This window comes from Anguilla anguilla, chromosome 16 (assembly GCF_013347855.1).
Source record: "Anguilla anguilla isolate fAngAng1 chromosome 16, fAngAng1.pri, whole genome shotgun sequence".
Classification (NCBI taxonomy): domain Eukaryota; kingdom Metazoa; phylum Chordata; class Actinopteri; order Anguilliformes; family Anguillidae; genus Anguilla; species Anguilla anguilla.
Window position 1 is genome coordinate 8867184 of NC_049216.1, and position 288358 is coordinate 9155541.

Genomic DNA, 288358 nt, shown 5'->3' on the forward strand with positions numbered 1-288358 from the left:
ACATTCAATAGAGATATTTCAAACATGAACTACGTTAAGATATAACTGTCTTCTGGTCTTAACTGAAGACATATTGATTTGCTTTGTATTTTCATTTGTTTTGTATGTCATATATGTGTATTTTGAATGGAAAACGCGGCCTTTGGTAAATTCAGAGGCAAATTGTGGACCAGTGTGTGCACTTTTTTTCTACTTCTATTAATTCTGTGATTCTTTAAAATTTTTACACCATGGCCTAGCTATTTCTTGTGAAAAACATTTGCAGAGCAACTTACACAGAATTTGTCTTTCGTAATATAGAATCCATTTGTACAGCTGGATAAATGCTGAAGCAATACAGGTCAAGTACATTGCTCAAGGGTACAGCAGCAGCAGTGTCCTACCCGGGAAACAAGCTTTGAACCTAAAAGTGACGAGGCCAGTTCCATAACCGTTATACGACATCGCCAACTAGAAATAAAATATATTTGTGACGTGAGAGCCGCTGGGCGGTTCATCCTGTTAAGGCACTGTTCTAATGCATGGTCAGGCCTCATGATCAGTGCCAACTGTGGCCAGCAGGTCTCGTAGGGCTGTAAACTATTGGCTGTAGTCAGGGGCGCCATCAGGGATTTTGGGCCCCGTGAAAATATCTCATAACGATCCTCAGCACAGCCCAAAAAATATTTTTTGAGGGCCCCTGTCAGTCAGGGCCATTGGAATCATCATAACCCCCCCTTTTGGTCCCCTGGCTGTCATGTTTTTCCGAGACAGGGGGGTTTCAGTTGACCACGATGTCCCATCACACACTAGTGACCCCCACAGGTCGATTGGGTACGGGCGGTCTGCCTGCTCAGCCACACATTGTTTTACTGGCAACTCATGCCTGCCAGCCTGACTTTGGTGTGATAAAAAGACATACTTGACACCTCCTAAATCGCTATCAGGGGTTGCAGCAATGGGCACAGATAATGCATGCAATTAGGGATCCCAAAAGGCATGAAAAGGCATAAAAAATATAATTCTGACCTCAGATATCGATCGCTCTCTCCTATGAATTACAATGCTGCAGTTATTGTCATTGAAACCTTGGACACCATGAGATGACGTAATGTGCGTGTCGCATTCTCTTCGCCAGCGGCAGCCTGCCTCTTTCTGGGACCCGCCCCCCCCCCCCCGGGAAGACCGACAGCTGTATGGAAGACGTATTCCGGCAGGTGGTGAGAAATGCGGAAGCGTAGTATGTTGGGTAAGGAGCTGGTCTTGTAACCTACAGGTCACAGGTTCGATTCCCAGGAAGGACGTTGTACGCTTGAGCAAGGTACTTAATCTGTATGTATACAGCTGTATAAATGGATGCTATGTAAATGCTATGTAATATGTTATGTAAGTTGGCTAAATGCCTGTAATGTAAATGTGGTGAGTTGCGGAGGGAAGTACACAGGGCTGCAGGAAGGAGAAAAAGCTCATAAAGCTAAAACACCTGCCACAGGTCACTGTGTGCGCAGGTCTTTCATATGTGATGTCACTGACTTCAGACAACTCTCAGGTGATGAGGTGAAAGGGGCAAAAACAAGTCAAATCAGGGTTAAGGTTAAAGATTGGGTTTTAAGATCTAATTTAGACCTCTGAATAATATAGATCACCCAGGATACAAATTGTACACGAGGTCTCTTTGGCTCCTCATCCTTACTCTTAAAATATCATTTTGAGTTAAAAACATTTTGTGTTAATTTAAAAAAAAATTACCCTTAATTTAACCAGAACTTAAAAGTTGAATATCCCTGTGACAAAAGACCTGGTGTGACACACACGTTCATTAAATTTGACAGAACAAAAAGGCTGTTATTGGCAGGTTTGACTTCTAAAAAATCAAACCAGAAAGGCTGGGAGCCTGCAATTAATTTTAAAATCAGCTTATCGTTTTCCTGGCATTTTTAGTTTTTGAGAGGTCAACTGAAAAGAGGCGGTTTCCATTTTGTGAGGTGGTTTACTTTGCGGTCTTTTATGTATTTTTTCTTTCTTTCACTGAACTTAGTGCTCGTATGAATGCAATTTGTTCGTCATTATGCACAACACAATTTATTTCTAAATGAAAATAGGTAATTTAAATATTGCTCACAAAAACTACAAAATAGATTTATGATTGCTTATCAGGCACTTGATTTTGAACGGGGGGAAGGGGAGGGGAAGGAAGGGGGTGGGGGGGTGGGGGGTGAGGCTGGACTGTTGAGATCTTTATCGGGCGAAAACAGGCATGGGGTTTGCACGAGCCCTGCTCATAGCAGTGCATGGCGCTCAGTCCAGCATCAGACTGAAACACCCCGCAGGCAGACCCTTTTCCAGCAGATGGGACAAAACCAGCATCTTTATTAATATGAATATTCATGAGCAGTGCAGAGCACTGTGGGATAGCAGCAAAGAAAAAAAAAAAGAGGCCAAAGTGTAAATGCTCACTGAAACACAATAGCCCCCCCACACTGTCAGTCCCTGCTGCCCCATGGATCCAACTTCAGGCAATCCTCATTATTTTAGGGTAGTGGTCACATGACATCTTTGAAAAGAACAATGACCTGCTGTCGAGACTTGGTAAGTTCAACTTAAAGTTCAAGTTTTTTGTATTGACACACAGCTAGGCTGGTGGAATTGATTTCCTGCAGTTGTTGAAGAGCTCAGTGCAAGTTTACAGTAAACAAGCAATATGAAGTGGCAAAACAAAACCAGAGACAAGACATCACATAAATAAAAGGAGGTCATAACCAAATCACAAATCACTGCTCGTTAAGACTGTGACACAGAAATGTTTTCAAGTGTTCATAGTGACATACTTATCTGTGGAATTCATTTGTGCATTTTAAATGCTTTTTGGCTATGCTTCTATTTATCCTGTATGGACTGGCGGAGTCGCTTGCTTGTATTTTGAAAATGTTTTCAGTTGTTAGTAAAAGTTTGTAGTTGTAAAGAGAGCTATATAAAAATAAAAGTGATTGGTTGATTGAATGATTTGAAACTATAATGGAAACCTAATTAACAAAGTAAATTATGGGTTCATTCAGAAGTGAAAACTGTAAATGTTCACCAAACCATTTTCCTCCAAAAAAATGTTAATGTATGTTAGTTTAAAATGCATACACGCTCCCATTTTGTTGCGCAAACAAATATAAATACAAGCTTACAGTGTGAAAAACTGACTAGACGATGTGAGTGACAATTCATACCAGAATGTTCTATCAATATATGTACAATATATTTTTTTGCTTTAAATTTACAAAGCAAGGTGACCACGTTACGCTGTTCTATATTGTTCACTATTAGGGGTGCTAATTAGTAGCAGTGCTCAAAATCTGCATGTAAATCAAAAACAAAAGTGGCGGTTGATACAGAAACGGCAGTGGTTTGATGATTCGCGTACATACAAGAGGAACGACCCTGCAGACCTGCACTCCAACCGCGACACTGAAACAAATTATTACTGCAGCCTTCAAATTAAAAAAATACAAAGGGATCCAATTTATGTTCAACGCCCACGCTAAATACAAAATAGTTTAAACTCCGAGCAGCCATCTGCAGCTCAGGGTTATGGTCTGAATAACACAGCTCTCTGTAGCTAAAAGACATTTCATTTCAGCCTAATTCTTCCTCTCCCCACACATCCAACCCCACCCCCACTCAAAAAAAAAGAGTTTGAAAATATCAAATACCTTTTCCACACAAGAGCCAAGTATATGAGAATTGGTGAAGTCTCCAAATTCAACAAATGTAATGAATGGAATAAAAGTTTGGTTTGAAAAAAAAAAATACAAATATGAAACCAACGACAAATATGCTGTGAATACAGTAATGTGTGTTAAACATTTTATGAATGTGCTGAAGCTACATTAAAAAATAAGGTGTCACAGTTGTGATGATTTATCTATAGACAGCTGTATACAAGTGTCACTTTATACACTTCCTCACATGCCTTAACATGATTTTACACTTCCTGCTCACACGTTTAGCATGAATGTACACTTCCTGCTCACACGTTTAGCATGATTTTACACTCCCTGCTCATAAATTTAGCATGATTGTGCACTTCCTGTAACATGATTGTACACTTCCTGCTCACACGTTTAGCATGAATGTACACTTCCTGCTCACACGTTTAGCATGATTTTACACTCCCTGCTCATAAATTTAGCATGATTGTGCACTTCCTGTAACATGATTGTACACTTCCTGCTCACACATTTAGCATGATTGTGCACTTCCTGCTCACACGTTTAGCATGATTTTACACTTCCTGCTCACACGTTTAGCATGAGTGTACACTTCCTGCTCACACATTTACAGGCATTACAGGATTTCACGGGATTTTAGCATATATAGGTACAGTATGTCTAACATGACGTCTTGGTCGGACATGGTTTTTCAGTGTGCCAGTTTTCAGTGTGAAATGAAACAAATTTCCAGTTTTATTTTACTACCATCCCACACATTCACATAATTTTACAGCACGGCAATACTGAGCAGCTCCCGCATTGAGCATAGGTATGACTTTACCACTTTCATATACGTACACGTATATACATTTCCCGCACGATTTACAGCTCTCGCGCGCGGGTTTCTGCTGTTATTTAATTTTTTGCAGCTCTTTTCGGACGTGTGCTTGCATGGCCTTGCAGCTTCCTGGCCGACAGCAGATGTTGAATCTCGTGAACCGAATTCCAGCCAAGCGCAAACGCACACAAACCCCGCTGAAGCGCCAAAGCGCACCAACACCGCCTCAACCCGCCGGCTGAACAGATGGACCGCAAGCGACAGCTCCGTCTTTCCATTCCAAAAAAATTAAAAAAAGCATCCTCAACAAGACATCTACGGGTTTTAGAGATTATTTATTTTAGCATTTCGTGTAATCAGCATTTTTTTAATGAACAGTGCACATACTTCGAGAATGTTTCTCCTTCAAACCGCAAAACTGGTCATGAAATTAAAAGTAATATCAAAATCCGTATAAAAGCATGCAAGGCAATTAAGCAACAAAATGGTTTGTGCTAAGCCTTGTCAGTTACATCCCTTAGAAAAAACATGTGCTAATACTTCACACAAAGGACAGATTTTCAGTAAGCTTCCTTGTTTTCAGTCTAATTAGTGTTATGGAATTAGAATACTTTGTCTGCAAAATAAAGCATAAAATTGATATTATCCTTCATCTCAGTGCTCATAAGAAAAAACACAACATGGGACAGAAGAAATATAACACATATTAAAGACAACAATATTAAAGATCAGACAAGACTATTTCCAAACATGATACACACATCCCTGCATGCTAAGAGATGCCATATCTTCTGGCATGATCACCCTAGTGTAAATCTCCAAGCAGGTGACTTATCCTTCCATCTGATGTATCTCAGCTAAACTTTGCATTTTATAAATGTGAAGCCTTTATTATAAACACAATGGAGCAGTGGACTATGGGATTGCTGGCTCCCGGGTTCCGAACTCTCCCTTTCTGAAAAGGAAGGTGACTTCTTGGCATCCAGGGGAGTGAGTTTAACAATAACTGATTTGATCTGAAACCAAAGAATTTAGTGAAATGCAAACACATTAATGCAAACCAACGACCAGGCAGCTAATGAGAGATATTATTCATTCTTCGTATTTAGAGTTTGTGTTTTTTCCCCCCATCAGAAGTTACATTTAACTCTTGAGTCCTAGTGCTGGAGTTTGTCACTAAACCTAATCTTAATCCGTTGTCGTCTACCTACAGAATCCATGAGTGACAAAGTCACTGTCGGTTACATATTCATTTATGTTACATTTTAACGGTCTTATTTCCAGTTTACTGCACTGATATACTCTTCACCCTAAGCTGGTATAAACCTAAGTTTGCACACCGGGTTTGATTTTACCAGAGCTTCCTGGATTCTAGCAGGTTTCTGTTTTCAAAACACTTTTTACAGAATTTGCTATATACTTAGGCCATTCTGAATTGAGATCAAAGGATGAATATGAGACAAAAGTACAGACAATCGGCATTTATTTCATGGTATTTACATGCATGTATGTTTTACCATTTTACAGAAACAGCAGTTTTTGTGTTGAGTCCCTGCATTTTCAGCTGTGCAAAAGTAAGTTAACGGATTAACTGTTGCTCGGGCATTTCCTTTTGCATGGATTGTTCACACATAAAAGAGCAGTGAGTGTCTAGTCTTGGTTTCAGCCTTTGTTTTCATCTGTGGAGATTGCATTTGGAGTCAGAAGGCATGCACCGCCATGAAGACCAGAGAAAAGGCTGAAGAACAACTGAACGTCGGTAAGCTGAGAGAACAGAAGAATTCATTAAGAAGGAAAGAACAGAAACTGGATATATAAAGTACAGCAGTTTGGAAAGTTTTGAAAAAGAAGGAAACCACTGGTGGTTTGTCCAAGGAAAACAACTGCAGTTGGTGAACAAAGGAATCCTACGAAAAACCCTAAGAAACAGACAGTGACATCACCAGCAGTCTCCAGGACAGTGGTGCACTGCATGATGCGAACGTCTAATCAGCAGCAAGAATCAAAGGCCCGATTAGAATCTGCTAAAAAAAAAAAAAAACACTGAGATGAGCCAGAAAAGTTCTGGAACAAAGTTTTACGGTCAGGTGAGAGCAAAATAAACCTATAACCAAATGACGGAAAGCCAAACGTGTACCACAGCGTACCACCACATCTGTGAAATATGATGGAGGTAGTGCCATGGCTTGTGCACGTACGGCTGCTTCCGGAACATGCTCATTCACATTTATCGACAGTGTAATGGAGGAGGGCAGCAGTAGGATGGATTCGGAAGTGTGCGGACAGGCTTTGTCAGGCCAGGGATGAAAAAATTCTTCCGACCTCATTGGCTGGTGCTTCATCCTGCGGCAAAACAATGGCTCCAAACGAACTGCCCAGGCAACCGAAGCATTCATCAGCGGGGAAACGCCGAAAGCTTCGGCCTGGCCAAGTCAGTCGCCCGATTTAAATCCAATCGAGCACGCGTTTCACTCGCTGCGGAGTAGACCGAAGACGGAAATCCCCCCAAAACAACTACCGACTGAAAGCGGCCGCAGTAGAAAGCCTGGAAAGGCATTTCCAAAGAAGAGATACCGAATGTCTGACGATGTAAGTGGGTCATAGAATTAACGCGGTTATTGCAGGTAAGGGCTATGCAAGCAAATATTAGATTTTTTTTTTGTTGCTTTGATTTACTTTTAAGTTCATCCACTGACTTACTTTTGCACAACTGAAAATGGGAGGACTCAACCAAAAAACAGATGTTTCTGTAAAATGGTAAAACATACATGCATGTAAACACCAGGAGATAAAAGCTGATTATCTGTACATTTTTTCTAATTAACTTTTTAATCTCAAATCCAAATGCCAGAAGTATATAGCAAAAATAACAAATCTCTACCTACACTTTTGGAAGGCACTGTATAATTACACACTGGTAGGCATTAAGTCTAGAAAATTGATCTGTATTGTATATATTACAATAAAAAGTACACACATTTCTAAAAGCCATCATAAATGTTGTATGGTCCCATGTTGCTTCAAGGGCTCCTCCAGCAACTTAGGGGCTTTTGGTCAAAATGGCGTTACCTTTTAACAGTTTAACAGGAATGTAGCTTCACCCCTGACTTTCCATGTGGTGCTATACCGCACCTTAACAAGATCCCCACATTTACACGTGTCTGAATGCTTTCCGATACCTGTTTCTACCAAATGCCAGTTCTATTGTATTTATATTTAACAATATGATTATTTGCGTTCGGGATTTTCTTATTTTCCTCAAAATGAAAAGCAATAACGATAAAATGAATCACTGTTCAAATCAAATCACAAAAACAAAAAAAACAAAAAACAACAAAAAAAATCTATATTTGATATCCGCCCAAAATGTCTGCAGGGGTAATACAGTATTAACTGGGATCACATGTACGGCAGTCTGTGTGTGCCGTCAGGGGGCGGAGAATGGTAGCGGTGAAGGAGCCTGCTGACCAGGCCGGTTGCCCCGGAGACGCTTCCTGTTTATTCGACATTCCTGTATTTGGTGAAGAGGTTGTACAGCACCCTCAGCGTGGACTTCAGATCGCAATTCACTATGTCTGCAAGGAAACAAACACAGACAGACAGACGCATGAGAAACTGCACCGGCACGGGCAGGACTGCACGACTGACTCGAGCCCGCCCCAGGGACGAACGGGGACGGGCGCAACACGTCTGCGCGTTCAGCCAAAAAAGCGACGCGTTTGCCGACGCAGTTCCTCGCGCGTCCGAAAAACACGAACCAAAAGGCTCGTCATACCGCCCATGGCGTGAGAGTTCCATCCGCGTTTGTTACACCCATTTAGTACTTTTCTCAGTAACAACTCACAATTTTGGCACGTAAACCAAACTTCCTTCATCTCCTAATCTCATATCATTACCAGGAATAAAAACAGATGTTACACACATCCCATAATTATACCTCATAAAACGATTTACTATATATTTATCATAGTACTATAATCGTGCATGCACCCTCCCTCAAAGCTGAGTGGGGGAGGGTTTACTGTGAAAACCAGAAAGGCCACCATGGGCCATTCACGGACACTGCTGCTACTACGTAAACCTACTTTCTGACTGAATGAAGCCACCCAGATGTTCCTGTGGTCAGGACCAAAAAAAAAAAACAGAAATAAAAACAAAAAATCTTGTCTCAAATTGAAGCATCCCCTTCGTCAAGTGGCAAGGTCTTAAACTGAAACGCTTCAGATGAGTGTGTTATTTAAGCACACAGCTCCTTGTAACGACCGTGCACCGCGCGGCTTTGGTGCGAGCGTTCCTTCAAATTTAGCGGTAAATGTTAGGCAATTTAGGCGCACGACCCCTTCGGAAAACAATCATGCACTGCACTGCTCCCCAGACACGTAAGCAACAAACCCCCTCTGTTCCACGGGTGAGACTTCATTCCCATCCTGCAGTATAATGACAAACATTGCAGGATAGGAATGAAGGAAGCAAATGGCACATACCGCCTACCTATGCAACTGCCTTTTCATTTTAACAGCCAACACAAATGTATTTATACATTGAGGGGAGGCTGTTCAGTTCGATTTACATTCTGTTTGATTCACAGAAAACTAGGTTGACGCACAGATACTATTATTACACACTTTAAAAAACCCTTACAGATCTTTTCTTGTAATGAAGACAGGTGTTCAGTTATGTTTATACACTGGATGGACCCAGCTGCAGTTTAGCTGGTATTTGATAACATCGGTGCGGTTCATTACATTCCTCAATGCGTGCTCCTCGGATTCAGCCAGACGTAGAAACGTCCACAAAGAACGATTTAAAAGAAACCACAGCGAATGTACGCCACAAACGTACACTCACGCGCACAAGGACAGAGGCGAACGCACAAATATAAACACCGAGGTGGCTCAGACACACAACAGCACGACACACAAAACGAAACACGTGCAGGAATGAAAGGACAGAAGACATTGGTAGAGACACAAATGCACGCACACGGCAAGCAGACGCACAAGGTCACGAAGCCATGCAAAATTTAGCATCACGCTATCTTCATTTCATCAATATTAATAACTAATAACAAATGCTGCCAAGGACGCTAATTGACAAGGCTCGCTTATGCAAAACTGACTATTTAAATGTAGAAATTAACATTGCAAATTTCTCAAGCTCCACATTTTTTTATATTCTACATTTAAAATGTACAAATATTTCAACTTTCAAGGGGTGCACAAAAGTCGTTTTTCAACCGTCCTTTAATGTTAAAATGTAAAAATTAGCCACACAGATTTCACGGCCTTCATAGTTTTTCATGGCTTCCTCCCTGTCTGTCTAACTGAACGCAACAGGTAGCCAGCATATTTGGAGGAGCCAATGTAGAAGCATCCGGAGGAACTCTGCTCCCTGACCAATCAAACGAAGCCATTTTCTCCAGCCATCGCGAGGCTCTGCAACCTCAAGACTTCAGACTCCCCATGAAAGGTAGTAAAGGCTCCCAGCCGTAGAGTCAGCTACTGATATAGCCAGGGCTCAAACCAGCGATGTCTGAACTACAGATCCCAGTCTGCCCTTGTGTCAGGTGACCTTTACCCACTGAGCCACTCTGGAAGGATGCGCACATTCAGAAACCAGCAGCAGACTTGCATTGAGGATTTGGGCCGAAAGCAAGCGAAGTCTGGAAAAGGCATCAACGCCAATATCTGCACTGTTCTGTCTCAGCACATTCTCAGCGCTACAACCCGATCTTTTCATTCCGTCCGTACCCTCCCACCAGCTCAGTAAAGCGAGCCTGACTCCCTGCGCGAAGCCTGCTGTTTTTTGGAATGGCAGCCGCAGTGACCATGCCATCGGGTTGGCCGCTTCGGCTGTCAATCAAGGATTACACTGCTCTGTGCAGTTTCATAAAAATTTTAAAACAGAGAAAAAGTTTAAGACACATTTAGCGGTACATTTTAAGCAATACCCTCACCAAGGCTTATTGTTTAAAATAGGACAGAAAGAATATGCATTTCTGAACAAAATCGAAACGAGTGGCAGAAAAGAAATAAAGTGGTGATAAATATTAGTATTTTCATTTTTATTTAATTTACTAGTTTATTCGACAAGGGCGGCGCACATTAATAACATTTCCGTAAATGGGGCAGAGGACGTTCCCGGAAACATCACAAACGGCTGAACGCTAACAGAACCACCACTGTGCACAAAATGGACGCCTAAAATAACCAGCCGGCTCAGCGCGCTGGACAGGCCGAGACTGACGGCAGCGAAAGGCGGGACACCTACCCTCGGGCCTGGGTTTGGGCTTCTCCAGTCCGCCGTCCTGCATCAGCTCGAAGGAGAGCGCCACGTTGTGCACCTGCGGGGGGGGGGGGGGGGGGGACACACGGCGGGTGAGTGGGGGGGCAGGGGGGAGAGAACGACACGGACGCTGCGCGACACTCGCCGAGGTCTTGCATCCAGTGGCGATTCGCCGTCAAATCGCCCGGCTTAAACGAAGCATTTACTTAGCATCGCTCCTCAAAAAAACAAACAAACAAACAGACAAACAAACAAACAAACAGACAAAAATAAACCCAAGTCTGAAAATAATAAGGGAGCTAATCATCACGTGCCAGGCAAACGTGGTTGCGCAGCACACAGCAAACTGAGCGCAGGCGTTTAACGATTACTGCGCACGACGGTAATGCACTTCACAACGCGCCCGATTAGCCGTGGCGGTGAACAGGAGCGAGGCCCCGACTGGCGCTGAAGGGGAGACGGTGGAGGAGGTGAGCGGAGCACAGCCAGGAGCCGCAGCTCAGCAGGCAGGGAAAGCGGACAAATCCACGGGGCTCAGCACAATGCTTCATTAGATCCTGTGGAGTCTCCCGCTCGTCTCTGAAGGAAAGACCCGGAAGGCGTCTTTCCGTGAGCGTGTGCGGTCCTGCGTCAAAGGAATTCCCGCCGAATTCATTACGGTGCGTCGGGCACAACATGCACACACACACGCACTTCACAAGCACACACACATTTTTTTCAGAATATGACACGTGTTGAAATATTTAGTAGAAGTATGATAAGGAACGAATAATCGAGATAATGTGATTAAGAAACAAGGGTGTTTGTCATGCTGTTTCGAAAAAACACTAATGTTTGACATCAGTTTTTTCAGTTTCTCCAAATATTAACATCCATTAACTGAGATTAACGTGCGACTATCAAATGTGATGTGGGTGCATACATGCCTATATTGTGTAATTCTATTAATTTACAGCAGCGCATTCATGTCACTCACTTATACCACGAAACTGGTTACCATGGAATTTCTCAGGATGGCCATCATACTCACAAACCTATTCTGCGACACAGCAAGCAGCGAGCGAGTGTAGGCAACAAAAAAAGGCAACAAGGTAAAATACTATACAGTTCTAGCGCAGTTCTGCTTCAAAATAGCGACAAAGTCCATCATTATCGGTCGAAACATCATCACGGCTACTCGAGGCTCTTCAACGCGGGCAACACTGGTCATCGTGTGAAATGACTAGAAATCATTCCTGGAGTAGCAAGTAGTGTAGTTCCAGAAAAGTCTGAGAACCCAAAACCTACTTGAGGAGTAGTTTTTCCAAGTCTGAGGTATCTCCATGACTTGCATGAAAAGCCACATCATGGCCGAAAATGTGTGGGTGACAATAGAAAACCCTCACATCACCCAACCCAGCACGCACCTACACAACGCACAACGCACTAACCTATACGCGCTCACACACACTCCAGCCCAGCACGCACCTACACAACGCACAACGCACTAACCTATACGCGCTCACACACACTCCAGCCCTGCACAACACACAGCGCACTAACCTATACGCACTAACACACGCTCCAGCCCTGCACGCACCTACACAACGCACAATACACTAACCTATACGCACTCACACATCACCCAGCCCTGCACGCACCTACACAACACACAACGCACCAACCTATACGCACTCACACACGCTCCAGCCCTGCACGCACCTACACAACGCACAATACACTAACCTATACGCACTCACACATCACCCAGCCCTGCACGCACCTACACAACACACAACGCACCAACCTATACGCACTCACACACACTCCAGCCCTGCACGCACCTACACAACGCACAACGCACTAACCTATACGCACTCACACACACTCCAGCCCTGCACGCACTTACACAACACACAACGCACTAACCTATACGCACTCACACACACTCCAGCCCAGCACGCACCTACACAACACACAACACACTAACCTATACACGCTCACACACACTCCAGCCCTGCACGCACCTACACAACACACAACACACTAACCTATACGCACTCACACACACTCCAGCCCAGCACGCACCTACACAACGCACAACGCACTAACCTATACACGCTCACACACACTCCAGCCCAGCACGCACCTACACGACACACAACGCACTAACCTATACACACTCACACACACTCCAGCCCTGCACGCACCTACACAACGCACAACGCACTAACCTATACGCACTCACACACACTCCAGCCCTGCACGCACCTACACAACGCACAACGCACTAACCTATACGCACTCACACACACTCCAGCCCTGCATGCACCTACACAACGCACAGCGCACTAACCTATACGCGCTCACACACACTCCAGCCCTGCACGCACCTACACAACGCACAGCACACTAACCTAAACGCACTCACACACACTCCAGCCCTGCACGCACCTACACAACGCACAACGCACTAACCTATACACACTCACACACACTCCAGCCCTGCACGCACCTACACAACGCACAGCACACTAACCTAAACGCACTCACACACACTCCAGCCCTGCACGCACCTACACAACGCACTAACCTATACGCACTCACACACGTCCAGCACTGCTCTCCGTCCACAGCTTCCTGAAATGCGGCACCATCAGCCCTGCACACGGATTAGCCCTTTCCATAGAATATGCTGGATAAACACTTTCTTCCCGAGCACCCAGGGGCAGAGTGGGGGGGGGGGGGGGGGCTGGACGAAGCCTGGTCTGGTCTGGTCCACTGCCCAGCGTACGCGAGGGGGAGCAAGGGGGGGGGGGGGGGGACAGATCAGATGGTGCTGAGGTGCAGGCGAAAGAGAGAGGGGGCTATCTGGGGGGGAAAGCGGGGGCCAATTAGCGGCCAATGCTAGCAGGAAAGGGCCGGGATTCCTTCAGGCGAGTGGCAGGCTGTCCCACACCAGCGCCCCCCCCCCCCCCCCCGGGAGGTTCCCCTCCCTCAGCGCTAATCTCCCTGCTCCGTATCGATTTCCTGCACTGATGCAGATTACAGAGACAGCGCTCCCCCCCCCAGGCCCCCCCCCCCCATACCCACTGAGCCTGGCACAGGCGTGCTGGACAGGACCCCGGCAAAACCGGTGCCCAACCGACGCGCTGTCCAGAGGGAGGGCCAAAACGAACCGGCCCCGACGCGAAAGGGCGCGTGAAGGAGAGAAGACAGGCGCCCGCAAAAGTGGCGAAACGTGGGGTACGGTGCCCCTCGGAGACGGGACCCCCATCGACCCTACTGGAGACGCCGCAGAAAGTTCCGTGTTTCCCAACGCAAAGCCCAGCGGTTCGGGCGTTTCGACTGCGGACGGGCGAAAAGACCCCCCCCCCCACCCCCGGAGTCGCAAGAACAAAGGGAACAAAATCTAACGGGAGGATAAGGCGAGGGGACGTGTCCGTTCGCGTACCTTTTGGTCAAAGTTCTCCGGGGTGAGGAAGAAGTTGTAGAGGGGAACGAAGTACCCGTCCAGGAGGCCCAGGAGTAACACCAGATACACCCCGTCAGCAAACTGGACACAGAAACGACAGAATCTTCAGGCTTCATTACAAATACAATGAAAAATTGATACAGCACATGGGCACTCAAACCCAGACAGGGCTAGTGTAAAAGACCAGTAAATACCGAACGCTAAGGAAGAACAATCCCGAGACACACGTACATTCATATTTTAAATTTATTTAACAGTGGCTAACTTTCATCTAAAAAACATAACCTTCATAATACCAAGAGGGTCGGACTCCACTGCTGAATGCTCACAGTTACTTTCAGTGTGACTCAGCCCTTGAGTGATTAATTTAAGTCATTTATTGGCGAATCTACACACCTTGCTTCCAAGGCCTAAATTGGCTTCTGATTTAAAAAAGAAAAAAGAAAAAAAAAAAACACACACCCCCCACAAAAACCTACAGGCCCAGTGGTCCTTCAGGACTTCAGTCTGACCTCCCCTAACCCCCCCCTCCCTCCCCCCACCCCACACGCTCTGGTTAGTTTCTAAAGATGGGGCCCAGACACAATGGCGCGGCCTACCTGTGTGTCCAGCTCCGACACCTCCAGGTTCAGCTTGTTTAAGTGCTTGTTCACGAAGGTGACGAGGGTCTGGCACAATAGAGAGTGTTTCCGTTAGACCCGCGGGGTCGGGGACAAAATCGCAGTAATTGCCGTGTGGGAAAAGCCGCTGAGTGGCGAGAGGAGAGGGGAGGGGAGAGGGGGAGAGGGGCCCCCACCTTTTTCACCACGTTCAGCTTGTCCGGAGCGTGGTCGAACAGAGTGTCGAAGGCGTCCCTCTCTGCGGAAGGGGGAACAAAGCGGGCGCCTTATTCGAAGGTGACAGCGGCGCGGCGCTGGCGTCAGCTCGGGAATGTAATTGGTTTTTACGCATTCGCACAGTGGGGGGGAAAAAAGGTGCAGAACGCTAAGAGCGTTCAGAGAGGTCACGCTAAGGTTGTGACCCCTTGACTTGTTTTCGCTTAAAGCGACACGTGAAAACGGCTCCCCCTAAACAATTTTAAATATGTAAAAATATAAATAAATAAACAAAATACAAACCATGTCTTCCAGACAAAGCCCTGCAAAGGATAAATTAAACAACACAGTTAAAAAAACTCCCCGCACCTTCAAAGAAAGCAATTAGAAAGTCATTTAAAGGGCGTCTGCGAAAACAAGATGAATCCAAACAAAAACAACCAAAACGAGTGAAAGACTTCATTTAGGCCATGGATACGAGGTGAGTGCAGATGGTCTAATCAGGACAGCCAGGCAAAAGGCATGAACAAAAGGAGTTTTGGGTCGAGCGTTACGGTTCGGTCCCAAAGCTGTGGGGGAGGGGGGGGCGATCAAACAAACTGGGCCAGGCCTGAGAGGCCTCGGCGGGGGGAAAGTCTGCCCCCGAACGCCTTCTCTTCCCGGTCCAATCTTTCCCGGCAGAGGCATGCTTCAGCAGCTGAGCCCGTTTACATGACAACGGCCCAAGTGCCCCCCCCCCACCCCCCCCCCCCCCCCACCCCCCCACCACTCTTATCTCCCTCGGCTGCCTCCTGCCTGCTGGACCAGTATTAATCGGCTGCAGCTACAAAGAGCAGAGGTGCGCTGGCAGAGAAGGGTTGGTGCTAGAGCCCTCCCCCCCCACCCCCCCCCCCCCCCCCACCCCCGAAAACATTGGGTTCCGCCTTAATGAACCAGAGCCGAGGGGGGAGGGGGGGGGGAGGGGAGGGGGTTGGGGCGAGGGGGGCACTGGCGTTTCTACGGTACCTATTTTTTAACACGCCGTCTCCCGATCTGTGCTCGGCGTCTTGTTCCAGCCCTTTTGTGTTAGCCCAACGACTAATTCACCGGGTTTGTGGAAGTCAGCGTGCAGCTACTATTATTACCGCACGGTGTTACGAAGTACGCAATTTATCGCCAGCTAGTGCAGAGGTATATTACATGGCTCAAAAATACACAGAACAAAAGCACCTACTGCTTCTAATAAGCCATCTGACTGTTACAGTTCACATAACACATACGTGTTTTGCCTTTTTTAATCAATTTGTTGATAAGGGCGTTTTAGCCCTTTCTTACACGAAAGGTAAAACTGTGGGGGTCGCTTTAACATTTGTCTGTATTTGCTTGGCTGTCCTAATTTTAAAGTTGCACACATTTTCTTTACTTTTACTAAGCAGTGGTTTAGTGTGACGAGTGATGGAGTTCCTCACACACGCACGCACACACACACACACACCCTCACACACACTCACACACACTCATGCACACTCACACACACTCATGCACATCTGCGCTCGGAGGGCCGTCTGTGGCAGTGCTCACGTACTCAGTGTTCCCAGTGATCTCCTCCTGGACTTGGCGAGACTGCAGAATTCCCTCACGTTTCTAAGGGAAAACAAGAGAAAATGACGAGATACTGGAACACTTGAGGAAAAATAAGAACATTTTCCTCAGGCCCCTCTATTTTCCTTGGACATTTTTGAAGGCTGGAATATTCTCATCCTACCAGACTGCCATTATTCTGGATACTTGAGTTTTGGGCATCAACTTGGAAGTCAAACCACAAGGAATCCTGCCTTTATTATTGAAGGAAGCTTTCCTATTTTATCAAAATCCAGGAGCCGCTACTGTTTCTAGAACGCAGTAAAACTAGCATGCGTTAAATTATAGACAAAGGCTACTTAATCTTAGGTGCCCTAGGATTCTAGTGCGTACTTGACATTACTAACTGTTTCTAAATGCAGCTGTCCTGACTGAAACATTCCCATCTCTCAGTTTTGAGGGGTTTCATGGTCCAAATTGAAGTGGAGAAACTGCTAGACTGTCTCTCTCCAGGACCTTGAGTTAAGTACCTTTAGACCAAAGGTCTATGTATGGAAATGTCTGTATGTGCTGCCCTGCGATAGATTGGCGGCCTGTCCAGGGTGCATTCCCGCCTCTCGCTCAATGCACGCTGGGATAGGCTCCAGTACCCACCATGACCCTGCCCAGAATAAGCGGGTAATGCGTTTATACATTAAAATTAAGCATATCTGCACTGGTTAACCAAAATATTTTGGCTGACTAGCCAACGTTAACTGACAAGCATGTAACGTTCTACCTCTCCAAGTTTGCTCGTCAGTTATCTGTTTAGCCAACTGTTAACCAAGCAGCAGCAACTCCCCAAATGCACCTGTTTCAAGTCCTAAAATATGACGGCCACTTGCTATAACTAATGTAATATATCGAAGATAGCTCGGCAGCTGATGTTAGCTGTGTGCGGTTTAAGAAGTTTAGAGCCGGAAGTTATGTGTCTACCTCACACAAAAAAAAGGACAAATGGCGGCACCCTAGGTCAAGGCTGAAAAAGTGTATAGATATTGAATGGATGGATGGATGGGAACGTGCTCGAAAGAGAGAAAATGAAACCATACCTGGACCACTACAACTTGAATGGACACGTGGTCCGGGAGTCGTATCGGAGCTCGGAAGTGCTGGGAGAGGGCCACCAGCAGATGGAGGATGGCCACCATGCTCTTAGCATGGACCGCTGGGAAGCCAAGGCAGAGGGCAGAAATGAGAGTTCTTTCAGGGCGCCTCGAAAACTCGGTGGCGTCCCAACACATCCATGAGACAAAACCGAGCCTACTCTCTGGTAGATGGAGGATGAAAGAAAGGAGCAAGCTTTTTTTGTTGCAAAAAAAACTGTTTTGAGTCTGATTCCCTTTGCATTTTACCCACAGTGCCCACAATCGTGACGCTCCTTTTTAATGGCCGCCAAGTGGAGGGTGGGCTAGAAGTCTCACAAAAGATCAGCCAGATTTGATTTGAGTGTCTGAACTTTTTGACGTATCACCGGCTAGGTCACAGCATGAACCAAGCCAGAATGACCAAAAACACAGGGCCTGGCTAACAGGATGAACCCCCAAAGAAATGCAATCACCCTCCAAAATACATTCACTTAAAAAAAAACAAAAAAAAAAAACTGGTGAGATCAATGGAAACAAACACAAAGGATTTGCCCTCGGGTGGCAGTCAAAGGAACAATCCAAGAGCATTGATTTTCTGTGCCATTTTGTTAATCTGTGAGGGATGACATTAGATAAAAACAAAAGGAAATTCTCCCACAATTTAAGAAAATGTGCAGCTAGGAGCATAACACTGACAAACAATGGGGGCGACGCGCAAAGCTTTTCCGCAAATAAAAACATAAATAAAATTACAAACGAATACATTAAAGAGGAATCGGACGGGATTCAGCAGCCATTTTTAAAACCCGATGACAAGGAATTCTCTGGGGAATTCTTCTAGCACTTTCTCTTGCATCAAACTGCTTTCGGCTTCCTCGCACGACTTCAGCGTCGCCGCTGGCTTCAGGGCGGACGCACGTCCCAAACGAGAACGCCGAAAGGACGGTGGGGAAGGGCCCCCTGTGCTGTGTTTCACAGAGCTTTTAGCGACAAGACCAAAGTGACACTTCCGACAGGATTAAGCTTAGTGTTCCCTGAATGAGTACAGATAAAATCGATGAGAGACAAATGTCCCGGAATTCCTCTCTCTAAAATACAAAAAGAAAAAAAAAAAACAGGAGGCAATCTGAGGCCTTTCAAAGAGCGTTATTCTTCTGGCTTGATTGAATCCCAGCACAAGAAGCATTGTGAATCACATTCAAGTGTTTTGCTACAGTTCCCTGGAGCTCAAAAACACAGATGAAGGCCTGATAGCAGACATATGGTTTCATCAGTCACTGAATGGTGTTGTACTAAAACCACATTTTTTAAAAATTGTCGTCCTCTATCATTTTTCCTAGCACTCTTTTCTCCAGCATTTCAACCAATAGGGTTTGGTTTTCTTAGCTAAAAAAAAAAAAAAACTTTGGTTAGTTTTAGCATCGCAGGCCTACAGTAGTTCTTATACACAAGCAAGTTCACCATTCATAAAAATATGTATATGACCAACTGAGTTTTGTTTTCTATATATATATATATATATATATATATATATATATATATATATATAATATAGGGGGCATGCGCTGTGATCTTGTGGAAACTGGCTTTTTTTCCAGTGAGCCATTGCCACAGGACTCTGAAAGGTATTTGGCCCGCCTGGTTCACTAGCTAAATATCCAGTAATAAGGATATTATGGAATATAAAAGCTTGTCACTCTAGATGAGGGCATCAGCCAAGTAATAAATAACATAATGTAATTACTTGACTTATTTCTGCTACTGAATTGAGTGAGATGGACACAATACACGTGATATGAACTTTAATTGCTGAACCTACGGTGGCCCAGCTGGTTTCTGTTCTTGAAACAGTGGCAGACCGTAAAACCAGACCTCCAGAGACTCACAGTCAACGGTCCACTTGACGTTCCTGGACGAGACCCTCAGAGTGTCGTTGATCCTCTCCAGAACCGTCTGCAGCTTCTGCTTCTGGGCGATCTCCGACTGCGTCACCTCGGCGACGTTCAGCTTCTCCCCCTCCAGTTTCTCTGGGGAGAGAGATGGGGAGAGCGACGGAGAGGAGGAAAAGAGTAGAGTTCAAAACGAGACTGAGAAAGAGAAAGGCAAGAGGACGCAGGAAGGGCTCCTCACCGAAGAGCTTCTGCAGAACCTGGCCGTCGTAGAGGTCCTCGGCCAGATCCTTCACAATGATCCGCTCCCCCACCAGCACGTCGTTGATCCAGTCTATGAGCACCTGCATCCACAAAATCCACTCATGTTAAAGAGAAATCCAGTCTATGAGCACCTGCATCCATAAAATCCACTCACATTAAAGAATCACTAAACCCTAGTGGGCATTATTGTATTTTCGCGTATTGTACTTTTTTGATCCCAGTTAGAAGGATAAAAATACATATTTCCAGATTACGGGTGTCTAGATATTTTACTTGCTGTGTTTGAATCAGAAATAGAGACTCTTTGCGGAGCTGGGCTTCACCGCTGCATTGATAGTGGCTTTGACAGCTTGGGAGACAAAAAAACTGCTAGAATAGTGGCACTCAGGCAGATATTTCCAGGACAGCAAACAGATATCTAGAATGGTACGCTGCATGTCTTTTCACAATATTATTGCTGGACCAATCAATTATCATTAAAAAAAAAAAGACATTCTATATTCTACACTACACATTTCCATCACTGAATGGAGTGCGGACTGTCCACTTATCTTTTAAAAAAATATTTTTTGGGGAAATTGACCCTAATTTTTTTTTTTTTTTTTAGTCGTTAATGACAAAATATCCATATTACACTGCATGGATAGGCTGCCGTGTAATAAGTCTTTTCAGCCCTTCATCATCTGATGCTTAAGGATACTAAAAGTGTGGTGAAAATTGTGAAATTGTGAAATTGCATGGGACTCCTTGGACAGAAAAAAGTGTACTTGGTTTTTTTTTAAATAAATCCTGACTAACTTATATTCTTTGTGAGATCCTTGAAGGAGTAGAACCATTTTACAGCAGATTATTTGAAAATAATATGAAAGTCTCCCAAGAATAATTTACATAGTTTTGAAAGTACATAGTTCTATCATTTTGTCTACATTTTTTTCATGAAGACGATTTTCCAGTCATCACAGAGATTGAGTTTTTTTCTGCATCAGAGTAGGAAATTTTTTATGTCTACGGGGAAATCTGCACATATAACATGAATCACTTCATTTCATGAGTGTTTTCTTATTTCCATGTGACCTTGATCCAACAACACTACTTGACCTCATCAGTTGCAAATTGTAATGTTTTTTTTTCCCCCTGAGAAATCCTCCTCCCTTATGAGAACTAAATGAGAATGTTCTGAATCTGATGGTTTTAACCAAGAGTACCTTCGGCCCGCTCTTCATCAGTGAAAGGCTAGAGACTCCAGAGTGGGGTGAGGGGGTGGGGGTGGGGGGGGGGGGTAAGGTTGGTCGCGATCCACACAAACAATCAAACAATAACTTCAATCTGAGTGGACATGAATCATGGACAACCGTGATTCAAAATCCACATGCGCCAAAACCTGACCTTCATCAGCTCCTGCAGTTTGGGGTCATTCTTTGAGTTGGGGTCCACCATGGTGCGGACCTCGTTCTCCTCTGCAGAGACAGAGCGGGACAGACGGAGACGCGGGGTCATTTGAAGGATGAACCTCGGAGGGCAAATGCAGGGACTGTTTCTGACGTTCGTGTCGCGGAAGAGGCTGTACCTAACATGGTGTCCTCGGGGTCCAGCTCGAACGGGATGGGGCTGAGGGGCAGGTTGATGGCGTTCATCCCCTCCTCCTGGAGCTCAGACACTGGGAAGGGGGGATGGGGGGGGGCGGGGGGGGGGGGAGGAAAAAGCATCATGCTCACGGGACAGCACACAAACTGAGACCCAGGCTTCAGAAGGCCAGGCTCGCACTGCTGCAGCCTGAAGTACCAGCCCCAAAAACGCCACAGAACACTTGGACAAAAATTGCTCCAACTGACACGGATGGGAACAACTAGCAATTTCAAGCCATAGACGAAACGAAGAGGCTGGCACCACTGCCAGACCTACTGTGATGGGCCGACCTCTCAAACTGCCACGGCATTCATTCCAAGTTTGCGACGAGCAACGACCGTGCTTTCATCTGTCCTCGGCGCTCGCGACCCGGCTACGCCGAAAATTATTCAGCGTTTATTTTTGATTCGGCTTCAACGTTGGCCACAACGCAAGGAGAGCGTCCCGTCCCGTCCCGTCCCTCCCCTATGTAACCGTGACGACGGGGACGGCGGGCCCGCGGGGCCGACCCGCGGCGGCGGCGCTGCAAATTGGCACCATCATCTCTGGAGTGCTGCTTAACTACACATGATAGCGGCGTAATAGTGACTCCCAGGCCGCTAATAGGCCACCAAACCCTGCTTCCCAGTTATTTCTGCCAATTTATTGTGCTCTCACACAAGTTAAACTGTGATTGCTTTTTGGCGCCCGGTCCTCGTATTGTGGCGACGTGGTCTCGAAGGGGCTCGACACACCTCTGTGACAGAAGGGGATTTTCCTCACAAGGGTCTTTGCGTAGCTCCAAAACTCCAGAGTCCAGTTTTGTTTTTATTTTGGAAAGAGATGTCACTTTTCGTGTCCGTAAAAGGTACTCTTGCACACAATACCGTTTCTTCAGTCATACTGCCAAGCAGGACACGCTTTCCCCCATTTGATTAACGGAAGCAATTAGGGCTAGACTGTGTTCTCCACACCTGAAGGCTTGCTTTCATTCCTTTTTTTTCTTCTTCAAATTCTAAATTAAAGAAAGATTGTACTTTTCGGTTTTCAAGTGACACACACAAGACACACACTGACACTGAGTCCTGCAAATGGACCTGCACTGCACCGACCGCATGCACCCTTTCAGAAACACTCAAAGAGTGCACTTCACTCACACCATTCCCGAGCCTTAAAACACTCGCACTCAGGCGGCTGGCACTTCACTCTGACCAGCAGAAGAGGAGCGCCAGCAAACCACCTGCAGGGCCACCCTTCAGAACTACGGGCAGAGTTAACACACTGCACAGGGCCACCCTTCAGAACTACTGGCAGAGTTAACACACTGCACAGGGCCACCCTTCAGAACTACTGGCAGAGTTAACACACTGCACAGGGCCACCCTTCAGAACTACTGCCAGAGTTAACACACTGCACAGGGCCACCCTTCAGAACTACTGGCAGAGTTAACACACTGCACAGGGCCACCCTTCAGAACTACTGGCAGAGTTAACACACTGCACAGGGCCACCCTTCAGAACTACTGGCAGAGTTAACACACTGCACAGGGCCACCCTTCAGAACTACTGGCAGAGTTAACACACTGCACAGGGCCACCCTTCAGAACTACTGGCAGAGTTAACACACTGCACAGGGCCACCCTTCAGAACTACTGGCAGAGTTAACACACTGCACAGGGCCACCCTTCAGAACTACTGGCAGAGTTAACACACTGCACAGGGCCACCCTTCAGAACTACTGCCAGAGTTAACACACTGCACAGGGCCACCCTTCAGAACTACTGCCAGAGTTAACACACTGCACAGGGCCACCCTTCAGAACTACTGGCAGAGTTAACACACTGCACTGGGCCACCCTTCAGAACTACTGGCAGAGTTAACACACTGCACAGGGCCACCCTTCAGAACTACTGCCAGAGTTAACACACTGCACAGGGCCACCCTTCAGAACTACTGCCAGAGTTAACACACTGCACAGGGCCACCCTTCAGAACTACTGGCAGAGTTAACACACTGCACAGGGCCACCCTTCAGAACTACTGGCAGAGTTAACACACTGCACAGGGCCACCCTTCAGAACTACTGCCAGAGTTAACACACTGCACAGGGCCACCCTTCAGAACTACTGCCAGAGTTAACACACTGCACAGGGCCACCCTTCAGAACTACTGGCAGAGTTAACACACTGCACAGGGCCACCCTTCAGAACTACTGGCAGAGTTAACACACTGCACAGGGCCACCCTTCAGAACTACTGGCACAGTTAACACACTGCACAGGGCCACCCTTCAGAACTACTGGCAGAGTTAAAACACTGCACAGGGCCACCCTTCAGAACTACTGGCAGAGTTAACACACTGCACAGGGCCACCCTTCAGAACTACTGGCACAGTTAACACACTGCACAGGGCCACCCTTCAGAACTACTGGCACAGTTAACACACTGCACAGGGCCACCCTTCAGAACTACTGGCACAGTTAACACACTGCACAGGGTCTCCGGTCCGAACTCCGACTGCACAATACAGGACAGCAGTGGAGCCAAAGGGAATGTGATTGGTGCTCATTAGTGGTTGCAAAAAAAAGAAAGAAAAAAAAGAAAAAAGAGAAGCAGCAATTTTAGGGCAACTTCCTTTCGGCAATTTGGCCACAATGGCTTCCATCAGAACAGATGCACTAGTAGGAGCTCTTATTACGACTTTATCGTTCTCCGCCCGACAAAGAAACGCTGAGCTTTTTCCAAGATAGTAAAACCATAGGATAATACTGTGCTCAATTGCTGTCTTCTGGTTCGCCCACGTCGATCTGGCAAAATGTGGCTGACACACTAGTTAAGAGGCACAGGTTTGTAACCGGGTATAAAAGGGGCGAGGCGCTCAGCTAAGTTAAAATAAGAACAATCATAAGAATCTCAAGGATTGATGGGTCTCTTTGCCAATATGCATTCACTTCAGTTAAAAGGGCCAGCCCACCGCACCTATGCAAGGCTGACAGAGTCATACACCACTGAGAAGTACCCACAGTTGTGTGGCCACACTGTTGTGTGAAGTTTAATACAATCACTTTCATGCCATTTAAACATGGTCAAAATGGCTCCTTGCTCCAAAGCACCTCTTACATTGCAACAACAAAAAGCCCACTAAGACACAAAAAGGCTGAAAAAAGACTGCAGATTACCACAGGGGGTAACAGGTAGAAAAGACTTAACTTCATGTGTGTATACATTTGCACGTATTAAGAGCAACTGACAGTGAATAACTGAACAGTTAATGTAGGCTAGACATGCGCAGGTACCGTGTCATAATACCAAGCTGACTTGAATAATACTTCCAACCAGCTGTCTGCCACTGTGACTCTTTAAGTAAGTAGTCATGCTTACAGTTTGTCAGCCAGCCCTGGGGTCTTTCTCATAACATCTACAGAGAGGAGAAAATGACATCATCTCCTGACATACAAATCCAGTCAGAACTTGTAATTCAATACAAGTTAATTTCCGTACAATAAAAAGAAATTAACGGCCCTGTTTTTAAAGGAATGGAAATTTTAATATTACGCTTTTGACAGAAACCGGTAAGAACGTGAGTTCCGGACCGCGATCGTCGTTTAGCCGGAGAACGAAGACGGCGGTCGTGGTTCTGAACCTTCTCTCCGCCGGGCCTGTGTCATTTATTCACAGGGTAAAATGCATTAGCCCTTCATGGACTGACCCAGACTCCGGGAAGCAGAGGAAGAAGAAAAAAGTCCCTGCCGACCCCGCGGCCCGGAGCCGAGGGAAAGACTGGGTTAGCGGACGGGGCGCGGGGTCAGTCTGAAGTATCCATCGCTTCACGTTCGAGAAAATGGACCGTCCGCGTCGCGAGCGGACACGGCTACTCTTCACAGGTGCGTCGCCGCGGTCTCTATCGACGGCCGAAAGCTGACCGCGGCGGGGCTTCCGTCTGGCCCGGCGACGGTTTCGAAGCGTAATGATGAATTGGGCGGCGGGCAGAGAGTCCCTTTTCATTTGATTACTGGCGCGCGTTCGAGCCCTCGCCCGCGCGCGGCGGCGTCCGGGGTCCCGGCTTTTGTGACACTCCGCGCTCCTGACGAGCGGAGGCCGCCCCCGCCGGCTCGGTTGCTAAGTGGCTATCGATCTGCGCCCTCTTCTTTTCACCCAATCAGTTAACTGACCCCGCCCGGCTCTCTGAAGGGCGGGCCGCGTGCGGGGATAAACGACGCCCCCGCCCTGGCAGAGCCGCAACGGTGCGAGGGGGGTGGGGTGGGGCGGGGGGCGGGGGGGGGGGGGTTGGGTCGGGGAGGTCACGAAAACCCTGCAGAAAACTCGGGACAGCTCCTCGCGTGAGAAAGTGCTGGGGGATATCCTGTGCTGGATTTCACTACTTCCTGTCGGGAGAGGCCCTCCCAGGGAGCCCCACATCCTGTTAATCAGCGCCAGCACTGCACCCCCCCCCCCCCCCACCGTCCCCCCACCGTAGCGCAGCCTGGTAAAGGCAGGCGGCTTTTTATTTCTGCTCAGGAGAACCAGCTTGTCGCGCTAGCCCATGGAACGCTGCGTCTCTGAAACGCACGACGTTTCAAAATCTGTGTTCTGCACCAAATTCACCTGCGTCCTGATAAAAAAATAACTACTTTCGCCATAAATACGCCAACTCACAATAATAACACAATACATGCATGTCATTCATAATTTTATTATGACACTTGTAACAGAAGCAGGATTGAACAGCTGGATTAGCGAGATGAAAGAAACAAATAATGTTCTGGCCTTCTGAATAAAATTTCTTTTGCCACACAGGCTAATGATATTAAAAAACCCTAGGAGCAACTTCTGATTTAATTTACTCATGTTGAGCAAGCCAGCTAAAGCGTGACACGTCGTTTTCCACTTTTCATTCAAATTGAGCGCTTTATGCTTGACTCCTGCAATGCTGCCAAGGGCTGTGTAAGTATTATGATCAATAAACAACACAAATGTCAGACATCGAAAAACAATTGGCTCAAAGAAACAGGACCAATCGTTTTGTTGTGGTTCAAGTCTGGGTCATCGCCTGTATTCATTTAAAATGCACTATTGTTTTTTTCCCACCTGTGTTCTCGCTCTTTTTTTCCTGCATAAAAATTAATTCTGCATTAACACGACCACTGGAAAACTGTGTTGCTGAATATAAAACTGCAAAAACAAAAGCTGTAAGTGGTCAACAACACTGCAGACAAAATGGTACGACACAAAATTAATCATCTTGCCAAACAGTAAAGGAGTTTAAAACTGAAAGCAGAAAACTGAGAATATTGTGCTTCCAGTACACAGGCAGACAAACAGTCTCTAAACTGAATTATAAACAGGCTTACTTCTCTTTACGGCACACTGAATACAGTTGAGCAAACAGCAAATATGAAATATGAGGGACCGACACCATTGCCACCTGAGACCATTCACTGCTTTGTGCGACTGTGTGCACACACGTCCTCCCGAAATGGCTGTGCGTGTGTGTTTGAGTATGTGTGCGAGTGTATATGTGTGCATGTGTGTGTGTGTGTGTGCATGCAAGTGGGTGTGGGTGAGTCTGTGTGTGTGTGTGTGTGTGTGTGAGTATGTACGCGACTGTTTGTGCGTGTGTGTGTGTGAGTTTGTGTGTGAGTGTATAAGTGTGTATGTGTGTGTGCATTCAAGTGGGTGTGGGTGAGTCTGTGTGCATGAGTGTATGTGTGTGTGTGTGTATGTGCACGAGCGTATGTGTGTGTGAGTGAGTATGTGCACAAGTGTATGTGTGTGTGTGCGTGCGTGTCCATGTTCCCCCTACCTCACTTCCTGTCTGCCTCCTAGGGGGCAGAAGGAATGATTCCTACCTGCACAGAGGGCTCTGCGCCCCATTGCGTTCCCACGGAGACGGCTTCGCCCGCCCCTGTTCACCAGCCCCCAGGGCAGCACTCTCTCTCAATCCTCTCTGCCGCTGACATGCTTCCTGCCCGGGCCGAGGAGCGGGCGCCCTACCCCTGCGTCCATTTCCCCCGCTGTCAGCTTCCTCTGAGAGGCGCCCGGTCGCCGCACGCGCTCAGCGGGCGAGCCGCGCTCCCGTACGTACGCGCGCGCGCCTGACGCAGCGAGGGCCTGGTCACGTGAGCGGCCCTCATTCAGCGGATCATTAGGCTTTCCATCAGACCGAATCAACCCCGCGGATTCCTCAGCCACTTCCCTTGTGAGCACATACATATATATATGGCTCAGCTGCAGGCTCAGGGTCACACAGCCTTGCAGGACATGATTACCACAAACCCATCAGAGCACAAGTGCGCTCAGGGAAATGGATTGGCTCACTTATAGCTTGCTGAGGTGGGGGGGGGGGGGGGGGGGGGGGGGGGAGGCACTGGTATTTAAACAACTAGCACAGAACCAGCGTTGTTAATTAAGGGAAAATGTACACTACTCCACGATAACAGTACATTACCTGGAAGCAATAAAAAAATATCCAAATTAAATAAACCCAGACAGAAGACGGGTAAACTAATGAACGCTCGCTGTTCAAACAGCATTTGCTCTTCATTCCTGAGTTACAACGTCCTCGATGCAAGTCAAACATGCTTCCATACATGGCAACGGCACAGCCCTTCGGCCTCAAGTGACAAAAGCTTTGTTCCGGCTCCCTCCGACACAGTAGAGGCCACACTTGAAGATCAGCATGTTGCTTCGAGGCAAGGAAAGCGTACCAGTTATTCCCCCCAGAGAAAACTGCCCCGAATTACCGTTAGTTATTCAAAGACTAAGGTACCCTCAAATGGTTTCCACAGTTACGTAAGTACCACCATCACAATCCCTCACGTGTAACACGAAAATAAATAACATTTTCTACGATTACAACAAATTCTGCTCTGTGAATGAACAGGCAATGTGAATGATGTCACAACTTATACAGTTATACAGAGGGCGCAGTCTGACAGAGGACATGCACATTGCCTATATACAGTATACTATCATTATTACGTTATTTAAACAATAACCTAGTTGCAATCATATAGAGATATAGGCTATACGTGTGTGCACACACGCGACTTCCAAGTAACATCAAAACAAACACAGCCTGAACGTGCGCATGATGTTTTAACACCCGCACCCATTTTAAAGATGACGTGACTCAAACTATTTTTTTGAGCTCAGCTCAATTGAACTTTTTTTTCTGCGCTCTTTCTGAAAATCTTTTTGGAGTCGCCTTTTTGGAAAATATAAAATAGCCGCCGGCCACCCATTAGTAAACTTAAAATACTGGAATTTATAGGCAGTACGATTCAGTAAAAGTCACGCGTTTCCCTGAGGTTTCATTTTCCGCTATAACTACCTTCTTTTGCCTTTTTCCTTCTTGCCAAAGTTCCTCCAAGCTTCCCCAGAAAGGAATCATCTTTCTTTCTTGAAGGTGGCGATTTTGGGGTCGGTGATTTAGGAGAAGACGGAGATTTCTGCGGCGAGGAAGCCATCGATTAACGTGTAAATGCCAACCAAAAGTTGCCAAAGTGTATTAACTAGCGGAATTCTCTCGTCAAAAGAAAGAGTCACGTCTCGGACGGAAGTGGAATTCCAAATATTTTCCAAACGTATTACGTCGGAACTATCTTCGCAGTTTCGTATGCCCTCCTCCGTTCTGGGATACAGGCTGACAACATAGCTAGCTTATTAGTTAGCACGGCTGCGAACTGATTTGTCCGGGAACTGTGTTGCCGATAGACCTGGCTACATTTAACATTTTTGTTTTCAAATTACACCGTAGGCTACCACATAATAGAAAATATAAGCGAAAACAACTCTAGCTTTATTAAAATCGAACATCCACAATAATATTTTAGGAGAGTCATTCGATTATGTCGGCTATTCTGTATTTCTCCGTTTCACATCTGCAAAATTATCGCCTCACATTTTTTTTTTTTTTACACTTAATTGGCTAAATTACTCGACATTATGGCAGTGAGCCTATAGGCCTTTCTGCCTTGTATAAATGATCTACCCTTCCATACTTAAGCTGGTGAAATTTCTGAAGCCTGCATAGTCACTTGTTTTGAGAAACAGGCGAAATATTAGCGTCGGTAAGCTATAAAGATTTTTAAATGATTAAAACGAGAGAGTAAAAATAAATCAATCTTCAAGTGAATAGAATGAAATATTTTTATTGGAATTATTTAAGGTATATTTTTAAATATTAATTCAATACAACACATTCAACGCCAGTCTCTTTTATATAAATGTTTGCTTGTTTACACAATGTCAGAAATACCCATACACCCACTCATTATCATTCAAACATCGTTTAAATACATAATTAAAACGAAATATTCTTCGCATATTCGTAAATCAAAGAAAAACAGGTGAGGTGGAGGCCTATAGCCTATTAATAACACATTGAAATGTTTTTACTCTTATTTGGTCAAAACTATAAACATCGCTGGTCTAGTTTGAGAAAATCTTTGGTTTAGTTCAGCCTAACAAAATAATTATTTTTTTCTGTGAATTACATGCATACTTGCTTTAAATAAATATTAAGATGTGTTTGTGTAGAAATAACCTAGAATGCTGAGGAGTAGGGTACACCAAAGTTATCATGCATTCATGTATCAAAAAAAAAAACAAAAACAAGACACACGGCAGTTCAGGGTTACATCTAAGCTGTTTTGTACACAACCAGTTTCATCACACAGTGAAACTGCTAAACACACTTAAAGCCATTGTCCTTGGTCTCTCTGTAAAATCAATGGAAATACAATGTCTTTCATACCATTCAGAATTCTCTCATACACAATGTTATCACTGAAAAGTAGATTTCATTAGGGAGGCTATTTCTACAACTGAAGTGCAAAATATGGCAAATCCAACAGGCCCCGGTGTAGCCGGTGCTCCCCCGAGGCAGAACACCGAAAGCGTTGTGACTGACGTGAGCCAGCCCTTCCTTTTTACTTAATCGAAGTGCATTAGCGGAAGGCAAAATTCTGGTACGGCACCACAGTGTGCACTATATGCAGAGTTATACACCATCAGTTTGTAAAATCAGCAATATGAAGAATTTAATAGGATGGTCTTCTGACCCCCGGAACGGCACTGCTGTAAATCTGGTGGTGGCGGCGCTGTGCGGCCTCTCAGGCCCAGTGGAGCCGGTAGCCCTTGGTGAGCACCAGGCTCTCCAGGTCCTGGTCCTCGGCCCTCTCTTTGAGACGCTGCTCCTCCAGGAGGCTGACCAGGGCGTCCCTCTTCTCCACCACCCTCATCATCTCGCTGAAGATCTGCTGCTCCTCGGCCTGCTCCCACGCACTCTTCCTGGAGCCTGCAGGGAGGGGGCGGGGACAAGTGAAACAGGTTGGGGGGGTTGGGGGGGGGGGGCAAACAAGGGGACGTGAAGACAGAAGCCTGGATCTCACACGCCGATGAGGGGGTGGGGGGGGAGAAGGGGGCAGGGTCATGGGCTGCTGGCAAACGTAAAAGCGTTTCTGTAGCATTTAACCCAGATACAAGGGGGGAAAACCACCGTGGTCGTGGCGGAATCTATATGCGGAATACTTCTGGTCAGCGGACACCATACAATGATGTTGTGAAGTTAACAGAACATTTTTAACATTTCATTCGCGGGCAGTTTGATTGGAATGGGTTGGACTCTATAGCGGTCTATAGACGGTCTGCCTTCACTTCACATTGAAAACCGAGAAAATTCAGGTAACAAGAATGTACTTAAAACCATTCTGAAAGGCCAGGTAACGTTCAGGCGTCGGTCATGGGGACCGAAGGTAATTACACAGGCGAAGCCTTTGTGGGCTCCTGAAAGAAGCACCGAGCATGGGGAGATGTTCCTCAGCACTGTTTCCATGCCTGGGACTAAAAGGTCACATCAGAGAAATGTTTCCATAATTGTTTGCACGGTGCAAAGTCAACTGGTAGAGAAGAAAAGCAAGACAGATTTCACAAAAGGGATTTTTTTCTTTCTTTCCCCGGGTTATTGATCTTCCCATCTCACCCATTCATCAGAGAATGTTTTCACATGTAATACCAGAACACTCATGATTACCCAACAATTTGTGTCATATTTGCAGCTACTCCCGTTGTTAAAAGCATTTCTCAGAAATAATGAATGACGTGCATGCACTAAAGAGAGATGCTGCTCCTGGACAGTGCCTATTCTTGCACTGACCCGAATACGCTTGGTCCTGTGTGTGTGTGTGTGTGTGTGTGTGTGTGTGTGTGTGTGTATGTGCATGCACTGGTGCACGCGTATGTGTGTGCGTGTGTGATTGTGTGTGCGCACACGTGCATGTTTGTGTGCGCGAGTGCGTGTGTATGTCGAGTGCACGTGTGTGTGTGCGTGTCTGTGTGCGCGTTTGTGTGTGTGTGTGTATCTGTGTGCGCATGTGTGTGCGTGTGTGTGTGTGCGAGTGCACATGTATGTGTGAGCGTGTATTTCTGTGTGTGTGAGTGTATGTGTGCGTGCATGTGTATCTGTGTGCGCATGTGCGCGCATCTGTGTGTGTGCACGTGTGTATGTATGTGCACGTGTGTGTGCGTGTGTGTGTATGTGCGCATGTGTGTGTGTGTGTGTGCGTGTGTGTGTGTGTGTGCGTGTGTGTGTGTGTGTGTGTGTGCGTGTGTGTGTGTATGTGCGTGTGTGTGTGTGTGTATGTGCGCGTGTGTGGGTGCGTGTGTGTGTGTATGTCAGCGTGTGTGTGCGTGTGTGTGTGTGTGCACGTGCGCGTGCGTGTGTGTAATGCTTACTGTCCACGGCCATCCTGCGGCGGAGCTTCTGCTGCAGCTGGCTCTGTGTGTCCTCCAGCTCCAGCTCCTGAGCACTGAAGGACAGACGGACGGACCAGTGAAGACCGGCTCCACTGTGCGGTCTGATTACCACACAGATGACTGTACTTCCACTAGCATGTGTGTAAGCCCACTGTACTAGCATTACGCGATTTATGATATGGACCAGCAACCACAGCAAATAAACTTGTGTGTAGGTTTACTACTAAATTCACATGTAAATTCTCCAATAAGCCGTTCGTGGTTACTAGTTAAGATTATAACTACTGCTGGTTTAAACTGGTTTGCACCACAGGAAATAGGTGGTGTATAATTCGACCAGCAATGAGGTCATTAAGAACACGTTGCCACGGCAGTTGACGTTGCCCCTTTGAAATTAGCTGGTATTCTCGTGACGGTTACGTTTTAAAATCATGAACTGAACCTGGTAATCCAGGGCTGAGGCGCTCTGTGTGTCTCAGGGTCTGACAGGAAGAGACAAAGGCTCAGGGAGCCTGCCTCATTTACGAGACGGGCAGCGCAAACGATGCGAGGATCGGTAAATCTGCCTGATGCAGGCAACACGAGAGCGTGCTTCAGCTCCACAACACTGGCTTCAGCTAAAAACAGGACAGACAACAAGGGACAATTTTCCAGCTGTCTGACTATAATAATGTACAACTCTGTTAATTTATTATTATTATTATTATTATTATTATTGGGGTCTGATTCCCTGCCATGGCGCTTCCTGTACTGTGGCCTCATTTGCAAGTAATGCTCACTCTGCTTTTCCCCATTGAAATAAAGTGGGGGGGGGGGCATACGGAGGGTGGATTGTACGAACGCAGTTCCTTAAAAAAATTGTGTTGATCATTTTTATTTTATTAATATTATCATTATTATTACAACAACTATTGCTGTTATATATATATATATATATATTTATTTTCCAAGAATTCTAACAATTCTGAATTTTTCTTTTTCAAAAATAGACATTCATTATCCTAAAAGTTCAAGAAACCAAAATGTCCTTTTCTATTTAATTATCACAGAGACGTTACAAAAATGTTTTTGTAGAAGCATTTTTTTCAGGTTGAGACAGAATTTCACTTTAGACCAGGCACAGGTTTTTAGAAGACTTCATATTTAATTTTTTTTTAAAAACTTTAATTTGTGACAGCAATTGAAAAAATGTATAGTACACATATGGGCACCGATGTTTTACTTATTTTATGATTTAATTAACTTATTTATGTTTTAATTTCTTAACTTTTAATTTAACCCAAAAAAGCAGTCTAGTACCTAAGTAGGATCTTTTAGCAATAAACCAAAAACAATATATATATATATACATTTATTAAATATTAAATGTGTGGATAAAGAACTTCAAAATGTTCTCCAAATTCCCCCCCCCCACAATGTCACATTCCAAAAAAATTAATTTCTAATTTCTGCTGGCTAAAGCCTTTAGAAACAGGTTTTGCGGGGATGAGGCACAGGGGCTGAGCACTTACAAGATCACCAGCTCGGACTCGTAGCGGGCCAGCTTGTTCTTCTCCAGGACCAGCCTGAACCAGGTCTGCAGGAGCTGGGCTTCATCCTGGGACCGGTCCTCTTTAACAGGGGGGGGGGGGGAAAGGAGAGGCCCGGGTCACACACTCAAATGTGCCACCGGTCTCACGCTGGACCGCTCATTACCGAATATAACAAACGGGGCCACTGCGTAACCGAAGACCTTGAGACCCAAGCGCTGGCCCAACCGAGCCGCGCTGAACTTTTGAGCAAAACCGCCCTCTTCAGGAGAACACGCGGCATGGTTGGAAAACTTTCCGGAAAGAACTTTCTGGGGGTTTGTTGTTCACTGCGCCACACAACTCCTGCGGTAAGCTCCCGTCGCCTTTTAACGGCTCCAAGCGACGGAGGAGGGGCGGGGGGGGAGGCTGTCAGCGTCACACGCACAAGGGCGGGGGGGGGGGGGGTCCCAGTGAAGAAATGCAGCCGCGCTCATTAGTCCGACGCGGAGATCGGAATCGCGTCCCGTTCGCGACCGCCAAAACATTGTTCGCCACCTACTCCCGCCCGCTTCCCCATCCAGTTTGGGTTGATGAATAATGGCGGCTTAACAAAGGGGCCCATTCAACGTGTGGGCCCCCTTGTACCCCAACCCCCCCTTAACGCAATTATGGGAACAAAGCCGCGTAAACAGCGGGGCCCACAATGGGCACGGCCCTGCCCGCGACCGTCATTACAGCAGACCTTCTCCGGGCGTTCTCATTTGCTAAAATCTCTCGCAAGGCCACGCTGTTGACGAGAAGGAGCCCGGGCCCATGGCTGTCTGTCTGCGGCAAAAAAGAAGGGACATTTTTTCAGGGGAAGGCTTTATAATATGGGCTCCAAAGCAGAACGAGGCATTCCTCTTCAATAGTGCTCTTAGAGGAATGATGTTCTTTTATTTGCGGTTGAAGAACAGAAATGGCGTAGGCTGAAGTGCTCCGCTCATGGCTACATGTTTTCTATTGGGCTTTTTTCTTCTTCTTTTTTTTTTTTTTTTTTTGCAAAAGGGAACTAGCTGTCAATATCAGTGCCTAATTATACCACAAAACTAATTATGCTTTTCACTATTAGGAAGGGCATGCAATTACTAGAGTCTCAAGGTTGAGGCTGCATCACAGATTTTATTGCAGATTTTATGATGGAAAAATTGCATTAAAAAATAAGCAAGCTACCACAGTTTAACTGAGCTTAACTCTATTTTTTTTTGGGGGGGGGGGGGGGGTGATAATCGCAAAGGGGTGTTAAAATAATACATGGAACAGCAGGTTTTATTTTAGGGATGAAGAAAAACTGGTTGCTTTAACGACCAGCACGCATCTAAACATGTGTTGAAACAATTTTGCCCTTCTTTTCTTTATCAAACATGCCCATTACCTCTGCTGTGAATTCATAACAATTGCGATCCAAAATTGCCATTTTGTTTGAATGCAAATCATTGTAATTTCACGACCTGTTTTCCTGGAACGCACCTGAAAAGCGGGAAACGGCTCAGCCACTTTAGTTAAGGCTGTCAGAGTAATAATACAAAATATTCCCCACTTTAAGCTCGTCACGTGGGAACCGCGGCTGTCTTCTCAGACGGGCTAGAAGAGAAGCTCAACGGCGATTGCGGACCTCTGCCCGGCTGTTCCGCGCTTGTTTGACGGGGGTTTCGTTTCGCGCTGTTTCGGCACTCAGTTAATTTATGTGACGTTCGTTCTCCTCCAATGCAATGCTACACTATTTTCATAGCTGCATACGTACACATATGAGTGAGGAGTGAGTAGCGCACCTTATTTGCGCCAGCGCAAGAATAGGTTACAGCCGTTTGTTTATGCTTTTCTTCTCGCGTTTATGCACCGAGCAATACATTGGCATAAACTCGCTTTGTGTAAGTGTAAGCAAGCACTGTGATCAATCACAACGGGCCGCGCGGGTCGTTCTCAAAACAAGCGCGCACGTGGACGAGTGCAAGTCACGTGTAATGACAGCCGTGACGGAGCCTGGCTGAGTGTTTTTTTTTTTTTTTACCAGTCACACACGCAGTCTCTGGCTAAAGCGAATTCTCTGTCAGGGTCTTTCATTTCTCCATTTCCCTCAGTAGCTATTCCTCCCAGAACCCTTTTGATCTCTTTTATCTCTCCAGGTAGGTACAACCTGCCGAGACAGGAAAGGGGGTGGGGGGGTGCGCTGCTCCGCTGCCTATTCTCCACCCTTCTGCTCATACCTCCAGCCCCCCTCCCCCTTTCAACCCCACATCCACATTAAACTCCAAAAATAACCCATACTTTCCTCCCGGTCGATACCCTGCCTCTGAGAACTACGGGCAGCACGGACACCTTCACCACGCCCGCTGTTCACAACGTAGAAAATAAGAGGCTCTCTGAACGTGCCGGCCGTCCGTACCGACAGAGTTCGGCCGCTGCAAAGGCCGCAGCTGCGCAGGTTCGCCATGCTGCGGAGGTAAGGACGCGGCAATCGGCAACGAAAGGTTTACAAAATTGAATTACCCTAACTCATGCTATAGAGATTTGGGGAGCAAGGCTTCCAGAACACTATGAATATGAATTGAACAAATCGGCCAATTAAATAAAACCCACAAACAGTCTGGTTAGCTTCAAGAAAAAGTCAACTGTCTGTCTTCGTACTTAAGTCCTTATGTGTCCATCGCCTGCTTGTACAGCACGTTGCAATATGCGTGATGGTCTCTATCATTCCAGCCTACCACAGGAAGGACCCCGATGGAGTTATTTAGAAACTGAGTTTGACTATTGTGTCGTCATCATCAGCATACCACGTGCCTTTGAGGACGTGTGAAGCATTTTGTCGCTTTTCGGTTGGCACGTGAAATAAATAATTCAGCTGACGGCTGGGCAGAGAGGATCAGACGCGCTGATCGGGCTTCCTTCTCAGCCATTCCGCGGAGCAGGTCGTTTGCATGCGCGATGTGCATAAACACAATCTCTCTCACACGCAAGCACACACAATCTCTCTCTCTCTCTCTCTCTCACACACACACACACACACACACAAACTGACACGCACACCCACATATGCAGCTCCACCGAGGGGAGGGCAGGAGTGCTGATGTGATTTGTCCCGTCACTGCTGCAGATGTAGGGACCTGGACAAAACTCAATAGGGGGCAGGGTAATTGGACAGACAGCCCACCATGTGGGAGGGGGATGGCCGGGGGGTGAGAGGGCACAGAGGAGCCCTGAGGGGAAAGAGACACTGCTACAGTTTCGCAGAGGGTGACAGGGCCCGGGTTGCCATGTGATGAGGAGAGCACACACAGCGAGTTTATTCCCTTCCGTAACTCCCGCTCCCCCCCCCTCCCTGGGTAGCGATTTCCGGCGACCCTCCCTCACCTGTCTCGCCTCGGAGCAGCTTCTCCAGGGCGACGCCCCTCTCCTCCAGGGCCCTCTGCTTCTCCTCCACCTCCTCCAGCTGCCGCTGGATCACCTGCGGGTCACAGCGGCGGCGGCGGCGGCGGCGGGTGAGGGGTGAGGCCCAGCGGTTGGGTGAGGCCCAGAGGCACCGTTTCCTCACCTCTCCGCTCACCTCACAGCGGCACAGGCGCTCAGGAACACTTTCAGACTTTAAACTCTGTCTTTCTACACGGCGAGCAATTATGCAACTATCCCTCTCAAACTGATCGCGTGCCACCTGTACCTTCACAATTAACTCTACAGCTGAACCCTTATATATACTGTGTACTGTGTGTGTGTGTGTATATATATATACTGTATATATACACACACACACACATATATATGTATATATTAGCTGCAGTAAAATTATTTTCTATTAATAGCCATTACTGCCATTTTGTATTCACCCCTCCCAGATATAGACTGTAATGTATTATGTAATGTATTATGCTGTGCTGGAATGTAACAGTGTGTTTGGTTCTTGTGCGTGTTTTCCCGTGTGGTTTCCTACCTGAGCTCTGTGGAGCCTCTTCAGCTGATCCCGCCGAGCCTGCTGCTTCACCACTTCCTCCTGCTTCCTCCTCTTCCTCGGCCCAGAGGTGCCCTGCTCACATGGAGAGGCAACGCATCACTGATAGGAAGTGCAATATTAGTGCTGGGGCAGCTGTGATATCACAACCAGAACTGTGATATCGCTGTTAGGGCAGCTTTGACATCAAAACCAGAATATCTATTTCAGAGCATTGCCTGTTCTGCAGAGATTCGGAAGTCCAGGGGGTCAGGCAGTGAAAGTCCTGCCGTGTGGTCCTTCCACCCACAAACGCAGCCAGCTGATTTCACTAATTAGTTCTGCCCCCTGACTGAAGGACTGTGCTAATTAGCAAATTCGGGTGATTGGAACAAAATACAGGGAAGGATTTTTACTTTCTGAATGTGGATTTTCCACCTATGCTACTCCGTTTAATATGATGTGGCATACAGTAGGTATCTAACAAATTCTCTCTATTTTAAAAAAACAGTTAAAATCCAGGTGATTGGAACAAAATACTGGGAAGGAGTTTTACTTTCTGAATGTGGATTTCCCGCATATGCTATTCCGTTTCATATGATACGGCATGCAGTAGCTATCTAACAAATTCTCTCCATTTCAAAAACAGTTCAAAAGAGGCATAAATGTGTGAGTATAAATGAGTGAAATAAACAGATAAGCCCATAATACACATGCGGGTGAGGAATTTAACCTGTGTGTAAACTGATACGGCAAGGTCACTGTGCTCCGAGACCGATTCACTGTGCTTTCTTGTTTGCCTCTGCTTGTTTTGATTCTGTGCGGAAAGCGTTCTTTACCCTCTGCTTGCCGACGCCGCTCTCCTCTTCGCTGGAGGAGCTGGAGTCCTGCTGCTGCGGGTTCGAGACTGTGGACGGAGAGACAAAGCAGCCGCTTTCAGGAAGAGGCAAGCTGGCGAAGTGCGGTACTGGTGATGACCTCAGGCCGGCTAGGTGATGCCCATCCAAAGGAAACAGAAGCCACTACAGGCCATTAACTGAGATTTAACTGACAAAATGACAATTAAACCATAGCTTTAATACATGCATAATGCACACGCACGCACACGCACAGACACACATGCACACACACACAGACACGCACACGCACACACACACACAGACACACATGCACACACACACACACAGACACACATGCACACACACACACACACACACACACACACACACACACACACACACACACACAAATCACTTAGGGACACTCGGAAATTGGAGAAACAGTGTTTCTGCTTTGCGCTGAACCAGCTCACACAGCTTCAGATACGGCGACCCTGATTATCGTGATGCAAGCAACCGTTTCCCAGGCAAACCCCACAAACGCAGAAATGCAGACCCTCAGGGGCAGGTGTGCCCCTAAACACCACCGTTCAGCTCCGTCTCTGGGCACCACACACCCCACCACCCCTCTTTTAATGTCCAAAAAAAAAAAGATAAACCCTCCAATCAGATTGGCCTAAATGCTTTCAGACAGGGCGTCTGTTCATTTAAAGTGCGTAAGCAAGAGGCACCTGCCGCGTTCAAACGACTTCCTGAGCCCTGCGTCCTGCGACCGGGCTGGTTATCGGGAAAGCAGTTACCCTCGGGTTAAACCTAAACCTCCCGGCGACTGAATTTGCATCCAGACATCTGGTCGGTGCGGAATAACTGTCGTCACAGACGACCCAGTCGCAGCAACAAAACAAAAAAAAAAACGAATAAAAAAAAATATATAAAAATGAATCATCCAGACAAACGAACGAGAAGCCGAGCGGCGGCGGGCGGGGGGGGGGGGGGGGGGGGGGGGGAACGAGCTCATGCTTTACAGGGACACGCCTCAGGGGAGGCTTCGTTAGCGAGCCGTCGGGGCCGGGCCGCATCTCTGGCCTTTTCGACGGGTTTCGGCGCCGCCGCCGCGTTGGGGAGCGCCCGAACCGTCTCACGCCGAGGAGATAACGGAGGACGGCTCGCTGTGAACCGGGCTCGTTTGGGCACCTGCGTCGTCGACATCTTTAAACGCGGGGACCTGGCAAATCACGTGACGAGGTTTCGGGCACTGGCAAGCTAACAGAAACGTCCGTCCAGAGATTTCATTAAAGAAAAAAAAAAACACGTAGTAACGTAAATGCGTTATTCATTTCCGACCTGGCTGATATGAACGTGACGTCGACGCGCGCGCAGCCAAGAGTTACTGCAGAGGATTCAGAACGAGGTGGCAAAGGGACACAGGTCTCTACCTCAGTGAACCCGATCGCCCCTTAATCTTCCAAGAGGATGACGTCAGTCATTAACCTCACCTCCAGCGTGTCTGTCTAACGGTCTGCCTCCCGTTACCTCCAAGGTATCGGTCACAATTTTCCTTCAAATTTTCATGCAAGGACGTCTGGCTATATGTTTGATGTTTGTCTGCCTCTGTGATGGTCTGTGACATTGGGAAAGTGCGTGGGAGGGGCATAGAGGGGAGTGGGAGGGACAGAGAGGGGTGTGGGAGGGGCATAGAGGGGAGTGGGAGGGACAGAGAGGGGTGTGGGAGGGGCAGAGAGGGAAGTGAGAGGGGCAGAAAGGGGAGTGGGAGGGGCAGAGAAGTGAGTGGGAGGGGCAGAGAGAGGTGTGGGAGGGGCATAGAGGGGAGTGGGAGGGACAGAGAGGGGTGTGGGAGGGGCAGATAGGGGGATGGGAGGGGCATAGAGGGGAGTGGGAGGGGCAGAGAGAGGTGTGGGAGGGGCAGAGAGGGGAGTGAGAGGGACAGAGAGGGGTGTGGGAGGGGCAGAGAGGGGAGTAGGAGGGACAGAGAGGGGAGTGGGAGGGGCAGAGAGGGGAGTGGGAGGGGCAGAGACGGGTGTGGGAGGGGCATAGATAAATGGATTTACTGCCTCAACATCTACGTTCCTACCCACTCTTCACACCAGCATGGTGGCCTCACCTGTCACCATGCCACATAGTCTTCATCCACACTGGACACTGCCCAATCAAAACTGATTCCCACTGAGCTCCATACAATGAGCAGCCCGCCCCTTCAAACGGTTCGACATCCACATTCCCTTTGAGTTGCAACACTGTTCTCTTAGATAGCCGCACCCTTCGGATCGACAAACACCGTTTCCTTCTCATTCAACGTTTCCCTTTTTGATAAAGTTATTCTTCTCTTTGATATCAACAATAGACATTGACGTATAGATTTGTAATTTTGATGTCAGACAGATACGCATGCTGAAATACAGCCATTTTACAATCAAAAGTCAATGTGAAAAGCAAATTGAAAGTAGCGAGTAGTAACGGTGTTCTCGACATGAAAGAGAGACGGATGCAGGTTAAAACGGCTCTTTCATAAGCTGCGTAAGTAAGGCCGTGTGCACGACACGCGCTAATGTTAAAAACTGGCCGCCGCGGTCAGCCTGCACAGAAGCTGAGAGCCTGGCGTGACCGTCCCCCATCTCTAATCTGTAATTGCCTTGCTACAGGTGAAGGACACTTATCCTACACACAGGGCTAAAATCGCGGATGAAAGAAACCTCCTCGAGACCTCCACGTTTCAGAGACCGCGGGCAATTATCGATACATGCCTGCCTACAATAAAGAAAAAAGCATATTCTGGTGAGTGACATGAGGTCATCGAGCCAGTAACAATTATTTAATGACCACGTGGTGTGTGCGGAGAGTGAACTTTTGTTTGCCAGGATAAAATGGCAGATGAATAAAGATGGTAGATTGCATGAGTAGATGCCACAGTGAGCTAAGATGCATGAACGCAGGCCTCCCCGGCACTCTTAGTCCCCTATAAAAGGAGAGGAGTATGCGGAGTTTGGCTGCAGTACCTTTGTTCCTGAGGTCTGAGATGATGGTCCAGATGTCCTTGTCCTGGGAGCTCCGCCCCTCCCGCCCCGCCCGCTCCGCCCCCTCGCACCGCTTCACCCTCATGGAGGAGAAGAAGTTCAGCTTCCTGGGGGGCAGGGCGGCCAGGTCGTCCCTGGGGGCCCCGGGGCCCAGGGACACCCGCTGCAGGATCCCGGGCAGGTCGGCGCCGGCCGTGCTGCCGGAGGACCCGGGGGGCGAGCTGGCACAGGCAGAGGCGCAGGTGGAGGTGGAGGCAGAGGTGGGTGTGGCTGAGGTGGAGGTGGGTGTAACAGAGGCGGGTGTGGCTGAGGCAGAGGTGGAGGTGGCCAATGCTGAGGTGGAGGTGGGTGTAGCAGAGGTGGGTGTGGCCGAGGCAGAGTTGGAGGTGGCCGTGGCTGAGGTGGGTGTGGCCGAGGTATTCTCCCCCGCCCCTGAGGTCCCGCCTCCCGTGGCAGTCGGGGCAGAGGGCGGGGCCAGGTCCGGGCGCCCGGCCGCCCCGAACAGGGAGTTCAAACTGAAGGAGCCCTCGGACCGGGGCCGGGCTCTGGCAGCCCCGTTGCTCCTGGCGACGGCCTTGGGGGCCGCCGTCCCCGAAATCCTGAAAGACCTCCTCAGGGCGTTGACCACCAGCTGGAGCGGCGACGGAGTGGGAGGCGGCCGGGGCGGCAACAGAGGAGGGTCAGCGGGAACCTCGACCTCGGCCTTCCGGTCCGTTCCGGAACCTTCCTCCCTCCTCGCCCCGGCCTCGGCGCGGCCCTCCCTGGGCCCCTGGTCGGGGCCGCCCAAGTCCCACTCCAGGAGCTTCTCCTTCTGGGTCTGCGAGAGGGTCAGCTTTTTCTTCCCCGTCTTCGTCTTCTCCACGGCTAAGTACTCGCTGGCCGGTTGCCCGCGGCGACCGAGCTGTGCCGCGGGCGGGTCCTCGTGGGAGGAGCTCGGGGGAAGGCAGGGCGCTGAGTCGCCAGGAAGGAAGTCCGCCCCCTCAGCGCGGGGCTCCTGGTGCAAAGGACGGCCAGATCCCACAGGGCTCTCTGGAGCAGGCAGGAAGATCTGAAAGAACCCAGGTTATTCTCCACTTAAAATGGCAGCCACCCAGTACCGTCTAAACAACTCTATTAGCACTCTGAATAAAATGGCCTTCGACGGAATGGCCTTTCATGGAATGTTGCGGTAACCTGCACACATCTTAGACACCGCGTTAAAATGCCTTTAAAAAGACAATGCAGCTGTGCTTAATTTAATTTAATTTAATTTAATAGCTTTTTGTTCAAACTACTGTAAGTACTTGACACAAAAAGCTAATTGTGAGAGCTCAGGTGATAAAGCAGAGGGGTATAATTATATTCATTTCACAACGGGGAAATGAAAATTACAACTCTGCAACAGCTCGCTCTTCAGTGAGACACGCGTGTCTAAACAACCATCATTTCCACTGTCAGTGAATTCGCTCGTCTTTCTGTGGGAATTCCGCACTGAAAACGAGAAAAGAATCGACACATTCGCTATTGTTTTAACCTCTTCGAAGTCGGACTCCTCCTCTTCCTCCCCCCTGCAGTCCCGGGGTTGGTCTCCCAGGCCTGTGGTGGAGGTCGTCCGGTTGTGAGTCTTCACCAGGATGAGAGGGAAAGCTGGGGAAAGAGCCGGGGGGGGGGGGGGGTAGGGGGCGTTAAAAAATGCACGTGGGACGGAGGTCTCGCACCTCCGCGCTCTCAGCGTCAAATGTCACGAACGGCTCAGAGTGCGGGATATTTCACGAGCTGCCCTCTGAAAAGTGAGCCTCGATTTATTTCATATATTTTTTCCCCCAACGGAGGCAACTGATTTGAACTGACGACGACTTAGTCACTGCAGAGAGCACTAGCTCCCTCTAGTGGAGGCATGGGAAATCTCATTGCGGTCCACTGACTTCTGGCCAGATTTCCAAAGGGGTTGAGACTTAGCTTTTTTTTTTTTTAGAACTTGCCAATCTGTTACCAGCTAGCAGTTAGCATGAGAACGCAGCTCTGAGTTCTTGTGCGCTCTTGAGCAGCGGTCTTGCGCGTTCAGTTCTGTATAGAATGGATCATGAATTAAGCTTCACGCTGAGAGACTCTGCGGCCTTTTCTCCAGTAGTCACAAGTTCAGCCGTGCCTCTAGACTCTAGATGTGTAAGCACGCCCTACCGTTTCAGGCTCTTTTTAAATGCGTGCGTGCTACCACAAATTGCAAACGAAGTTGTTTAATTTCTTAGCTTACACAATTAGGACCAGTCTTAGTAAATCAGCCATTTACACGTTGGTATGTGTGACTGCAACAGAGCTGCAATATTGCGAATGTTTCTGCTCTGCGATTCCCTCAGTAAATCTGGTCCTTGGTGCTTTATTCAAACAGTTAGAACTGCTTTGCTATTCCAGGCGTTTTTCAGCTAACTAACTGAAGATGACCGGAAATAAGTTTGACATCTTTGCTAAAAGAGCTACAGCGGAGAAACGCAGACGGCAAAACAGCACGCCCAAACTGGAGCAGGCTCAGTCTAAATTTAACACGCGTCTTCCATTCCGACCTTCCTTCAACGTAACTTTGTAAGTGCATGTGAAAATCCCGATAATAACACTAACGCAGAGGCGAGAAGCCTGGCTTCCTCCGGCTGAGGGGATGAGACGGACTCACAGCTGTATGTAAATCCAAGCGTGACCTCAGCCGTATCTACCGACGTGAACCAGAGACTTCTGCGGTTGGTTTATCACGGAGTCTGTTTATAAAGGGGGAATCGGACGGGGGCCGCAGGGAGCCGGTGGCCATCGCTCACCCACCGGGCCTCCATGAAACAATAAAAGACAAGATAATTAATTAGACGGGAACATCTGCTCTGACTCAGCAAATGTTATGTTCCCACAGCTGTTGTGTGTGCGTATGTGCTTGTGTGAGAGAGCGAAAGAGACAGAGAGGGAGAGGGAGAGAGAGAAAAAGACAGAGTGAGAGAGAGAGAGAGAGAAAGCAAGAGAGAGAGTGAGAGAAGGAGAGTGAGAGAGAGAGAAAGAGGGAGAAATCAAGAGAGAGAGGAGAGTGAAAGAGAGAGAGAGAGTTAGAGAGAGGAAGAGTGAAATAAAGAGAATGAGAGAAAGAGAAACAGAGACAGAGAGAGACAACAAAGCTTTTATTCTGTTGGGCCAGGGTTAACAACAAACAACAAAAAAAGCCTGAAAGAGAGAGAGCAAGAAACATGTAAACACACAGATACAGACAGACACAGATAGACACACAGATACAAACAGATACAGGCAGATACAAAGATACAGATAGACAGACACACACACAGACACAGACAGACACAGACACAAGCAGACACACAGATACAGAAAGACAGGCAGACAGACACAGACAGACACAAACAGACACACAGGCACAGGCACAGGCAGACTCACAGACAGACAGACAGACAGACACACACACACACACACAGACACAGGCAGATACACAGAAACACAGACACAGGCAGACACACAAACACAGGCAGACACGCAGACACACAGATACAGAAAGACAGGCAGGCAGACACACACAGACAGACACAGGCAGACACACAGACACACAGATACAGAAAGACAGGGAGACACACAGACAGACAGACACACAGACACACACACAGACAGATACAAACAGACACAGACAGGCAGACAGACACAAGCAGACACACAGATACAGAAAGACAGGCAGACACACAGACAGACAGACACACACACAGACACAGGCAGACACACAAACACACACAGACAAACAGACACACTCACACAGGCACAGGCAGACAGAGACAGACAAAAAGACACACTCACACAGGCACAGGCAGACACAGAGACAGACACACAGACACACACAGACAGGCAGACAGACACACACAGGCAGACACACAGACAGGCAGACAGACACACACAGACACAGACAGACACACACAGACACAGACAGACACACACACACAGGCAGACACACAGACACACACAGACAGGCAGACAGACACACACAGACACAGACAGACACACACACACAGGCAGACACACAGACACACACAGACAGACAGACAGACACACACAGGCAGACACACAGACACACACAGACAGACAGACTGCATTACTCACTGGCCTGGATCTTCCTCCTCCAGCGGCCGTTCCTCTCGAGCTGGGCCGGTCCTGTGGGAGCAGCGCCCTCCCCTGGTAGAGCTGCTAGAGGGGTCACAGAATAAAGAGGCAGTGCTCAGAGCTCTGGCCTTAAAGACACAGCCCTGGGAAAATAAAGAGCTGGAAATGACATTAATGAGCGAGCGAAGTAAATCACAGGAAGTGGTGACCGAGGAGACTGGATGATGTCATCACTCTTTTACACTCGCACAGACAAGTAACTGAATCTCTCTGGAAATAAAGTGAGTTTTTTTTTTAAACCCCCCATTCCACCAGAGGGTGGCGCCATAGGTCTGAAGTTCAAGACAACCATGGGGACAGGCTTCTGGTCAGCTCATCCACACACGCGCACACACACACACACACGCACGTACACAGCAGGTACATTAAATACTGCAAACATGAGCTGCTCCTGCACCATGCACTCATCTACATATATACACACCTTTATAAGCAATGAAAATGTTTGTATGTTTGTGATGTCATTTAATTCTCATAGTTTCTCTTTGAACCGATGCATAAAAATCCATAAAAAATAAAAACATATTTTGTTGGTCGCCGACAGACAGTAACACCCCTAGAATGGCTATGAGGGGGTTAAAATAGGCGACTTAGACAAATCCGTTTTTATCTGAGCTTCACTCCAGCGACTCAAGTTTTTTCGAGCACCTCCTCAAAGATCCAATAAACAGAACGCGTCTGGCGTCAAAGTCTGGGAACAACGGCTGCTATTATTATTTTTCAAAAAAAAAGTTAGAAATGGAAGGATTCTACCCGGCTCTGAGCCAAGTGGCTTCACAAAACTGCAGGTTTGCTTCGATTCACCGCACACCGAAGCCGGTATCAGGACCGCTTGTTTGGTCTTTGTACTCCGGCTTTACTTCGTATTTTTATACGGTCCGTGACTCCGGCGAACATCGGTTTTATACATTCACCGAGAGCTGAATTCCTATGCAGAGGAATTCTACAGCGGGCAGATATTCATTAGCAGCAGAATTAATGCTCAAGGATGCTTTTATGAAGCGGCGGTTGTCTGCAGATTAAAAAAAAAAGAACTGGCCCTCGCTTTCAAAATCGATACGATTTCGGCATAGCTGCCGCAAACAGCATAATTAACCTGGAGAGAAAAAGCGCGTGCTTTCAAATAATTTTCACATTTCACACAAACACTGAAAAGGCTACGATTACTTAAAAAAAGGTGGCCTTTCTCTATTCTCAGACAGAGACAGATATGTCTGCAGCCGCCCCCGGCTGTATTTAAATTTTTTATTTTTATTACGGGCGAGAGAGGAAGCTTTGAGTGGCTCTGGAAGAAAAGGGAACTCTGAGGCACGGCGATCCACGGAGCGCTCCGGCTGCAGCTCGTCGCGGTATCTGCGCGGCCGCGCTGTAGCCTACTCCCCCATCGCGTGTGCCAAAACAAGCATGTGGTCAATGTAGAGTTTTAAGGGTGAGTCCCAACTCCTTCAGACAGTTGTGTGATAACCGCGGAAGAGCAGAACCTCCCAAAATGGGAGGGAGGTGGTTGGGGGGGGCGGGGGGGGGTGGGGGGGGGTGGTCTGTTCCAGTCCAACCACAGAGCGGCACCGCTCGCTACGCCACCCTTGCTAAAGGTCCCGCAGCAGGGTCTGAAGAACGGCCCCGGCCCGAGCCCAATCCTGAGATAGGCCCAATCCTCCGGTGAACAGAGCGCGTGCGTGAGGCCGCCATTGTGTAAAGGGATCCCGCCTTATCTTATCGCTGGCAGGCACGGCGCAGCGGTGTGGAGACTCACAGGCACTGACAGGCAGATAAGGGTTATTCTCGGGGGGGACGGGGGGGGGATACCGAGTTCTCCCAGGTTCCGTCCGCGGGATGCGGCCTCCGACCGTGTTTACAGGAGTGTTTTGCTGGTTGCCAAGGTGACGGAGACTAGGCCTGCTTCCAGGGCGATTGTGTGCATGGTGCGTGCATGCGGGGAGGGAGGGGGGGGGGGTGTCTTAGTATGCGTGTGTGTGTGCGTGAGAGAGACAGAGAGAGAGAGAGAGAGAGAGAGAGAGAGAGAGAGTGGGCGGGTGCTGATGGATACTCACCGCCGGCTTCTTCAGCAAGTCTGGCGTCGAGCGACAGCAGCGACGTGACCTCCGACCCCTCGCACCCAGGTGTGTCTGAGCTGCGGACAGCACAGCAGAGACACTGCGCGTCACTACCGGAACAGGCCTCGTCTCATGTTCTCTTCCCCTTTTAAAAGTGCCTTCGCAGCCACATTTATTTCTCCTCACTTGGAGCGCCCGGTTCTATTTGTAGGTCTGCCTCAGCACACTAGCGTCCTCCGGGCCTCCAGTGACCCGGTTTCGGACGGACGGAGGTCGCACTTACGCCTGCCGGGCGTCGGACGGGGCGGGGCCCTCCGCGGCCGGCGCCGACCCGCTCTCCTCCGGTAACTCGGCAACCACGCTGGGGTCCAGCCGGCCGGTCTGCGCGGGTCCACCGCACATCTCTGGGCTAGTCTGGTTACTGAGGTGCTGGAAGTACCCTCCTGCAAATCCACATCGAGAAACGTCCCATAGACCACAGCGGACAGACCATACACTGTATCCACCACAGAGCATCAACAGAGACTAGGTACATCTGCTACACATGTATGGCTACCATAGAGTGTCTACTATACCTACTCACAAAACCTGGGCTGAATATCAATACACAATATTCAACTGTCTGTATTGACCAACGCCGTTGCCTCCCTCTTTTACATTACAGGAGAAATGCGAACTGCAACCAAGTTTCCACATTCAAGGAAGAAGTAGATGAGCACAGACATAAAATTACGTGACAAATTTTACTTGTATTCCAAGATATTTCATCTTTTTAAAATTATTATCAAGCAGAGAGAATGAGTCCAGAGAGCTACGGATGATTAAAACAGCGAGTCCACAAAATATAATCAACATCTGCAATTCTTTATTGGAAACATGTCCCGCTGACCACCCAGAATACTGCAGCAGAGCCAAGCGGAGGCCAGGCCAGAACAGGCACCCGGAGAGCGAGCCGGGGGGGGCGGGGGGCAGGGGGGGGGGGCGGGCAGGGACTTGGGGATCCCCGGCCAACTGACGCCCGTCCTGCTCCCAGGAGGAAAACGCCAGGGTGTGGGCCAGGCTCCCGATCGTAGCCGCTAACGCCGCCGCGGCGCTAACCGCGCGCTCGTGGGCGAGACCCCTTCGCCGCTCAGGAGCGCCGAGGAAAACACGACGGGTCACATCACCGCGAGCACACCGCAGAGCGACGCCGGAGCCCTGCGCTGTCGTAACCCCACAGGAAACCAAAGTCCGCGAGAAGCACCGCCGCTAATCACATAAAGGGCAACTCGTTTTTTTCTGGGGGTAAAAGAACGTTCGCGGATGTTATTCCTAGTTAGCTGCTAATCTACGGCGTGAATTTACATCGCGAACGCAAACAGACCGATGTACTTCCTCTTCAACATTCCTGACGACAGACCGCAGTTAAAATGAAACCTAGACATTCGGTTTCAGTTCATAGCTGGAGGTTGAAAGGAGGACAAAGCAGCTGAAATTCAAATCTAAAGTCCCCTCGGAGCGCGTATGCGCGGCGCCGCTAACCCAAGGTCGGGGGGAAACTGCGGCAGGCCTTTTCAATAATTCGCGCAGGCGATGAATGGGTTTATTTTGCGAGCGCTTCCCGGTAACTTCATTCATTGTGTGAAAGGCCTCCGGCGCTTAGCATTCCTCGCGCTCCCCCAGCGGCGCGTTTTCCGTTTCGGTAAGCGTCGGTTCGGCCGCAACCTCGCCGGGAAGAAAAAAAAAACAAAAAAAAAACTCTCACACCGGACTGAGGCTTTGTCCCCTTTTCACGTAGCGATCGCACAAAAAAAAAAAAAAAACCAGACGCAAGAAAAAGCACAACAAATCTGTAACCAAGTGCTATAAACTCTAACTAAAAAACTAATTTTTTTAAAAAAAAGCACAGAAAAGACTTCAGGTGAAGTCAGTGACCTTGCTGGCCTCGCCGTCTGAAAGCGAACGGCGCAGACAGCTTCCTAAGTCGGTTCGGCGCTTAGCCGATTCACGGTCTTTGAATCCTAAACAGCGGACATAAAAGCTCAGGGCAACCGCATTGTCTGGCATGACCTCCACCGTCAGCCTCAGCACAATTACCGGAGGGAGCGACTGGGGAACGTTGCTAAGCTAATGCCATGCAACTCCCTCTCGCCCCCGCCCCCCTCCAATACATTGATCTGAAGAGGAGTCTAGCCTGCCTACAAGACATCTCAATCAGGAGGACAAATCATTGTGTGAAGTTCAAAATGGCCGAAACTGAGATTCTCTGCTTTCCCAGCCAAGTCCTGTCCCCCGCTGGTCCTGTCACTCACCCTGGATGGCACCAGGGTCACCCCTCTTCATCTGCCAGGAAACGTGGAGTGATACTGGACAAAAACCTCCCTGCCGGAGAACATCATAGCTGTTTTCCCGGCATGAAGATTCTTCATGTACAACATTCGGAGAATCTGCCTCTTCCTCATCACCGACTCAATCCAGCTCTTAGTCCAGGACAGGGCTACCCAGCCCTGTTCATGAAGATCTATCGGTTTCCATTTAAACGCTAATTTCGCACACCTGATTCTACCAATCAGCAGCTCAGAGATATCCATAGCTGCTGAATGAGGTGTTCTTAATGAAGGTTGGAGTGAAGACCTACAGGCCGGCTGGCCTCCAGAAACAGGATTGGGCAGCTGGTCTAGGCACTGATCCTCTCCTCTCTGGACTCCTGCAACTCCCTCCTTGCTGGCCTCCCTTCCTCCTCCCTCAGACCAGAGCAGCTCATCCAAAGCAATGCTGCATCACTACTCACCTACATCCTCCCCAGAGTCAGACAGGTCACTCCCTTCCTCCACCAGCCACCTATTTCAGCCTGCATCAAATTCAACACCTCAGTGCTAGTCTATTGGGCAGGTTAAAGGACAGCTTCACTAAATCTTCAAAAGATCATCAGACACTACATACCCATCAGACTTCACTGCTCTATTACCACTGGGTGACTGGCACCTCTCCCCACTGCATACTTGTGCTTCTAGGGTAATGGGTAATCATATTTTCAACAAAAGGTATGCAAGAATATTAAGAATATTGACAGCTAATCAATAGATATCTCAGAAGGACAGTATTGCAAACAGCCATATTGAGAAATAGCAAGAACTGTTTCTCCATCTGTACCTCCGGAGTGCTTTCTGACGCACAGCGGCGGCGAGTTAAAAGGCTCTTTGAACCCTGTTTGCTTTTAATGTGGATTTGGAATGGGCACATTTCGGGGGGCGTTGGGGTGGGGTGCCCCTGCGTGTAAATGTTATTCCGCCCCACTCCCTCGCCCACTGGAAGCAGCTGTGATAACAGTCGGCGGCGGCGGTCGGGGCAGATATCCCCCCCCCCAGGGCCCCCCGAGGATGTTCCCCCCAGCCTGTCGGGACCGCACTGCCGGGAAACAATCTCTTTTTGAGGAGGGGCGGGGGGGGCTATTTTTTAAAAATCTGTTCCTCGTAATGAGGGGCAGACGCCTCGGGAAGCGCGGGGGGCATCGACAGGCGCGGCGCAGGAAACCGCAGTACCGCCGTACGCCCGGTGATGAAGCTGGCGGGAAGCCACGCGGCCGACCCGCCGTCTGCCTTTCAGAAGGCCGCAGCTCACTTCCTGTTGGGCTCTGCTCTGCCATCCCAAAAACAACTTGGCCTACTTCAACACCGTACCGTTTAGGGATATTCATTTGGTGACCCGGGAGCCAAATATTGCGTCAGAGACCTCAGCTCTTGACCCCTTTGATAATTTACAAAGAAGAAATAAACGATGTTCTTCAGACACATCGAAAAATCACGACTGTATCCAGCACAGCAATACCACCCACTAAAGACAGAATAACACATATTAGCTGGGTATTTAAGAATGCATCTACTTTGCCAATGTCTAAATTGCAGTGTTTTTATTGCATGCAGCATTTTATAAGAAGAATCTGGCCCCAAGGAATAAGTAGTTGAGGGGAATTTATTTTTTTTAGGTATTTAGCAGGCTGAACGCCCTAGAGGCTCCCCTGCTGCACCCTGGGAAATGAAGTCCGCTCTCGTCTGCAGTGAGACCAGGAGGTGACCGTCGGGGAGTTGGAGGTCAGTGCAAAATGCCACGTGGTCTACTCGCAGTCAGCATGCTCAGTCTCTAGTCCTATGCATAAAACAGTGAGCCAAAACATGCGCATACAAATACAGCTTACAGATATACAGACAGCATGAGTCAATAACCTATGAAAAATGTATGTCACTCATTCACCTCATCTCCACCTTCTGTCTGTATTGTAAAATTTTGACTGTGGCACGTATACAAGACCTACCTGAGAGTTTTGCTGCAGATATTAACCTGACCTCTGGCCGTATCAGGCTCGGTTACAACTACAAACCTTCACACCCTTTGTACAGGGGTCATGCCGTCGATCCAAGGCTTTTGTAATGCTGCAGTAATGCTTTGCCTCACCGCACCTCATTTAATGTTGAGGACAGGACAGCGCAGCGCTGGGGTGAAGGGTGAAGAATCAGAGAGAGACAGGAAAGGCCCCACGCCCCACACCAGGAAGTACCTTTCCTCTGCATGGTCAGTGAGTCACTGGACGGAAAGGCTTTGGCTGAGAACCTGCTGCATTGGGTCTGCTGATGCGTTCGAGCGGCAAGGAACGTGCACGCGGCGGACGCCTTCGTTTGAGAACGCAGGCTTAACCTTCGAGGATCGAAACACCGCACTCCTTCTTCCAAGATCCCAAAAAACACATTGAAAGAGTGAACCTGCCTCCCTTGCTTCAGGAGAGAAGAATCGCTTTGCATTCTGAAGGGGGGTGGGGGGCGGGGGAGTGTGCTTTAACTGCGGGAGTGCAGCCGTGTGACGGTAACCAGGTCTTGGGTGATTTCATGACCGTTAAATGAACGAGGCGCCGACAGAACTGGCCTGCGGAGAGAGACTTGGCTGGCGAGACCTTCTGAGGGCCTTATCTGGCATGAGCCACACTGAAAGAGGGGAAAACAGGCCTTCGGGTGGCGTGACCTCATCCCCAAAAAAATGCATTCTGACCTCAGATGTCCGCAGAGACTTAAGGCCACAATGATGATTGGGTGAGTCACCATAGCACAGTAGAACAAACTCAAAACTTTGAGGGGGGGGGGGGGGGGGTGAGTGTTTAAGAGGGTCTATGAGCTCAGAGAGAGGACAGAGGGCCAGTCTCAGAGGGGGTCTAACAGAACCTACTCCAATCAGAGAAGGGGTGCGAGAGTCACTGAGGAACACCAATGGGTGGGTTCAGAGGACATGAAGGAAAGGGCAGTGCAGATTAGGAGAGGATCTAAGAGACCTAGTGGGAGGGATCAGTCTGAGAGTGTCTAACCTGGGACGTGGTACGGTAGGGGGTCAGTATGGGAGGGGGTCTAATGGACTTGTGGGGTTGGGTCAGTATGTGGGAGGGACCAGCAAACCCAAGAAGGGTCAGGGGACAGGCCTTATTTGACATCACGTTAAACACACTCTGAGGCTGTCAGTGTGGCAGAGCTAATGTTTCCAAATTAAGAGGCAAGGGGCATATGCTTGGCATGTAATGTAAGACTGGTTTTGCCATTTTGGGTTAGTGCAAAACTATAAATGTTTGTTATCAACAAAATATTTAAAAGCTGTTAGAAATGAGCGGCTGTAGTGTTGCGTACCATTATCATGTTCATTTTATTTTTTCAGGTTTAGGTTTTGATAGTTTTAAGTGTTAAAAAGAACTTGTTAATAAATCTAGCAACACAAACAACTGAAGCACGTAGAGAGGAAATTTACTAGTAACACTCAGGGATTTGTATTCTGTTTATTTAGTTATTTCTGAGCTATTTGACCTTCATCATTCAAGTACATTTTTAACCCTTAAAAAAGCTTTGGGTCTTGAATTTGTTAAAGTAGTAATAAAAAGAGGAAACAAGTGAGTAAAGTATTCAATCAATTTATTTTTTTATTTTTAAATGTACATCTTTAAATATTATAAATAAAGCAAAACAGGTCATCAACGTGGGTTTTACTGTGCAAAATACAGGATTGTGAGTGAGTTCTCATAAAAACAGCTTCAAATTTACAGGACAAAAAAAAAAAAAAATGGGACTGAATTTGTAAAAACTGTGCAAAATTAGGATCTTCAGAGGAACGACCCCAAATTTGCTTTAGGAAGAACAAGAGAGAGCTCTTGCGTGGCTTTCTGAAAGGGGAGCAGCTTCTGAAACAGAGAACGACGGAGAAGGACATACAAAGAGACACGGGAGAGAAGGAAGGAGGTTATTTTCAGATGGGTCCACGAAAGCTCTGTAGGGTAAACGTAGGCGCAGATGTTCCATCTTCGAGCGTGCGAGTTAGGACGACGGAAGAGCGAACGTTTCTGTTAGTAAAAGCGCGTGCGGGACTGAAGACGGGCAACGGCATCGAAACACGGCCCGCGACGAAAATATATGGAATCGCTTTCACGATGCAATCTCTCATGCCGCTTTACAATCCCACATTAGGGGACCGTGGTAAAATAAAGGCACCGTTGTGTTAGGCGTCGCTCGCGAATGACATACACAAGACCCATGCAGCGTTCTCGACACAAACGAAAAGGTTAATAAGTGATTAATAGCCAAATGCCACCGTTGCAAAACGATGCACGTGACCATGCAGACGTTCACCTTCTTGCAGTCAAGACTCAGCCAATCAGAGATTGCAGCATTGGAAACATGACTCAGCCAATCGGAAGTTGCAGCATTGGAAACATGACTCAGCCAATCAGAGGTTGCAGCATTGGAAACTGGCTATGAGTGAATTTGAACAGAAAAGAATGGAAAATGGAAAAAGATGGAAGGGAATAAACAAATAATTGAGAGAGCCTTAGTTGTGTTAAAGCAGACACTCCACATGAAAAAAGATGAAAGGAAACTGCTGTAATGACAACAGAAATGGTCCAAACCCATTTTTGGACAAGAGAAAATAAAAATTTGAAAATTAAATTTTTTTTTTTTAGCATTTTAAATGCTTCCCCCTTGTCCCGACTTTAGAACCAATCACATTCCTCAGCGCTTGCTGACGCTACCTCTGCCGTCGCTACCCCCCCCCCCCCCCCCCCCCCCCCCCCCCCCCGAACTAGAACCCTGTCCTTTAACAGGAGAATCTAACTTCTAACCATTCACACAAAATTCGTAACCGCCACTTGCATAGTGTATCATTCGCATAGAATCGTTTCATGAACTACACGTGTGACACGTTAAACAAGCGTTGTCAAAGTAAACCCTCAGCATGGAAATATGATAAAACACTTCTTTGTATTGATTTCAACAAAACACAGTTTCACCTGTATGTGCCTCCCACAGCCTGATATAAAAAAGTAATGTCGATATACAGTGTTTAAGTTTTTAATCAGAACAAGAGTCCCGCCTGCTCTGCTTTATGGCAGCCTGCCATGGTCATGACAGAAGCCACGAAGACAAGAAGCCAGACCTCATTCTTGTGTCAAAAATAGGATTGAACGAAAGAACTTGGCAAAATTCTTTGGTTGAAAAATACAGTATTTACAGACTGCATGTACAGTCCATTTGGTGATCATAAATAAACAATGATTGGCCAGATAAGGGCCATATAATGAATTCTGTCCATTCTGTAAACAATTCTGTCCATTTTGTAATCAATTCTGTAATGAATTTCATTTTATCTATTGAATTTGTGTCTGGATGCACCAGAATGTATTCTTGAGGCAAAAACAGTGACTACCAATAATTCCTTAGTAAGAATTACTCTAAATTTTAATTATATGAGTCGATTTTTAAGAGCAAGACAACATTTTAGAACGACTACCTGTACACAGCAAGCATGTGATGCTGATGTTTTTACTTTACGGATCAATGTTGCTGCCAAACACATATAGGCCAAGTACACGCCAAGTGCACTAATGTAGACTATAAGCTATGGGCATATCAGCAGGACACGTCTTACCGGTTTAGGCTATGACGCTGTACAAACAGAGTTCTTAGAACTATAGGTTGCTGTTGGTCTCAATATTGGTTTACTGAAATTCCAAGCAGGAGTCTCGTGTCAAGGATACACCAGTTGATACCAAGATCCAAATCTAATTGTAATATAACGGATACGGAATGATGTCATCGCCGTTTTATTCAAGCGCTAAACTGTTCAATAATTTCTTATTACTGTAAACCCAGAAAAAAATGCAATGTTTAACAACTCAGTTGAAATACTAATTGCTTTAACAATTAGTCCTCATCCTTAAAGGAAGAGAAAATACAGCAATAAATGTTGTCCTCCATCGTGAACATCCAGTGTACAGGTAAACACAATTCAATCTAACCTTGCATGAGGAGATGACTGTTAATGACACTGTCTTTCTTTAAATTTAACATTCAATGTAAAAACAAAAACAAAACACCTATTCTCTTAACCCTTAATTTCTTACACCGTCCACTACAGTCGACTGACTGTAGTAATACTGAAAATAATAAAGCAACGCAGTGATGTGTGGTACAAGCTACCGTACAGCAATTCTAACCTAAGAACACTTTAAGAATAAATGAAAAAAAAAAAAAAACCCATCAACACTTCTATAGCGACTCAAAGGTAAAATGAGTGGCGCATCATGACAGATTTAAAAAAAAAAAAAAAAAACAGAAGCAAAAAAAAAAAAAAAACATAAAAATTAAACAAAGTACGTTTTATGAAATCGTACTCAGGATCTGCTTGTTTAAAAGGTGAAAAAGCAACAATTAAAAAAAAACATGCCTGTGCTTCTCAAAGGAGAATGGCTTGTAAAATAAGAATAAAACTGTTTTGGCGTTTCCATTGCACACAACTTATAGGCAGACGAGACTGTGTGTGACAGGCTGAGGGAACGAACAGGGCCTGGTTTACCCTCTGCGGCTGCTGCACTCCCATTACCCCCCTGTCGCACCTGGCAGGCGAACACTGCTCCCACTAATTAAAGTGCTTTCAGTGAGTCTTTTTTTTTTTTGGTTACTTTAAAGTTTTTGGAAAAAATGATTGTAACCCAGGCAAAACGCGAGATTAACAAGAAATTAGGCCGGAGCGCGAGAAAAACCATCTGTGCAAATGCTCAGCGCTACAGCAAAAAAAATAAAAAAATAAAATAAAAATAAAAATCAGACAGGCTTGTTTGCATTGGATGCTTGGCAGCAATCATAACAAATTTGCAAATGCTGTGAACCACCGTCTGACTACGTGCATGACCTTTTGAGAAGCATGCGTTTCTCTTTTCAAGAGAGGTCATCAAAGTGGGTTATTTCAGTGCTTGCAAATGATTATCATAATCCCAAAGCCAAAGGAATTCCGTTTGTTCGCCGTCCAACAAAAGGTCCTTTGAACAATGAGACACTAACAAGGCCTGTTCATACAATTCAATTTTAAAATCCGACACAAGCAAAGTAATGGGTTCATAGCTACGTAACTTTTGAATGTGTAAACTTGAGCCTCAACTGAAAAAAGCACCCTAGCACGGGGTCATACAGTGAATTTAACAAGCGCGCGCCACAGGGATGCTGAATCACGCCCGGCCTGGCCGGACGTCGAAAGGCAAACCCGCGGGTTCCCCCCCTCCCCCCCCCCCCCCAGTTTCGGGTTCTTTAGGAGAACCCGGCGCCCAGGTTCTCCTCCGCCCACAGCCGCAGCTGGCGGAGGGAGGGCGGGCCGGCCTCGGCGCACATCTGGCCCAGGACCTCGTGCATGGCGGCGAGCAGGGGCAGGCCCAGGCTGGCCAGCTCGTACAGGAAGGCGTAGTCGTCGGCGCGGTCCCCCAGGTGGCGGCGGGCGGCCCGGGCCAGGCCCCGCGCCCAGCGGGAGAGGCGGCGGGGCGCGTCGCAGGCCACCCGCGCGGCGCGCAGCGGCCAGAGCAGGCTCCTCCTGAGGAAGGAAGTCACGGTACCTGGGGGCTGGCTCCGCAGGCTGCCCGCGGCCGAGCAGGCGCCGCCGCCGCCGCCGCCGTCGGGCGAAGACGTACGGGAGCTGTCCGTCGTTATCGCTCCCTGGGCCTCCTGAACGAGAGACAGAGCAAACACACGCGGGCATAACTCCCTTCTTTCATGCCACTCCTGATACATGTACCTCCATTCCAGCACTTATTGTTCTTTGTATTATTGTCCTGATGCTGTAGCTTGTAATGCCCACTAGTTTGACTTAGCATAGGTTAGGTCAGAGAGTGATGTTCGCTGCCTGAACTGGACTTAATGTGTTCATGGCTATGAATAACTGTACAAAAGGAGTATTGTACCTCATCGGACCTGTGTTTTGTAGTTGTTCCAATGAACTTTGGTATGCACTTTTGTACGTCGCTTTGGATAAAAGCGTCTGCCAAATAAACGTAATGTAATAAATCTGGCCATCTATAATTAAGCCCCATAGCAGTCCATTCCTATTAACTGATCTGAACTGAACTACACTAAGTAAGACCCTTCATTTTCCCATCAAAGAAAATTATAACAAATTATATAATTAAATTAGTTATAATATACAAATACATTTATTATGTATAGATATAAGTATTATACAATATTAAATATAAATATTAAATGATAAAATATAAATTATTATGGATTTATTTCCTTAATTAAGTACATGACACTGAACCGTAAGCAGTCAGAGTATTTTTTTAATCGCACTGTCAGGATGATGAAGGGATTTCACGGGTCAGAAAGCCGGATCACCCGTTTATGCAGCTACGCGCGGCGCCTATTATTACACTGTGGGCTGAGAACCGCTCGTCGAACGCGAGGAGAATGGAGACCGCAGGTTATTCACGGCATCAAATATCAATGAGGAACCTGCGTGGGTCTCTGCACTCAAATCGCAAGCTCTTCCTCCATCGCGTATTCTTTATTAGATATTACTTTATTGTTACTTAGTGTGCGACACCTCGGAAAGGGACTTCTTAATGGCTCGAAGTGAAGAAATGAAGAAATGAATAATGAATAAAATGCATGGAGATAAAGCTTGCCCTTGAGGCGCAGGAGTGGAGATCTTTTTTTTATGCGCACCCTTTCTTCGCGCACTAATGTTTTACCCAGGAAACATTAAAAAGCCAATTGTGAGGAAATCTGAGGAGGTGAAGATGGTTCTATCTCTGTTTGATACTATTCCCAATTCATATCACTGAACTCATTTCATTTATCTCTGCATTATTTTGCAATCGAATTTGACTTGAACCTAAAGACGACGTGAATGGCATGGTAAAACGGCACATTGTGTGTTGTGTTAAATGTCATTCGTTACCTTCTGTGGGTCTACTGTCCGCCTCTTGTACCTGATGCTCGTCTTCCGCTGAGCGAAGTGAAGCTTACAGTAAAACTTGCCTGCCGGCACAAAGGCATTCGTCAGATTAAGCACACGGCAAGAGGAGGACCAAGACTTCTGCTTTCTGTACCGTTCAAAGTCTGTCACAACAGCATCAGAGAGCAGCGTACACGAACACGTGTACACACGCACGCACACACATACAAACAAACACACACACACAGACACAAACACACACGCGCACACTCACAGACACACACGCACGCACGCACACATGCACACACGTACACATGTACACACACAAACACAAACACACACACGTGCACACACACAAACACAAACACACACACACAGGCACGCAACACATGCATGCACACACAAACACACACAGGCACGCACGCACACGCACAGGTTAAACCCACTGGGTTCGAAGCACAGTAGAGTAGCTGTGCGCACATCCAACCAGCTAGGTTACCAGCGGGGCACATTCGCTCACAAAAGGGCTCCATTCGTTTACGGGGGGATGTTGGGGAGGAGGGGGGGTGTGTTTTGCGCGGGGGCGGGGCCTACCCTGCTCGGAGTCGAAGGCGTGGCCGCCCAGCCGCAGCGTGGCGCTGCAGGCGTGGCAGCGGAAGCACTCGCGGTGGAAGAAGCGTCCCTCGGCGCTCAGACGCTCCATCACGTACACGCGCCTCCCGCAGAAGTGGCAGGTGTCGCTGCCGCCCAGGGTCTGGGGGAACTCCCTCCGCACGGAGCCCTGCGAGGAAGAGCGAGAGGGGCGCCGATGAAGAGTCCGGCCGCCAGGCGTCGCCGCGCTTCGGGACACGGGCCGCAGCCATGCTGAGGGGGACTCGCGGAGCGTACCGCCCCCCCCCACCTCCCCAAACACGAGTGGGCCCTCGCGCGCACCAGGTACTGGGAGGAGGTAATGATGACCTCACAATGGCGCGGTGGAAATTTCACAGAAAGAGCAGAGAGCCGAACGCGGACAGGAACGGCGGCGGCTAATGAACCATTACGGCGCTTTGGCGGGGGGGGGGGGGGGGGGGGGGGGGGGGGGCGTGAATGAGGTGCGATCAGCAGGCCCGCCATTTTGAGCGCCTGAAAGCCATTCCGAAATGACTGCAGCCATTAGCTTTTATTATTCGGGGATTGAAGCCATTTTTTTTCCCCCGGCCGATGCCCTCGTCCAGAGCAAATCACACAATGCGCAGTTTAGCACTGCGCGCTTCTGGAGCCTGCTGCTATAATAAAAACCCGCTAAGGAAAATAATAATCTTGACACGGGGCAGAATGACAGCACCGCGCCACCCGCGAGGTCAGGAGGACTCCAGCACCTCCGCGCTGTGCTCCGCTCCCATTGGCTCCCGGACTGGTGGGAGGGGACACACAGCTGGGGAAGAGCTGCCCCCCCCCCCCCCAGCTGAAAACTGCCAAGCTGGTAAATACACAGCTCAATGACATGCTGACCGCACACACAGATACACACACACACACACACACATATACACAATGAGGTGCAAACTCGAGCTTCAAAACAGCAGGGATTGATCCAGAGCGAAAGCGAGCAGTTTCATCGCCACGCATTACGCAGGCGATCAATGCAAGGCATCTACAGTTTTTTAGTTGCCAATTGTACTGCTTCCAAACAGCCCCAGAGGTCTTGGGTACAGGTACTGTACGCTATGATTTCCAGGCCGGGGGGGGGGGGGGGGGGTGGAGCTTCTCACCGTTCGCGGAGACGGCTTCTCCTGCAGGGGGGAGACAAACGGCACCCGCGTGACGATACCGCCATCACCCGGCTCCCGCCTCAGGTCTCCCCAAACATGGAGGGACTTTGTTCTTCGCAACAAGCTGCGTCAGACCGCGGGTCCCGCGCTCCCACAACACGCCGTTGAACGCGGTCCTCTGTTCTAGCTCGAAACGGGACACAACGAACGTAACCCCCGGGCTTGGCTAGGGCCCGAATCTCCAAACGAGCTTGCCCACGAGATCACAGCGCCAATGGGAATTTGAGATTGCGTAAGGACACAGACTGATAAATGCATACACGGTTGTGCTGCTTACATGGTTATACTACTGTAGTTTGGGATACAGGACCACAATACCCATAAGGACACAGACACAGGACATGTGTGTCATGTGTACTGTATGCAGTATGTGCTTATGGGAATTGTGGTCCAGTTGAGGTTAAGCGCAGAAGGGTACAACAGTAGTCCTCAACTGGGACTTCAACCCATTCCCTGAGCGTTACAAGCCCTGTTCCCTAACTGTTATGCTGCAATGCGGGCGACCATGCATTGCGGGGGCTGCTTACCGGCGAGGTAGGCGAACAGGCGGCTTTGGGCCTGTGATCGTTCTCATAGAGGGTGACTAGGGTTTCGGCCATTGCCCCTATGACCAATGACACCTTCCCCACAGTTCTCTGACCGTCGATGGCAAAGGAGGGAGAAAAGGAAAGGGGAAAAACAGAGAGAGAGAGAGAAAGTGAGAGAAGGAACAGGAAACAGTTACCGGCTCTCGAAGACAGGCTAGTCGAGGCAAGCGGGGTTAAAGGGCAAGAGATCTAAGGAAGAACAGCATTCCGCACCGAGACGTGCAACGCGGGGCAGGACTCTTCCCTAACGCGCGTCTGCGGGACCCCGCGCTCCCTCTCACGGCCCTGAGCCCATCCCCACGGCAGCCGGAGAGCCTCTTTCCTTTCGCCAAGGAGCCGAGACGACTTGGCTCCCTGTCTTTTTGAAGAAGGCGCTTCTCAAAACAAGCAAACGGGGCGGGGGAGCGCCCTGTCCAAACAAGACGGGGTTCAGGCTCGAACATCTGTTCGCAAAAAGCGAAGGAAAGCGAAGGAATGCTCTCTCAACGCTGCGGCTAGTCGAGCCGCCCGGGCGTCTCCTGGACGTAGCCCCTCTCCGCTGGCCAAGCGCTCCTCCCACATCCGCTGCTAACAGGAGCCCAGAGGAGGACGAGGAGGAGCAGCCCGTCCCACACACAGCGCGAAAGCACAAACAAAGAGTTTGATTGAGAAGCATCGTGCTAGGCTAGCGCTCCTAGCGCAGAAGGCTCTGACCGGCCAAGAACAACATCTGACTCTCGCATGCGAGGTGGACTCCACTTGTTCCTTCCGAGCTCGAGACGAAAAACGGCCGTGCCTCTCAAGCGAGCGAAGAATGCCGGAGGGCGTAAACGAAGCGACGCGTTCAGGCCGCGTTCCGCTGGTAACACAGCGCCTGTTTGGAGGAGGTTAAAGAGCTTTCGGCATGCTTTTGAGAGACCGGATACGGTGCAGCAACCAGAAAAAGCAGCGTGCAAAACGCAAGGCAAACACAATCACGGCTCACTGTCATAATACAAACGAGTTTCGTCTACAGCAAGCCTTCGACCGTTATTTATGGATAACACAAAATGGCCACCTGGCTAAACAGTCTAACGTAAAGCGGCACTTTTTATACCAACTAAAATAATACGTTAGATGGTCTAAATACATAACGCCCAATTTAATTCCAAGTTCAAAAAAACTGGCCTCACCAGATTTCAGTAGAGACCAGGAGAGGAGTGTTCTGTCTAACGGTCGACCATAGCGTACGCCGAAAGGCATGTGCAATCACAACTATAATTACAACTATAATTACAACGCACGGTTTCCTGCCCATTCCAGAAATCAGAGCGCATTGACAGGATGCTTTTATAAATAGCGGTGGGTTGGGCCACAGGAGCATCCCGCAACCCCTCAAACGGTTCTTCTTCTCTCCCGTGAAGTTTCTTATCTGCCGCTTCAGTCTCATTAGTGGGCGTTTATCCAATAGCGGCGAAGAGGAGGAGGAAAAAACGTTAGCGAGATAAAACGCCGAAGGGAAATGGAGAGACGCAATCACATCGGAGCACGTTTCCCCCGAGGGGCCTTCCAAATTAGCGAGGCGTGTGCTTCCGGCTCCATGCAACGGTCGCGTTCGGGCTCGTTCCGTCCGGCAAGGCCCCGGCCGGGAGGGCGGGACCGGGGAGCCGGTCCGGGTTTTACCTGCTGCTGGCACTGAGGAGACGGGGCGGAGTCGGGAGGCGGGAAACAGGAAGCAGCAGAAGAGGATTCTGGGGGACGCGGCGGCGAGGCGACTTTGGGCCTGGCGGCGTGGGGGCCAGGAGCGGGGGCGGGAGGGCCGGTCTGAGCGGGGACAGGGAAGACGCACGTTGGCGGCGTTCAGGGAATGGGGCCCGATGGGGACGGTCAGGGGGCAAGGAGGGGAGGAAATCAGGAGCAGGCCATGCGTCGGCATGCTGAGTCGGAGGATTAGCGGCGAACCCGCGGGAGCGCCATCGATCTGCATGCAGGAGCCCTCCGCGGCGCTCGCCCGGTTTGCTACCCTCGCAAACAATTCATTATGCGGAGAGAGAGGGAGATCGCAAGCGCGCCCGGCGTGGAAATAAAAAGCGCTTGCTCGGTGAAAGAGCAACGTGACTAACGGACGCAGCCCTAATTAGTCTTAGTTCTGTTTGAAAAGAAGAAGTGCCTGCCAAATTCCTCCAACAAACAAACTGCCCTTGTGTGTCTTTCGGCGCTAGGTTTGTGTATAATTTAGACCCGCGAAATGAGTAAACACAGCGGAAAAAAAGGCACCAAATTATTCCCCCGGGGGAACCGGTTTAGTTTTTTCCACTTGACACCTAGCTGGACGACCGTCGCCCCGGGACACCGCGGAACATTCCGTCAGCGATCCCTGCTGCGCTGCGGCCAAATCCCGACCGCTGTCTTCGCCGAGCAGCGGCTGAAACTGCATCAACAAGCCCACAGGCCTTTGGGGGGGGGGGGGGGGGAAGACAAGCCGCTCCACAGACATCCGAATATACAGCACCAGCACAGCCCTTTCCCACTGCCGAAACGGGCCGGATCAGATTTCGGGTGTTTTATGAGGGGGGTGATCTGATTACCAGTGTTGACCCATGGGTCAGACCGCTGGCGTGACACGACCATGTCAGCTGTGCGGTGGGGCTGAGTAGCTATTTCAGTGCTACTAGCACGAACTCAGGGGAGGGAAAAAAAAAAAAATGAAAAAAATGAGGCAATAAACAGGCGATAAACGAGGCGCAGGTGACGACAACGGAAAATAAACAGCAGCGGGAGGAGGAAGCGATGCGGGGTCTGCTTTTTTTTTTACTTTTGGGGAAAAAGCGCAGCCTTTGGACCGCGGAACGAGCCTGTGCGGCCGTCTCTCTCTCTCCGAGGCCGACGTTCCGCGTGACATCACGCGCCGCTCCTTCGATTGCGGGTCACGTGACCGACGTGAGGTCAGGCTGCAACTGGCCAATGGGACACGGCTTCAGCTTGGGCTGACCAGGGCCCGGGTCTAAAGTGGAAAAGGACCGTTACAGAACACCCCTGTCCCTGGCAAATCAGAAAAACCGCCTGGGGCGGGGGAAAAAAAAAAAAAAAGCCCTGTAATTGTCTCCTCGTCTGGAGACCGAAACGCGTAACGGAAAAGCAATTCAGTTTAACGGTTTCTGATTACGTGTTCACGTTTAATAATTCTGTCAAAAGCGGGCCGAGCACCTCGCTAAAAACAGCAAAACACTGTGCCCATTCATGCCTTAAAAGGGAATCTAGCAGGCAAGTGCTGGCAAAAAAACAAACCAAAAAAAACTCAATTTTGAGCTTTATGTTTATTGTGAGTAAGGGGGTAACGACGCACTTATCCCAGCTAACACATACCGTAATATTTTCATGCCTGTGACGAGGGTGTCGCGTTGCTGCAACGTTACGGGGACGTTAAGACAACGTTGCGGGTTTAGTTTGGGATGACGGCTAACGGTTAATGAGAGGATGCGGGACGGGTGCTGAAAAGGGGCCGAACGAGCAGCACACACGAACACGCGCTCCCGTGCACGGTCACGGGGCGGGGCGGGGCGGGGCGGGGTCAGATAGTCACCTGGGCCGGGAGGGTCTCGCAGCCCGAGAACAGGGCGCGGAGGTGAAGCGCCTTCTCCCTTATGCTCTTCTGGCGGAACTCTCGAGCGCTCTGGGTCTGCGCTTTCTTCTGCAGGGTCGGCACGGGCAAGGGGGACAGAGCGGCAGAGCGTCGGCACGGCGGCGGCACTGGGAGGGAGTTCCGCCTCACCTCGGAAACGGCCTCCGCCGGGCCGATCGGTGTTAAGCACAGACGCCGCTAGGCCGTTTACAGACCAATTAAATCAGGGCTCAATTTCCCCAGGAAAACAATGCTGCTTTTCTCTTGTGTTTTTCTCCCCCTCAGATATGGAGGGCACTGCCAGCATTGTAAGGCTGGGTCTGTTTCACACACTGATAGAGGCCATGGCCATGATGCATTATGGGAAAAATAAAGAGAGCCTGAAGCTTTGGACCCTAACAGAGGTATTTATAAAGAAGGCCAGACATCCCCAGCCACTGCAAGTCTTTTATATGATATTGATGGTTAATATGAGTGCACAAAGGGTCATACAGCCATTTAATATGTCTAATTTAAATTAGACTCACTGTGTGACTGAGTTATTCACTAATTAATGCTTTTTATTTTACTGTCCATTTAACACATAAAGAAAAATTTTTCATTAGACACTGTATATAATTAGTGAAACATTGACACTCAGTTTCTTTAACTGCAACTGTTAACTAAACCTAAACCCAGAAATAAAGAGAACAGTGAGTTTTCAAAATGTGGCCACAATCAATACACATTGAGTGCAATACACATGGAACAAGAAGGAAAGAGAAAGGAAAGAAGGGTAGGAGGGAAAAGACAAAGGGAGAGAGAAGGAAAGGAAGACAGGGGGAGGGGCGATCACCTGGCTGATCTTCTCGTCCAGCCGATGGAGCCGCTGTGTCATCCCCGACACGGCCAGCACCGTGGAGCAGCACGACGCCGGGGATTGTGGGTAATCTGCGGGGGCCGCACTGTCGGGCAGTGGTGGCGGCGGCGGTGGCAGCAGCGCGCGCGTTTGATTGGCCTGCTTGGGTCTGCTGGGAATGTGCAGTGGGCGGGGCGGGGGCGGAGCCAAGAGGCCCGGAGCGTAACTGGACCCGACGTACGACTGAAACCGGAAACACACGCGTAAGGGGGGGGCGGGGCGAGGCTGGGCCGTGATTGGTGGAGGGGGGAGCTTTGAGGTGTGTGTCTGAGGTGAGATTTCGAGTGAATATTTTGAGGGTGGGGGGGGTGGGGGGTTAGGGGGTGATTCTGGGGGTGAAATCTGTGAGCACCAGGAAAGGGGGCATCTTTAGTTCAGCATCTGGAGCTGCAGTTAAACCTGATTTACAGGCACTTTTTATGGGGGTGTATCTATTTTCAGGATATTCAGTGTCTATTTTCACATAGGGGCTTCCCCCCCCCCCCGCCTCATTGGAGGGGGTCAGTGAGGTTTGGGCCTGGGCGTGTGCCCAGCTGCCCTGGGGCGGCCTGCCCGTACCTGCCTCTTGGGTGGGGGCGGAGGCGGAGGCGGGGCAGGGGGAGGGGCCTGGTCCTTGGGGCGGGCGAAGCGGGGGTTCTCGCTCACGTCGAGCGGGGGGGGGGCCCGGCGGCTTGGCGTCGCCCGCGTCCGGCTCGGGCTTTTGGGGATTTCCGGGCGGCCGGGCAGGAGAGAGAGAAGGAAGAAAAGCGTTAGAAGAAAGGAGACAGGGATGAAGGCTGAAAGGTAAGAAACAAAATAGCCAGGTGGTCAGAGCCAGACTTGAAACATTGAAACACCGCAAACCTGGAAGCCACTGTTCGTTTCCCCACCATGCCACTTCCTGTACTGCGATGCCCTCTCTACATGTAACCCTCTACGCTCTGTTTCCTGTCTGAAGTGGAAAAGCACACGAGGGGGGTGGACTGTCTACTCTCCTTGTAAATAAATGAATAAATAAATAAATACATTTTTATAAAAAAGCAATGCACAGCAATTTAAAATGCCGGCCTTGATGCACACTAAGCCACTAAAGTGGACCCTTTCCAAAAGCTCCACCATGGTCTCCAGCAGTACTTTTTGAGCTTGTGAAATTTCAGGGCTCTGGGCCGGACCGTGCGGAGCAGGGAAAAGGGGTTTTCTGGATCCTGTGCCCACACACACGGGTCACAAAGGAAGAAACAAAATGGCCACCCAGTCACTATCAGACCAACACATCACCACAAGCTTGGGGCCATTTCACGAATAGAAACACAAAAATATACCATAAGAAGAGGCCAATTTCACTCATTTAAGCTTGTCATTTACCGGCTATCTAAAGAGCTTCCACAAACACATCCAGCCTGGGGGGCATTCAGGATTACGATAAAACTGCTTTTTTATCTTTTACCGTTTTATCTGCTGTCCCCTGCTACCTGCCACTCCAGGCCGAAATGCAAACCCAGCACAAGCTCTTCGCAGGAGCGCGAGCCGTGTCCACACCAGGAGGCCTGCGGGCGGACGCCGTCGGGCCTCCTCCAGGAGACAGAGCGACGACACGCCCGCCGTCTCCATGGCGACCGCGGCGCAGGGCGGTGGCGGGCGGAGGCTTCCAGGTCCTGTGCGGGGCCGCGGTGACGTGCAGCGGTTGGGCAACTGTGTGTGTGGAAATGGGGTGGGGTGTGGGGGGGGGGGATTTGGATCTAACATTTCACAACACTAGTCTCCTTTTAGGTATAGGGAAGTGAGAAGTTCAGTACAGTTTGTGTGTGCAAAAGTCGCTTCATTGACGTTGGCTTTTCCCCTAGCAGGTGCCAGCCAGTCTGTCTGTGGATGTGCCCTTACAAACGAGGGAACCGCACACAGGCTGGCCGCACCCTGCCTCTCCCGCACTTAGACACTCAACTCCCGAGCACGCCAGACACTGAGGTGTCAGATACATCACCTGTGATCTGCAGACCAACGGGATGAGCTACGATTAGCAGAAAATCCACAGTGAGACCATCCTAAGAAACCAGTGCTAATGTTAGAAGCCTGAGCGTAGTGTGAAAGTACTTACAGCCCAAACCGGCTATGCTTCACCTGTGCAACATTGCAATAAAAAGAAGCAAAAGATGCTACAGTGTCACTGTGAGTATTAAGTAGATGATGCCCATAAATGCATTGGTTCTACATCACACGCCACTGAAAGTCTTTACGGTAAAATAATCACTCACAGCATGATCTTAGCATTCAAGCACCACTGATGTCCATTAAAAGCAACGTACACAAAGACTTTCTGGTGCAGTCTATGAGGAAGCAGACTCCCTACCCACATCCAAAACCACACCGCAAAAACCTAAAAATAAGCGAGTCTCATATTTAGACTCAGATTTGCCAACGAAGTAAGAAAATTTCACCGGTCAAGCAAAATTTCACGCTCAAGAGAGAAAAAAAGATTTGAAGTCTCATTACAAGTCTAAAACCCTCATTACAGACTTTGTTTGTTTTTTTAGTTGCAGGGCACCTGCGTAGCAGGGTGTTCATTTCCCCACCATGCCACTTCCTGCATTGCGACGCCCTCTGCGCTCCGTTTCCTGTCTGAATCCGGTGAAAAAGCACACGAGAAGGGTGGACTTCCCACTCTCCTTCTAAAAATAATGATAAAAAAAGCAACGCGCAGCAATTTAAAATGGCGGCCTCGACGCACACTGCGCCACCAAAATGGACCCTTTCCGACGGCTCTACCGCAGTCTCCAGCGGCTCTTTTGGAGCTTGTGAAATTTCAGGGCTCTGGGCCGGACCGTGCGGAGCAGGGAAAGGGGGTTTGCTGGAGCCTGTGCCCACACACGGGTCACAATGGGACGCATTCAGACAGGATTACAGGCCTCACCTCTCCGGAGGGCTGGATCTGCGCCCACCCTCAGGAGGAGGGAAAGGCCACAGAGTCAAAACCCCTGGCTGTCTTTTACAGGGTAGATTATGCCAACATTAATATCCTAAATATCACAGACGGAGCCCTCCTACAGAGCCACTTCTCAATAATAATAATAACAATAATAACAATAATAATAATAATAATAACAATAACAATAATAATAATAATAATAATAATTATTAAAAATTGCATTTGCATTTTTCTTTTCTAAAACCCAACAGTATGTTACATGCTTCACATTCTAACGTGAAGAATACCCTGACTAATTAAACCTGTCATTGCAAAAGAAACTCGAATTTGAATTCATTTTACAACAGACAGAGGAAAAAACATGAACGCAAAACTGCAATGACGGGACATATGAGCGTATCCCCCTTATGGTCTATGAGATCACCGTTAAGAACGATAAGATGGAAACCCTTTCGCGTCTTACACAGTTAGCATCTGACAAGGCCCAGAAACCCCTAAAAAAGCTCTTCTCCAAGTTGGACCAACCCTCATGTGACATTAGAACTTGCCTGACCATAAGTCAGAAACCGCAGTGGAACTGAAGACCACCAGAATCAGGCCAGTCACCCACAGCAGAAGAATACAACAGCCCAATGAGAACGGCCATATGCCTGCGGAGACCACCTTCGGGATGGACGGCCTCCAGATCGACACAAGAACACCTCCATCGCCACGGAGACTGTCCTCACCATGGAAACCGCCCGCCGCGAGGAAAGCGTCCAGTGCGGCGGGGCGTGGCGCCGGGGCGGTTCTGACCTGTCTGCGAATGGTGCAGGTGGGGGCGGCGTTCTCCTCGAATTTGGCCAGCAGCTGGGTGGCCATGGACCGGACTTTGTTCTCCTTCTGCTCTCCGCCATCCCCGCCAGAAGGAGCGCTCTGACTGGAGAAGTTGGTCGCCTGTCAGGAAACGCAGACCAATCAGAGGAGCCGGGAGTTAAACCACAGCAGAGAGTTTGCACAGGAAACGATCCCTCTTTCACACGGTACACCGCAAACTACTACTGTACAAATACACCCAGAATACACTGTAAAAGTCTCAAACACTTAAAGATAACCTAGCGCGAGTCTTCCTGAACACTGAACACAGGAAACGATGACAATTATGTTTAGCGCTTTAAAGTTGGAAAGAAACGGACCTCTTCCAGGTAATTACAGCCCTTTCTTCGCCTTTTGTTGGCGGAGTCGCTGTCCTCCAGCTTCTTGTCATCCTGAAAGGAAAGGAGTTTGGCCACTCTTTAGTTTAGACGGGGCGACCCTGCGCCCGTGTGGAAGCCGCTCGAGCGTGTCGAGTTACCCTCGGCAACATCAAACGGGACGGCTTTCCCTACACCGCCGCTATCGGCTACAGCGCTAAGCGGCCTGCTAACGACGGAACAGGCTGTACGTCAGTTACAAACTTTAAAAAACACTGAAATTCTCACTCTCATCTGTGAAACTAAGATGATGCCGTCGCACTCTGAAGACATTAGGGTTAGTCAGGCTCCGTATCTTTAAAAAGGAAGCTTTGTTTCTGGAAGTTTCCGTTAAAAAAACAAACTGCAGTCGGGAGGGTGGCGAAGGCGGACGTTACCTTGGGTATCCGTTTTCTGGGCAGTGTTAGGTTCATCAAGTTGTAAACAGAGTTGTCCGACTTTGATGAATAGTCCTCATTGTTTTCATCGGTCTCTCCTTTGGAACCTGCAATAAGGCATGTTACCGTTATGGAAATTCCTTTTGATACTCGATACAACCGCAGTGCCCAATTATCAATGCTAAATTAAGCAGAATCCAATATGCATTTAAATCACGTTTTGAGGGAAACCTAATACCGCAGAACTGGGGAATGGCTGAGGAGGAGGTCAGGCACTACTCTTAATTGCCCAGGAATAAGATAAGATGTTTTTTTTTTTTTTTTTTTTCTAGAAAGTGCTCAGAAATGACAAGAATGCATAATAATCAAGTCGTAGCAATTTGTCATTAAGTCACCGCGGCAACTCATTACCGGATTCCGGAAGGGCGAACGACGAAAGAATTCTGCGCATTCCACACCGGCCTCAAGATCTCCTCCGGTAGCGACGCTCCAGATAGCCGCATGCTAATGCGTTTCTAATGAGCCGCTAGCAGCGGCGCGCTAACCTGCGCGCGGGACAAACACGCATTCTTCAGATTCCGGCCCCCCGAAACGGAGAGGGCCGCGACGACGTTAGCGCTCTTCCCTCGAGGGGCCGAGGACAATGGGGCTCGCTCAAGGTGTCCTTAGAGAGGGTCTTAAGAAAGCGGGACTGGCCCGGAGGCTGGGAAAAGGTGAACGCGCGTTCAGCACTCGAAACACAATGCGCCGGTACTTCCTGAGGCGGCACTTGTTTCAGCTTTCCAAGACGTGCATCTTATTATTTCCTCCATGTTTTTTCCTCCATTTTATTAGCGGCTACGATAAGATGGTGGGGAAAGAGAGGCATCGTGATCCCTGTAACAGGTGAGGCTCCTCCCACTCTGGGGTCTGAACCAATAAAAATTCAATGCAGATAAAGTGTATGACTGGTTGTAGTCAATGAGCCAATTTGTTTGGGGTTCACGAAGCCTGTACCCCCATGTTAGTTTGCAGTTTTAATTTCAAAAGAGGATAGAATATGTCACTTTAAAAACTACTGGTGAAGGAGGACAACAGGAAGGCAGTCTTACAACGCAGCAGCTGACGAGATGGTTAGATTATTGCAGTGATAAGTGAGTCACAGAAACTCGTGTGAATCAGACAAAGAAAATAAACAGGAAGTGAGATCGACAGAGTCGGGCGCGGGTGGCGGGGGCGGGGGGCGGAGCCGGCCTACCTGCGGCGGGTAAGGGCGCCCCGCGGAACAGCTCGTAGAACCGGGAGAGGTACACGACCATGCCGAGCTTGTCCGGCTCGCCGGCGGCGGCCATCTCGTTGCCCGTGGTGACGGGCGGGATGCCGAACTCCCGCTCGGCCGCGTCGAAGGCCAGCTGGTTGTTCGCGGCCGCGTCCTCCTCGTTGAGCGAGTCGAAGTCGCTGCGGGGGCGCAGAGAGGGGGAGGGGGAGGGGGGAGAGACCGGGGGCGGGACTTAAAAACCACAAAACCGGCGTACGCGCTACGACCCGCTGCGACGTTTCGGAGCCCCCCCCCGCGCACCCTGCTGTCGCCCTCTCCCGTGCCTCGCCCTCTCGCACGCGCACCCGGACGCTCTGACAGCGCCCCGTCCCCGAGGGCGGCAGTGTAGCACAGTGGGTAAGGAACTGGGCTCGTAACCGAAAGGTCGCAGGTTCGATTCCTGGGTAGGACACTGCCGTTGTACCCTTGAGCAAGATATTTAACCTGCACTGCTTCAGTATATATCCAGCTGTATAAATGGATACAATGTAAAATGCTATGTAAAAAGTTGTGTAAGTCACTCTGGATAAGAGCGTCTGCTAAATGCCTGTAATGTAATGTAATGTAATGTAATGCCCCCTCTCCCGTGCCTCGCCCTCTCGCACGCGCACCCGGGCGCTCTGACAGCGCCCCGTCCCTGAGGGCGGCAGTGTAGCACAGTGGGTAAGGAACTGGACTTGTAACCGAAAGGTCGCAGGTTCGATTCCCGGGTAAGGACGCTGCCGTTGTACCCTTGAGCAAGGTACTTAACCGGAATTGCTTCAGTATATATCCAGCTGTATAAATGGATACAATGTAAAGTGCTATGTAAAAAGTTGTGTAAGTCGCTCTGGATAAGAGCGTCTGCTAAATGCCTGTAATGTAATGTAATGTAATGTAATGTCTTGTGGTTCTGGATCAGTCATTAACCGCTGTGACAGACTGAATAAACGGTCCTCTGAGCGTTACGGGACGCGGCGACGCTATCAAAGCCGGAACGGCCTCTTTTCTGCCCCGTTTCTTATCTCTGGTACCTACGGAGAGGGGAGCGCGTTTTCAGGAAGGAGGCTCATGTACGTGTCAGCTTCCAGGCGAGGCCCCTGAGCCAGTCACGGCTCAAACCTTTCTCTGCTCCGTTTGGCTTTTACGCAATCAGGGTGCAGGGAGGGGGGGGGGGGGGGGGGGGGGTGAGGTTCGCAGAGGGTAAACAGAGCAAACACCCACGCAGCTCTCTCTCGCAGGTAATCGCTCATCTTAAAAAAATAAATAAATAAATCCACCGCAAGACAGGGCTGAGAATTCCAGAGCCTTCCTTGAAGACGAACGCGAAACCTGCGCACAATCAACGAAGGAATTTAAAGCGCTCCCATGACAAGAGCCTTCATTTAAAAAAATTTGTTTCATGGGCAAACACACAAGGTTATCTACAGCGCAAAACCTCTTCAGCACAGTATCCAAATTATGCGAGCCAAAAAGTGTTCGACGGTGGGGGTGCGCTGCACACGTGCGACCAAGAAACACGTGTCGCCTTTTCAGTCTCTCAAGCTCATCGGTCCTGAGGTGGCTAACGCTAACGCAGCGTGTGTTGTGACATACACAACGGCTACTGCGATATCTTACGAGCCCCGAAGCTGTCTGTAGTGTAAACAACGCATGTCCTGCGGCGAGCCCAACACAAATATACAACCGGTCTTCTGACGCAGTGCGGGTTTTGAGATGTGTGTAAACTGCAAAATGTAGTGTAATTATGTTATGTGCGTCATGAGTTATTGTATGTGTATTAAGATCTGCAATGCGTGTGCAGTGAGTTTCGATAGATAATGTAAATTGGGGTGCGTACAGTTGTGCTGTGCAAGTTGAAATGTGTCCAGTGATTATTGCAGTGGCAGTCTAGCTCATCTGTGACAAGTACGCACAGTACGTTGTGATACACAATATCAGTTGTGATGGCCTGTCGATTTGCGATGTACACTGCACTGAGGTATAGACAGTGTGTGTGACAATACACACAAGAAGCTTGCGATACACAAAGTGGGCGTTGTGAAATACAGAGAATGTGCTGAGACATACAAAGAGCGCATTGGTACATGCACAGAAAGGGTTGTTGTGAATGAAGCATGCGTTGTGATACACGTGCGTGTGTGTGTGTGCGTGCGCGTGGCGTGTGTGTGTGTGTGTATGTGGCGTGTGTGTGTGTGTGTATGTGGCGTGTGCGTGTGTGTGTGTGTGTGTGTATGTGGCGTGTACGTGTGTGTGTGTGTGTGTATGTGGCGTGTGAGTGTGTGCGTGGGCGTGTGTGTGCGTGCGTGTGCGCGCGGTCTCACATGAGGTCGGCTCTGAAGCGGTGGACGAGGGCGCAGAGGGCCAGGCCGCTCTTCCAGGACGAGGCCAGGTCGCACACGCTCACGTTCCTGTAGCCCTCCGTCTGCTTCTGACACCAGGTCAGCAGCCTGCTGGGCCGCACCTCGGACTCTGCCACGGGGTGGGGGGGGAGAACCAGACCGAAAAAGGAAGAGGCAGTGAGGCTACGGCATCGATGACATCACTCCGTGGCACAGAAGCCAAAAAAAAAAAAACCCCAACAAAAACAAAAAACCACACGCGATGAAATGATGAAATGAGGTCATCCTCTTTCAGGAGGAATAACCGGGGGGGGGGGGGGGGGGGGAGAGCAGCCAAAGTGAACGAGGAGACGGAGACCTGGGGCGCGAGCTCCTCCGGTGGGCTCCTGTCGGGACACGCCAGAGCCTGCGGCGGCGCGCGGCGCGGCGGATATCGTTGTTAGCGGAGGGCGTGCGCGCTAGGGCTATTGTTCACCGACTCGCCGCAGACGTCTCGGGGCCAAATCCGCAACCAGATCAGCATCATAATATTTGGACGGCGTTTCCGACGTTTCCAGGAAACCGCGCCTTCCCCGACTCTTCGCCGAGGTCGCGGAGAACCGTGCGGAGGCGCTCGACCGAAAGCGGGATCGGAGAAAGACGGGCTGAACTCCCGACGAACGTAGAAAAAAGATATTTCTTGACGCGGCGCTGAGGGATTTAGCTTCCGCGCTAGCCCGCGCCAGAATGCCAATTCGTCCCTTTTTGCGACTCCACCTTGAACCCGGGTTAAGCTGTGGCGGGTGACAAAGGAATCAGGACAATAGCCTTTTTTCACCCACGGGGCCGCTGGGGGACGAGACAGACGTCCCCTACGGAAACCCCGACCGCCGACGTGCAGCGTAATTACATTTATAACGATAAGCGTTTTAATCCGCGAAAGCTCATCTCTATTTTAACGGCGGACGGCCGTTGGCATTTCACACAAAAGCCGATAGCGCGGAGATGTGGACGCGGTTGACCGGAGAGCGTTCTGCTACGCCCCTCGGCAAGCCCGCCGGGCATCCCAAACCTAAAGTCCCCGCATTAATCCGCTCGGAAAAACAAACCTCGGACGGCGTCTGACTTCGCGGCGCGAAGATGAACTGCCCGACTTCCAAAGGGTAACGAGCCGGGCCGCTTCTATTAGGGAGTCGCAAAGTCCCTCTCGCTTCTGGGTAAGCTCCCCTCATTAGCTTCAGAGAGCTCCTAAGAGCAGCGCGGGGGGAGGGGGGGGGGGGCGAGGGGTGCTTGAGATGGAATTCAGCGTTCTGACCCCCTGGGGAGGGGCCGGGCCAGACTCAGAGAGGGAGGGGGCGGACTCAGAGAGGGAGGGGCCGGACTCAGAGAGGGAGGGGCCGGGCCGGACTCAGAGAGGGAGAGGCGGACTCAGAGATGGAGGGGCCGGACTCAGAGAGGGAGAGGGAGGGGCCGGACTCAGAGAGGGAGAGGGAGGGGCCGGACTCAGAGAGGGAGGGGCCGGGCCGGACTCAGAGAGGGAGAGGCGGACTCAGAGAGGGCGGGCCGGACTCAGAGAGGGAGGGGCCGGGCCAGACTCAGAGAGGGAGGGGCGGACTCAGAGAGGGCGGGCCGGACTCAGAGAGGGAGGGGCCGGTTCCGCAGGCTTTTTGAGAGCTCACGCCGGAGGTAGCGCCGAAGAACCCGGGCCGGCGGAACACGTGAGTTTAGTATTCTCAGCTACCCGCACCCGGCCCACCTCGGGAATCCATCTGCGGGTGAGAGGGACTGGAGAGAGGCACGCTGCGCTCAGGCCTCAGTGTGTACGGAGGGAGGGAGAGAGAGAGGAAGGGTGAGGGAGGAGAGGGAGAGGGAGAGAAAGGGAGAGGGTGAGAAGGGAATGGAGAGGGAGAGGGAGGGGAAGAGAGAAAGGGAGAGAGAGGGAGCGAGAGAGAGAGAGGGAGGGAGAGAGGGAAAGAGCGGGAGGGAGGGAGGGAGAGAGAGGAAGAGAAAGGGAGAGAGGGAGAGAGAGAGAAGGAAGAGAGAGAGAGGAAGGGAGGGAGAGGGAAGGAAAGAGAGAACGGGAGAGGGAGGGGGAGAGGGAAGGAGGGAAAGAAGAAAGAGGAGAGACGGGAGGCGGAGTGTGGAGACGCGCTGAGCCAGCGCAGCACTGACTCACCCCGTCGAGAGAGATTAACTGGTCTGCGCACCGAGCTGGCTCTCTCCAGGGAGCAGGGCTGCAGCTCCCCGGTGATGTAGAGGTGCTTCACCTGTGGGGGGGGAAGGGGGGGGGGGTGAGAGAGAGATGAGAGAGCGAAAGAGACAGAGTACGAGAGAGAAGGAAAAAAAGAGAGGGGGAGAGAGGGAGGGGGGAGAGAGGGAGAGTGTGTTATCAGGGCCACATGCTATACGTTAAAGAAATGTGGAAACAAATGAGGTAAGAATGAGAAGTGAAATCCGAGCCTTTCCCTTTGCCTCGAAAACTCAGTTTCAAGGTGGCATCAACTCTAGGATGTTGAAGAACCAGGAGAATGGCACTAAATTACAACACATTTACAGAAATTTACCGAGTGAATAGTTTCACTGTGTACTTCCATCTTACATTGTAAAGTAGTTACAGTGCTTCCAGGCTGATACAGGACAGCTGTACACACATTGATACAAGGGAAGTGGAAGGGTTCTGTCAGAGACTCACCTGGTGAGGTCTTACACAGCTGGAGTTGAGGTTGGGGTACCGGGTCACTGGGTCTACGGTGTACTGCTCAAAGTTCTTAGTGATGTTCTCTGGAGTGGTCTGGGGCAAGAGCCTGTAAATGCTTTCCCTAGAGACAGACGATTGAATGGAAAGCACACCCATTAACTAACCCGCAACCAAATCAATTTGCATGCGTATTATACACAAAAATGCACCACAAAATGACTTCAAAGAACATATCTCTGAGGTTGAAGGTCTGACAGAAAAAAAAAAACATTTAAACATATTTTTCAAGATGTGAACTTTGTCTGCATCACAGACAAAGATTAAGGTACAGACCCCACTGGGTAATCTGGGGAAACTAAAACAAGGAAACAAAACAAGCACGTATTTGATGATGTCATCATTACTAAAGCCTTCTTTCTATCTGTTGTGGGAAGGCACGGTGACATGGCCAGTTCGTCATGGCAACAGCGCACCCCCCCCACCCCCCCCCCCCCCCGTACTGTACCTCTCTGCCAGGATCTCCAGGGGGGTTCTGCCCTGTGCCCAGCTGCGCACCATCCAGGCTGTGTCGAAGGCGGCAAGGAACCCACGGGCACACCCAGTTCCCATCGGCCAGAAGGGCTGCAGGACAGAGAGCAACCTGATAGGACCTGACCCAATGTGACCACGCCCACTCACCTGATCCAATATGACCACGCCCACTCACCTGACCCAATATGCCCACGCCCACTGACCTGACCCAATATGACCACACCCACTGACCCAACCATGGCCACTGATTCGACCCAATACGACCACACCCACTGACCGGACCCAACATGACCACACCCACTGACCTGACCCAATATGACCACGCCCACTGACCTGACCCAATATGACCATGCCCACTCACCTGATCCAATATGACCACACCCACTGACCTGACCCAATATGACCACGCCCACTGACCTGACCCAATATGACCACACCCACTGACCTGACCACACCTACTAATTCGACCCAATACAACCACACCCACTCACCTGACCATGCCCACTAATTCAACCAAATATGACCACACCCACTGACCGGACCCAACATGACCACACCCACTGACCTGACCCAATATGGCCACGCCCACTGACCTGAGCACACCCACTGACCTGACCCAATATGACCACACCGACTGACCTGACACAAAAATGACCACACCGACTGTCCAGAGACCAGTAAAAACCACACCCGCTAGCATATACAATAACTTTGCATACACAGCTTGTAATAAAAGTATAATAAACTGAAGGACTTGATCACCAAAGCAGGTAAAAAATTACATAAGGGCTTTATCTGCGCTGTTGTTTATTTTTTTAATACAAAAGGTGTTATAAAGCAAAAAGTAAAAGGCCAAAGGGTATTCCTGCAACCTGATCCAACTGACACAAGGGGAAACAGCCGTTCCAGAAAAGGGCTGCCTTATTTTCACCAAACCCCCCCCTTCAAACAAGCGGCAGCAGGTCAGGAATTTATCACTGCGACCGGTCGTGCGCACGCACGCCACATACCTGCGCGTAGGGAGAGCCTGCGTCTGGCAACCCGACGGAATTTGAGCCCGGCTCCGACGACAGAGACCGGCAGGTACCGTTCAAAGTCTGACGCGTCGTTTCGATCTGATAAACGCCGCTAGCGTTCCGGGCTAGCGTCGGGGTGTTCGCACGCGTCCACGGGCCGCCGGGTTGCCAGGTTGCCGGGTTGCCAGCGTTCGAGTAGCGCGGAGAGGCGATGATAACCCGAATCAATGGCCTCCCGGAGACCTTAGACCCGGAGCGACCGGCCGACGACGGCCACGACTCACTATCCACGAATAATGAGGCCGGTGGGAAAAACTGCCCGGTAACTCGATGGCGTGTCATTTGCTGAAGTAACTCAGCGAATCACCACAGCAGAAGATAAAAGTTTGATTGGAAAGCAGAAGCGGTGGCCAGACCTTGACTCTTCCAATTCTCTGTGACGCATACAAATACAAATGGATCCTCTTTACACTTTACAGCCCAGGCAGAGGAAGATTGCTCAAGCCTTTATTGGCATAAAGGGGGGGGTAACTCACCCCTTCGTGTCTGATCTGAATTATTGTTGCAGACTGAATTGATAAAAAAACTACAATACTAAAACACTAAGGTACCAGTCAAAGGCTCTGCGCCAGTTTGCTTTGAAACAAAAACGATTATTCATCTCGCTTTGAAAAAATCTCTTTTTCGTCTTTGGTAAAAGGAGTACAAACCTATACTTTCTGCAGTCAGATTTTTTATATTGATTTCAAATACCTGATATTATTTTCGCCTTTCAAGATTTCAATGGCTTATCTTTCAACACAAACCAAACGGAACCATTCACACACAATGGAAAATCTATAAACCAGAAAAGATAATTCGGGGAATAATATTGAGTGGTCTCTAGCCTACTGGTCATCTGAGATGGCAATGTTCCTTTTTCACACGCTACGGGGTCCCCCACGAGTTACAGCAGGGACCCATTATAATTCAGCTGAACCAGCCAGAAAAGGGGTCCTGCTGCTGTATTAATATGGTCCTTGGTAAAAATAAGTACCACATTAAGTAATGAGCAGCAAGTAAGTGTGTTATTTTTATTTATTCTATAATAAAACACAATTTTAGGGCTTCTTCAGCTTTATTTGAAATGACAGTGTAAAGAGACAGAAAGAAGGCAAGCGAAAAAGGTCACGTAGCTGGATTTGAACCCCTGACTTTGTAGCTTGTAATGAGTACATGGTCACTGCTCTACAGGCCGTGCCACGGGACCCACCCCCCCGTCAGCGAGTCATCTCTACATAAAGATCCGATCCGATTGGGCCGAACGGCGCACGTGTACCTCCAGCAGGCTGTCCCCCACGAGGGCCACCAGCAGCTGGTGTCCGAAGCGCTCCCGGACCAGGGCGGCGTTCTCCGAGGCGTACATGCAGGTGAAGTCGAACATGGCCACGTCCGGCTGGCCGCAGTGGTTGATGGCGAAGTCCAGCGAGGGCAGCTGGTAGTTGGTGCCGAAGTCGGCGGCTTCGCGGGCGTAGGACTGCAGCGCCTCCTGGTTCACGTTCTCGCTGCTCAGGAGCATCTCCGTGTCGATGTAGTCCTGGAGCCCCCACACAAGAGAGAGAGAGACATAGAGAGAGAGAGAGAGAGAGAGAGAGGGAGGGAGATAGAGAGAATGTCCATTCAATGGTTCACAACTGTCAGCTCATTTCTGTGATATTCCCCTTTACCTTAGCTAAGAAATGTCAGAATTAATAACTGAAAATGTTAATTGCTTAAAACATTATTTACACTGCAAAGTTTTCTCTAGCTGAATTACAACACACTTCTAAAATGATTAGTCAAAATTTACGCATTGTCTGGCTTGCTGACCACACACCTTTCTGTATTTTGTAGGGAATATTTTAAAAAAACACAGCCTACAGAAAATGATACGAAACTGTTGGACAGAAAGAATCCAGCTATCTGGATTTTTGCAGCGATTTGTGTCTTAGAGTCTCTGAGGCCCGTCTCAGTATTCTGCTTCCTGTTAAGATGGCGGCCCATGACTTTACCGAAGACGCAAACCAGAGGACACGCTCTCCCCACTTCTACCTACCCCACCCTCCACAAACCATACAGCTCAGCAGGGTTCTGCACTCAGCCTTCTAGAGAGCTGCAGGGTATGCAGGTTTTCTGATTTCCCCGTAAAAACCAGACAACAGATTAGACCTGAGAAAACAACTGAGATGAGCCAACTGTGTCAACAAGAGCTTGATTTGATCAATGACGTACCAACAAAAACCAGCAGACCCCGTGTCACTCCCGGACCACGGTCCAGGTTCCCCAAAAATATGCGGCCCTTCAAAGGTTGAGGGAAGAAAGAAAGCTTTCCCTGGGTTGTTAGCCCGGAGCAGACCTCGCCTGCTTTCGACGGGAGCTAAAGCGTCACCCAAACGCAGGCATCGCCATCAAATGCGCAAGGCTTCGCAAACCACATGAAAGAACACTTCACAGACCTGCTGGGGGCTTGTAATTTAAACAGTGTGCGATGTCTTAAATAGCGCCCTGTATTTAGTAAATACGCTTTCACTGTCATTATACGAACCATTTACCGCCAACGAAAGGCGTTTCCTTCGGCTTTAAACGTCAAACGTGAAAAATCTGACAAATGAAGGCAGTCGGGCCATGACGAGGTCTTAGCTGTGAGTACCCGCCCCGCAGACAGTCACTCTCGCACGCAAAGCAGGGATTCGGGAAGCCGACCTCACCGACAGAATGCTAAAGTGCCCTTTAGAGAGAGTCGTTCATTTGTCACAAATGAGAGGTGCCACAGAACGAGCTCGCGATTCCATTAAAGACGTGTTTCGCTAATTCCCGTCTCGCAGGATACGGGCACAACTTCTTTATGTGACGTAAGTCGTTATCCGGATAATTAACGGCATAAATTATTCTGTGAAACAGGCATTACAGGTGTGATAAGGAGCATGAAAATCACCTTGTACAGCCTTTTAGATGAACCCCAGAGGAGGTGAAGAGACCAAATCTAAATTATGCATTCATGACATACACACAGGTAACTGCCAAAATTAAAGGAAGCACCGACCACATAATCTCTCTCTGTAAAGTTCTCAACAGACAGGAACTTCCAGCTGACACCCTAGATTGATTTGTCTTCCTAAGATCCACAGTTTATTTTTCCCCCCTTGCAGGGTACATGAGTGCAGTTTTGGGGAGGACAAACAAACTGAAGCACTTCATAACTCAGCAACAAAAAAAAAAAACAATCTAAAAACAACACAACACACTGTAATGTTGCCTAAACACTGGCCAGTACTGACAGACTACCAGGCGCACTGTACGAGTAAACAATTTTTATTTTATAATTATTTCGCATTATCTCATTAATTTATGTTTAACATGTTTAAGTAGACTTTCTTCTGTAGACATTTGGAGGGGGCGACACCCCAGCGCCCCGCATTAATGAACCGGTCTTAATATCAAACCCTGGTCTTAATATCAAACCCTGGTCTTAATATCAAACCCCGGTCTTAATATCAAACCCCGGTCTTAATATCAAGGGCCATGCATTTCACTATGCTAAAGTCTACACAACAAGGGACATTCAATAAAAATAAATTATATTATTAATGAAAATATTTTCACTGCAATATATTTTAGTCATCCAAGACACTTGTATTATTAAAAAAAATCAAACACCAGGTCTCAGGAGGATATGTAGTCAACTGATTTATGGTCGCTCATCTGTTTTTCTTGGCACCTGCAGCATATCCAACAGGCAGACCTCTGGGTCCAACACTATGCACTTTCAACCTTAATTGCCCTCAGTTGATGATGATGTCATTCCCTCAGACTTCACCTCAGCCACAGTTCCTCCTGAAACACCAGCAGGTCCAGCAGCCTCGAGCCACTGGAGCTCCTGCCGAAAGTGCCCCAGCAACAGCCCGTCTCACAAAGCCGACGACCTCTCTCTCCTTCCAGCCACGGCATCCAAAACAACGGCTGCACACAACCAGGAGCATGCTGGGTTGTTAACTGCTAACTTTAACCCAGGAACCACACCTTTGGGGAAGCGCCTGTTTCCAGTGTATTTGTACCCCCTCGCTCATTAATGCCTTTCCTTTATTTCGGCAGGGGGTGCGTACGTAACGCTACATCCACCGGTATTTATAGCAATGACACGTCCTGACATCTGCTTCTTCAGCAGGCCAGCCTGATATTACGTTTCCGAACGAGAGAGCAAACAGATGTCGCCCCGCCTGACTCAGTGACTCGGCCTAACAAACAGGCAGCGAATCACGCGCGGCGTTTCCGGCTATCGTTCACATCCCTGAAGGAAAAGCTTAAAATAAAAAATAAAAAACATTTACTATGCTTCTGTAACATGCTGTACAGACTGGGAGCGTTTTTGTGAATCAAGTCAGGGCGTGACTCACAGGGACCCGGGCCAGCGAGGCCCGGGAGCAAACCTCTGGCGGCAGGACGGGGGCGCGTGTGACGCACGTCCAGTTTTAAACACGCGCTCCTCCTGGGTTTCGCGAGCGCCGCCGCGCGCGCCGGTACTGCAGCGCGTCGTTCAGCCGGTTTGCGGTTCGCTGGCAAACAGAGCTCCTCTCTGGGCTAACGGCGTTCGGCCGACTCCGCTAACGCTACCTTCGCGCTACGCCGCGAGGCAGGAGGTAACCGAAGCGCGGCGCAGGAATAAAAAAAAAAGTACGTCGTGTTTTTTAAAAAAATTGACCGTGCACGTTACACGGAGAAAATGAGGCGGAAGCCGCACGACGTGACGTAATGGGAGAGCAAGCGGGAAAACAATCGAAGAAATGAAAGAAATAAAACCGAAGCTAATTGGCAGCAGCATCACTGGCGACAGCGTTGGCCCGCGGCATAAACATTTATCACGATTACTGACCGCCGTTAAACAGCAAAGCAAGGGAATTTTAAAAAAAGGGTAGTGCAGGGGTGATTTGAACACTGTAACGAGGAGGGGGGCGAGTTAAAGCAGGGGCGGGGGTGCCTTTCAAGACCTTAATGGGATGGCTGTTTAAACAAAGAAGGACAGTGATTTATACACCGTAATGAGGTGATTGTTGCACTGCGGTGTGGGGCCTGTCTTTAGCTGGGGGGGAGGAGGAGGGGGGGGGGTTTGGAGGGGGGGTTGATGAACCAGCGAAAGGCCGAATGAGTGCTCACATGAATGATGACTCCCTTGTCCAGCAGGCTCTGCTTCTTGGCCGTCATGACGAAGTAGTGGGTGTTGTCCTTGTAGTACACGATGTTCTCCAGATCCACCCCTGAGAGGACGGGAGACGAACGACTCCGATTAGCGCCCGGGGCGGGAGCCAGCGGGGATTCGAATCCATTTGCCTCTCTGACAACGGCAACGGTGTGCACCTGAGATAAGTGTGGGGGGGGGGGTTCCTGTGCCTGTTTGCACACTAGCCCATCCCTGGGACAGGGAGACTAATGGCTGCCCCCCCCCTCCCCCAGCCCGCGTCTGACCGTGATGGAATGCTCTCCTGCCAACACGGGACTGCGTGCGGTACGGCAGACAGCACGAACTCCGCCATAAATACACCCCTGCCCACCGGGAGGCCTACTGTATCCCAGGATGCTACAGGGGAGCTGCTGAAGGTCACTCCTCATTTCAAGTTCCAGAGGAAGACCGTTCTCTCTCACCATCTCTATCCATCTCTCAACCCTCTCTCCTGCTCTCTCTCTCTCTCTCAATTTTTCTCTTTCAAATTCGATTTTTTCTTCTCTCATCTGTCAAATGTTCTCTCTCCCTTTCAATATTCCACTTCCCATCCATTTCTTCAATTCTCTCCCTCCCTCTCGAATTCTAATGATCTTTTTTTACCCTCAGTTGAGAGCTTTCAGTATTTCTCCATCTCTTCCACCCTTTCTTTCACTCTCCAACTGGCAAGTGTACACTTTTTTCCAAAGAATGTTCTCAAATGGGGACTCCTCTATCTCCATCTCCAGCTGGTCCACCCTCTCCCCCTTTCTCCATAGCCTTACCCTCATTTCCCTTGCTCCCTCTCTTCCCCTCCCCCATTTATTTTCGGGGAGGGCGGGGGCGGAGGAGAGACGAGGCTCACCTGTCTCCTCCTTGAGCTCCAGGAAGAACTTCTGGTTGAAGATGAAGGCCACGCCGCTGATCTCCTCCACCTTGGCCTCGGCCGTGGTGTTGCGGTTGATGAAGTTGGCGGTGATGGCGATGGCCAGCTTCCCCCTGAACTCTTTCCTCCGGAATCCTGAGGGGGGGGGGGGGGGGGAAGAGAACGGGATTATAAGAAACCCCTCCCCCACCGCCTCTCCGCTCCACGCAGAGAGTCCTGCGATGCTAATTCGGGGGGAAACCTGTCGACTCGGCGTAAATCAGGGGAGCTATTTTAAGACCGGGAGGAAAGGGCCGGGGCTGGAAAAAGGTGAGGGTGGGGGGGGGGGGTGGTGGGGGGTGGGGGGGGTTTATGTAACCGAAGGAAAGGAGGGAAAACAACGTCTGGCCGAGGGTGAAAGAGGGACACGAAGCTCCGCCCCCGCGCGAGTCCGACCGACGGCGACCCTCCGGAATTCCTGGGTAACGCGGCCCCTTCCTGCACCAGGACCCCGCCGCACCTGGGACGCCCCCGGGGGGGGGGGGGGGGGGGGGCGGCCAGCTGCGCCTGTAGCGTGTGAGGAGCGGCATATCTCTCTCATTCTTTTTATCGCAATAATACCATCTCTGTGTTCCCCATCTGGAAGACGTCCAAGGCCGCAAGGAGCGCGTATAAATCTCGCGATCTCTGTGATCTGCCGACAGAGAAAACAGTTTCGGAGGGGCCGTGCTTCGTAGCCCCGAGACCGTCGGAGCGCGCTCAGAGTCCCAGAGGAACTCCGGAGAGTTACCTCTTGGACTTCAGTCTTGGACTTTGAATTTTGCACCAAGGAGTGCACACAGAGCCACGAAGGCCCTGTCACATGACAGAACCAGGACAACCTGCATTGTCCTGCCTGTGTCATGTGACCTGTGTGTTTTCCGGTGTAATGGCACATTAGCGCCCTGAAAACAGCCTCGCGCAGGAACTGCGCTTGGCTCTCCGCGCAATCTGGTTAGACTCCTCGGGCACTGGGGCGGGCTGCGCGGGGATTCTGCCCTGTCTGGGGTCAAAGGTCACCGAGCCCTCGTGCAAAGGAAGACAGGAAGCTGAAGAGGTGATGAGGAGGACCGGAATCAATTTAGGGTCTTGAACACGGTCGTTACCGGACCTCGTTACCTGGCCTGGACCTGGTGTGAGGGCAAGGGGAGGGGCAGGCAAGGGGAGGGGCAGGGGTAGTGGGGGTTAGTTGGGCAGTGTTTGGGGAGGCAGGTCCACCCTGTTGCCCTCATGCTGGCAGCCTCGAACCCTGAAAAATTACTCCTTAGGCTCTGAGAAATCATTCTGAGGGATGGCACTAGAATGTTCCATTATGTTATGCATAACAGATTACCGATGTGCTCTGTTGGGCAATCTTTCCCAGCCACATCACTGTTTCCTAATGCCACTGAGTGCCTGTTTATCCGCTAGTTTGGTACAATCTGGGCTATATTTAAACTCTTCCCCCCTCAGCGACTGAAAAAGCTAAAGCGTAGCAGGACGGCTAATCTTTTTCAGAATTTCTCGATTATAGGACCGGCCAAATTTGCGCTGTTATTTTTAGAAATGTCCTTTTTTAGAAAAAGCCTCTGGTTGGAATGGTGTAAACATGACGTGGACGTTCGCTTCGAACGCTGGTCGTGGGTCCAGGCGACCGTACTCTTCCCTGGGAGCTGTTTTTTTTTTTTGGGGGGGCGCGGCTTCGCCGATCGATTCACATCGAGCAGCAGAGCGCAAGGAGGGACGCGAGTGACATCATCGCGGAGCAGACTCTCCCAAATTAGATGCGAAGGGGAATTACAGCGGCCGGCTCGAGGTATACGGCCCCAGAACTTTCTAAAGAGGATGTGGAAGACGGGTTGAATTATAAAAAAAAAGGCAGTGATGAGAACACCAGATGCTCGGACTATTTAAAAGTAGTCTTAGAAAAGACCACACCCAGGTAGTCAACCAGACAACAAAAAAAAAATACAGTCTAGATCTAAAAGCTACCCCTGGACAGTCTCTGAAAAAAATATTATTTTTAAATACAAAGGATTATACACGTTGCCTAGGGGATATGTTAATAAGAATCGGCGCAATGAAATGTTTTCAGAAATACTGCATGTATTTAAATGCAGGCCCTAATACTAGAAAGGCCAGAGACAACGCCATTGGGCATTTGGACTTTAACATTGAAATTACTCCCACACTGTAAATGGGATACCCTCCCTCCTTCCATGATTATTCTTATATATTTGGGCTTAAAATAACTGTTTTTTTTTATTCTAAAAAATTCGCTTTGGTAAAGGAATACTGGGGTCAGGGGTCGGTCAGGCATGCATTTCAGGTATCGGTTGCATCTCTATGGCGTTGGCTACTTTTGAATTCACCGTCTGGATTAAACGCCCTGAGGCACCGCTTCAGCGCTGCGGTCGCTGCAGAAATTCGACGCGGCGGGTCTCCTCCAATCGCAGAGAGAGAGAGAGAAAGAACGGGCCGCCCCGCCCCGCCCCGCCCGGGCCGCCGCCCCGCTCTCACCTTCCAGCGTGTTCCGCCGGCCGTCCGCCCCCACCACCACGTCGAAGTCGAAGTCCGAGACGGGATGGTCGGCCGGTCGCACCTCGGCCCTCCACCCGGGCCCTGGAGCGGGGCGAGAGAGAGAGAGAGAGAGAGAGAGAGAGAGAGAGAGAGGGAGGGAGGGAGAGAGGGGGAGAGAGAGAGAGAGAGGGAGAGACAGGGAGGGAGAGAGGGAGAGAGGGAGAGAGAGGGTGGGAGAGAATGAGAGGGAGAGAGAGAGAGAGAGAGAGGGAGGGAGGGAGGGAGAGAGAGAGAGAGATGGTAAATGGATGGTAAATGGACTGCATTTATATAGCGCTTTTATCCAAAGCGCTTTACAATTGATGCCTCTCATTCGCCAGAGCAGTTAGGGGTTAGGTGTCTTGCTCAAGGACACTGACACGCCCAGCCCGAGGTTTGAACCGGCAACCCTCCGACTGCCAGACAATCGCTCTTACCTCCTGAGCCATATCGCCCCAGAGAGAGAGAGAGAGAGGGAGAGAGGGAGGGAGGGAGGGGGAGGAAGAGAGGGGGAGAGAGGGCGAGAGAGGGAGGGAGGGAGGGAGAGAGAGAGAGAGAGAGAGAGAGAGAGAGAGAGAGAGGGAGGGAGGGAGGGAGAGAGGAAGAGAGAGGGAGGGAGAGAGAGGTCGCTCACATCCGGCGTTGGTCAAATGTTCATCAGAGTCCTGGGGGAGCGTTTCGGAGCGTCCCGCCAAGATAAATGTTCACCACAGTTGCTTTAACGAGCGAGTTTATTCTAGAGGGGCCGAATTTAGGATATCCATCAACAAGGCCAAGGAGAAGGATTAGCTGACTAACCCTGACAGCGTTCAGAAAAATGAACTTCGTGCGGCATCATGTGACCTCTCCTCAGGCATTCCGAATGAGGACACCAGTGTGGGAGCACGATGCTAGTAATGCAGACATTGGGGGGGGTTTAATGTTTCTTATGCAAGGTGGAGCTTAAGGCAAGAGGAGCGTGGAATTCTGCATTATTACGACCTCAATCGCTCTCACAGATCACACACATAACTTCTGCTACATTACATAACTGCCACTTATCAGACACTCTTATCAAGAGCGACTTACACAATTAATTAAAAAATTTTTTTTTTTTTTTTTTTTTTTTACATAGTATTTATATATACTGAAACTGCAATGGCAACAATGACAGGCCCATCTGGCAACTGAACCTGCAACATTGGGGTTACAAGCCCAGTTCCCTAACCATTGTAACTAGCTGTAGAGGGAGCAGACTGCTGTTTCATTACTCGGAAACGCTATCACTTAATGTACATACAGCACCCCTCACAGGTAACAGACCTGTATTTATACGTCATTAACCTGCTTTAAAGCAGAGCTAATCTGATGACGACAATAACTCCGTAATCAACGACTTGATAATCTATAACGTGACAAATGCAAGAAGTAGCAGCTGTTAGGCTAAAAACCTCAGAGACAATTAGCTAAGGGACACGACAGGCCAAAAAGATTGAGCACTGACACACCGACAACTACCCAAGATGGCTGCCTGAAGAAGCAGTTATTTACTGTGCGGTTTTGAACTGAAACGCTGCACCAGCGTGAGCAGCGCTGATAACGGCAGAGCTGCACGTTCTCCGCGGCCCCCGGCCCTATGTATAGAGCTGCCGGGCGGCTTTATCTTCTTTATAATGTTCTCGGCCCCAGGGGGGGGGGGCTACCCTGACACGCAGAGGGGGAACCGGACACCCCCCGGAACGCCGAGCCAAGGCTCCTGCAAACGCTACATCGCTTGAAAACAGCAGGTGAGGAGAGCGTTTTCCTGAAGGATGCGTCGTGTCACTTTGCTGATGGTGGGTGGGGGGGGTGGATTTATGTTGCCCTATTTAGGAAAGGCTCCCCTCGGGTGACGCTGCGTGACGGAGCGACCGCGGCCGGAAAGCCAATGACCTGCGACCTCCCGCTCCGGTTATCGAACACACCGTGAGACAGAGAGACGGACTCGTAGAGAGCCGATACAGATAACCGTGCTCCAGACCACCCCCAAGCTCAGTAAATGTTTGAACGCACATCTTAAAAAGGAGGGCCTCGTTGCCAGCGGGACAGCGAGAGGGATTTCTAATTAAGAGAGCGTTGGCTCTCTTTCACAGACGCGGCTGCGATCGGTGAACTCAAACCGCAAAAAGCTACTGATAAACGGACTTCGAGGGCGACGGGCTAGCCGCTAACGGCTATAAAACGCGAACGATAAAGGAGATTGTTTTTCCCCCGGACCGTCGCGTTGCGAGGTAAACACGAGGCGGGAGACGTCGCTGTTTACTGGCGGTTGTCAGGGGGGGGGCGGTTTAAACAGCGAGGGAGGCCCGAGCAGCCCTGCTTCGCGCTTCAGCGTCGGCCTGCCCGGACCCTAACGGCGCGGTGATACAAGGCAGAGGGGGATACTAACGCCGCAGGCGACAAACAAACGCTCCTAGAACCCTCCCGAGAGCCTGACAGATATGTTAGCAGATACTAAATATACGGGCGCTGCCGTTCCCCCAAAATTAAACAACGCAACCGACCGGTTGCTACAGGATGAAAACAACGACAGTTAAATCCACGCCGCTCTGGCTCTCGCCGCTGGTTCCAAATTTTTTATTTTTCCGTAGAGAGTTTAGATCCCAAATATTTTCCTCCCGAGATGTTTTTGGCTCACCCCTTGCTGCAATGTTTTTTTTCCCCCCCAATGTTTTGATGAGTGTAGAGATGCGCTGATGCAGACGGACTGCAGGTGTCTGACCGACATGATCTTCTGCCTAGTCGGCTTTGCAGATGTTAGACCAGGATAGTGTTCATTGTTCTCGGCTAGAAATAGCTGTACAAAATAAGTAATTGTACCTTACTGAACCCGTGTTCAGCAGTTGTCTACGATCATGAAAATGTACTTTTGTACGTCGCTTTGGACAAAAGCGTCTGCTAAATGAATGTAATGTAATTTATTCTTGTGAAATGGGAGGGGCCCAAAACACAGCAGCAGAGCCACCGAAGGTGGGGGCCTGGACTCCGGCACGGGCCCTGGAGCCGGTCGGTCGGCCGTTACCTTCGTTCTCCTGGTCCTCCGGGGGCTCCAGGAGTTTGACAAACTCCACGTTGACGTGCACCTCCACGGCGACGAGCAGCGCGATCTTCAGCAGCATCAGCTGCAGCTGGCGAATACCTGCGGGGCCAATCACAATCAAGAGACGCGTCAGCAGCTTCCGGGAGGCCCGGTCGCTCGCCCGGCCCAGAGCTCCCTCCTGCAATCCCAAACGCACCCTGAGAGCGCACAGCACGGCGTAAGCTCCTGCTTGACCTCTGACCTCCGCTGCTGGGGAGCCGGGAGCTGTTCGATACCATAGAGCACAGTTAGCCGGCTCTGGCATGCACCTTCCGCCGTTCTACCTGAAACGCGGGCACTCCCACGGCAAATATTCTTAACTCCGCCCCCTCAGCCAGCAGCGAGAGGCCCTTAAGAAGTGAAGCACCCCACCCGCCAAGAATCACCTCACCTTTGACTGTGCAGACAACGGGACTCGACTGCCCGAGCAGAGGACTCTGGCGTAAACACCAACACACGATGAACAATTATTATTATTATTATTATTATTATTAATTACATTTATATAGCACTTTTCCAAATGCTCAAAGTGCTTTACAGTGAAGGGGAACTCACCTCACCCACCACCAATGTGATGCACGGCAGCCATTTTGCGCCAGAACGCTCACCACACATTAGCGAAGGTGGAAAGGGAGAGAAATATTTATTTAGCCAATTAAATCTGGGGATGATTTTTAGTGGCAAGTTTGCGAGAGCCAGATCTGGGATTTGGCCAACAATGCAACACAACGCATTTAATCGCTCCTAGGGAGTCCCATGGAGGTTTTTTTTTTTTTTTTTTTTTTTTTTAAAGTTTTTTTTTTAGTTTTACGGTTTTGGCTACGCAGAATCGGTCCTGTGCAGGAGGCTTCTGAAAGGAGTAAATCCGAAGGCACGCACTCCTCCGAGACAGACAGACGCAAAGATAAATCCACCGGGAGACAAAACCGACGGCCAACTTTAACGGCCAAACAAAAGGAAGTATCGCAAACCACATGACGGCAAACGTGCACTTGGGTTAATCCTCCCGTTAACTGTTCTCGAGCAGCCGGGGGGGGGGGGGCTTCTCCACCCCGGCGGGAGACCGGCGAACGTTCTGTTCTCTCTTTGATCGCCGAACGGGCAGGCCGCTGTGGGGTGCGTGGGGTGGAGGGGAGTTGGGGGGGGGGGGGGGGGGGAGAGAACAGGGAGGGAGGTGTCAGACCACAGATACGGCGCCGAGCGGGGCCGGGGGGACTCACTGATGTGGTCGATGGCCCCGGCGCAGAACCGGCCGTAGAACTTCTTGGCGCCCAGGCCCCGCAGGTCGTGGATGGTGTAGGGCCAGAGGTGCAGCACGTTGTTCCTGGAGAAGGCGTCCCGCTTCTCCATCACCACCACCTTGGCCCCCAGGAGGGCCAGCTCGATGGCTGTGCGCAGGCCACAGGGTCCGCCGCCAATGATCAGGCACTGGGGGGGGAGAGAAGGGGGAAGGGGGGACGGGGGACCCCCCCCCCCACTAAAGTCAGCGTGTGACCCAGAAAACACGGGTTGGCCAAAAACAAAGTCCAGCTTGACAGTAAGTTGGGGTGAAAGTTCTGGGGTGAGTGCTCAAATGCCCGCTTCCCAAGACGCCCCTGGAACATTGTTTTGAAGTCGCTAGGAACACCAAATAACCATCCAAGACAACATTCACAGAATGCAATTTAGTTTTGCTATGCCAGTTAAAAACATTTTTGAGAATGACATGGTTATTTATGTTAGATTTATTGGATAAACAAATCCAATAAATAAATCAGGAATGACTCACAGAGTTGGCATTTAAATACTTACAACCAGAACACTCTTAATATGCTGCTGACTCATATCTTTCATCATGTTGTTTCCTAACTAAATGCGAACCATGGAAACACTACCAGACATTTTGAATGAGGCCAGGAGCATTTTTATTTGCCTGTAATAAACCTAGTTCTTAGTTCCAGGCAATTCTGTTTTAAGACTAATCACAGCATTATCTTACAAAGCAATGGGACTTCAACAAAAATGCTCCCCAACAGCCTGGAAATATTTGAGCAGTGATCCAATTCATGATTCTGATAACAGAACAACATTCAGGTTATTAGACATTTGAATCCGATAACGAATGTGCCAGGATTTCCATACGCGGACTGGATTGCACTGTTGTTCTGCAATCAATCAAAACATTAAAAGAAGTACGGGGTGCCATGACCTCACACCTAGTCATAATTACAGCCTCGAAACATCAAAGGCTTCACGATGACACCTCTTTCACTCAAGCACGCATGAAGTCATCGTGCGTCTACTGAACTTGTCTGAGAACTATGTACGGTTGGCATGACTCAATCAGGAGTTTGCATCTGGTGTGGGGGGGTGGGGGGTGGAAGGGGAAGGGGGGAGGATCTGAGGCTGAATTGCAGCACCGTCAGGGGCATCACCTGACCCTTTAACCACGCGTGAGTCACAGCTGCCCTGCTGTGCCGTAAAAAAGGTCGCCCGCCTCCCGTCCTCTGAGAGGGACTGCGGTCCGCCAACAGCCGGCTGCAGACCTTTGATCCGTGTGGCGAGTCCTGATTGGCTGAATCCCCACAGCACACCGATTGGGGCCCAGATGCGTCTCTCACACATTCCCAAACCCCCCCCCTCCACCCCATCGTTTAATTTCCTGTCATCTCTGCATTTTGGAAGCCGCATCAGACGTGAGAAGGGCCGACCCAAATGGAAGACAGGTGCAGGCGGGGCCCGTACCCTCTGGCGCGCCGGGACACCCGCTTCCTGTGGTGGGGCACAGGAGCCCCCGGGCCCGCGAGGGGGCGCGGGACCGCGTCGAGAGACCGCAGGATTTCGGGGGGTTCCCAGAGGGAAGAGGCCGGCGGCGTTTGCGCGGTGCGGGGTGAAGTGTGCTCGTCCGCGCCCAGCCGCCGATCCGATCGCTCCTCAAAAGGCCCGCCGCATCACGGCGGGTGAACATTTAAAAAAAGCGACGCCGTCATTCACTTCCTGCGAGCGGGTCGCAATCGGGCCGCGTCGGCCGTTCAGGGGAGAAACGCGACCTCGAAAGCGCTCGGCAGACGGGGACCCGCTCGCTCCCCGTCAACTTCCCTCGGGTTGTACCCCGGCGGCGTTTCTGTTTTTCGTTTTTTTTTCCGTTCGCCCGTCGTTTCTTTTAACGCGTTCGGTAATTACGGGGGGGAGAGACACTTCACTGCAGCTGCCGGAGACAGACTGCAGCTGCGCAGTCGAGCCAGGTGTGCGGGGGTCTCGGCTGCCTGTTCAAACCCCACTCTTCTACGGTAAGAGGACACCTGAATGGCGCCGTTTGACTGAGCACAGGTACGAGGTTAAAGCCGCCCCAGTCCCCCCCCCGGCCGCTCTCTCATTCGGATTCAACCTCCAGCCAAAAGTGTGTTCTCCCCCCCCCCGCCAGTAATAAAGATCGCTATCCGACCCGGTTGGACTGCGCCCATAACCGACCCTCCACCTAAACTGTGCGTCATCGCCGCGGCCAACAGCTTCCTGCAGACCCGCTGTCTGCTGACTCAGCCTGGGTCCATCTGCTGGGGGGGTGGGGGGGTGGGAAACGCGTCAATCACACCTCCTGTGGAGCTCGGCCAATGACCCTTCCGTTACCAGGCCAGGAAGTGACCGCGCCAGGCCCGTTCACCTTACCTACCCCCCCCCCCCCCCGCCCCCCCCCCCCCCGCCCCCCCCCCCCCCCCCCCCTCCCGGCCAGCGTACAGGGAACAGCACCGGGGGTTTTTCTGGGACAAGGTTGGTGTTCTCTGTCCCCCTCCCCTCTGGCTCCAGAGCCCGCACGCAGCCGCTTTTTAATCAAAACACAGACTTTGAGCCTCCGAAGGCCGAGGGCTGCCGCTGACTTCCGCGACGGCGACCCGGGTCACGCGCGCCGGGTCGATGCCGCGCGGCCTGAGGGACGAGCCGCCACGGCCCGGCCGGAGTTAGCCGCGCCGCGAGCCTCAGCTAAACCGCTGACGTCTCCGTGACCGCGATACGCCGAGCCTGATCTGCGTTCGCTACGAACGCGCGGGTCTGGGAACGGAGAACGGGGAAGAGACGCGCGTCGTTCGCTCGGCACGCTGCGGCTCGCGTTGCATCACGTCAAACAGTCCGCCCGGGCTTAAGGACCCTTTCAAGTGAAGAGAACCGCCGGGAAAGTGCAGAAACAAACTGCCATTTCCCTCTGGCATGTCAGGCGAGTTCAAATGAGACGAGAATCTAAGGCCGAGACGTTAGCGTCACGAGGACACGATCACTCTGTCGTGTTTTCATTCTGGAAACATACCACATGGAAATGCACACGCAGGAGCCGTAGTGTAGCCCAGTGGGTAAGGAACTGCGCTTGTAACCGAAAGGTCGCAGGTTCGATTCCCGGGTAAGGACACAGCCGTTGTACCCTTGAGCAAGGTACTTAACCTGCATTGCTTCAGTATATATCCAGCTGTATAAATGGATGCAATGTAAAAATGCTATGTAAAAAAGTTGTGTAAGTCGCTCTGGATAAGAGCGTCTGCTAAATGCCTGTAATGTAATGTAATGTAATGTAATGGAGCAGGAACAGCCAGGTACATTACTGTAAACTCCCCCTGGTTCATATCATTTTCATCTGCAATTCAATCGCTTGATGTAGTCTCCTAGGTGGAAACAGCTACGTTCTGCATGGTGATGACATCGTGTTTTCATACTTAAGTCTCCAAGTTTGGATTTACATGAAATCCACTGAGAATCCTTGGCAAACAGTTGTAAGAACTCGCCCATTTAACATTTAGACATACATTTTTTAACTACACTGAATGAACAACAAATGTCCATGCATGTCTAAAACTGGGACAACAGAGAAATAAATATTTGAAACAAATTCAAGCAATAAATTCATCATACAACCATACTGATTTATTAGTAAGTTTGTAAGAACTTAATAATGTCTGTGATAAACAGAACTTTCCCATTGCACATCATTTTTAATTATTTTAACGTATTAAACAGTTTGTATAATGTATGCTGCAACACATCTTTATAAAAACTGTATCAGCTAAACCCAGAGCACAATGGTATTAATATAACAGACATATTTCCTCTCCCATTCATAAATACTGCACCAGACTCTAGAGCACATTTGGAACCAGAAAATTTAATTTTACAGTTCATTAGGAGTGTACTTGTGCGATTATTTTAAAAAAAAGTTTACAGTATACACTGCAAGGAAAACTGATTTGCTTTAAAAAAAAAAATTAAAAAAAAGCTATTCTACAAATATCAGGTGAACTGCATTATTGCTTTTGGAAGAGTGAGAAGACTGTATAACAAGTTGTCCCAATGTGTTCATTTTCCCAAACTGCAATAGCAATCGCACTGTTTGAAGAGCAGACAATAATGACTACGAGCTATGCTCTGAAAGAGGCCATGGGGCACTTTCAGCCTAAAGCTGATGCAAGAGATTTTATTTGTTGTATATTTAAGTTCAATTGCAAACGCGCACGGTGGGATGATTTTGGGAAAACAACGTTCCCCCTCTAGTTCCTCTCAGGCACTGACGAACCACTGGAGCGAACTAGGTCTCCAGTCCAGTCAAAATCTCGCTTTCAGAGGGGATCGGATGCAAATATTTTCCGCTGTATCTGTCCATAGGAATCCAGCATCACCACGGAAACAAACGCCTCGGTTTCCTCCGAGTTCGCCCCACGATTCCGTTTTGCTTCCGATGACTTCTTAAAACAGCAAAAATAAGAAGAAAAAAAAACATAGTTTGCTGTCGGAGTCATTCAAATACTATGTGAAGCACGTTCGCGCTGTTCGACATATATGGTCAAAATGTTCCTCCTCCGAGGTATTATTCCTTGCCAGCGTGAAATGTGCAACGCATTACTCCAGCCGAGACGGCAGGGTAAGAGGGCGTGACCTTAGATTGATGAGGGGGGAATAACGGGGGCGCGTTTTCGTATGAGAACATTATTTTCAATAACCGAGTGTTTAATGACTTGCGTCAGGCAGGATTGTGCGGGGCCGGGGATTACGCCGGTAACAGGCATTTGGCAGCTGAGTGCACAGCGACGCGTCCCGATCGCGGCGTCCGGAGCGAAGCCAGATTAGAAAAGGCGCACTAAACCGACACTGACATCACCCCGTCTCCAAAAATAAAGAATAACTAGATTGTAAACGAGCAGCTGGGACGGCATAAATCAAAAAGGCTAATTTGCAGAGAGGATCACAGGGGTCGGGCGCAGCAACGCAACGGCTTTCTTTCGCCTTTTTTCCTCCACAAGGGACACATCGAGTGTTAAGGTAAATTAAAACTCGAAAGGAAAGGTTTAAGGCTTTTCGGCTTTTATTACAAGAGTGGGATTTTTTTTTCGTCTCTGAAAGACAATACGTCAGCCCTTTCCGCCTTTCTTTCCTTGCCTTGAGATTCACACAGGCAGAGGGCCAAAATAAGCCTGATTCTTAAGCACCACTCTTTCAAGTGCAATAAATGACCTAGCTGCAACTTAGCAGTCACACGTCTTTCTGATTACTTTCATAAACAGCGCTAGTTATTCAAGCCTCCCTGGGGGCTTTTGTCAAAATAAAGATGTTTGGAAGAGAGAAGGACTTGGAACTTGAGCAAAAACGTAATTTGGAGCTAATGAAGGATTAATTACAACTATAGAAACCTGTCACTTCAATTTATTTTAAACCGTGTAAACACTGGACGTTTAATAGTTTGTACTTAGGGTTTTAATTGCCTCCATTTTGTTTTAAAAACACATGTGAAGCACATAACATGCTGGCTTAGCGCCATTCAGCTTTCATGTTCTTCTGCGGGTTGGGGGGATTGGGGAGGGGGGCAATAATTAGCACTCACTCACTCCCCACCCCAAAATTTTTTTTTTTTTTAGAGAAAATAATCTTGTTTGCTGACAGATCCCCTGTCTTGTGCACGTGCTGTACATTCTAAAAGCCTTTTGGTGACTGACGTGCTGACCAGCTAATGGGCAGAGCTCCCTTTGAAGACCCACGGCCTTGTGCATCGGAGCCACCGGCGAGTCTGTGAGAGAAGGCCATCGTCACTGGCTGCGCAGACGGTGACTCATAAAAGAGCGCTGCCGCCGGGTCCCCGTGGCGATCGGACAGGGTCGGCCAATGGCACGAGAGAAGAGACCGGAGACCGGCCAATGGAGGCATAGCCCCGTGTCACGTGTTCCTCCTCACAGACTCTCGGCCGCCGAGGCAGACCACGCCCTCTTTTGCGGTGCCCGTAATCACAGGGTTTCGCGTCCTACCGTGAGTACAGGCCTCCTCTCTTTACAAAAGTACAGCGCGTGCTAATAAGCCACGGGCTGGTGGGGGTTGGGGGGGGGGGGGGGGGGGGGGGGGGGGGGGGTTTGTTTTACGCAACAAAACCTGACAGGAGAAAGCGACATTTTCCAGACTGATATTTGAATACATTAGCCAAATATCGTACTTACCTGATTTACATTTCAAAACCTTGACTAGGCTGTCTGCCAAACATGCTGACCATGGAACCACCTTTACTTTTCAAATGCTGCTCAATGTTTCGCCCGGAACAAGCGAAAGAGTCTTCAATGGCTCTAGTTTACTCTTGGAGAAGGAAATCCTTTAATTTACTTAATCTTCATTTGCAATATACTTTATCAAATGGTCAGTAAATATCATGAAGCGTGGTTTTAAATAAGCTGCTTTATTCCCATTGCTTTGGTCAGCGTGACCTACGTACAGCTGACTGCCTGAAAGGGTCATGGGCCTATAAAACGATGGTCTGATTGGCATCCACACCTGGCGCCATGGTAACTGTCAATCACCTCCAGTATTCCGCCACAGTCAGTGTGACTCATAGCATGAGAAAGGAAGGGAAGCAAATGGAACTACTTTCCCAACTCGTAATAAATAAATCAAGGTACAGGCCGTTGGTGCCCATGTCAATTCAGTCTCTAGGGATACCTAATGCTACAAGTGAACATATTTTTTTGTAGTCACCTGTGCCTGGTTTACCATAGCGCCCTCATATTGCTGTACCTGTGCACAGTTTCGTGCCCCCAGGGGCTACTCAGTTAGTGAGGAGCCCAACAGGAAGTACAGCACTGTGTGGAGGGGCTGCTACTTGGCAGTTAGTGAGGAGCCCAACAGGAAGTACAGCACTGTGTGGAGAGGCTACTCAGTTAGTGAGGAGCCCAACAGGAAGTACAGCGTTGCGTTGAGCTTACCTTGGTGCCAGTGCAGGCCTTTCCTTTCTTGTACTCCTTGTGGGCGGCCCTCTTGTCCAGCTTGCTCCACAGGGCCTTGGCCTTCCAGAAGGTGACCCGGGCCTTGAGCCGGCTGTAGAAGCTCTTGTGGTCCAGCGGGTCCAGGTCCAGCTGCCTGCACAGGATGTTGAAGGCCTGCAGGGTGCCCTTGCACGTGGAGGCCTGGACGAAGTTCTCGAAGAGCTGCCCGGCCTGGGCGCTCTTCTCCTCTTCCGTCTCGCCCATCTCCGCCCCGGCACTCGCGCCCTCTCTCTCTCCCCGCCTCGCTCCCCCGCTCTCTCTCTCTCTTTCTCGGCCGCTCGGATGCTACGCCCACGGTCTGGTCGCTGCTGGCATGCCCAACCTGAGCTGGCGGGAGAAAAAAAGAAGCCAGGGTGAGTATGATGTCATCGCTCCGCACGCTCGATGGTGGCGTGGAATCCTGAACAGATGGCTTACGTAATCCCACCAATAAAAATATGTTTACTTAAAAGGGCTAAGTGCCTGACCTGAAGTGGTCACGGTTATTGTTCTGAGCAGGTGGCAGTTATATTACTGTATTATACCTAATCCTTTCACACACATTCATTACCTGCTTTGTTAATTTGACACCAAGAATACACAGCTTTTCAGTCATGAAGCTTGGCTCACTGTGAACCATTCTTAGGTTTCCTTTATATAGACCACGGGTGGAGAATTTTTTTCTTCTCCTTTCCCCAAGGAATATGCAGCATGTCCTTCCAAACAAGTTTTTTTTTTCTGATCAGGGCATTAAGAGATCAAGCAATAAAAGACACGGACGGTTCTGAATTACAGGGTGCCATCCGTGCCAGCACACGTCCTAGAAGCAGTAGACAAGCTTTCAACGGGGCCTTAAAATAGTGCCCTGGCCGCAGACGTTTCAACCGCGAATCACGTTCTTATCGACTCGGGGGGGCGTGTGCCGATTAGAACAGAGTTCCAAGACCTGGAAAAAACTTTCTTTTTTTTTTTTTTTTCCCTGTGCAAGGCACGTGCGGCCAGACGAGGTTAAAATAACGCGAACGCAACCTCCCAAATATGAGCGGTCGCTCGCTGAGGAGCGGCTACGTGCGCTGAAAGTGCGGGGCTGGCTGCGGCCCGGCACGTACGGTCTCTAACACCGGGGCGGTTTTTGTTTTCCGTGAGGGGGAAGCGTCGATGAGATCACACCCCCGCGTGACTGACGATCTGCCGGGTCGACAGAAACAGGCACGCGGCGCTCCGTCCCGACAGACGGCTGCGCAGCGCTCCGTCCCGACAGACGGCTGCGCAGAGCTCCGTCCCGACAGACGGCTGCGCAGAGCTCCGTCCCGACAGACGGCTGCGCAGAGCTCCGTCCCGACAGACGGCTGCGCAGAGCTCCGTCCCGACAGACGGCTGCGCAGTGCTCCATCCCGACAGAAACAGGCACGCAGTGCTCCGTCCCGACAGACGGCTGCGCAGTGCTCCGTCCCGACAGAAACAGGCACGCAGTGCTCCGTCCCGACAGACGGCTGCGCAGAGCTCCGTCCCGAGAGACGGCTGCGCAGTGCTCCGTCCCGACAGACGGCTGCGCAGAGCTCCGTCCCGGCAGACGGCTGCGCAGAGCTCCGTCCCGGCAGACGGCTGCGCAGAGCTCCGTCCCGACAGACGGCTGCGCAGTGCTCCGTCCCGACAGACGGCTGCGCAGAGCTCCGTCCCGACAGACGGCTGCGCAGAGCACCGTCCCGACAGACGGCTGCGCAGAGCTCCGTCCCGACAGACGGCTGCGCAGAGCTCCGTCCCGAGAGACGGCTGCGCAGAGCTCCGTCCCGACAGACGGCTGCGCAGTGCTCCGTCCCGACAGACGGCTGCGCAGAGCTCCGTCCCGAGAGACGGCTGCGCAGAGCTCCGTCCCGACAGACGGCTGCGTAGAGCTCCGTCCCGACAGACGGCTGCGCAGTGCTCCGTCCCGAGAGACGGCTGCGCAGAGCTCCGTTTGCGCTGCGCCGTGGGTGTCGCCTGATTTAGCAGCAGCGCGAGCTCTCCTGCTTTGGGCCGTGCACGCAGAAACAAATGTCTTTGGACTTGCGGCTTTTGCTCCCAGGCTTACACCTGGATAAAGGTGCCTTTTCCCTCAGCGCATTAGCCCCACCACCACATGGAAAGTGCCTACATGCCAAAGCATGCATGCATTTCAATGGTATACGTTTTTTTTTTAACTAAATATTTGAGACATTTTGGTTCATAAGGAGTATAGCAGTGGTCCAAATTGCATAGCAAATCTCAGTGCGTGTGTTTGAAGATCCTGCCAGCATTTCCGTGTGCTGAGGTGCCAGGTACCTTAATCACCAGCGAACGTCAACTTCCCATGGCACAACTTCCCTTAGGGAGGCCGAGCTCACCAGGAACTCTAAATATCTTTTTTTTAAAACACACCTTTGTGGTCTTTAGTTTGACTGCCCAAAGTTAGCGAACACGCTTCTTTAGCATATGCACAAGGCAAACTCACCACCACTGGTCAAAGGATACTCAAGACATCTTTAAAACACATCTTTTCACACTTGCTTTACAAATGTGCCCTTTGTATTCCTGTCTTATCTGTTATCCTGTTTCCTCTAGTCTAGGTCTCATTCCTAGTCCTGCCTCAATGCTAGTATTAAATTTATAATCTACTATTGACTGTTCTATGAGAGTTGGAGTCAATTCCCTCCAATTTCAGGAACGTCCCAAAGCATTACCTTTCCTGAAGTGAAACAGGCCTCAAAACTTCTGTTTGTTTGTGCCTGTGTGTCTGATTGCATAATGCACCCAATGTGATTTGGGAAGGCACCGTTATCTATTTATTTATTCTAATTTTTTATTTTTTTTTACAGCTGCTGAAACAGCAATGGAAAGCATGCACTAAATTACCTCATGAAACAGCAGGATATCCAAAACGGAACTAAACACATACACTTACACACACAGGTACGCATTCACGCACGCACACACACACACACACACAAAAGTATTCTTACCCCTGGACCAGTCTTCCTGCCCATTTGAATAGCAAATCAGTTAGTGGAGGCAGGGAATCTGTGCCATGGTATCACAGTAGATCTCTCCACTGGAAGCACACAGGGCATTCTGCACGTGGAATATTGTTCCCACAAATATCTGAAAGGGGAGCGCTTTCGAAATTAATATCGCCCAGTGGGCATGTATGGAGGTGTGAAGTCTGCCCTCTCCCCCCCCCCCCTTCCCCCTCCCCCTCCCCACTCGCATTAACACAGAGCCCTGGGGGGGGATCGCCGCTCGGCTACCTAATTGAGCACGGCGGTGTGGTGCGGCTTCTCGTCTTTCATTGGCCGGTGGGTAATGAAAGCACGATACCCCACTCCTTCCATGAAGTGCCCCCCATGGACCGTGACCCTTCACACATCTTGGCTCCCAAAAAAAAAAAAAGGGGGGGGGAGGGGGCGTGTGCTGGGGCAATAATCAAAAATGACCCGTGTTACATTTCCGCCTGCCGAAGTGCTCAGCGTTTTTTCCCCTCGATCCTCAGCCAATGCCCAAGTGCACAGTGATTCAAAGGCGCTGCATTTCTCAAGCAGCCGGAGTCTTAGAAAGCTCCCGTCCAGCCTTGCGTCTATATTTAACAGTTCTGCGCACAGGGCATTGTGGGATACGGCCCAGGAAGAACCAGTAACTATATCACAGCCGTGATCTGCATCTATTTGTAGCAGCAGTTCCAGTCAGTCTGGAAAAAAACAAGAAGTTTTTTCCCTCTCTCTTTTATTTTTTAACATTTTTTTCTTTTTTTTTTTTTGAACTGTCATGCCTTCTTTGGGGAAGAAATAGGACCAGCAATGTGGCAACCATGTTTTTCCAAAGAGACCCAAATATTTTACAAGTGTGGTCACAATCATGAAATGCAGACATAACAGTGAAGCACGGAGAGAGCAGACGTTCTCAGTTTCCCTGCAGGTCACTGCCAGGTTACGATCACACTTTATATTTACAAAATATGCATTATTCAACACTGTTGTGAAGTCTAGTCCCACGGTTGCTTAATAATAAACCGCCCGGTTCCCCCTGCTCTGCAGGGCTGATTCATTAGCGAAATGAAAAGCCAGTTCCCTCTTGGGCCAGTTCAGAATCAGAGTGAAAACATCAGCTCATTCTGTCAGAGGCGTCTTTCACCATTCCCCTAGCGATAAGGCAGACAGCCTGGCCAATCACACGCGAGTGCGGCTCCGTGTTGCCTCCGGGCCGCCGCGTGTCGAGAGCGAGAGCGAGAGCGAGACCGGGCTGGGCTGAGAAAACCGCGGCTTCGTCACGCCGAACGGCGTCCGGAGCTGGTCGGGGGGGCGCGAGGGGCGCCTCTGAAAGGAAGTGTCAGCTCTTTCTCTTAGAGGCGCTAAATAAACCCCCGGGGCCCCCCCCCCCCCAAAAAAAAGCCCCTGTGTCCGGCCCCTCTCGGCGAGAACCGAGGGCATTCCAGGGCCAGACGCTCCACATAACTCCGAAGTGCTCCATCAGCAGTGGGCGTAAGCCACGCCCCTTCTGCATTCTCATTGGTGGGGATGAGGGGGAAGGGGTCGGGGGGGGGGCACGTTCACACGCCAGGCCCCAAGGGGCACGTGTCACCGGGAGAACGGCAGCTCCCCGGAGCTCTCATAACAGGGAGGGAATTTTTATCCTTTTTAAGAAAGCCATCTGTGGCATGTGCGCATTTATCTTCTGAGATAGCGTAAGTGGGTCACCTGAACGTGGCAGCAGGTTGCAGGAACGCAGGTGCTTGAAATGAGAGAACAGCCCCTGGCAGTTAAACCCGGGGGGGGGTGGGGGGGGGGGGTTGTGGGTGGGGGAGGGGGGGTATCCGTGGCTACACTGGCTGTGCCAGCAGCGAGTTTGACCGCTCCTGAGAGGCGTGGTCCCTTTTAGGAATTCGGTCCCGCTGTTGGAATCTGTCACTTCCTGTCCGTGCCCCACCTTTGTGCTGAGGTAATCTATTGAGAGGGAGAAATGGGCCGTGGTTTCCAGATTGTATCAGCTCCTTCACCTTTTGACAAAGTGCAACGGTACAAGGATCGATGTGTTTTTTTTTTTTGGTTGGGTAAGCCTTGAAGGAAATGTGCATGCGTGGATGACGAAAGCAGATTAGAAAGCCACTTCCACCACATTGATTTAAAGGGAAGATGATAAAATGTGGAACAACCAGTACAATCATTGTGAATAATTTATCCTGCGTTTGACACAAAAAAAAAAAAACTTCTGTGTAAAAAGGAAAATCGTACAAACATTTACACTTCCCGTCAAACTCACCAAAGCACATTTCCTCCTTTTTTCAACCAACATTTTGGACTTCTTTCAGAAAACATCATCGCATCTACTTTGTGTTATCTAAGCCACAGCAAGACGCGATGCTTCCTTAAAATTTGCCATTCAAATCTCAGATGGTGAACTGCCCTTAAACTCAACCAAGGCTTTTAGGTGGTAGGAGCAAGAAGAGAGAAAAAAAAAGAAAAAAAAAAAGGTTCGTAACAAACAAGTACCGGCAGAGCCAAAATGAGCAGCTAAGACAGCAAATCTGATGCAAACGCATTAATACGCAGTGTAAAATGTATCCCCTTCGTGAAACTAGCTGCTGCGAAGGCTTCAATTGGCTGCCCTAATGACCACTTGCCAAACCGGTGGTTTGCATTCCACGGGTTCGGCGCGGCGGCGGGTAATCGTCCGAGCCGCCTGCCCGGGCCCGAGCCCGGGAGATGATTACACGGCGCGCCGACGGCGAGGAACCTAGAATCTCCCCGGGCCGGGCCTGGTTATTTAGGCCGGCCGTCCCAGGTGGAATACTTCACCCGCGTGACAGAGTGGAAACGAAGACGTGGGCGCGCGGGGCAGACAGAGCGTCGTTGCTCATGGAGGGGGGGGGGGGGAAACCACGTAAAAGAAGAAATAAAATTTTAAAAATCCCCACAGATCAAAGGGCTGGCCCGGCCGCTCCTCCTCCTCCAGAAACGGCTGTCTGGGGAGGCGCTTTGCGGCCCACGGCCCGGGTTTCCCCAGAACCAAAACTATGCCGGGCGGCTTTTAGTCACGCCAGCGGCCGCTTCGCTCCTCTCAGGAGGTTTTTAGGCGCCGCGCGCACGCACTCCACGCGCCGCGTTTACGCAATCCACATTTTTCACGCGCGCGGATCGGAACCCGCTGTCCCGAGATCGCGGCGCGTGTCGGCCGAACGGCGGGCTCACTCCGCCACCCTCTCCGCGACACACTGCGTTTTCTTCGCCCCGGGCCGCTCCGGTCCCTGCGGCGGGTCGGAGCGTTTGGGGAGCGGAACGTGAGACGGTCAGATTGTCAGCGATATCTGGACCTGTCCCAGACCTCAGCCCGTGTGCCAAAAATAAATAAAAGAGAGAAACGTTCGCCCCCCCCTCCCCCCCCCCCCGCCCGCTCACAGCGCTCTCCACTCCGTGGTGGCCTATGCTGCATTACAGCAGGCACGCAAGGCTGGGCCTGTGCGGTTGTGGGGAATTCAAAGCAGTTCCCCTGGAGCAGGTTGTGATATTTAGAGTGTTATTATTGCACAGGCTACGGCAATTTGCTTCAGAGCAGGCAATCTTCAGCAGAGGAATTTCAGAGATCTGAAATATGTACCTGCTGCAGCTGGACTGCCCTGATTTTGATAAAGGTGTATGTGCGTGCGTGTGTGTGTGTGTGTGTGTGTGTGTGTGTGTGTGTGTGTGTGTCTGTGTCTGTGTGTGTATAAGCAAGTAAGTAAACTTTATTTATATAGCACTTTTCAAGGATAAGGGCCACAAAGTGCTTCACAAAGTGCAAATAAAAGCAGCAAATGTATACACACACATCCGTAAAACAACAACATAAAACAAACAATTTGAGCATCAATTAAAAGCCTGTCTGAGCAAATGAGTCTTTAGGCACCGCTTAAAAGTGTCCACAGTGTTCGCATATCTGATATCAATGGGAAGGCTGTTCCATAACCCAGGCGCCACAGTGGCAAAAGCATGTGTGTGTGTGTGTGTGTGTGTGTGTGTGTGTGTGTGTGTGTGTGTGTGTGAGTGTGAGTGGTGTGTGTGTGTGTGTGGGGGCGGGCGGGGGGTATCCAGCACCAGAATACAGCCAAACAGTGCTAGATTAGTGCGATCAGAAAGTCCAGCAAACTTGTTTTTTTCCCCACCACCACTTTCTGACTTTCGACCTACTACAAACTTGCACGGAGAGCGCGGTACTTAATCCCGGAGCGCTTTCTACCTCCAGCGCGACCGAGGGCTTAGAGTGTACACACAGCTTTACTCCAGGAACGCGTGAACGGTCATACGCTGGCCTTAATAAGGAGGAATTTAGGTCACTGTTACACTTGGCGGAGCCAGAATGGCATCTCTTTCGCGGATTTGGTCTGGCGACATCAAAACGGGCACCGCCCAGGGAGGGCGGGCGGAGCACGGTCCGCTGGCCCGTAAAAAAACGATGCCGCCGATCTCAAAAGCGTGATTGGCTTGGGCCTCGTGATGAATCAGACGCAACAACAACAACGCTGAAAGTTTAAAAGGAGCTTGACAGAAAACGAACGACCAAGACTAAGACAGAAACACAGCGATGTCGTGGGCGGGGAATGGGTTGGGGGACGGGTTGGGGGAGCGGGGGATTGCGGCGAGGGCGACTGCGGCCGAGCGCGGAGAAGAAGAGGAAGGAAGGAAGCACTCGCTGGCTGATAAGGAAGCGTGACACATCAGAGCTGGAAGCAGCTTCGCGCAAACAACGTTCACAACCCCCCCGAAAAAACGCCCCCCCCCTTTCCATAAGCTCCGAGAGTCCGAGGAGTATCAGTTGGAAGCCATAAAAAGCAGTCAGCTCTCGCAAGACTGGGCCCACAACAAAGAGAAGTTGTCTTGAGAGAGAGAGGGGTGGGGGGGGGGGGAGGGGGTATTTCTACAGTATGCAGCGCTTGAAAGCGATTCCCTGTCCGAGGAGAAATATCATTATTTCACACAGTAGCTACGGATACAACAGCTGTGCTGTGTCTGTCTGTGTGCCTGAGCCTACTGTGCTGAGCGCGCGGAACCGGACGTCTCCCACCGCAAACGGATCATTCCGGAGACACATCGGGGCCAAGGGCAAAACCAGCTGCAGTGGCTCCAGAGTTAGTCCCCATTACAACACAACCAGCCCAGAGCCTCACTCTTTATTTACACTGAATATTACACCTAGATTCTTAAGTTCTTTAATATTATATTTTATTTCAGGACGTACCCATAATTTATTCATGATTAATGAATCGTGAATCCTTTCGTTTGTATAGTGCCATTTTTTTTTTGCTGTAATAATTTATGAGGGGGAATTTTAAAAATAAGACAGAACAAAAAAAAAACAGACAGACAGACAGAAAAACCCATCTGAGATATGCTAAGGAAAAACTGGATGAGTCACAGAAGAACAGCACATTAAGCTCCTGAACAGAAACTTTCAGAACAAAAAATTCCTGCACTTTTTTGTTTTTGTTTTTTACGAGCGAGTGGGCGATTCCGCATATCATTTTTAAGAATGATGAGCTCTCAGGCCCTATTAAAGCCATTCCGTTGGGGGTTCTGATGGGACTTTAAACAGAGCGCAGACGCCTCAATTTAAGGGGGCTTCTTCGGCTCCTGACTCCCTCCGCGCGCGCCGTAGCGGCCCGATGGGCGGGGGGGCCGCGGCAGCCGCCGTTCGGGCTGGCGGTTTTATGTTTCCGTGGCTGCGGGGCTGTTCGGCGTGTCAGTGCGCGCCACCACGCACTCCACGGACTCACCCAGATACTCAACTCCATCTGTTGGCAACAGGAGTTTCCAGCGCTGCATTACAGCACGAGAACGTCCGTCGCCTCGGCGCTGTACCTGGTCAGACCCGCTGAGCAACGCTTTGGCTTCAGCGGTAGGGAGACGGGACTGTCAGCGTTAGGAGATCAATCGGAGCGGAGTATCTGGCGAGGGTAACGAGTCTTTGGTGCGACTGACGCCGGTTGACAGACGTCCGGCTCGGAATAAACAGGTGTCACCTTCCGGGTGCAGGGGGGGGGTGCGTGACCCCGAGGACGCCATCCGACCTTACGCACAGTGACATTCCCCAGGCCGACGGAAACCGACGGCGCCCAAAAAAAACTCCCGAGGAGCGCAGAAGCTCGCGAATAGCCAAGCTTTCCGCCGGAGGCGTCTACGCGGAGCGCCACGGGAGAGAGGAACGCCCCTGCCGGGCCCAGGCTGGGCCCAGATCGATTTACGCACACTCAACCGAAAACACCCTCTTTAAAGGCCCTGCAACACTGGACACTCGCATGTCACTCTCTTCACGTCCACATCCTAGAGTGCTTCGCAAAACGCGCTTCAGCTAACAGTCCAAACTAATAGGAATCAGCACACAGGAACAGGTAAGTCTTAAGGCCTAATTTAAAAGAGCCTCTTTTAAATTAGTCAGTTGACGCTTGGAATATGAGTTGAAGGTTAAAAAAAAAAAAAAAAACAGTTCTTCCCCCGCCGGTTATCATCCAAACGTACAAGGCAACACAATTTTAACAGCAGCCCGTGTGTAATGCCCTCGATCGAGAGCGAAATGCACAGATGCTTGACCTGGACCACTCCCGCATTCTGCAACTACAGGCTAAATCCCGTCCCTGGACCCCTTCTCCTTTCTCCCCCGCCCGGGTCACCGTGCGAGGGCCCGTTACTCTTGGGACGAGCGGACGGCGTGCCCAGCCCTCCACGGGGCGGCGGGGGGGGGGGGGGGGGGCACCCCTAATCACAGACTTTCCACTGGACGTTTTTGGGCTGTCCTGCCAGCCTGCTGTTTACACTCCAATTAACACGGTCGAGGTGTTGCGTAACCAGGCTGCGAAAAACACGATTAAGGACCTGGCCTTTGCTTTCGTTAAAGGACCCGCTGGTTGGGTGTTCAGGTCATCGAAAAGATACGCTGTGCAAACATGGAACTGTGCTTCGATGTTTTTTTCCTCCCGCACACAAACGAGCAATTGAATAGCCTGTCAATGAGCCATCGATAAGCAAAGAATGAGAGGATATCCCTCTATGTGAGGGAAGGAGCTAACTGGGTTCATGCTAATGGATCCATTTACAGTTGGCCCGCACGGGAAAAGGCAAGTTATATGTATATGTAAAAAAATACCAACTCCTGCAGAAGACAGTGTTAGGAGAAGGGGGCGGGGGAAGGGGCCGGGGGAGGGCCACTGCTCTCAACCCAGCTGATTAGTCTGTCCTCAGCAGGACTGCAGTGCACAACATCAGAAAACTGGCAGGAGGCTTGCTCCGTGACCACCGACCCCCCAGCCCCCCCCCCAAAACACCCGCCCCTTCTCCTTCCTGTCCCATTAGCAGACACACAGAGACTGGAAACACACGCTCACCTCCAGAGAGAGGGGACTGGGAGGAAATGGGCCGGAAACAGGAAGTGAAACTTTCCCAGAACTGCAAGGCTGAATCCAACTCGACCACCATTCAGTCCAGCCAGCTCTCTCTCTCTCTCTCTCTCTCTCTCTCTCTCACTCCACACGATGACCTGCGGTATCCATGGTGAACGGTCGCCTCCCGCCAACTAAATGCCCCAGAGGGACTGAAAAGCATTGTTTTTAGCAGATCTGCCCGCTTTATTTTATTCTGATTGGGGGGTGGGGGGTGGGCGATGAATCCAGCGAACTTGCTTCCCAGAGCCTGGTTCTAATGTAAGGTTTGACTGTAATTAACAAATCTTGGCTTGCCTCTCTGAAATCGAACACACGGGGTTTGTTTCCCAAAACGCAGGCTGTAAATCCCAACCGCTAACCACACACCGAACCCCAAAAACCTGGTACTGACTGCACTCCTGTCACCAGTGTGGCTGGGCTGAGACCCAAACAGGAACTGCCAACAGAATCGGGTCAGTGAAATCTGCGGTTCAGAAGGAGCCAAATTGGGGTAAAGATCTTATCTGGCTAACAGCTAACTTGAGACATAACTGTATCAAGTTTGTTTTAAATGAGCATTAAAGGAAACATTTCATAACTGCTCAGGCCATCCTGGAAGCACAGAAATGCACGTGTGCACCAAATTTAACTGATTCAAATACCCCAAAAGGAATCGCTTGCCTGCAGCACAGTGGCTTGGCTATACTGCAGAAGTGACTGTGACTGCGACTTCTCACTTGATGTAAGGTTAGATGCTCCATTTTTCTGGTGTCAGTTCAATTACATGGGGGTTGGGGAGGGGGGAGGTGGGCTCTGGGTGTTTCACCCCACAAAGATCTCTGAAAACAGAACAGATGTTGTGCTGCCATGGGAACAACCACATTAAACGCTCACGTACTTGGGTATCATATTGACAGCCTAATTTTGTGCCCTTCAATCGTAGCCAGATAGGTAGGCAGCCTGTATATTATCAGGGTGGGCAGAGCAGCCTGATGCAGGAATGCAGGTACGGCTAACGAAGGCCACCAGCACCTCTGGGTAATGCACTAGTCCCCAAACTGGTCCTGGAGAGCCACTGGGTCTGCTGGGTTTCTGTTTTCACCCTAGAATCGTAACCAACTTCAAACCAAAGAAACCAGGTGAAAACGAATTGGTTGTCATCTGCATCAACTGATCGACTAAATGCAGAGTAACAATGAAAAGAAAAGGACCATACGGCTGTCCAGGAGCAGAGCCAGGGACTAAACAGTCAGTCGGTTTCACAGAGCCAGAGAGCAACGGGCGGGTCTGGCCGTGAAACGATGCACAGCCTTCGCGCATTTTTCACTCGTGCCGTTATTAGGCGGCTCGCACTCCTCCGCCCACCAACCTCAGAAGAAACGAGAAAGCGCGCGGGGTAGGAAACGTGCGACTCGCTCGCCTCTGCGCTTTCATTGGTTCACAGACTCCGCTCGGATGTCCACGCAGCGTAGAGGCGCTGGTCCGATTTGGTGCCCGCATACGCACGACCCTGACTGCCCGCTGGTCAGACAGCACAGGCCGAATGGTCGTGGCTTTAAACAGCACACAAAGCCCTTTATGGGCATCCTTGATTTATATGCTAAGTTTATTCCGGATGCATATTTATCAACCGGCAGACCTTACTTCTGGGGGAAAAACTCAGCAGAGCCTTCCTAAAAAAGGAAAACAAATTTGACCCTTAAGCTCTGATTGAGCGTTCCTTCGGAAGTGAGGCAACGCCAGCGATTAGTCTGAGCAACAGTACGCGGCAGGACCCCGCACAGGGAAAGCGCTCTGAGAGCAACTCTGACTGGGGCCACAGCCTAAGCTCTCCCAGAGACTTGAGCAATACTCCAGTCCCCGAAAGTTGACAGGCCTGAAAATTCCTGAGGAAATTCCTGTGAGACAAAAAAAAACACAAAATGCGGTTACAGCTGAACGGTTCAAGAGTGCGCTGTTTGTCTAGGACAGGCTGGGTGGATGGGGGGGGAGGGCAGGGGGCGGCAGAATGCCCTGTCCCATTTGAACCGGCACGATGCAGGAGTCACCACCTGACACCCAAAGCGCTGTTTGGACACCATCTCGTGTAAAAAAAATTTTAAAAAATCTGCAAACGCTCCCCACGCTTACGGAACCCGGAACAAGGGTTTCGGTTCCTCGAGGGCATAAAAACAAGCTCGCCGGGTTTTCGGCTGAGGATGAGGAACCTCTGCTCTTTCCAGCGAATGTGGAAAGTTACAACGTAGACACGACCGCCACCGGCTAAAAACACACGCTGCTGACCAGACAGAGCCTCAGAATAAGGAACAGATGCACACGCCAGAGCAGTTTACGGCCTACACGCCGAGACCACCGAGATCACTTCAGATCCTTCTGCTTGAACACATGACATGTCCCTAATGAGCAAAATCATCAAACAAATTAAAAGTAAAAAAAAAAATTTTTTTTAAAAAGTCTAATTAATAGTCACACTTAAATAAACATGAAGCAGATTTAAATTTGAGATTTGAGGCTAAAAGCTACTTGAGATATGCCCTGTACATGCGTGGGTCACACTTCAGCATGTTACTTAAACACAACGCAGCTACTCTTAATTCGCAAATATTTATGTTCCCTTATACCGCCCATTGATTTGATTAATTAAATCAGATGGGTAATTAGTCAATCTAACAATTTAATCAATGAAAACCAGACACCTCATTTTTGCATAATCCTACCCCTGAAGGTGAGCAGTCAGAAGCAACGCATGCATACGGTGCACCTGCACAATGTTGGGTTGATGTACATTTGCACGGCGGCACTATAGCCAGCTCCGGCTCTAAATCAATCGGCCAATCACCCGTGACAATCTGGGACGTGTCGGGCAGAGTCCTGCCGGGGCAATTAGGCTTACCGAGGGGCAAAAAAGCCTGGCGCCTGCCTATCCGCCTGCAGTCATGCGTGAACGCAAGTCCAAGAGCAGGTCAGTCCAGACGAGCTGCGCATTCCAGACCGGAACGGTCTTACCCCAGCACCCCCCCCCCCACCCCCCCTTTCATATCACTGCCGGACCACATGCGTTCACATCGGACGAAAGTGCACCTGGTCCCCCAGTGACGCCACCCACCCACCCCCCCCCACCCCGGAGTTTTACAGTCACCCTCTCCAGTGACGTGCCCACAGCTCCTGTATACGTCGGCGGAACATTCCGGGAAGCTGGAGTTGCGCAACTTTCTGCTTTTTACCCCCTCAGGCAGCGAGAAGAGATCGTCGCACGCGCAGGAGGGGGGAGGGAGGGAGGGAGGGAGGGAAAAGGTGGAACATTAACGCCCCGGGCTCACGGGATCGGCGGCACCGACAATGAGAGGAGGAGGTGGGTGACAAAGTTCAAGGTCGCCGACCGCACCGCAACGGGGGAGGGGGGGTGGGGGGGGGGGTTGGGGCAGAGCGAGCGGCATCAGCTCTGAGAAAGTTTGGTGCAGAACAGCGGGTGTGGAGCTGAACCCATGCCAGGGCAGGACAGGCTTACTTCTGCACTGCCAGTCATTTTAGGGCTCTGTGCACTGCTCCAACAGAAACAACGCCGGAGCCAGAAACCACAGGGAAGTATGATGTTTGTACCCGGAGGCTACAGGTTCACAGCTGAAAAGATTTGTACACCTGCTAAAAAATGTATGTATGTGCTAGCTTCCATTCTTATCAACCAATTCAAACGGCGTGGTCTGTTATTTCGGTAAAGAAGCATTGTTTACTGAGAATTTTTGCATGATTTTTTTCCAGGAACATTCCAGGCCAAATGGAATTCTGGTAGAGTTTTTTTTAATTTTTATTTTTTTAAGTTTTTTTGTTTACACCACACAGTTAAAGCAGCAGTCCAACTGAAAAACAGATTACAGCGGTAGACTGATTAGAATCTACTAAACCGTTCCCTTGAGCCATATTACTCAACGGCTTCTATTATAGTGTATTGCCAGGTCGTCTTTGGCCTTCAATAACAGCCAAGATTTCGCCCAAAGAACATGACTGATTCGTGGCACACCAATGGAGAGGAAGACTGGACTATGAGTGGTGCTGTCATCAGTCAGTGACTAAAATACAGGAATAAACATCTGCACAACATTACACTGAGTGACATTAGTAAAGTTACTAACAGCTGTTATTTTCACCCATTTACACCAACTGACTCCAAATAATAAAAAAAAGCAATTCCTGCATATTTATTTGCACGACACGGGAAAACACTTGCTTCCCATTTTGAAAATTCTAAATGTGTGTATGAACACACACACACACACTACATGGCCAAATGTATGTGGACACCATACCCATATGTACTAGCTGAACATCTCATTCCAAAACCATGGGCATTAATATGGAGTTGGTCCCCCCTTTCCTGCTATAACAGCCTCCACTCTTCTGGGAAGGCTTTATACTAGATTTTGGAACATGGCTGTAGGTGTTCTCTTCCATTCAGCCACAGGTGCATTAGGGAGGCTGAGGACAGATGTTGGGTGAAAAGGTTGAGCCCGCAGTTGGCGTTCCTATTCAGCCCAAAGGTGTTCGATGGGGTTGAGGTCAGGGCTCTGTGCAGGCCAGTCAAGTTTTTCCACACCAAACTCGGCAAACCATTTCTTTATGGACCTTGCCTTGGGCAGGTAGCATTCTCCTGGCATTTGCCAACACTCAAATTCGTCCTTCAGACTGCCAGATGGTGATCTTAGGCTTGTGTGCGACTGCTTGGCCACGGAAACCCGTTTCATGAAGCTCCTGACGAACAGTTCTTGTGCTGATGTTGTTTCCAGAGGTAGTTCGTAACTCTGCAGTGAGTGTTGCAACTGAAGACAGGTGACTGTCACACACAACACACTTCAGCACTTGGCGGTCCCGTTCTGTGAGCTTGCGTGGTCCACACTTCAGGGCTGAGCTGTTGTTGCTCCTAGACGTTTCCACTTCACAATAACAGCACTTACAGTTGACTGGGGCAGCTCTAGCAGGGCAGAAATGTGATGAGCTGACTTGGTGGAAAGGCGGCATCCTCTGACAGTGCCACGTTGAAAGTCACACAGCTCTTCAGTCTGACCCATTCAACTGAGAATGTTGTTAATGGAAATTGCACGGCTGCATACTTTATTTTATGCATCCGTTAGGAATTAGGAATGAGTGTGGCTGAAGCAGCCGAGCCCACTAATCAGAAGGGGTGTCCACATACTTTTGGCCGTATACACACACACACACGTATATTGTGTGCATATATATATATATATATATATATATATATATATATACACACACATTTTTTTTTCTTCTTGAAAATTCAGTTCACGAAAGCGCCCAAAATCTACATTGCCACATCAGTATTAAATTTGACATTCATTAAAGACAGCATTATGGTCTTTGACTTTAATAGTGACCACAGAGTGGCGACGGAAATATTCAATGCAAATAACCCCCTCATGAAATCCAAATGAGTTTAAACCCTTTAGCATAGTCCTTCCAAAACTTCAGCTATTTTGTTTGTTTGTTTTTTTACAAAACAGGTCGGATATAGAGTAGAGAAATGCACATTACACTTAACAATATACCCCAGCTGGGAGTTTTATCTGACTAAAATCACTTTCAACGTGTTGTTACCCAAACACATTTCTTAGCACAGTCTAACATCCAAGTCATGGCCATGTTTAGCAGACACCATAGTCCTAAATTATCGTTTGTTGCGCTGAAGTATGCAAACTTCATATCGTACACTGTTGCCGTTTTGTAGTCGTTTCTTTTGGTAAATATATTTAGATATGTGCAGGTCTGACATGCCACTAGCTATGGACTGTGAATGTTCATCCGTGCTCCCAACAACTACACATCCATAAAAAACACATTTAAAGGAGAACTCGGTAACCTACTCTTGCAAGTCACCTGTTGTAAATAATTGAACACTGATCTTTTTTGAACTAGGTCGACAATGTAACCGAACACGCAAAACGCAATCCGATAGCCACGGCCAACTATATCGCAACTTAGTTACATATTTAATGACCACTTAGACATTTTAATAGGTATCCTATAAATGTTTGTTTTTGTGTAGACTACAAATACACCCATACAATGGGCCAAACATTTGTTAAATGGTAAGTGTTTAAATCAGGCGTAGCCTACTCCTGACCCCTAATACACACTCACTCAGTCATTGACTTACATTATTCGTCGGTGTCAGTTTAAACTTCAGAACGACACGTGCCGTAGTTCAAGCGCCTTTACTAGTACACGATCAGTAAAGAAAGTCCCCAGTATTAAGATCTTCAGCCTTCCCAAGATATATTCATTTGTACTGACTAAACATCATGAGTTGTCTTCTCCCGTCAGTTAGGTCGGGTGTCGACGCGTATTCTCATAAACTGAGAACGTGGAGCATTGCTGCGTTCGCTTATTTTTTTTTAAAGGCGGTGCTCCCGTTTTGTGGCGTCCAATGGGAAGTTCGACTCTGGACTTGGAATGACAACCTACCGCAGCTCAGTGCTGCTTTCCAAACAGAGATCTCCCGTTGCCAATGCAGTCAGAAAAATCCCAACTGCACTTTGTAGCGCACTCTTTTAAATCCGTACTAGGATTTGTAGCATTTATTGTCTGGAAGGGGAGTCGTGTCCCCTCTTTCCCCTGAATTACAATTGCATTTGGCAAGTGCATTGGACGGTCCTGTATTTATAACGTAACCCTGGCTAAACTCAGATTTTTAAAGCATTATATTGTGGCTTTTCATTGTCTGCAGTGTTTTTGTTTAGTTTTTCCGGAGTTTGTTGAACTTTGTTTTACCTTAAGTAATATCAAATACATCAAATGCTTGGAAACATGAACAATATCGAGTAGGCTATGCGTAAAAAAAAACTACGTTTGCAGTGTTATATAACAACCAGGAGAGAGCAATCTATATCCTGTAGGCTACATGTGCAAAAGTGACAATAATGAAGGCGCGCAGAATAAAATGTCCTATCTCGGCGCTTAAAACACAACAAGCATAGTGTATATACGCAAGGATTTGCTACACCTGCACAGTACTGCAACGCGTTGTCGTGCGACGCTATCCTTTATATATGTAATTTCCCCCTCCCTTCCCCCTCTAGTTGCCTTTACCTTTACTCTTTTCAAACAACCGAGTATCGTGAAAAAATGGCAAAGGGGCTCTAAAACTGAGGAAGTTAATATCTGCTTGAAAACTTTACAAGGCAGTTTTAAACCTCTTATCACGATAGAGTCACACCCCACTTCAGAGCTGGACGTTACAGCTTGACTATACAGCCCAGGAATACACTGAGGTAGCAGTGAGCGAGGACTCTCTGGATATTTTTTTTAATTGCAGCTGCTCCATAAATCACTGACCGTGTAATCTAATTGGAAATGGGGCTTCTGAATGGCTTTCTGGTAGAGGCTGTCACAAGCAAGACACAATTCCAAATCAAGCGAACATTATACAGTATGTGCCAGTTATTAACTTCCCAGACATCTGACGCTCAGTGTGAAAAGGACACCGTTTTATAATGTACAGTGTTTGTTCTAATTTATTCTCTTTGAAACAAGAGTGGAGAATGATACTGAACCAAAAGCGACAATATCTCATAGAATAGATGTAAAGTGACGTGATGCCAAGCAAGTATCAACAAGATTGTTTTGCTGAAGACGACTGATATAAACCAACCGTCCCGCCCCCTGACACACACGCACACACTCACCCATGCACGCATGCACATACAAACACACATACTCACGCACGCACACTGCAAAGCCCTTCCACCAGACTGCGTCTCAGATTTTATGAGCCTGTGGCAGCTGGTCCTTGGGGAGGTTACAGTTCCAAGTGACACCAGGAGGTTTTCAGCCTTGCTGGTCCTTTACGACAGTGTTAAAGAATATCACACCCATTACATTAGTGACATTTTATCACTGGGATGTCGAAAGCCCTCGTTTGGAGAAATCACGTAAAATGAAAACATCTTATTACTTTTACACCTCGGTTGTGCGGTATATGCAATAAAGTGTGTTCGTTCCAATCCACATTCTATAATATTTATTTAGCAAAGCAAAAGACAAGTGCTGGATATCGCAATACTGCACAAATACACGTACTTGAAGAAAGTATTTCCAATATGGTTGAAGTATGGAGACAGAGCCACCTACAGGTTCATATGAGCAAGAGCAAAACCCAAAGACAACTCAGAACCAATCGGCATCGCCCATGAGCATGGCACTCCTGCGCCTGAAACACCAAGATCAATTATTTGCAGGTTGAAGCCATTTAAAATTCCTTACACTCAATTACAAGTATTTTAACCAAGGCATAATTTCAAACACATATTTCTAGATATTTTATGCATCTTAAACGTACAATTAACCATATACCATAGCCTACTAATGTCCAATACATCCCAGAAATCATTATGCTCAGGCAACAAAAGGGAAAACTACTATGACCTACTATGATTTTAAAAAATAAATGCTAATAAATGCCCCCGCTTCTGTCAGACTGGATACTCTGCTGTGCTCTATGTGTTAAGTAAGAGGCATCCTGTGCCAGTTGCGCAGGCAAAATAGCACAAGCACACAGACAGCTGATGTTACCAGCTCAAATGTCAGGCGCACGCGGCATGGACAGTTCACGCGCACCTGCATAGCGGTAACCCGCTGTAATTATACACTTGCTGAAATTACAGGCCTACAGCAGCAACGTACCTGTCATCCAGTCAATGTTTTAATTAACCGATATTTACAATTTATACATTTATTCTTCAGAACTTATTGATAAGGAATGAGCCTATGCATATTTTAAAAGTGAATTTGTTAAAGTTTACCAAGGACAAAAAATGGTCTAATCTGATCTTTGAAAATAGCTCTTTCACCCTTTAGGCCACATTTTTGTTGTCTAATGAGTACTATTCAATTCAGCCTGGCAGCAAAACTCAATATTATACTTTGTAAGTCTGAAGTGAATTTTAGGGATGGTTGTAGGCACGAAAATGTGGTCACAAAAAGAGCCTTATTTTATTGCTATAGGCTATATAAAAAGTCTGAGGTGTTAATAAAATAAACAGATTGGGGTGTCTTTGCCAAGGCACATGATAATAAAATACATTTCTCTAACTGTAATTTTCAATGGCAGCCCTATCATTTACAGCATACAGGTATGATTCACTATTTACATCTGATATTACTTAATTTAGCTGTAACAATTAAAGTGAATTTTAACGGGTTGATGACAAACAATATATGCATTAAGTTACACAAAGGTGCAAGCGGACAGTTATAATTGATATATGTGCCGTCGATGCCATAGCCAATATCACTGCATTTTCAAAATGTAGGTAAATCTGTACCCCAGTTTTTGGTCCTGGGCGATGTATCATTTATTTATTTATTTATTTATTTTGATGAGGGGAAGTGCAACTAACGCGCGATGCCATATTTGACCACACGAGGGCAAACTTAGACCAAATAATTAATTTTGCCGATTTGCTGCTACTTCACCATAATCAAAATATGGCATTATTTTTATATGTGCATTTACTTAACTGATAAGAAGTTAGAACTGTATCACAACAAGTAGGCTTAGCCCATTGTCCAGGCTACATTTGTAATAAAACTAAACGGTTAACAGTATGACTTTGTTCAGTCATTATCCTTCGGGCTTCTGACTCCGAAAAATGTATAATATCGTTTTCATTGCTATTCAGCACGCCACGAATTGAATAAAATTCAGAGCCGCAGATCTATATAATTTCAGTCCTGTAAATTTTTTACGTTCGGCATTTCTAAAAGTCAATATTTAAGTTAATAAAATACATTAAACTCGTTTAAACATGTAGCCTATTGTATGTCACGTTCGAGAGAAAAACGCAAATTATTAAGTGTCAAAACGAAAATGTAAACGGTGGGTTAAAAAGTTGCCCGAGGTCTGCGCAGTTACTGCGCAGATGTTCCGGTATTACCTCAGAGACCCATACAGCCGGCCCACTGCAGTGTGCCACCCTGTTTCATTGGCAGAATGAATCATTGTCTCGATGTGTAAGGAGTAAGTAAATGGGAACGCTCAGAAGGCAGAAACGCAGGTAGCTAATGTAACGGAGAACGCAAATCCTTCCCCTCCATAGCAAAAGGTACGTGGCGGAAGGTTTACAAATAACATATTCACATATTATCAACGTGTTATGTAAACTTTGACCTGTACTTATTCGCTTTCAGTATAGGCTTTACACAATATAGCTCCGTCACTTTAATTATTATGACTTGAAAATGGGGCCAGAGTTTAAAACCATAGTTTTTTTCCCGCATTTCTCTTTACAGCGCTTCAGGTTAACGGCATAGCCTACTTCTTAAGGACTGGGTCCTGTGAGACTGGATCGTGCGAGGATGCCCGCTCCTGCAGCAAGTATGGTGCGGCTTGTTGCGCTGATTTTATCCCTGGCGATGATGGTCTATGGCTTTCCACCGCAAGCGACAACATCCGTGGTGGATACGGACATCACCCAGACTCTCGAGGACAATTTGGCTCAGGGACACGCCACACTGAACGATATGTTTAGGGAGGTGGAAAAGCTAATGGAAGACACGCAGCATAAACTGGAGGAGGCGGTGTACCAGGTAATGTCGTGCCAAGGGCTTTTTTATTCACTGCACCGACTACAAAACAGTGCGTAGCCGGGTGTTTTATCCACTGTAGGGCTAACAGAATACTGTGATATCTGCCACTTACGAACTGAATTTTTAGATGCACCCAGATAAAATTATTAATCTTGCGTACATGGTAGTCGACTTCAATGGGGTTTTTCTTTAGCTTACAGAAGATATATTAGCCTATAGGCTATGTGCTCATTTGGGTTATCGCTAACTGTTTTAATAAATTACTAGATTTAAATACATTTAGGTATACCGTTCTATTCGTTAAGTTTTAAACTTTTTGTTAAGTTTTTTTTTCATATAAATGTAATTTGAATGAATGAAAATCTCACGTGTTCAGCCTGTACGATTACACTTGTTTGGCCTTTCCAAATAAAAACACTCTGGACCTAAACTTTAATAGTATATATGTAGGTGTTTTAAACGAAAGTTTCAGATTATCGGTGCCCTCAGTGTCTTTAGTTATCACCGCCCTATAAGGCTTTTCCAAACGACCCTCGCTGCTTTATTGATTTCTGAGCCGCGACTGCTGGAGACGTATTTATGAATCCTCTTTTTATAGATGGACAACGAGAGCGCCCGATCGATGCTGTATGTACATGACCTTCCTCCCAATTACCAGGAGGAGAGCAGCACGGACAGGACGGTGGGAAACCAGTCCGTCCACACGGTGGAAAAGATCAACATGGTACAGCATTGTACATGTGGACAATACGGCTATAATACATTTTGTATTATTAATGCAGTGTGTGTTGGAGGGGGGGGGGGGGGGGGGGTCTGTATGAGAAAGTATGTTTGTGAGAAAGAGAAAAAGAGCATGTGCAATGTATGTGTGAGAGAGAAACAAGACAATGTGTGTGTGTGTCTGTGTCAGAGAAAGAAAGCCCTCATATTTGTTCATAAATTAAAAACAAGTTGGTTTTTGATAGGAGACACTGAAAAATTGCAAGTACACAGCTCCAAAATTTGCAACTCCAGCACCCCCCCCCCCCCCCCCCCCCCCCCCCCCATTGTGCGTTGTGATTCTGCACATCTCATTCTGTTACACTCTGAAGGGACAAATTGGCAAAGATGAAAAAACAGTCCTAACAACGAAACAAATTAGTAAAACATAAAGTGCATTAAAACTGATTTAATATTCAAACTCTGTCCATCAAAATACAGTTGCAACAATGGATTGTTAGAACTCCAGTGCTGACCTTGAGGTCATTGATTTAACTGTAAACTTGTTTTTCTAAAGGGGTTTTTATTCCTTATTCGGTAAACAGAGCTTCGGCACTTCAGCAGACTGAATTTAATTGGACTGCACTGACGGGAGAGGCGCACCGCCTCCTGCTATCAAACGAAGTGTGAGGCTTTGCCAGAACAGTCTGCTTGGGTCCTGGGCACCGCCTGGCGCAAAAAAAAGAGAGATGTGCCCGTGCAGTGCCCTGTGTGCCCAGCAGACTCTCTCATTCCTCGAGTGTCACGTGACAGCCCCCGTGTCACTGAAACCAGTCTGCAGCCACCGACAGACCGCGCGCACATCTCTCGCGTTGGAAAAACGGCTTTCAGAAATGCACGTATGGAGACGGTTCTAATGAAGGGACTGTGGACATGGTGTATAACTCTTTAACAAGGCAAGTCCACAGGGACACATGGCCAGTGATGACGCTGAGCACGGAGTCGTGCAGGTAGTCACCCCAGCGAGCGCATGAAGGGTTTCTCCTAAATCCGTCACGCGCTCTGGGGTACCCTGGGCTGTGGGGTTAACTGTGCTTACCCAAGACTTGGGGCTTCCTTTTCATGTGTCATCTGAGTAAAAAAAAAAAAATCTTCCTGTCTGTCAGGTAACAGACAACAGAACAGGAGTGACCCACTTCTCCAGAACCGTGATCCAGTCCGGCGGCAAGGAGAACGAGGTCCAGCACGTGAGTGGCGTTCCGTCGGCTGCGGTTTACAGAAACGTGGCGGGTGTGCTGAACCAGAAGGACGCTGTGCGGCTTGGTTCGTTATCATCGTGTGAGATGAAAGCAAAAATGCACATTAAAAACATACTAATTCAAGTGATGAGGTAAAGAAGATGTCCTACACGTGCACCAAATGCACAGCCGAACTGAAAAATGTGAACACCAATCTGAGGTCACTTAGTAAGGTGTTGGGCCAATGGCTGTCGCCGGTATGGTCTGCATGTCCATCAGGCTTTCTGTAGGAGGCATATGACATCACGTTTTCATGAGAAAGTCAATCAACTCAGTTTGTTTGTGGAACTGGAAAACACTGTCTGGGGGGGTCGTTACAGAAAATCTCATAAACACTGGACTATATTCAGGTCTGGTGACTGAGAAAGCCATGACATTTAGATAAAGCCCGTGGCATGCTCCTCAAACCAAACTGTTGACAGGGGCATCTTGAAAGCCATCACTGTCTGCAGAAAAGAAATACTTTTAAGACTGGATGAAGTACCACGAAGTAATGATTCACTTAAACCAGGGGTGTCCAATTTCACTCGAAAACGGCTGGTATGGGCGCAGGAGTTTGTTTTAGCCCAGCACTATGACAGTTGATTCATCTAATATACTAATCGTGAGCTTCAATGAAGACCTTGATGAGTAGAATCAGGTGTCTTAGTGCTGGACTAAAACAAAAACCTCTCACCCACAACAGTCCTTTTTGGGATAAGACTGGACACGCTCCCGACTTAGACATTGTAAAGGTATGAGCTCACCCAAAACATGGCAGGAAAATGTGCCTCACACTGTTTTGGAACCACCAGAACTCTTCACCGTGGGAGCTTTTTTGCTCCCATTTACTTCATTGACTAACCATGTAGATGGTGCCATATATTATAGTATTCAGGGTGGCAGTGTAGTAGGAACAGGGTCTTGTTACCTAAAGGTCACTGGTTTGATTCCCAGGTTGGTATTGTTGTGTCCTTGTAACACGTTGTACCCTCGAGCAAGGTACTTAGCATGCATTGCTTCAGTATAAATCCAGCTCTTAAATGCCTGTAATGTAATGAAAAACAGTAACCATTCTTTATCAGTACAAGGGGTTATCCTGGCTCAGAATAGGGCTTAGGTTGGTGACTTTGGGTGATAGCAACTGCAGGCTTTACTACCACTGCAACCTTGACATGTTGTCTCCCTATATTTAGGCATATTTAGAGTGTAATGTTCTGGTGTTGAAAAATAAAAATGGGAACAATTTAAATATTTTTTGAAGAGTTGTATTTCGTAAGTGCCGGAATTGGATGAAGATACAGTCTATAGAAGGATTAACACATTCTAAGGGGGTCATTCTACAGGAATAGTGGTATTCGGAATTGTGTATTTGCATAAACCATTGTCGCATATTTTCATGGAATTACGTCCAATTACATTGCATAATGATCTATAAATAGCCTATGCGCTAAATAAAAAGTCGCAGATGCTGCATAAATAAACCGACAATTGCCCTAAAAAGACACGAAACCGCCTACATTTACAAAGATAGGTGACTTCTGTTGAAAATCGCGTCGTCAACACTCTCCCTACTGTCCATTCTTTTATGCAAGTAAGCGGATTCTACTGTAGTTAATTTAAGCGTGTAAGGTTGCACGTTAACTTGAAAGCCTGAAATGCGGTATCGTTCATGACCAAATTGTACCTATAAATGCATGGAACATAATTGTTCTACAGATGTTGTTTTTGTGCGACTTCTCCTGGCTTGGGCGGCTTGAAAAAAAAAAAAAAAACACTCAGGCGGCCTGCCTAAGAAATTTGGAAAAATTCAACGTTGTGGTTGAGACACATGCGGCTTTTAACCGGCTTTATTAGTTGGTGAGCTTTGAGCTACTTGCAGCAAATAGAGACGGGAGTGACGTTTTCGATGTGCGTTAAAAACGGACATGCAAATGAGTCGGTCTGTTACAATGAGAGTAATGGGGCCCCAGGGTCCCAGTCGGTCACCCTAAGAGAGACAGTTAGCTCAGTGAGCTGAAGGCAAAGGCCCTCATGATTAAAGGATGCTTTTTCATGACGTCAACGGTTAATAGTGCACTTCCGATGCTTCTGCTCTCTTGGCAGTTGCTATTATGCCAGAGGTCAGATTTTCTTTCTCTCTCAGCCTTATGAAATTCATTTTTATAACTCTGACAACCACTTTATATACGGACCGAAATTGTAATAAAACCTTTGGCTCTGCTAGTACACGGAGTTCTCATATAATGTTAGCCAGGTTAATGCCGTCTGCCCTAGCAGCCCGTTTTCCCCTCCCGGACGGACGGGGGGGGGGGGGGGAGGAGGTGTGCTCTTCGATCAGGGCCACGCAGAGCTGCGCCAGGGTCCGTTCGGAATGCCTGACCGCCAAAGCCGCTGACGTGACGAGGCTGCTGAAGGGTCGGCTCGAGCGGCGGCGGCGGCGGCGGCAGCACACTTAATTATCGAATGACGTTGGATTGCCTACGTCGTCTATTAAATAAATAAGCCACAGAGCTTTCTGTTCTTGGTTGAGGGCCTGAAAACCCTTATCTGATGTGCAATACAGAGAGAGGGAGAAGAGGTGATACAGGGCAGCATCAGTGCTTTAAGTCAGCAAGTAGCAGGTCTAATAGTGCATCAATAGCAGGTCTAATCGTACTAATAATTAACCAGTAGTACTACTACTACTACTGTGACTACTGCTACTAGTACTACTACAACTGTGACTACTGCTACTGTTACTACTGCTACTACTGTGACTACTGCTACTGTTACTACTACTACTACAATGGTGACTACTGCTACTGTTACTACTACTACTACTGTTACTACTACTACAACTGTGACTACTTCTACTACTACTACAACTGTGACTACTACTACTGTAACTACTGCTACTACTACTACTACAACTGTGACTACTGCTACTGTTACTACTACTACTACAACTGTGACTACTGCTACTGTTACTACTACTACAACTGTGACTACTGCTACTGTTACTACTACTACTACAACTGTGACTACTTCTACTACAACTACAACTGTGACTACTGCTACTGTTACTACTACTACTACAACTGTGACTACTGCTACTGTTACTACTACTACTACAACTGTGACTACTGCTACAACTACTACTACAACTACAACAACTACTACTACTACTGAGAAGAAGAAGAAGAAATAATTAATATTATTGATGTAACACTTTTAAAACAGTGTTCTACAAATGTTTCACAATAAGAATAACGCAGACAAACAGATATATAACCAGTGGCAGCACCAGGAATTTTTCTAGGTCAATATATGGAGATGTGCTGATAATTTATTTTTTACTGTAAAATGTAAAATTGTGAGAAAATGCTTGGGGGGGGGGGGGGGTGGTGTGTGTGGCAGGGGCTCAGCGCTGTATCCCCAGCATGTCCCCAGTTAGCGCCGCCGCGGTATATAAAAGAGATGGAGTGTCCCGCTCTCTACCGCTGCCATCTGTCCAATCTGCAGATACTGCCGATCCCGTCACCGTGGCAACTTACATCCAGGAAACGGATGTTTGTTTCTCTTAAGTAGCAGGCAAATGGATTTCTGTCTGCCTTCCCGTCGGCGCGCGGCGGCCCCAGTAGTCCAGCCGAACAGCGTGGCCTGGCGATGGCCGGGAGCCGCGAGGACCCATGAGTCACCGCCTCCTGGTGGGTGCGCGGGTGAAGAGACAAATTCCCCCCTGCTGGTGCCACTGCCCTTAACCTGCACTGTCATTCACACGCTCACCATAGAGGGCGCTCTATAAACTTTCAAGGTACTGTAATAATAGGTGCACACCCGCGTGCTTTAGGCAGTGCCTGATTGGGAAGAAGAACACGGTTTTTGACCGTGTCACAGAGTCATCGTGGGAGCATATTTGTGGCAGCTTAGTTGGCTAATAGCCAGATAGCGACACAGGAAAAGTCAGCTGCACACCGCCCCTCTGCCCCCGTGTTTGATCACACGTGCCCTCCAGACCCACAGCGCAGGTGTAACAAGTGCCTGACTTATTTGGCATTAGCCGATTCCGCCAGTTAGGTTACAGCCGGACTTGCCTTCTTCAGCTCCTAGAACCTGTTAGGGTTCAACGGGGCAGCAGTCTTCGAAAAAAAGAGACGCTTGTTAATTTAGCTAGCTGTTGTCGGTCGGTTCCCCGCGACGAAAGCGGACAGATGTGGGTTTTCGTTGTTCTTGGCAGAACAGAAGGTCTGCTTCGTTCCCAGTCCCAGTGAGTCACAGTCGCAGTCTTCAAAGGGAACCCGGGGCGGACTGAAAGCGGCCCACCGGTCTTCCGTAAACGGGCCTGTTTCTATTTGATTAAAAAAATACTCTTTTGAAGGCGGGCTCCTGCGTCCTCTTAATTTGCTGCGTGTGTGTGTTGGCGGACTCCCGCGGTGCCGGGTCTCATGCTTTATTCATTGGCGTCGTCCGCGTGCTCTAGCAACGCGGCGAAACAGGAAATTGCTTATCTGGGGATACGCATACGGTCGTCCCAGTTTCCCATTTGAGTTCCTGTTTCTTAAAGGTCACGTTTAGATAGCCTGTGTGCACACGGGCGGAATCATGTGACCGTACCTTAAACCCTGGAGAATATCGTTCCGATTGCAAGCAACTGTGGCACTAACCGCGCTGCCATTTCTGAATCTCTCCCAGGCTGAGTTCAGCCGTATTAAATGACCGGATTTATATTTTGTGTCATAAAACAAAGCCGTAAACGCGTTGGGCCTACTTTTGGGTTATTGCCCTTCAGGCTGCACCGGAGTGCCCGTGAGGCGGCCGCGGGGACTGAACTTTCACGGCGGCGTCGTTTGAGGCGCCTGGATCGGACGCACGGAGAGCGGCTGGCGAGATTGTCGAGGGGCCCGCGGTCGTTACGGGAAGACGCGGGCTCTCTGCCGCTCCCCTTTAATGTGACTGCTAGTTTTTACGCTACTGGGCTCTCTGCCGCTCCCCTTTAATGTGACTGCTGTTTTTATGCTACCGGGCTCGGAGATGCAGACGTCATTAACAAGGCTGGTCTCTCTGTAGGCTTTTGTGTGCGACGCGAAAATGCTGCCAGCCCGCTTAGCTCCCGGGGCCGCCCCCGTCGCACAGCACAGGGAACCGCTAGATAAAATGCTATTTACATTTAGAAACTAGTGAGTTGTTGGCTCGCCGGCTCAAGAGTCTCCGTTTTTGAAGCGGCTGTTCTCATTATCCAGGGGCTGGTTTAAACAGATCGCTTTGAAATGGGACCATTCTGTCCGATAGGAATACATTATTGCAAATCAACGACCATTAAAACCACACCTAGAATATCCAACACTCCTAGCAGACCTTGGGGCCAGAGTGACAGTGGCAATCTCTCAGCATTTAAACAACAAAAAGCCACTTTGAAACGAGAACCGAACTGGAGACATTCAAAAGGTTTGCATTTGCATCTCTGCATTTTGAGTCTTTTCTCCGACTGTAGGTTCCCTTTAAAAAATGGACAGTGGCTTGCTGACTTTATAAAAATGCCTTTGAGTACTGCTTAAAGTAATGTAAAACCAATGGATTAATAACTGGGTAAAGCACAGACTTATTTCACATGTGTAGTGAAGTCTTGCAATTGCATGGGCTTGTGGCCGTTGGTCTCAGTTTTCCATGGGGTGAAAGCCAGCTCAGAATTTCTGCTCTGTGGTTTCTCCTTCTGCGAAACCTCAGTGAGGACTGGGAGCTTTACTCCGCGCTGCCATTCAACCCAACCCCCCTCTCCGCTTTTTTTTAGAGTGTCACTCTGAGAGAGAGTACACTTGTTTTTGCGCCCTTAAGGCACTCGAACAGGACATGCAGGCAGGATACAGTAACCAGGAGCGTGGGGGGGAGAACCAGTGGCTCACTGGAAAACATGCTGATCCCACCAGTCTAGACAGAATTGAAGAGTGAAGGGAAATCTCCCAGTTTACAGTAAGTGCTGCTGGGGGATTGGGCAGCCTGGGTGGATACTAATGCTGCGCTCTGCCAGCCAGTGGAGTTTCCGCACCAAGGGAAAACACACCGAACCGCAGAGTACCATCTGGCCCATGCCGTGCTATGGCATAATTAATAACACGTCTGAGCCGAGGGACGCCATCAAAAGCCTCTAATGCCTCGAAATACATTTTATTGCCGATGGCTGAAGTTTATCGTCGTCAGCCTCGGTTTAATGAATTGAATCCGTGCTCCAGCGGAATGCCGAATTCCTCTCTTCAGCGGCGCTTTTCCTCCCGCGACGGTAACAGTCGGGATTAATCTAGCAGAGAGCTACGCGCTTCGGTACGCTGTTGTTCCGACTGCGCTGCGACACGGAGCGCAAGAGCCAAGGGTTGAGACACGCAGGCAAACGAGCGCTGACCGCTTTCGTTAGCTCGACCCGATTTCCCGCTCTTCGTCCGATGGAGAAGCTGCCTCCCCGGCTCAGCTCCGTAAGCTGAAGGGAGGCGAGACGAAGCGGCCCGCTCACGCGCTCCGCAGCCCGCGTAGCGAAGACGCGTTTTTTCCCCCAAAAAAACAGCCGGCCCTAACCCGCGGGGGGGGGGGGGACCAGCGCTGCAGTGCCGTCCCGGACTGAGCTGGGGAAGAATTCAGCTTCAGGTGCCTAACTGGAGGAATGAGAATTTTTTGGGCCTGATAAGGATGCTTTTGGAGGTTTTTCTCCCCAGTTTGGAATCGCCAGTTTTGCCTCTCGAGTCATTCTCCAGAAAGAACAGCAGTGGCGAAGAGGCCTGAGCTCTGCTTCGAAGCACTGTCCCACAAGCTTTGTTATTCCACACCACAGGCTACACAGTGCTATAGGAGAGCTAGCGCCAGTTGGGGTAGGACATATCTAGCAGTGATGACAACTTGAAGCCTGTGGGTGTTTCCCAAATGGTCTGGAGTAACAATGGGGGCTTAGGCGAATTAAACAGGATTGTTGTCCTGAGACTATGGACACCCAGGCATCGTCAGCCAATGCCTCTCTCCAGGCTTCAGCTAGTGATGTCTAGGCTGTAGGGCCCTGTCTGCACTCATAACAGACTCCTTTACTGACCGACTCTCTCTACAGCCAAGTTCCTGATTGAACTCTCATTAACAAACCATGAAAGCGAGTGAAATTCCTGGCCCAGATACAGTATTTCTTCATTTCCAGTCCTTTTCTTGGGACCTCGGGTACCACCGTCCTCTGAGCACTTTCAGCTTTAATAAGAGTACATTTGGTCCCTACCGGGACTCATATTTTTCTATTTCTTGCCTTCCTATAAAGTGTCTGAGACAGACTCTCTGTAAAAAAAAAAAAAGCACTGTACTAATAAAACGGGATTGAATATAAACTCAGTGAGAGCCTATTTAATGCGCTTTTCCTGTGTGCTCGCACAGAATTGTCAAGTGATGCGGTTAAGCGGTTCGCTCAGTCTTAGGGCGGCATTTTTACCTCTTAACGTCTTGCCCCACGCAAGTTCACACAGGCGTCGGCAGATTGTAAAGCCGATGAAATGGAAGGTCTCGTTGCAGATGTCGCGGCCGTGTGTAAATGTGTCATGTCCCGAGGGTTCCGTCAGTCGCTCTGGATAAATGAAAAAAGTCGTTGGTGCAGATCCTTGTGATCGGGCCATCCCTCGGTGCCCTGTGCCTCAGGATGATGATTAAAGCTGTGTAGGCTTTGTGTGACTGTGGTGTAACCGAGAGGGCTGTGGAGGGAAGTGGGGGGGGGGGGTGCCCTTGGAACAGGAAAACAGGAAGTGCGCGGACAGCTCGCGCTGTGAGCGTTGCGCCACCGCTCCCCGCCGTGACCGCGCTGTGTCCTCCCGCCCCGCAGGAGTGCATCATCGACGAGGACTGCGAGAAGGGCCGCTTCTGCCTCTACGAGTCGCTGCGCTCCAGGTGCCTGCCCTGCAAGGCTCTCGACACGGTGGGTGCTCTTTATAAGAACTGCTTTATAATATACTGCCTACCCCTGCACTCAGGTCTGGAACCCATAACCTGCTGGTTGCCAAAAACTGGATGCTTGCAAAACATACACGAAGCAGTACTCGCACACTAAGAATATAACACGTACCACTGTACTCACACACAATAAGAGTATAACACATAGCTCAGTACTCACACACTGGAGTATAACACAGTACTGACACACTAAGATTATAACACACATTACTCACACACGAAGAATATAACACACAGTACTCACACTAGAGTATAACAGTACTCACACTGGAGTATAACACACAGTACTCACACACTAAGAGTATATAACACAGTACTCACACTGGAGTATAACACACAGTACTCACACACTAGAGTATAACACAGTACTCACACTGGAGTATAACACAGTACTCACACACTAGAGTATAACACAGTACTCACACTGGAGTATAACACAGTACTCACACACTAGAGTATAACACAGTACTCACACTGGAGTATAACACAGTACTCACACACTAGAGTATAACAGTACTCACACTGGAGTATAACACAGTACTCACACACTAGAGTATAACACAGTACTCACACTGGAGTATAACACACAGTACTCACACACTAGAGTATAACACAGTACTCACACTGGAGTATAACACAGTACTCACACACTAGAGTATAACACAGTACTCACACTGGAGTATAACACAGTACTCACACACTAGAGTATAACACAGTACTCACACTGGAGTATAACACACAGTACTCACACACTAGAGTATAACACAGTACTCACACTGGAGTATAACACAGTACTCACACACTAGAGTATAACACAGTACTCACACTGGAGTATAACACACAGTACTCACACACTAGAGTATAACACAGTACTCACACTGGAGTATAACACACAGTACTCACACACTAGAGTATAACACAGTACTCACACTGGAGTATAACACAGTACTCACACACTAGAGTATAACACAGTACTCACACACTAGAGTATAACACAGTACTCACACTGGAGTATAACACACAGTACTCACACACTAAGAGTATATAAAACAGTACTCACACAAAGAGTACAACACAACAGCACTGACACACTAAGAGTATAACACACACGGCACAGTCAATATGATAACATACATACGGAAGCAAGGTTATAAAGAGAGAAGGACGATGTGCAGAAAGGCTGTTTTCACGCAGTCCCAGAGAACACCGTGTTCTTTGTCCTGCGCGGACAAAGCTCGGCGTTCGGGAGGGACGCGTCTGGCAGGGGGGTCTGGAAACCGAGAAGCCGGGTGTATAGACTGTGGCACACGTCCCGGAGAAAGGGAGACCTCCCAATAATCTCAATCCATATGCCGCACAGAGCCGGATGGGCGGGGAAAACGACCTTGGAAGAGGGCGTGTTGGGCATAGCAGACACTTCTACATCTGTAATAAAGAGATATACACGTCTGTGATAAACATGCATTCCTCTGTGTTTTAACAGCCATTGTCAGTGTTTGCGTTTGGCTTATTTAACTTAACACTCCTGGGGTTTGCATCTACTGCATTTACTGATTTTGAGCTCCAATTATATCAATTTCTTAAATGATAAAAGGTTACGAAAATGTATGTTTTTATACATTTGCCCTAGGTTTCCTTTAAAGGGACCAAATCTTACTGTGCAACTTTTTTTTCAAGTGTAACCCTCCAATTTTGTGTGCTGGTTGTATTATATCACCCCGGATTTCATTTTAAATAGAGCACTCCCTGCAGGCACGTTTTGAGTTTTATATTATGGATACAAATCTTACGATGCAGGAGCTAGCCAAATTGGGCATGCCAGAATAAAATGCACCAAAACAAATTCAAACAGACAATCGATGGGGATCCAGCAGTGAATTTATCCTGCAACTTTCAAACACGAGTAAGGACACCCAAGCTACTAGTCTAGCTCAGGCTAGAATCCATTCACAGTCTAGCTATCCTCTATTTAGAATTGATCTCTACCAGCGGTAACCAACCCTGTTCTGGGAGGTATACCGTCCTGTAGTTTTTAACTCCAACCCTAACAAAGTGCACCTCACTGAACAGCAAGTGATTTCATTGAGCTGCTTAATTAGTAGAGTCAGGTGTGCCAAATTAGGCTGGAAACGAACACCTTCACGATGGTAGATCTCCAGGAACAGGGTTGGTTACCACTGTTCTATACAATTTACCATTTCATAATCTGGCAAATGTTTTTAGGTGCGGAAAAAGGTTCAATTTATCACGGTGTACATCTAGGCACCGTTCTGCTGCACAGATGGGCTCGGCGCTCTGATTCTGAATCCAGGCCGTGTCTGCGCTGGCCGTGGCTGGCGGCTCCACGGGGTGATGAACAACTGGCTCCAGCGCTGCCCAGTAATGGATGGGAGGGCCGCAGTCTGGCCGGATGACCGCCTGTCATCGCACACCAGCCGCCCCCCACCGGCCAATCAGGGCGCCTGTTAAGGGCAGAGCTACTGTGCGCCTGTTAAGCTACGCACAAAGTGTCTTCCTCTGACTCATGTCTGTGCGAGCCTGACTTCTGAACTGCGGGGTGTGATAAGTGGTGTCTGCCATTGTGTGCTTCGGCGGAGAGCAGGAGTGCTTGGAGGTTGCATCAATAGGCACTTACATATACATATGATGCACATAAGTATGTATTTGATTGGCTATCCCATATTGAGGAGAAAAAGCAACACTACTGGAGCTAGACATTGACAGATTTAGAGTGAAATCAGTGCCCCTAACTGGAAACTATCTATGACTCCCTCATTCAGTTTTTACATGAGCAAGCTTTCATTCATGAAGCAAATGCAAGTGATGATAATGGCTCTGAATGTAATGGATACCTGTGTTCACTGTCTGTGTGTGTGTGTGTGTGTGTGCATGGGCGTGTGTGTCTGTGTGTGGTGTGTGTATCTGTGTGCATGTGTGTGTGTGTGTTTCAGCCCTGCACAAAGGACGAGGAGTGCTGTTCGGGGCAGCTGTGTGTGTGGGGCCAGTGCTCTGAGAACACCACCAAGGGAGAAGCAGGCAGCATCTGTCAATACCAGAGTGACTGCAACACAGAGCTCTGCTGTGCCTTCCACAAAGGTACAGCCAGTCCACCCGCTCTTGAATCCACTGATAAGGTCTGGTAAAAGAACAACTGGACACTGTGCCTGATGGCAAAATGAACCTGAAACAAAGTCAATGGAATGATCTCTGTGACTTTGAACAGACCTGCTCTTTGCAATACAAGTAGGCTAGGGGATACAAAGCACTGAATCATCAGTTCTGAGCCTTGGTGTCTGTTCCCAGTAGCTCAACTAAAATTCAGTTTTCCTAAGCGAACGGGCCCAAACTATGTCAGACTGCAGAGATGAAATCCAGGCCTGAGCCATGCGCAGAATTCCTGTGGGCTTACAGCGAAGAGCTGCCACCGTGTCCTGGCAAAGCCCGAATTAGCCAGGACCATCAATCAAGCCCGGAGGCCAGATAACAAGGCGCGGCGTCTGTCTCTCTCTCTCTCTCTCTCTCGGTCTCTCTCTCTCTTTCTCTCTTGGTCTCTCACTCTGTCCTTCTCTTGGTCTCTCTATCTCTCTCTCACTCTGTCCTTCTCTCGGTCTCTCTCTCTCTCTCTTGCTCGCTCTCTCTCTGACCGGCTCCTCCTCTTCCTCGGCCAGCCCTGCTGTTCCCGGTCTGCACCACCATGCCCATGGAGCGGGAGCGCTGCCGCACCCGCCCCAACCACCTGATGGAGCTGCTGTCCTGGGACATGGAGGGGGAGGGGCCCCGTGAGCACTGCCCCTGCGCCGGGGGGCTCCAGTGCCTGCCCCGTGGGTGAGTCCCACCCCGCCTCCTCCTCCTTCGGCTCCCAATCTCCCACCCATGCCCCGCCCCCTCCTCTACCTCTGTCCCCTCCTCTTGCCCTCCCATCTGCCACCCATACCCCGCCCCCTCCTCTTCCTCTGTCCCCCGAATCTCCCACTCATGCCCCACCCCTCCTCTTCCTCCTTTACCCATTCTCCCACACTTCCTGCCCCCCATCTCCTACCCGTTCCCCACCCATTCCTCCTCTTCCTGCCCCGGCCAAATCCACCACCTAACACCTCCAGCTCCCTTACCTATTCTCCAGCACTCCCCCCCCCCCCCTCCGCCACCCCACATCTCCCACCCATGCTCCTCCCCTTCCTCAGGCTCCACCCCCCCCTCTCTCAGACCCCACCCACACAGGCAGCCGCCACCCTTTTCCGGTCCTGACGAGAGGTGCTTTGCGATTTGTAGCTGCGTAAATGATGATTAATTAAATATTCCCCCATTTCTCTATAACGTGCTTTGAGATTGTGAGACGAAGCGCACGACAGAGAAAAGCCATCAGTTCCGTCATTAAAGGCAGCGCTGACGCTCGAAGACGTCGGGGCCCGGGGAAGCGTTCGATCGCGACGACAGCGACGTGCCCTCGCCCCGGCGCTCCGGTCCACCGGCTCCTCAAACGACCGGAGCGTTTTTTTCCCCTCGGGTGACTTTCCTTTTTTTGGGGGGGGGGGGGATTGGGGGGGCGCTGTTTGGACGCAGCGGAGCATTGCCGCGCAGGCAGCCGGTGGGACGGCCTTATCGCCGGCGCGCTCTGACCCGCTTTCTAAATGAGGCGGCTCCGCGGCGGGAGCTGTCAGCGGCGGCGGCTCGGCGCATTCGTCTTCCCCTGACCGCGGGGCGCACCGCCCCCCCCACGCGCCGGGCCATTAGCGTTGCATGGCCGGGGTGGGGGCGAGGGGGCAAGGACGTCTCCCGGGAATAAAGACGCTTCTCGTTAGCCAAGGACAATCGTGGCACGGCGAGCAACCGGCAAGCAGGCTTTCTGTTTCTCCTGGATGATCTTGTTTTTTTTTTTTTTTTTTGGGTGTTACACCCAGACAGGCAGGAAAGGGAGTAAATTACTGATAGGGATACACTCTGGCAGTTTGTTATCATTGCGATTTTACGACAATTTCCCATGGTGCCCCCGTTCAGACGGGGTTAAAGACAATTCTGTGCCCCGGACGCCGTCCTCGTTCAAAACAAAACAAATATAGTAAAACTGCAAGCGGCATTCTTGCATTAGTTTGGCCTGTGGAAGTACCGTCAGGAAAGTACTGAGTTAGCATCAGCGCAGGTTTGATGTTTGCCTGGTTACAGCCCTGAATCCTACCGTGGAATTGTGGGCTAAACATTTCAGGTCTAGTTTTCTGGATGTAACAACATGTTTTTATAAAGATATAAAGTCTGAAACACCGAAATAAATCGGATTGTTAAAGAAAGCACAACTACAGCGACACCTGGTGGTCAAAACTAACCTCACCATGAACAGGGGGAAAGAATGGTTTTCCCACCCTATCCCAGGACATCAGAACCATGGTGATAAATGACCCTCAACACTGTGTGCCAATAGCCTACAGTAATAGGTACACCAACGGAAAATCAGGCTTACAAGTGAAGTTGTGAAGCACTGTTATATATTTTGAAGTTTTATACAGTGAATATAGGGCTTTTCTCTGCATTTCACTGTTCTGTGAAGGTTTAGGTAAAATGCATTTAGCGTCCTCTGAATAGAATAAGAATAATATGAATACAGTGGATGTTTTTGTTTTTTTCAAATGCTTTCTCTGCATTTCATTTTCAGTTATTGAATGTACAGTCCAAAGATAGGCCGGTTTTTGTATTATGAATTGCACGTGCTTTCGTCTTCGTGACTGGACACGCAGTGACAGGCGCACGCGTCAGTCCAGCTGAACGTTTTTAACTGAAATTTTCTATGTCTCTGTTTTTTTTTTTTTTGACAGGCGTGGCTCCTTGTGTCTAAAGGCACAGAACTCGTCCTCCAGCGAAGAGGAACTGACAGACGCGCTCTATTCCGAGATGGACTACATCGTCTAGCGCGTGCCGCTCCACGCCAAGCAGCTCGTAGATTCTAAAAAACCCACCGCCCTTGGACGACTTAGCCAACTCCCCACCTGTAGAACATACTTGTGTACCCTGTGAAATAACCCCGCCCCCACCTTTAGGTTTGTGTGAAATGTCCACCCCCCCCCAGAAAAACGCATCCTGGCCTACTTGCGGCTGAACTTACTAAATTTCCTTCTAGTTGTGTGCAGTGTGCTTGAGTGTCAATGTCATACAATCCCAGGCTTGTTTCTCGACCCAAACCGTGCGCATGAATTCAGCTGTCCTCATAAACGCTCTTCCCGTAGTTACTTAAAAGACTGAAGAATGTACTTAACGAACACAAGGCTGCTTCGTAGTAAATTATCGTCATTGTATGTTAAGGCAGTTAGCTGGCCGAGAAAAATGTGTTAAAAGAGAGGACTCATCGGGCCCAGTTGTCGGGTTTAAAAGTGACTGATGTGCTGCCGTGGAAACGTCCGCCCGCTGCAGCGTGCGCCATGGGTCGTTATCAAAATGGAGGTCTTTCAGTAAAGCAGCACCGGCTAGCGTCGGAGCACGCCGCTCTGCGGAACCACCGATAATGCGAGTCTGAGATCACGCTGTCCAATTAAAATCTTCAAAGAGGTCGGTGTGCTTTGTGTGCTATTATCCGTACTGGCCAATCACGTCGTAGCAGTGTAGGATAAACAGAAAATTAAATTGTGTTCACATTTTGAAGAGGTCTATCAGTTGTGGCCTCGACACAAATGATAAAAATATATCTATATGAAACTGTACTGTGACATCACAAATATGTTTTTAAACCCTAAAATCCATCAAATTGTTTTAATACGGCATCTTTCTCACAGAGAGAGCTGATGAGCAACTAAAACAAAATATTTTAATAAAATTTTAGTGAACCACAAAAACACTTCGCTATGTACCCACAATGCTCACATACAATGAGCGCCTCACTACACTCACACAGCATTACAACATCCTCCCAATTAGGCATTGACATTGACATTGAACGTTATCAAAATATAACTCTGCTGCACTGTCCAAGGCATGAATGGCACGAAAAAGTTTTTAAACAGTCAAAAATATTCTCTCTATAATGCCACTTCTTGGTCCGAAGTTGGCCACAGACATTTTTTATTTTATTTCTGAATAAAAAACGAGAATTTTGATGTTTCTCACTACAAAGGCTTAGGGTGCTCCTACAGCAGTGGTGTCAAACTCGTGCCATGGAGGGCCGTGTGTATGCAGGTTTTCATTCCAGCCTCAGATCTTGATTATATAATTAGTTAAATTATTTGCTGAATTAGGGATACAGGTTTGTGCACAATGGTGACCCGACGTCTATGGTGACCCGCATTGTCTAAATAAAAATTTTCTTATATTCTGTGCTTCAATGCAGTTAAACGCATATGGCTGAATGAGTAATTGGACTCAATTAAGGCAGCATTAATTGGTTGGAATGAAAACCTGCATACACACGGCCCTCCATGGCACGAGTTTGACACCACTGTCCTACAGCATCTTCAAAGCATTCGGCCAATGTTGACTCTGAGGAAAGAACTGGCTCTGAGGGTCTGTCAAATGGTAGCTGTTAATGGTTAAGCACAAGGCTGTGTAGCTGAAACGCATCAGGTTCCGAGTGTGACTGTGCTCCTTTATTACGTGGCAAAAGGGGGAAAAAAAGCTGAATACTGGTAATCATGACAAAGGAACCGCCGTGCTACAGTATATTTCTAGTGTTTGGAATGGTATGGTAGTCTTCGCAATAGCGTTTACTGGTCAGCTAAACATTTGAAAATTACATTGACAATTATGTTCGTGACAGATCCATGTTTCAATGGTGTGAGACTAAAGCAAAATAGCTTTTTCAGAGACAAAGGCTGCAGTAGTGAGCAATGACATATAAGAGCACTGATACAATGCATATATTATGATTTAGATACTAAATGCGAGTATTCTTCAAACAGGAAATTTTGGTTTATTAAAATTGTTCAAATATGTAAAAGCTGAAAAATGTTGTTAGATGTGGTCCTTTCAAAAAGTTCTCTCTCGCATCTGAGTGACCCTTTTGTTCACACAGCCAATTTTGAATTTTAAGCCTATTTTGTTCCCCAGGTTGTTTTTACAGGATGGGAATGTTTAAATAGATGCTCTAGACTATTGATGCATGATCTGGAATGTTTTTATGATATGATGAGATTGTCTAGCTTCTTTCAGGTCATTTCCACAAGCAATAATGTTGTCAATTTACCTGCAGTAAATAAGGGTTAACCAGCCCTGCTTTGTTTTGTCACTATCAATGATTTATATAATATCTTTAAACGTAACATTACCATCCTTTGCTTCTGAGCCATTCTTCCACCCCCTTGTGGACATAACAGGAAGTGTCTAAAAGTATCTACGGTAAAAAATATTATATAGAAATGAAATAATTATGCAAATTTTACAAAAAATAAAAATATCTTATTTTTTGTATAATATAGAGTTAAATATTAATATTCTACTATATTAATATTTAAGTATGATATTAATTTTGGTCAGAGTGACACCCCTAACATATGTATATAAATCCAAACAAACATAGGCTGTCAACAGAAGTGATGTTCCTTAGTAGGTTTTACCTGTAAAATACCACCGCCCCATTATCACAAATGTAGAGAGGCCAATTCCTGCTGGATCTCATCGAGATGTCACAAGGAGACACCCCTCTGCCCTGGGGGAGCCACACAAGGGCATATCTCAGTCTCACAGGTCAAGAAAAATGAAGAAAAATGCATGTCCACTTAAAACCGCACCAGGAATCTTGCATCTTTAATCCTGCAAACTACCTGGGTGAATTCTAGGTTTTCAAGAGGGATTCCTCTCATTTCAATGAGCTGAAAGAGAAGGCATTGGTTCTTAAGGCTATTAATGCTAAATTCCTCCCAGGCAAATCCTCATTTTCGCCTAGGCTTTGTACTCCAGCACACCATTGTCTTACATATAGGTTAACCTTTGGGCTACTTAGCCCCGGAAATCCCACCGAGATATAGACTCTCTTTCGCAAGGCCTGGTCAAGAGCGTAGCACAACAAACATCAAATCCAAAGATGCTTCAAGGGCCATTTATAATCCACTCCAGTAACAGAAGAGTATTAATATCAATCGGGTAAAACAAATTGCTTTCCGCGGAGAAGATTAAAGGTACTGAAAGTGATACCGCCCTGACGTCAAATCGGTCAAATCATGAAAATCTAACCACAGTAAATACATTCATTGTTCACCTTCGGTCACCACAAGGGGTCTGTAGCCGACCTTGGGGTCTCAGAGGTCACAACAGATTTTCAGTTGCACGTGACATCACAGCCGGGGCCATAAATGCTGCACCACGCCGAGGCGGAAAGGTTATGAATTTAACACAAACCGACTGAACTAATGAGCGTTCACCTGCCCCATTATTAACTGGTGTCACAAAGGAACGTTCTGAGGGAGGGCTAGTCTGTGCTGATCCCAGGTTGGCCGTGGGAAGCAGGCGGGTTTTGGGGGATTGGGGTTGGGTGGGGTGGGGGGGGGTGCCCTTTCGGACAGACCTTGTCCCTCAGCCCCTCCACGCTGCTGCTCTCCAGAACCCCCTCCAGGAAGGGTTCGAGGATCGTCCGGGCCGGGCTCCAGCGCCAGGCCAGCTGGGACAGGGCCTTCATCTGGGAGGACCACGCAGCGGGTCGGGGGAACGAGAGGGGAACGTTCCTCCTGCACGAGGCCACACCCTACTGAGGACCACTCGACCAATCGCTGCGAGTCGTTCTGATGACTGAGGGAGGACGGTTTGTTCAAAGCTTTGTTCAAAACTTCGTCTTTGGTAAGATGAGGAGATTCTGTCTCCATCTTAGTCACTATATACATCTGCCACCTACAAGACAAGCTCAGATGGGGTAAGCTAAACCAGTGGATTTACTGAAGAGAGCAATGCGAGTTGGGAGGTTTTGTGTGTGTGCGTGCGTGCGCGCGTGTGTGTGTGTGTGTGTGTGTGTGTAGGGGATGCAGAATAATACCGGCTGATAATAGCTTAAAATGCACTTGTCTATATTAACCCAATAATTAATAAGCTTATGGCCCAAACGAATGAATTTGATGTGCACCTAATGAGAAAATGTCATGCTCAAAAAGCCAAATAATTCTAATCTGAGTTTTTATATGAATTTTACCGGCCAAACTCACCAGCAAAGCTATTCAGAAACTCAACAGCTCTACAGACTATGCTCTCTGCTTAATAAAGTCAGAAAATTGAAAATTCTGTTTATACAAATGGAATTCCATGTCTTTGCTTCATAAGTTAACATCTATACTTAGCTACTTCCGCAGTTTTCATTTGTGCCAAAAGGTCAAATGAGTACACATACACAGACTTTTTATATACTTTTCAAATCAATATTTTTCCTTTTTCTCATTTGGAATCAACTTGTACCTCGACTCGCAACTAATGCCCTCTGACATTGACGCGACTGAGTCGATGAGTTTTTTCTTTCTTTTCTTTTTTTTTTTTTTGTTGTCACAGTGACTATTTCACGCGCTGCTGGTCCTCTGCCTGTGTGACAGCACAGGAGGCGCAGAGGAGCAGCTCGCACCAGTGACAGCTGGTAGCCCGCAGCCATTGCGTCGCTGGCAGGAAGTCATGCTGCGGCAGGGATTATGTCAACGCGTACAACTCGAAGCCAGGCTACACTGGCAGTGATGAGGCCAATCGTGGGCCATCGCACTGGACTCCTGGTCATAACCGTCCAATGACATCAGCTGACATTACGCTGCATTCGTTCTGCAGGTGCCCTCACCCAATGACAGAGAACCGTAATTGCACCCATCCGAATGACGTGAGACCGATATGGCATAGGTGAAACTCGAACCCGTGACTGCAGTTTTGACCAACTCAACTACTCAGGAGCCCATTAGGGTGAGATTTTGACCTATCTACAGCTCTGATGTCAAAACCGACAGCGCAGAATTTTAGGGTGACGGACTTCCAGGAAGACGTCCCGGTAGCTGGAGGTGCTGATGTCTTCTTCACAGACGTCGTAGTGCAGGAACGCGGTCCCCGGGTTCTTCCCGGGTTTTCCGGAACCCGGGGACAGACGGCGGCTAGGCGGGTCATTTGCACTCCGCGGCGGCGGCTCGCTCGCTCGCTCACTCACTCACTCGCTCGCTCGGTCGGCACGACAACGGTTTTTCCATTCTTTTTTTTTGTTTTGTTTAAAAGGTCACGGACGTGACTCATCGTGGACGTACCTGCGCAGATGGCACTCGACATTTACACGCGTCCAGAGCGAGAGGAGGGGAGGCTGAACCGCGGCGGCGCTCGCTTCGCGCGCTGACGTTCAGAACACGGCAGCGCTCTCCCCACGCCAGTGTCGTGCCCCACGTCACGACCGCTGTGATGATGATCTCCTTCGGGACTTACTCGAGCGGGGAGCGTGGTTACGGATGGGAGACGCCCGGCCGTTTCCGATGGCGCGCGTCATCTGTGTGGTCATGTCTGCGAGGGAAAAATGAGTTTGTGCATGCACACATTATGAGAGCATTTATAAAAGTGCGTATGTGTGTGTGTGTGTGTGTGCATGGATGTATGAATATGCACGCGTGTGTGCGTGTGTGAATTTGCATGTGTTTGCATGTGTGAATGTGCATGTGTGTGTGTGTATGTGTGTGTGTGCGCATGTATGAATGTGCACGCACGTGTGTGCATGTGTAACGATGCCAACCTGTTGATGCTGCCGTCCAGCCCGCACTGGTCTCTGAGTCTCTCTAAATCACTGCAGCCTCATAACTGCAATGCTCAGTGTTGACTGATTCAAGTTGCAGGTGATGGGAGAACACAGGTAGAATTCCCTTACACTGCTCCCCAAGAAAAATATAAAATGTTCGATTCATAATCTGAGCTTGATATTTTAGAACCAAAAGTGAAAAAGAAACTGTTGCCTTTTCTTGAAGAGTTACTGGCGTAATCAGGATCTGATGGGACTCTTCAAAGGGATCTGCAATCAGTCGGAAAGCTTCAGGTGCCTGCCCTGAAGATAACACAGTCCTGCGGACAAGGACGACAACAAGGCCATTCTAAGGCCTCATACACACACTACCAGCTTCGGTTTGGTTTTAGTTTTGAAATGTTTTAGAAATGTATTAGAGTTTTAGAGTTAAGTTTTTCGCTACGTTGACCTGCTTGTACACATTTTGCAGCGATGTCCCTCTGAGGCAATGCAGTCCAGCTCAAGCATACCCACACACTCCATTCAAGCTGATGGGTCCAACATATGCTCTAACACTATAACCTAAAAGATCGAGCGTACCCACTAACATTCAACCTAACAGGTGCACGTTCCTGACGATCAGCTAAAGGGCTAGCTCTTAGTTCACTGATGGCCTGATGATAATCCAATAATGTCTCGCTCGTTCTCTGCCTGTAGCGGCGTTAACAAGACAATAAAGTGCCGTTTAGCTTAAACAAAACGTATACGAAATACAAATAGAACATTAGTCATCTGCTTGTTACCTTTAACATTGTTACACAATGATCTTCGCACAAAGTAAAACACACAGCCAAACCAACTAGGCTGAAACCGGAGAGCAACTTGGTTAGCCAGAAGCTAGCGAGTGCAAATCCTGTTTCTTTGGGAATTACCAACGACCAACTCTCCCAGTTTACCCGTGACTCTCTAAAACGATTAAAACGCATTTCATGTTGGTTTACATTCACTATGGGTGCTTACCTGCAAAATACAAATAATACACTGTTTTGCATCATGACAGTCTCGCTCGTTCTCTGCCTGTTGCGACCACATCAGCTATCTGAGACAATTCTACCTTGTGATGATTGCCATCTACTGGTCAAAGTTTGTAACAACATTATCAACTTACAGTGTACTATGACTATTTGAAGTAAAATTTTACCAAAAACAAAAAAATTAGCACATTATGCCTTGTCAGTCCTCTCCAAAGGACTGTGACCCAGACCCTTCTAGTTATTTCTGCTCGCTGGTGATAATACTATGGGTCTGGGCCACAGGCCCTTTCCCCCATACCTTATAGCTCTCTATGGCGTCCCTCAGGGTCTTGTCCATGTGCACCTTGAGCTTTCTCTCCATCGTTCACTGCCTTCTCCGGGTGCGTGCAGAAAAGTTTGATCTGTCAGTTGAACACATCAAGACACAGGTGGGTCAGAAGAGCTGGGGTCAGGGGTCACGGTTGAACAAACTGGGCTGGGTGCTTTGCAGGTGTTTCTATTGATTTCCCGCTGCTTTGTCTCCTGCTCTTCAGAGTTCTTCTCTCTCTGAACTAGGTACTTTATTTGATTGGAAAAGTCCTCCATTTCCTGGTATTCTGGTTCAAAAAGATGAGAATAAGCCATAAACCAATACTACAGCAGGAAACAGGGCCCTCACATACAATCCATTTAAACAGCTGGAGAATTACTAAAGCAATTCAGGTAAAAGTACCTTGGTGAAGGGTAAAACGGTAATGTTTGACCTGGGTACTGAACCTTATACATCAGCATTAGTCAATTCTCTAACCATTACATTTTATAGGCTCTTCTCTAGTGATGGGTGAGTGTGGCTTCATCCCATTGTGACCCTCTCTGCTTTCTGAATAAAATTTGAAAAAAATACATAAAGTCCCCTTTTAAGAAAATAAAATGAAAGAGGCAAAGATTAAGTCATGGTGCATTTCTGAAATCTATATTTTTAACCAAAAACATATGTGTGTATATATAGGATATGGTGTGTATACTGAGAGTGTGTGCGTGCTGACACACACACACACACACACAAAATACTACACTATATGTGCCACCTCAGGCTTGGATGCCTTCTCGGTGCTGCTGGTGCTGTCCAGACAGATCCCCTCATCCCCATTGTGATCCATGGAGATGTCATTATTCTTCTGGTCGCTGTGGCAACAACTGCCCTCATTCACCACCAGCTGTCAGTGCAGCTCTCCGTCTGTGGAGATTTCTTCAAATGGGGGGGGGGGGGCAGAGAGAGAGAGAGAGAGGAAGGGGGGGGGTACATTGAATCAGCCAGACACGGAAACCCAGCAACTCTTATATCAATGAACGCTCATTAATTAATCATGAAAGTTAATAAAGAGACAGTGGTGGTGAGGTATGTGTCTTTCGCAGGGACTTAGTTTTCCAGTGATGTAGAGTCTGAGAAGGGCCTTGCTTCACCCTCCATGTTGATGACCGGGGCCACGTCCAGCTCCTCTGGGAATGATGTGGTGCATAGTGGTGCATTCAAAGCCAAAGAGCTTCAGCTGCAGCATCAGCAGGCAGGAAAACGACAGGAGCTTCAGGCCCTGAGGCACAAACAACAGAGTCTGTACCCATCAGAACCCATACGGATCAGAGCCAGCATGGATCAGAACCCATACGGATCAGAGCCAGTATAGATCAGAACCCATACGGATCAGAGCCAGCATGGATCAGAACCCATACGGATCAGAGCCAACATGGATCAGAACCCATACGGATCAGAGCCAGTATGGATCAGAGCCCATACAGATCAGAGCCAGTATAGATCAGAACCCATACGGATCAGAGCCAGTATGGATCAGAGCCCATACAGATCAGAGCCAGTATAGATCAGAACCCATACGGATCAGAGCCAGCATGGATCAGAACCCATACGGATCAGAGCCAACATGGATCAGAACCCATACGGATCAGAGCCAGTATGGATCAGAGCCCATACGGATCAGAGCCAGTATGGATCAGAACCACTCTGGATCAAAACCTGTACAGATCAAGACCCGTAAAGATCAGAGCCCAGCAGAGCCCAAGATCCATGAACTGCAAACTACATATGTCTGAGTACGAGTTTGTTGGTTGTTTAAAATGTATAGGCCAGGGAATAGAATTTCCTCAGAGAATTAACTATTCTATTCAGAATAGGGTTCAGAACCCACACCGTAATCTGCTGCCCCAGAGCATTCGTACCCAAGTTCTGCTCTAACAAAACAAAGCATGCATTGTATAGACCCATGTAAAAGTACTGACACTTTAAGATGATCAAACCACAGCAAAGTACAACAGACTGAAGAATTACTGAAGAAATGGATTCTATCAAAAAAACAGAGGTGGAGAACATCATTGTTAGTCTCAGAATACAGAAGTTGGCAAGAAGGCACAGAAGGCCCATTTATAATCAATAAGCATAATGTTAAGCTAACAAACAGTCTACACTGTAACAAAAGGTAATTCAACAGGACAGATCATTTATCAGTCTTTATACAGCTATACCTAAAACATTAGAATGGATTTTTTTTGTACCAAAGGAGGATCAGAGATGCACACTACGGGCACGTGATGGGGATAAACCAGGACATTTAAAATATTGAAATAAGTATGATAATAATTAAATATTTGAATTGACGGTGCTACGCACCAACACTTTCTTATTCCATTGGAATAAACTGGGCTGTTTAGCTGCTAGTAAAATATTACGACGAGGGCTTGACGTTAACACCCCCCACTCGCCAAATAGGGGTCAAATTTGGCAGTGGAGTGTAACTCACTCCGTCACTTTTATCAGCCACTTTGGCGGGCGACCTTCTGGTGGCTATTTTCTATTTCAAAAAAATCATTGTAGTTTACAAAAGCCATCTGAAATAAGTCAATTCGAGGTGATACTACATGATGTTACAACTCCCACGAGCACCCGGTGCACACTGTGTAGACATCCCATTGGTAAATGGTAAATGGACTGCATTTATATAGTGCTTTTATCCAAAGCGCTTTACAATTGATGCCTCTCATTCGCCAGAGCAGTTAGGGGTTAGGGGTTAGGTGTCTTGCTCAAGGACACTTCGACACGCCCAGGGCGGCGTTTGAACCGGCAACCCTCCAACTGCCAGACAATCGGTCTTACCTCCTGAGCTATGTCGCCCCCATTGGCCCACTCAGTTTGCTCTCTCCTGTCTTAGAGTATGTAATCTGATCAAAAACACGTCTTTCAGCAGACAAAAATGCCATGTTACTCATAAATACAAAGCACTGTGTATAAGTCATTAAACCAAACTGGCAAAATCTAGGCCTGTCATTAAAAGTATTGATATCAAAATTATGCCAAGTTACAAGAAACAATATTGGCTTCAATTATCTTATCTCACACAAATGAGACAAGCTGTACTCTAAAGCAATGCTACCCAGTGTTTGCTTGCACACAACTCCATAGTCTTTCATTGTAACACAGATTCATCATTTAAGCCCCAAAAATAGCTCTAAGAGCCTTTCACCATGTCAACTCTCTTTTATGTGACAGAGCACAGTGGTCGACTCAGCTTGCGAGCCAAATGAATGCCAAGCAAGGTCATAGAGGAAGATAATAGATCTATTCCACCAAACAACACAGATTACATTTTGAATGTCACACATAAGCACCATAATCTTTTTAAAAAAATCTTTCCTCATTTTCCGCAGTGACCTCCCCTAACAGACTGGTTGAATGCAGCCATGTTCCCTTTTGATGTAGCCTGTACGGTCACACTATGACCCAGATATAGGTTTAAACTGGTTCCCCTGGGAATTTCAACACTGAAGATCCAGTCAAATCAAGTAGCTCCTCCTGAGGAGGTTCCACTCTTTACCGTTTAGGTGTATCACTGTGTGCTATATTTAATTCTATAGTGGTATCTGTTCCAGTCAAACACGCCCAGCAAACATATTTCACCATACGGGAAATTACGTGCCCTTGTTTTTGTTTCTGTGCCACATATTCCTCCAGACATATTTTCAGCAGAGACTCATGCTTGCAAATTAGACACACTGGGAGCTAAAATAAGCACACCTGAAAGCCTTGTTTAAACAATGATGCATTAATTCAACAACAAACTAAACAATGGACTTTTTGTCCAGATAAACGCGTGATCTCAATCTTCATTCCATACATTATTACATTACATTACATTACATTTCAGGCATTTGGCAGATGCTCTTATCCAGTGACGTACAACAAAGTGTATAACCATAACCAGGAACAAGTATGACGAAAACCCAAGAGAGAAGTACCGGTCCAAGTGCAGGGAACAACTGCATAGTACAACTTGGACCCTGAAGGTTATAAACTGTTTAAATTTTTTAACTGTTTAAATATTACTGTTTGTATGTTCGCTAGACACACAGAAAAAAGCTCATTTTCATGAGGCTGTCAAGCGCATGCTCTGGATTATTGTTGCATCGTTCTCATGCTCCTGTATCAACCCTGCCAATGGGTATGCCATCCTTTCCCACAGAACCGCTCAAACGCAAGTCAACAGAGGAGATGCTGCTGCCATTGGCCCATGGGTGTACCAGTTATTCGGGGCTGTGCTGTAAGAAGGGGGGGGGGGGGGATGGGTAAAACACTGTTGGTCTCCCTACTGAGCAGGGTGGTGGGGCTGGCCAGGTTAGAGATCTGAGATCTATTGGAGAGCGACAGCTTATTTGACAGAATGTTTAGGGCTTTAACGCAGGTGTCAGTATAGAGGGATAGGAACAGAGCTGCCTTTTGGTACTGAGTGCTTTGGATTTTTTTCTTTGCCTGTGGTTGACCCTGTGCTGGAGTCATATGCAGTTCTCACCTGTCTCCACTGGGTCCTGGTCTCTGGTTGGGAGGAGAATTGGGGGTATACTTGTGACCCGTAAACACATTTTCAAGTCCTCTTCAGTCACAGCAGTCAAACAACTCTCTTCAAAGGGAGTTCACCAGAGACAGGGCACAGGCTGAGATTAGCTTACGAGAGTTGATAGATCCAGTTGGCAAGAGAGGGCACGCCCACAAAAATGTTATAAACTTCCCTTGTCCAAACCCCGAGGGGAGACATTTGGTGGAGTTTCCGGAAGGAATTAATGAAGCAGTCAGTCATAGGTCTTTAAATTAGGACAATGTTTAGTAATATATTTAAAACCCTGCAATTTTCCAAATGTAAACAAAAAAAAACTGCTGTGTGGCTTTCTGCAGGGCAAATAGATTTACAAAATCTGGATTTGCACTTATATTTATCGCTAATACAACAACTAATGGCACTAACCCACAAAGTGACATTGTTGACATGACTTCTAAAAATAAAAAAATAAAAAGAGTGAAACCGTTTGATTGTGGCCAGCTAGCTGATGTTAGTCTACCTTTTTATTGGCCATAATGTAATTGATGTGGTTCATTTCCAGGGGATTCAATAAGATTGAAGATGCCTAGTTATGAGACCTCAGGCCACTGAGTTGGCTCATTTGTTCACTCTGTAACCATATTGGCACTCAAGTTTAACTTGGATTATTTTGCCAAAGTGCGTATGCTTGTCTTTAGCTCCCAACATTTCATTGTGATTACAATAAAATGGCTATGATAACTAGATAGATTTATGATTTATTGATTTATTTAACACTGATAAATCTTCAGTGACATACATATGTCACAATACCGACTTGACCTATATACAGTAAGGTGTTGGCTCACATTAGTATAATGATCAGCCGACACCCTCTTAGTTCCCTAGAGACCACGTATAGAGGTGTTGGCTCATACCTGGCTCAAAGGTGTTGGCTCATACCTTCATAATGAATCAGGTTCATACCTGCATGATGATCAGGAGGAAAACCTTGATAGGTCATTGTCTTTCAAGCGTCTGTGAAGCTTGTTATAGAACGCAAGTTTGGTCATTATGCCAGTCTGAAAACGTTTGGGAGATTTTCCTCCTTTCACGGCAGCAGCACCCAGGGTTTTACACAGGGCTTTGCACAGGGTTTTACACAGGGCTTTGCACAGGGTTTTGCACAGGGCTTTTCACAGGGCTTTTCACAGGGCTTTGCACAGGGCTTTGCACAGGGTTTTACACAGGGTTTTACACAGGGCTTTGCACAGGGTTTTACACAGGGTTTTACACAGGGCTTTGCACAGGGCTTTGCACAGGGCTTTGCACAGGGTTTTACACAGGGCTTTTCACAGGGTTTTACACGGGGCTTTGCACAGGGTTTTACACAGGGTTTTTCCACAGGGCTTTTCACAGGGCTTTGCACAGGGTTTTACACAGGGTTTTGCTGGCTGCGAGCTGATACCAGGGAGCCTTCATTGCACAGAAATGATCCAGGGAGCTCATCTGTGAACAAACTGTACGCCTAAAAGAACATTTTGAATGTGCGCTCACATAACCAACAAATGGCATGTTGAAGGTCATAAGATAATGCCATGATAATTAACGTGCGGTTTGATCTACAGAATTCAACGAATGTCGTAATTGTTAAAATAGCTGATCAAAGTGAACAGCATTGGCTTTTTCCAGGCAGGGGCTCTAAAAGTCATTCTACCTTCCTGTGGTTCGCGCCTCATCTAGTATGCCAATTCTCTAAAGAGAACATGAGTGTAGGCTTAAACTATTGTATTAAAATGTTTTTCCACATATAAATGTAATCGTAGTGCCCTATAGGGTACTGCTATACACGCCTGAATGAAAACAGCTCATTTTTAACAAGGGGCAAAACAGTTTGAAAATTATAGCCCATGGATGTGTTCGTTTGGCTGTTTATTTGCAGGATTGCTGGAGTAAAATTAGTTTCATATTAGCTTTTAAATGATCATAATATAAATATAACATTTAATTGAACATAACATAACATAATGATGAGGACAGGCCATTTAGCCCAACAATACTCATCATTTTCTTGACTAAATTAGTGCTTTGATTACCTACAGACTAGATAGTATCTAACACTGTATCAAGTCAAGTCTTGAAAATCCCCAGAGTTTCTGCCTCTACTACATGACTTGGCAGGCTATTCCACACACTGTTTGTGTAAAAAAAAAAATCTTCCAAATGTCGGTATGGAATTTACTTTCTGCTCATTTCCATTTATGTCCCCTCGTTCTACTAACAGAACGCAAGCTGAATAATCTCTTGTTGTTCTCTTTGTTGATCCCCTTTATGAATTTGAAAGCTTCAATCAAATCATCCCCGAGTCTCATTTTACTAAGCTTGAAGAGGTTATGCATCTTAAGTCTTTCCTCATAGCTTTTATATTTCATACCAGGAATCAATTTTGTTGCTCTTCTTTGAACCCTTTCCAGAGCCTTTATATCTTTCTTGGAATACAGTCCCCAGAACTGCACACAATATTCTAAGTGCGGTCTAACAAATGTATTGTGTAAGATAAGTATAACTTCCTTGGATTTTTACTCAGTACTTTTGCCTATATATCCCAGCATCCTATTGGACTTTTTATTTATTGCTCTATTGGACTTTTTATTTATTGCTATAGCACAGTGCCTAGAATTTGAAAGGCTTTGATCAACCATTACTCCAAAATCTTTTTCATATTGAGCACATTCCAATTTTGTTCTTCCCATAAAGTAATCCTGCCAAATGTTTTTATTTCCCACATGCAGAACATTTACATTTGTTGAATTTTGGTTCTGAAAAACAATGTACAGACATTGTCTGACTGCTCCATCCAGAAGTGGGTGTGGTATAAGCCGAAAGTGGGTGGAGTTTTACACAAAAGCTGTATAAAATGCAAAGAATCCCTGATCGCTGCCACTGTTATTGTTGAGATATTAAAGTATTAAAGTCATGGTTGTAATGACATCAATCATAATCTAACAACAGCTCATTTACTTTTTAAAGCTGTATTTAACAAACAATTATCTATATGTGATAGCCATAACAGGCTTTTATAACACTATGGTAAACAAACAGTCAAATGAAGTTTCAAATATAGTCTAAATGTTTTTATAAATTAAAACATAGTTGCCTTACTCATTGCTGCATTGCATGAACTTGAATTTCCCTCAGTCACAGCCAACCATAAATGCAATGTTGACTAACACGTTTTGCTAATATCGCCTAACCTACACATTGGAATATTTTTTTCAATTGAAATAGCCTAAATTATTTAATGTTCAGTTGGCCTGTGTAAATTGGTATAAGGATTGGTATATAAATGCTGCAGTGAAACCAGAGAAATCGGCCGTGAATTAATTGGAGGATGAGCTTGCCAAGGTCAGAGAAGTTGAATCAACGCATGTGCTCCCTATTTTAACAGTTTAGCTGTATTTGTCCACACTGGTCTCGGCACATTATGTTTGTCAATGGTGTTATGTGCTTTATATGCTCAGAAATTTCATTTTTATCAAATTAATTTCATATATCATTCATTGACTTAATATCAGAGCAAACTTACTATCTTAAAGTTATGTGACAGCCTTTTTTTTAGTAAAGTCTCCATTTTAACAAGTTTGTCAATGGTTTTCCTGCCAATGGTGCTGCTGTCTAGTCCGGTCGCATCAGTATATGTTTTATATAGTCCCCTCCAAAAGTATTGTAACAGCAAGGCCAGTTCCTTTGTTTTTGCAATACATGGAATACATTTGGGGTTGAGATATAAAGATGAACATGAGACAAGAGTTCAGAATTTCAGCTTTTATTTCCTGGTATTTACACCTAGATGTGTTAAACTACTTTGAACATAGCACCTTTGGTATCAGACCACCCAATTTTTAGGTGAGCAAAAGTATTGGAACAGAGAGTATTTAAGTAAATGAAAGCAAATAACACTTAATATTTGGTAGCATATCTCTTGCTTGCAATAACTGCATCAAGCCTGCGACCCATTGACATCACCAAACTGTTGCATTCTTCTTTTGTGATGCTTTTCCAGGCTTTTACTGCAGCCTCTTTCGGTTGTTGTTTGTTTTGGGGGGGGGGTTTCCCTTCAATCTCCTCTTCAGGAGGTGAAATGCATGCTCAATTGGGTTAAGGTCTGGTGATTGACTTGGCCAGTCTAAAACCTTACACTTTTTCTCCCTAATGAAATCCTTTGTTGTGTTGGCAGTGTGTTTTGGGTCATTGTCTTGCTGCATGATGAAGTTCCTCCCAATTAGTTTGGACGCATTTCTCCGTAAGTTGGCAGACCGAATGTTTTTGTAGACTTCTGAATTCATCCTGCTGCTACCATCATGAGTTACATCATCAATAAAGATTAGTGAGCCCACTCCAGAGGCAGCCATGCAAGCCCAAGCCATGACACTTCCTCCACCGTGCTTCACAGATGAGCTTATATGTTTTGGATCATGAGAAGATCCCACGTTGGCCTTTCCATCACTTTGGTAGAGGTTAATCTTGGTCTCATCAGTCCATAAAACTTTGTTCCAGAACTTTTGGCTCATCTCCGTACTTCTTTGCAAATTGTAATCTCGTCTTCCGATTCTTACTACTGATGAGTGGTTTGCATCTTGTGGTATAGCCTCTATATTGCTGCTCTCTAAGTCTTCTTTGAACAGTTGATTGAGATACCTTCACCCCTGTCTGTGGAGATTGTTTGTGATGTCACTGACTGATGTTTTGAGGTTTTTCTTCACAGCTTTCACAATGTTTCTGTCATCAACTGCTGTTGTTTTCCTTGGTCGACCTGTTCGATATCTGCTGCTCAGTATGCCAGCGGTTTCTTTCTTTTTCAGGACATTCCAGGTTGTCGTACAAGCTATCCCCAATGCTTGTGCAATGGCTCTGATCGATTTCCCCTCTTTTCTCAGCTTGCTTTTCTCCCAAAGACAGCTCTCTGGTCTTCATGTTAGTTTATCTTTTATAACACAAATGCAGCTTTCACAGGCAAAACCCAAGGCTAAAACCAAGAGTAGACATTCAGAACGATTTATTGTTTAACCAATCAATCTAACAGGACACATCTGGGCAACAAGAAGCACCTGTCAGTCACATGTTCCAATACTTTTGCTCACCTAAAAATTGGGAAATAAAAGCTGAAATTCGGATTTGTCATCTCATGTACATCTTTTGACCTCAAACTCAATTGTCTTCAGTGTATAGCAAAAACAAAGGAATTGACCTTGCTGTTCCAATACTTTTGGAGGGGTCTGTATTTGTTTATAGTATATTATTGTTCAATATTCATGATTCATCTTGGATGCATTTTTATTTATGAACATAAGGTAGGCTCAATTTCAAAGGCTTCTATGAAGCAGTGAATTTTTTTTCATATTTAGCAGGAAATTACCTTTGACAATTATTCTTTTAAGTATTGTTCATTAAATATGAATACATAAAAAGATAAGTAACTGTGTAGCTTGTAAAAAAAACATTTTATGGAGTAGTAACACTAGTGCCTAAAATGACAGAATTGTGTACTTTTTAATAAAATATTAGAAAATACAGTTAATTAAGCACCAAATTCTGTAAGTCTGTAGAGATAAGATGTTTAATGTTTAAAGGCTTTTTTTATTTTCCAATTGATTTACCACTTCATATGCAGAATGACTAATATACTGTATATGTAGTCTGGGGAGAACTTGAACTCTGTCTTTGTAGTATTTTATACGTATTTGTTTGATTACTTGACAGATGAGCACATACACACCCAAGATAATTGGTGCATAAATTCAAAAGTATTGAGGGTAACACCACAAGCCATAACACATTTCCACTGTGGTCCTTTAACGTAACTGTAAATTGTTGTGTCACCGAGAGCCATTTCTGAAAGTTTCTCATTTCTGTTTATTCGTTTGGAATACAAAATTAGTTGATAATAAAATCAAGTACTTTTCCACGATTCTATGCACTTGGTGAGGAGGTAGGGGAAACTCTTGGTTGGTTTTTTCTCTTTGCCATACAGTGTCCCCTATAGAATAAGGGTAGGCCATGGATTCATATATTTCATGGATGAGTCATCTAGTTTCTTCTGTGAGTTTCCTTGACTGTTAGCTACATGGAGAAATGATGTGGACATAATGTCTCAGCTGCTTAAGCTATTTGTGCTGACGGTCTCTATTCTGAATGCGAAAGGCAGTGCCAAAAACAAGAGTGGTAAACAATTTTTCTTTTTGAACCTTTATTTAACCAAGAAAACCCCACTAAGATCAAAATAACTTTTGCAAGGGGGGATATGACAAACAACACAGTAACACAAGACAGCAGATAAACAAGTTACAAACAAATAGAAAAAGTAAAAGTCTTTTTCCCACTTCATCCACAAGTTGAAAGTGAAACAAAATACAGGTACCATGTGATGGAAAACGAAAGCATTAAAAATGCATGAGAGTATTATTATTTACATAAAGGGCATTTTGCAGACACTCTTATTCACAGTGATGTACACTTTAATTTTCCATATAGCAAGGACAGGGAACCGAAGTACTGCCAGTACTTTAACCATTATACTACAATACCACCTATCTGTGCAACCTTTATATCAAATTAATTCAGAGACATTACAAAATTACATTTTGCATCATTTAGGTCACTGAACAGTCAAGGTTACGGAAGGGTTCTGATAAACAAATCCAGAAATGTATTATTATTATTTTTTTAAATAATTTTTAATCTTTCATTTTAAAAAGGCAACTATGGCATGAATGTGATTGTTAAAAATGCACGCATTATGCTTAATGAGCCAACATTACAGGGTCTCAGGGTCAGTACATGGAATTGGTTGGTATTTCACCTTTCTGAAATTCATTACACCAAAGAAGAGATTATACAGATTCAGGGCCTGAAAAGTCAATTCATCTTTCATTATTAAAAGGGAAATATTGTCTTAATGTGATTGTCTAGAAAGCGTTCACTGTTTAATGAGCATGCAAACAGTGTCTCAGAAGTCAGTGGATGGAAGTGGTTGGTATTTGACCTTTGACCTCTTTGCTGCATAAATCACTGCTCCACACACAATGGCAACCACGACCAGGAGAACAGCAGCGATGAAAACCAGGTTCATGTTCAAGCCAACGCTGGAAACTGTAAAGAATGTGAAAAGAAAATACGAGTTTAACATTCGTTTGAGAGTATTACTCTGAAATCCACCTTTACTTAGAGAAGTAAACAAATGTCACGTAATGCAATGGTATCCATCATGTGTGTTTACAGCACGTCTTTCATGGGTCAGGCTTGAGGGTGTAATTTTGCGCAAATTTACACACAAATTCACAGATCTTTGTAGAGTACAGTTCACCCAACATAGCTTGAGAAGCACATGGGATGAGTCATCCACACTGTTACACCTGCACAGGATTTTGCACAACACAGCACCATCAAACGGAACTGGGGCTACAGTACCTGTGATGTCTGTGCTCTTCTTTAGACGCAAAGGCCCCTGGGAAATGTAGTGTCTGACCGTCTCTGTGGCAACAGCCCTCCTGTGGTGGTGATGTGCAACAGGGGAGGCTGTGGCATTGATGCAGCCCTGAGAACATCTGGTGAAGGGGTTCCCTGCCACACACAGGATGACTGAGCAGCTTATGAAGACCTAGAATTCATCAGAAGAATAGAAATGAACTTTAATCTGAATCCAAAACCAGGCAGAATTACACACAATAAGGCTTGGCTGGGTAATCTGTCGCATATTACCTCCTCATGTTGCCCAATGAACTTGAAGGCCTCAATTCCAAATTTAAATTCTGAAGAGTGACTTGGATAGACTACCACCGTCTCGTCCACTGTGCAACTGGGAAAATAAAACAGTTGAATTCACACGTCTTTTCTAGGCTAAAAACTTGTTAAAATGTTTTTTTACACTATCCAGTCATTAATGTTCATCTTCCCTATTCATGGTTTTAGATGCTCACACAGAAGGGCTTCCAGTCAATGCTTTGTTGGGCTTATTGAAATTTTACCCCTGAAACAATAAACATATACCACAAGACTTCTGCTTTCCTTATACCAGTTATCTTACCCATTTTCAAATATGTCATAGAAAATGTGATAGTTGGGGTCATCAACAGGGGTTGCTCTGCAGGACTCCACAAAGAGTTCAGTGTTGGCAAAAGAGGAAGTGGCTTTGATTTCCATGTAGAGCATCTCTCTCAGGGGCACCTCTACTGGGTAGGTACTGGGGTCCACCATGCGGTCGAACAGGTTACTGTGGAAGAACTCAAACTGGTAGGTGAACTTTCCGAACCCTTTTTCCGTGAACACGAAAGGAATCTTGTGCGCCCTGAATTCCAGAGACACATTGCCCTTCTTGGGGTACGAGCACGAGAACTCGATCTCCACCTGGTGTTTCCTGGTAATGACGTCACCAAGTTTGTCATATGATGTAATTTCATTTTTGAAGATCAGGTTGTCCGCGTCCTCCTACACAGACAATTAGAGACATCAAAAAATATTTCTCTGCAGGAACATCACAACTTTTGTTTAATGTATTATTTGAGTGGATCAAAGGGACTGACCTCCAGTATTGTCCCACAGGAGCTGAGGGACATGGCAGCGATCACATGGGTGCCGTTGGAGATGGGGGTGCAAGAGGCATCATTGAGACGCAGGTGATCTTCATGAAGTCCAATTATTGAGGCCTTCTCCACTTCCACTGTCATTGTGTTCTCATCACAAATCACAGTGGCTTTGCCTATTAATGAATTGTAGGGATAAATCATGAATCTCACATACAAGCTTCACTCAAAGCTAAATATGCACCGTTTCATGTGTGGCAGCCATTTTATTCACTCCATAATTTCTAAATGTAGTCAGCTAGCTCAATGCTACCTTCAGTCATGAAATGAACCATGTAACATTTAACGTTGTATCCATGGTGTGTAAAATTACTATTATTCATTTTTACCAGTACAAAAGTGCAAAAACCAGTGCACTGCAGTTCCTTTAACAGCCTGCATTGCACAATTCAAGCAAGGACACGTGAACAATAAATCAGTGCATATAGATATAAATACTAACCAGGTCCACGTACAACAGAGACAATGACGCATCTCATTTCCGAATGAAAGATTCTGGACCTGAAACGTTGAACATGATCATGAGGCACGTACAGGGTAAAGACAAATTAAAAATTATTATAGATAATATTTTCAATGAAGAAAATTTAGCAAACACATTTTTGTAGCTCAAATTCAGTGGTTCCACTAATTTAAATAGGGAGGTGAAGCAGAAGTTTCTGAAACGACACTTCCGGTATGCCTCCTTATTAAATAGAGGGCGAAAGCACACGATCCAATGTTTATATAAGGTAAATAACATTATTTTCGTAGTAACGTTATTCATCCGCTATCGCGAAACTCGTGGTATACATTTTAATATAATTCCGCTTCACCTCCAAAATCACTCTGTTTCTATCATATAGCCTACTGCTTGTCAGAATAAAAAGTCTATTCCTACAAGTGGCTGGCACTGTTCAATAAAGACCAAGAGTTTTACATTGATTCATCAATCAGCATGCAAGGACCAACAATAGCTGCAAGACTTATCAGAATAACTTGATCAGAAACTGTATCACTTTGAAACTCACCCAGAGTGACTCTCTGCAATGAAGCAAATTGGAACATGATCACCAAGGTCATTTTCAGTTGGTGTCCACCTTATTAGAGATTTTCCAACTGCCCCATTGATGGTATTGTACTTTGTGATGTTCAGCGGTCCGCTGATAATGAAGTCGTTTACCCTAATGAAGACAAAGTGATCGATATCAGAAATCGGTATAGGTTTTTGCAATTTTCACGTTTCACAAAAAAGATAAATTACTTCAATCAAAGACTTTAAATATCTAATACTACCATTAAAATAACAATGTATTCCTGCCCTATTGTTATAAGGGAATTTTAACAACTAGTATACTGCTTTTTCACCCATTTGGCACCTAAGTTAAACTGATAATAATAGTGTGCTTCTGAGTGCAACAGAACTGCTATCTCACCATGATTGTGATGCGGTAGCGCTCAGCTTGATTTCCAGTTCCCGATTGACAGACGCATTAAGGAATTCTCCATTTCTTGGAGTTGGGGACAGAAACTGGGGCAGAAGTTCCCCCTCGGTACAGGAATGCACAGCTGGGTCAACTGAAATTTAATGGCAGAAGAATGGGAGAGGGAATATCATCAAAATGTACTTGGTAGGAGTGTATAGGTCTTTCAACTTCTTTGTTATTCAGAATCAGTTTTGGACAGCTATAGATCAGTTTAATTATAGATTAAATTTACCTTGGATTGCAAACTGCAAAGGGATTTTGCTCAATGGAATGGTCATTGGCATGGGCATTGGCATGCGCATAGTTGTAGGGGCCACTGTAGTCGTAGTGGGTGATATAGTTGTAGGGGCTTCTGTAGTCGTAGGTGCTGATGTAGTTGTAAGGGCTATTGTAGTCGTAGTGGGTGATATAGTTGTAGGGGCTTCTGTAGTCATAGGTGCTGATGTAGTTGTAGGGGCCATTGTAGTCGTAAGGGGTGATGTAGTCGTAGGTGCTGATGTAGTTGTAGGGGCCATTGTAGTCGTAGGGGGTGACGTAGTTGTAGGGGCTTCTGTAGTCGTAGGTGGTGATGTAGTTGTAGGGGCTTCTGTAGTCGTAGGTGCTGATGTAGTTGTAGGGGCCATTGTAGTCGTAAGGGGTGATGTAGTCGTAGGTGCTGATGTAGTTGTAGGGGCCATTGTAGTCGTAGGGGGTGACGTAGTTGTAGGGGCTTCTGTAGTCGTAGGTGCTGATGTAGTTGTAGGGGCCATTGTAGTCGTAGGGGGGTTTGTAGTTGTAGGGGCTTCTGTAGTCGTAGGTGCTGATGTAGTTGTAGGGGCCATTGTAGTCGTAGGTGGTGATGTAGTTGTAGGGGCTTCTGTAGTCGTAGGTGCTGATGTAGTTGTAGGGGCCATTGTAGTCGTAGGGGGGTTTGTAGTTGTAGGGGCTTCTGTAGTCGTAGGTGCTGATGTAGTTGTAGGGGCCATTGTAGTCATAGGTGGTGATGTAGTTGTAGGGGCTTCTGTAGTCGTAGGTGCTGATGTAGTTGTAGGGGCCATTGTAGTCGTAGGGGGGTTTGTAGTTGTAGGGGCTTCTGTAGTCGTAGGCATAGGGCCGTAGTACCACCGCTTGTCTCTTACAACTAGTGGAGACTTGATGGACAATGTGCCATCGGTGTAAGACAGAGTGATTTGTTGTCTGGGGAAATCCTCCAGAACAATCTCAAAGGCGTGAGCATTTTGGATGGAGGTGTACTGGTAAGTCAAGGTACAGGAATTCTGAAAAAAAGGAAATGATCTATATTGTCAAGAAAGAACAGGTGATATGAGGGGAATTGCTAAGCTCCATTTGGTTTCCTATAGCATTATCTTTTTAAAGGCCATGCTTGGTTACCATATAATCTTCTATAATTACATAGGGAAGGAGTGAAGTGCATATGCCTTTTTAACCACAAGTTAATAAGCAGTTCATTTAAATTCCATGATCCCAACCTTCTCCAAGAGTAACCTGATGAATCTGGAAAGTATAGTACTCTCAGATTGGAAAATTGTTCTCTGTAATTTCCAGTAAATTTCAAGCCTCAGTAATTGTTCATGAGAGATTGAATGGTTTTGAAACTATTGGTGGATTTAGAAAGATTTGATACTGTATTTTGCAAGGATCATACAAGGATAAGATGGTTGTGATGTCACCTTACTCATAGAAAACTGAGAGGACATCCACAAATGGCAGAGTAAGTGCAGGACAACCAACAGAACAATGCCAACAGTGATTGGTGGAACTATTCTGGCTGCTATCAGGTAATTCAGACCGGCATACTGGAAGTATAACATGAAAGTGTCTACCAATCAGCATTGTTTTGTTGGTTATCATCATTGTACTCCATGGCTGGTAGAACTCCCATCCCTTTTTTGAGCAAGATGTCGTCAAAGACAGCTTTATTCTATGATATCATCCTGGTTATATTTTCAGTATTTTAGATTCTTACTTGATCCAAGTGGAAGCCTGGATGCTGGCTGCAGTAAGAGCACTCATTTCCTCTTCCATATCTGCATATAACTTGGTCATTATCTGGGTCATGAGCCAGCAGGTCAAATCTCCTAGGACAGTTCTGAGGTACCCTATAAATGAAGAAAATATCATTAGAATATAAGGCTATTTAAGCCTAATGGTAAAAATCCAACAGTGTAAATATATTATGTCTAATATTTGTGGTTTTAGTGCTCAGTTTTGTATATGGTGCATGGTGGAGGAATATCAATCTATTGCCATGGAATATGAAACATTATATAAATGAAAGTATCATCAGAGGCAATTATGCAGTGTGCCTCATCTCTGTACTCTCACTGCTCACTGTGGGTGGTTTAAGACTTCCAAAAATGTAGCCTGTGATTTTCTGACCAACCCTAATGTACCTCATGCACCACTTCCACAGAACACAGTCCTCAGAAGTATATTGTTAGCTATAACTTTGAGAGAAATCTGGTGACAAAACCCCAAATGCTCTACACCTGCCAGTGCCTTTATATAAGCCACCTGGTCATCAGAAAACCTCTATAAACAGCCTAATGTATCCTTCATCACACAAAGACTGTTGGAGCCAGCAACAAGTACTAAAACTGGAGTAATTTCTTTTAAATACGCAAATATGTAACAGGTCACAGTTTGTGAGAAGCAATGACATTACCGGATGAAAGGCAGAACTGCTGTCACTGGAGATCGGTTGGGTTCCCGAGTGTCAGACCTGATCCCAAGGTCCACATGTGTCAGGAGAGCCCATGGTTGATAAGTGCTTTCCGAATTGTAAATCCAACAGCACCCTGTTTTCCTGTAACAGGAACAAAAAACAAATTAAAATCCTCAAACATTCTACTGAATTTAATTAGCCTTTCATAGCCCTGGCGCTGAATGACTTACCGCATTTCAAAAGGCTTGTTGCTTGGAATATTTCTTGTCATTAATGCTTCGGACTGACACCATCTGCCTCCACTAGAACTGGCTCCATTAGTACTGTGGTCCACTTCACCTACTTCAAATCTGTTATTGTACCCACAGTTCCCACTGAGACAGTACCAGGTGTTCCCCTGATAGCAGGAATCGAAAGTCCGCTTGTAGCGGAAGTCCACCTGCAATTAAAACAAAATTATTATTGTTGATTACTGCCATTTAAATATAATAAAAACATGAAAGTGAACTTTAGCAAACAACACACTTGAAATTTGTATTCAGGTAATGTATTTGTTCATGTTCCTTGATGCCTGATGATGTCTTGTGAAAGTTTCTGGTGTTTCCTGACAGCATAACTGGAGCATGAAGCTTTTTATGATGGTAAAGTCTTGTTTTTTAACCTCATTTCTGTATGCACTGAGAAAAAGATATTGTCCTAAGGGTACTGTGTGCCTCTTCCACCTGCCTGCAAATCAAATGTCCCATCAGGGACAATGGAGGCTTGAACCAAACTCAGTTGTGGCTTAGAACAGAATCATCTTTTTTATTCTCCTTTTATTACAAATATATGTTTTGTAACAAAGCACCACAGAAGTATCTACTCAGAACACTGCCTTACAGTACTTAGTAATTTGAGTGTGACTTGCCAGACATTTTACACAGACATTTTATGAGGGGTCCTGTTATTTATGCAGAGCTAAATCGCACAGCTACAGCGCTTTGCTCACCCTGAACGATCCATCGGGGTTCCTTCCTTTCGGGGTGAAGGTCAGGGTCCCTCCGTAGAAGTGGGAGGCCAGGGCTCCAGAACAGGAGACCAGGAGCAGCAGGAGTGTGCAGGAAGACATGATGCTCTAATCTCATCAGACACTTTGTGCCGAGTCAAGATAGCACAGCCAAGGGCACCATCATTTTTATACTCTCAGAAACACAAACAAGTTTGATGACTTGCGGCAAGGAACAGCACAGAAGACCACAGGAATGAGGAAACCTTCAGAAAAATAACAATAAGAATTCATTGCCAACTAATTTCATTCAATAACTTTCCCAAGTGCATTGATCGATTCCAAAAAATGTATTTATTACATTAGAATTAGTTATCCATAGAATCTGATTGCATGCTCAACCATGGCCATAAAACATAATAATGATGATGATGAAAATGATATTTATAAGCAATGATTTAAAAAAAATAATTTAAACCTCATTTAATGTAAACCTATATATATATATTTTACAGAATCGTTCAATACTGTAAGGCGGTGTATTGAGTGGACCCAAGTGCAGACTACGAGACTGAGGCAGAGATGAGGTGGCAGGGAAAAAATAAAGATTTAATCGAATTGATCCAAATAACAGAAACACTGAACAAGGCTAAACAAAGGGAAGTTAAAATAAACCGGAGCTGAGACTCCAAAATAACAAGGCTGCAACACAAAAAACAAAGACCTTAAACAGGAAACAAACAGGTAACAAAGAAACAAGTAATCTATCCAAAATACCAAACAGATAAAACTTTAGGGCGCAAAATAAGTGCTTTAACCAGAATCCTGGAAAACTCAAGACTGAGCAAAGTCAGGAACAAATGACATGGAATAAATAGAGAAAACCAAACAAGACACAGGTGGAACAGATGACACTGAGTGAGGCTGAGTAATCAGGACAGACACAGGTGAAATAAATCAAAAGGTGAAGGGTGAGTACTGGCGGCATCTAGTGGATGATGCCGGAAGGACCCGGGCGAACCCTGACAAATACAGTATCAGTTTTCAAAGCACAACAGATACACCATTATGCATTTATGATGTATAGCCTACATTTTGATTTGGGAATTTGCTCTGGTGGAACCAATTAACTTTTCCGTTAACACTATTTATTGTCTGGGCGGTAGGGGTAAGGGCTGGGGAGCAAACATGTCTCCCCCCAATGTCAAACACTCATCCCTGGTGTTAAGGGGCATTGTATATATTTATATCAAGCTGGTTCATTTTTACATGTGAGCATGTTTGAGACAGCAGAGGGTCCAGTGCTACTGATCCAGCTGCAGGGAAGACGAGGCTTCCCCATGATCATGTGATGAGAAGCATGAACAAAGACAGATGTTGGCCTTTAAGGAGGAGTCAAAGCCATCGCATTTTTTAATTAATTTATGGAATGTTGAACATATCTTTATTTTGTGCTTCACTGCTTGTGAGTTTTACTTTTTATGTCGAAAAGCCAACTCCGCTTCGTCTAAGAATGTAAGAAAACACTTTTGTTTAGAAAACTGGAAACCAAATAATAATAATAATAATAATAATAATAATAATAATAATAATAATAAATATCTCCTGTTACGCCATCATGGTTCAGTCAAAGAAGCCTTGTGGCACTGAGCACAGCCTTTCACTGGACATGAATGCATACAAACACCTAATAACTTATACCATCCTTGGTTGTGTTTTCTTCAATATACAGAGCATGTACAATAAACTTGACATTATATTCAGTATACATGAGTTTGTGACGTTCCATTGCGTTGTAGATGTTGGCTGTTGTTTCTGAGGTGTCAAGTGTTTTGAGGAAGTACATCAAATGCAATTTTATGGGAATAACAGAGACCATGTGACTCTTGTTTTGCCTAATTGTGCTAACTGTCGATGTATGTATAAACTCTGATAAGATGGTTGTAAAGATGGTAAAGTGAAATAAACTGTGCTTGCCCAAAAAGCCTTTACCAGCCTGTGTGACCTTATAACTCCTGGTATCTTTCATGAGATACAGATTCATGAGGTACATGCTCTGACTTAACCTGGGTGCCATCTGAGATATTGCCCTGGTGACTGACTGTGTAGAAGTTCAAAATAATTAATCCAAACTTTGGTTGAAGTCAAGAGCAGAAAACCTTATCCATTTCAAAATGATGTAAGTAGTGCAGGAGAAGTCATATATTTGCTTGCAATTCACACAATTCCTTGTCAAGACCATGTCACCTTTTTTCCATAGAAAAGGGGACGGAGTGTAGCACAGTGGGTAAGGAACTGGGCTTGTACCTGAAAGGTCACAGGTCCGATTCCCGGGTAAGGACACTGCCGTTGTATCCTTGAGCAAGGTACTTAACCTGCATTGCTTCAGTATATATCCAGCTGTATAAATGGATACAATGTAAAATGCTAGGTAAAAAGTTGTGTAAGTCGCTCTGAATAAGAGCTTCTGCTAAATGCCTGTAATGTAATGTAATGAAAGAGCATTTCAACAATACTCGACTCAGCTTGTGAGCCAAACGAATGCCAAGTGTACTGTTTGAATGTCACATCAACAAGCATAATCATTTTTTTGTTATCTTCCCTCATTCTCAACCTGACGTGAACTTAGATGAACAGTTTATTACTTTCTTTCGCTACTTTTTCCTGACACCTTCTGCCAATTGATGAGCATGTGATGACCACTTCAGGTGAACTTCTATAGCCTATGCCTAAGTCAGTGGGATCCGACTGCAGTTTCATCCCGTGTGAAAAAATACTTGAAATAGACCTGCATAAACTATATACTTTGAACATACTAAAGTATAAAGCAGCACACTTCACATGCACTTCAGCATACTCGTTTCACATTGGAAGACACGTCAGTCCAACCCCACAGAATCTAAACCCCAATGGCCGACCTTGCTAAGAACATTTCCACACCTGTGACTAAAGATGTAGCATCTCTACTGCGCTAGTGCACGTTAACTACGCTAACAAAGAAACATAGTACAAATTATAAATGCATACAGACCACTGTACATCCAGAGTTAGCCCTTATCCAGAGTGACAAACAGTTGTCGTGTTAGCCCTAGAGAACCTGACGCCATATCTTTTTGTTCCGACACTGTTTTCAAGTTGTTTTTGATAGATCGGGAGACAGAAAAGAAGTGTGTGTTTATTATTTTCTTTTGGAAGGTTAGGTAGACTCTTCCTTTCTCAGATAGTGTTTTTTTTCTTTATATTTGTCAGCTCCTGAAGTTTTCTACACACAATTCCCAATAATTGCACAACTAGTCTCACTCTTCTTTCTTCTGTTATGGCCTGACCCCAAGACCTGGTCATAACATGCACTCATACTCACACTCCTCACTCCCTCATCCACAGGTACTTCACTAAAAGCAGGGACTTCCCTGGTCCCCTAACAGACTGATTGAATGCAGCCATGTCCCCTTTTGATGTAGCCTGTACGGTCACACTATGACCCAGATATAGGTTTAAACTGGTTCCCCTGGGAATTTCAACACTGAAGATCCAGTCAAATCAAGTAGCTCCTCCCAAGGAGGTTCCACTCTTTACTGTTTAGGTGTATCGCTGTGTGCTATATTTAATTCTATAGTGGTATCTGTTCCAGTCAAACACACCCAGCAAACATATTTCACCATATGGGAACTTATGCGCTTTTTGTTTTTGTTTCTGTTTCTGTCCACATATTCCTCCAGACATATTTTCAGCGGAGATTCATGCTTGCAAATTAGACACACTGGGAGCTAAAATAAGCACACCTGAAAGCCTTGTTTAAACAATGATGCATTAATTCAACAACAAACTAAACAATGGACTTTTTGTCCAGATAAATGCGTGATCTCAATCTTCATTCCATACATTATTACATTACATTACATTTCAGGCATTTGGCAGATGCTCTTATCCAGTGACGTACAACAAAGTGTATAACCATAACCAGGAACAAGTATGACGAAAACCCAAGAGAGAAGTACCGGTCCAAGTGCAGGGAACAACTGCATAGTACAACTTGGACCCTGAAGGTTATAAACTGTTTAAATTTTTAAACTGTTTAAATATTACTGTTTGTATGTTCGCTAGACACACAGAAAAAAAGCTAATTTTCATGAGGCTGTCAAGCGCATGCTCTGGATTATTGTTGCATCGTTCTCATGCTCCTGTATCAACCCTGCCAATGGGTATGCCATCCTTTCCCACAGAACCGCTCAAACGCAAGTCAACAGAGCAGATGCTGCTGCCATTGGCCCATGGGTGTACCAGTTATTCGGGGCTGTGCTGTAAGAAGGGGGGGGGGGAGGGATGGGTAAAACACTGTTGGTCTCCCTACTGAGCAGGGTGGTGGGGCTGGCCAGGTTACAGATCTGAGATCTATTGGAGAGCGACAGCTTATTTGACAGAATGTTTAGGGCTTTAACGCAGGTGTCAGTGTAGAGGGATAGGACCAGAGCTGCCTTTTGGTACTGAGTGCTTTGGATTTTTTTCTTTGCCTGTGGTTGACCCTGTGCTGGAGTCATATGCAGTTCTCACCTGTCTCCACTGGGTCCTGGTCTCTGGTTGGGAGGAGAATTGGGGGTATACTTGTGACCCGTAAACACATTTTCAAGTCCTCTTCAGTCACAGCAGTCAAACAACTCTCTTCAAATGGAGTTCACCAGAGACAGGGCACAGGCTGAGATTAGTTTACGAGAGTTAACAGATCCAGTTGGCAAGAGAGGGCACGCCCACAAAAATGTTATAAACTTCCCTTGTCCAAACCCCGAGGGGGGAAATTTGGTGGAGTTTCCGGAAGGAATTAATGAAGCAGTCAGTCATAGGTCTTTAAATTAGGACAATGTTTAGTAATATATTTAGAACCCTGCAATTTTCAAAATGTAAAAAAAAAAAAAAAACACTGCTGTGTGGCTTCCTGCAGGGCAAATAGATTTACAAAATCTGGATTTGCACTTATATTTATCGCTAATACAACAACTAATGGCACTAACCCACAAAGTGACATTGTTGACATTACTTCTAAAAATAAAATGTTAAGAGTGAAACCGTTTGATTGTGGCCAGCTAGCTGATGTTAGTCTACCTTTTTATTGGCCATAATGTAATTGATGTGGTTCATTTCCAGGGGATTCAATAAGATTGAAGATGCCTAGTTATGAGACCTCAGGCCACTGAGTTGGCTCATTTGTTCACTCTGTAACCATATTGGCACTCAAGTTTAACTTGGATTATTTTGCCAAAGTGCGTATGCTTGTCTTTAGCTCCCAACATTTCATTGTGATTACAATAAAATGGCTATGATAACTAGATAGATTTATGATTTATTGATTTATTTAACACTGATAAATCTTCAGTGACATACATATGTCACAATACCGACTTGACCTATATACAGTAAGGTGTTGGCTCACATTAGTATAATGATCAGCCGACACCCTCTTAGTTCCCTAGAGACCACGTATAGAGGTGTTGGCTCATACCTGGCTCAAAGGTGTTGGCTCATACCTTCATAATGAATCAGGTTCATACCTGCATAATGATCAGGAGGAAAACCTTGAAAGATCATTGTCTTTCAAGCGTCTGTGAAGCTTGTTATAGAACGCAAGTTTGGTCATTATACCAGTCTGAAAGCGTTTTCCTCCTTTCACGGCAGCAGCACCCAGGCTTTTGCACAGGGTTTTTCACAGGGTTTTACACAGGGCTTTACACAGGGTTTTTCACAGGGCTTTGCACAGGGTTTTACACAGGGCTTTGCACAGGGTTTTACACAGGGCTTTGCACAGGGTTTTTCACAGGGCGTTGCACAGGACTTTACACAGGGTTTTGCTGGCTGCGAGCTGATACCAGGGAGCCTTCATTGCACAGAAATGATCCAGGGAGCTCATCTGTGAACAAACTGTACGCCTAAAAGAACATTTTGAATGTGCGCTCACATAACCAACAAATGGCATGTTGAAGGTCATAAGATAATGCCATGATAATTAACGTGCGGTTTGATCTACAGAATTCAACGAACGTCGTAATTGTTAAAATAGCTGATCAAAGTGAACAGCATTGGCTTTTTCCAGGCAGGGGCTCTAAAACTCATTCTACCTTCCTGTGGTTCGCGCCTCATCTAGTATGCCAATTCTCTAAAGAGAACATGAGTGTAGGCTTAAACTATTGTATTAAAATGTTTTTCCACATATAAATGTAATCGTAGTGCCCTATAGGGTACTGCTATACACGCCTGAATGAAAACAGCTCATTTTTAACAAGGGGCAAAACAGTTTGAAAATTATAGCCCATGGATGTGTTCGTTTGGCTGTTTATTTGCAGGATTGCTGGAGTAAAATTAGTTTCATATTAGCTTTTAAATGATCATAATATAAATATAATATTTAATTGAACATAACATAACATAATGATGAGGACAGGCCATTTAGCCCAACAATACTCATCATTTTCTTGACTAAATTAGTGCTTTGATTACCTACAGACTAGATAGTATCTAACACTGTATCAAGTCAAGTCTTGAAAATCCCCAGAGTTTCTGCCTCTACTACATGACCTGGCAGGCTATTCCACACACTGTTTGTGTAAAAAAAAAAATCTTCCAAATGTCGGTATGGAATTTACTTTCTGCTCATTTCCATTTATGTCCCCTCGTTCTACTAACAGAACGCAAGCTGAATAATCTCTTGTTGTTCTCTTTGTTGATCCCCTTTATGAATTTGAAAGCTTCAATCAAATCATCCCCGAGTCTCATTTTACTAAGCTTGAAGAGGTTATGCATCTTAAGTCTTTCCTCATAGCTTTTATATTTCATACCAGGAATCAATTTTGTTGCTCTTCTTTGAACCCTTTCCAGAGCCTTTATATCTTTCTTGGAGTACAGTCCCCAGAACTGCGCACAATATTCTAAGTGCGGTCTAACAAATGTATTGTGTAAGATAAGTATAACTTCCTTGGATTTTTACTCAGTACTTTTGCCTATATATCCCAGCATCCTATTGGACTTTTTTATTTATTGCTATAGCACAGTGCCTAGAATTTGAAAGGCTTTGATCAACCATTACTCCAAAATCTTTTTCATATTGAGCACATTCCAATTTTGTTCTTCCCATAAAGTAATCCTGCCAAATGTTTTTATTTCCCACATGCAGAACATTTACATTTGTTGAATTTTGGTTCTGAAAAACAATGTACAGACATTGTCTGACTGCTCCATCCAGAAGTGGGTGTGGTATAATCCGAAAGTGGGTGGAGTTTTACACAAAAGCTGTATAAAATGCAAAGAATCCCTGATCGCTGCCACTGTTATTGTTGAGATATTAAAGTATTAAAGTCATGGTTGTAATGACATCAATCATAATCTAACAACAGCTCATTTACTTTTTAAAGCTGTATTTAACAAACAATTATCTATATGAGATAGCCATAACAGGCTTTTATAACACTATGGTAAACAAACAGTCAAATGAAGTTTCAAATATAGTCTAAATGTTTTTATAAATTAAAACATAGTTGCCTTACTCATTGCTGCATTGCATGAACTTGAATTTCCCTCAGTCACAGCCAACCATAAATGCAATGTTGACTAACACGTTTTGCTAATATCGCCTAACCTACACATTGGAATATTTTTTTCAATTGAAATAGCCTAAATTATTTAATGTTCAGTTGGCCTGTGTAAATTGGTATAAGGATTGGTATATAAATGCTGCAGTGAAACCAGAGAAATCGGCCGTGAATTAATTGGAGGATGAGCTTGCCAAGGTCAGAGAAGTTGAATCAACGCATGTGCTCCCTATTTTAACAGTTTAGCTGTATTTGTCCACACTGGTCTCGGCACATTATGTTTGTCAATGGTGTTATGTGCTTTATATGCTCAGAAATTTCATTTTTATCAAATTAATTTCATATATCATTCATTGACTTAATATCAGAGCAAACTTACTATCTTAAAGTTATGTGACAGCCTTTTTTTTAGTAAAGTCTCCATTTTAACAAGTTTGTCAATGGTTTTCCTGCCAATGGTGCTGCTGTCTAGTCCGGTCGCATCAGTATATGTTTTATATAGTCCCCTCCAAAAGTATTGTAACAGCAAGGCCAGTTCCTTTGTTTTTGCAATACATGGAATACATTTGGGGTTGAGATATAAAGATGAACATGAGACAAGAGTTCAGAATTTCAGCTTTTATTTCCTGGTATTTACACCTAGATGTGTTAAACTACTTTGAACATAGCACCTTTGGTATCAGACCACCCAATTTTTAGGTGAGCAAAAGTATTGGAACAGAGAGTATTTAAGTAAATGAAAGCAAATAACACTTAATATTTGGTAGCATATCTCTTGCTTGCAATAACTGCATCAAGCCTGCGACCCATTGACATCACCAAACTGTTGCATTCTTCTTTTGTGATGCTTTTCCAGGCTTTTTCTGCAGGCCTCTTTCGGTTGTTGTTTGTTTTGGGGGGGGGGTTTTCCCTTCAATCTCCTCTTCAGGAGGTGAAATGCATGCTCAATTGAGTTAAGGTCTGGTGATTGACTTGGCCAGTCTAAAACCTTACACTTTTTCTCCCTAATGAAATCCTTTGTTGTGTTGGCAGTGTGTTTTGGGTCATTGTCTTGCTGCATGATGAAGTTCCTCCCAATTAATTTGGACGCATTTCTCCGTAAGTTGGCAGACCGAATGTTTTTGTAGACTTCTGAATTCATCCTGCTGCTACCATCATGAGTTACATCATCAATAAAGATTAGTGAGCCCACTCCAGAGGCAGCCATGCAAGCCCAAGCCATGACACTTCCTCCACCGTGCTTCACAGATGAGCTTATATGTTTTGGATCATGAGCAGATCCCACGTTGGCCTTTCCATCACTTTGGTAGAGGTTAATCTTGGTCTCATCAGTCCATAAAACTTTGTTCCAGAACTTTTGGCTCATCTCCGTACTTCTTTGCAAATTGTAATCTCGTCTTCCGATTCTTACTACTGATGAGTGGTTTGCATCTTGTGGTATAGCCTCTATATTGCTGCTCTCTAAGTCTTCTTTGAACAGTTGATTGAGATACCTTCACCCCTGTCTGTGGAGATTGTTTGTGATGTCACTGACTGATGTTTTGAGGTTTTTCTTCACAGCTTTCACAATGTTTCTGTCATCAACTGCTGTTGTTTTCCTTGGTCGACCTGTTCGATATCTGCTGCTCAGTATGCCAGCGGTTTCTTTCTTTTTCAGGACATTCCAGGTTGTCGTACAAGCTATCCCCAATGCTTGTGCAATGGCTCTGATCGATTTCCCCTCTTTTCTCAGCTTGCTTTTCTCCCAAAGACAGCTCTCTGGTCTTCATGTTAGTTTATCTTTTATAACACAAATGCAGCTTTCACAGGCAAAACCCAAGGCTAAAACCAAGAGTAGACATTCAGAACGATTTATTGTTTAACCAATCAATCTAACAGGACACATCTGGGCAACAAGAAGCACCTGTCAGTCACATGTTCCAATACTTTTGCTCACCTAAAAATTGGGAAATAAAAGCTGAAATTCGGATTTGTCATCTCATGTACATCTTTTGACCTCAAACTCAATTGTCTTCAGTGTATAGCAAAAACAAAGGAATTGACCTTGCTGTTCCAATACTTTTGGAGGGGTCTGTATTTGTTTATAGTATATTATTGTTCAATATTCATGATTCATCTTGGATGCATTTTTATTTATGAACATAAGGTAGTCTCAATTTCAAAGGCTTCTATGAAGCAGTGAATTTTTTTTCATATTTAACAGGAAATTAACTTTGACAATTATTCTTTTAAGTATTGTTCATTAAATATGAATCCATAAAAAGATAAGTAACTGTGTAGCTTGTAAAAAAAACATTTTATGGAGTAGTAACACGAGTGCCTAAAATGACAGAATTGTGTACTTTTTAATAAAATATTAGAAAATACAGTTAATTAAGCACCAAATTCTGTAAGTCTGTAGAGATAAGATGTTTAATGTTTAAAGGCTTTTTTTATTTTCCAATTGATTTACCACTTCATATGCAGAATGACTAATATACTGTATATGTAGTCTGGGGAGAACTTGAACTCTGTCTTTGTAGTATTTTATACGTATTTGTTTGATTACTTGACAGATGAGCACATACACACCCAAGATAATTGGTGCATAAATTCAAAAGTATTGAGGGTAACACCACAAGCCATAACACATTTCCACTGTGGTCCTTTAACGTAACTGTAAATTGTTGTGTCACCGAGAGCCATTTCTGAAAGTTAGTTCTGTTTATTCGTTTGGAATACAAAATTAGTTGATAATAAAATCAAGTACTTTTCCACGATTCTATGCACTTGGTGAGGAGGTAGGGGAAACTCTTGGTTGGTTTTTTCTCTTTGCCATACAGTGTCCCCTATAGAATAAGGGTAGGCCATGGATTCATATATTTCATGGATGAGTCATCTAGTTTCTTCTGTGAGTTTCCTTGACTGTTAGCTACATGGAGAAATGATGTGGACATAATGTCTCAGCTGCTTAAGCTATTTGTGCTGACGGTCTCTATTCTGAATGCGAAAGGCAGTGCCAAAAACAAGAGTGGTAAACAATTTTTCTTTTTGAACCTTTATTTAACCAAGAAAACCCCACTAAGATCAAAATAACTTTTGCAAGGGGGGATATGACAAACAACACAGTAACACAAGACAGCAGATAAACAAGTTACAAACAAATAGAAAAAGTAAAAGTCTTTTTCCCACTTCATCCACAAGTTGAAAGTGAAACAAAATACAGGTACCATGTGATGGAAAACGAAAGCATTAAAAATGCATGAGAGTATTATTATTTACATAAAGGGCATTTTGCAGACACTCTTATTCACAGTGATGTACACTTTAATTTTCCATATAGCAAGGACAGGGAACCGAAGTACTGCCAGTACTTTAACCATTATACTACAATACCACCTATCTGTGCAACCTTTATATCAAATTAATTCAGAGACATTACAAAATTACATTTTGCATCATTTAGGTCACTGAACAGTCAAGGTTACGGAAGGGTTCTGATAAACAAATCCAGAAATGTATTATTATTATTTTTTTAAATAATTTTTAATCTTTCATTTTAAAAAGGCAACTATGGCATGAATGTGATTGTTAAAAATGCACGCATTATGCTTAATGAGCCAACATTACAGGGTCTCAGGGTCAGTACATGGAATTGGTTGGTATTTCACCTTTCTGAAATTCATTACACCAAAGAAGAGATTATACAGATTCAGGGCCTGAAAAGTCAATTCATCTTTCATTATTAAAAGGGAAATATTGTCTTAATGTGATTGTCTAGAAAGCGTTCACTGTTTAATGAGCATGCAAACAGTGTCTCAGAAGTCAGTGGATGGAAGTGGTTGGTATTTGACCTTTGACCTCTTTGCTGCATAAATCACTGCTCCACACAGAATGGCAACCACGACCAGGAGAACAGCAGCGATGAAAACCAGGTTCATGTTCAAGCCAACGCTGGAAACTGTAAAGAATGTGAAAAGAAAATACGAGTTTAACATTCGTTTGAGAGTATTACTCTGAAATCCACCTTTACTTAGAGAAGTAAACAAATGTCACGTAATGCAATGGTATCCATCATGTGTGTTTACAGCACGTCTTTCATGGGTCAGGCTTGAGGGTGTAATTTTGCGCAAATTTACACACAAATTCACAGATCTTTGTAGAGTACAGTTCACCCAACATAGCTTGAGAAGCACATGGGATGAGTCATCCACACTGTTACACCTGCACAGGATTTTGCACAACACAGCACCATCAAACGGAACTGGGGCTACAGTACCTGTGATGTCTGTGCTCTTCTTTAGACGCAAAGGCCCCTGGGAAATGTAGTGTCTGACCGTCTCTGTGGCAACAGCCCTCCTGTGGTGGTGATGTGCAACAGGGGAGGCTGTGGCATTGATGCAGCCCTGAGAACATCTGGTGAAGGGGTTCCCTGCCACACACAGGATGACTGAGCAGCTTATGAAGACCTAGAATTCATCAGAAGAATAGAAATGAACTTTAATCTGAATCCAAAACCAGGCAGAATTACACACAATAAGGCTTGGCTGGGTAATCTGTCGCATATTACCTCCTCATGTTGCCCAATGAACTTGAAGGCCTCAATTCCAAATTTAAATTCTGAAGAGTGACTTGGATAGACTACCACCGTCTCGTCCACTGTGCAACTGGGAAAATAAAACAGTTGAATTCACACGTCTTTTCTAGGCTAAAAACTTGTTAAAATGTTTTTTTACACTATCCAGTCATTAATGTTCATCTTCCCTATTCATGGTTTTAGATGCTCACACAGAAGGGCTTCCAGTCAATGCTTTGTTGGGCTTATTGAAATTTTACCCCTGAAACAATAAACATATACCACAAGACTTCTGCTTTCCTTATACCAGTTGTCTTACCCATTTTCAAATATGTCATAGAAAATGTGATAGTTGGGGTCATCAACAGGGGTTGCTCTGCAGGACTCCACAAAGAGTTCAGTGTTGGCAAAAGAGGAAGTGGCTTTGATTTCCATGTAGAGCATCTCTCTCAGGGGCACCTCTACTGGGTAGGTACTGGGGTCCACCATGCGGTCGAACAGGTCACTGTGGAAGAACTCAAACTGGTAGGTGAACTTTCCGAACCCTTTTTCCGTGAACACGAAAGGAATCTTGTGCGCCCTGAATTCCAGAGACACATTGCCCTTCTTGGGGTACGAGCACGAGAACTCGATCTCCACCTGGTGTTTCCTGGTAATGACGTCACCAAGTTTGTCATATGATGTAATTTCATTTTTGAAGATCAGGTTGTCCGCGTCCTCCTACACAGACAATTAGAGACATCAAAAAATATTTCTCTGCAGGAACATCACAACTTTTGTTTAATGTATTATTTGAGTGGATCAAAGGGACTGACCTCCAGTATTGTCCCACAGGAGCTGAGGGACATGGCAGCGATCACATGGGTGCCGTTGGAGATGGGGGTGCAAGAGGCATCATTGAGACGCAGGTGATCTTCATGAAGTCCAATTATTGAGGCCTTCTCCACTTCCACTGTCATTGTGTTCTCATCACAAATCACAGTGGCTTTGCCTATTAATGAATTGTAGGGATAAATCATGAATCTCACATACAAGCTTCACTCAAAGCTAAATATGCACCGTTTCATGTGTGGCAGCCATTTTATTCACTCCATAATTTCTAAATGTAGTCAGCTAGCTCAATGCTACCTTCAGTCATGAAATGAACCATGTAACATTTAACGTTGTATCCATGGTGTGTAAAATTACTATTATTCATTTTTACCAGTACAAAAGTGCAAAAACCAGTGCACTGCAGTTCCTTTAACAGCCTGCATTGCACAATTCAAGCAAGGACACGTGAACAATAAATCAGTGCATATAGATATAAATACTAACCAGGTCCACGTACAACAGAGACAATGACGCATCTCATTTCCGAATGAAAGATTCTGGACCTGAAACGTTGAACATGATCATGAGGCACGTACAGGGTAAAGACAAATTAAAAATTATTATAGATAATATTTTCAATGAAGAAAATTTAGCAAACACATTTTTGTAGCTCAAATTCAGTGGTTCCACTAATTTAAATAGGGAGGTGAAGCAGAAGTTTCTGAAACGACACTTCCGGTATGCCTCCTTATTAAATAGAGGGCGAAAGCACACGATCCAATGTTTATATAAGGTAAATAACATTATTTTCGTAGTAACGTTATTCATCCGCTATCGCGAAACTCGTGGTATACATTTTAATATAATTCCGCTTCACCTCCAAAATCACTCTGTTTCTATCATATAGCCTACTGCTTGTCAGAATAAAAAGTCTATTCCTACAAGTGGCTGGCACTGTTCAATAAAGACCAAGAGTTTTACATTGATTCATCAATCAGCATGCAAGGACCAACAATAGCTGCAAGACTTATCAGAATAACTTGATCAGAAACTGTATCACTTTGAAACTCACCCAGAGTGACTCTCTGCAATGAAGCAAATTGGAACATGATCACCAAGGTCATTTTCAGTTGGTGTCCACCTTATTAGAGATTTTCCAACTGCCCCATTGATGGTATTGTACTTTGTGATGTTCAGCGGTCCGCTGATAATGAAGTCGTTTACCCTAATGAAGACAAAGTGATCGATATCAGAAATCGGTATAGGTTTTTGCAATTTTCACGTTTCACAAAAAAGATAAATTACTTCAATCAAAGACTTTAAATATCTAATACTACCATTAAAATAACAATGTATTCCTGCCCTATTGTTATAAGGGAATTTTAACAACTAGTATACTGCTTTTTCACCCATTTGGCACCTAAGTTAAACTGATAATAATAGTGTGCTTCTGAGTGCAACAGAACTGCTATCTCACCATGATTGTGATGCGGTAGCGCTCAGCTTGATTTCCAGTTCCCGATTGACAGACGCATTAAGGAATTCTCCATTTCTTGGAGTTGGGGACAGAAACTGGGGCAGAAGTTCCCCCTCGGTACAGGAATGCACAGCTGGGTCAACTGAAATTTAATGGCAGAAGAATGGGAGAGGGAACATCATCAAAATGTACTTGGTAGGAGTGTACAGGTCTTTCAACTTCTTTGTTATTCAGAATCAATTTTGGACAGCTGTAGATCAGTTTAATTATAGATTTAATTTACCTTGGATTGCAAACTGCAAAGGGATTTTGCTCAATGAAATGGTCATGGGCATAGTTGTAGTTGTAGGGGTTTCTGTGGTTGTAAAGGGTGATGTAGTTGTAGGGGGTCCTGTAGTTGTAGAGGCTGATGTAGTTGTAGGGGCCATTGTAGTCGTAGGGGGTGATGTAGTTGTAGGGGCTTCTGTAGTCGTAGGTGCTGATGTAGTTGTAGGGACTCTTGTAGTCGTAGGGGGGAGTGTAGTTGTAGGGGGTGATGTAGTTGTAGGGGCTTCTGTAGTCGTAGGTGCTGATGTAGTTGTAGGGACTCTTGTAGTCGTAGGGGGGATTGTAGTCGTAGGGGGGATTGTAGTTGTAGGGGGTGATGTAGTTGTAGGGGGGTTTGTAGTCGTAGGGGGGATTGTAGTTGTAGGGGCCATTGTAGTCGTAGGTGGTGATGTAGTTGTAGGGGCTTCTGTAGTCGTAGGTGCTGATGTAGTTGTAGGGGCCATTGTAGTTGTAGGGGGGTTTGTAGTTGTAGGGGCTTCTGTAGTCGTAGGTGCTGATGTAGTTGTAGGGGCCATTGTAGTCGTAGGGGGGTTTGTAGTTGTAGGGGCTTCTGTAGTCGTAGGCATAGGGCCGTAGTACCACCGCTTGTCTCTTACAACTAGTGGAGACTTGATGGACAATTTGCCATCGGTGTAAGACAGAGTGATTTGTTGTCTGGGGAAATCCTCCAGGACAATCTCAAAGGCGTAAGCATTTTCCAAGGAGGTGTACTGGTAAGTCAAGGTACAGGAATTCTGAAAAAAAGGAAATGATCTATATTGTCAAGAAAGAACAGGTGATATGAGGGGAACTGCTAAGCTCCATTTGGTTTCCTATAGCATTATCTTTTTAAAGGCCATGCTTGGTTACCATATAATCTTCTATAATTACATAGGGAAGGAGTGAAGTGCATATGCCTTTTTAACCACAAGTTAATAAGCAGCTCACTTAAATTCTATGATCCCAACCTTCTCCAAGAGTAACCTGATGAATCTGGAAAGTATAGTACTCTCAGATTGGAATATTGTTCTCTGTAATTTCCAGTAAATTTCAAGCCTCAGTAATTGTTCATGAGAGATTGCATGGTTTTGAAACTATTGGTGGATTTAGAAAGATTTGATACTGTATTTTGCAGGGATCATACAAGGATAAGATGGTTGTGATGTCACCTTACTCATAGAAAACTGAGAGGACATCCACAAATGGCAGAGTAAGTTCAGGACAACCAACAGAACAATGCCAACAGTGATTGGTGGAACTATTCTGGCTGCTATCAGGTAATTCAGACCGGCATACTGGAAGTATAACATGAAAGTGTCTACCAATCAGCATTGTTTTGTTGGTTGTCACCATTGTACTCCATGGTTGGTAGAACTCCCATCCCTTTTTTTGAGTAAGATGTCGTCAAAGACAGCTTTCTTCTATGATATTATCCCTGCTATATTTTCAGTATTTTAGATTCTTACTTGATCCAAGTGGAAGCCTGGATGCTCGTTGCAGTAATAGCACTCATTTCCTCTTCCATATCTGCATCTAACTTGGTCATTATCTGGGTCATGAGCCAGCAGGTCAAATCTCCTAGGACAGTTCTGAGGTACCCTATAAATGAAGAAAATACCATTAGAATATAAGGCTATTTAAGCCTAATGGTAAAAATCCAACAGTGTAAATATATTATGTCTAATATTTGTGGTTTTAGTGCTCAGTTTTGTATTATATGGCGCATGGTGGAGGAATCTATTGCCATGGAATATGAAACATTATATAAATGAAAGTATCATCAGAGGCAATTATGCAGTGTGCCTCATCTCTGTACTCTCACTGCTCACTGTGGGTGGTTTAAGACTTCCGAAAATGTAGCCTGTGATTTTCTGACCAACCCTAATGTACCTCATGCACCACTTCCACAGAGCGCAGTCCTCAGAAGTATATTGTTAGCTATAACTTTGAGAGAAATCTGGTGACAAAACCCCAAATGCTCTACACCTGCCAGTGCCTTTATATAAGCCACCTGGTCATCAGAAAACCTCTATAAACAGCCTAATGTATCCTTCATCACACAAAGATTGTTGGAGCCAGCAACAAGTACTAAAACTGGAGTAATTTCTTTTTAAACCCAAAGATGTAACAGGTCACAGTTTGTGAGAAGCAATGACATTACCGGATGAAAGGCAGAACTGCTGTCACTGGAGATCGGTTGGGTTCCCGAGTGTCAGACCTGATCCCAAGGTCCACATGTGTCAGGAGAGTCCATGGTGCACCATTGCTTAACGAATTGAAAATCCAACAACATCCTGTTTTCCTATAATAGCAACAGAACACAAATTAAAAACCCCAAACATTCTAATGAATTTAATTAGTCTTTATACCCCTGGTCCCAAATGACTTACCACATTTCAAAAGGCTGGTTGCTTTGAATATTTTTTGTCATTAATGCTTCGGATGTGCACCACCTGCCTCCGTTATAACTGACTCCACTAGTACCGCTGTCCACTTCTGCAACCTCAAATCTGCTATCGTACCCACAGTCCCCACTGTGACAGTACCACTCATTCCACAGAGAGCAGGACTCGTAAGTCTGCTTGTAGCGGATGTCCACCTGCAATTACAACAAAATCATTTTTCAGAATAATTCAGTGCCTGCGCTTCTTTCAGGAAAATTCAATAATTATAATATACAAAGAAGGTGGCCATGGATATGAGCATATAGTTATGAGACTTAAGGACAGCACTGCTCTTGGGATTATTTATTGAAACAGTGGAAAAATAAAAATGGACATCCTTCAGAGACAAACTCCCTATGAAGGAGCTTGAATTCAAAATGTGTCAGTTCATATTTTTCCCTTGTTTCAATACATTTCGCCAAGAAGAATTCTGTTTATAATAAAATAAGTTTTGTTAATTGATTATGGATATAGTGATATTTACATATAAAAAACATTAAAGTGAATTGCATTTTTCTTTCAGCAAATAGTACACTTGAATGTATTATTCCTGAAATGTATGTTATTTTACACATGGTGATGACTTGTGAATACATTCTTTTTATGATGGTAAAATCTTATTTTTTAACGTAATTTCTGAGACAAAGATATTTATTCTACCTGCCTGCAAAGCAAATGACCCATCACGGACAGTGGGACATTGAACAAATCTCAATTGTGGCTTAGAACAGAAATTTTTTTTTCTTTTATTACAAATATATTTTTATATATGTAACAAAGCACCACAGAAGTAGCTACTCAGAACACTGCCTTACAGTACTTAGTAATTTGATTGTGACTTGCCAGACATTTTACACAGACATTTTATGAGGGGTCCTGTTATTTATGCAGAGCTAAATCGCACAGCTAAAGCGCCTTGCTCACCCTGAACGATCCATCGGGGTTCCTTCCTTTCGGGGTGAAGGTCAGGGTCCCTCCGTAGAAGTGGGAGGCCAGGGCTCCAGAACAGGAGACCAGGAGCAGCAGGAGTGTGCAGGCAGACATGATGCTCTAATCTCATCAGACACTTTGTGCCGAGTCAAGATAGCACAGCCAAGAGCACCATCATTTTTATACTCTCAGAAACACAAACAAGTTTGATGACTTACGGCAAGGAACAGCACAGAAGACCACAGGAATGAGGAAACCTTCAGAAAAATAACAATAAGAATTAATTGCCAACTAATTTCATTCACTAACTTTCCCAAGTGCATTGATCGATTCCAAAAAATGTATTTATTACATTAGAATTAGTTATCCATAGAATCTGATTGCATGCTCAACCATGGCCATAAAACATAATAATGATGATGATGAAAATGATATTTATAAGCAATGATTTAAAAAAAAATAATTTAAACCTCATTTAATGTAAACCTATATACATATATATATATATATATTTTTTTTTTTAACATAATCGTTCAATACTGTAAGGCGGTGTATTGAGTGGACCCAGGTGCACACTACGAGACTGAGGCAGAGATGAGGTGGCAGGGAAAAAATAAAGATTTAATCGAATTGATTCAAATAACAGAAACACTGAACAAGGCTAAACAAAGGGAAGTTAAAATAAACCAGAGATGAGACTCCAAAATAACAAAGGCTGCAACACAAAAAACAAAGACCTTAAACAGGAAACAAACAGGTAACAAAGAAACAAGTAATCTATCCAAAATACCAAACAGATAAAACTTTAGGGAGCAAAATTAATGCTTTGACCAGAATCCAGGAAAACTCAAGACTGAGCAAAGTCAGGAACAAATGACATGGAATAAATAGAGAAAACCAAACAAGACACAGGTGGAACAGATGACACTTAGTGAGGCTGAGTAATCACGACAGACACAGGTGAAATAAATCAAAAGGTGAAGAGTGAGTACTGGCGGCATCTAGTGGATGATGCCGGAAGGACCCGGGCGAACCCTGACAAATACAGTATCAGTTTTCAAAGCACAACAGATACACCATTATGCATTTATGATGTATAGCCTACATTTTGATTTGGGAATTTGCTCTGGTAGAACCAATTAACTTTTCCATTAACACTATTTATTGTCTGGGCGATAGGGGTAAGGGCTGGGGAGCAAACATGTCTCCCCCCCAATGTCAAACACTCATCCCTGGTGCAAAGGGGCATTGTATATATTTATATCAAGCTCTGATAAGATGGTTGTAAAGATGGTAAAGTGAAATAAACTGTGCTTGCCCAAAAAGCCTTTACCAGCCTGTGTGACCTTATAACTCCTGGTATCTTTCATGAGATACAGATTCATGAGGTACATGCTCTGACTTAACCTGGGTGCCATCTGAGATATTGCCCTGGTGACTGTTTCCCCAGAAGTTCAAAATAATTAATCCAAACTTTGGTTGAAGTCAAGAGCAGAAAACCTTATCCATTTCAAAATGATGTAAGTAGTGCAGGAGAAGTCATATATTTGCTTGCAATTCACACAATTCCTTGTCAACACCATGTCACCTTTTTTCCATAGAAAAGGGGACGGAGTGTAGCACAGTGGGTAAGGAACTGGGCTTGTACCTGAAAGGTCACAGGTTCGATTCCCGGGTAAGGACACTGCCGTTGTACCCTTGAGCAAGGTACATAAATGCCAGCTGTATAAATGGATACAATGTAAAATGCTAGGTAAAAAGTTGTGTAAGTCGCTCTGAATAAGAGCTTCTGCTAAATGCCTGTAATGTAATGTAATGTAATGAAAGAGCATTTCAACAATACTCGACTCAGCTTGTGAGCCAAACGAATGCCAAGTGTACTGTTTGAATGTCACATCAACAAGCATAATCATTTTTTTTTTTGTTATCTTCCCTTATTCTCAGCCTGACGTGAACTTAGATGAACAGTTTATTACTTTCTTTCGCTACTTTTTCCTGACACCTTCTGCCAATTGATGAGCATGTGATGACCACTTCAGGTGAACTTCTATAGCCTATGCCTAAGTCAGTGGGGTCTGACTGCAGTTTCATCCCGTGTGAAAAAATACTTGAAATAGACCTGCATAAACTATATACTTTGAACATACTAAAGTATAAAGCAGCACACTTCACATGCACTTCAGCATACTCGTTTCACATTGGAAGACACGTCAGTCCAACCCCACAGAATCTAAACCCCAATGGCCGACCTTGCTAAGAACATTTCCACACCTGCGACTAAAGATGTAGCATCTCTACTGCGCTAGTGCACGTTAACTACGCTAACAAAGAAACATAGTACAAATTATAAATGCATACAGACTACTGTACATCCAGAGTTAGCCCTTATCCAGAGCGACAAACAGTTGTCGTGTTAGCCCTAGAGAACCTGACGCCATATCTTTTTGTTCCGACACTGTTTTCAAGTTGTTTTTGATAGATCGGGAGACAGAAAAGAAGTGTGTGTTTATTATTTTCTTTTGGAAGGTTAGGTAGACTCTTCCTTTCTCAGATAGTTTTTTTTTTCTTTATATTTGTCAGCTCCTGAAGTTTTCTACACACAATTCCCAATAATTGCACAACTAGTCTCACTCTTCTTTCTTCTGTTATGGCCTGACCCCTAGACCTGGTCATAACATGCACTCATACTCACACTCCTCACTCCCTCATCCACAGGTACTTCACTAAAAGCAGGGACTTCCCTGGTCCCCTAACCGGCTGACTGAATGCAGCCATGTCCCCTTTTGATAGAGCCTACATGGTCACATTCTGATCCAGATATAGCTTTAAACTGGTTGGCCTGGGAATTTCAACACTGAAGATCCAGTCAAATCAAGTAGTTCCTCTTGTGGAGGTTCCACTCCTTATACTCGTGTATCATTGTATTCTATATTAAATTCTATAGCCGTATCTGTTCCAGTAAAACACACCCATCACACGCATTTCAGCATATGGGAACTTACGCGCTCTTTGTTCCTCCCAAGATATTTTTGGCTTGCAAATTAGACACCTTATATAGTTCAATTTGTCTAAACAATGATGCATTCATTCAACAAGAAACAAAACAACGGAAAAAATGTTTTCAGATAAACACGTGATCTCAATCTTTACTTCATACTTTATTAGCTCATTTTATTATTCCTGCTTTATTAGCTTCACTTCATACTTCGTAGCTCATTCAAAAAAGCTCATTTTAATGAGGTTGGCAAGCGCAAGTTCCGAGTTATTGTTGCATCGTTATCTTGCTCCTGTATCGATCGTGCCGGGTATGCCATCCTTTCCCACAGAACCGCTCAAACTCAAGTCAACAGGATGTGACGTGTCCATTTCAGCACAGCGACAGGCGCAGGATCCCCTTGCTTGACCTCCCTTACGTGCCTGCCGCGTTACCGACTGGATTCGTAGAAGGTGTTGGCGCATACCTGCATAATGATCAGCCGACACACTCTTAGTTCACTAGAGACTGAATAAAGTTAGCTTACGTGTTAATTAGCTTACATGTGCTAATAAAGGTGTTGGCCCATACCTGCTCAATGATCAGGCTCATACCTGCATAATGATCCGGAGAAAAAATTAGTTTGCCGGAAGGGCATCGTCTCGGTTTTCCGTAAAGCTTATTATAGAACACACTTTTGGTCAGTATACCAGTCCGCAAGCATTTGGGACATTTTCCTCCTTTCAAGGCGCGCAGCAGCATCCAGGATTTTGCAACACTGTCTACGAGTTGTCATGCCTCCTAGTTTTACCTGGCGTAGGTTAGGTCAAAGTAATGTTTACTCGGTGAACTGGACTTAATGTGTTCATGGCTGTGAATAACTTACAAAATGAGTATTGTACCTTACCTTATCGGACCTGTGTTTTGTAGCCTAGTTGTTCAAATGACCTTCGATATGCACTTTTTGTACGTCGCTTTGTATAAAAGCGTCTGCCAAATAAATGTATTGCAATGGTTTATTGTATCTTATAACTTTTAATTAATTGGTAAAAGTGTTCAGATGGAACTGTACACCTAATAGAACATTTTGAATGTGAGCACGAATGGTATGTTGAAAGTGATAAGATAATGGTCTGATTAAAATATTTATTATGCGGTTTGATCTACAGATTGTGAGAATTGAATAGATGCAGTAATAGACAAAAATTCTCATCAAAGAGAATCGTATTCACTGTTCACATAAATAGTTACGTCTCCTTCTATCACAGCGTTTTCCCTGTTAATAACTGGTTTATCTGCCAATTCAGATAAGAAATCAGGTATGTTGCTGTAGTAACAGTATTGAGTTTTTTCTTACTCTATAAATTAGTAAAGCCATTCAAAGTTGCGGTCACGGCTGTTGAAAAAGAAAGCTTTGCGGCTTCAGACTTTGTAAAATGTTCAACTCATTCCTAAATGAAATTGGTGGATGCATTAATTTCTGTAGTAGTCTATTCTTTGTTGCCTGTATTAGCTAAATGTCTTTATTCAAATTCTGATTCTAAGAGACGTAAGCAGCTTTGTACAGCTGTAGGGGGATTTTTGGTTCAACATTTAAACACGCAGACAATACTGAGCAATGTTGTTTATTCATAATAACATTTAAAAAAGGTCACAGCTCTGAAATGAACACAGCTTGCAATTGAACATATGAATAAATTATGCGTTAAGCAAAATTTTACGAATAGCAAGAAACAAAAACAAAAACAAAAAAAACCCCAAACAAACAAAAAAAGAATAAAAAAAGACAAATAAAACATTATAGCCTACCTCACAATCATTCATCTACGGCCACTGTGGCAACATTGCTGACCACTAAACATTTATAAAGGCCACTTGTTTACACTACAAATTTATAAAAATGACATGAAACAATTACAGCCCTCTTTGTCCACCTCTGTTCTTTGGGACAGGTGTTGTTGTCTGATTTCTGGTTTTTGGAAAGAAGGTCTGCAAGATTCCTTTTTTTGGCAGGAGGTGGAGCCCTTGCTCCTCCAGTTGCTGATGTGCTGAGTTGCATTACATTACAGGCATTTAGCAGACGTTCTTATGCAGAGCGACTTACACAACTTTTTTACATGGCATTTACATTACATACAGCATTACACAGCTGGATATATACTGAAGCATTGCAGGTTAAGTACCTTGCTCAACATGTCCTACCTGGGAATCAAACCTATAACCTTCAGGTTACCAACTCCTTACCCATTATACTACACTGCTGCACTTTGTTATTCTGGCAAACGGTTCTGAGACTCCCTGTTGTGGTTATGCCATGGCGGGACCTCCCGAGGCAGATTTAACGTTGCCTCTCAGTGCATCATATCTGGGGGATGAGTAGTCCAAAGATGCTAATGCTGCTCGTATTATACGCTATGCAAACACAATGGGGGTAGGCTCCACAAAATTACATATGTTACACCAAAGTGGAATACTCCTTGAAAATATACTTTAGAAATTTTAATTTTAGGCAAGTCAACTTTAACAAGATGAGAGCAAATTTAAGTAATGTAGACTTGGTGCAACTTCTTGATTGCAAGACTGTGAATGAAAAGTGGGGCAGGTTAAAAAGGGATATTCTTGAGGGATGATGTAAATTTATTCCAAAGATAAGGAAAAGTAAGTTGAAGAAGCAGTCTCCTCAGTGGATGAACAAAGCCATACGGGTGAGTTTCAGAAAAAAATCTAATTAGATATACAAAAACAACAGAGTAATAAGGATGAATATTGTAACGTGTGCCAAGATTAAAAAAGAACTAAGAGTAGCTAAGAGGTTCTTTGAAAGGCAAATTGTCCAAGATGCAAAACGTAATCCTAAATATTTTCCTACTACAGCATTGAAAGAAACAAAGTCAAGGAGAATCTCAAGTGCATGAAGAATAAAAAAGGAGCATTGCTTTATAAGAATAAGAATGTTGCTGATGCCTTAAATAGTTACCTTGTTGAGAGTTTTTACTAAAGAGGAGGTTACTAATAGACTGGAAGGCGTACTCCGAATGTCTTAGCAGATATTTAGATAGAGGATAATGAAGTACTGGATAAATTACATAAACTAAAGACAAAAAAGCAGCAGGACCTAGTGGCATTTCAATACAAAAAGTGGGCATCCTTTATGGGACGACTCAGTAGATAATATCCAGCCATTGCTACTATTGAGGCAAAGCAGCAATCTAAAAAAAATAAACATATTGTATTTATTGCAAACACACAAAAAAAAAAGAACTGGGAAAAAACCTGAAACAAAAGATTAAACAACTAACTCATGAATGCTCTAATAATCCCAAAGAACAAATACAGAATGAACTCAGGAATCTTGAAGTATTATACGCAAAGAATCCAATTCCCCAACCAACAACTAACATATAGTAGTTTTGAAAAAAGCGATAAATGAGGCAAGTATTTGGCAAATCATTTACAATTAAAAAAGGCAATTATTCCAGCTTTAATGAATTCTGCAGGGGAAATGGTCCAGAAGAACCGAGACCTAAATAACATCTTCCAAATATTTTACAGCATCCTATATTCTTCTGACCCAGAACCACACCCATCAGAAATAAATAATTTTTTAAAAAAGATCTGGAGCTACCCACACCATCCAAAAGATAAGAAGACACCCTAGATGCACCACAACTTCGGATGACCTTTATAGAGTACACCAGATGACTAATATCAAATTGCCTGAACCTCATGGACTCCCTGCTGAATTCCTTAAACATTTTTGGTATATACTATCACCACTGTTTTATAGAGTAACATAAGAAATAAAAAGCAACTTCTTAATCCCTTCACACATGAATACAGCCACTATACCACTCTCACTACCCAAACCCTATAAAGATGTAACCCAGTGTTCCAGCTACTGCCCTCTATCATTGATGAAAACTGACTTTAAATCATTACTATAGCTCTAGCCACTAGAATAGCAACAGGTTCTCCCAGCTTAATTCTCCCAGACCAAACAAGTTTCATCAAAAAAGATATGCTTCTGATAATGTTTGCAGACTATTCAACTTAATTAACGCATCGCAACAGACACAACCTAAGAAAATAATTACATCACTAGATGCTGGAAAAGCATTTGGTAAAGTAAATTGTACCTTTTTATTAGGTACACTTGACAAATTTCATTTTGGGAAACCACTATTCTGGGAAACCACTATTGAACCACTCTCAGCAACAATACGATAAAACAATAAAACCTAAGGAATTCATACTATTAATTCACAACACAAAGTTAGTCTTTACACAGATGACATATTGCTGTACTTACAAGGCCCTTAAACATCATTACAAGAAACTTTCGCCAAATCAACAACTTTTCTACAATCTCAAGAATAAACTGGAATAAATTTTACTCTCTCTATAATAGGACAAATCTCGACTGTTATAAAATAATTCTTCCCCATATTAACTATCTCTTCTCAGTGCAAGGAATCACTTGACTCCTTAACTACCCACTTCTATTGGAAAAATAAAAAGCCTAAAGTTAAAATTCAACATTACAAAAAAATAAATCTCCAGTTACAATACAGCATGTTGTGGGTTCTCTACAGCTCCCTCTGTTGTATATTGTGCTTGTTTACCAATCAGGCATGCATGGAATGTATTAGGTGTGGCTTATATATGTTGTGTGCCACCTGTTGATTTTATGACCCTGATCAAAGCCTAGTGTTCATGCACATTGGTCCTTTTGCCTTGTTCTAGCACATTCAATCCATCTTTTTTCCACACAAAGAGTGCTTTGACCTTTTTCCTTGGTGCCACACTTTTTAAAAGTGTATTCTCTTTTCAGGGGAGTTCTTCTTTTCAAGCATTATTGCTTAATGTTTGCCTACCTGTCTTAGCAATGAACACCTGCCATTCCTTGATCAAAGCAGCACTTCTCTTTCAGTTGTTTGTTCAATCAAACTACAGTAAATGGATAGTTTTCTGGACTGTACACTATTGCTAAAAGGAAAGGGGCAAGCAGGCTGACAGTTTTCACTAACACACAGAATTGAATGCTTGTGGCGTGATGTTGGGACGGGTGTAACCAGATTCTGCAATGGGGTTCTATGTGGGAGGGAAGTGTAGATCCCTCTGAGAGCCTTCACATGTATGGTGCCCGGTAGGTGTTCCCACCACGCCTCCAAATTGACCTGGACACCTTCAAGGATGGCTGGATGGTTGGGATCACCACCCACTGTAGAAAACCATTCCCTAAATCAACGTCGGACAATGAGACTCTTCCAGAAGCCAGTTGATGATCCAGATTTGTCTATATAACATGAATCTCCCGCATTTCATTTGATATTATTCACAGTGCACCGCATTTATCATATTGAGAAATTTACATTCACATACATGTGATTCTTTCTCTCAGTCCATAATGAGGGGATTGGTGAGCCCACATTCTCCTCTCTGCCCTGTGGCATTCCAGGTCATGTGTTCCTCCAGGCTAGTGTTGGTTGGGGGTCTCGAGACTGTCCCACGGTTTATATTGTCTTATTTTCTTTCCAGGTGCCTGTTATGATCCACCCTCCCTTCCCCGTCTTGTGGAAATTTGCCTTCCCAGCTGCAGTATACAACCTGTGGAAACTTCCGGCTCCAATATGTAAAATAATGGAAAAATCAAAGTCCAGAGACAGTTAAAATTGCACCTTACAGCAGCAAGCTAGTCCAGCTAGTCTAGCTATTTGCATTTGAGATGATTGGCCCAGGAAGCACTGTCGACTCACAGCAAGAAGGTCCTGGGTTCGAATCCGAATGCAGGCCAGTAGGTCAGTGTTCCAGGTAGGATACATTTCCAATGGCCCAGCTACAAAAATACATATAACCACTTTCTTAAGGAGATGTGTCAAAATCCATATCTATAGTGCAGGAAAAGCTTGCAGTTTAGCTGAGGAAAAATCAATTACAGTAGTCATAGCCAGCTAATATCTAATTAGATCATTCTCCTAGTTGCTTAGCTAGCTTGCTAGCATTAAATAAATTAAGATGAGTTGGCTAGATGCAACCTTAATCGTTTTGCTTCATTAAATAGCTCTTTTATCTTACAAGTAAATATGTAAAACTGACTGAGACATTAGTCAGTAGAAATATAAATTTATGCTCTAAGTCTTACATTAGTAATTAGTTAAATCTGTGATGTTTAGTAGAGAAAAGATGGCTGTGAAGTTAGTTATTTCTGAAAGTGTTAATGGTACTAATAGTAATGAATGGTCACACTGTAACATTCACTATTGATAAGCAAGTGTCAGCACAGAAATGATCAAGCTATTATCAAATCCGACTGAAACCGTCCCATCCATGGGTGACACCAGCACCACCTGTGAGTCGCGATGTGGGGCTGCCGGCCACGGTTGGCAGTGGAACGAGAGGATCTGGGGCTCGTCTGTGCTCTAGAGAAGTGCTGTTTCTGTGAGTTTTAAGTGAATAAACGACCCACTGCCATGCTGAGCGTGATATTTTGTGTGGTTCTGTGATAGAACACAGTGTTTTCCCTTCCTGGGACAAACCTGCGTGAACGTTGGGGAGAATATCTTTGCATTATTTTAAGTTTACTTGTTTGCTTATTTTGACAAATGAATGCATAACCACTCAAGGTAACTGGTGCATACATTAAAAAGTACTGAGGATAACACCACGAGCTATAACATATTTCCATTGTGGTCCTCTAACGTAACAGTAAATTTGTGTTTCACCGAGAGCCATTTGTGAAAATTTGTTTACTTTATTAATCTGGCTGGCATGCAAAATAAGTTGATAATAAAATCAAGTGCTTTTCCAGGCTTCTATGCACTTGGTGTGGAAGTAGGACATATTGGGCTCCTGTGGCAATTAGGTTCTTCTGTGAATTTTTGTGACTGCTAGCCAGATGATGATGTGGTCATCATGCCACAAATGCTCAAACTACTGTTTCTTTGTGCTGATAGTCTCTATTCTGGAGGCAAAGTGCCAAAGACAGAGGAACAGCACAGACTGAAGAAGCATTTTTCCATTTCATTCACAAGTTGAAACCTGATAAACTTTGGACAAATTGAGATAATTATCAGCAAAATAGAGGCATCATGTGATGTAAAATAAAAGCGTTTAGAAATCAATGACACAGTGCTATTTCTTGTAGAAAGTTTATATCAAATGTTTACCATAAATTCAGAGCCATTACAACAAAATTACATTTTGCAGCATTTAAAAAAAACTACAATTATAGTCAAGCCATAGTCATTGATGTGACATGTCTTATGATGTGACAATGTGAATTAATTTTAATAAACATTTCATTCATAGCTAAGCAGTCACGGTAAGGTTATTGAAGCATTGTAATTAACAAATCCAAGCTCACAATAATCACTATTTTCTGAAATTCATTACACCAAAGAAGAGATTATACAGATTCAGGGCCTGAAAAGCCAATTCATCTTTCATTATTAAAAGGGAAATATTGTCTTAATGTGATTGTCTAGAAAGCGTTCACTGTTTAATGAGCATGCAAACAGTGTCTCAGAAGTCAGTGGATGGAAGTGGTTGGTATTTGACCTTTGACCTCTTTGCTGTATAAATCACTGCTCCACACATAATTCCAACCGCGACCAGGAGAACAGCAGCGATGAAAACCAGGTTCATGTTCAAGCTCATGTTGGAAACTGTAAAAAAAAGTAAAAATACAAGTTTAAGCATTCAATTTTGGGAATTACCCTGAAATCCACCTTTACTTAGAGAAGCTAAAGAATACCATATACTGTTAAAGTATGTTTCATACATACTTTCAGTATGTGTCTACATCATATGTCTTGTATGGGACAGGCTTGAGGATATATGTTGTACGTTATATATGTCATATATATTGGAGTAAATGTTAAACCTGCACAAGATTTTGCACAGAACAACACTTTCAAACAAGACCAGGGCTGCAGTACCTGTGATGTCTGTGCTCTTCTTTAGACGCAAAGGCCCCTGGGAAATGTAGTGTCTGATCGTCTCTGTGGCAACAGCCCTCCTATGGTGGTGATGTATAACAGGGGCGGCTGTGGCATTGATGCAGCCCTGAGAACATCTGGTGAAGGGGTTCCCTGCCACACACAGGATGACTGAGCAGCTTATGAAGACCTAGAATTCATCAGAAGAATAGAAATGAACTTTAATCTGAATCAAAAACCAAGTAGAATTACACACAATAAGGCTTTGCTGGGTAATCTGTCACATATTACCTCCTCATGCTGCCCAATGAACTTGAAGGCCTCAATTCCAAATTTGAATTCTGAAGAGTTATTTGAATAGACCACCACTGTCTCGTCCACTGCGCAACTGGGAAAATAAAACAGTTGAATTCACAGGTCTTTTCTAGGCTAAAAACATTTTTAAAAATGTTTTTTTACACTATTCAGTCATTAATGTTCATATTCCCTATTCATGGTTTTAGATGCTCACACAGAAGGGCTTCCAGTCAATGCTTTGTTGGGCTTATTGAAATTTTACCCCTGAAACAATAAACATCTACCACATGACTTTCGCTTTCCTTATACCAGTTATCTTACCCATTTTCAAATATGTCATAGAAAATGTGATAGTTGGGGTCATCAACAGGGGTTGCTCTGCAGGACTCCACAAAGAGTTCAGTGTTGGCAAAAGAGGAAGTGGCTTTGATTTCCATGTAGAGCATCTCTCTCAGGGACACCTCTACTGGGTAGGTACTGGGGTCCACCATGTGGTCGAACAGGTCACTGTGGAAGAACTCAAACTGGTAGGTGAACTTTCCGAACCCTTTTTCCGTGAACACGAAAGGAATCTTGTGCGCCCTGAATTCCAGAGACACATTGCCCTTCTTGGGGTACGTGCATGAGAACCCGATCTCCACCTGGTGTTTCCTGGTAATGACGCCATCGAGTTTGTCATATGACGTAATTTCGTTTTTGAAGATCAGGTTGTCCACGTCCTCCTACATAGACAATTAGAGACATCAAAAAATATTTCTCTGCAGAAAGATCAGGGCTTTTGTTTAACGTATTATTTGAGTGGATCAAAGGGACTGACCTCCAGTATTGTCCCACAGGAGCTGAGGGACATGGTAGCGATCACATGGGTGCTGTTGGAGATGGGGGTGCAGGAGGCATCATTGAGACGCAGGTGATCTTCATGAAGTCCAATTATTGAGGACTTCTCCAATTCCACTGTCATTGTGTTCTCGTTACAAATCACATTGGCTTTGCCTATTGAAGAATTTCAGGGAAGAAATCATTGGTGAACCTTACATTGAAAGATGTATGATTGCTTCAAATAAACTAAAAATAAGAGGAACACAGTTATGTTTGACAGAAGACATGAGATTAAGCAGTTTTGGAAAGTTTCGAAATTGAAAGTGGCAAAAGGTTGAAGAAAAACCAATAATTTTAGACCACTAGGGCTTAAGCTGAAGTTTTAAAATGGTGGTCGTGATCTCGAGATAACGAGACCAAAAAATACATAGATTGCACGGACATCCGTAACTATTTAGAGGTCTGTATTGCAGTATTTCGAGGATTGGGACAAGAGAAAAACTAACTAGTGCATATAGTTAAATACGAACCATATGTGTGTCCAACGGTGACAATGATGCATCTCATTTCAGAATGAAAAATACTGGACCTGAATGGTTGGACATGACAAGAACAGAGCAAAGACAAATGTAAAATTATTATACATAAGATTTTATATTAATTATATTCAGCAAATAGATTTAAGAATTTCTGATAATTTGTTAGTAATTATAGAAATTAAACTAAGACTGAATTTTATGTTTAGTCATTAATCAGCACGCAAGAATCAACAACAGCAACAGTTTCGAAGAGCTTTCAGAATAACTCGATCAACGACTTCATCACTTTGAAACTCACCCAGATTGACTCTCTGCAATGAAGCAAATGGGAACATGATCACCAAGGTCATTTTCAGTTGGTGTCCATCTTATTAGAGATTCTCCATCTGCTCCACCGATAGTGTTGTACTTTGTGATGTTCAGAGGTCCACTGATAATGAAGTTATTTACCCTGAAAGAAGGCACATTCTGATCAATATCAGAAATTGGTATGCATATTTTCAGTTATCATGCATTTTTAAAAAAGATAAAAAAATATATCTGCTGCTCAATAATTTTATCTAAAGAATCAAAATATCTAAACAATGCAATAATTTAAAATAGCTATGTATTTTTGCCCTTGCATGTTGCTGTTTTCACCCATTTGGCTCCCAAACAGACCTGGGTCAAATACAAATATGTGTTTGTATTTATATTTGAAAACATAGTTAAATAAATATTTGAAATATTTTCAAATACATTTACACATTAAATACTTTGCATTTGATTTATTAAAATTATTTTAATTTAAAACCAAAGACTTTCCCAAATAGTATTTGAAAATATGTTCCTTTAAAAGGACACTATACTGGGAAACCAAATACTTTTTCAAATAGTATTTAGAGCCTTTTAAAAATATGTTAATCATATTTGAAAGCAATTGCAAATACATGCAGATGCTGCTTAAATGTATTTTCAAATACATTTGGAATTTAAATACTCAGTATTTGTAAATGCTGTATTTCAAATAATTTAAAAAAGGAAGAAAAAAACGAGTATTTTAAAGTGATTAAAATGCTTTAAATATGTACTTGACCCAGGTCTGTTCCCAAATGATATTGATGATAATAACGTTTGAGTCTGGGTTCAAAGTATGTGTTTCAGGGTTTAGATATATTACTATATACTCAATACGAGGAGATTTCAATGATTAAAAATGGCCGTTTTGCGTTTTTAGATAATCAAGATAGCCTGAAACTCTGTCTCCCATAATGCTTCCCTTTCCATATCGACACAATTTCCTCAATCGGATCATTCCGTCTGAAGTAGTGATGCGCGGATCGCAGTTACATCCGCGGATCTGGCGGGTCGAGCTAGCTAGCATAGCATGTAGCAGTATACCCGGAAATGCGGTTTAACGGAACTTCTGCTTCACTCCCCTTACTCTATAAAACCAAATGGATAGGAATAAAAATGTGTTTCTAATGTGTTTCTAACAGAACTGCTGTCTTACCATGATTGTGTTGCTGTAGCTTTGAGCCTAATTTCCAGTTCCTGATTGACAGAGGCATTGCGAAATTCTCCATTTCTTGGAGTCGGGGGCAGAAACCGGGGCAGAAGTTCCCCCTCAGTACAGGAATGCACAGCTGGGTCAACTGAAATTCAGTGGTAGAAGAATGGGAGAAGGAACATCAGCTGAAGGCTTTGGATAGGAGTGTGTAGGTCTTTGAGTTTTCTTGTAATATCAGTTTTGGTATATCTATAATTTTAGATTAAATTTACCTTGGATTGCAAAATGCAGTGGGATTTTGCTCAGTGGGTTCGTAGAGGGAGCATGCAAAGGTGTTGTGGGAAAAGGGGTGGTTGTAGTGGACTGCTGCCACTGTGCTGTTGTTGAAGTTGTGGAGGTTGTGGCTGTAGTGCCAGGCTGGTTCCACCAGTAAGGTGCAGGTGAAGTGTTGGGTTGGTTCCACCACCAGGGGGAAGGTGTACTGTAGAGTTGGCTTCCCCAGTACGGTGCGGGCGTGCTGATAAGCCGGTTCCACCACGACTGTGTCGTAGCGACTGCTGTAGTCGTAGGGGCATCTGTAGTTGTAGGGGCCTGGTACCACTGCTTTTGTCCTGTCACTAGTGGAGACTTCCTGGACAATGTGCCATCGGTGTAAGACAGAGTGATTTGTTGTCTGGGGAAATCCTCCAGGACAATCTCAAAGGCATGAGCATTTTGGATGGAGTTGTACTGGTAAGTCAGGGTGCAGGAATTCTGAAGAAAAATAAATTAACTGTATTTTCAAGAAAGAGCAGGTGATATGACAGGAATTACTAGGCACCGTTGTGTTTGCTACAGCCACTTTTGCTACTTCTCTTTTTAGAGACCATGCTTGCTTACCATAGCATTTCTCGTAATTACATAGGGAAGGAGTGAAGTGATTATTTCTTTTTTCATCACAAGTTAATAAGCAGCATATTTAAATTCTGTCTAGAAAAACCTGATGAATCAGGAAAGTCTTGTACTCTCAGATTAGATTACTATACTCTGTAATTTCCAGGAAATCTCAAGCCTCTGTAATTGTCCATGTGCATTACAATGGATTAACATAATAGTATGAGCTCAAATAAAAGCCTGTACTTAGAATACATTGCTATGCAAACATTAATGGTTTTGGAACTATTCATTATCTCTCTGCATTTTGCAGGGATAATACAGGGATTAGATGGCTGTGATGTCACCGTACTCAGAGAAAACTGTTGGTTGTCAACAATGTATTCCATGATTAGTAGAGCTCCTCCCTCTTTTCCCTGAGTAAGATGACATCACATACATCATATTATATTAACCCTGTTGTTTTGTAGGTCTTTCAGATTCTTACTTCATCCAGGTAGAATCCTGTGTGGTGGTGGCAGTAAAAGCACTCATTTTGAGTTGTTCCATATCTGCATCTGACTTGGTCCTTATCGGGGTCATGAGCCAGCAATTTAAGTCTCCTTGGACAGTTCTGAGGTATCCTATAAATGAAAAAAAAAAATCATCATTAGAATATCTTCAAGGCTATTTCAACCTAATGGCAAAAATCCAACATAGTGTAAATATAGCATGTCTAATGTTTGTGATTTTAGTGCTCATTTTTGTATTTTATGCTGCATGGTGGAGGAATATCAATCTATTGCCATGGAATGCAAAATGTATAAATCAGAAATTATCACCAGAGGCAATTATGCAGTGTCCCACATCAGTGGGTGTTTTAAGGCTTGCAAAAATGTAGCCTATATGTCATTTTCCAACCAACCCTAATAGGTAAAATTTAAAAAATGTATCTTGTGCACCATTTTCACAGAATGCAATCTTTACTTAAGTCATGTCATATACTTTGCAGGTAAATATGAGAAACTTTCAGAGGCATAACTTTGCTGTAAAAGCTGCTTTGGAGATACTTGACTTGTTACTTTAGACTACAATACCCCAAATGACCTACACCTGACAAAGCCATTGTAAAGTCAGCAGATTGTTAGAAAAGTTATATAAATAATCAAACAAATTCTTTATCACTCTGAAACAGTTGGAGCCAGAACAAAACACAATACTATATATATATATATATATATATATATATATATTTATTTTTATTTTTTTTATTTTTAAACCCAAAGATGTCAAACAGGTCACAGTTTGTGAGAAGCAATGACATTACCGGATGAAAGGCAGAACTGCTGTCACTGGAGATCGGTTGGGTTCCCGAGTGTCTGACCTGATCCCAAGGTCCACATGTGTCAGAAGAGCCCATGATGCACTATAGCTTAACGAATTGAAAATCCAACAACACCCTGTTTTCCTATAATAGGAATAGAACACAAATTTAAAACCTCAAACATTCTAGTGGATTTAATTAGTCTTTATACCACTGGTCCCAAATGACTTACCCCATTTCAAAAGGCTGGTTGCTTCGAATATTTTTTGTCATTAATGCTTCGATTGTACACCACCTGCCTCCATAATAACTGACTCCACTAGTACCGCTGTCCACTTCTGCAACCTCAAATCTGCTGTCGTACCCACAGTCCCCACTGTGACAGTACCACTCATTCCACAGATAGCAGGACTCGTAAGTCTGCTTGTAGCGGATGTCCACCTGCAATTACAACAAAATCATTTTTCAGAATAATTCAGGAAAATTCAATAATTATAATATACAAAGAAGGTGGCAATGGATATGAGCATATATATATGAGACTTAAGGACAGCAAAATAATTTTTCAGAATAATTCAGTGCCTGCGCTTCTTTCAAGAAAATTCAATAATTACAATATACAAAGAAGGTGGCCATGGATATGAGCATATATATATGAGACTTAAGGACAGCATTGCTCTTGGGATTATTTATTGAATCCGTGGAAAAATATAAATGGACACACTTTAGAGACAAGCTCTCGATGAAGGAGCTTGAATCCGAAACGTGTCAGTTCATATTTTTCCCTTGTTTCAATACATTTTCCCAAGAAGAATTCTGTTTATAATAAAATAATTTTTGTTCTTTAATTATGGATGGAGTGATATTAACGTAAAAAAACATTAAAGTAACTGCATTTGTGGCTTTCAGCACTTGAATTTATTATTTCAGAAATGTATGTATTTGTTATTTTGCACATGGTGTTGACTTGTGAACACATCCTTTTTATGATGGTAAAGTCTTGTTTTTTAACCTCATTTCTGTATGCACTGAGTAAAAGATATTGTCCTAAGGGTACTGTGTGCCTCTTCCACCTGCCTGCAAATCAAATGTCCCATCAGGGACAATGGAGGCTTGAACTAAACTCAGTTGTGGCTTAGAACAGAATCATCTTTTTTAGACTCCTTTTATTACAAATATATGTTTTGTAACGAAGCACCACAGAAGTATCTACTCAGAACACTGCCTTACAGTACTTAGTAATTTGATTGTGACTTGCCAGACATTTTACACAGACATTTTATGAGGGGTCCTGTTATTTATGCAGAGCTAAATCGCACAGCTAAAGCGCCTTGCTCACCCTGAACGATCCATCGGGGTTCCTTCCTTTCGGGGTGAAGGTCAGGGTCCCTCCGTAGAAGTGGGAGGCCAGGGCTCCAGAACAGGAGACCAGGAGCAGCAGGAGTGTGCAGGAAGACATGATGCTCTAATCTCATCTGAGTCTACCTGCCGAATCAGTATAGCACAGCTGTGGTCACCATCATTTTTATACTCACAGAAACAAACCAGTTGGATGACTTACGGTAAGTGGAACAATACAAAAGACCACAGGAATGAGGAAAGTTTTTGTTAGAAAATTAAACAATTCATTAAGGATCGTGCAAATTTGTTTAATTCTTCCGCTTTCCTTTAACAAGTGCGTTGATTCCCAGAAATGTATTGTTCACTTTAGAATGCATTGCTTTCTGTGTAATCTGCTTGTAAAATGAAGTAGGTAAACCTTGGTCATGATTTAAAAAAACATACAACGATAAATAATCACATTTAAATCTGATTTATTTTTTAACAATTTAAGTGTTTACAGCACTTTTCAGTACATTATCAGTTTCCTGTGCACAACAGGTGCACTATTGTACATTTATGATATTCATTTTGATTTGAGAATTTGCTCACAACTTAAGTGCACATTTGCAAAGACTGTGGTATACACACAATGTGAGTCAGGGCAGTTTAAGGTGTCGTTCCAGTTGTGAATGGTCAGTTATGAATCCTGTATTTAAGGATTTGAGAATAGAAGGACGGTGTCATTGGATTGTGAGATATGCAACACTGTGCAATAATGTTCTATGCTATAGGGCATTGTGGATATTTATCTGAACAAATGCACATTTTCAATGTACAAAAATGCCACGTTTACTCACATATACAGAGCACTGTCTATAAGTCACTAATTCAGACTTGCAAAAAAAAGATCTATTCCAAAGCAGTGCAGCCCAATGTTTCCTCAATTGTTTCAAGTAACTTGGCCTGGTGTTTTTTTACCTTACCATCTGGAGATAATGTGGTTATTCGAAGTTTATGTGTCACATCAAAGTGTCAAATTTCAATCATTTATAGTGGAAATAATGTGCAATTCAACTGTGTTCCACCAAAACTATTTTAAAATGACTACAATATATGTTTGAATTGCCTGCACCTAGTGCTTTAGGAGTATGAACAGCACACCATGAATAAAAAATATTATTATTATTATTATTATTATTATTATTGTTGTTGTTGTTGTTGTTGTTGTTTAGAAAATTGTGTTCACAAATAAGATTTTTTACTATTTCACATTGTAAAATAAATTACACCATTGTACCTTTTTGCCTAAAATTTATCTGACCCACAAACAAATAGTACATTAATGGTGCAAGTGCCTGTCTGGATAGGTTGATACGTTTCAATATTTATTTAATAGGCATAAATATCATCTCCCCCTTTCCGTAGTGTAAATGTATGTTTCTCTGTGTAACTGTCTGTAAATGTGAATATTATATGCTGCGAGAAAAATGTCCTCATGGGGATAAGGAAGTATTTTACCCATTTATCTATGTACAGTCTCTGTTTCACAATCGATATCGTCCTGTTTTCCCTTCCTGAGACAAACCTGCATGAACTCTGAGGAGAACTGAAACTCTCCATCTTTGCATTATTTTAAGTTTACGTGTTTGCTTATTTTGACAAATGAATGCATAACCACCCCAGTGTATGCAACCACTGGTGCATACATTAAAAAGTACCGAGGATAACACCACGAGCTACAACATATTTCCACTGTGGTCCTCGAACGTAACAGTAAATTGGTGTTTCACCGAGAGCCATTTGTGAAAATTTGTTTACTTTGTTAATCTGGCTGGCATGCAAAATAAGTTGATAGTAAAATCAAGTGCTTTTCCAGGCTTCTATGCACTTGGTGTGGAAGTAGGACACATTGGGCTCCTATGGCAATTAGTTTCTTGTGTGAATTTTCGTGACTGCTAGCCAGATGATGATGTGGTCATCATGCCACAAATGCTCAAACTACTGTTTCTTTGTGCTGATAGTCTCTATTCTGGAGGCAAAGTGCCAAAGACAGAGGAACAGCACAGACTGAAGAAGCATTTTTCCATTTCATTCACAAGTTGAAACCTGATAAACTTTGGACAAATTGAGATAATTATCAGCAAAATAGAGGCATCATGTGATGTAAAATAAAAGCGTTTAGAAATCAATGACACAGTGCTATTTCTTGTAGAAAGTTTATATCAAATGTTTACCATAAATTCAGAGCCATTACAACAAAATTACATTTTGCAGCATTTTAAAAAAACTACAATTATAGTCAAGCCATAGTCATTGATGTGACATGTCTTATGATGTGACAATGTGAATTAATTTTAATAAACATTTCATTCATAGCTAAGCAGTCACGGTAAGGTTATTGAAGCATTGTAATTAACAAATCCAAGCTCACAATAATCACTATTTTCTGAAATTCATTACACCAAAGAAGAGATTATACAGATTCAGGGCCTGAAAAGCCAATTCATCTTTCATTATTAAAAGGGAAATATTGTCTTAATGTGATTGTCTAGAAAGTGTTCACTCTTTAATGAGTATGCAAACAGTGTCTCAGAAGTCAGTGGATGGAAGTGGTTGGTATTTGACCTTTGACCTCTTTGCTGTATAAATCACTGCTCCACACACAATTCCAACCGTGACCAGGAGAACAGCAGCGATGAAAACCAGGTTCATGTTCAAGCTCAAGCTCATGTTGGAAACTGTAAAGAAAGTTAAAAATACAAGTTTTAACATTCAATTTTGGGAATTACTCTGAAATCTACCTTTCCTTAGAGAAGCTAAAGAATACCATATACTGCAATGGTAGGTGTCATATGTGTCTACATCACATGGCTTGTATGGGTCAGGCTTGAGGATATATGTTGTACGTTATATATGTCATATATATTGGAGTAAATGTTAAACCTGCACAAGATTTTGCACAGCACAACACTTTCAAACAAGACCAGGGCTGGAGTACCTGTGATGTCTGTGCTCTTCTTTAGACGCAAAGGCCCCTGGGAGATGTAGTGTCTGACCGTCTCTGTGGCAACAGCCCTCCTGTGGTGGTGATGTACAACAGGGGCGGCTGTGGCATTGATGCAGCCCTGAGAACATCTGCTGAAGGGGTTCCCTCCCACACACAGGATGACTGAGCAGCTTATGAAGACCTAAAATTCATCAGAGGGATAAGAGAGCTCTGAATCCACAGACCAGGCAGAATTGCACAAAATAAGGCCAGACCGAATATCTGTCACCAGTTACCTCCTCATGTTCTCCAATGAATGTGAAAGCCTCGATTCCAAATTTGAAATCTGAAGGGTTACTTGGATAGACCACCACTGTCTCATCTATCGTGCAGCTGGGAAAATAAAACAGCCAAATTCACAGGTCTTTTCTGAGCTGAAATAACCCTAAAAGCATTTTCTTTTTTACCATCCAGACTTTAATGTTCATCTTCCCTATTCCACAGTTTTAGATAAATTTTGCCATTCCTCATTCAACAGGCCTTATTGATTTTTCGTGTTCCAGTCAAAGCATGGTTATACTCATGGGCCTATTGATATTCTACCCCTTTAACACCACAATAAACACACCACAAGACTTTTGCTATCCTTATACCAGTTGTCTTACCCATTTTCAAATATGTCATAGAAAATGTGATAGTTGGGGTCATCAACAGGGGTTGCTCTGCAGGACTCCACAAAGAGTTCAGTGTTGGCAATAGAGGAAGTGGCTTTGATTTCCATGTAGAGCATCTCTCTCAGGGGCACCTCTACTGGGTAGGTACTGGGGTCCACCATGCGGTCGAACAGGTCACTGTGGAAGAACTCAAACTGGTAGGTGAACTTTCCGAACCCTTTTTCCGTGAACACGAAAGGAATCTTGTGCGCCCTGAATTCCAGAGACACATTGCCCTTCTTGGGGTACGAGCACGAGAACCCGATCTCCACCTGGTGTTTCCTGGTAATGACATCACCAAGTTTGTCATATGACGTAATTTCATTTTTGAAGATCAGGTTGTCCGCGTCCTCCTACAATGACAATTGGAGAAACAAATAAAAAATATTTCTCTGCAGAAACATCAGGGCTTTTGTTAAACGTATTATTTGAGTGGATCAAAGGGACTGACCTCCAGTATTGTCCCACAGGAGCTGAGGGACATGGCAGCGATCACATGGGTGCTGTTGGAGGTGGGGGTGCAGGAGGCATCATTGAGACGCAAGTGATCTTCATGAAGTCCAATTATTGAGGACTTCTCCAATTCCACTGTCATTGTGTTCTCGTTACAAATCACATTGGCTTTGCCTATTGAAGAATTTCAGGGAAGAAATCATTGGTGAAGCTTACATTGAAAGTTCTATGATTGCTTAAAAAAAATAAAAAGTAAGAGTAGGACATTTATGTTTGACAGGACATGAGTTTAAGGAGTTTTGGAAAGTATCGGAATAGAAAGTGGCTAAAGGTAGAAGACAAACCAATGATTCGGGACCACTAGTGCTTAAGCTGAAGTTTTAAAATGGAAAAGTTTTCAAACAGGCGTGAGATGATACCTCTGTTGCAGAGATTGAAACCAGTTACTGCTGCTGGTTTGAAGAAGTGATGCTGTGGTGTAGTATTACAGCTTTGTTCCATATATCATACTTTTGCTACAGTTTTTAAGTTGTGTATATTGCTGTCAGTTGAATCTACCAGGTCAGTTTCACACAAAGCTCCACATGCACATCCTTGCATGCACGACAGCGATTTCATTCACCCCAATGCTTTCACAGGTAACCAGCTTCCTAAATGCTACCTCCAGTCAGGAATTGGGCATTGGGTGACCATCTCTCCTCTTTTACCAGGGCTCATCCTTTATTTGGTATATAAAATATCCATGTCTGTGGGATTTCTAAATTCCTAAACATGTCCGGTTAGGTTGTGGTTCCATAAACAATATAATAATAAACAAATAGCCTAATATTACGTTAATAATGCCCACCCACCCTTGTTCTCTTTTTTGAAAACCGAAATATGGTCAGCCTAAATAAAGCATCTAATGTTTAACTTTAAGTCCATGGAATGTAAAATTTGCATCTGTGATTTTCCTAAGCAGTGAAAAGCAGTTAACTGTGATTCATTTTGCTACGGAAGTCTGTAGAGGCTATCCAGTATTTTTTGGTCTTGTTATCTCGATATCACTGATTATTATCTTGTGATCTTTACATAATGAAAGTTGTTTTCTCGTGATCACGACTTATTCATCTCGTGGTCTGGACATAACAGAAGTATTTTTCTTGTGATCACTAGATAACCTCTGCAATCTGAATGCACAGTGATTGTGCGCGACGAACTGGGGATAGCACAGCATTACTTTATGAATCTAAGATGGTATTACTTTTACAGCAGACCTGTCTCAGATACTATTGAGTTTGTTTCAAATTGGTCTACTTTAAGGCTTGATGGGATTCGTACTTTTGCAATCAGACCTATTTCACTGTACCAAGCATGCTCTGTCATGAACATCTAATGTTGAAGTGTTTAAAGAAATATTTTCAGTGCATAGTTAGCCCAGATCTGATTTACAGTTAACTATAAAATTCCCACCAAATGAGCAATCTGTTGTCATTACTGTCTTACACTGTGCACATTTCAGACAAGTGGTGAAGTCGATTTGACTTCTGGACAAAATGGATAGAGAAACTTTATTATCCACTAATGTGGAGATTTGTCTTCGGCTACACGTGGCATATAAAACACATTACCAACATAAAGCATGTACTAATAAAGCAGAAGAAAGTGTAGGCCTACAGTGATTATGTGTGACGCACTGGATGATAGCATGTTGTCCTATGAAGAAGGAACGCATTTTATTTACAACTTTAGTTATGTCGAGATCACAGATAAAAAAAGTTTTGATCACGAGAAAACAAGCTTGTTTATATTGAGCCCACAAGACAAATAAGTTGCGATCTCGAGATAATGAGACCAAAAAATACATTGATTGCATGGCCTCTACGGAGTTAAGTAGATGTTTAGAGGTCTGTATTTCAGCAGGGGGACAAGAGAACAAGCGCGAGTCCGCAATAGCTGCGACCGCACACGCGCATGCATCCATGCGTGCATGCATCCATGCACACATGTGACCTCTTCTTTGGCTCATGACCAACCTTTCCACAAAATATTGTGGAAATCTGTGAATCCATTCGGGAGTTATGCGCCTTTTTGTGATAAGCCCCGCCCGTCGCCACGCCCCCTCTTGGTCAATTGGCCTTGAAAGTTACTCGGCTCTACCTTCTGTCGTGACCAACGTCCATGCCAAATTTCAGCCTCCTGGGGCGAAAACTGTGGCCGCTACGGGGTGGGACACTTTTTGTGGACCTACCGACCGACCGACAAACAGAGCTATAGAGCTGCGGTCGCAGCTAAAAACTAATGTGCATATAGTGAAATACGAACCATATGTGTGTCCAACGGTGACAATGATGCATCTCATTTCAGAATGGAAAATACTGGACCTGAATGGTTGGACATGATCATGAGTCAGGTACAGAGCAAAGACAAATGTAAAATTATTATACATAAGATTTTATATTAATTATATTCAGAAAATAGATTTTAGAAGTTCTGATAGTTCATTATAATTCAATTAGACTAAGACTGGATTTTATGTTTATTCATTCATCAGCACGCAAGAATCAACAACAGCAACAGTTTCAAAGAGCTTTCAGAATAACTCGATCAACGACTTTATCATTTTGAAACTCACCCAGATTGACTCTCTGCAATGAAGCAAATGGGAACATGATCACCAAGGTCATTTTCAGTTGGTGTCCATCTTATTAGAGATTCTCCATCTGATCCACTGATAGTGTTGTACTTTGTGATGTTCAGAGGTCCACTGATAATGAAGTTATTTACCCTGAAAGAAGCCACATTCTGATCAATATCAGAAATTGGTATGCATATTTTCAGTTATCATGCATTTTTTTTTAAAGATTAAAATATATATATATATATATATATATATATATATATATATATATATATATATATATATAAAATATATCTGCTGCTCAATAATTGTTTCTAATGAGTTTAAATATCTAAACAATACAATCATTTCAAATAGCTATGTATTTTTGCCCTTGTTTGTTTCTGTTTTCACACATTTGGTTCCCAAACAGACCTGGGTCAAAAACAAATATGTGGTTGTATTTATATTTGAAAACATAGTTAAATAAATATTTGAAGTATTTTCAAATACATTTACACATTAAATATTGCATATTGCATTTGATTTATTGTATTTATTTTAATGGAAAACCAAATACTTTTCGAAATAGCATTTAAAAAAATATGTTCCTTTAAATGAACACTTTCCTGGGAAACCAAATGCTTTTTCAAATAGTATTTAGAGACTTGCAAAAATATGTTAATCATATTTGAAAATAATTGCAAATACATGCAAATGCTCCTTAAATTTGTAATTGTTGTATTTCAAATAATAAAAAAAAGAAAAAAAAAATAATTTTAAAGCAATTATAATGCTTTAAATATGTACTTGACCCAGGTCTGTTCCCAAATGATACTGATGATAATAACGTTTGAGTCTGGGTTCAAAGTATGTGTTTCAGGGTTTAAGTATATTACTATATACTCAATATGAGGAGATTTCAATGATTAAAAATGGCCCGTTTTGTATTTTTAGGTAATCAAGATAGTCTGAAACTCTGTCTCCCATAATGCTTCCCTTTCCATATCTACACAATTTCCTCAATCGGATCATTCTCATGCTACTGGTAAGGCAGTCTGAAGTAATCTGTCCAGTTGAGGATGGATGACATCATCCTCGTTGCTGCATTTGGTGCACTGAAAAGCTGCATATCGATTGTTTGCTGATGACGTGGAGCCGTGTAATTTTGTGGTTGCAGAACAACTCAATGCTTCATTTGCTTACATGAAGTTGTCGTTGTTGCCATCTACGATGAGATAAGCTAGCATAGCATGTAGCAGTATACCTGGAAATGCGGTTTAACGGAACTTCTGCTTCACCCCCTTACTCCATAAAATCAAATGGATAGGAATAAAAATGTGTTTCTAATGTGTTTCTAACAGAAGTGCTGTCTTACCATGATTGTGTTGCTGTAGCTTTGAGCCTAATTTCCAGTTCCTGATTGACAGAAGCATTGCGAAATTCTCCATTTCTTGGAGTCGGGGGCAGAAACTGGGGCAGAAGTTCTCCCTCGGTACAGGAATGCACAGCTGGGTCAACTGAAAGTGGTAGAAGAATGGGAGAAGGAACATCAGCTGAAGGCTTTGGATAGGAGTGTGTAGGTCTTCGAGTTTCCTTGTAATATCAAGGAATAGCTATTTGGAATATATATCTATTTGGAATAGCTGTAGACTGTAATTTTAGATTAATGTCATTTGGATTTACCTTGGATTGCAAAATGCAGTGGGATTTTGCTCAGTGGGTTCGTAGAGGGAGCATGCAAAGGTATTGGGGGGAAACGGGTGGTTGTAGTGGACTGCTGCCACTGTGCTGTTGTTGAAGTTGTGGAGGTTGTGGCTGTAGTGCCAGGCTGGTTCCACCAGTAAGGTGCAGGTGAAGTGTTGGGTTGGTTCCACCACCAGGGGGAAGGTGTACTGTAGAGTTGGCTTCCCCAGTACGGTGCGGGCGTGCTGATAAGCCGGTTCCACCACGACTGTGTCGTAGGGACTGCTGTAGTCGTAGGGAATTGTGTAGGCATAGGGCCATAGTACCACCGCTTGTGTCTTGTCACTAGTGGAGACCTCCTGGACAATGTGCCATCGGTGTAAGACAGAGTGATTTGTTGTCTGGGGAAATCCTCCAGGACAATCTCAAAGGCGTGAGCATTTTGGATAGAGTTGTACTGGTAAGTCAGGGTGCAGGAATTCTGAAGAAAAAGAAATTAGCTGTATTGTCAAGAAAAAACAGGTGGTGTGAGGGGAATTGCTAAGCACTGCTGAGTGTCCTACAGCCTTCTCATTTTAAAGACCATGCTTGGTTACCATATCATTTTCTGTAATTACATAGGGAAGGAGTGAAGTAAGTATTTCTTTTTTCATCACATAACGTCAGGTTAATAAGCAGCATTTTTAAATTTTATGATCTCAGCTTCCCTTTAGAAAAACGTAATGAATCAGGAAAGTCTGGTACTCTCAGATAAGAATACTGTCGTGTCCAGTGAATCTCAAGCCTCTGTAATTGTCCATGTGTATTACAATGGATTAATACAATTGTATGAGCTCAAATAAAAGTCTGTACTTAGAATACATTGCTACGCAAATATTAATGGTTTTGGAGCTATTCATTATGTCTCTGCATTTTTCAGGGATAATACAGGGATTAGATGACTGTGATGTCACCGTACTCAGAGAAAACAGAGAAGAGATCCTCAAATCACAGAATAAGTTGGGAACAGCGCCAACAGTGATTGGTGGATACTTTCTGCCTGCTTTCAGGTCACTCCCACTGGCATCCTGGAAGCAGAGCCAGAAAGTATCCGCCGATTGGTCTGTTGGTTGTCACCAACGTATTCCATGATTAGTAGAGCTCCTCTCTCTTTTCTCTGAGTAAGATGACATCACAGACATCATATTATATCACCGCTGTTGTTTTGTAGGTCTTTCAGATTCTTACTTCATCCAGGTAGAATCCTGTGTGGTGGTGGCAGTAATAGCACTCATTGGAATTAGCTGTTCCATATCTGCATCTGACTTGGTCCTTATCGGGGTCATGAGCCAGCAGTTTAAGTCTCCTTGGACAGTTCTGAGGTATCCTATAAATTAAGAAAGTATCATCATTAGAATATCTTCAAGGCTATTTATACCTAATGGCAAAAATCCAACATAGTGTAAATATAGCATGTCTAATGTTTGTGGTTTTAGTGCTCATTTTTTGTATTATATGGTGCATGGTGAAGGAATATCAATCTGTTGCCATGGAATGCAAAATGTATAAATCAGAAAGTATCACCAGAGACAATTATGCAGTTTCCCACATCAGTGGGTGGTTTAAGGCTTGCAAAAATGTAGCCTATATGTCATTTTCCAACTGACCCTAATGGGTGAAATTTGTATCTTGTGCACCATTTTCACAGAATGCAATCTTCATATGTATTTCCCTGGCTATAAGTTTGAGAGTAATCTGATGATGTGGTCATTGAACTGCCCAGTAGATTTACTTAAGTCATATCATATACTTTGCAGGTAAATATGAGAAACTTTCAGAGGCGTAACTTCGCTGTACAAGCTGCTTTGGAGATACTTGTTGCTTTAGACTACAATACCCCAAATGACCTACACCTGACAAAGCCATTGTAAAGTCAGCAGATTGTTAGAAAAGTTAGATAAATAACCTGACAAATTTTTCATCAATCTGAAACAGTTGGAGCCAGCCATCTTTTTAAACCCAAAGATGTAACAGGTCACAGTTTGTGAGAAGCAATGACATTACCGGATGAAAGGCAGAACTGCTGTCACTGGAGATCGGTTGGGTTCCCGAGTGTCAGACCTGATCCCAAGGTCCACATGTGTCAGGAGAGCCCATGGTGCACCATAGCTTAACGAATTGTAAATCCAACAACACCCTGTTTTCCTATAATAGGAACAGAACACAAATTTAAAACCTCAAACATTCTAATGAATTTAATTAGTCTTTATACCCCTGGTCCTGAATGACTTACCACATTTCAAAAGGCTGATTGCTTTGAATATCTTTTGTCATTAATGCTTCGGATGTACACCACCTGCCTCCATAATAACTGACTCCACTAGTACCGCTGTCCACTTCTGCAACCTCAAATCTGCTATCGTTCCCACAGTCCCCACTGTGACAGTACCACTCATTCCACAGATAGCAGGAATCGTAAGTCTGCTTGTAGCGGATGTCCACCTGCAATTACAACAAAATTATTTTTCAGAATAATTCAGTGCCTGCGCTTCTTTCAGGAAAATTCAATAATTATAATATACAAAGAAGGTGGCCATGGATATGAGCATATAGTTATGAGACTTAAGGACAGCACTGCTCTTGGGATTATTTATTGAATCAGTGGAAAAATAAAAATGGACATCCTTCAGAGACAAACTCCCTATGAAGGAGCTTGAATTCAAAATGCGTCAGTTCATATTTTTCCCTTGTTTCAATACATTCCGCCAAGAAGAATTCTGTTTATAATAAAATAATTTTTGTTAATTGATTATGGATATAGTGATATTTACATATAAAAACATTGAAGTGAACTGCATTTTTCTTTCAGCAAATAGTACTCTTGAATGTATTATTCCTGAAATTTATGTATTTGTTATTTTACACATGATGATGACTTGTGAATACATTCTTTTTATGATGGTAAAGTCTTGTTTTTTAACCTAATTTATTCTATCTGCCTGCAAAGCAAATGACCCATCATGGACAGTGGGACCTTGAACAAATCTCAATTGTGGCTTAGAACAGAAATTTTATTTTGCTCTCCTTTTATCACAAATATATTTTTATACATGTAACAAAGCACCACAGAAGTAGCTACTCAGAACACTGCCTTACAGTACTTTGTAATTTGAGTGTGACTTGCCAGACATTTTACACAGACATTTTATGAGGGGTCCTGTTATTTATGCAGAGCTAAATCGCACAGCTAAAGCGCCTTGCTCACCCTGAACGATCCATCGGGGTTCCTTCCTTTCGGGGTGAAGGTCAGGGTCCCTCCGTAGAAGTGGGAGGCCAGGGCTCCAGAACAGGAGACCAGGAGCAGCAGGAGTGTGCAGGAAGACATGATGCTCTAATCTCATCTGAGTCTACCTGCCCAATCAATATAGCACAGCTGTGGTCACCATCATTTATATACTCACAGAAACAAACCAGTTGGATGACTTACGGTAAATTAAACAATGCAAAAGACGACAGGAATGAGGAAAGTTTTAGTTAGAGAAATAAACAATTCATTAAGGATGGTGCAAATTTGTTTAATTCTTTCGCTTTCCATTCACAAGTGTGTTGACTCCCAGGAATGCATTGTTCACTTCAGAGTTCATTGCTTTCCATATATTCTGCTTGCAAAATGAAGTATGTAAACCTTGGACATGATTTAAAAATATATACAACGAAAAATAATCATATTTAAATTTGATTTATTTTAACAAATTAAGTTTTTGCTGAACTTTTCAGTACATGATCAGTTTCCTGTGCACAATACAGTTTAAGGTTTCGTTCCAGTTGGTGTGTGTGTGTAGAAAAATTTCGACACCGCATTTCCGTGAAAACAAAACTTAACTTGCTCCAGTGAACTCAGACATTCAGTGCTACTGCAACCAAAGTATGAGTTAAAAACAGAAACGCTTTGTTTTAATTACATTAGTAGACGATAAACAACTATGCCGAATACGGAGTTTCGCAGCGCCACCATTGTCGCTCTTGTCGTTCATTTAACATGCACCCCCTCCCTGCAGTCTCATCTGCAACTACACCCGCTACCCATGACAAAATGGACAATATTGCCTATCTGGGCATTCATAAAAAGATTCTTTCACCACTCAAAAATCGTATTCCGTCCTAGCAACAAGATAAACCCGACAATAGCCCTAAGACATGCCTATACAGCAGTGAAAACGCTGCTCACTGTTATAACGAAATAAACGAGACAAAGTTTTAAAAAATGATACCATGTCATTCTACAGTCAATATCTGGGACTAAATATTGAATAAATACACAACCTGACCATTGGTTTTACACGTCGAGATGTCCCTTTTGAGGCTTAGTGGTCATATATTGTCCTGGACAATCTGTTTGTGAAGTATACGCGCATTTGTGATGCCTGGGTACCTTCCAAAATAGCTGTGCGTAATACTACACGTGTCGTTTACGGCATTGTCGCCCTTTTTAATACAGTCTGGCTTGATTGAAAATTAATTTATTCAGTAGGTGAGAATATAAGCTTTCTAACGATGTATAACATGTCAAATCTTGCTTTTGGAATAGCGTTTTATAGGTCAGCGTAACCGAAAATTTTCTTATCGCATTCACTTACGCATTCACTCTGGTAGCAGTAAAATACGCTGCACCTAACGAAACGTTGTCAACGATTTTTCATAATTTCTTGGAAAACACTATTATTACTGAGGACTTCTGGGCATAGCTAAGCCATATGTTTGTTGATAGACCTATCGGACATCGTTTTCTGGAGCAAAACAGAATCGGATTGAACTGTATCATTGATTTACTGTCTCTGTCTACATCTACTGAACACAGATGAAATTTAATCATTGCTATGTAAGTATTACTGCTCAAAATATTTCGGTTATATGTGTTATTTTTGAATTTTTAAATAGGTTAGTGGTATTATATAATGTGTATATTTTACACTGTAATCATGTAAGCTTTAGTTAGTAGTGTAATAGTTTTTGTGATGCATGCACCACTGATGATGAGAGTATTGGAACATTGCCAAAACGTGGTGGACGATTGAAAATTGTTTTCATATCGTCCTATCCCCATACAAGAAAACATACGAGAGTACAGAGTATATAAATACACACAAGAGTTCATTATTACACATTTAGGTACTGTACAGCATTGTGTGACAATATTTGTGCATTATTTTTAAATCTGATATCAATGTTCACTTATTCAATTATTATTATTATTATTATTATTACTATTATGTTTAGAAAATTGTGTTCACAAATAAGATTTTTTGCTATTTTACATTGTAAAATAAATTACACCATTGTACTTTTTTGCCTAAACTTTTTCTGACCCACAAACATATAGTACATTAATGGGGCAAGTATCTGTCTGGATAGGTTAATGAGAGTCAATATTTATTTAATAGGCATTCATATCATCTCCCCCTTTCCGTAGTGTAAATGTATGTTTCTCTGTGTAAATGTCTGTAAATGTGAATATTATATGCTGCTAGAAAAAAGTCCCCATGGGGATAAGGAAGTATTGTATCTATTTATCTATGTACAGTCTCTGTTTCACAATCGGTATTTATTTTATTTTGCAAATATACAAGAACGTGTACGTGTACAGTTACCTTGACAACCTATTATAAACATATCATTTCTGGAGTGTAAGTTTTCATTGTTTAAAACATTCTTTTAAATGATGTTCTCTTCCATAAGGCAATTTGATGGACATGAGTTTGTTATTTGATACTTTGATGTGACACATAAAGATTGAATGACCACATTCTCCTGAGATGAGATGAAAAAAACCACTGTGCAAACTAAGACATTGTTGTAACGTGACCTCATTTTGATGTCAATACTTTTAATGGCACGTCTAGATTTTGCAAGTTTGAAGTAATGACAGTGCTTTGTATGCATTAGTAACGTGGAATGTTTTTTGTTCAGATGTCATTTCTTTTTGTACTGTGTTTGTAATATGAGTAAATGATAATAATAATGCATATTAATGTATAAGAGAGACATGCATACACATATATACTGTACAGGCAAACACACATACATTCTAGCTGAAAGAAACACATAGGCATAGTCATCTTTTATTTTTAAATGGAAGTGTATTTAATGGGGTATTGTATACAGAACAGACCTAATAATTATTTGTATGTCGGTTGAGAATCTGTCGGCCTAGCTAACATTAAGTTAGAAATGTGGCATTTACAAGGTAGCTATAGTAGCCTAGCTAAAAAGTAGTTAACAGTATAAATGCCACAGCAGAAAATTTGACCGTTCACTTTAAGAAAATCAATAAACCTGCCGTCACAAAATCCATAGTGTATGGCTTCCCCTTCATGACTTTTCCAAAACATTTGGTATTAGACATGCCCTGCCATGGTATAACCTGCCCGATGGCACACCTGCCCAGTGTCAAGCATTGTTCATTCTTACATGTGAGCTTGTTTGAGACAGCAGAGGGTCCAGTGCTACTGATCCAGCTGCAGGGAAGACGAGGCTTCCCCATGATCATGTGATGAGAAGCAGAAACAAAGACAGGTGTCGGCCTTCAAGGAGGCCAAAGCCATCACATGTTTTTATTAATTTATGGAACGTTGAACATTTCCTTGTTTTGTGCTTCACTGCTTATGAGTTTCGTTCTTTGTGGTGCGAAAGCAACTCCATGTCATCTAAGAATGTAAAAAGACACGTTTGTTTTGGAAACGGGAAACCAGATATTTCCTGTAACATGGTTCATGGTTCAGCCAAAGAGTTATTGTGGCACTGAGCACAGCCTTTCACTGGACATTAATGCATACAAAGAGGGAATAAGTTATACTTTCTTTGGTTCCCTTTTCTTCAACTTACTGCCAGCATGGAAAAAAAACTTGATGTCATACATAACGTGTGTTTGACTTTTCATTGCTTTGTAGAAATTGGCTATTACTTTCTGTCTTCTCAAATGTTTTGATAAAGTACACCAAATGCGAGTGTACATACAGTGGAAATGACAGTGAACATACTGCATAGTCCATAAGTATTTGGACAATGACACATTTTCTTGTTGGCTTTGTGCTGCACTCTGGCAGATTAGATTTGAAGAGACACAACAAATACAAGGTTAAAGTGCAGACTGTCAGCTTTAATTTTAGGGTGTACATGTCCATATCAGGTCACCTTAACAATATACCAAACAGTTGATTTTGACACACCCAAATGTCTCAGATCAATTCATTATGATCTCTTGACATTCTGTTAGCTTTCTTGTGCATGAATGAATGATGTAGCACACAGCCAGTTTAGCTAGATGTCGCAAGACAAATAAGTATCTATTGTCAAAAACAAGCCAAAAAGCAGAAAACAAAACTAACACTTCAAAATAAGCGGGCATATTTTTTAAAAGAAGCCCAAAGAATTGCAAGCCAAGACAAATTTTTTGAAGTGGCTTGGGAAAAAAATTGGCCGAAATGTCAACTATATCTTTCATGAGATATATATTTATGAGGCATATGCTCTGATTTAACCTAGGTGCCTTCTGTGATGTTGCCCATGTGACTGTAGTGTAGGACATATCATATTTGCTTTCAAATAACTGCAGTCTTTTACGAGAAAGGGAGTCACCATTTAACCCAGGTAACCCGACAAACATGTTCTAAAAGCCTTTCATCCTGTCAGTGTGTGTTTATGTGAAAGAGCACAAGGCTTGACCCAGAATACAAAACAAATGAATGTCAATCAATGTCATACAGGAAGATAAAAGACTTAGTCCACACAACTTCAAATAATTGAATGAATGTCAAAATACAATAACTTTTTTTTCCTCATTCTCAAAATGACTTAGATGGATCGGTGATTACTTTCTTGTCAAGCACGCAAAGATCACTTCAGGTGAACGTTCGTATGCCTAAGTATGTGGAATCAGATTATATTGTCTTCCTTTGTAAAATAAATACTTCAAGTTAAATTATATATTTTTATTATACATTCAGTATTGCTGAAGTATGAAATATTGCACTTTTGCATACTCCTTTCACATGAGTAGACACTGCAATCAGATCACACAGACTCTAACCCCCATAGCTACAGGTCCCAGTTTAAGATAAGATAAGATAAGATAGACTTTATTGTCTGGAAGGAAATTTGTTTTAGACACATCTAGTACTTGCTGTACAAAGACAGTATACATAATAACACACAATAGGACAGCACAATTGCACATTGCCCATTATACATAAATTTAAGACAGGAACCTAGGCTACAATACATACAGCACATACATACATTATATACATAATACACAAATTGCACAACGCAGCGGACCTCCTAGCTCCTAACCTTACCTCCTAGGCTGCTATTCAGAGCTTTAATAGACAGGGGAACAAAGGAGTGTCTATACCTGTTCAGTTTGCATTGGGGGATCCTGAAGCGTCTGCTTGAGGGAAGGAGCTGGTATTCAGGGTTCAGCACAAGGGTGGGATCTGAGATGATCTTCTCTGCCTGTCTGATAAGTGTCTTCTCAAAGACAGTCTGGAGTGTAGGGTGTTGCCTGACTCCGATGATTTTCAAGGCTGTCTGGGTGAGTCGGTTGATCTGGCCCTTCAGCTGGACAGAGAGGTTACCAAACCAAGCTGACTCACACCAAAGACCCTTAGCCTTTCTAAAGTTGGAGGCCAGTGAGCTGTAAATAGAATGGGCAGACATCTTACATTTAGTCCATCAATTTCTTTCAATAGCCTACTCTTGAAGACCACCTTCCTAGGTATTCATGTAATGGATGTTTTTACTGTAGGAATTTGGAATTATGGACGACAAATAAATTGTGGGATGGCAAAATCCTTCAAAAATGGCCATTCAATTAAATACATGCCACTTTAAAAAATTCTAGAAAATAATTCATTCAAACTGTTTTCAGCCAACTCTAACGCATTCCTGAAATGCAGCTTCCCAGGTATTCATGCAAGGGACTCATTTTTACTGTATGAATTTGAAATTATGGGATGGCAAAATTCTCCAAAATGAGGGGGAAAGGAGAAGATTTGTGCTTATTTAAAAACTAGCTCTCTAAATAAAATGCAGGTGGAAACCGGGAATTGGCGGATCCGCCTGCGTCCAGCCGTTCGGTCCCTCCCAGGGGTGTCACCCGGCCTGTGACCCCTCCCAGGGTGTATCACCCGCCCTGTGACAGTCTGCTTCTGTCTATGTGTGTCGGCCAGCTTTATCATGTAACATTCCTTTGATTGTACTGAGCTCATTATCCACGTTGGGAAAATAAATCTGAAGCGTACTGGACGAAAGGAGGAGCTGATTTCCTGATGGTGTATAGTGCTAGCGAGCACTAACTATACTTGCAACATCGTCTGCTTTTCTGCCGATACTTCGGTCATTGAAATGAAGAGATAGGATGAATTCCAGTGATGGTGCCTTATCGCACACACTTGTAAGTGAGAGTACGAACAACTCCCACTTTGAGTTACATCAGGTTTGCACCAATGTTATGATTACGTACCTATCTGATTCTACGGCGTCAGGTGTAAACAATTGTAATAGCAATTTTCTCAAGCCAGTGGTGCCACTCCACTGTGCCACATCTTCAATAAATCCTTTATTTATGGGGTTCATCCAGTGGTACGGTGATTTTTGTTGAATTAAAAAGATTAGTATCAGTTGGAAGCATTATTGCAGAGCGCTCACAACAGCTGTGCATTAAACATTCGGGGATATTCAGGGATTTAACTGCCATGCAGTCTAGAAATGCTGTGTCCGTAATATGGTGTTATAAAATCCATAAGCTGTTTCACCTCGATCTGGTGAAAGGCAGCCTTCCACATTCCAGAAGCCGCTTTAACTGGCAGGGAATGCCTTGCTTTTGGGAGGGTCTTTACACATATTGTTGTGATGTTCCTGTGTTTAACAGATATTGGAAAGTAAAGAGATCACAGAGAAATGGCAAGTGTAGTCTAAACTGAGAGTCAATATGTAGGTCTTCATGACACACGGATGCACATAGAGGAGCCCTATTTAATTCAAGGGCTCTTTGTTGGGCAAAATGGTGAATTTGATAGTTTTCACACTTTTCACACCTATAATAGAGGATTCCATAGAAACTAAGAAGGTTACCCTATGGAGATTAGCCAAAGAACCCTTTTTTCTGAAAGTGTATTCTGAAATTTAACCAACATTTAGGAAAATATTCAATAAAAATGCAACCAAACAGACAAGACACACACAATTAATTAAAAATACTTGGCCAGAAGAAAATATTTAATGTATTTAATCTCTATTACGAGATGCACTTCTGTCCTGAAGAATGTGCAGTTCAAGAATGTAGATGCATTGAAAAGGTCTTTGGCCCTCCTTCACAAAACATGCGTACAATCAGTTCTGATCGTTAACTGCCGTTTCCAGAGAACTGCCTTCTTATATGACTCGATCAAAGATAAAAGATCAAAATCTATGTATGTTGGGAAACATGTAAAGGAATGTGCATAAAATATTTCTATTTTTAGAGTGCTTTATTGTTTATGCCAAATTATTTTAAGTAGTTGTAGACCTCATATGAACAACAAAATATTTATCAATACAATTATTACATTATTATTATAATAGCCTATATTAATATTAAATAAGAGGCTATTGATTTTAACTACATTAATTAACCTTCCTAAAAAACCTCAATTTTTCACTACTTTTTAATTTCATGTTTAGTTTTCGTTCATTTTAAGAGCATGTTTCCTTGTATTAGTTTTCATTTTTCAAAAGCTCTTGTTTCTGTTTTTATGCCAGTTTACGATTATGTTTTTCCTCACGTAGTTTTCATCTTAGTTTTTGTTTAGGATAATAACCCTATTATTAATTTCGTTTATTGAGAAGTGTTTGATGATGATGTTCGATAATGATATTATAGCTGTGGTAAGGTAGCTAGCTTGCTGTCGCAGTTTGTTCGGATTTTACAATCAACAGTCATTGATAGTCAAGCAATTCTGTGGTAATTTCAGTGTGTATTACCCGGTTTGTGATCCGACAGCTTATTGGACTCTTTAGTTAGTCATTGATTGGGTGTGCAGAATGTACAAATATTTGCATAAGCGCTGCAGGCATGCTATAAAAGAAGCATGCAGCTGTAGTTCCCGGCCAGTCGATTCCAGTGTGTTGGAATCGCTGCTGTTTAATGAGCACACCGTGTCTTTGCAACAAGATGTGCCTGGTCTGTCGGCAGCATTGGTGTCAGCAGTGGGTCTTCACACGGGCGCCTCAGGAGGTGCACTTGAACAGGGGAGCAACTTTGAGAGCTGCTCAAGCCGAATGTCTGCCACCTTCTCTCAGTCAAGAAGACCCGTGCCACCCTGCTGCACCCCCAGAATGGTGGGCTAGTGGAACCGTTTAGCCGCACACTGGCCACCTAGTTGGCGCTGCTCACCTCGCAACCCCCGGTGTGATTGGACCTGCATCTGCCCTCCTGGCCCACCAATCAGCTTTGCAGGAATCCATGGGCTACGCCCTGTTGGCACTCATGTTCAGGAGGGAGCTGAGGACTCTGGTGGACTTGGTGCTTGACCCCCCCCATACAGCGACATGCCTACCTGTATGTGCACCAGCTGCTAGACTGCATGGACTGTGTTCACCAGCTGGCGAGCTGGACAGTGCTGGGGTCAGGCGGTAGCAGAACTACGGCCTATACTGCTACCAGCTCGAGGACGTGGTCTGGGTCTATAACCGGCGAACGGGTCAGCTCGGTCACCCAAATTGGACAGCGACATAGTAACATTACATTACAGGCATTTAGCAGACACACTTATCCAGAGCGACTTACACAACTTTTTACATAGCATTTACATTGCATTCATTTATACAGCTGGATATACAGTATACTAAAGCAATGCAGGTTAAGTACCTTGCTCAAGGGTACAATGGCAGTGTACAAAGGCAGTGTCCTACCCAGGAATTGAGCCTATGACCTTTTGGTTACAAGGTGCCAGTTCCTTATCCACTATGCTACCCAGCGCAGTGAACAGGGAAGACCAGCCTGCCTATTTCTCCCTTATTTCAAAAAAAGCATCCTTGTTCCTTGCATCAGCCTTAAAGTCACAGTAAAATTTCAAAACCATGCTAGTTAGCGAGACTGACACAGTGTTATCGCCAGAGCACAGTAAATATGGCAAAGGCAACAAAAAACGTCCAGTGAAGATAAGCTTTAATCTGGCTAACAAGCAAGCTATGAAACTTATGAGATAGGTAAGGTAGGTAGGAGCTACAAGCTTCAGGCTAGCCTGAAGTAATTGTGGCATAATTGGCAGCAGAGCAAGAATAATTGGGCATCAGTGTTACAGCGTGCGGGGTGGGCCCTGCAGTCTGGCATTAAATCTGGACCATCTGATTGCCTAAGAGGGAGTCAGCTGGGATGACAGCGACTCACTGCGCACTAGCGACCTCTGCTGGTTGAGCAGGCACCTGCAATAAACCGGTTGAGATTCAGTGTCCTTCTCTGAGTCATGTCTTTGCAATCCACTTAGTTGCAGACAAGTGTGTTCAGAAGTGACAGGTGACATGTTCTGGAGGACAGAACATGCTTGTCTGCTTTCCCCCGAATTGTTACCAAGGGCTATATCAATGAAGTATATGATTCAGAGTTCATCTGTTAACTTATCATCAGCTTACACTATCAGGTAGTCAAAACAGTCAACAGCAGTGAAATTTAATATTTTTCAGGTAAATAAATGCCCTTGGGCGTACGGAAGATGTTATGTGATATTCACAAAGTAACACAAAGCTTGTGTTATATTCATTGTGTATTTTAGTTAGCATGCCTTCCCATCCTGTGTTGCTGAGGCAGCAAAAAATGAATGAATAGCTGCCATTCTAAACTGTGAGAGGTGGGCATGGGGGAACCCAGGGGTGTCTGTGAAGAAGTCCGTGGGGGGGGTGGGGGGTATGTGACCTATATACACCACTAGGTGCTGAGTATCTTTTCTCAAATATACCTCTACAAATTATAGAATAGCGAGGATAAATAGTTAAGATGTGTCTGTTTCAACAATCCTCACATGTGGCTCCAATTATGTAGGTGTAGCAATAAAAACTATAGATTTTGGGAAGCCTGTGGTTTAGCCTATGCCTCTGACTGTTTTTTTCTTATATACAACTCTGGTGCTCATGTTGACAAACATCAATAACAGACTCCAAAGGCAACCAAAAGCCTAGACTCAAGATTAGATACTGAAAGCTCTCTTATACCTGCACTAAAGAACAACTGATCATACCTGATTAATCAGAAACATCTGTGAAGTCATTTGCCTCAAACATTCTTGTGCCTGAAATGCAGGGCTATGTATAAAAAGAGCTGTAATTTCTTCATGAAACCAAAATGTAAATAAATACCTTTAATAAAGGCTGAGAATGTACATGTCAACCACATGTGAATTGTTTGATTACAAATCTAAAATTGTAAAGTACAGTGCCAAGTCAATAAAAAAATAGGTCTTTGCCTCAAACATGATGGAGCTCATTGTGGCTTACACATATCTAAAGTATGGAATGAGAGGTAACTCTCCCTATTTTCTAATCAATTTATTGTGTTGTAGATATGGCCTGTATCTTCAATATGTGCAATTTAATTTGTCTTGTACACAGTTCAGAAATGGGCTGCAATGTGATATAATGTGTTTTTATACAGGTACAGTATGTATATTGTGCATATTCTTAACATTTGAATATATGTATTGTACATATAGATGTATAGTCCCCTATAAGTCCATGTGGGCTAGGGCCCAATGTTGTTTGACACTGAAATAAAGGCAGACAATCCATATATGAGGAATTACCAACAGAGCCATGATATAATGACATGACATTTTAAGATACCTCTATATGTGTTGATTTTTATAGCCACAGCACTGAACCCTGAAGTACTAGAGTATTATAGTATTACAGCCGGTTTTAAGCATAAATGACATAGATGGTCTCCTAGAGCGCCATCCATCCATTGGAGTGCCAAACGAGTCTGCAATTGCACCTCCCACCTTACAGTAGTGTTATAGCATGACATCTCCCCCGACCTATAATACTTTGTATTATAGTAGGCCTATTACAGTTTTACCACCCCCTTGCTTGACCTATAATACTTACATATAATTCAAGTTCAGGGTGAAGTATTTTGAGACCTCAAATACAATCTACAAAATAATACAAGTGCAAGGAAACACACTGAACAGCTTCAGAAAACAGTGTGTTCTGATTTTTGTGCCCCTTTAAGACAGAAAAATTGCACCCCATGGGAGTATGATTTATCGCTCTATATTAATACTTGCATCACTTGTCTCTTTTTACATTTGAATGCAGATGTTGCTATCGTATAAATAGATGCGTACTTTACCTCTGTATTACCAAGATTACAGTAATTTATGATAATTATTAAAACCAAAAAAAGCTGAATTTGTAATGTCATCGAAAACCATATTTCCTTGGGGTATTCTGACGTCATTATGGCTTTAAATCTGTGAATTCATCTGGCAACCCCCTGTTCAACTGCGTTTCCTGTTCAGCTTGGATCAGACTGGCCTGCCCGACGTTGTTGGGCGGTGAGATTATATCGCTGTGCGTGCAGTTTACAATTCGGGAAAGAAGAGAGAAGTAGTCTGGATTAAGACCGATATTCAAGGTAATTATTTGGTAATGCATTTAGTGAGTTTGCAAGGCGCAGCGTTGTTGACGATAGTGGAAGTAGCTAACGCTAGCGAGACAAAATTATTTTCAGGAAGCGGCAATGTTCACTGGCTAGCATCAACTACTCTACGCAGGAGTAGTGTGCTTCGTTATCTGCTAGGTGTTTATAGTGCGACCCCAATTGTATCTAGTTTTATTGTCATCCGAAAGGATAAGAATGGAGTACGGTAGCTGGATGGCTGAATCGATATTTTTGTGGCAGCAGCTATCGATTTTTGTTAACTAACGTAAGCCATCTATCGAGCTTGTTAGCCATTAGCTAGACAGTAACGCGCGACTCACGTCTAGCTTCCTGGGGAAAAAATCACGAGCCAGATGCTTTTCTGACAGATGGCTAGTTTCTGACTTCTAAAGCATAAGTTAAATGTGTTCTCATATTTGCTAACGGTACAGTAACGTTATCTCTTACGTTATCCGTGCTACTAGCTAGCTAGCTAGAGGGTTCTGGAGGGGCGTGCAGCATGTATGAACTTGTGCCAGTTTTCCAGACGTTCACATCTATTTGCCGCGTTACTAAGTTCGGCCCTTGGATGGTTCTGATGTTAGAATCTACCCACGTATCTGGTCGTTTTTACGGCTTCTCAAACGGGTCAATTTCAACTTCTCATCGCTAGTTAACGTTACCCATGAAGTGTCTAGTTGGTGTTCTTCCCAGACGGATCTGGCTTCGGTGCTTATCTAGAAACGCGGCTATATGATATTCATTTCAGAGCACATGGATGTGGTTAGCTGAAAGCTGGCTTCCTAGTTGAAAAAATGAGTCGTACTTAGCGAGTTTATTCAGTCAATGTTTCTGAGTTATGAGTTGAATGTTATCTTGCAGGCTAGCGTGTTGGTCGTGGAGACACTTCTATGTGCGTATTACTTTAAATGAGACTCTCTTGACCACGCTTCCTAGACTGCAGAGCTGGAAGCCAGGAAGACGGAACTGAATAGCACCAGCCAGTTGGCTCCTTTGACTGTTCACTCCAGGTTCAGTCTAAATAAGGGCAGCAACGTTTTTAGCGGCGTTAGCGATATACCTAATGACAACTAGCGTTACCTTTTAAAAACTGCATGGTCTCTGACTGGCTGGCTAGAATGCAGGATCCCTTTCTTGAGAGACAGTGCATTTTCTTGCGGACCTTTTATTTTGAAAGAGAGTTCTCGCTGGCCGCGGCAGAGGAGGACTATTTCTGCACTTGTGTTATCAATGTCTCCAAGTTATGTACGCGTGTCCATATGAGTGTTGAACACCTGCACGTGACTCATCTGTGCACCGTTGGAATAAAACACGTTTACATTCGATTAGTAGCTGGCGTTCTACGGTACATGCAGCTGTGAAGAAACCGTGTTCCTGCGCTTAGCTCGCCAGCAAGTGTGTCGTCGCTGTGCATAAATGCAATAGTAGACAAGGGGAAAGAAATTGCAACTTATTCTGTCATTGTAGATTTTTCTGCTCAAGTTTGTGTACTTATGCCTACACACCCTGGTGTCCTATAAAATGTGTGATTCAACGTAAATTCCCTTTTAAAATAACACTACAGTGAATATGAACAAGACCTGGCAGTCTCTTGCACTTCTTTGAAAGGTTAGAAACATGCCGTCTCCTTCTGGTGCATGGTTGTGTTGGAAATGCTTAGAATGGACATCGTGACCACAAACCCTTTCAGGTTTGTGACCTAAAGAGGTTGCAGGTTCAACTCCCAAGGAGGAGAGTGTCATTCTTCCCTTCAGCCAGGTGCTGCTTAACCTCAGTTACCGTGTAAAAATGAGAAGTTGTGAGTTGCTCTGTATAAGAGTGCCAGCTAAATGTCTGTGCTGGATGTGTTGGAAATTACTGGAATGGGCCTTTTTGATCTCTGCATGTCAGAGAACGAGAGCCCCCGGCTGCTGCATGGAGAGAAACAGGTGATTTCACAACACATAATTTTGTGCCTAAGTTTGCACATGCCCAAGAAGGCAAGTGTAATTATAACGCTCAGGAATTGTTTGCCATTTTTAACAGACGTGCATGCATGTATTTCAGATGAAGCATGTTGGCTAAGGGTTTTTTTTTTTTTTTTTTTATAAACTCGAGAGGTCAAACCATCAAGGTTGTATTTGCATGCCGGTGAGATGGTTCTGGATTTCCATTTAACTAGTGACCTGGCTGGGTATCCGTGTTTAGCCATTAACATCTCCAGGCAGTCTGTTGGTGAACAGGGCTGGCTGCTAAGTGCCTGGCAGGTGGCTGGTGGCTAACTGTGTGCAAAAGTGTCCCCTGTTAGTGTGAATGCATTTCACCCTGATTGGTTCAAATGTCTCACAGGAGTCGGGGGCAAACTGGAAAAGTTTGATTGGAGTCAAATTTAAAATGGTTTTTATTTGATTGTAGTATTATTATTTTATTATTATTATTATTATTATTATTATTTTTAATCCTGTCTGCTGAAAATGCGGATTTACCAGACCAATGGCTAGAATGGAACATGCTGTTTCTCATAATATGAGTTTTAGTGTGGCTGGCACACTAGTCCTGAGCAGCTTAACGCTTTTATGGGAATACAGTTGAAATTCATACCGCAGGACCAGCGAGAATATACAGGACGTGCGACAGCCAGCAGTGCAGTAAACGAGTGTGGCCGCGTGCATAACACTTTTGTGCGCGTAGTCTCGAAATGGTTTCTGTGGAGCTGTCCGCTTTGGAGTCCGCTGTTTGTTACGCAAACTGCATCGCTGCCGGATCCCTTCTGCAGATGTTATCCCGCTCACGCTCGGTCCTCCTTTCGCTGGAGGAATATTGTCGCGATGTAGTCTGTGCTTGGTTTGTACAGTGGTTACTTATTGTAAGAGACAGATGGCTACTGTTTAAGTCCCACCCCCCCCCCCCCCCCATCTTCCCGCCCCCCCCCCCCTTTCCTTTAACCAGCGTCACAAGATGTGGCCTGAGTGCTGTCGCATGACTAACCCATTCACACTGGCCAGCGACTTTCTGTGGCGGCCCCTTGGGTCGCCAGATGGGTCCGGTGCCGCTCCTCCCTCATTCAGCGAGCGCGCCGCAGTCTGTCTCTTAACTTCTGTCATTCAGATAAAAAATTGTAGAATGTTTTGGTCTGATATGAGTTTGGTGCCTGCGTCAAAACAGTTTTCCTTTCGTACACCAGACCAGTCTTCGTGTGGCAGTGTTGGGGGGGGGGAATGGGAGGGAAACGTGGAACGGGTTTCGCCACGAGTGGTGTTGGAACGATCTGTCGACGCCCCTCGCTGCAAGGCTGGGGTGAAATGAATTGCGAGTCCAGCCCTATAGAAGGTGCTGGACTGTTAGCGGGGCTGGCTGCGTTTTCGGCCTAGCGCAGAAGGCTAAGGAGAGGCTAGCCCCCCCACCCCCCCCCCCTGTGTCCCGCCTGGCATTCGGGGGCCCGTTCCGCGCCGAGCGCCGCTGCTCCCGCGCGCCCGATCCCGGGGCGCGTCTGGGTGCGCCGTCGCAGGAGGAGCGCGCTGCGTCCCGGGGCCCGACCGCACGGCGTGCGGCTCCGGGCCCCCCCCCCCGCAGCTGCGTCTCGGCGGGCGTGTTTGTATGCACCGCACTGAGTACCGGGGGGGTGGTGGGGGTACAGGGCACACTCTGTTCTGTTCTCAGTGACTCGCGTGCCCGTTCTCTGAGGAAACCCGCAACCCGTCTGCAAAAACAGCAACGCGCTCGGTGGCTTCGTCCGGCGACGCGCTACTTTCCCGGTCGGCGCTTTTGAGTTCACGGCGGTTTCTTTTTCGTTGTTGCGCACGGAAGTTTGTTGTGTCCTGGCAGACTTTTGCTTCGAAGTCATTTTAGATAACGTTATCACGGTTTGTCAACACAATCCAAATCGAGGTTATCTGTAAAGGCCAGGGAAGAGTTTGGCTGTTCGTTACTCATTTACTAGTGCGATTCATGACCGTATCATTGGGCCGAGGGCCTTTGCAGTGGATGAGTTAAGGTGAAAGTGAAGGTACCTAAGGTACCTGGAGCACTTGACTTTGTTCCGCCGCTGGTGTTGCGGTCACCGAAATCGGCAACATTAAAAACGAACGAACAAAAGGCAGCATTTCTCCTGAGTCAGCAATTTGCAACAAATTGCCGGAACTTGAAACGACTCTTTCCCCCCCACCCCCCGTGCATTTTATTCGGTATTTCACGGCATTAACCTTGGACGAGCACCTTTTTAATGTGCATAAATCGAATTATGATTTAGGACGGCGGTTTGACGTGGTGGTTGGGGAACTGGGGGAAAGAGTGCAAGTGGTTGCAGTCACTCTGGATAATAGCCTCTACTAAATGCCTGATGTGTAATGTAAACGTTATCCTCTTAATGGCAATCGAGACATGGCGGAATGCCTCCCTATTGAGCCGATTGCTGTTCCTCTGCCTTTTAGCATTATAGTGTTTGTGGAGTGCGTACTGCACGCAGCCGTATTTCATCCGAGTGCTTCTGTTCTCTCGCTCGTGTAGAATTGCTTCAGGAGAACCTTGGGGGTGGGAGGGCAAAGCTGTGAATGTCGGGTGCGTTTTTGTGGTCGCTGACAGGAAGTGGATCTGAGGAGGACCTGCAGAGTCTTACCTGACATTAATCGTTAAAGGAACAGCCCCCCCTGTTCCTTTCCTCTCGCGTTCCCTTTGGTTTTTGCCTTAGAGTACCAGGGATGCGACTAACGATAATTTTAATGATCAAAGGACAAACTTTTCTGTGATTTAGAAATCTAATTTAAGCAATACAGTTTTCATAAACAAGTATCACATGAAAATAAAAGAGAAAAATTTAAACGCAGACCATTCTCGACGAGAATGAATTCGGATACACTGTAATCAAGTCATCTGTGTTTGCCTTGAGCTTCAAGGCTGCGAAGGCCGCTTGGTTTCTATGGTGCTTTTGTTGCTTGTTGCTACTTAGTGCTTAGTGCATATCACCTTGTCATAATTTGTGGGCTCCCTACTGTGATAAACATAGGCTTTCTTATACACTTATACAGTTTAATAATCTTCAGGAGAAAGGGTTTAATGGTGCATTTGTTAAACTACTGTAATAAGAGCTGTTCACTTCACTCAAGACTTGAATGTAACTGCGTTGAGAGACTGCAGTTGTGAGAGACTGAGAGTTGATGTCCTGACTAAGTTAAGTTAGCTAAAATATTCTGCCTTCACAGTATGCAAGGCTTGGTTTGTTTGCTCGCTGGCTAACTGCTCCTGCATCACAGTATGCAAGGCTCGGTTTGTTAGCTTGCTGGCTAACTGCTACTGCTTCACAGTATGCAAGGCTTGGTTTGTTAGCTTGCTGGCTAACTGCTGCCGCTTCACAGTATGCAAGGCTCGGTTTGTTAGCTTGCTGGCTAACTGCTGCTGCTTCACAGTATGCGAGGCTTGGTTTGTTAGCTTGCTGACCAACTGCTGCTGCTTCACAGTATAAGAGGCCTGGTGTTCACATTGGCTAGTGCTGATGTAAAACTGCTGATGAAGTCTGGGATAAATAAAAAAAAAAAAAATACCTGTCTGCAGTAAGATTCATAAAAGAACCTCAAGTTGATTGAAGTGTTTAGCTAGCAAGGTTATCAAACATATAAAAAACAACCTTACCTGGAGAATTGTCTTTCCTTTAATATAATTGCCAAACTGAATGGTTTCAGATTTTTTTAGAAAAAATGTAATATTGCACAAAGGGACACTGGGTAAACTAAAAACATTTTTAAACAATTTTATTTAATGAAAAAGTTATCAAACACCCGTCTCACCCATGTGACGAAGCAATTAGTTAAACAGTCAACCAATTAACCAAATTTAATTAATTAGATTCAGTTGACTGAACAGCAGGCTTGATTGCAGCCAGCTCTGTTGAATCTAAACCTCACTCATATTGAACCATATTAACATAGTGAAGTAGTCACCACAAAGTTTCTACAAGCACTCTATGCCACATTCAAAGGAAATGCCAGAAGAGATGGGCGGGGGCGGGGGCGGGGGCGGGGGGCGGGGGGGGGATGTTATGTATTTTTATTACCCAAAAGTTTTTTTTTTTTTTTTTTTAGATTATAAAAAAGGTGAAGCATTTTTTTGTATACAACCTCCAAATGTCAAATTATTTCGATGGAATTTGGGAAACAAATTCTCCCATAGGCTGCCTATATTATTTATTTATTTATTCCCTGCGACCGCAGCTCTATAGCTCTGTCTGTCGGTCTGTCCACAAAGTGTCCCACCCCGTAGCTACCACAGTTTTCGCCCCAGGAGGCTGAAATGTGGCATGGACGTTGGTCATGACCGAAGGTAGAGCGGAGTTATTTTCAAGGCCGATTGACCAAGAGGGGGCGTGGCGATGGGCGTGGCCTATCACAAAAAGGCGCATAACTCCCGAATGGATTCACAGATTTGCACAAGCCAAAGAAGAGGCCACGTGTTTGTGTGAGGGTGTGTGCGTGGATGCATGCATACATGGATGCATGAGCGTGTGCGGTCGCAGCTATTGCAGATTCGCGCTAGTTTATTTTTGATTTGGAAGTCTCGAAAATGCTAACAAACTCAAAGGTACTGCTGTCGCGTCTTCTGCAGCCCATGGTAACCAGGAAATTTCTTGGTGAAATTTGAGGTCAGTGAATTTGTCTCTCAGAAGAAGCTTGCGAATTGAGAAAAGGAAGTGGCGCATCCCAACTAGTAGATCGAATCGTCTGTTCCTCTTGCACAAACGCTCAAATTTCCTAACCGACTTGGAGATACAATCAGTAATGGCGAACGACCTGCCCTGTGGGTTGTTTTAGCTCTTGCCCCACATCCTGTTTCACATCTGTTTGTATCTCAGGCCGAGCACTGCAGTGCTGTGAAACCTCACTGACCAGTGTCTTAATGAACAGGATGTTCACTGCACAGCGTTTAAAAAAAGGCTTGTAGTTTAACTTCAGCCGTAAGGTCAGCTAGCAGCTAAAGTTAAACTACAAAGGGGAGCGGACGCTCGAGTGTTTAGGAGAGGAATGTGTAGTGTTGACTGTGTATGAGAACAAAAACTTGAACTGCCACTAGTGAAATGTGTAAATGTTTAGCAGAATTGGGCAAGATTTAGTAAACTGTTGAAACGTCTGCTCGGAGGTGTAATACTCGCGTCCTGAAGGGCCGGTTTGCATGCAGGTTTCTATGGTTTCGTTTCCAGCGTTTCCCCAAGGCAGGTTAACTTGTAGCCGCTGAAGGGACTCCCAGCTCTTCTGAGTTGTCCAAAGAGTTACCCCATCAACGAGTTCAGTTGATGCTGTTTGTCTGAATCTTAAGTGACTTCAGAGAGTCCATCCTATTGAAGGCCAGAGTCTCTCCACTCTTAATAATATTGTTGAGCTTCAGTTTCCTGAAAGGGGATCAAAGTCGAGGCTGAAAAAATAGCCCTCATGCAGAAACTTTTTATTGTCTGCATCGGAGTGTCAAATTTAGATGAAATGCCCCCTCCCCCCCCCCGGTATTATTTTTTCTAATGTTAGCTATAGCTCTGATGATTAATAATAAATAGGCCAAGTGTTATTCAATGCACGCTAATTACTGCCAATATAAAATCGACATTGAACATGCTTGTCTGCTTGGCTGTTTAATGTTAGTTTGCTGAAGTTAGCCTGCTGTCTGACATTATTTTGCTTAAGATAGGAACTGATGGGTGATAACAAGACAAGACATCCGTCTCTCTGATGAGACCTTAAAGCGAGGTCCTGACTCAGTGTGGTCATTAAAGATCCCATGACACTTATCGCAAAGAGTAGGGGGTTCCCCGGTGTCCTGGCTAAAATCCCAGATCTGGCTCTCGCAAAAAACTTGCCACCTAATCATCCCCTCTTTAATTGGCTAAAAAAAATGTTCTCTCCCTCCAGTGGAGCTGCTCAGTGGCCAACAATAGAGGATTGTGGTTGTGCTGGGCAGCTCCCAGGTGTGAATGTGTATTGTGTGAAGCAGGGCGTTGCTGCAAAAGAGCGTCCGTGCTCAGTGAACCTACCCTGGGTAAATAAAGGTTAAATAAAAAAATAAAAAACAAGGTAACTTCATCTGCTACGTTAATTTATGGTTTCTGTTGATTTTATGGTTATTCTGTAACTTTCCAATTGGGTGAAGCATTCGTTAAAACAAAAACGGTTCTCTTAGTGGTGGATTGGCTTATCTCAGAATATTTCTTCAGATTTCCTCTCCTCTGTCATCAGTTACTATGCGCTGTCACGGGCATTGGGCTTCATTAGCGATGGGCACAAGTATTTGTTAGACCATTATACAGTACCTCAAATAGTCTTGCTTGATTTAAAGGTGCCTTGTCAGAAGTCAAACAAAATGGTGGTAGCATGAATAGGATCTATTGTAACAATGGTTTTTATTCCATCTTGAAAAATTAAAAGAATTAAAAGGATTGATGGCATTCTAATTTGAATGAGAGATTTTTTTTGTTCCCCCATTTGGTATATGTTGACAGGAGCTAGTTCAGGTAATATAAATTCTCTGGAATAAGTCACTTAAATAACATTAGAAATGCCATTGTGAGGCCTATTTTATTTCTACAAGAATTGCTCTAATACTTAGCCTAAGTTTCATGATAGCAGTTGTTTTTTCGGTTGCATTTTTTTCCATTCATAGTTGCAAAAATATGTTTGTAAATTAAGCTTTAATTGTTACATACGAGGTAAAACGTCACCACGCATCCTCATGAAAATCTCTTGGTCTCGAATTGCAAATATCTGCCTTCATGCGTGACACTGGCCCTTCTCTGCTTATTTTTTCTTCCCAGTTAACCACTGATAATTGGAGAATGAGATTTGTGGTTGAAGCGCGCATTAACCAGGAAATGCATCAGTAATATACGCTGCACGCATGATTTGTTTATTTTGTTTATAAAGCTATTGACCGATGCCGTTGTCAAACAAAAGTGCAAGGTGGCCAAAGATCCACCCCTCCCTGTTCCCTCTGTATAAAGTTCACCCGTTTAGTCTTTATAAAGTGCGCACTCCGTTTTATTTGCCTGGACCTGCGACAGCAGGCGCTTGGCAGCGCAGCTGAAAGTTTGGGGGCGTGGGTCGTATCGAGTGAGTCCCAGAATAAGACCGACTTGCTTGTACCTCAAGTGAAGAGCGGCGCTGGCGGTTCCTGGAGCGGCAGATGAGACACCCTGCTTTCAATCGACGGCCAATTTGGGGGCTTCGGACGCGAGGCGCGCGGCCCCCTTCAGACCCGCCAAGCGGCTCGCGTTTCGCCTGACGGCTGAAACGCACCGGGCCCCGGACGGCTGCGGCACCTGGAGCGCGAGACTCCTACCTTTTTAAACGACGAACGGTCTCCTCCTCCTGGCGTGAAGGTTCGTTGTTGTTAATTCCCCCTCCTCCTCCCCCTCCTCCTCCTCCAGCAGGGGGACACATCTGAAGAGGGTCGGAGCAGGCAGGATGGTGACCATTCCGGAGTACTACGAGGGCAAGAGCGTCCTGATCACGGGCGCCACGGGCTTCATGGGCAAGGTGCTGCTGGAGAAGCTGCTCCGCTCCTGCCCCGGCGTGCGGGCCGTCTACGTGCTGGTCCGCCAGAAGGCCGGGCAGGACCCCCACACGCGCGTCGCCGAGATGGTCAACTGCAAGGTACGGGGGGAGGGGGATAGGGTCGCCAGGTCTGCCAGGGGAAGCAGGGGAAGGGGTCGCCAGGTCTGCCAGGGGAAGGGGTCGCCAGGTCTGCCAGGGGAAGGGGTCGCCAGGTCTGCCAGGGGAAGGGGTCGCCAGGTCTGCCAGGGAAGCAGGAGTTTCCGTTTTCAGGTCCCGTGTGGGTTTCGCAAACGTTGCAGCCCCTCGCCTTCATGCGTCTCCGTTCGAGGCTCTTGTGTTCATGGCTGTCTTCCCCCCTCCCCAAAAATACCCTCATTTTGTTGGTTTGAGCCAGCTATTTTCTGTCTGCCAGGCCCAATGTCCAGGCCTGTGTGCAGAATCATGCTTTTTAAAGTGATTTTAGATATTGTTGGCCAGCTGCCCTGGGACTAACTGTGGTGTTCAGTGACTGTTTTTAATTGTACACTATGAATGAATGAATACATGAATCAATGATGCTCCCCTTTAACTTTTTGTTTTACTTGCAGCTTCTAGAATAGTTTTCTGTTTTGTTTTTCCCCCTTTTTTTGATAGCTGAAATATATATATATATATATATTTTTTTTTTTTTGCGTTTCCTCAGCTGTTTGACAGGCTAAGAGACGAGCAGCCGGACTTCGCCGAGAAAATCGTTCCCGTCAGCAGCGACCTGACCCAGCCGGAACTGGACCTGAGCAAGGAGGACCAGGAGACCCTGGCCGACTGCGTGAACATGGTCTTCCACTGCGCCGCCACCATCCGGTTCAACGAGCCTCTCAAGTGAGTAACTCTGCACCGTGTAGTGTGGTGGGTACGACCAATGTTTTGGGCGTGGCGCCTCTGGCTGTCCGTATCTATTGCAATGGGCTGAAGATGTCTGGGGCTGGCTAAGGCAGCTGGAAATTTATCGGTAAGTACACAGAAACTTCCCCAGAAATAATTGCATCCAGGGCATCGGAGAATCGCGTGTTCTGTACCGCGTGCATAGGTCGATCAGACACGCGGGCTAATTCGACTGTTTGGGACTCGTGAAAATGCTAAGAGCCATTGGGCACCAACACAGCGTAAAAACGAGAAACCTATCTCCAGTTATTTTGGTCGCTGGTTGAACCTTTCCCCCTGTCCTCTGGAGGAGCGTTGAAAGAGGACGGTCGCAGCGAACTGGCAGCATAAGCCACCTGAGCTTAGCCACCTGTCCGCTCCGTTTCAGAAAGTTTTTCCAGTTGAGTTCACCCCCGGGGCCTGTGTCAGTCGGTGTTACCAAGGGGACTCAGTCGCCGCCGTTTGGCCGGGGTGAGGTCATGACCGCAGGATACGGCTTCTGCAGGGTTCGGCAACGACGCACCAAGCCCCATAACGAGCCGTAGCGTGCACAGAACCACACAAATGCCATAGTAACCGTGATTAATACACAAGAGAGGAGTGCTGGGGGGGGGGATCTGGTTCAGTCCGGAGAAGTGGATCTTCAATATGTGTCAGATGATTTATTAGGTGCTCTTGGCATAGCAGGTTAATATTTGAGTCCTCTCCATTCCGGAGCTTAGAAACTACGGATCTGCCATGAAAATAAACTCTTTAACTTGGCATTCAAAATGACACCCTTTTTTTGAAGACTTGTATTTTGCCATAGATACGTGTTTATTAAATTAACTTATTCCTGAAGCTAGAAATCCAAAGAGTACCTTGCCAAATGTAGCACAGTTTACGCTCTTTAAAAAATGTTTTTTAAAAGAGCATTTAAGAAGTCAATGTGGAGAAGTGACCTGCCAGAACGGGTAATTCACATGTAGAACCGAAAGCGTCGCCTTCCTGCGCTCTGTTTGCGGAGAGAAGTCAGGTGTTTATGGAGCGAATCGCCTCGCCTTGTGCTCAAGCCTGTTACCAAGCAAAGAGAGCGTGGGTGGGGGGGAGGGGAAACCTTTATCAGGTTTACCACAATAATACGAACACCAGCACAATACCCTTTTCTTCATCGGTTCACTTTCACAGCCCTTATCAAGCCGGAAAAACCTGTTTTTGAACAAGCTGCGAAGAGGACCTAAGTTTACAGTCAACACTTGATTTAATTTGATGTAGTTTCAGTTTGAATCTGTAACTTAATTGTTATCTGTTTGATTGATTTAATGTCTGAATTTGATGCATGTTTTTCCTGAAGTTGAACCTATAAATCGATTCAGGGTTTGTATTGTTTCCATAACAAAGTAAACTTGTCAGCTGTGTTTTGAAGGGGACAAAAATCTATAGAAGTCAAGAAGTCTAGGACTTCGGTTAAAGACTTGAGTTGCAGTTAAGGTCCCATTTGGATCGAGTCCAGGCCTTGAAGAGTCCTGAAGTTGGAACGCGTGTCTCTTTATCTTAATTTTTTTTGGAAAAATGTAAAATCCGGCGTTTGAACTTGCTTCGCTTTTTTGGTCTTTGCGTCTGAAGAGACGCGATCCAGCTGAACGTCCTGGCCACGCAGAAGATGGTGGCGCTGGCGCACAGGATGAAGCAGCTGGAGGTGTTCATCCACGTCTCCACGGCCTACGCCAACTGCGACCGCACGGTCATCGAGGAGCTGGTGTACCCTCCGCCCGTCGACTACAAGAAGCTGATCGACTCCCTGGAGTGAGTATCCCCCCCCAAACCCCCCCCCCGAACGAACGCGAGCGCTACATGGGAGCTTTGAGGCGTAAACGCCCTGTAATACTGTACTCTTCTGACTGCCATTGAGGAATCCTGGGAAAAAGAGACTCGGAATTGGTGATGGGGTGTGCCGCCGACTAAAACCTTTCAAGGTCTTTGGCCCAGCCCAGATACAATTGGCCAGTTGTTGGTCTTTGTGCAGTGGCGGCCGCCTTGATCCGACTGTGTTTAAACCCGACCTCTCTTTCACCTTGAACACTGAGGCTTTTTGTTTAGCGTTTGGAATCGCGTGGTTCGTGGAGGAGCTTGAGAGCCTTTGGAAATTTAGATGTGGGTCAGTGAGAGAATACGCGCGTTGGCAGAGGACCGGATTTTCAACATTCTTCACTTTCTCTCTCTCTCATGCATTATGACTGCCCCGGTCTGTGTGTAGGTAAAGGGCCGTAGCTCTGTGTTCTTACTCCTAACGAGTAAGCCGGTCTTGTTCGCTGTTAGAGTTGCAGAGAAAGTGCTGTAATCCGATGCGTTCGATCTGATCGCTGACGTGAGTCCCAAAGTAATGATGTTATTGTTTACTATGGTTGGAAAACTCAATGAAACATGTAGGTGCATGTCCGATTCTCTCATTATGCTGCAACGGTGTAACTCTTCCTGGTGATGCGCGAATGTTATGTAACCTTAATCTGCAAATGTGATCAAAGATAGGGCGACATAGCTCAGGAGGTAAGAGCGGTTGTCTGGCAGTTGGAGGGTTGCCAGTTTGATCCCCCACCCCGGGCGTGTCGAAGTGTCCCCGAGCAAGACACCTGACCCCTAACTGCTCTGGCGAATGCGAGGCATCAATTGTAAAGCGCTTTGGATAAAAGCGCTATATAAAAGCAGTCCATTTTACCAATTATCAAAGATGAAATGCATATTTGGAATCGGAGTGACAGGTTTTCGAACGCTCTGTTCTGGCAGATTGCCGCTGGGTTTAACGTGTAGTTTCCTTGTAGGCCTTCCTTGTAAGGTGATAGATCGTGATTGACCGCTACGCGGTAGAACCTTCCTTCAGTTTGAATGCCGTCTCCTTTCAGAAGACCGTTCAGCCATCAGCCAGCCATCTTTTTTCCATTCCCGAGCGCTCCGTCGTTTTTATGGGTAATCGATACGGGAGTCTCTTGATGGGCGTTTGGGAGTTGGGGTCAGACTCGTTGATTGCATCGGTGTTTACCTGCTTGGAATGCCAGGGCGGGATGCTATCGTGCTTAACTGCAGCTATCGAGCTGCCGCGGCAGGTTTGCAACGTGAAACTGGTTCATCACATTACAGGCATTTGGCAGACACTCTTATCCAGAGCGACTTACACAGCGTTTTTACATTACACTTATATTGCATCCATTTATACAACTGGATGTATACTGAAGCAATGCAGGTTTGGTACCTTGCTCAAGGGTACGACGACAGTGACCTAACCAAGAATCGAATCTGCAACCTTTAGGTTAGGAGGCCAGCTCCTTACCCATTATACTGCGCTGTTCACCAGACTGGTTTCTGTTGCCCAGCCATGCCCCTTGAGAGCCTGTTCATGTCGTGCTGTGCCCTCGTCTTCCTCCGAAGGGCGTAGGGGGCGTTCGACGGGCAGGCTGGAGGTCAGTCGGCAGGGACAGGCGCGTGAGGAAGGCCTTGTACAGGAGTGCGCCTCGACTTTTCGGTTTCATGGAAAAGCCGGCTGCTGAACCGACCTCTCCGCAGCGACTCGCCCGTCGACTCCCCCGACCGGTAGCGGCGTGCCTTTCCCCGTCGGCCTGCGGGCAAACGCGCGCCCCGTGCGGGTGACTGGACGAGAACCCGCCGAGGTGAAGTGGTGCTTCTGAAATGTCACGGCTGCTGACTCTGGAAACGTCTTCCTGGAACGACCTTCAGATGTGGGCAGAGCTGAGGCTGTTTTGAGAGTTGTTGTTCTTTGGTTAGCAAAGGGTTTTTTTTTTTTTTTTTTTCCTTTATTAAATGAGGGAAAAACCCCAAAACCTGTGTAGTCGTGGTGCTGTTCAGATGTGACTGCACACCGTGGTTGATGTAGAAACTCCAGAGAAAGTCCAGCAGACACTGGACTTTTTTCACGGTTTTGCTTGCGTAGAGGGATGCTTTTGTGATGGCAGTTGATCGTTTTTTATTTTTATTTTTCAGTTGTGTTTGTGGTCTTTGGTACCCACTCTGTTGAAGGAAATGGACCATTTCAGGGCTACCCGACTCTGTTTCTGCCCAATCTGTCGTCCTGTAGGTTTCCTTTTCTACCAATTGGCAGCTTTACAAGACCTCCAGCTGTTGTATTAGGTGTGGCTTTGTTAGGGTTGGAGTGAAAACCTGCATGACGGTAGATCTCCAGGAACAGGGTTGGGCAGCCCTGAAATAGACGCTAGTCATTATTGTGGTTGCATATGATGCCATTAGTTGCTGATGTAGGATTTGATTCCCCAGCCCAAATCTTTGCTCCTGCTTTTTAGAGAGGTAGCGCAATACTGATCTAGGATCAGTCGTAATGCGCATGGTGCAACTAGACCAAAGTGGAGAAGTGTCTTTCCATCAGGCCTGGATGGAAACATTTTGGTGCGTTTTGCGGAGGGGGGGGGTATGATGCTGTAAACTGATGTAGAAATGTCTTGGGACAGGTGGATGGATGAGAAGCTGGTGAATCTGATCACACCGAAGCTCATCGGGGACCGGCCCAACACGTACACGTACACCAAGGCGCTGGCCGAGTACCTCGTCCAGCAGGAGTGCGGGAACCTGAACGTGGCCATCGTCCGGCCCTCCATCGTGGGCGCCAGCTGGAAGGAGCCCTTTCCGGTGAGTTCCGCGCCTCCCACCCCCGAGCTCGTCGTCTTTGTGCGGCTTGTTTGGAGTCGCTTTTGAGTTTCGGCAGAACGCGTTGAGCGCTTGCCGTCAGCCGCCTTCCAGCCATCGCAACGCAGTCTGCGGGTCAGGTTGGCGCAGACGTGGGTCTGAGGAAGACCCTCGGTGAGCAGTTTTAAAAGAGCGGGTTTGCACGGACCCGGTTGACCGGCGTCGGTCGCTAGTTGTCGATGCCTGGGCGATGCTAACGGCGGCTGTGCGTTGCTCTGCGGCGCCGTTGGCCCACCGTTCACGGCCTGGATTTGAAACCGCGCCCTGGGGCCCAACCGTGCTCTGGAACAGTGCCTTTAAAAGGGATGGGCCACCCAGTACATTCAGCCTTAGGCACCTAAGGCCAGTCTAGTCTCCCTGATCCCCATTGGTCCAGTAAGGGCTACGGTTGTGGTCAGTAGCGCAGTTATCAGGAAGTCAGTCATCGAAATACGGAAGTTAGCCGTATCACCTTAACTGGGGTCCGAAGACACCACCAGAGAGACTTGGCCAGCGCCAGCACCAGCAGAATGGGCCAGTAGCCTTTAGGCACGGGGGCTTTAGGCACAAACCCATTCCAGCTTTTAGCTCACCCCGGGCGACCCAGCAGCGGACACGGAGCTCCCCTGTGTAGCCAGTCGGGTTAAGCGAGGCGATCGGGTGGCGGAGAGGGAGAGCCGTCCGCGCCGTGACCTCATCGGGAATCCGATCCGGCCGAACGGTCGGCGGGTCGTTTTGTCGTCAGTTGTCGCCGTTAACCCGCCGTGACGTTCGCCCGCCGGACGCCCCCTCCCCCCCCCGCCCCCTCCCGTCTGGAAACAGGATCCCTGCGCGAACATGGAAAGTTCCTCCCGGCGGGAAAGGAGAGCCGCTCTTTTTGTCTCCTTCGCGGTGCGCGCGAGGAGCGGGCCTCTGACCGCGTTTCCTCTTCCTGTCTTTCAGGGCTGGATCGACAACTTCAACGGGCCGAGCGGGATCTTCATCGCCGTAAGTTTCAATTCAGACGAATGGGAACCGTTGGTTTTAACACGCCTCACTCCCGCACGCACAACGTCTCAAGCGCACACTCCCACTCGCATTTTCACTTGCATACTCGCATACTTACTCACTCGCTCATTCTCACTCTTTATCTCTTTCTCACAGTCACACACTTTCTCACATACTCACACACACACGCACACACACACACTCTCTCACACACACACACACACACACACACACATACTCTCACACACACTCGCTGGCTGGCTGGCTGGCTGACTGACTGACTCTGCAGTGTGCCTGGTCCCTGATTGGCCCGTTGTCTCCCCGCTGGTTTTTGCAGGCGGGGAAGGGGATCCTCCGCACCATGAGAGCCTCCAACAGCGCGGTGGCCGACCTGGTGCCGGTGGACGTGGTCATCAACACCACGCTGGCGGCGGCCTGGTACTCCGGGTCCCAGCGATACGCCAGGTCTGTCCCGCAGGCGCTCGCGCCAGACCTGGGTCAATTAACGCATTCGTTTCGCATTCGTTTCGCATTCAAATGCTTCCCTATTGCTTTCGCTGATTTTGTCTGGTGTATTGGAACCAATGAAACGCTCTCAAAAAGTGCAAGCCCCGCCTTCTGGTCATATTGGCAGGCTCAATTACACCAGGCAAGATCAACAGAGCACAGAAAAGTATTTGAATCCAAAACAAATAAGTGTTTGACCCAGGTCTGAAACACACACACATCTCATTTACTTTATAGCACATTTTACTGTTTGTGGAGGTGATGGACAGTTTAAATGAAGTATTGGTATTGCGTAGTGTTATTTACATATTTTTAAAAATGTAAAATTGTTTATTACATACATTGTTTTTAAATTCTTAATTTTAATCTAGCTTTTTCTTGTTTGTTTTTTGTGTTTGTTTGTTTGTTTTGTATTTGTAGGCCTAAAAGCATTTTGGTGTACAACTGCACAACCGGTGGCATCAACCCCTTTCACTGGGGAGAAGTCGGTAGGGATCATGTCTTCCATGCTCAGAATCCACATTTTACAGTCTTGAATTTTAAAAACCCAGTTTGTTTTTGGTGCGTTTTTAACTGCAAGGTCCTGAGTGACTAACCCAGCCCTCCTCTCAGGGCTCAATAATGTACCCGTGGCCACATTGAAGGCCCCGCCCATTCCTGGCCCCTCCCCCCGCCCGCGGGACGGCGAGTGCAGGCGGGCGGGAGTCCTCTGACCTCGCCCCCGTGCCCCCGGCGTCCCCTCATAGGCTGTTCCAACGCCCGTTTTGATTGGCTCCTGGGAGATTGTGCCCTGTCCCCCGAAATACATCTTAGTGAAACTGCTTTGTGTGTGGTGGACTCCATTAAGGCCAGACCTGGGTCCAATACGTATTTGCTTTGGATTCAAATACTTTTCTACACTTTACTGATCTTGTCTGGTGTATTGGAACCAATGAAATACACTCAAAAAAGTGCAAACCCTGCCTTCTGGTCATATTGGCTGGCTCAGCTGCACCAGGCAAGATCAATAGAGCACTGAAAAGTATTTGAATCCAAAACAAATGCGTATTTGACCCAGTTCTGATTTAAGGCTATCTTTTCATTCAAATGAGTAGGTGTGAGTGTGCGTGAGTGCCTAGGTGGACAGAGCAAGATCTTTAAAGCCTACTAGAGCCTGTCCGTCATCTGTTCCTTCAGTGGCCTATGACATGCAATGGCCCCATACATCCCTGCATCATGTGGCAGCTTACGGCGCATTTAAAACGTTTTAACTAGGGATGTGAACCACGCTAGTTGCTGTCTATAACGGACTAATCAGGTTTTTTGTTTACCATTTTATGTTGGATACTGCTTATAAAAACATGCCAGAACCTGAACCAGCACAGGTCACAAGATTAAAACATCTGAAAAGTAAAACACAAGCATCGCTAATATTTTTTTTTCTAGAACGATTATATGCTGCTTCGCTCACTGCAGTGGTTAACGGCAGCAAGTTACTTAAAACAAACAAAACTATTTTCGATTATTTTATTTAACAGGTGTGCTTGTGACCTGCAAATCGAGGCGTCGCCTTATTTGTTCTCATCCCTAGTTTTGACACGTTTGTCTGCGCGGCGCCGCCATTTTGTTTCACGGCTGCAGTCGAGGCTTGGCCGGCCCAGCAGTGATCGCACTGTCCCCTCGACCTCACGCCTTTGCTTCTTTCCACGGGTCACGCACGCCCCCCCCTTTAACGGGTGGGGTTGCCACGGGTCACGCATGCCCCCCCCTTTAACGGGTGGGGTTGCCACGGGTCACGCACGCCCTCCCGCTAGCTGGGAGGGTTGCCACGGGTTACGCACGCCCTCCCCGCTAACAGGGAGCGGCTGACACGGGTGCGCTGGCCACGCCTCTCTCCCTAAACGTTTTCCGAGGCTCGTTCACTGACGTCTTCGACTGCTTCATGAAGTGCTGGGGGTTTTGCATGCAGCCACCTTCTGGGGTGTGTACACTTCCAGCCCCCCCCCCCCCCCCCCCCGAAAACTACTAACTGCCCGGGGACGCCGTGTGCCAGAAAGCGATTTAGTTTCCCCTCGCGGGTCACTCGCCACTAGCCAGCGGCGCTGAAACTTATGAGCTGAGGGTAAACCTGACCCTTCGACTGCCGTGGTTACGAAGGCCTGCTGGGGCGGGGCGGGGCGGGGCTGGGGCGGGGCTACTGGACAAGGTCTGCTGCAGAGCGGATGCGTGTTCAGCAGCGCCTCGAACCCCTTCCGGAACCCGCCCGGACGCTTCCACGTCTACGGACGTCGTCTTTTAAACGGCACATCGGGGTCGCCCTCTGGGAAGAAGTGTCATTTGATTCGACCTCCTCGTTGAAAGTGTATTTGCAATCGAGACAAATGCGCGCTTTAGAGAAGAGAATTACCGGTAAGCGTTAAGCCTTACAAGGCTAAACCCAGCGAATGATGATTGTTTTTTTGTTTTTTTTTTAACTAAGCACACTAGAGTAGATGCCCATTACAAGGGTGAGCGCTAAATTCTTGGAAACGGCCAACAAATGATTTCACTGGGTTTGTTTTTTTGTTTTTGTTTTTTTTGGAGAACCGTGCCATATGATCTTGTGTTCCTCTTTTTTTAACTCTGCAATCTTCACCCTGTTGCAACACTTTTGTCTCTTAGAGTACCATGTAATATCCACTTTCAAGAGGAACCCCCTTGAGCAGGCCTTCAGACGGCCCAATGTTAATCTCACATCCAATCACCTTATCAATCAGTACTGGATTGCTGTAAGCCACAAGGCGCCAGCAATCCTTTATGATCTCTACCTCAGGATAACAGGAAGACCGCCAAGGTAAACGTCCCCCCCCCTCCCTCCCCCTCGCTGTCACTCGCACGCTTTCACCCGTAGCCACTCCCCCCCCCACCCCACCCCCCCTACCCCTCCTCCTCTTCCTCCTCCTCCTCCTCCTCGGACCAGCGCCAGAACCACGCGTTTGTCCTCTCGCTTCATGGGTAAGGCCGCACAACCCCCCCCCCCGTCCTGCCCGTCCTGCCCGAACTAATCTACGAGGGGTTTTGCGGTCTCGCCCCCCCCCCACCACCCCCAAACTCCCCCTCCTCCCTCCTCCCTCCTCCCCTCCCCTGCTCCCGGCCCGTGGTTGTGTCTGTTCTGTGTTTGTCTGTCCTGTTAAAGGGTACCCCCCGCCCCCCCCTCCCCTGTGGTTGTATTCTCTCTGCAGAGTATTGTATAAACATGACCTTCAAGACCAACCCCTTAGAACAGGCTTTCAGGCGCCCCAACGTAAACCTGCGGTCCAACCCCTTTACCAATCAGTACTGGACCACAGTGAGTCACACACTGCCCGCGCTCCTGTATGACGGGTATCTCAGGTTGACGGGTCAGAAGCCCCGGTAAGGTCCCCCACGCCCCCCGCCACCCCCCACCCCCCCACCCCCACCCCCCTCTCCGCCCACCTCCACCCGGGTGCTGGTGTTTCTGTGGTGTGGCTGGCAGCAGGAGCTGGACCCAAAGCCCCGCCCCATCCCTGGCTGTTTTTTTGTTTTTTTTTGCTCGACTTCATGGCATCGGACTTGGCACGGTCTTGTTTAATTTTTTAATTTTTTAATTTTTTTTACCTGCTGTTAACTCGTGCGACCTGAGATGCATGGGAATGGTCTGGCTTCCTAAAAATAAGCATGCCGTAGCCACCCCCCCCCCCCCCCCCCCCCCCCGCGCCCCCCCCTCGCCCAGCATTACTGCGCTCTCTATTTATTTGCCCAGCTACCTGAGAACATAACTGCTGGCGATGTTCCACTGATCAAATTTGGCAATAAAGTGCAGTAAAAAGAAGACTCCTGTTTTTTTTTTTTTTTTTGTTTGGGTAATTCTTTCAAAATTTTTATTTGTGTTTCCGTTCGGGGAAAAGTTTCCCTTTTTGAAATTATTTTTGGTGGCTGCCGTTTGAAGCCATTCCTCTCCTCAGTCCACCTGCCCCGCCCCGCCCCGCCCCGCCCCCCCCGTGCCATCAAGTCTTCAGAAGATGCCTGGGAACTCTGTTGCTGTGTCGATTCTCCTCTTCATCGAGCACTCGATTGGGAGGGATGCACTGCCACTTACTCGCCCGGGTTCGACTGACACCGGTTACCATACACCTCCTCCGATCGTCTGGGCTCCCGACCCACGAGCATGTGAACTGGGCCCTGACCCAATACCAGATTCCCTTTATGTGCAGAGCCACAACGAGACTCCTTCCCTTTTAAATTGAGGAGGAAGTTAACTGAGGAAATGATTGCAACAGTTCTGCCAAAGTTGCGTATCAGACGTTAACGGTGGTACATGGACTGTCCACCTGTAACCGACTGGCTACTGTAGCATTTTTAAAAAATAAATAAGAAGTCTTATTTTCCCTCTATAGCGTAACAGGGCAGTGAGGTTTTATTCCACCGAGTATGCTTCCCAAGATATAAACGATAAGATCGTAGCTTTCTTTCGTACTTTTTGAAGGCTCTGGTATGGGTCGTGCAGGTGTTTGGTAGCAGGTGTTTGGTAACTGAGGTTGAGCGGTACCTGCCAATCACGGTGGATGTTAACCCACAGGCCATTTCAGGAGGAACAGCAGCGGTGTAGCACGTTGTCATGGCGAAAGTAATGGATGACACTTCACGGACAGAGAGGATTCTCTTGCATAGCTTCTGAGGGGAGGGGCAGGACATTTCCACCCCCCCCCCCCCCCTTCTCTTCTGTTGTGGCCTGAAATGAAATGATTTCCTTTCAAGACTCCGTATTTTTTTATTTTTTTTTATTTGTTTGTTTTTTTTTTTGATCACAAAAGGATGGTCCATTTTGCTCACCCCCCGTTTTTGTTTGAGATTTTTTTTTAAATTTAATTTTTTGGCCCTTTCCTTGGAGAGAAACTGAGCAGAGAATACCATTGGAGTTTTCACCTCCGATTTGGATTTGGCAGATCTTCTCATGAGAAGTTAAAAATAATGAAATCTCCACTTGGTCATGTTCATGTTCACAAAGCACACTCCAAGCAGCCTTAGATTGTGCAGTCTTTGGGGTTTATCACAAGCTGCATATTGAACATTAACGTTGTTAAGATTCCAAATTTTTTCTTATGCCACCTTTAATATTAATATTGCAAGAAAATGGCTGCACGCACTTTGAACTGCTCTGGTTTCTACCCAAGTTTGATTAACCAGCCCTGGCCTGATTGATTTCAGACATTACTAATCCCTGCATAAGTATGGGGAAATCGAGTCACTGTCAGCGGCAGGAATGCGTACATCTCTCCCCCGTGAATGCACTGTGCACCAAGCTCAACCCGCTCGCTGTTCTTGTGCTCTTGCAAACCAGTCCAGCATTGAAATTCAGTCGTAGTCACTTTTGTCGAGGTAAATTTGTGAAAAATGCCAAGTCATTGGATTTGTCAGTTGGGTATTAATCTAACTCTCTCTAATACAGTGCAATAGCTTTTACGTATTAGCGATATCTGTAATCGTGTACTTTTAATACACTGGAAATTATTCTTATCCATTACTGGTATTGCATTTCTTGCTTTGATTTAGCCCCCTCCCCCCCCCCCCCCCCCCCCCCACCACCCTACCCATTCAGGGTCAAATTTTGCACTGCAAAAGAAGAGCAGTAGAAACGGGGAATTCCCCTTTGATCCGGCCGCTTCGTGTCTAATGGAGAGATTGCAGTCACCCCCTATGTGAGGGCCCTGTTGTTATGTTATGTAATGTCATGTAATGACGGTAAACATCAGCCACTATATCTGGCCCGGCCAGTTATAGCGGCTGCCGGCAGAATGAGTCGCTGGTGATAAAATGGCGGCTCAGACCCCAGTATGCTGGCGACTGGTTTCCAGTGCCGTTGAGTTGAGCTGTTTGTTTTGTTCTGCGGCGAGGGGGTGCGGCTCTGTCGGTTCCGCCCCCCCTCCTCCCCACCGCCCGTTTTCTGACGCCTGTCCTCCCCCCCATCCCCCCCCTTCCTCCGTTGCCGTGCCGACGCAGGATGATGAAGACCATCACCAGGCTGCACAAGGCCATGATGGTGCTGGAGTACTTCACCAGCCACTCCTGGGTGTGGAACACGGACAACGTGACCATGCTCATGAGCCAGATGAGCCCCGAGGACAAGAAGGTAACATTGCCCCCCCCCCCCCCCCCCCCCCCACCAACCGAAATGGCTCACAGACACACACAACCCCCCCCCCCCCCCAATGGTCTCCTTTTCCAGCCGCTCGCCTGTCTAATGCGCGCTAAGCCATGCAGCAGAAATGGGACATCGAGTCCTCTTTCAGCGGCTAAAATAACTAGCATCCACCCCGTGATCAAGCGAAAGATAAATCTCATTTCGTAGGAGCCCTTCCTTCATTATCATTTAAATGGCCCTAGGAGGTCAGTCCCTTTCGAATTAACATTTGTCTTCCGGCTGATCTCTGTGCACCTCCGGACGGGTCACGGACGGTTCTCGGAGCGGTGCGACCATAATGGAGCTTATGAAAAACGCTGCCAAGTCTTGCTATTGGTCGGCAGGTTGCCAGGTCTGTCGCTATTGGCTGTATTTGCTGCTGAGTCCGTCACGCCGAGGCACCGCCGCGCGGGGTTTCTGCGCGGAGAACCGCCCCCTCGTCCGCCCAACGACGGCCGTGCCGCTACACGCCACGCCACGCTACGCCGTGCGTGATTGGATGACCGAGAGCTCGCCTAACAACGGATAAATTCAGAGAGCAGGCGCTCGGGGGGGGGGGGGGGGCTGGTTAGACGAGTGAATGGAGTCATTGTGTCCCAGAGCCCCAGCTCTGTTCAAATTCCACGCAAGGTCCAGATGAGCATACGTGCATAATTTTTTAAAAAATTAATTAAATGTGATTCACCAAGAACAAATGGGCCTCTTTGTGTCAGACTGTAGGGAAAACCCACGTATAATGTACACTGCAACAAAAAAACAAAAAAAAAAAAATGACGGAAGCTTCCGGAACTTCATGACTAGGGATTGGCTAGATGCAGTAGATGACCCACTCGCACATTCGGAGGAAAGCTCTCTGGAAATCCGTGGCAGCCGTGAGCGTGGGCGTGGGCGTGAGCGTGAGCGTGGGTGGATCCCGGTAAAGGGTCTGAATTCCCTCCGTGTTTTCCAGATGTTTAACTTCGACGTGCGGCAGCTGCACTGGGCCGAGTACATGGAGAACTACTGCATGGGGACGAAGAAGTACGTGCTGAACGAGGAGCTGTCGGGCCTCCCGGCTGCCAGGAAGCACCTCAACAAGTAAGAGGCCGTCGAGGGGGAGGGGGGTGGGGCAGGGGGAGGAGCTTGGCTGGAGATGGGTGGTTGCCATGCTCGCCTCTGCCTTCTTTGAAACTGCTGTGACCTAAATCTATGTGCGTTTGAAAATGCATGTAAAGACGCTTACGGAAGACGTTTCCATTTGAAATACTTTATTATTCATGCAGTCATTTTAAGCAGGTACAGACCTCATGTTAACCACAAATGTTTATCAATACCATTATTATATTCATGTATTATGCATTAATATTATATGCTATTGATTTTAACTACATTAACTACCGTGAATAACCGTTAATTTTTCATTAGCTTTTTCAGGCTTCAATTTCAAGTTTGCCTTTATTTCATTTTAAGAGCAGGCTTGGTAGTTTTAGTTTAGTTTCCTTTTTTTTCCAAAAACTCCCGTTTTAATTTTTATTTCATTTCAGGATAAAGTTTCTTCCTCGTACATTTAGTCTTATTTTACGATGATAACCTTGTTGGCAACGCATGTAATTCATTTTGTTCATTGACGAAAGTCATTTATGATGATTGATATCGATATGTGAAGATGCGCATACGTGCAGCCGGTGGTGTGCCTGTTGCGTTTGGATTGCTTGGCCGTGTTTGGGTCATCGTGCCTTCGGGGCGAGAGAGCGCGTCGTTAGGGGCCGCGCGCGTACGCGGCGGTGAGCGATGGTGAACGGCTGATGTTTGCACACGACTCTGCAGCCGGCGTCCATTTTATGGGATTGCCGGAGTTGTTCATTTATGCAAATGGACGTGGACGGGCACCCGCGGTCAGTTTGAGCGATTTGCACTCGTCCGCTGCTACACCTTGATTACGCACTGAAAGCGTTCGTTTTTGCGCGGTTTCTCGTAGCAACGTTTATTAAGAACGAAAGTAAGAAGAATTTTAGAAAAGTTCCGTAAATGAGTTCTTACATGTTGTTAAAATTATGTTATTAAAATTCATTGTAAATGTTAAATGCATGCACGCACACAAATGTATAAAACAAAATCCATGGACAACTGACATTTGGTGACCTTTAATCCAACCCTACACACTGCTGAGTTCCCATGTTCCAATACTGGCTGTTAACTGGATTTACAGTAGTGAGTCAGTGTGCCTCAGACTCTTAAGACCGTCTGTGCCTCCTCTCTGTCTGTCTCACACACACACACACACACACACACACACACACACACGCTCAAAGCCTCCGTACGTCCGATAAAGGCTTGGGACATTAACTCAGCATTCCATGGTTTTGGTTCAGGCCTTATGTGCGTTGCCGTGGATACAGGCGACCGCTACCGATGGGTGACGCGTTCCTCCCTCCTTCCTCAGGTTGAGAAACATCCGCTACGCGTTCAACACCATCCTGGTGGTGCTGGTGTGGCGGGTGTTCATCGCCCGCTCTCAGATGGCCCGCAACATCTGGTACTTCGTGGTCAGCCTGTGCTTCAAGTTCCTGTCCTACTTCCGAGCGTCCAGCACCATGAGGTACTGAGGCCGGCGCGGGAGGCTGCCCCCCCCCCCCCCCCCCCCCCCCCCAGGCTCCTCCTCCTCTCCTCTCCTCTCCTCCCCCCGCCCACCTCCGAACCCCCCCCCCCCCCCCCCCCCCCTTCCCAGATAGCTATGCATTTGGCAAAAATGCTCTTCAAAGCGTGGACATCAGGGTCACCGCACTGCGTGACACGGCATGACAGTGTGACGTCTCTCTCTCTCTCTCTCTCTCTCGGCCATACGTTCTGTTAATACGTGACTGCATTCGCATTTTGGGGTGGGGCTGGGTTTTTTTTTTGTTTGTGTTTTTTTTTTTTTTCCCCCCACCCCTCATCCCTCCCCTGGCTCGGGCCCAGCCTCTGGGCGCCCCACCTTCACTCGCTGACATGGCAATAATGACTGGGCCCCCGATCGCACAGGCAAGCGCGGGCGGTCGGTTTGCGCCGCCGCGGCTTCACGTTTCTGTGCCTGAATCTCGAGATCGCCTCGCCTCACCGTCTGGTCTTGTGGCCGTTTTGTTTTGTTTTGTTTTTTTGTTTAGATTTTTTTTTTTGAAGTCTTTGGCCGGTTGCTTTTCCACCAAAGCCATTCCATTATGTCGCTTCTGAATATAGCCAAAATGCTGTTCGCTTTTCCTTGTTTTAAGAAGTTGCAATGATCTTTACGTAGCTTTTGCCAGTTTTTTTTTAATTTTTTTTTTTTTAAAGTTCTTTCCATGGAAGAGTTTATTCTGGTTGTCATCTGGGTAACTGCTCCTCCATAGACTTTTTAAGGATATTATTATTATTATTATCATCATTATTATTGTCTGTAACCTCTTCCCATACTTTTGAGGTCCAGATACCTACAGACATGGACATTTGAGTGTTTGATGAAGACCCAAGCTTTGTCATATAGCAAAGTCCCAGTGTGTGTACGGTTTCTTCGCCGAACGTCGTTGATGCTCTTAATAGCGGCGGGCGTAGTCGGCTTCCGCAGCGGCGTCGCCGGCTGCTGCCGGAAGCGCGTCGAGTCGTCACCACGACGATACGCCGAGACGTGCCGGAGCACTTGAAGCGGCTGTTGAGATTTTGTTAAGCTGTGCGATCTTTTTTTGTTTGTTTGTTTGTTTGTTTTTTTTTTAAAGATTCAATTTCTTTCTCCATGTACATATTGTCAAAGGGTGGTGATTGGAATTCCTTTTTTTGTTTGTTATTCTACTGATTCGTGTTTTACTTTGTCATTCTGTGGGAATGTATTTGTTTTTGTTCCAGAATTTCGTTTGAGATGTACCTTAAAGAATTGGAGTTTTTTATTTTTTTTTTTGGGTTTCTAGGCTGTCGCCTGTCGGGTATAGAGCTTTTTTTTGGGGGGGGGGGGGGGGGGGGGGGGGATGTTTGCTTCGATGTTAAGACGTTTGAAGGGTGCGTCAGTTGTGCCTGAACTCGAAATGAAATGTGAAAGAGAAATTGTGTGTTTTCTAACAGGTTTGTGTAAAACTATTTAACTAGCTAACAAGACTAGAATATAAACATTCTAAGCGGAGTTATAAAGTATTTTTGTGCTCACAATAAACGCAAAGTGGCTATTTATTTACTAAACGTGAAGCTCGAGTGAAGGCATTAAAAACGGAGCCGGTGTCAGCTGCGGTTTGTACCCATGACGGGTAATGCCCATTTTCCGGAAAGCCATTCAACAGCTTTTCATTGGTCTGTTTCGTACGCCATACCTACTGTTATCTTCAGCCGAAATCATTACAGTTATCGTGAGAGATTCTGTTTTTCCAGTTCATGCGTGTTTGTAACCGAAAAAAAAAAATGAATGTCGACTCTTTCCAAGTGCAAAGTTTTCATCCTAATGTCATCGTACGTTCTTCGTGACTGAGTTGGATTGTCTCAGTTTGAATTGTCCCAAGTTTTATTTTTTATTTTTAAGTCTTTGGCTCCATTTTGTATTTTTATTTTGAAAGAACACTTGCAGAATACAGTGAAGCTTCTGTCTGTTACGCGAGGCAGTTTCGACGGTAGATTTCATCCTGCGTAGGCTACTTCTGCAACAATCAAAAACGATCAAACTAGGGAAGCTTGTGTCTCCTACTTGAAAAACGAAAACAAAAGGTGTTTATTTGGGAGGACAAGCTGTGGTTTATGTTTTAAACGGCCCCACAAAGACATCATGGGAGTTTGGTGGCATTGAATTTATCATATGGTCTTCAGAGGGCATTACATGCCTGTGTCTAACACTAACTCTTCATTTCATTTTATTCGCATCATTCTGGATGGTTTTTTTTTTCCCCCTCCCCGTCTCATCAGAGATAACATGTATGTTAAATTTATTACTGTTTTGGTTACTGTTCTTTCTGCTTGCAAAGTTGTACTGTTTGTGTTGTACTTGCCCCGGTATAGTATGGTACAGTTTAGTTACCCCTCCGAAGGTGATACTGTGCAGTGCCCAGGTGAATGATGTATCCCCTCATATTCTGAAATTGTTTTTTTTTTTTTCTCTGTGTGTGTGTGTTTATTGTTCAAATACAAAAGAAATCCCCTTGTACACAGTCTTCAGTTCAGAACGAGTTAAAAAAAAAAAAATGTTGCCACAGTTAATGGAAAAAAATCAATGGGTGCCTTTGTTTGTAAACCAAAAAAAAGAAAAAAATAAACTATGTGAAATCCTATCTGAAATGGCCTTTTTATGAGTTTGTTTAATCCGTATTTTGTAATTTAGGTGACTGTGTGCTAACATCCATAGTCAACGAAACTCACGATGCTGTTTGTTTGCTTAAATAGAAGCATTACGAGCGGGACAGGTTTTTAGGGTGTATGACTGCCTGCTGTGTTCACCTTGCAGATGGTGGTGGACAGGGCTGCAATTAAAAAAAAAAAAAAAAAAAAAAATGTAGTTACACTTCTTATCCTGGGCCACCCTCGAACCCGTGACCGACAAAGCGGCTAACTGATCCTCCCCACCTGCGACCATTCATCCGTAGACGGTTGATGGTTTTCTTCCGATTCCACAGTAAGCGGGAACCACAAGCCTGTCTTCGTTCGCTGGGTTTCTTAAAGGAACAGTCCGTTTGGTGACAGCGGCTGATTTTATTTGTGGAAAGTTACTCCGCGCTGCCTGTGAGAAGAACCGCTGCATTCCGCGAACGCTGGATTTGACTGCACCGCTATTCTGAGGAATTAATATGAATCCGCGGATGGGCGGAATAGCCTGCAAGCTTTCCGTGGATCGTGCAGTGGGTAGGTCTTTTCTGCGTTTCGCTGTCTGACCCACTTCCAACGATTCGTAAAAGGCTGTTTGTGAGGCTCATCTGGATTTTGTCGGGAGCGTTCGTGCGATTCTTTTCAGAGGCTCGATTAAGCGCTAATGCCGCTGACGAGGACGTAAAGGCCCAGCGAGCAGAACGGCGATCCTGGCGCGCGTTGCCGCCAGTGCCTTTTGGTGCGCTGTCGTTGCCGGGCAACCTGACCTGGGAGATCCAGCTCGGATGTCTTTACCCCGAAGGGCGGTTTTGTTTTTCTGGTGTTGATCCTGCCAGCTTTGGAGAGGTTCAGGCAGGTAACAGCCCCAGCCAAACCCTTGAAGTAATTTCTGAAACGAATGTGGGGGGAACTCTGGCTTTATTTACGTACAGGTTGGGGTTTTGGATGAGTAGGCTACATTTTTTTTAGTTTCGTTTTTAGCTTACAGGCATTTAGCAGACGCTCTTGTCCAGAGCGACTTTCATTGTATCCAGTTATACAGCTGGATATATACTGGAGCAATGCAGGTTCAGCACCTTGCTCAAGGGTGCAACGGCAGACTCAGCAGTGTCCTACCGGGGAATCGAACCTGCGACCTTTAGGTTACAAGACCAACTCCAGCTTTTAAAAAGTTGAGTGTTTCACTCAGTTTATGGTATCTATAAAATGCCTAGGCTATAAAGAAGTAGAAAATTTAACTCGTCTTTACTAGCACTGAATGGTCCGTTTCAATGAAAAAGTGTGTTCTCCGTTGCTGATGGGTGTTTTCCAATGGTCAATGTGTGTTTCATACAGGTGCCCAAAGACTGTACAGGGGGTCTTATCAGCAGACGTGACACAGGTAACTTTACTGATTCCACTCCCGACCAATCGGCTTACGGCAGGACTGGCTCCTGAATGTAGATCTCCGACTGCGCTTTTGTCCCTCGTCAAAAGGCATTCTTTAACCTTCTCCATTTCCATAGACCAATTGGTCCCGTAAACCTATCGGTGGGACTGTGGGAATAACTAGGCTACTCACAGATGCTATAAAGTCTCCTAAAAAATAAAAAATAAATAAAAAAGTGTCTTGGACTGAGTGTTTTGCACAGAAAGGGTGTATGCAAGCAGTCTTTCCCTGTGGTTTTAGCCAAATAATTAGGCTACCTGCTACTTGGGCTACCTGCTAATTCTCCTAATTTATGCAGAATATAATTTGGTACGAATATCTGTGTGTTAATGTGGTGAGTTTACATATAATGTCGATTTTAAATGCCGTGGGGATATGCAATGCATAAGGACATGCTTTATCACCCCTGATAATTTATATCTAAAAAAAAATTCCTGCATATGCATTCTAAATGTGCCTCCACATCACAAGTCCACAGAAGCACCTGAGGTGCATGTACCCCTGTTCTTTGTCTCATTCATCCCCTGAACAGGGGTACATGCAGAAGCGGTTTGAGGGCTCTCACACTGGGCACGTGCCGGCCTGTTAATTAAATGCACATTATTAGGGGTCCAAGCAACGAAGCTGGTGGAACTGTGAGCTTAGGGTTGTAACTAGGTAGCTGTTTCGTAGGTGTCTTAATGCACCCGTCTTAATAATCGCTTGTATTTTTGCGTAGACTTGCTTGTTGCTGTTCTTGTTTGTGTTAGTGTTAATCAGTTTAACCTACAGGGTCCAAGTTGAACTATGCGGTTGTTCCCTGCACCTGGAACGGTACTTCTCTCTAGGGTTTTCGACACACTTGTTCCTGGTTATGGTTATACACTTTGTTGTACGTCGCTCTGGATAAGAGAGAGAGCATGCGTGTGCGTGTGTGTGAGGAGAAAACGTAGTTCCCACAAGATCTCTGATCATTCTCGCGACATGGGGGCGGGGGCAAACATATAATAAGGGCTGCACACACAGCCCTCTAAACCATTTCTCTTTGCATTTGTGCCTCAACTAAAGATTTTGACAATGACCACCAGACAGAGGTGTATATTTTCTGCTACTGAGGTTCTGTCACAGATCTTGGAGGGTGAAAGTGATTTAGATGAGGATATGTCTGAGACTGAGTATAATGTTGAGGAGGACCCTGACTATGTGGCATCCTCCTCTGATGATGAGAATGAAGCCTTTCAGATACCACATTCTGACCCTCCTTTTGTTTCACAACCACCAATAAACCATCCTGTCATCTCTCAACCACCAAAAGACCCTCCTGTCATCTCTCAACCACCAAGAAACCCTCCTATCATCTCTCAACCACCAAGAAACCTTCCTGTCGCCTCTCAACCACCAATAAACCCTCCTGTCATCTCTCAACCCCCAAGAAACACCCCTGTCATCTCTCAACCACCAAGAACTGACATGTTCACTTCCAATAATGGAGAACTACTATGGTTCGGATCCCCAGTTGAAAGACAGGGTAGACTAAAGCCGCGTTTCCACCGCAGGAACTATACCCCGGAACTAGGAACCTTTTGAGGAACTCAGTGCGTTTCCACCGCAGGAACTAGGGTCTAAATTTAGTTCTGGGGGCTTTGTTTTACCCCCCAAAACGTTCCTGCTCGGGGGGTAGTACTTTCCGAAAGTACAGGAACCTTTTGGGTGGAGCTTGCAGCGCTGAACATTTCTGATTGGTCGAGTACTCGTAGCATTTGTGTTGTATTTATTTTCCGCCATTACCCGCCATGTTTGAAAATATGCAGCGGCAAACCAATTTATTTTCATAATAACTTCAAATCAAACTTGTATGTTATGCGGCGCAGTAGCCTACTTTTGGTTATAGCCTATCAACGTCTTGGAATTATAACGTGTGCTCTTCTGTTCTTTTCTTGCTTTAGTATTCGTTTTATAAAATGCTAAGCATTCGTGCTGGGACAGCATATTACGTAGGCAAAACATTCAAACGGATTAATTCGGTTGCTGAATATTTTCTTCCGGATTTTCTTTGTTAGCCCGTTGTAATTGACTCGAAACGTTTGATACAGTTATGTGAGGTATGCGGTAGTTCTGCATAATTAACATTGGTGATACAATACAAGCAAACTGGAAATCACCTTCCGCACTTTTTATCCGGGTAAAATAACAGGTTAATTCTAGTAATCTTCCCTTTAGCTTTTTCAGACTGCCGTAATTTTACTGCCATTTTTCAATTCCACGAAAAGACCAGGAAGACTATGGACTCATTTATGGTGCATGGTTCGCACCTGGAGGGCACACTTCGCTGCTCGGCTAGCAGTAACTTCGAAGGAAAGCAAACGGTGGCTGTACCACTACTAATTTACATTTTCACGCAAGTCCGAGTTTTCGTTCTATTCTTGTCATTTTGCGATTAGCCTATATGGAATTGACGACGAGAAAGTAATAAAACAGCTAATTGTTTACAACATGTGCATGTTTTCTGCTGTTAATAAATGTGTTTGAGACGATATATGAAAATCAATAAATACAAAAAGTAACCATATATAGTCATTGTTGGTAACCCGTTGTATATAAGTGGAATAAACCCCTCCGGGCTGTCCCGGTTATTAGAAAATAATGTAGGCTACTTCGGTGGTAGTATGGGGTTACAGAAGAAATCATATGACAGATGGACCGACGACAACGTCAGTGGGCTAATTTGCCTAATCTTCGCGGTACTTTAGACCCCGGTGGAAACGCAGACAACCATTGGCTGAAGGAACCTTTTAGTTCCTGGTAAAGTAGTTCCTGGGACTGAAAGTTCCGGGTAATTTTGGTGGAAACGCGGCTTTAGTGCTGCTAATGTCATCAAAATGGTTCCAGGCCCCATGCTAGCAGTCATGTACAAGACATAAAGTCTGCATTTGAACTCTTCATAACGCCATCAATGCAAAACGATATTCTTGAGATGACAAACTTAGAGGGGAGGCGTGTGTATGGTGACAATTGGAAAGAGCTGGATGTGACCCACTAGCAATCCTATATTGGGTTGCTTATTTTGGCAGGAGTGTACAAGTCAAAAGGTGAAGCAACAGCAAGCCTTTAGAATGCTGACACTGGTAGGGCAATTTTTCCAGCCACAATGTCTCTGGAGACATTTCATGTTTTCTCCCACATTATAAAGTATTAATTTACTTTTTATTGGTGTTTCTTCATTATTGAATAACTGTCATATGTTACTCATTGATGTTCTGAAGTGTTTTCTGAACCTAAACATTTGAAATGTTTGACATTTTTAATATTTCTTCCTGTGGTCAAATTGACCCCGAACATAAAATGTTACTACGCTTGATAATAAAAGGTGTGTTTCTTTCCAAGTGTTATTTTTCTTCTTTAATGAGCACTTAATACGAACATAAAGCCCTGCAAACACCAAAACATACTTTGTTTTCCATTTTAGGTCAATGAATGAGATTGTACAGTCATTTGCATATTTCGCAATAGTCATATAAAATCAATACTTGATGTATAAGGGGAGGATGGGGGGAGTCATGTTTTATTTACTGGGCTATTAAGATGGTCAGTAGAAAGGCCTAAAGTAGCTGAGAGAGAAACATCTGTAACACTTTCAGTTACAATTATTTTCTGCAGGTTTATATTGCTGGGGTCAAATTGACCCCAAACATAAAAGTTGTTAGTTAATTTGAACATAATAGGAGGGTTAAAATCGCTCCATAGGGGGCGCGATAGTGCCAATGCTTGGACCCCTCCCAACGCCGCTTGCGGCTTTAATTTCATTTATTTTTCTATTCACACAACTCTGAAGTGTAGAGGTGACCAACACACAAGAGTGTAGGCCTGTTACCCAAATGTCATTGCGCAGCCTGTCAGTTCAATCATTGAGGTCCGTCTTGTCAGGGTGCGCTGCAGTGAATATCTAGAAAACTCGGGAAAACGGAAACATAGCTTCATTTAATTTTTGGGTGAACAGCCCATTTTTAAGGATTGAACTGACAGGCTGCGCAATGACATTTGGGTAACAGGCCTACACTCTTGTGTGTTGGTCACCTCTACACTTCAGAATTGTGTGAATAGAAAAATAAATAAAGTTAAAGCTGCAAGCTAGGTCAGAATAGTGTTCACTGTGCGAACTGTGTTCTTGGCTAGAAATAGCTGTACAAAATAAGTATTGTACCTTACTGAACCTGTGTTTAGCAGTTGTCTATGACCATGAAATGCACTTTTTGTACGTCGCTTTGGATAAAAGCGTCTGACAAATAAATGTAATGTAATGTAATGTAATGCAAGTGTTTGTGGTCCACAAAACAACATTTTACATGAGAAAACTCAACAGTAACGTGTTTTTCCAAATATATGATGACACAGCTACTCCACAGACCTTGTTGTGCATAGTTTCATTACAAAAGTACTTTCTACCGAAGTATGCCAACCGTTTACATCCACGCAGTCTCAACCAAAGCACGTCAGTATTCTGGGGTGCAGCGTCAATGTTGATTTAAAACATTATTTCAACATTATTTTAACAATGTCGAGACTGCACCCCAGAATACTAGAATGCTTTCGATGAGATAAACACAATTTGCTTACTTAAGCAGAAAGTGATTTTCTATTAAACTGCAGTCTGTGGATGTTTGTGAGCAATGTTGTCATTAAATGCTTGGGAAGAGATTGCCGTTGAGTTTTTTGAATGTACATTTTTGGTGATTTGAGCTCCACGAAAACTCGGTCAGTTGTGTTCCGGGTGCGTTGCTGCGGATATCTAGAAAACGCGTCAAATCTCATCGAAACTATCTGAATCATGGATAGATGGCACTCCAGGTAAGTGGTAACATTACTTAATTTTTGGGGTGAACTGCCGCTTTAACCCCAGGCTGGAGGTAAAAGCTGTCCACACTGGGTGCTCTCCCGGCGAGAATGTGAGGCCAGCTCCATCCGTCCGGCTCCCTCTCTCTCTGAATGGCGTGACGCTATTTTGGCGGATTTCCACAGCCTCGCGCTGCGGTCCCATATGGCTAATGGTTCTTGGTAGCGTCGTTTTCGGCACTGGCGCCGTGTCATCCATCCGTGCCCGGGAATGTGTGCAGGATAAACAGGACTGTGGCACCTCGCACGCTAGCCAGAGTCTACAGAAATAAGCACGCTTTGATTTACAGTAGCGTTTCAGGCCGCTCTGGTTCTTATCTAGTGAATGTTTACGATAACTCGAATATAAACATGAGAAGGTACATAAAATTGTAGCCTCCCCCTAGCCAGCAATACATAGTTCCCATAATTAATAGTTGAATGTGTCGTTATAATTATTATCAATTTTCTGAGCAGGTCTCCTTGGGGGCTGGCTTAAAACACTGCACTTCTGCAGATTCCAAAATGAAGCTGGTAGAGATATTAATGTTGAAAATGGTCAGTTGGTGGCCCAGAAAACCTGATGACATTTTGGTTTTGTTTTGTGGTTCTGCTGTGCCACTTTTAGCCAGGTAATGAGGTGAAACATCAAAGCAGTCTTGAATGCTAACCTGTTCCCTTTCAGAAGGTCGTGGAGATATTGAGGAAGGACAGACAGTTATCTGGCAGCTGCCTGTCTGATACTTTCCAGCCAAAATTGCCAGAGCAAAGGGAAATGGATGAATTTCCTGATTTATTTTTAGTTTTTCCACAAATATATTAGCACCATGTAATTTACTGTCAGATCATTGTTATTGTTATTATTATTATTTTGGTAGGTGTTCTGAAAAAAAACAAGACGCTGGCAGACATGAAAATAAGGGCGAAATTCCCATTTCCTGCTTTGGTCCTCCCGAACCTTTTGAATCAAAGGCCGCGTGTAGCGTCATCACAGGAGGTCTTTGCGGTGAGCTCGGCCTCGCTCGCTTGCGTTGTCAACAGTAAAACAACTGGCATGACTCGGCTCTTAATGGTGGAAAGCAGTAGGGACTGTAGTGGTCATTAACAGTTTTTCTATGGGCTTACGTTAGCTGGACTGCAGTCCCTTGGCACTACTGTGATATTAAGATTCCTTTCTTCTTCTCCTTTTATAGGGCAAGAAGAAAGGCCAAATCCCCCTCCCCCCCCCCCCCCCCCCCCCCCCCCCCCCCCCCCCCCCCCCCCCCCCCCCCCCCCCCCCCCCCCCAGCAGGGGGCTGGTAGTTAACAGCTGTCCCCTGCCCTTCCATGCTGAGATGGATTTTATTAGTCTGTCAAGCCTACGACTTGAAAGATTGTTTTGGCGGTTGTGTCTGGTGTTTTTTGATTGGCTGCCCTGCGGGAGCCGCTCTGCTCTGTCTCGGAGGGCGCGTACATTTGCATATTCATTTAGGCGTTTAGCAGACGGCGGTGTCGTTTATGGAAATGGGGTTCGATTTGGACGCGCTGACGCGGAAGTGCGCGCCGCTGTGGTTCGATCGTCTGCGCGCCCTGACCGCGGTGCGACCGGAGCGCTGCTACGGTAACCGGCAACGGTTTTTTGACCGTAAGCCGAAGGTTTGAAATGTCAGGTGGCGCCGGACGCGAACTGGGCGCCGTTCTGGAGTCTGAACCGCCCTGGTTTAATACGCTCTGTCCTGGTTAATGAGTAACTAACCCCTCCTGTCGGGGGAAGTGCCCCCCGCCCCCCCTCGCCCGCCCCCTCCTCTATAAATGCCCCTGCCGTTGTGTGTAGGCCCGCAGACCTGGGACAGGATGCAGGATTCCTGGGTGCTGACTTCTGTGGCTCTGTTCTGTTTGTGTGTCTGCCGCCATGGCGACGTGGGAGGTAAGCTCGGTCTGCCTGCGACCACCACTGCGATAGGTCGGCCAAATGCAGGCCTGACGTTCTGGGATTTGTTATAAATTATGTGCATCCAAGGTCAAATACAGGGAAATGTGCTGTGGGATTTCACATGCTGTAGAACTCTAATGGGGGGGGGGGGGGTGCGGGGGTGTGTGCTGCAGGTCATTCCCAGCTAATTTTCTGGTGCTAAGTGGGAAACAGGAGCTAGACAGGGAAATAGCTTAATTAGCATTGTAACTGGTTCTCAGGCTTTGTTGTCAGAAAGAAAACCTTGACTACAACTTGGTCCGGGTTTCAAATATCATGCCAGCATTAAAAATAACGTATCTGCTTATCTGTTCCAAAAGCTAGAGAAAGATATGATTGAAAACGTATTTACTTTTAAAGTTGCGTCTGACTGGTATGTGTATTATAAAAAAGGGTTATTTATTTATTTGTTTATTTTTTGTAAATTTGGTTTGTGTGCTTTGTTTCCCCTAAGGTTCAAAGTGTGGCCTTCCCCAGGTTCAGAACCTCTTGGATCGTTCGCTAAGAATTATTGGGGGGCGGGGGGCGAAGTATGGGTCCCACCCGTGGCTGGTACGTCGTCCTTGGTCACTTGCAGATAACCTGGGGGAGTGGAGGTGGGGGGCGGGGGGGTGGGTGGGCACCCCTAGTCTGGGAGAGTTTCGGGGGCTTCTAGTTTTTCCTGTTGCTCGGAAACAGCCAATTACGCAGTTAACTCGCCTCACATGTTGTCTTGGTTCCGAACTGGTTGCCGATTTGGAGGAGAGCGACGGGAGGGCCTGGGGGCCTGTTTTAGATGTTAACCAATCAGAGTGCTCCATGGTCAGGCAATAGCGTTTTCATAGGCTGGACTGGGAGTCGTGAGCGTGGAATGGCTCGGGGGTGGGGGTTTCTGTTTGTAATGTTTTATTATGCGCTTTTACGACCCTGTCAAGGTGTCCCTGAGGTTCAGGGGGCTGCACTTCTGCGGAGCGGCGATCCTCACCGACCGGTGGATCCTGTCTGCCGCCCACTGCTTCTCCACGCTGTCAAAGTAGGTGGCGCTCTCCCCCTCCCATGGAAGTGCAGGTCTGTCCTTCGCAGACCGCCTCAGGCTCTCTCCTCGCTGCGGTCTCCCTGTTTTTGAGCGTTTGCCGTTTGTCCTGTCGCGTTCTCCCCCCCCCCGCGCGGACGCTCCCTCGCCCCGCCAGGCGGTCTTTGAAGAACGTGGACGTCGCGGTCGGGGAGTTCGACCGCCGCGCGGCGGACGTCGGGGAGCAGGCCTTCGCGGTGAGGTCCGTCAGAGTCCACGAAAGATTCCACCACTCCACCCCGATGAGCTACGACCTGGCGCTCCTGGAGCTGAGCGGGCGGATCAGATTCGGTGAGGTCCGCCCCTTCGCCTCTGTGCAGGCTCCGTGTCACAGTCCCACGTGAAGTCTCTTGCAAAAGCTAGCCAGGAGCCTAAATGGCGTTAATACATTTGGCAAAGGTTGTTTTTGATGAATGCGGTTGCCAGATACTCTTTAAAGTCAACGAAGGAAATGTAAGTGAACAGCTTTGAGAGGGCCCCGTTCACCTGTGCAGCAGAGGTAATTTGGTGATTGTAATTCTTTCCTGCAGGTCGGTACGCTCAGCCAATATGCCTTCCCCTCCCCGGGGAGGAGTTCCTGCCAGGGGCTGCCTGCACCGCCAGCGGTTGGGGCCAGACGAGAGAACGTAAGACCCCCCCCCCCCCCACCACCCCGCATGAATTTTCCTCCTCCGTTCCTCATCTCAAGGCTGAATTATGCGAAGGGCCGGGAAAAGGCGGTCGTATGCGTGCTTTTTGTGCTGACGAGGCTCAACGTTGCGCATCGCAGCGTTTTTTTTTTTTTTTTTTTTTTGCTCGGAAACGCTGCGGAGGCCGAATTCGTAATGAAGACACTGAGCTGCTTATGAATTAATCTGCGCTGCGCCGCTGACAGCTGTTGGTGCCCAGCGTTTCTGAAAGGCGCTTGCATGTCAGATCCGGGAACAGCTGTTGTCTTTTTTGCGAGGTGGAGCTGGAGTGAGCAAAGTGTCAGAGCCGGTGGGTGGGTGGGCGGGCGGGCAGGCAACTACATAGCTGCTCTTGATGGTCCTATCCCATAATTCCCTTTTGTGCTGTATACCACAAAACAAGTCACTGCGCTTTGTCAACCTGTGGTGCGCAGTGGATTAGCTTTTTATGCAAAATCGCCTGGGAATTCGTGAGCTGTGAACACCATCTTGCATGAAACTTGGCGCACGTTCCAAGTCTTAGGGGTTGGTGTGATAGACGGTGTCTGACATCACTTGCTTTGCAAGAGAGAACATTCTAGTCTGTGCTCAGCATTGGAGGCTGTGATTAGCGTTGCAGTGTGAGCATGATTGGACATTGCAAATGGGAGAGGAAAGAGCAGGAGAGTGCTCTAGTGCTCTAGAGAGCTGCACATCCAGCAGCCTGCTGCACTGCAGGTGCTTGATTGACAGGAGGGGTCTCTATAGCCTAAAGACGGAGAATACCAAGCTGACTGACAGCTGAGGGACGGCCAGAGGAAGTTGAGAAATGACACATGCTCCACACAGGAGCCCCTCCAGGTTCGTTAAATCTGGGGTGTGTGTGTGTGTGTGTGTGTGTGTGTTGCAGGGGGCCAACTGCCTTTCGTCCCCCGTGAGGTGCGGCTGGGCCTGGTGGATCGGGGCAAGTGTAAGCACGTCATCCAGACGGTGAAGCCTGGCCAGAAGACCTTCACCGTTGTCTGCGCCGGGCCGGAGAACGGGGGGAGAGACGCCTGCCAGGTACTCGCGCGCCCCTCCCCCAAACCACCCGCGCTCTTCCTGAGCGACAGAAGCCCGGTGCGGCTCACTCCACTCCGCGACCTCTCGATTGCCCCCCTTAGGGAGACTCTGGCGGGCCTCTGGTCTGCCCCAGGGAGGGAGGCCGCTGGGCCCTGGTCGGCGTGACGTCGTGGGGGAAGGGCTGCGGCCGTAGCTGGGTCAACAACCGCAGCAAGCCCCCGTGGAAGAGGGGGTCGCCCGGGGTCTTCACCGACGTCCGAATGTTCCTGGCCTGGATCAAAGAGAACCTCAGAGAAGGTCAGTGCTGTGAACTCGTATAGCAAACTCGGGTAGCACCGTCGCCTCACAGCAAGAAGGTCGTGGGTTCGAATCTCGGCTTGGGGCCTTTCTGTGTGGAGTTTGCATGTTCTCCCTGCGTCCGCGTACTCTGGGTACTTCAGGTTCCTCCTACCTGATGGATGGATGGATGGATGGATGAATGGATGGATGGATGGATGAATGGATGGATGGATGTGTAGCATTACATTCATTTTGTATGGTTTTGGTTTTATTTCTTATGTCTGTCATTCGGTTTCTTTCTAGCGACGCAACGTCAGAGAAAATCATCATCAAGTAAGTTTAAAAAAAAAATTGTTAAAGTTGTTGTGCAGGTATCAGTGACAGGTGGGATGGGGCAGTGACATCCGCATACAGTGCACGTGCCTAAATGGAAAGGATATCGAGTTACCTTGCTGTGTTTTTCTGAAACCCGGTGAGAATTCCCCCTTTCCACAGGGCTTTGCGGTGCCAGCGATGGGCTCCGCACCGGTTTGGGGGGTCTCATCCGGAATCCCGAACATCCGGGGCGCAGCTACGAGAACAATGAGTGGGTGCCGAAGAACTCAGTATGGAAGCCTTTCCTTCTCAAAGACAAAACTCTCCCGTGTGGTCTCAATATACGTGTTACTCATTGTGGAGCCTGTCTGGGCAGTGAAGTTCAGAGTTTGGAAGCTCTGCCTTCATGTTTGGCTCACTGCTGCTTCTAAATGTGTCAGAAAGCAAGGCTAAATGTGGGTCATTTGAATTATTGTGGATTGCTACTGTTTGTTTATGTGGCAAGAAAGCCCTATCCATGGGATCTCATACTGACGCAGTGTACACTAGCTGCATAGAGTATTGAAGCACTGTACTCTAGCTTTGTATAGTTTTGAGGCAGTGTACACTAGCTTTGTAGAGTTTTAAGACAGTGTGCACTAGCTGTGTAGAATATTGAAGCACTGTACTCTAGTTTTTTATAGTTTTGAGGCAGTGTACACTAGCTTTGTAGAGTTTTGAGACAGTGTGCACTAGCTGTGTAGAATATTGAGACAGTGTATACTAGCTGTGTAAAATATTGAGGCAGTTTACACTAGCTGTGTAGAATATCAAGGCTGTGTACACTAGCTGTGAAAATATTTCTCTAAATGTGCACCTGATCAATGTCTGTGCTAGGATGTGTCTGTGGTCCATAAACGTCCCCCCTGGGAAGAGCATCCTGCTGCAGTTTTTGGAGTTTGACGTGGAGAACGACACCCACTGCAGCAGCGACCAGCTGGCTGTGTTCGCCGGCACGGACAGGCTTATCGGTGAGAGGCCAAACGCCACACCCCTCTGCGCTGGCCCAGCGGTTGCGCTCCAGATGATCCAAACCCCAGCGGCTTCTGACTCTTAGCAGCAGCACCCAGCCGGTTCTGCAGGATAGGGGTGGGGTGGGGTGGGGAGCAGGTGAACAAGGAGCAGGGATGGGCAAAAATGCTCTGAAGTATTTCGTATTATATAACACTAAATGCCGGCCTAAATAATTATATCTACATGTATGAACTGCACCCAAAGCGGTGGAGCAGTAGGGCAGCACAGTATAAGCCATGCCTGAATAGAGCTAAACACCCTTGTAATACATGCATGCCTGTGCATATTTCAGATACAGTAAAGTTCCTCATAGCTGCCTCCCATGTGCGATATACCTATTTATAGAACGATATGTGCGTGGATGTAAATTTCTGAGGGAGATTTACAGTCTGGGGAAGTGCCACCTTTTACTCGAGTGCGGTATTCGAGTGACAGCCCATACCTTCACTCTCGGCGCAAGATGAGACTACAGGACCTCTCGGGCCGTATGTGATTGGTTGTCACCGTTCTTCATGCAGCGGTTACAAAAAAAAAGCAACGAAAATGTTTTGAAATCACCTGAGCTGTCGTGCTTACGCAACCCTTTACACTGAGGTGGGATGTTTTTTAATTTGCTGAAAGTGTTTGGAACACTGGCCCGGTTCCGCTGCTCCTGCAGGAGGCTAACGCCGCGACTCGCTCCCGCCTCTCCCCCCGCGCAGGGAGGTTCTGCGGCAGCCGGCTCCCCTCCCCCGTCCGGGTGGACTCCTCCAGGGTCACGCTCCGGTTCCTGTCCGACTTCAGCGTCTCCGGCACCGGCTTCGCCGTCAAGTTCGACGCGGTCGAGCCGCATTCCGCGCGGCACGGTACGTCCCCAAAAACCGCGTCCCGGCCTGTCGCTCCGGGGTTTTTTTATTTTATTTTATTTTTTTAAATGAGGAATGTTTGCTCACGCAGGTGGGCGGTGGTGACAGTGTGTCCGGCGAGGATTACATGTCAAGAAGGCCTTTAACGCAATACGCAAACAGGCTGTCTCTGAAACGTGCGACGTTCCTGACGAACCGTGACCGTCCGACTGCACGCTCGCAGAAGCTCGCCTAGCCTAGCCTGCCTGTAACAAACCTGCAATTCCCAGGCGCGGTGCGTGAGCGTGTGTGGGTGCAACATCGGCCGTCCGTTTCATCACCTCCCTGTCTTCAGAGACTCGATCTGTTTATGCTCGATGCGGGAGAAAAAAATGTTTAATTATTTATTTATCTTCGCTCCCGGGGGCGGAGCCGACCCTGGGGTTTTGGTTGGCGATTGGGCGAGGGCGTTGCTGTGGCCCCCCGAAGTGCTCCAGCGTAAATCACGCCGGCCCCGCAAACCTGAATTGTGCGGCCCTCGGATGGTTTTGGGATCCGAACGGCTGCGCGAGGGGGTGTTTACGCTAGTGGTCGGCGCTGCCCAGAAGCCTTTGCAAGCTCAATTTTTTTTTAAAAATGCCGAGCCGCGTCCTTGGTGACTGTTGCTAGGCGAACTCGCCGCGCGGCTCAGGAGAGTGTCGGAGACGTCGCTGCTCAGCACCGATTCCATGGTTACGGAAACACTGGTGCTCTTCTGCGGCTCCCTGAACCTTCGGCATATGGTTACAGTGTACAGTAATGGCAGTGACGCTGTGCTGTTTACTGGCACTTTGTTATTTTGTGGTCACATTAGTTTTATCCTAATGGACTCCCAAGGCAATAAACGGCCTATAATCCAGACTGAGTCCTGAAAGCTCTCTTATATCTGCATTAAGGAAGCTACTGCTTTTGATGTTGATTGATGACGTGCCCCTCTGGGATAAATAAAGTTGGTTGAATTGAATAGAAAACAACTGGCAAATCAGAAACACCTGTGAAATCATTTGTCCCAAACATTATGGTGCCCTGAAATGGGGGGGGGGGTATGTATGAAAAGAGCTGTAATTTCTACATTTATTAAAAAATACCCTTTAATAAAAGCAGAAAATTTGCACTTTAACCACATGCTAATTGTTTTATTACACATATAAAATTGTAGAGTACAGAGGGGGAAAAGCCCAAACATTATGGAGCTCACTGTGTATGAAATGTACAGTTACCCATGATAAGAATAAGCATGCATGTTGCCCTGGATACACCGTGTGAAAGTTCATTGGCTGTTATGGGGCACAGTGCGTGAAAGGGTTAATGGCGCGTTAATGCAATGCTGAGGGAGCGCGCCCTTCCTGCTGTGTCGGTCGCCCTCCTCTGGCTGTTCGGGGCGCCCCCAGGACCCGAGCGCGGTAACGTCCCGTTGTGTCCGTGCAGACTCCGCCTGCGGCGCGGTGGCTGTCCTCCAATCAGAGGGCGTCGTTCAGAGCCTGCGCTACCCCGATCTCTACGGCAGCGACTCCGACTGCCGCTGGGTCATCCACGCCCCCTCCGGCCACATCGTCAAGGTAACGGCACGCGCGCCCTCGTCTTCGGGCCGACCCCGCCTCGGCAGAGCCCTTCTGCTCGTTCGCCGCCCCGGGGCCGGGTCAGGAGTGCATTAATGATGTTTCGCATGCGTAAGGAGAGCAGGCCGCCGTGGTGGGAGGGATCGGTTTTCGGGGGCCGAGGAGGGGTCGGAGCTCTCCCCGCTGTAATGTTTACACACGGCGTTGGAGTAACGCAGCCATGCTGCGGGGGGGGGGGGGGGAGGAGGAGGGGGGAGGGGGAGGGGGAGAGAGTCTGTTGAAAGGAACGGTGCTGTGTTGCAGCTGGAATTCGACGACTTCGACGTGGAGCCGTCGAAGGAGTGCACGTACGATTCCCTGGCGGCCTTCGGCGACGTGGAGGGGAAGGACGAGATAGGTACACGCCCCCCTCTGACCGGAACCCGAGCCGTAGCGCGCGTTGTGTTGTGTGCCACAGTACATCAAATAAGCATTACGACAAGACACAACACCCTGACATTTTCATAGGGAGAAACGCCATTACGTGCATTCGCCTATAATAGACTCAGTCTAAAGACTGAGACTCCAGCCGAGGTGAACAGCCTTCAAACTGACTGCATGCGAGTGCGCTGTAGGCTACATGCTAAAGGGCTTAGCGTGTTTACGCGCCGTGTTCTCTGATGGCTCGCTCTTCCCCTCTGCAGCGGTGCTCTGCGGAGGGGGCCTGCCCCCGCCCCTGCTCAGCTACGAGCGCGTGCTGGCGCTGAGGTTCACCTCCGACGGCACAGTGTCCCACCGCGGCTTCCGCGCCACCGTGTCCTTCGTCAGCGAGAGAGGTGAGCGCCGTTCGCAAAAAACGCTCGCCCTACCCTACGGCTCGACCCCGGCCACTGAACCCGTGGGTGTACAGTGAAGTTCTCACAGAACAAATCGAAAGGGCTGTAAATCATACACCGATCGCCCCATGTGGATGTAAATGCCCTCAAATCAAAGCTGACGTTCTGCACTGTAACGCTATAGCTGTTTTACTTCAGAGCCAAAACAACAAAATTTCATTTTGTCACTGCCCGCATACTTACGGACTGCACTGCACGTTGTTATTTTAATTCATTGTTGTGTTTTGGGGAACTGTAATGCACACACACATGCCTGTAGAACTGGGAAGTTTAGGTCTTCATTGTTTACTTTCCTTTTCTTTATTTCAATTTTCTCCGCGGAGAATCCGGCACGCCTGTGTTTATCTAACGCGCTCCCGGGCGTTAGCTGGCCAAGACGCCTTGTGTACATTCTTTCGGAGCGCGTATTTGTTGTGCCAACGCTCGGTAACCGCCATTTGAAATCGACAGATCTGCGCCCGGAGGAACCGGTCGGACGCGACCAGGAAGTCCACCGCGACGTGAAAGTCGACGGCAACGGCGGCCACGCCCGCGGCTCCCCTCCCCCGAGGCCTGGTTCGTCCACCGAGCCCTCCCTTTTTCTGGGTCCTCAGGGCGAGTATTGTGCCAAGATACTTCCTCTGTGAGGCTTGTGTGGTATTTGGGCTGGCATCAGAATAGACGCCTGAGGCAAAGGAGCAGGAAGCCCGCCACCTAGGCCTCGTTAGAGACGAGGGAGAGAAAGTAACTTTAGTCTCGAATTAATTTAGTTCAACAGGCAGCGGCCGTTGGTTTTGTTCATTACTTAAAGTAGCGTAGTGAAGCTTTGAGCTAGATGATTGAAATAAAACCATGCCACCAGTTACACACAAGGCAGGCTATTAAGCATGTTGATCTAATCGCAGCACAAACGGGCTAAACAAATATTCTTTCTGCACTTTTACTACGTTTTTTTTTGCATGAAACTGTGTTTACACGGGTGTGTGTTTGGTATATTTTGGGGATATTGGCCAAGCATTATTTATATGCATGAATTTATAATTAAAATAACTTCATACTTTCTTTTCCAACATTGAGTTTGTTTTTTTTAATGTTTTTATGAAGTTAATAATTATATAGTTTGGTTTGCCCTCTTTGTGTAGGGGTGTATATTGCAGTAGTCTAATAGCACATTTACTGTTTGTACTGGGCATGTCTCTGGGCAGTAATGGACGTGGCTGCTCTCTCTCTTTCTATCCACCCCCCCCCCCCCCCCACCCCCCCCTCCTCTCTCTCACAGGTCTGTGTGGAATGCCGCACACGTCTGGCAGCTCAGCTCCGGTCCAGGAGGTGGGCGGGGCTCTGAGCCGGCAGGTGGGCGGGGCCCAGAGCCGGCAGGTGGGCGGGGCCCAGGGTCGGGTGATTGGCGGTGCGGGGGCGGAGCCTCGCTCCTGGCCGTGGCAGGCGAGCCTGACCCTGGCTTCCCGGCGCGTCTGCGGGGGGGTCCTGGTCCGGGCCTCCTGGGTCCTGACCGCCGCCCACTGCCTGAGCAGCCTGTGAGTTTGGGAACGTTAAACACGCGCAGCGGCACTTCCCAAACTCGGCCCCCTGGTGGCCCCCTGTGTGCTCTGCCTGTCATTCCAGCCACAGTTGCAGTCCCAGCTGTTCATTTCTCTTAACTAGCTGCCGTTCTTGTTCAAGAGGGATCATTTACCCTCTTAAGCCACGTTAGGTCAGAAATGTAGCACAATAAGCACAATTTGAACCTGGGACTTTTATTCTCATAGCCAATCCAGACATAATGTGGCCACTAAACATGAAAAGCACCTAATTAATAAAAATGTACTGCTTCTTAAAATTCTTGGATTGCAATCGTAGTTGGAACAAAAACCAGCATATACAGTGGTCCACCCAAGACCAAGTTTGGGAACCACTGCCATAAAAGGACTGGACCTGACTTTATTTTGACCATTCACATTTTATTTTACCATTACAACCACATGAACTTTAGTGCTCATTGTTTAATAGTACACATTGTAAAACTATCATGATAACCCTTGCATAGCTGTATAAAAGCTCAAAGGTCCAAGCTGGAGATGCACTTTATCGTGGAGGGGGGGGGGATGGTGCGCTCTGTGTGCGATTCCCCTTGGTAAATTGTGTCACTGGTTTGCGCTTGTTGAATCTTTGAGGCTGTACAGGCAGTCACTCACTCGCATCTCATTCCCCTGTACTGGCTGCTTGTTTCTTTTCATCTCAGAGACAGGACTTCTCTTTCGGTCGTCGTGGGAGACCACAACCTCACCAGGAGGGACCCCGGCGAGCAGGTGAGGGCCGCCCGCCCTGGTTCCCCCGAGCTGCGTTGCCATGGAGACAGCCCTGTCTAAGCCCCTCCCACTTCCTCCCCGTATCCTGCTCCTCCCCTCCCACAGAGACGTACGGTGAGGAGGGTCGTGTTTCACCCGGGGTACAACGGCACCTCGCTCGATTATGACGCGGCGCTCGTGGAGCTGGACGCCCCCCTGCAGTTCGGCGACCGCGTCAGCCCCGTCTGCCTGCCCGGCGCCCGACAGGAAGTCCCGCCCTCCCACGTCTGCTCCGTCTCCTCTGGGCGGGGCGGCCCGACAGGTGTGAAAGTTGGCGCGTTCCCAGTTGCGTTAGCAGCCTGTCGCGTATGACTAGGTTCGGTAGACAGCTGTTTATGTTGGCACGGTGATGACCGCCTCCTCCGCATTCATGTTACAATTCACGAGAGTGGAAAAACCTGCTGGGTATGGAGATCGAGGGTGGATATTTGTTTATGACCACATTGTGGTGACAGGATTTTGATGCAGTGTTACTTAAACAGTTTGAGCTCCTGTCAAAGACAAATATCCTGAAATATCTTGGACATCCTGTTGTGGTGTCACAGAAAAATGCATTTCCCTGTCTTCTAATTCAGCCCAGTCAAGAAAATCAAGTATTACTCTTCGATACCTTAAATAGCCCATATCTTCCTCTTGAAATTACATCGGTATGTTGCCGCTACCACATGCTGCTACCGCTTAATGCTCTTATTTTAGCCTTTTTTATTATGTCGCTGTGCATACGTTGTTGTTGCTAATGTGATATGTGCTCATGAATCCTTAATCTTGCCACGATGGCCTCAGAGATACCGTTGAATAAAGGCATTTGTCTAATTAATTAATTAATGTTAGTAATAATAATAATAATAATACTTATACATACTACTTATTATTATTATCATTATGATAAAATGAATTGTCAGGCTATGAGACGGTAAGACTGTTTATTACATAAGAGCGCGTTCTGTGGGGCAGCCGGGCGGGGCAGCAGGACCCTGTGGCTGCTGGGTCGTGAGCAGTGTGAGCGGCACTACCCCGGCAGGCTGACGCGCAGCATGCTCTGCGCGGGATCTCCACCATCGGAGGGGAGGGACTCGTGCTCGGTGAGTTCCCACACAGCTCTGCTTCATCGGCGACGGGAGAGAACAATGGGGTGAGGTGGGGTGGGGTGGGGCAGCTCTTAGACAAATATGTGGCCACATTCCATAGTTTGGACTCTCGGGGCTTTTTTATGCTACGGCAGCGCCCTCTGGTGGAAGATTCTAAAACTGTTCTGTATTAGCTGCTGGCATAATTTCAACTGCTGAAAACAAATAAAGAGGTTTTTAAACAGTGCCCAAACCCATAACTTGACCACTAAGTTATCAGTGGGCTGTGATTGGGATAGTTTTAAATTTTTGGGGGGTGTATTTAAATACAGGACTTCACAAGTTTGAATTATTGCTAAATGTTAAAGTAAAAATTACACACCACTTCTCACTTCTCAATGCCCGGGGGCATTGTCATGCTGAAATGAGAAAGGGCTTTCCCCAAACTTTTAGGGAAGCACAGAATTGTCCAGAATGTGATTGTATGCTGTAGCATTAAGATTTGCCTTCACTGGAACTAAGAGGCCTCTCTCAAACCATGAAGAACAGCACCCGACCAAGGAGCGTCCAGATACTTTTGGTCATATAGTGTATGTCCTTTAATTTATAATGTTTAATTATCTTAAGTATGATTAATAACTTTCAACACCAAAGTCTGAATTGCAATTTTTAACATCTGAGTCTTGGGTAAAAGCACACATCTTTGACTGTACTTCACAAATCATGTTATTGTTTTAAGAAAGAACCATTTCACCAAAAAAAAATTCTTTTTTTTTTGATAGCCCAACTAATATAAAGGTGCTAATGCAATTCAGTAGTTTTCCTTCACATGCTGAATTGCACTACTGTAGCCTGCAATACTTCCTCTGTTCGTGCCAGAGTAATCCAGTACAGCCTGTGTCCTGTTTCGTTTCTTTATGTTTGACCAGAATGCCGTTCCATAATTCCGTAAATCACCACAATATCTGAACTGAAATAGTTTGGATTGGTTCAGCCCGACCTATTAAATAGATGAGCTCCATGAGATACCTGGACCGTGGCCCCTTGGCGGACCAGGATAGATGTACACCGGTGTTTTACCTAACATCTCTGACTCATTCCTCTCTGTGGTGTTCCTCAGGGAGATTCGGGAGGGGCCTTGGTGTGCCGGTCAGAGGACTCCAGTTACTTTGTCTATGGGGTGACCAGCTGGGGCCCCGGCTGTGGAAGGTTCCGGAAACCTGGAGTCTACACCTCGGTGCCGCTCCTCAGGGACTGGATTTTGGAACAGCTGGAGGGTTAGTTGACACATTTGGCTTTGCACCTGCATCGGAGTGATATCCCCGTGTAACCCTGAGCCCGGTCAACGGAGCTCAGCTCTTACCCACAGCTGCTTCTGCCCTTTAAGCACTTCTGCGCTCTGCCACATTGGTTTGGTGAACACACACATTTTTTGTGCGTTTGAATGATTGTATGCCGTTCACCACCGAATGGTGACTGAACGATGGTGTGCATATTTGTTTTAAAACCTGTAATACAACACTGTAATGCACACTGGTGAATGTGCTTGAATTGCACTGCATGCACTGTGACTGTATGGAATTACTTTCCAACGCAACAAACATCACATGACTATTTGCCATCTCTGCACCTATGGGGTGTTTTGCTGGCAGTAGGAACTCATGGTCTTAATGTATACTTAAATCACATCTTATCTGCGATTTGTTTCCAGGTGATTTTTGCGAGGATGACAGAAATGGATTTCAACTAAGAACCATCTCACAGCAGGAAAATTGGACATCCAGCGATGAGGACAATGACTTTTGGGCAGAGTCTTCGGGAGTTGATTAGCTCAATTTATTTATTTTTTCTTAATCAGATTCAGCCAGGTTTATATTTTAACGTTGTTTTAAGTAGGTTTGTGTTAGTCTACCTCTTTTTCTTGTGTGTTGACTGTTTCGTTCTGCTATTTCTTTTTTAAAAAATTTTATTTTTCAATTTAAATATAATTATTGCCATTTTTGCTCTTCTTGAAAACCTTGGAAATTTCAAACTGCCTCCACCCTGTGCGCCCGAAATGGAAAAAATTACTTTTTTAAAAAAAATACAAAACGTCTTGATAGTTTTATTACGTGTTCAACTCTAACGAAAATCTGACGTTCAATTTTCCACTGTCGATGCCTCCCATAGTGTAGCCCCCCGGCGGTCTTGATTTAAGATCTGAATTCAGAGCCCAAATGCAGGAAGTGGGCATGACAAGCTGACTGAACATTGCCCACACCGGCATCCATACCCGGGGAGAGGTGAGGGCACTCCGTGGAGCACGGCCTGGTGAGATTTTGCTCTTTTTCCTGAATGAAATGGCGAGGTGGATATTTGTTTTCAGAACCGCGAGTTACTCCTGCATTCTGTGACCGTTTGTCTTCGAACATGCGCCGAGAATGTACAAATAAGCACAGTACTATAACAGGAATGTTGTGAAAGAACATTGATGAAAAACATTTCTTACTTTGTTGTGGAACCTATACAGGTTTTTACGTCTGAAGGGTTAAAGCATTTAGAGAAGAGATTAGCCTACTGGTGTTGTGTGCAGTGCAATAATGGTCAGCCTCTTACTGGAAAGGTACTATTATAACATAGGCCTGCTTTCAAAGTACGTGGGATCCAGGGTTTCGGGAAGGGATTAAGGTCAATTTTAAACCTTGCTTGCCTTTATTAGTGCGTATTAAATGCCAATTACACTACAAACAGAGTAGAGAATAGGCTACTGTACTGGGTTTCTTTGCATTCTCCGTGGGAGAATTGTCCTTCTGAGAACTCCAGCTCGCTTCCCGCACGAATAAGAGAGGTTTCGTAACTCCATGTCAAAGTGGAAACGAGCCATGTCAGATCAATGCTAGGATTAATAGTGAATACCATGCAAAACTTGCATTATGATAAAAAGGGATTTTTTTCCCCATAATGCTGGTGTGTATAGGCTAGGCAGATAAATAATGTAATCGACATTATTGCTATAAAGGGAAGAACATTTTTTGCAATTAAACAGCTAAATGGCAGCATCTTAAACGTTGTGCAGCTATGCACGTGAAATTAAAGCACGTGCATTTTTAAACTGGCGTGTATGAAAGGGCGGGTATTTTTTTTTTTTTTTTTAATTGAACTGCTGGCGTATAGGTATGCTTTGTGCATATTATTTGTTCTGCCAGGTCAATCAATTACACACAATTAAAATGTTATTCTTGGCGACGCTGTATGGCCAACCTTGATGTCACAGCTCGGTCAGGGATGGTGCCAAACAATGTATAATTAACTGATTCCATCTGTAACTGCATTTGGCTCGGATATGCAGGTTACACACCGAAAGCATACCATGAAATCTTTAACGTCTTGATGACAAGAGCAGTCAATTTGACATGTAATGCTTACATTGTGACACTCACAGGTAACATTTGGGCTAGCAATTTTGCAAAAATGGACGTATTCATTGGATTGGTCAAAACAAATTTTAAACAGAAAGCTGCGCAAATAGGGCACTTTCTGCAGACCGTTATAGAACAATATTTTTTTATGTTTAACTGTAAAATCTAGACAACGATAGATTTCACGACTACTATACTGCCGTCCAAAGGCTAACCGCAGTAACTACATTTTGGTCGAAATTGAGTTATAACTAAAAATGAACTTCTTGATATCTGTTTTATCTTGTGACAAAGTTTCAGAGTTAAATTTTGCTTTGTTTTAGAGAAAAAACGGTATAAAAATTGCAGTAACTACAAAACCCGACTCAAAACCATGGCAGACCGCAGTAAGTGAAGTTACTGCGGTCTGCTTTGGGATTCTACCGGCCGATTTTGCGATCTACCCATCTAAGTTACCTCACGCGACTGCTTTGGGATTCTACCACCAGCCGATTTCACCCATCTAACCTCACACAACAAAGCTGTTTAAGATGGCACTATCCAGCGGAAAGAGGATAGTGGAACTGGTGTTGAAAAGAAAATACCCAGGTAGGCTAAGTAACGATGACATTAAGCGTTGAGAAACTAGCAATCACATTATAAAACACCTGTCAGCCTCGCTATATATGCTGACTGACAGGCGATGTTTAGTTAGCTAGCGTTATCTTACCTGCTCCCTGTAGCTGTAACATTATCATCTGTAACTTCACATCATCGCCGATGCCATGTCATGCACTTAAAGATTGTTTACAATCTAGCCTACGCATTGTAGGAATACGAGTGCGGAGAAAGAAGCGCATGTATCCGCAAATAATATAGATTAAAAATGTGCACAATTTCGTACTGCAAATGAAAATAAATGTAGGCTATAAGGCCTAGGCTACTCGCTAAAACTGCCTATTTGGGGAGAGCTGGCTATATATGATAGTATTGAGTAGCCTATTTTGTGGATTAATTGTATTGATACTCAAGGAAAATCAGGGAAGTTTCTGCCACTGCTTAGTGATTAAAACGGATTTTTCTAAATCGCATTTATCATTTAATCTCCCTAACACAATGCGAAGAAGCTGTCTGTCACTTTCCAATTGATTAGTCAGATCGTTTGCATGCTTGTTAATCACTGAAAATTAATTTTTTAAACAGTTTGAGATCAATTAGTTTAAAGGAAAGTTTTGCGCTCCACCAAAACACGCCGCTGTTTAAAACATGTAATATAATGAACACATTGTACTGTGATTCAGTGTAGCCTTGTATTTATTCATTGTGTTAAATAGTAAAGACAAGGATAATGAAAATTATTAATGTGATTGTCATCAAGGCAACAACAGTGGTGGTGATGACAACGATGATGAAATTGAAGATGATGATGCAAAGTTTAATTGATAGGAAAATAATTATCTAGATAGGTGAATAAGTAAAAAAGTGAAATGAAATGATATTAAGACTAAACGTCTAAAATTCTCAATTTGTCCAGACTTAATTAAACATGCACAAATCCATAAGTAGAGTTGTTAAATAGCCTACTGTTAAATACAATTATAACAAAATCAGTGTCAAAATAGTTTTTGTTCACTGACAACACAATATAAAAGCTGAGAACATTGTAGTTACTGCACTTTGCTTTTGCATTGCTCTTAGAACCATTTAAGGCAATGCAAAGGCAAAGTGCAGTAACTACATTTTTGGGGTTAAAGGTCAAATCAGCCATCATGGTTTTTGGGCATAAAATTTACCTCATGAATACATGTACAATTAGTGCAATATCACTGATATACCTATAACACATTTGGCTGGCCAGTTAAAATACTTTAAAGCCATTTTTCTCAGTTTTACCCTTTGCGTAGTTACTGCAGTTAGGCTTTGTAGGGCAATATAGCCTTATGTATTTTTCTGATTTTCCACTGACATATTTCTTCCAAAAAAGTCTTCAAACACATTGTTGCTCATTTATTTCACCGGGGTTGTTCAATAAAGATGATATCCCATGCATTGGAATTAATGAATTGCATTTTTAAAAATTTAGCATTATTTTCACATTTTGGACATAAGCCTATAGCCTTATGTATTTTTCTGATTTTCCACTGACATATATTTCTTCCAAAAAAGTCTTCAAACACATTGTTACTCATTTATTTCACCGGGGTTGTTCAATAAAGATGATTTCCTATTGATCCAAATCAATTAATTGCATTTTTACATTTATTGCATTATTTTCACATTTTGGACATAAGCCTTTAGCCTTATGTATTTTTCTGATTTTCCACTGACACTGATTTTTCTCCAGAAAAGTCTTCAAACACATTGTTGCTCATTTATTTCACTGTGGTTGTTCAATGAAGATGATTTCCCATGCATTGGAATTAATGAATTGCATTTTTAAAAATTTAGCATTATTTTCACATTTTGGACATAAGCCTATAGCCTTATGTATTTTTCTGATTTTCCACTGACATATATTTCTTCCAAAAACGTCTTCAAACACATTGTTGCTCATTTATTTTACTGTGGTTGTTCAATAAAGGTGATTTCCCATTCATTGGAATTAATGAATTGCATTTTTCAAGATTTAGCATTATTTTCACATTTTGGACAAAAGCCTATAGCCTTATGTATTTTTCTGATTTTCCACTGACATATATTTCTTCCAAAAAAGTCTTCAAACACATTGTTGCTCATTTATTTCAACGGGGTTGTTCAATAAAGATGATTTCGCATGCATTGGAATTAATGAATTGCATTTTTTAATTTATTGCATTATTTTCACATTTTGGACATAAGCCTATATGGCCTTATGTATTTTTCTGATTTTCCACTGACATATATTTCGTCCAAAAAAGTCTTCATACACATTGTTGCTCATTTATTTCACCCTGGATGTTCAATAAAGATGATTTCCCATGCATTGGAATTAATGAATTGCATTTTTAAAAATTTTGCATTATTTTCACATTTTGGACATAAGCCTATAGCCCTATGTATTTTTCTAATTTTCCACTGACACTGATTTTTCTCCAGAAAAGTCTTCAAACACATTGTTGCTCATTTATTTCACAGTGGTTGTTCAATAAAGATGATTTTCCATTGATCCAAATCAATTAATTGCATTTTTTAATTTATTGCATTATTTTCACATTTTGGACATAAGCCTTATGTATTTTTCTGATTTTCCACTGACATATATTTCTTCCAAAAAAGTCTTCAAACACATTGTTGCTCATTTATTTCACCGGGGTTGTTCAATAAAGATGATTTCCTATTGATCCAAATCAATTAATTGCATTTTTACATTTTTTGCATTATTTTCACATTTTGGACATAAGCCTTTAGCCTTATGTATTTTTCTGATTTTCCACTGACATATTTCTTCCAAAAAAGTCTTCAAACACATTGTTGCTCATTTATTTCACCGGGGTTGTTCAATAAAGATGATTTCCCATGCATTGGAATTAATGAATTGCATTTTTAAAAATTTAGCATTATTTTCACATTTTGGACATAAGCCTATAGCCTTATGTGTTTTTCTGGTTTTCCACTGACATATATTTCTTCCAAAAAAGTCTTCAAACACAATGTTACTCATTTATTTCACCGGGGTTGTTCAATAAAGATGATTTCCTATTGATCCAAATCAATTAATTGCATTTTTACATTTTTTGCATTATTTTCACATTTTGGACATAAGCCTATAGCCTTATGTGTTTTTCTGATTTTCCACTGACATATATTTCTTCCAAAAAAGTCTTCAAACACATTGTTGCTCATTTATTTCACTGTGGTTGTTCAATAAAGGTGATTTCCCATGCATTGGAATTAATGAATTACATTTTTCAAGATTTAGCATTATTTTCACATTTTGGACATAAGCCTATAGCCTTATGTATTTTTCTGATTTTCCACTGACATATATTTCGTCCAAAAAGTCTTCAAACACATTGTTGCTCATTTATTTCACCGGGGTTGTTCAATAAAGATGATTTCCCATGCATTGGAATTAATGAATTGCATTTTTAAAAATTTAGCATTATTTTCACATATTGGACATAAGCCTATAGCCATATGTATTTTTCTAATTTTCCACTGACACTGATTTTTCTCCAGAAAAGTCTTCAAACACATTGTTGCTCATTTATTTCACCGGGGTTGTTCAATAAAGGTGATTTCTCATGCGTTGGAATCAATTAATTGCATTTTTTAATTTATTGCATTATTTTCACATTTTGGACATAAGCTTATAGCCATATGTATTTTTCTGATTTTCCACTGACATATATTTCGTCCAAAAAAGTCTTCAAACACATTGTTGCTCATTTATTTCACCGGGGTTGTTCAATAAAGAGGATTTCCCATGCATTGGAATTAATGAATTGCATTTTTAAAAATTTAGCATTATTTTCACATTTTGGACATAAGCCTATAGCCTTATGTATTTTTCTGATTTTCCACTGACACTGATTTTTCTCCAGAAAAGTCTTCAAACACATTGTTGCTCATTTATTTCACTGTGGTTGTTCAATAAAGGTGATTTCCCATGCATTGGAATTAATGAATTGCATTTTTAAAGATTTAGCATTATTTTCACATTTTGGACATAAGCCTATAGCCTTATGTATTTTTCTGATTTTCCACGGACATATATTTCTTCCAAAAAAGTCTTCAAACATATTGTTACTCATTTATTTCACCGGGGTTGTTCAATAAAGATGATTTCCTATTGATCCAAATCAATTAATTGCATTTTTACATTTGTTGCATTATTTTCACATTTTGGACTTAAGTCTATAGCCTTATGTATTTTTCTGATTTTCCACTGACACAGATTTTTATCCAGAAAAGTCTTCAAACACATTGTTGCTCATTTATTTCATTGTGGTTGTTCAATAAAGGTGATTTCCCATGAATTGGAATTAATGAATTGCATTTTTAAAAATTTAGCATTATTTTCACATTTTGGACATAAGCCTATAGCCTTATGTATTTTTCTGATTTTCCACTGACATATATTTCTTCCAAAAAAGTCTTCAAACATATTGTTACTCATTTATTTCACCGGGGTTGTTCAATAAAGATGATTTCCTATTGATCCAAATCAATTAATTGCATTTTTACATTTTTTGCATTATTTTCACATTTTGGACATAAGCCTATAGCCTTATGTGTTTTTCTGATTTTCCACTGACATATATTTCTTCCAAAAAAGTCTTCAAACACATTGTTGCTCATTTATTTTACTGTGGTTGTTCAATAAAGGTGATTTCCCATTCATTGGAATTAATGAATTGCATTTTTCAAGATTTAGCATTATTTTCACATTTTGGACATAAGCCTATAGCCTTATGTATTTTTCTGATTTTCCACTGACATATATTTCTTCCAAAAAAGTCTTCAAACACATTGTTGCACATTTACTTCACCGTGGTTGTTCAATAAAGATGATTTTCCATTGATCCAAATCAATTAATTGCATTTTTTAATTTATTGCATTATTTTCACATTTTGGACATAAGCCTATATGGCCTTATGTATTTTTCTGATTTTCCACTGACATATATTTCGTCCAAAAAGTCTTCAAACACATTGTTGCTCATTTATTTCACCGGGGTTGTTCAATAAAGATGATTTCCCATGCATTGGAATTAATGAATTGCATTTTTAAAAATTTAGCATTATTTTCACATTTTGGACATAAGCCTATAGCCATATGTATTTTTCTAATTTTCCACTGACACTGATTTTTCTCCAGAAAAGTCTTCAAACACATTGTTGCTCATTTATTTCACCGGGGTTGTTCAATAAAGGTGATTTCTCATGCGTTGGAATCAATTAATTGCATTTTTTAATTTATTGCATTATTTTCACATTTTGGACATAAGCTTATAGCCATATGTATTTTTCTGATTTTCCACTGACATATATTTCGTCCAAAAAAGTCTTCAAACACATTGTTGCTCATTTATTTCACCGGGGTTGTTCAATAAAGATGATTTCCCATGCATTGGAATTAATGAATTGCATTTTTTAAAATTTAGCATTATTTTCACATTTTGGACATAAGCCTATAGCCTTATGTATTTTTCTGATTTTCCACGGACATATATTTCTTCCAAAAAAGTCTTCAAACACATTGTTGCTCATTTATTTCACCAGGGTTGTTCAATAAAGATGATTTCCTATTGATGCAAATCAATTAATTGCATTTTTACTTTTTTTGCATTATTTTCACATTTTGGACATAAGCCTATAGCCTTATGTATTTTTCTAATTTTCCACTGACACAGATTTTTATCCATAAAAGTCTTCAAACACATTGTTGCTCATTTATTTCATTGTGGTTGCTCAAAAAAGGTGATTTCCCATGCATTGGAATTAATGAATTGCATTTTTAAAAATTTAGCATTATTTTCACATTTTGGACAGAAGCCTATAGCCTTATGTATTTTTCTGATTTTCCACTGACATATATTTCTTCCAAAAAAGTCTTCAAACACATTGTTACTCATTTCTTTCACCGGGGTTGTTCAATAAAGATGATTTCCTATTGATCCAAATCAATTAATTGCATTTTTACATTTATTGCATTATTTTCACATTTTGGACATAAGTCTATAGCCTTATGTATTTTTCTGATTTTCCACTGACATATATTTCTTCCAAAAAAGTCTTCAAACACATTGTTGCTCATTTATTTCAACGGGGTTGTTCAATAAAGATGATTTCGCATGCATTGGAATTAATGAATTGCATTTTTTAATTTATTGCATTATTTTCACATTTTGGACATAAGCCTATATGGCCTTATGTATTTTTCTGATTTTCCACTGACATATATTTCGTCCAAAAAAGCTTCATACACATTGTTGCTCATTTTTTTCACCCTGGTTGTTCAATAAAGATGATTTCACATGCATTGGAATTAATGAATTGCATTTTTAAAAATTTAGCATTATTTTCACATTTTGGACATAAGCCTATAGCCCTATGTATTTTTCTGATTTTCCACTGACATATATTTCTTCCAAAAAAGTCTTCAAACACATTGTTGCACATTTACTTCACCGTGGTTGTTCAATAAAGATGATTTTCCATTGATCCAAATCAATTAATTGCATTTTTTAATTTATTGCATTATTTTCACATTTTGGACATAAGCCTATATGGCCTTATGTATTTTTCTGATTTTCCACTGACATATATTTCGTCCAAAAAGTCTTCAAACACATTGTTGCTCATTTATTTCACCGGGGTTGTTCAATAAAGATGATTTCCCATGCATTGGAATTAATGAATTGCATTTTTAAAAATTTAGCATTATTTTCACATATTGGACATAAGCCTATAGCCATATGTATTTTTCTAATTTTCCACTGACACTGATTTTTCTCCAGAAAAGTCTTCAAACACATTGTTGCTCATTTATTTCACTGGGGTTGTTCAATAAAGGTGATTTCTCATGCGTTGGAATCAATTAATTGCATTTTTTAATTTATTGCATTATTTTCACATTTTGGACATAAGCTTATAGCCATATGTATTTTTCTGATTTTCCACTGACATATATTTCGTCCAAAAAAGTCTTCAAACACATTGTTGCTCATTTATTTCACCGGGGTTGTTCAATAAGGATGATTTCCCATGCATTGGAATTAATGAATTGCATTTTTAAAGATTTAGCATTATTTTCACATTTTGGACATAAGCCTATAGCCTTATGTATTTTTCTGATTTTCCACGGACATATATTTCTTCCAAAAAAGTCTTCAAACATATTGTTACTCATTTATTTCACCGGGGTTGTTCAATAAAGATGATTTCCTATTGATCCAAATCAATTAATTGCATTTTTACATTTGTTGCATTATTTTCACATTTTGGACTTAAGTCTATAGCCTTATGTATTTTTCTGATTTTCCACTGACATATATTTCTTCCAAAAAAGTCTTCAAACACATTGTTGCTCATTTATTTCACCGGGGTTGTTCAATAAAGATGATTTCCTATTGATCCAAATCAATTAATTGCATTTTTACTTTTTTTGCATTATTTTCACATTTTGGACATAAGCCTATAGCCTTATGTATTTTTCTAATTTTCCACTGACACAGATTTTCATCCAGAAAAGTCTTCAAACACATTGTTGCTCATTTATTTCATTGTGGTTGCTCAAAAAAGGTGATTTCCCATGCATTGGAATTAATGAATTGCATTTTTGAATTTATTGTATATTTTTCACATTTTGGACATAAGCCTATAGCCTTATGTATTTTTCTGATTTTCCACTGACATATATTTCTTCCAAAAAAGTCTTCAAACACATTGTTACTCATTTATTTCACCGGGGTTGTTCAATAAAGATGATTTCCCATGCATTGGAATTAATGAATTGCATTTTTTAATTTATTGTATTATTTTCACATTTTGGACATAAGCCTATAGCCTTATGTATTTTTCTGATTTTCCACTGACACAGATTTTTATCCAGAAAAGTCTTCAAACACATTGTTGCTCATTTATTTCACCGGGGTTGTTCAATAAAGATGATTTCCCATGCATTGGAATTAATGAATTGCATTTTTAAAAATTTAGCATTATTTTCACATTTTGGACATAAGCCTATAGCCTTATGTGTTTTTCTGGTTTTCCACTGACATATATTTCTTCCAAAAAAGTCTTCAAACACAATGTTACTCATTTATTTCACCGGGGTTGTTCAATAAAGATGATTTCCTATTGATCCAAATCAATTAATTGCATTTTAACATTTTTTGCATTATTTTCACATTTTGGACATAAGCCTATAGCCTTATGTGTTTTTCTGATTTTCCACTGACATATATTTCTTCCAAAAAAGTCTTCAAACACATTGTTGCTCATTTATTTCACTGTGGTTGTTCAATAAAGGTGATTTCCCATGCATTGGAATTAATGAATTACATTTTTCAAGATTTAGCATTATTTTCACATTTTGGACATAAGCCTATAGCCTTATGTATTTTTCTGATTTTCCACTGACATATATTTCGTCCAAAAAGTCTTCAAACACATTGTTGCTCATTTATTTCACCGGGGTTGTTCAATAAAGATGATTTCCCATGCATTGGAATTAATGAATTGCATTTTTAAAAATTTAGCATTATTTTCACATATTGGACATAAGCCTATAGCCATATGTATTTTTCTAATTTTCCACTGACACTGATTTTTCTCCAGAAAAGTCTTCAAACACATTGTTGCTCATTTATTTCACCGGGGTTGTTCAATAAAGGTGATTTCTCATGCGTTGGAATCAATTAATTGCATTTTTTAATTTATTGCATTATTTTCACATTTTGGACATAAGCTTATAGCCATATGTATTTTTCTGATTTTCCACTGACATATATTTCGTCCAAAAAAGTCTTCAAACACATTGTTGCTCATTTATTTCACCGGGGTTGTTCAATAAAGAGGATTTCCCATGCATTGGAATTAATGAATTGCATTTTTAAAAATTTAGCATTATTTTCACATTTTGGACATAAGCCTATAGCCTTATGTATTTTTCTGATTTTCCACTGACACTGATTTTTCTCCAGAAAAGTCTTCAAACACATTGTTGCTCATTTATTTCACTGTGGTTGTTCAATAAAGGTGATTTCCCATGCATTGGAATTAATGAATTGCATTTTTAAAGATTTAGCATTATTTTCACATTTTGGACATAAGCCTATAGCCTTATGTATTTTTCTGATTTTCCACGGACATATATTTCTTCCAAAAAAGTCTTCAAACATATTGTTACTCATTTATTTCACCGGGGTTGTTCAATAAAGATGATTTCCTATTGATCCAAATCAATTAATTGCATTTTTACATTTGTTGCATTATTTTCACATTTTGGACTTAAGTCTATAGCCTTATGTATTTTTCTGATTTTCCACTGACACAGATTTTTATCCAGAAAAGTCTTCAAACACATTGTTGCTCATTTATTTCATTGTGGTTGTTCAATAAAGGTGATTTCCCATGAATTGGAATTAATGAATTGCATTTTTAAAAATTTAGCATTATTTTCACATTTTGGACATAAGCCTATAGCCTTATGTATTTTTCTGATTTTCCACTGACATATATTTCTTCCAAAAAAGTCTTCAAACATATTGTTACTCATTTATTTCACCGGGGTTGTTCAATAAAGATGATTTCCTATTGATCCAAATCAATTAATTGCATTTTTACATTTTTTGCATTATTTTCACATTTTGGACATAAGCCTATAGCCTTATGTGTTTTTCTGATTTTCCACTGACATATATTTCTTCCAAAAAGTCTTCAAACACATTGTTGCTCATTTATTTTACTGTGGTTGTTCAATAAAGGTGATTTCCCATTCATTGGAATTAATGAATTGCATTTTTCAAGATTTAGCATTATTTTCACATTTTGGACATAAGCCTATAGCCTTATGTATTTTTCTGATTTTCCACTGACATATATTTCTTCCAAAAAAGTCTTCAAACACATTGTTGCACATTTACTTCACCGTGGTTGTTCAATAAAGATGATTTTCCATTGATCCAAATCAATTAATTGCATTTTTTAATTTATTGCATTATTTTCACATTTTGGACATAAGCCTATATGGCCTTATGTATTTTTCTGATTTTCCACTGACATATATTTCGTCCAAAAAGTCTTCAAACACATTGTTGCTCATTTATTTCACCGGGGTTGTTCAATAAAGATGATTTCCCATGCATTGGAATTAATGAATTGCATTTTTAAAAATTTAGCATTATTTTCACATTTTGGACATAAGCCTATAGCCATATGTATTTTTCTAATTTTCCACTGACACTGATTTTTCTCCAGAAAAGTCTTCAAACACATTGTTGCTCATTTATTTCACCGGGGTTGTTCAATAAAGGTGATTTCTCATGCGTTGGAATCAATTAATTGCATTTTTTAATTTATTGCATTATTTTCACATTTTGGACATAAGCTTATAGCCATATGTATTTTTCTGATTTTCCACTGACATATATTTCGTCCAAAAAAGTCTTCAAACACATTGTTGCTCATTTATTTCACCGGGGTTGTTCAATAAAGATGATTTCCCATGCATTGGAATTAATGAATTGCATTTTTTAAAATTTAGCATTATTTTCACATTTTGGACATAAGCCTATAGCCTTATGTATTTTTCTGATTTTCCACGGACATATATTTCTTCCAAAAAAGTCTTCAAACACATTGTTGCTCATTTATTTCACCAGGGTTGTTCAATAAAGATGATTTCCTATTGATCCAAATCAATTAATTGCATTTTTACTTTTTTTTGCATTATTTTCACATTTTGGACATAAGCCTATAGCCTTATGTATTTTTCTAATTTTCCACTGACACAGATTTTTATCCATAAAAGTCTTCAAACACATTGTTGCTCATTTATTTCATTGTGGTTGCTCAATCAAGGTGATTTCCCATGCATTGGAATTAATGAATTGCATTTTTAAAAATTTAGCATTATTTTCACATTTTGGACAGAAGCCTATAGCCTTATGTATTTTTCTGATTTTCCACTGACATATATTTCTTCCAAAAAAGTCTTCAAACACATTGTTACTCATTTCTTTCACCGGGGTTGTTCAATAAAGATGATTTCCTATTGATCCAAATCAATTAATTGCATTTTTACATTTATTGCATTATTTTCACATTTTGGACATAAGTCTATAGCCTTATGTATTTTTCTGATTTTCCACTGACATATATTTCTTCCAAAAAAGTCTTCAAACACATTGTTGCTCATTTATTTCAACGGGGTTGTTCAATAAAGATGATTTCGCATGCATTGGAATTAATGAATTGCATTTTTTAATTTATTGCATTATTTTCACATTTTGGACATAAGCCTATATGGCCTTATGTATTTTTCTGATTTTCCACTGACATATATTTCGTCCAAAAAAGCTTCATACACATTGTTGCTCATTTTTTTCACCCTGGTTGTTCAATAAAGATGATTTCACATGCATTGGAATTAATGAATTGCATTTTTAAAATTTAGCATTATTTTCACATTTTGGACATAAGCCTATAGCCCTATGTATTTTTCTGATTTTCCACTGACATATATTTCTTCCAAAAAAGTCTTCAAACACATTGTTGCACATTTACTTCACCGTGGTTGTTCAATAAAGATGATTTTCCATTGATCCAAATCAATTAATTGCATTTTTTAATTTATTGCATTATTTTCACATTTTGGACATAAGCCTATATGGCCTTATGTATTTTTCTGATTTTCCACTGACATATATTTCGTCCAAAAAGTCTTCAAACACATTGTTGCTCATTTATTTCACCGGGGTTGTTCAATAAAGATGATTTCCCATGCATTGGAATTAATGAATTGCATTTTTAAAAATTTAGCATTATTTTCACATATTGGACATAAGCCTATAGCCATATGTATTTTTCTAATTTTCCACTGACACTGATTTTTCTCCAGAAAAGTCTTCAAACACATTGTTGCTCATTTATTTCACTGGGGTTGTTCAATAAAGGTGATTTCTCATGCGTTGGAATCAATTAATTGCATTTTTTAATTTATTGCATTATTTTCACATTTTGGACATAAGCTTATAGCCATATGTATTTTTCTGATTTTCCACTGACATATATTTCGTCCAAAAAAGTCTTCAAACACATTGTTGCTCATTTATTTCACCGGGGTTGTTCAATAAGGATGATTTCCCATGCATTGGAATTAATGAATTGCATTTTTAAAGATTTAGCATTATTTTCACATTTTGGACATAAGCCTATAGCCTTATGTATTTTTCTGATTTTCCACGGACATATATTTCTTCCAAAAAAGTCTTCAAACATATTGTTACTCATTTATTTCACCGGGGTTGTTCAATAAAGATGATTTCCTATTGATCCAAATCAATTAATTGCATTTTTACATTTGTTGCATTATTTTCACATTTTGGACTTAAGTCTATAGCCTTATGTATTTTTCTGATTTTCCACTGACATATATTTCTTCCAAAAAAGTCTTCAAACACATTGTTGCTCATTTATTTCACCGGGGTTGTTCAATAAAGATGATTTCCTATTGATCCAAATCAATTAATTGCATTTTTACTTTTTTTGCATTATTTTCACATTTTGGACATAAGCCTATAGCCTTATGTATTTTTCTAATTTTCCACTGACACAGATTATTATCCAGAAAAGTCTTCAAACACATTGTTGCTCATTTATTTCATTGTGGTTGCTCAAAAAAGGTGATTTCCCATGCATTGGAATTAATGAATTGCATTTTTGAATTTATTGTATATTTTTCACATTTTGGACATAAGCCTATAGCCTTATGTATTTTTCTGATTTTCCACTGACATATATTTCTTCCAAAAAAGTCTTCAAACACATTGTTACTCATTTATTTCACCGGGGTTGTTCAATAAAGATGATTTCCCATGCATTGGAATTAATGAATTGCATTTTTTAATTTATTGTATTATTTTCACATTTTGGACATAAGCCTATAGCCTTATGTATTTTTCTGATTTTCCACTGACACAGATTTTTATCCAGAAAAGTCTTCAAACACATTGTTGCTCATTTATTTCATTGTGGTTGTTCAATAAAGGTGATTGCCCATGAATTGGAATTAATGAATTGCATTTTTAACAATTTAGCATTATTTTCACATTTTGGACATAAGCCTATAGCCTTATGTATTTTTCTGATTTTCCACTGACATATATTTCTTCCAAAAAAGTCTTCAAACATATTGTTACTCATTTATTTCACCGGGGTTGTTCAATAAAGATGATTTCCTATTGATCCAAATCAATTAATTGCATTTTTTAATTTATTGCATTATTTTCACATTTTGGACATAAGCCTTTAGCCTTATGTATTTTTCTGATTTTCCACTGACATATATTTCTTCCAAAAAAGTCTTCAAACACATTGTTGCTCATTTATTTCACCGGGGTTGTTCAATAAAGATGATTTCCTATTGATCCAAATCAATTAATTGCATTTTTACATTTTTTGCATTATTTTCACATTTTGGACATAAGCCTTTAGCCTTATGTATTTTTCTGATTTTCCACTGACATATTTCTTCCAAAAAAGTCTTCAAACACATTGTTGCTCATTTATTTCACCGGGGTTGTTCAATAAAGATGATTTCCCATGCATTGGAATTAATGAATTGCATTTTTTAATTTATTGTATTATTTTCACATTTTGGACATAAGCCTATAGCCTTATGTATTTTTCTGATTTTCCACTGACACAGATTTTTATCCAGAAAAGTCTTCAAACACATTGTTGCTCATTTATTTCATTGTGGTTGTTCAATAAAGGTGATTGCCCATGAATTGGAATTAATGAATTGCATTTTTAAAAATTTAGCATTATTTTCACATTTTGGACATAAGCCTATAGCCTTATGTATTTTTCTGATTTTCCACTGACATATATTTCTTCCAAAAAAGTCTTCAAACATATTGTTACTCATTTATTTCACCGGGGTTGTTCAATAAAGATGATTTCCTAGTGATCCAAATCAATTAATTGCATTTTAACATTTGTTGCATTATTTTCACATTTTGGACATAAGCCTATAGCCTTATGTGTTTTTCTGGTTTTCCACTGACATATATTTCTTCCAAAAAAGTCTTCAAACACAATGTTACTCATTTATTTCACCGGGGTTGTTCAATAAAGATGATTTCCTATTGATCCAAATCAATTAATTGCATTTTTACATTTTTTGCATTATTTTCACATTTTGGACATAAGCCTATAGCCTTATGTGTTTTTCTGATTTTCCACTGACAAATATTTCTTCCAAAAAAGTCTTCAAACACATTGTTGCTCATTTATTTCACTGTGGTTGTTCAATAAAGGTGATTTCCCATTCATTGGAATTAATGAATTGCATTTTTCAAGATTTAGCATTATTTTCACATTTTGGACATAAGCCTATAGCCTTATGTATTTTTCTGATTTTCCACTGACATATATTTCTTCCAAAAAAGTCTTCAAACACATTGTTGCACATTTACTTCACCGTGGTTGTTCAATAAAGATGATTTTCCATTGATCCAAATCAATTAATTGCATTTTTTAATTTATTGCATTATTTTCACATTTTGGACATAAGCCTATATGGCCTTATGTATTTTTCTGATTTTCCACTGACATATATTTCGTCCAAAAAGTCTTCAATCACATTGTTGCTCATTTATTTCACCGGGGTTGTTCAATAAAGATGATATCCCATGCATTGGAATTAATGAATTGCATTTTTAAAAATTTAGCATTATTTTCACATTTTGGACATAAGCCTATAGCCATATGTATTTTTCTAATTTTCCACTGACACTGATTTTTCTCCAGAAAAGTCTTCAAACACATTGTTGCTCATTTATTTCACCGGGGTTGTTCAATAAAGGTGATTTCTCATGCGTTGGAATCAATTAATTGCATTTTTTAATTTATTGCATTATTTTCACATTTTGGACATAAGCTTATAGCCATATGTATTTTTCTGATTTTCCACTGACATATATTTCGTCCAAAAAAGTCTTCAAACACATTGTTGCTCATTTATTTCACCGGGGTTGTTCAATAAAGATGATTTCCCATGCATTGGAATTAATGAATTGCATTTTTTAAAATTTAGCATTATTTTCACATTTTGGACATAAGCCTATAGCCTTATGTATTTTTCTGATTTTCCACGGACATATATTTCTTCCAAAAAAGTCTTCAAACACATTGTTGCTCATTTATTTCACCAGGGTTGTTCAATAAAGATGATTTCCTATTGATGCAAATCAATTAATTGCATTTTTACTTTTTTTGCATTATTTTCACATTTTGGACATAAGCCTATAGCCTTATGTATTTTTCTAATTTTCCACTGACACAGATTTTTATCCAGAAAAGTCTTCAAACACATTGTTGCTCATTTATTTCATTGTGGTTGCTCAAAAAAGGTGATTTCCCATGCATTGGAATTAATGAATTGCATTTTTAAAAATTTAGCATTATTTTCACATTTTGGACAGAAGCCTATAGCCTTATGTATTTTTCTGATTTTCCACTGACATATATTTCTTCCAAAAAAGTCTTCAAACACATTGTTGCTCATTTATATCACCGGGGTTGTTCAATAAAGATGATTTCCCATGCATTGGAATTAATGAATTGCATTTTTGAATTTATTGTATATTTTTCACATTTTGGACATAAGCCTATAGCCTTATGTATTTTTCTGATTTTCCACTGACATATATTTCTTCCAAAAAAGTCTTCAAACACATTGTTACTCATTTATTTCACCGGGGTTGTTCAATAAAGATGATTTCCTATTGATCCAAATCAATTAATTGCATTTTTACATTTATTGCATTATTTTCACATTTTGGACATAAGCTTATAGCCATATGTATTTTTCTGATTTTCCACTGACATATATTTCGTCCAAAAAAGTCTTCAAACACATTGTATTTTTCTGATTTTCCACTGACACTGATTTTTCTCCAGAAAAGTCTTCAAACACATTGTTGCTCATTTATTTCACCGGGGTTGTTCAATAAAGGTGATTTCTCATGCGTTGGAATCAATTAATTGCAATTTTTAATTTATTGCATTATTTTCACATTTTGGACATAAGCTTATAGCCATATGTATTTTTCTGATTTTCCACTGACATATATTTCGTCCAAAAAAGTCTTCAAACACATTGTATTTTTCTGATTTTCCACTGACACTGATTTTTCTCCAGAAAAGTCTTCAAACACATTGTTGCTCATTTATTTCACTGTAGTTGTTCAATAAAGATGATTTTCCATTGATCCAAATCAATTAATTGCATTTTTTAATTTATTGCATTATTTTCACATTTTGGACATAAGCCTATAGCCTTATGTATTTTTCTGATTTTCCACTGACATATATTTCTTCCAAAAAAGTCTTCAAACACATTGTTGCTCATTTATTTCACTGTGGTTGTTCAATAAAGGTGATTTCTCATGCGTTGGAATCAATTAATTGCATTTTTTAATTTATTGCATTATTTTCACATTTTGGACATAAGCCTATAGCCTTATGTATTTTTCTGATTTTCCACTGACACTGATTTTTCTCCAGAAAAGTCTTCAAACACATTGTTGCTCATTTATTTCACTGTGGTTGTTCAATAAAGGTGATTTCCCATGCATTGGAATTAATGAATTGCATTTTTAAAGATTTAGCATTATTTTCACATTTTGGACATAAGCCTATAGCCTTATGTATTTTTCTGATTTTCCACGGACATATATTTCTTCCAAAAAAGTCTTCAAACATATTGTTACTCATTTATTTCACCGGGGTTGTTCAATAAAGATGATTTCCTATTGATCCAAATCAATTAATTGCATTTTTACTTTTTTTGCATTATTTTCACATTTTGGACATAAGCCTATAGCCTTATGTATTTTTCTAATTTTCCACTGACACAGATTTTTATCCAGAAAAGTCTTCAAACACATTGTTGCTCATTTATTTCATTGTGGTTGCTCAATAAAGGTGATTTCCCATGCATTGGAATTAATGAATTGCATTTTTAAAAATTTAGCATTATTTTCACATTTTGGACATAAGCCTATAGCCTTATGTATTTTTCTGATTTTCCACTGACATATATTTCTTCCAAAAAAGTCATCAAACACATTGTTACTCATTTATTTCACCGGGGTTGTTCAATAAAAATGATTTCCTATTGATCCAAATCAATTAATTGCATTTTTACTTTTTTTGCATTATTTTCACATTTTGGACATAAGCCTATACTGCCGTCCAAAGGCTAACCGCAGTAACTACATTTTGGTCGAAATTGAGTTATAACTAAAAATGAACTTCTTGATATCTGTTTTATCTTGTGACAAAGTTTTAGAGAAAAAACGGTATAAAAATTGCAGTAACTACAAAACCCGACTCAAAACCATGGCAGACCGCAGTAAGTGAAGTTACTGCGGTCTGCTTTGGGATTCTACCGGCCGATTTTACGATCTACCCATCTAAGTTACCTCACGCGACTGCTTTGGGATTCTACCACCAGCCGATTTCACCCATCTAACCTCACACAACAAAGCTGTTTAAGATGGCACTATCCAGGGGAAAGAGGATAGTGGAACTGGTGTTGAAAAGAAAATACCCAGGTACGCTAAGTAACGATGACATTAAGCGTTGAGAAACTAGCAATCACATTATAAAACACCTGTCAGCCTCGCTATATATGCTGACTGACAGGCGATGTTTAGTTAGCTAGCGTTATCTTACCTGCTCCCTGTAGCTGTAACATTATCATCTGTAACTTCACATCATCGCCGATGCCATGTCATGCACTTAAA

General features: G+C 45.0%; 9 protein-coding genes across 14 annotated transcripts; 3 read left to right on the forward strand and 6 right to left on the reverse strand.

Moving 5' to 3' along the window:
* Positions 1–7180: 7180 nt before the first annotated feature.
* Positions 7181–29165, reverse strand: parvaa (parvin, alpha a). 2 transcript variants are annotated; one of them, XM_035396788.1, is made up of 13 exons: positions 28848–29165; positions 21480–21569; positions 21299–21369; positions 19890–19992; positions 19646–19786; positions 17724–17839; positions 16637–16695; positions 15376–15395; positions 15054–15115; positions 14857–14925; positions 14237–14338; positions 10789–10861; positions 7181–8093 (listed from the first exon to the last, which is right to left on the reverse strand). In XM_035396788.1, exons 1-13 carry the CDS (start codon positions 28981–28983, stop codon positions 8017–8019), a joined length of 1119 nt encoding a protein of 372 aa, XP_035252679.1. In that variant the 5' UTR covers positions 28984–29165; the 3' UTR covers positions 7181–8016. The 2 variants fall into 2 exon arrangements, with proteins under 2 accessions (XP_035252679.1, XP_035252680.1); XM_035396789.1 differs by lacking the exon at positions 28848–29165 and adding an exon at positions 27364–27519.
* Positions 29166–29647: 482 nt separating this feature from the next.
* Positions 29648–115059, reverse strand: mical2b (microtubule associated monooxygenase, calponin and LIM domain containing 2b). Of its 3 annotated transcripts, none has more exons than XM_035396316.1 (30): positions 114845–115059; positions 98241–98622; positions 91266–91473; positions 89989–90105; positions 86910–87011; positions 84372–84527; positions 83464–83564; positions 79613–79870; positions 77253–77368; positions 76742–76868; positions 76226–76316; positions 74053–74200; positions 71690–71889; positions 70453–70559; positions 70019–70090; positions 69639–69779; positions 59657–59843; positions 59066–59145; positions 57723–57831; positions 48123–48282; positions 47837–47916; positions 45726–45809; positions 43129–43241; positions 41598–42663; positions 38584–38651; positions 37748–37840; positions 37174–37267; positions 33784–33883; positions 32252–32325; positions 29648–30815 (listed from the first exon to the last, which is right to left on the reverse strand). In XM_035396316.1, exons 2-30 carry the CDS (start codon positions 98502–98504, stop codon positions 30631–30633), a joined length of 4701 nt encoding a protein of 1566 aa, XP_035252207.1. In that variant the 5' UTR covers positions 98505–98622; positions 114845–115059; the 3' UTR covers positions 29648–30630. The 3 variants fall into 3 exon arrangements, with proteins under 3 accessions (XP_035252207.1, XP_035252208.1, XP_035252206.1); XM_035396317.1 differs by having other exon boundaries at positions 45726–45806; positions 98241–98627; XM_035396315.1 differs by having other exon boundaries at positions 98241–98627.
* A 3571-nt stretch (positions 115060–118630) lies between these two features.
* Positions 118631–135726, forward strand: dkk3b (dickkopf WNT signaling pathway inhibitor 3b). Its single transcript, XM_035395135.1, has 8 exons — positions 118631–118790; positions 118978–119274; positions 119873–119998; positions 121140–121220; positions 129067–129159; positions 132146–132290; positions 132863–133019; positions 134999–135726. The coding sequence occupies exons 2-8, from the start codon at positions 119044–119046 to the stop codon at positions 135090–135092; spliced, it is 927 nt and encodes a 308-aa protein (XP_035251026.1). The 5' UTR covers positions 118631–118790; positions 118978–119043; the 3' UTR covers positions 135093–135726.
* Positions 135727–153533: 17807 nt separating this feature from the next.
* On the reverse strand, positions 153534–155424 carry LOC118214971 (ZP domain-containing protein-like). Its single transcript, XM_035395284.1, has 6 exons — positions 155266–155424; positions 154770–155170; positions 154445–154541; positions 154154–154343; positions 154055–154058; positions 153534–153828 (listed from the first exon to the last, which is right to left on the reverse strand). The coding sequence occupies exons 1-6, from the start codon at positions 155407–155409 to the stop codon at positions 153693–153695; spliced, it is 972 nt and encodes a 323-aa protein (XP_035251175.1). The 5' UTR covers positions 155410–155424; the 3' UTR covers positions 153534–153692.
* Positions 155425–156798: 1374 nt separating this feature from the next.
* Positions 156799–175233, reverse strand: LOC118215557. The gene is made up of 12 exons (XM_035396451.1): positions 175144–175233; positions 174861–175002; positions 174456–174608; positions 173888–173946; positions 173386–173561; positions 172890–173290; positions 172565–172661; positions 172269–172463; positions 160445–160570; positions 159823–159895; positions 157024–157990; positions 156799–156882 (listed from the first exon to the last, which is right to left on the reverse strand). The coding sequence occupies exons 1-12, from the start codon at positions 175193–175195 to the stop codon at positions 156879–156881; spliced, it is 2445 nt and encodes an 814-aa protein (XP_035252342.1). The 5' UTR covers positions 175196–175233; the 3' UTR covers positions 156799–156878.
* Positions 175234–188646: 13413 nt separating this feature from the next.
* On the reverse strand, positions 188647–196267 carry LOC118215730. The gene is made up of 13 exons (XM_035396696.1): positions 196111–196267; positions 195004–195212; positions 194775–194915; positions 193956–194091; positions 192868–193348; positions 192599–192740; positions 191405–191557; positions 191098–191156; positions 190566–190741; positions 190070–190470; positions 189743–189839; positions 189452–189641; positions 188647–189178 (listed from the first exon to the last, which is right to left on the reverse strand). Exons 1-13 carry the CDS (start codon positions 196228–196230, stop codon positions 189036–189038), a joined length of 2448 nt encoding a protein of 815 aa, XP_035252587.1. The 5' UTR covers positions 196231–196267; the 3' UTR covers positions 188647–189035.
* Positions 196268–198294: 2027 nt separating this feature from the next.
* Positions 198295–204353, reverse strand: LOC118215732 (ZP domain-containing protein-like). Its single transcript, XM_035396697.1, has 8 exons — positions 204224–204353; positions 202861–203013; positions 202551–202609; positions 200245–200420; positions 199746–200146; positions 199377–199473; positions 199093–199282; positions 198295–198832 (listed from the first exon to the last, which is right to left on the reverse strand). Exons 3-8 carry the CDS (start codon positions 202585–202587, stop codon positions 198684–198686), a joined length of 1050 nt encoding a protein of 349 aa, XP_035252588.1. The 5' UTR covers positions 202588–202609; positions 202861–203013; positions 204224–204353; the 3' UTR covers positions 198295–198683.
* Positions 204354–219020: 14667 nt separating this feature from the next.
* On the forward strand, positions 219021–244542 carry far1 (fatty acyl CoA reductase 1). 3 transcript variants are annotated; one of them, XM_035396641.1, is made up of 12 exons: positions 219021–219178; positions 228582–228807; positions 229391–229566; positions 231214–231393; positions 234063–234240; positions 235219–235263; positions 235601–235728; positions 236191–236258; positions 238411–238582; positions 241750–241879; positions 242880–243007; positions 244353–244542. In XM_035396641.1, exons 2-12 carry the CDS (start codon positions 228619–228621, stop codon positions 244513–244515), a joined length of 1557 nt encoding a protein of 518 aa, XP_035252532.1. In that variant the 5' UTR covers positions 219021–219178; positions 228582–228618; the 3' UTR covers positions 244516–244542. The 3 variants fall into 3 exon arrangements, with proteins under 3 accessions (XP_035252532.1, XP_035252534.1, XP_035252533.1); XM_035396643.1 differs by lacking the exon at positions 238411–238582 and adding an exon at positions 238971–239142; XM_035396642.1 differs by having other exon boundaries at positions 219033–219178; positions 228585–228807.
* Positions 244543–256295: 11753 nt separating this feature from the next.
* Positions 256296–270812, forward strand: LOC118215559 (ovochymase-2). Its single transcript, XM_035396452.1, has 19 exons — positions 256296–256434; positions 256592–256764; positions 257004–257099; positions 258031–258182; positions 258284–258479; positions 258765–258794; positions 258957–259047; positions 259653–259786; positions 260531–260674; positions 262121–262251; positions 262555–262648; positions 262935–263139; positions 263386–263681; positions 264385–264640; positions 265345–265411; positions 265517–265712; positions 266405–266532; positions 267638–267794; positions 268229–270812. Exons 1-19 carry the CDS (start codon positions 256313–256315, stop codon positions 268345–268347), a joined length of 2787 nt encoding a protein of 928 aa, XP_035252343.1. The 5' UTR covers positions 256296–256312; the 3' UTR covers positions 268348–270812.
* Positions 270813–288358: the final 17546 nt, after the last annotated feature.

Coding starts and splice junctions, on each gene's coding strand:
- LOC118215559 (XM_035396452.1), top strand. CDS start 256,313: ATGCGCTTTTACGACCCTGTCAAGGTGTCCCTGAGGTTCAGGGGGCTG. Junction 256,765..257,003: donor GAGCGGGCGGATCAGATTCG/GTGAGGTCCGCC, acceptor TCTTTCCTGCAG/GTCGGTACGCTCAGCCAATA. Junction 264,641..265,344: donor GCCCACTGCCTGAGCAGCCT/GTGAGTTTGGGA, acceptor TTTTCATCTCAG/AGACAGGACTTCTCTTTCGG.
- dkk3b (XM_035395135.1), top strand. CDS start 119,044: ATGCCCGCTCCTGCAGCAAGTATGGTGCGGCTTGTTGCGCTGATTTTA. Junction 132,291..132,862: donor CTGCTGTGCCTTCCACAAAG/GTACAGCCAGTC, acceptor TTCCTCGGCCAG/CCCTGCTGTTCCCGGTCTGC. Junction 133,020..134,998: donor CTCCAGTGCCTGCCCCGTGG/GTGAGTCCCACC, acceptor TTTTTTTGACAG/GCGTGGCTCCTTGTGTCTAA.
- parvaa (XM_035396788.1), bottom strand. CDS start 28,983: ATGGCTTCCTCGCCGCAGAAATCTCCGTCTTCTCCTAAATCACCGACC. Junction 17,840..19,645: donor CGTCAAGTGGACCGTTGACT/GTGAGTCTCTGG, acceptor TTGGCTTCCCAG/CGGTCCATGCTAAGAGCATG. Junction 8,094..10,788: donor GCCCAAACCCAGGCCCGAGG/GTAGGTGTCCCG, acceptor GTTTCCTTGCAG/ACATAGTGAATTGCGATCTG.
- LOC118215557 (XM_035396451.1), bottom strand. CDS start 175,195: ATGCCCATGACCATTTCATTGAGCAAAATCCCTTTGCAGTTTGCAATC. Junction 173,947..174,455: donor ATTGCAGAGAGTCACTCTGG/GTGAGTTTCAAA, acceptor TCAACGTTTCAG/GTCCAGAATCTTTCATTCGG. Junction 173,562..173,887: donor CTCTGTTGTACGTGGACCTG/GTTAGTATTTAT, acceptor ATTCATTAATAG/GCAAAGCCACTGTGATTTGT.
- LOC118215730 (XM_035396696.1), bottom strand. CDS start 196,230: ATGTCTTCCTGCACACTCCTGCTGCTCCTGGTCTCCTGTTCTGGAGCC. Junction 191,558..192,598: donor GCTACAGCAACACAATCATG/GTAAGACAGCAG, acceptor GCCTTCTTTCAG/GGTAAATAACTTCATTATCA. Junction 191,157..191,404: donor ATTGCAGAGAGTCAATCTGG/GTGAGTTTCAAA, acceptor CCAACCATTCAG/GTCCAGTATTTTTCATTCTG.
- LOC118215732 (XM_035396697.1), bottom strand. CDS start 202,587: ATGAGATGCATCATTGTCACCGTTGGACACACATATG. Junction 199,283..199,376: donor TCATTGGAGAACATGAGGAG/GTAACTGGTGAC, acceptor GATGAATTTTAG/GTCTTCATAAGCTGCTCAGT. Junction 198,833..199,092: donor GAAGAGCACAGACATCACAG/GTACTCCAGCCC, acceptor CTTTCTTTACAG/TTTCCAACATGAGCTTGAGC.
- LOC118214971 (XM_035395284.1), bottom strand. CDS start 155,409: ATGACAGTGGAAGTGGAGAAGGCCTCAATAATTGGACTTCATGAAGAT. Junction 155,171..155,265: donor CCTGTGGGACAATACTGGAG/GTCAGTCCCTTT, acceptor TTGTCTGTGTAG/GAGGACGCGGACAACCTGAT. Junction 154,344..154,444: donor TCATTGGGCAACATGAGGAG/GTAATATGCGAC, acceptor GATGAATTCTAG/GTCTTCATAAGCTGCTCAGT.
- far1 (XM_035396641.1), top strand. CDS start 228,619: ATGGTGACCATTCCGGAGTACTACGAGGGCAAGAGCGTCCTGATCACG. Junction 229,567..231,213: donor CGGTTCAACGAGCCTCTCAA/GTGAGTAACTCT, acceptor TTGCGTCTGAAG/AGACGCGATCCAGCTGAACG. Junction 234,241..235,218: donor GCTGGAAGGAGCCCTTTCCG/GTGAGTTCCGCG, acceptor CCTGTCTTTCAG/GGCTGGATCGACAACTTCAA.
- mical2b (XM_035396316.1), bottom strand. CDS start 98,504: ATGGGCGAGACGGAAGAGGAGAAGAGCGCCCAGGCCGGGCAGCTCTTC. Junction 90,106..91,265: donor CGGGGCCATCGACCACATCA/GTGAGTCCCCCC, acceptor TTGGCCCCGCAG/GTATTCGCCAGCTGCAGCTG. Junction 43,242..45,725: donor GAGGAGGAAGATCCAGGCCA/GTGAGTAATGCA, acceptor CTCTTTCCCCAG/CTTTCCCTCTCATCCTGGTG.